Source organism: Mytilus californianus, unplaced genomic scaffold (assembly GCF_021869535.1).
Source record: "Mytilus californianus isolate M0D057914Y unplaced genomic scaffold, xbMytCali1.0.p SCAF_4, whole genome shotgun sequence".
Taxonomy (NCBI): domain Eukaryota; kingdom Metazoa; phylum Mollusca; class Bivalvia; order Mytilida; family Mytilidae; genus Mytilus; species Mytilus californianus.
The window spans coordinates 77,857,842-78,146,199 of NW_026262690.1; the positions used below are offsets into that span (position 1 = coordinate 77,857,842).

General features: G+C 31.8%; 6 protein-coding genes across 10 annotated transcripts; 3 read left to right on the forward strand and 3 right to left on the reverse strand.

Annotated features, from left to right (window-relative positions):
- Positions 1-6,608: 6,608 nt before the first annotated feature.
- Positions 6,609-92,422, reverse strand: LOC127698720 (ubiquitin carboxyl-terminal hydrolase 34-like). 2 transcript variants are annotated; one of them, XM_052202341.1, is made up of 79 exons: positions 92,253-92,422; positions 82,098-82,185; positions 80,949-81,261; positions 79,489-79,539; positions 77,410-77,559; positions 76,882-76,949; positions 75,751-75,943; positions 75,255-75,313; positions 74,790-74,868; positions 74,146-74,238; positions 72,421-72,546; positions 71,454-71,583; positions 71,122-71,192; positions 69,708-70,454; positions 69,171-69,325; positions 68,236-68,462; positions 67,736-67,851; positions 66,129-66,256; positions 65,142-65,231; positions 64,821-64,916; positions 63,924-64,006; positions 63,314-63,468; positions 62,376-62,492; positions 61,941-62,126; positions 61,320-61,523; positions 57,563-57,814; positions 56,825-57,013; positions 55,870-55,998; positions 55,405-55,527; positions 54,941-55,027; positions 54,585-54,671; positions 53,828-53,998; positions 53,312-53,432; positions 52,684-52,808; positions 52,265-52,426; positions 51,913-52,023; positions 49,518-49,694; positions 48,611-48,794; positions 47,256-47,419; positions 46,818-46,883; positions 45,994-46,140; positions 45,710-45,766; positions 45,174-45,251; positions 44,473-44,567; positions 43,903-44,072; positions 40,660-40,828; positions 40,251-40,329; positions 38,966-39,019; positions 37,961-38,095; positions 37,030-37,094; positions 36,648-36,777; positions 36,353-36,418; positions 35,471-35,551; positions 34,996-35,078; positions 34,657-34,735; positions 30,200-30,364; positions 29,643-29,822; positions 28,953-29,057; positions 28,514-28,663; positions 27,000-27,147; positions 26,136-26,233; positions 25,635-25,667; positions 25,237-25,285; positions 24,900-24,985; positions 24,289-24,372; positions 23,629-23,735; positions 22,904-23,081; positions 22,270-22,427; positions 21,552-21,630; positions 20,700-20,826; positions 20,269-20,388; positions 19,929-20,033; positions 19,095-19,219; positions 18,488-18,611; positions 17,094-17,173; positions 13,413-13,547; positions 12,623-12,760; positions 12,091-12,280; positions 6,609-10,246 (listed from the first exon to the last, which is right to left on the reverse strand). In XM_052202341.1, exons 1-79 carry the CDS (start codon positions 92,293-92,295, stop codon positions 9,789-9,791), a joined length of 10,626 nt encoding a protein of 3,541 aa, XP_052058301.1. In that variant the 5' UTR covers positions 92,296-92,422; the 3' UTR covers positions 6,609-9,788. The 2 variants fall into 2 exon arrangements, with proteins under 2 accessions (XP_052058301.1, XP_052058300.1); XM_052202340.1 differs by having other exon boundaries at positions 29,628-29,822.
- A 9,027-nt stretch (positions 92,423-101,449) lies between these two features.
- Positions 101,450-141,929, reverse strand: LOC127698730 (protein salvador homolog 1-like). Of its 2 annotated transcripts, XM_052202371.1 has the most exons (12): positions 141,461-141,914; positions 135,364-135,735; positions 133,910-134,098; positions 131,297-131,489; positions 130,532-130,683; positions 129,699-129,760; positions 106,361-106,568; positions 105,419-105,554; positions 104,309-104,421; positions 103,188-103,283; positions 102,649-102,789; positions 101,450-101,559 (listed from the first exon to the last, which is right to left on the reverse strand). In XM_052202371.1, the coding sequence occupies exons 1-12, from the start codon at positions 141,549-141,551 to the stop codon at positions 101,459-101,461; spliced, it is 1,854 nt and encodes a 617-aa protein (XP_052058331.1). In that variant the 5' UTR covers positions 141,552-141,914; the 3' UTR covers positions 101,450-101,458. The 2 variants fall into 2 exon arrangements, with proteins under 2 accessions (XP_052058331.1, XP_052058330.1); XM_052202370.1 differs by lacking the exons at positions 101,450-101,559; positions 102,649-102,789; positions 103,188-103,283; ... (1 more) ...; positions 105,419-105,554; positions 106,361-106,568 and adding an exon at positions 123,167-127,019 and having other exon boundaries at positions 141,461-141,929.
- LOC127698752 (coiled-coil domain-containing protein 42 homolog) lies at positions 109,374-122,763 on the forward strand. Of its 2 annotated transcripts, XM_052202416.1 has the most exons (9): positions 109,374-109,550; positions 110,710-110,929; positions 112,905-113,062; positions 114,067-114,149; positions 114,928-114,951; positions 115,852-115,958; positions 116,853-117,023; positions 117,779-117,895; positions 119,744-122,763. In XM_052202416.1, exons 1-9 carry the CDS (start codon positions 109,468-109,470, stop codon positions 119,846-119,848), a joined length of 1,068 nt encoding a protein of 355 aa, XP_052058376.1. In that variant the 5' UTR covers positions 109,374-109,467; the 3' UTR covers positions 119,849-122,763. The 2 variants fall into 2 exon arrangements, with proteins under 2 accessions (XP_052058376.1, XP_052058377.1); XM_052202417.1 differs by lacking the exon at positions 114,928-114,951.
- Positions 141,930-142,008: 79 nt separating the features above from the next.
- On the forward strand, positions 142,009-147,762 carry LOC127698740 (radial spoke head protein 4 homolog A-like). Its single transcript, XM_052202388.1, has 10 exons — positions 142,009-142,236; positions 142,921-143,110; positions 143,414-143,692; positions 144,044-144,101; positions 144,502-144,615; positions 144,910-145,007; positions 145,316-145,457; positions 146,074-146,183; positions 146,688-146,947; positions 147,297-147,762. The coding sequence occupies exons 1-10, from the start codon at positions 142,127-142,129 to the stop codon at positions 147,520-147,522; spliced, it is 1,587 nt and encodes a 528-aa protein (XP_052058348.1). The 5' UTR covers positions 142,009-142,126; the 3' UTR covers positions 147,523-147,762.
- Positions 147,763-157,827: 10,065 nt separating this feature from the next.
- On the forward strand, positions 157,828-173,127 carry LOC127698732 (uncharacterized). 2 transcript variants are annotated; one of them, XM_052202373.1, is made up of 10 exons: positions 157,828-157,896; positions 160,839-161,393; positions 162,395-162,453; positions 162,696-162,824; positions 167,165-167,219; positions 167,671-167,729; positions 169,010-169,116; positions 169,511-170,227; positions 172,061-172,161; positions 172,509-173,127. In XM_052202373.1, exons 2-10 carry the CDS (start codon positions 160,892-160,894, stop codon positions 172,943-172,945), a joined length of 2,166 nt encoding a protein of 721 aa, XP_052058333.1. In that variant the 5' UTR covers positions 157,828-157,896; positions 160,839-160,891; the 3' UTR covers positions 172,946-173,127. The 2 variants fall into 2 exon arrangements, with proteins under 2 accessions (XP_052058333.1, XP_052058334.1); XM_052202374.1 differs by lacking the exon at positions 157,828-157,896 and adding an exon at positions 157,955-158,175.
- A 35,772-nt stretch (positions 173,128-208,899) lies between these two features.
- LOC127737088 (kunitz-type serine protease inhibitor BmKTT-2-like) lies at positions 208,900-223,487 on the reverse strand. The gene is given in 4 exon segments (XM_052247621.1): positions 208,900-209,115; positions 222,594-222,707; positions 222,709-222,755; positions 223,418-223,487. Coding segments are annotated over 4 exon segments (447 nt in total).
- Between the last annotated feature and the right edge of the window lie 64,871 nt (positions 223,488-288,358).

Genomic DNA, 288,358 nt, shown 5'->3' on the forward strand with positions numbered 1-288,358 from the left:
TTTTTGGACGATCAATGCATTTGAATGGGGACATATAGTTGGAACCCCCCCCCTTTATCCTGGGTTAGGAACCCCCCTTTTATAAATGGCTGGATCCGCCCCTGCTAGGTCTTAATACAAAGTTTTTGATTGGGAATCATATGCCGTTTTGTTGAACACAGACCAAAACAAATGTGTATACTAAAAATTTAAGATATTTTGTCTTGTATAAAGTAAGTTAAAAAAAATAAAATATTTTTACATTTTATTGTAATAGATTATGATTAATTAATTAGTGAATTGTAGTTATGGACAGTCATAAATTGGTAGAAACTAGGTCAAACAAGTGCTGCTAAGAAGGGTAAATTGATATGACAAGTGCTGTTTTTAATGTTAATGTATTTATAAAGAGAGAGATAGTAGAATATATGTAAACATATGATAGACATGTTTGTTCCTTAATTCTTTCTGTATTCCCTAATCCAAATACTTGTCAACAAAAAAACAATATATTTATATCATGTTGTCTGATGATTCTATGTACCAGTATCCTACCGCTGAAAAGAAAAGATCCTAAATTTTTTTCGAATATAACCAGATCGCAATCAATGGAGAACTATATATAATGGCACTGTTGGGAATATTAATCTTATTACATATTCCGTGGTGTTTCTTTTTTTAATATCAATTTCATTACAAAAAAAGACATGTTCAAGTATTATTGTCATTTTCATTTTTCAAATTGTAAGATTAAGAAGGATTTAATATTAAGTGTTGTGTTAAATTATGAGGACAGGTACCTAACAAGTTGAATAAAAAACCACATTGTGTTAAATTATTGAGATGAATTTTTACTTAATAAATAAATAAAACAAGAACATTTGATATTTTTATACATGTACTTGCGAGGTGAGACATTCATAAGTTTTGCTCATAGTGCTTTATTCTTTTTATATACTTTTAAGGTATATCAGTAAGTATCTTGTTGGAATATACATTAATATCAACTTTATAATCATTCCATACACCAAATATAGTTGACCTATTGCACACAGTGTCTGAGATGCAGAATTGATAACGAAAACTAAACCTTGATCACTGATTAATGAAATAAGGTTGAGGTCAGGTGAACATTGTATGATGGACATGTAGACCAAATATTGTTATCTTATTACTCATAAGTGTCAGTGGACATAATTTTATGACAGATAGAAACTTTGTAACATAAGGCATTTGCATCATACAAGTTATGTTTCATCTGTCTTTTACCTTCTGAAATATAAAGCTTTATACATGTAGTTTACACCATCGCTGCTGCTGGATAACTAAGTCTCACATTCTACACCTTTTGTCGCAGGCTTCAGAAACAAGCAAGAAAACAACTGAGAAAACAAAAGACTTACTTGAATGAAATGCTCTAAAGATATAATAAAATTTTTCATGGTTAAAATCTGCATATCTTCACAGACATGAGAATTATTTTGGGGAACTAAATTTCAGTGTGTATAGCTAGCTAGACTTAGTAGCTAATCTAGTTACTGAAAGAATTAGAACAATAATCCCAATCTTTTTAAAAATGAGGTTAAGGACAATAGACATATGAAAAATGGAAATTTCAGAACATTTGGCATCTTTATACAAAATATCTGAAGTATCCAGGTTTTCAACTTCTGAAATATAAAGCTTTAATCAAATGGTTTATGCAGGCACAGGATTTGAATCCATATGTCTTGCTTACTGCAGCATTCATTACAGGTGAGACAATAATCCATTTGGTGTCTGATAATGAGTAAATCTTGTACAAATTTGTTGTCACTGGTTTCTTCATTTTGTTAGCAGAGCTAGGTATCCATTGGACAACGATATTCTTGTTTTATCCGTCATAAAATTTTTTAAAATGTATATCATATCCAAAATCTTAATTAAAACAAGACATGAAAATAACCAAATGAATGATAGAGTAGGTGTGGACATCTAAGTTTAATAGATTTGGAAGCTATTAACACGTTGTGCTATTGGGTCCTATGAAAACAATGTATATCAGTGCATATTGTGGCGATTGCAAGGCATATATTAGGAAAGTCGGAATTTTTTCATAAGCATGGATATAACAAGAATGCATATAATATCTATTACATTTTCAAATTAAAAAAACTCTAGTTTTCAAGTGGTTTCAGTTGTTTTGGTGCCTAAGAAATGGTTATATTCTTGCCATCTTATGGGCAAGTATCAATGCTGTTTGGACTTGTAAATAACATTTTAACAGTTTCAGTAATGTATCAATATATAACAATCCATGTTTGCCTGATCTTTTTATACGACTGCAAAAAATTTTTGCGGTCGTATATTGGTATGACGTTGGCGTCGTCGTCCGAAGACACATTGGTTTTCGCACTCTAACTTTAGTTTAAGTGAATGGATCTCTTTGAAATTTTACCACAAGGTTCAATACCACAAAAGGAAGGTGGGGATTGATTTTGGGGGTTATGGTACCAACAGTTAAGGAATTAGGGGCCAAAAATAAGCATTTTCTAGTTTCCAGACAATAACTGTGGAACGGTGTATGGATCTCTCTGAAATTATACTACAAGTTTCCATACCACAAAGGGATGGTTAGGATTTGCTTTGGGGGGTTATGGCTCAAACCATTTAGGAATTAGGGGTAAAAAAGGGGGAAAAACAAGGTTGTCCTGGTTAATGGACAAATACTTTAGTACAAAACATAATTTAAAGCAGTGTAAGGGAGATAAATCAAATACATCATTGAAATTATCTCCCTTACACTGCTTTTAAATTATGTATAAAGTAATGGTTAATGAACAATTAAGATAATTTAAAACAGTGTAAGGGAGGTAATCCAAATACAACGTTTTGTTTACTTCCCTTACACTGCTTTTAAATTATGTTTAAAGAAATGCATATTTATAAAGGAAGACCAGTAAAAATATCTCCAAATGTTGCATCTTTTTTTTTTACAAAAAAATCCATATGAAAGATTTGACACTATATTTTAAATTCTATTATAAAATAGATTAAGTTAGCACTATGGTAAATTTAAATGGGTAATTATGGTTGCAAACTCCATTGGAAATTTGAATTGAGATTATGACCATATCTTGAGGGAAAGAATTTTTTGGGGAAAAAAAGGGGGGGGGGGGGGGGGGGGGGGGGTAAAAAGAAATTGTGGGGGGTCATTTTTTCTCATTTCAGATTTCAGAAATTAAAAAGAATTATTCTTCAAATATTATTTTTTTTTCAAATTTCAAGAAGTAATCTTTAATTGCACAGCATGGCGCATTAGATTTGTAAAATCTTTGACCACATTTATTTATTTGTTATGCCGAATCTAACCGTGTATTTAGATTTTTAATTTTGGGTCCAGTTTTCAAATTGGTCTATATTAAGGTCCAAAAGGTCCATAATTAAACTTTGTTTGATTTTAACAAAAATTGAATATATGGGGTTCTTTGATATGCTGAATCTAAACATATATTTAGATTTTGATTTTTGGCCCAGTTTTCAAGTTGGTCCAAATTGGGGTCCAAAATTAAACTTTGTTTGATTTCAACAAAAATTGAATATATGGGGTTCTTTGATATGCTGAATCTAACCATGTATTTAGATTTTTTATTTGTGGACCCCGCTGTCAAATTGGTTCATATTGAGGTCAAAAGGGTCCAAAATTAAACTTCGTTTGATTTCATCAAAAATTGAATTATTGGGGTTCTTTGATATGCCAAATCTAACCGTGTATTTAGATTTTTAATTTTGGGTCCTGATTTTTAAATTGGTCTACATTAAGGCCCAAAGGGTCCAAAATTAAACTTAGTTTGATTTTAACAAAAATTGAATTCTTGGGGTTTTTTGATATGCTGAATCTAAACATGTGTTTAGATTTTTGATTATGGGCCCAGTTTTCAAGTTGGTCCAAGTTGGGGTCCAAAATTAAACTTTGTTTGATTTCAACAAAAATTGAATATATGGGGTTCTTTGATATGATGAATCTAAACATGTATTTAGATTTTAGATTTTTGGCCCAGTTTTCAAGTTGGTCCAAATTGGGGTCCAAAATTAAACATTGTTTGATTTCAACAAAAATTGAATATATGGGGTTCTTTGATATGCTGAATCTAACCATGTATTTAGATTTTTTATTTGTGGGCCTGCTATCGTATTGGTTCATATTGAGGTCAAAAGGGTCCAAAATTAAACTTTGTTTGATTTCATCAAAAATTGAATTATTGGGGTTCTTTGATATGCCAAATATAACCGTGTTTTTTTATTTTTAATTTTGGGTCCTGTTTTTTAAATTGGTCTACATTAAGGCCCAAAGGGTCCAAAATTAAACTTAGTTTGATTTTAACAAAAATTGAATTCTTGGGGTTCTTTGATATGCTGAATCTAAACATGTGTTTAGATTTTTGATTATGGGCCCAGTTTTCAAGTTGGTCCAAGTTGGGGTCCAAAATTAAACTTTGTTTGATTTCAACAAAAATTGAATATATGGGGTTCTTTGATATGCTGAATCTAACCATGTATTTAGATTTTTTATTTGTGGGCCCCGCTATCAAATTGGTTCATATTGAGGTCAAAAGGGTCCAAAATTAAACTTTGTTTGATTTCATCAAAAATTGAATTATTGGGGTTCTTTGATATTCCAAATCTAACCGTGTATTTAGATTTTTAATTTTGGGTCCTGTTTTTTAAATTGGTCTACATTAAGGTCCAAAGGGTCCAAAATTAAACTTAGTTTGATTTTAACAAAAAATGAATTCTCGGGGTTCTTTGATATGCTGAATCTAAACATGTGTTTAGATTTTTGAATAAGTGCCCAGTTTTCAAGTTTGTCCAAGTTGGGGTCCAAAATTAAACTTTGTTTGATTTCAACAAAAATTGAATATATGGGGTTCTTTGATATGCTGAATCTAACCATGTATTTTGATTTTGGACATTGGACCATAATAGGTAAATTAGAAAAAAATCAAGTTCTTAGACCACATTCTTTATGTGTCAGAAATCTATGCTGTGTCAAATATTTAATCACAATCCAAATTCAGAGCTGTATCAAGCTTGAATGTTGTGTCCATACTTGCCCCAACTGTTCAGGGTTCGACCTCTGCGGTCGTATCAAGCTGCGCCCAGTGAAGCATTTTATTAAGTTTTGAGTTTTCAGCATTGTTTGTTGTGTGTGATATGAGGCTCAAGTGTTTAAAACAGAGTAGCTACTTAAATATGCTTTAGGATAAGTCCACGACAGTTTTAATAAACAATTGAACATTAACCAGCTCCTGAAAGTAGTTTTTGAGGGTTTAGGAGCTAAAGCATTATCAGAGTGTTACCACAAAGTACATTCAGAGCACAATAAATTCTAATGCACTTTAGACCTGACTGGATAACAAACTTTCTGCTTGTAACTAAGGGAAACTGCAATTTAGAATTCTGGAACTGACAGATATGTAATTTCCTCAGAAGTAAACAAAAAAGTTACATTTTCAGTAACATTTTTCACATAAAAATGTTCTTTTTGTAAAATTTGATTCCATTTTTAAGCGTACAGGAAGCCTATAACACCTGTTGTTTCTGTTTGAAGCCTCATGTTTACTCAATTTACAAAAGTGAAACCTAGTACAGGAAGCCTATAACACCTGTTGTTTCTGTTTGAAGCCTCATGTTTACTCAATTTACAAAAGTGAAACCTAGTACATGATGCCTATAACACCTGTTGTTTCTGTTTGAAGCCTCTATGTGTACTCAATTTACAAAAGTGAAACCTAGTACAGGAAGCCTATAACACCTGTTGTTTCTGTTTGAAGCCTCTATGTGTACTCAATTTACAAAAGTGAAACCTAGTACCAGAAGCTTATAACACCTGTTGTTTCTGTTTGAAGCCTCTATGTGTACTCAATTTACAAAAGTGAAACCTAGTACAGGAAGCCTATAACACCTGTTGTTTCTGTTTGAAGCCTCTATGTGTACTCAATTTACAAAAGTGAAACCTAGTACCAGAAGCTTATAACACCTGTTGTTTCTGTTTGAAGCCTCTATGTGTACTCAATTTACAAAAGTGAAACCTAGTATCAGAAGCTTATAACACCTGTTGTTTCTGTTTGAAGCCTCTATGTGCACTCAATTTACAAAAGTGAAACCTAGTACCAGAAGCTTATAACACCTGTTGTTTCTGTTTGAAGCCTTTATGTGTACTCAATTTACAAAAGTGAAACCTAGTACAGGAAGCTTATAACACCTGTTGTTTCTGTTTGAAGCCTCTATGTGTACTCAATTTACAAAAGTGAAACCTATGTTCAATATATGAAGTCAAATGTTAAAATACAATACAGTACAAGTGTTAGGTGTCTGACTGAAAGGCAAATTACCCTTCTGGTCCAATAATTACGATGAAATAATTTAATTAAAATGGTGCTTGGTATATCAAATATTGCTGGTACCTGACATCCAATAAATCATTAAACTTAGCCTAAATACGGATTGTGTATAAACGAAGACAATAGAATTAAATAGTAGGGCTTTACTTTCTTCCTGTTGACCTCACTATTTTAAAAATGGAATGCAGCTCATGTTCACATACAGATTTATCTTTTTTTCATGAGACAAAGAAAACATGACTAAAATAAAATTTGTTCAGCCATTTACTAAAAGCACATGAATATCATTTCTGTGTAAGCAGCAGATCACTAAATTAAGTTAAAATAACATTTCTTAAGACAGTCAATATAAAGAGAAGATTGCACTTCCCTCATTAAATAATTTCTATTGTTTTAAATATTAAAGCAAACATCATATGGAAGAATGATAACAATTTTCTCCCTTGTACTTTTAATTGCTTCTTGAATTATGTAGCATTCATTATCTTTCTTGTGAAACCATATTTTCTTGGGTCTTTTTTTTTAAACAGCAATCCCTTAAAATATCTAAGACAATTGTTCTCTCGTGAAAGGCTTTTCCAATATATATATATTTTGAAGAAACTGGACTTTGAAGTAGTATACCAAAAGGAGGCGGCTTCTCAGAGAGATCTATAAATGACAAGTTAAACTGAATATTTTAAATAAAACGTACGTGAGACTAATGTTTTTTCACTGACTTTAGATAGCTTTTATCAAATTGCTTAATTCCAAATTATCTGTGCAACATTATATGATGAATGTTTCACATGTTCCAGTTTTCAGTGTACAGCAGCAACCATACCAAGTTTCTTATAAAGTGTAAAAGCTACGAACATGTAAAGACTGAAAAAAAAAGATAAAATAAAGGCCTTACCATAAATGTATAAAAACGCAGTAAATTGATTTGCTCCTTAAACAGAAGATATTGTGATCAACAACAGACAAATTTAACACTATACAATATATACATATAACATACAATCACTCAGAAATCAAACTTCACCTATCAATGTGTATGTCTTTTTGGTTTGTTCATTTTCTTTAAAAAAATAAACATAACTTTACTGAATTGTTAGACGCAATTGAAAAAAAATTAAAAACAACAAAACCCAACCAGTATTTGCACTAATAAAAGTTATCATAGAATCCCAGTTCTATGGTCCTTGGCAGATAGTTTTCTCATTGTGAATCATACTTCTTATTTTTATACTCATCATTGAAGAGATATGGTAATTGAAGTCATCTTATTTCAAGGACAGACATAAACATTGATAGGTTTGTAAGTTTGCTTTACATATTTTCTACATCATCATTACAACCATGGTCATACAATTCACACATGTTAGTCACACTGTATTCTACTAAAATGTCTTTCAATCTGTTGACAAGTCTTCAACAATAATCCATGCAAAAAGTTTTCATTCATGAATTTAAAACAGAAATCACAAACAGATTTGGGAGTCAATATTTGTATATTTTTTTTAAAAGTAAATCTATTTATTTCACAATTTAAGAGTTTAAATCTTTGTGGAATGGCATTCTTACAATTTCCAGAAATAAATTTACAACTCAAACCAATAAATTGACAAAAAACTTACACCCATTCTTGACATGATTGTCACAAATACACAATTACATAGGCAGTGAACACATTTTGAGATCACAACAAAAATAATAAATATTTGATAATAAATGCAAAATTCTAAAATGCTTAACACATTATTCCTTCAATATATATTTAACCAGTTCTGAGTAATGAATTTGCAATACTGTATCATGTAAAAGTAAAGACTAAATCAAAGATTAATTTATCCTTCAGCAATTTATGTAGGGGAGATAATATTTATCTTTGCTTTTCATGAAGAAATTAAATTGTCTCCCCTAGATTGCTTAATCACGATAAACAACTGACTAATTTTTCTGATAATATCAACTGATATAATGCTGAATAAAAATAACAGATTTTACAGAGATACATGTATAGTCTGTGTCAGTCAGATCTGTTCTAGTTTGAAACCATTTTTATGCATTCCATTTGAAACAGTAATTATGGCAAACGTGTGTAGAAACAGAATTATCCACAAACTCTTTTAATAGTTAAGGATCATGATATGGATTATGATATGGATTATTCCATTCCTGTGGTGGCAATCATGTAAACATTCACATATAATTAAAATGTTCCAAGTAGAATGTCACTCAAAATGAACAATTTGCTAATAATGTTCTTAACACCATTTCAAAATTTTACTAACGGTCAAAATCTGTTGTTCATAGAATATCTATTACACTTGTTAGCCTGTGCAAAAAAACATTTTTATTCTGATATTATTCACTGATATTTATGTCATAACAATATATATTACTATTTAATGATGTTCATAATACATGCATGATAACAGGAATAGAACAGTGAAAAAACTGACATCTTATTCTTTTCTCTATAAAAATAAATTCATTAAAATATGTTATTGTTCCATACAACCCATGTGCTGTTCAATTTTTTTTTACCATAGATGAGATTTTGCCTTTGAAAATATTTTCAATGAAATAGAAGTACTTCAAAATTACCGAAAACATTTTTGTTGTATTTCTCTCCGATAGAAATATTAACATTATAACTATTTATGATAATATCAGTGTTACCAATTAATCTACTATAGCCTTTGAGCATTATTTTGTTATTTTATTTTTTTGCTTCTAAAATAAATAAATACTATATAATCAATTTTACTGCATGATTTCTATACACATACACCAATTAGTAAAATAGATAACTAATTTTATCCCCTACATAGCTTAATCAAAAGGAGACGACTGACTAATTTTTCTCATAATATCAACCTGAATAAAACTGATCTTTACCTATTTAATTGGTTTCAGATCTGTTCTAGTTTGCAACCACCAAAATTTCATGCATTTCATTTGAAATGGTTATCACAGTAAAAACTGTATGTAACATTTATGGGTGTGTTCAATTAACTAATGAACTGATTCCAGAAAGGCACTTTAAAATAGGTTTATAACATGGAAATGCTTTATTCCTTCTTAAAACCTTGTTGTACCTTAAAGGAACAGTGATTATTCATATGCATTGTAATAGATATTTTGGGGTTGAACAAGCATTACCAAAAGCAAAAGAAAATGTCAATAAGAAAGACACACAAAGCACATCCTCAGCATAATTTATGGATTCACTAGAAAAGGAAGACTGTCAACACAGAAAGTTCTAGAAAAAACAATTTATACAATCTTAAAAACGTTCCTACTCATACAATATGGGAATTTTACAGAGCAAGTTAAAAACTTTCGAATTCATTTACTAATCTGATCATTCATCAATTAGTCTATAGTAAAAATGATTTTTGATTGTTACAAATTCAGCACCATTTCCTATAAAGCACATTAATGTTTCTCTATAAGAGAAAATATAGAATCAATTTGTTTGGCTACTAAGTCCACAATAGTTGGTCTTTCTTTCTGTCTCGGTACTTCATCACTACTCTGCCTACTTTCAGAACTATTCTGTCTCTCAACTTTCTCCTCACTTTCTTTTTCTGTTTCATTTTCAGGTTCCTTGGAGTCTGAACTTTCTTCTTCTTTAGAATCTTTTGAATCTTTAGAAGTACTAGGTCCAGGTTTCTCACTGTCACTTTGACTACTACTTTCTTGGATTTTAGTATCTGACTCAGAATTTTCTCCAGATGACACCTTTTCTTCCTCCTTCTCAGGAGACTTGACTTCCTCCTTTTTAGGTGGTGTGTCATCAGGAATAATTTCTACATCACTACTAGAGTCTCTATCTTCTGCTTCATCAGCTGAATCCTTTCCAGAAACTCTCCTCTTTTTGGAAGGTGTAGCTTCTGTAGGACAATAAAAATATGAAATACGTAAGAATATGGTTTGGACCACACAAAAAAACCATTCAAACTATACTACTTTTATATTCCTCAAGAAGTCATGACATTAAAAAAATTAGACAATAGTAATACTGTGGATTCATAATTCTTCGTTGGGTACCAATGTTCATTAATTTCATTGGTATAGGTAAACCACAAATTCAAATGTTCAACAAAGCACAAATTTTCTAGTCTTGTATGTGGACTTTGGCAAAACCTCGAAATCAAATATCCACAATAATATATCTTTTCCTCAATCCATGAAAATTGGTATCCACATTAGGCTAAATTTATCAACGAACCTCCAAATAAAATTCACCTTAGGAATGTTTAGTTGTATGTTTGTACTACACATGCATACAATATTTTGGTGGTAAGTTTTAATCATATGGCAAACTTGAGTGTACAAGGTAAACCAGATTTCCTGCCAATAACTGACTGAATATATCACATTTAAGAAGCTTGAGGACACCATGCCAAATTCAAACATATCAAAATTCACTGTGTAAAAGACATTTGATCTTAATGCCTCAATGAAATTCTGACACGCATTTGCTATACTAATATCTGACATTTGGTCTAACACATTGCAAAAGTCAGTTTGACTGACCCAAAATTTGCATGGCATTTCAGGTGAATAAACAGATTTCAAAAATTCTAAACTTTTAAGGATAACCAGTTGAAATCAATAATGCAGTATGATGATTGGATGAATAAATATGTGAATGTATATGTAAATAATAACCTGAATGACTACATAAAGAAAATAAAAGAAGAATGTGTCTGAGGACACAAATGCCTTGCTCAAGCATGCTTATAATATGTGAAAATACTTTTGGAACAGACGGAAGGACTAACAGAGAGACGGACCATTAAGGATAACACTTAATGCCAGCTTTACCTAGTGGTGGGGGCATAACAATGCTGACAATAATTGACCACATGATTATTAAATAAATGGGAAATGTGTCCATGGGACACAGATGATGCCCCCGCTTGCATATCATATAAAGTTATAAAGGGACATAACTGAAGAACGGTAAAAGTGACGCTACCCATATTTGTTATTGATCTGAGTTTTATAGTAATAAGTATTGTGTATAAGTTTCATAACACTTGTTAGAGAACGGAAACGAAAAATTCAGCAACTTTTCCTTTTGTAAAGGGGCATAACTCTAGAACGGTTAAAGTGACACCACCAAAATTCAAACTTGATCTGTATTTTGTGGTAATAAGCATTGTGTATAAATTTCATAACATTTGGTTGAGGCAAACTAAAGTTAGCGAACGGAAACTAAAAATTCTGAAACCAACTTTGGGACGTACGTACGGAGGGACGTACGTATGGACAAGGGTAAAACTTAATGCCCCCTCCGCTACGGCGGGGGCATAAAAAATTAGATGTACTTTGCAAGCAAACATCATGAATTTGTTCAACATAAAAATCTTAGGCAACAATTTTTATCAGGTAAATGTATTAGGTGGATTTAAATCAGTGTTCAGGTTTTTTTTCCTACTAATTGTTAACATTTTCCCAAATAATGTCAGTAACTTCTATTTTTTTCTCTCCTTAATTATAAATATTTGATCACCATCTTGTTAATTGTTCATATACACAATTTCCCTCAATATAAGACCAATGAAGGCTGCTATAAAGTAAGGTCCTTATGGCGAAAAACCTCTGTTTATTTCCAGGAAGGATGTTGGATTCAGTATCTACTTTTAAATATCAAAGGAATTCGTATTGTCAGGAAATGCCATGAAAAAGTATATAGGCCTTTTTCTTATATTTTAATTTTATTTCTAACCTGTAGAATCTGTTAATTCCTCCTGACTCTCAGATCCAGACCGTTTTCTGCTCTGAATTCTAGCTGCCTCTGCTCTCTGCTGCTGGTTTTCTCTACATATGCTCAAGATGTAATGTAAACTGTCCATTAACAAAGGATTCATCTTCTTTGGAGGTTGAACAGAGAATATCAGTAACATGGCTCGCAAATCCTGAAATATTTTGTGAAGAATTCAATCATATTGACATTTGTATAACACAAAAATATCCCATTACAATATGAATTTGAAAAAAGTAATTAGTTTTGTTCATATATTTGTTTTTGAAATGTATATATTGGTAGAAATGTGGTGACAAGAAAACAAAAAACTTTAAGAACTCAAAGAACAATAGAATTTTCAATGTTTCAAGAAGGATATAATTAATTCACATTGTTAAAAGTTATATACAACTGTTAATTAGTGTGCACACATTAATGCCTTTTCTGAATGAAGGATAAAGCCATGTCAATATTCACAGTAATAAGCTGACATATCATTTTCAATATAACATACCCCATTAATTCTTTCACAGATATTAAGTAAATCTTGTTGGTATCTGACATTTTCAATGGCAGATTTTTCTGCTGTTACCGAGGCAACCAAACTATCAAGTAATGATTTCCCCTGGTCGTTTAGCACTTGTTGATACACCTGAAAAATATTTTAATGACAAAATTATATACACCTATCATAACTCTGCATTTAATATAATCTCTTTACTGTAAAACAGATTTTTTTTTTTTACAAGGGTTGTATTTTTGCTTACTTAGTGATTTGAATAAAATCAAACAAATGTCCCCTTCTGTAAATCAGAATCTGATTTTTAAGACAAGAAAATACGAAAAAAAACCAATCTAGTGAATAGGTTTGGTCTTTGAAATCAGGAAATTTAGACTCAACCAAAACCAACCATTCTACATTATTTCATGCAGTCAGACGGAAAAAAAATGCAAGCAATAAAAATGTTTGAAGCAGAACATAATTTTAAATCTTACAGAGACAATTTTGCTCAAAAGGAAAGTGGAATGGCTGCATTAAATATCAACTACTCTGTATCATAAAGAAATCGTAACAAACACAGATTACCAATAGTGGAAATCCACTAAAAAACAGAATACATTCATCTCTGTTTATATATTAACTGTATCATTGATAGCGAAAGTATTGCTTAATGGAAGAGGTTAATATAGATCTATGACTATAAGTCAATAATCCCCTTTAACTGAGGATCACTCTCAGCAAGGAAAATATTGGTAAACAAGCCCAGGATTTTAAGCATAAGAATGTAAAGTTTAATACAAACCTTTGGAAAGAAGTTACAAAAGAACTGGTATATATTATGATTGTTTAGTGACAGTCTTTCATCCAATAATACTGAATCTACATATTCTATAAAGTAACTGCTACTGCAAAGTATTCTTATACAATTTCTATCAACCTGTAACAAACAAACAAATAGTATAAGGCAAAAAGATATATGCTGAATGTTTCAGGAAACTGTGTAATCAGTCAAAATCTATCTATAATTTCACTCATTTTCATCTGGTAAAACCTCAGATTTACCGCTTCATGTTTTGTAATACTATTATCATTTTTTTTTTAATTCTTTTTACATTGAAGAGTATTGTTCTGTGTCATTTTAAAGATTGTAAAATGATATATGAGAAGGTAGGCACTGATCTTCTATATTTTCAACATAAAAAAAAACGTAAAGCAGGATTTTCCTCCCCTTAACTATCTATCAAACACTTAATAAGAGATGAATCTAAGATTTCCTTTCTTGTGGATTTTCCATCTAAAGTAATAAGATGTTAACCTATTCAGATTCATACATATTAAAAGTATGTGAAAACGTATATAACATGTAATACTTTAAATTCATAAAGTTCTAATACATATTGAAAAGAAATATATATGGATGCACAAGAAATTTTTTTGGTTACCATCGAATCTCTTGTTGAGGGTGTGGATGGGGGTTTACAGAATAGAGAATAATGGGCAAAAAATATAAAGAATAGAGAAAAATGGACCAACAAAATTAAGAATAGAGAATACTGAGGTGCTAAAATATAAAGAATAGAGAATAATCGGCAAAAAGGGGCCTACAGAATTAAAGAATACAGAAATGAAGGATCCCCCATCCAGACCCTCCTTGTTGAAATCATGTGATCAATACTGATAATGAAGATTGTTCTGATGCAACAATTTTTTTATTTAATTTCATTGAATATTCTTACCCTCATTTACAAATATACATATTTCTTTTAAGTAATGGAAATAATTTCGAAAATATGTATGAGGAATAATAAATTTCAAACAATGGCTTGGCAAAATAGGCAAATGGAAATGGAAAAGAAATTTCCTTTGTTTTGAGTTGTATTCATTAAAATTTCTTACCAATTTATAACTTTTATCAGTATTCACAAACATTTGATTAACCCGAATAATTCAGTCCCTCCCCGTGATCGACTCTCCCACTCGCGAGGGCCTGAACTCTTTATACGATAATAAAATGCTCCGCAGGGCGCAGCTTGATACGACCGCAGAGGTCGAACCCTGAACAGTTGGGGCAAGTATGGACACAACATTCAAGCTTGATACAGCTCTGAATTTGGATTGTGATTAAATATTTGACACAGCATAGGTTTCTGACACAGAATGAATGTGGTCTAAGAACTTAAAAATTTTAAATTGGACATTCACCTATTATGGTCCAATATCCAAAATCTAAATACATGGTTAGATTCAGCATATCAAAGAACCCCAAGAATTCAATTTTTGATGGAATCAAACAAAGTTTAATTTTGGACCCTTTTGACCTCAATGTGGACAAAGTTGATAACGGGGCCCAAAAATCAAAAATCTAAATACATGGTTAGATTCAGCATATCAAAGAACCCCATATATTCAATTTTTGTTGAAATCAAACAAAGTTTAATTTTGGACCCCGATTTGGACCAACTTGAAAACTGGGCCCATAATCAAAAATCTAAATACATGTTTAGATTCAGCATATCAAAGAACCCTAAAAATTCAATTTTTGTTAAAATCAAACTAAGTTTAATTTTGGACCCTTTTGACCTCAATGTGGACAAAGTCGATAACGGGGCCCAAAAATCAAAAATCTAAATACATGGTTAGATTCGGCATATGTAAGAACCCCATATATTCAATTTTTGTTGAAATCAAACAAAGTTTAATTTTGGACCCCGATTTGGACCAACTTGAAAACTGGGCCCATAATAAAAAATCTAAATACATGTTTAGATTCAGCATATCAAAGAACCCTTAAAATTCAATTTTTGTTAAAATCAAACTAAGTTTAATTTTGGACCCTTTGGACCTTAATGTAGACCAATTTGAAAACGGAACCAAAAATTAAGAATCTAAATACAAGGTAAGATTCGGCATATCAAAGAACCCCAATAATTCAATTTTTGATGAAATCAAACAAAGTTAAATTTTGGACCCTTTGGACCTCAATGTGGACCAATTTAAAAACGGGGCCCAAAATCCAAAAACTTAATACACGGTTAGATTCAGCATATTAAAGAACCCCAAGAATTCAAGAATAAAACTCCATTGAAATTGATCAAGAAATAAGCAATTTATACGAAGTATCTTCTTTTGCACAATACTGTGCAATTGAATATTTCTTGCTATTGCGCAATGCTGTACAATTGACAATTTCTTGCTATTGCGCAATATTGTGCTATTGGATATTTCTTGCTATTGCACAATACTGTGCAATTGAAGATTTCTTGCTATTGCGCAATACTGTGCAATTGAAGATTTCTTGCTATTGTGCAATACTGTGCAATTGAAAATTTCTTGCTATTGCACAATACTTATTATATAATAATTTACACATCCTGTTTGGTGTGTATCTCCTACCATATCATTATTATTTGCTTTTAAATATTAATCAGAAATAACCAACTCAAAATGGAAAATTTTAAAAGAAAAAAAAAAGGAAAAAAAGAAAAAAAAAAAATCCCCCCCCCAAATTTTTTGAACCCCCTTATGATTCATCACCCCCAAACTCAATCCCAGCCTTCCCTTTGTGGTATGGTACCTTGCAGTACAATTTCAGAAAGATCCATACACTTAAACACAAGTTATTGTCTGGAAACTAGAAAAATGCTTATTTTTGGCCCCTTTTTGGCCCCCAAATCCTAAACGTTTCGGGCAATACCCCCAAACTCAATTCCAGCTTTCCCTTTGTGATATGGAACCTTGTAGTACAATTTCAGAAATATCCAAACACTTACACACAAGTTATTGTCATTTAACTAGAAAAATGCTTGTTTTTTGCCCCTTTTTTGGCCCCTAATTCCTAAAATTTTGAGGCAATTACCCCCAAAATCAATTACAGCCTTCCCTTTGTGATATGGAACCTTGTGGTACAATGTCAGAGAGATCCATACACTTACACACAAGCTTTTGTCTGGAAGTTACAAAAATGCTTATTTTTGACCCCTTTTTGGCCCCTAATTCCTTAACTGTTGGTACCATAACCCCCAAAATCAATCCCAACCTTCCTTTCGTGGTATTGAACCTTATGGTAAAATTTCATGGAGATCCATTCACTTAAACTAAAGTTAGAGTGTGGAAAACCAATGTGTCTTCGGACGACGCCGGACGACGCCAGACGACGCCGACGAAGCCGACGACGACGCCAACGTCATACCAATATACGACCAAAAATTTTTAATTTTTGCGGTCGTATAAAAACGCGTCACGAATCCAGGATTTTGATTGGTGCTCTCTGTGAGAGAGAGCCAATCAGCTAATACTAAATGTTATCGAGATAGGTAAATCCCGAGCTAATTCCGAATGATTTTTTGACGATTTTTCATTGACTAGGCCTTCAGGCGTTAATGTAGTCATCGTATAGCAGTGGAATATAACGACTGAATTATTCTGGTTAACATTTGATGAGAAAATTTAATTCATGTGGAAATATGTATTAAATGCTTCTTACCTCAGAATGATAAATTTCATACCACAACTTTGCAAAGAAAGCTGAATGTAATGGGACACCTTCCACAGCCACTACAGCACCTATAAGAGAATTACAAAATGTAAGTTACACATAGATTCTACCACTGCATTGAGTGTAATATGTTATTTCTCCACTAGAGTTAAATTTTCATACATAAAACCTAAGGCTTTTTTTTTTTCAATGATCTGCAAAAAGATGTGCTCTTTTAATGTGACAACATCAGTCATGGTCACCTTTTTTCGTTTCGTAACAATAGAAAATTCAGAAGCAAGAAATATGACATCATAATTGAATTTTGACAAAAGAACAACTGAGATCAAATGAATAGCACATTTAATTTATTAAAATAATCAAATAATTGGGAAAGTATAAATAAGCTAAGAATTAGAGAAATTCTACACCATTAGTTCCTCCAAGCATTATTAGAGTTGTTGTCTTGCATGATCTTTATACTTTTTAACTACTAGCAAAATGGCAAACCAGGTTAGTTATTCTCTTACAAATAAAAAAAAAGGAAAATAATAATATACTCAATAAGATGTTTCATTTGGATATCTTAAACAAACAATATTAAAATGGCTTAGAAAGAATTGGGATTTTCCTATGTTTGACCTTAAATTTACAAGATTATTCATGCTTTCATTTACAGTATAATGTCATTTCTATTGATTGAGTAAATGTTCAAGATTCGCCAATTTATAAATTATTTTGGTTAAATTTTTGTTTACTATCTGAAGTCAATTGTACAATTATTTTGAAAATGATCAAAATCTTTTAAAATATTTTCCATAATTATTTTTAATGTCATGCTAATCTCGCAACCACAATACTAATGTGACAACTTCATTTTGAAGCAATGCATTGTTGATAAAGATATATTTGTGAGCATGCGTTAGATTATATGAAAAAAAAATGCCAATTCGGATGCTTTGCAACAATTTTGCTTACAGCCGATTTCATTGAGTGTGTAGGCAAAGTTAATATCTTTGGTTAGCTTGCTTGATAGCTGAACAGTGAAATCATTATTAGGTTAGGTAAACTACCCTCCTTTGAGAGTAGACTAGTCCGACAGATAACCAATCTATCTGTCTGTTTGACTAGGCTACTTGGAAAGGAGGGTAGAATACATGACCTAATAATGACTTCAAGGTTCAGCTAACAAGCAAGCTAACCAAAGAAATTACCTTTGCCTACACACTCAATGAAATCGGCTGTAATATCACTCCATAATATCAATATCCAATATTTTGCCATTTTTCTAAATTATGTGAAAGTACAGTACATAAGTATAATACAAACTATTGTCTGAATACTTACTAAGATTAATTATATGTTCATTACTTACTAAGATTAATTATATGTTCATTACTTACTAAGATTAATTATATGTTCATTAAGAATCTGTTGGTTGACAGCCACTCTACAAATGAGATCTACCAAGGAATGATATGGTAAGAAGAATTCTGACAATGCACAATCATAATTCTCATCAACACCCTGAAATAAAGTAAATAAAAAATTGCTTTACAAAATACATTAAAAACAAATTTTACATGTACATCATTATCTATTTCTTATGAAGCGGTTGCTGGGAATTTATATGATACTCAAAACATTTCTTGAATATTTTTTTTTATTTGAATCACCATAAAGAGGAAAAAAATTGAAAATTCATTCTGTGGAGAAATTCTGTGGAGAAAAAAAAAAAAAAAAAAGAATGACTAAAAAGGAAATTATTCAATGAATTCAAATTGCTTCACATTTACAATATTTTAAAATACTTTTTATACAGAAATAAACAAATCAGTAATTCTAATATGACATTCTTCTTTCTCTTTGGAAACAAAGCCATGTTCTAATTCCAATATACTGAGAGTGGTATAAAGATATTGACACATATAATGCCTACCCATGTTAAAATGAGCATAGAACATGGCATGAAAGAATTATTTCTTAAGTAAATAAATAAATTTTCTATACCTTTGTTGCCTCTACTTGACTAGAATGTAACATCATATTAAACTGTGGTCTTGGTGGACGTATATTGGACTTGGACCCTATAGGCTTCTGACCTCTTCTAGGGAAATATGGTCCTGGTGTCGGTACTGAAATATAGAGCATAATTTTTTAGACAAACATTTAAGAGTTACTTCTATTATGCTTTTATACTAATGTTATCTGTTATCAAGTGATGTTAAAGAAATTGATTAATTTTTTTTAAAAACATCAAGTGAAACAGTTTCTTTCATTTACTGTGGATTCATTTATTTACATGGGTACCAATTTTCATGGATTGAAAAAATATATATTTTAGGGGATATCAGATTTCGTCGTGGTTTTGCAAAAGTTGGTATACAAGCCTAGAGACAATTTTTACTTTGTTTGACATTAAAATTTGTGGTTTCTCTATACCCATGAAATCAAAGAAAATTTATACCCCACGAATAATTATGAATCCACAGTAATATACTTTTGTGAGAAAAGAGTAATGTAATATTTGCATTTAGACATGGTAGTGGTTTGAAGATATTACACCTCCAGATCAATGTTTTGATGTATACATTCAAATCAGCTTAAAATGATTAAAAGTAGTAGGGACAGCAACCTAACAATACAATACACTGAAAATGACAAACTACTTCAAAAATAAATCAAGAATGCCTTTACTGAAACTAAATACTTCAATCACTTCAAAGTAGGTCTGAAAAATAAATAGTTTCACACTAAACGGGAAAAGGAAAGATCCCTTTCTTTAGTCAAACAGAAAATATTGTATTTAAATTATAAAGCTGACATGATATGATATAAACTTACCTGGCAAATTACTTTCTTGGAAAGAAACATGAGCCTGTGTTAACATTGGAACCATTGTATGAACACATTCGCTCTGGAAAATTATCACCATTTCTCGTAAAACCTCTGCAAGAGAAATCATTTCATTCCAGAATTACCATATTGAAGACTTGAAAGTAAAAAACATAAATAAATTTATCTGAATCTGTAGAACATATATATTTTAAACCACAATTCTATAAATCCACATTTGAAATATTTCAATCAACTTTCCATACCATTGTATGAAGATATTCGCTCTAGAAAATTATCACCATTTCTCTCAAAACCTCTGCAAGAGAAAATATTTCCTTTTCCTTACCTATAGATATCTGCCTGATCTCTGGTGGTGTAAATGAATTCAGTAACGTCAGCAGTTTCTTTACAAATTCCATTCTATCTCTCCAATTCTGAAATACTGTTTGAATATCTGAACCAGAACCTACAAAAAAAAACAATAAATCAACATTTATTTGACTTTATAAAACAATATTTTCTTATACGTAAACTGATAAAGATAAAAACAGCTTGATTATACAGTTTAATAGTGGTTATTTTTACAGAAATAGATACCAAAGTTCCAGGTGGGATTAAAAAAAATACAGTCTTGCAATTACCTATGCTTGTATTTACAATAATAATAAACTTTCATTTTACATTTCACTTTCATCAAATAAATAAAATCATAAGTTCTCCTTTTATTCATAGCTATATTCACTGTGTAAAACAATTCAATACTTGGGACACACTTACTTTTCTTGTCATGAAAATGCCTCAGTACTTTCAACACTGGCAGTATAATGGTCAGCAGGTCTACAATGTCCCCAGTCACATGACATGCTGTAGCCTCATGGTACATCACATGTAAATTGTTAAATGCCTAGATGTATATTAAACAAGTTTTGTTAAATTTCTAACAAATCACTATCCTAATGTATGATTCCTTATTATGGTTTTTCTTCTTCATAAAAACCTGCATTTAATTTTGGCAATATCTTTCAAGTTTATAAATTTCTATATTTTCCAGTAAAAATATTTATTTATCAGACATCATGAACTTTTACTTATAAAATCTGATTAATGTCTCAACTTCAAGCTACCGTAATAATATCAATAAAATCTTAAATCATTTATTCATTTCCAATACTTTGTATCCTAATGTACATAAGCTCAAATGGGTATTTGTAAACTTGGTTGGTTTTCTTTACTTACAATTCTAAAATTCTAATCCAAATTCAATAAGAATACAAAGGCTCAACATCTAAAATATTTCATTTTTTTTTATTATTTTATTTGCATTCACTCTTGCTGATAAACATTTTAATTTTTTTTTCCCTAACTGATCCAATGTAGGCATAGACAACTACCTCCAGAATTCTGGATTGTAAACATGGTCCACTACATGCTGTGGATACACAGATTTTTTTGTTGTGTATATTTATTGATTGATCATTAGTTACTTTATGTCTAGAAGCAACTATTTTATGGTTATTTATAGAACATACATTGCTTTACTGAACAATAACAAACTTATTTGGGTGTAAGGTGCCAACTGCAGATGGGTATAAAAAAGAAAAACTTGTCTGTGTAACATTTAATACAAACCTCAGACATCATCTGTAATCCTCCCTGGTAGATAAGGAACAGTCTGTCATTATCAGTGTCAACCAATATCTTTAATACACTGCAAGAAAAATCTTTCTTTGAGACTGGGTTTCAAATCACACTTTTTTTTTAGAAAATCACCTGAATTTGCCAAGGGCTCTTCTATTAAAACATACAGGGGACCAAGTGAAGGCACTTTCAAATCTCAACTATGGGATAATGTCAAATACATAAACAAGACCAGAAGGACGGACGGACGGACGAACGGACACCTGCCCGGTATTTCCATGTCCCCTGCAACACATTATTTCTGAGAAAGTAACAGCTGTGTGATATTTTTGTAAAGAACATAAGAATAAGAGGAGGTGTTTGGTAAATGGCAATGAGACAGCAACCCAAGTTAACCAAAATTGACACCTAAAGGATGCCAATTGGTCTGCACCAATAGTTAGTGCTAAAAGCATATGGAAAACTAACCAGATTTGGCATTGTTTGCCACTGAATCTATCCTTTCAGATATTTTCCTCATCAAAGTTTTAACAACAGATCTGGCATCTAACATTTTTATCTTATCAAAGTGTGCTATATCAAAAAATTGCAACCAAAATATATATATGATCAATATTTGCCATCAAATCTACATACTTCCATCATTTTATTTCTGCCATTTATGGATTTCACCCAAATCATACCTTTATCTTTTGTCAAAAATATTTACCTGATCAAAGTTTGCCATCCAGATCTAGCATCTAACATATTAAGGAACATCTGTGATGTATTTTTCTTGAATGAATTAATGGATCTAACTTCCTCTTCTGAACTGTCTGAGTATTTTGTAGCCATTAATCTCATCATTTTGAATAATTCATCTACAGCCTGCATATAAAAAAAAATATTTCCAAACCAAACTTTCTTTAACATAATTTGATTTATGCAGTCAGTAGATAATTATAACAGGAAAGTAAACTAATTCCTATCTTACTTGGATTGTATTATTAACTTATATTATTTGTCCTTTAGGAAATTTGTAGTTGATGGTAGGTCTTTGTTGTATTTAAGGATCTGGGTGATTTAGAGCTTCACATACTGCAAAGACGTTTGTTTATTGTTGGAGACTATTTTATACCTCCAGGGTTGTTTGGACTTCTTTGGGTTTGTTGTCTGGTTGACAGATGCTCAAGATCATTTTTTTGTTTTATCGATATGGAAAACAATGTCCCAATTGAAATTTAACCGTCATTGGCATTGAAAAATTTGTTTCGACTCTAGACTGAAATAAAAGTGGTTAACATTTACAAATGAAAAAATTACCATAAATATAAATTTACAAATAAAGAACGAAGAATACTTACAGCAGCATATTTCGTGGGATAAGGTGCAATATTTTGGAAAGCCCAGTTTATGTTCTGATGTGAAGCTAACTGTCTTGTGAATACCCTGGATTGTTGACAACACATCCGTAATAACCCATAATATGATGGTAACATTATTCTGTTAAACATTAGAACATCCTGATCATCATGGTCAGCTCTGTAAAATAGACATTTAAGTAACAATAATTTTTTCATAAGAAGGTTTTAAATCTTTATACATTACACATCGGTTCAAATTTCAAAATTGGCTTCATTATCATTCTTGAAATGGTTAAAGAAATGTAAGAGTGGCCATGGAATAAGAAATCAACTGCTGAAAAATTTATCATAAAATGTTTCAAAACGTTGACATAAATAATTGTAAATGTATTCCTGTTCATATGGAGATTTTAATGTAGTTGTAAAAAATATTGAAAATTATCTTGAATGTTGGACATCATAAAAACATGAGAGATATCTCCTTTTTTTAATTACTGAGTCTTAAAATCCTTCCATTGTTACTTTATGGAAGAAATTAAACGATGTCTGGCAAACTCAGTGCAGTAATTTACTTCTGTAGTAGTTATTAGATTTTTTGTTAGATTTTTTGTTCAGAATTTTGGTAGCACAAGGAGGATGTGTTCAATAGATAAATGCAGATAATATGATAGCATCTTATAATATTCAAGCTTCTGTAAGTACAAAAATTTTCAAGACATACTTACAAAATATAATTATAAGCTATCTGCTTACAAACATTTGGATTACTGACAATCTTCATGATGTTTTCTGGACAATCTACGCATGCCTGATACCAGAAATACATCAAAGCCTGCAATGGAAAAAACCTCATTTTTAATCTCAATTATATAAAAATTCTTAACTTCATAATTTCATAAGCAACCTTACAATGAAAGTAAGTATCTAAATGTTTTTGAGCACAATTATTTCAAAATATTTTTTTTTTTATATGTAATACGATGGCAACTTTACAGGATATTTTACTCCAAATGGACCCTTAATGATTTTTTGCATATAAAGTATTTTATCAAAAGCTTGACTTGACAATTTCTTCAAACTCTGCTGTAATTGTCTTGACTATTCAAATTCAATACTACAACTTTTTAGCTTAAGTATTTTTCTCCACTGTTTTGTCTACTTGAATGTATGTAAATGAAATGTTAAAAGGCATTTAATAAAAAAGTAATAAATAATTTCAACAGTTCTATTTACATGCCAATCTTACAAGTATGCTGCATAAAAACAATATAGTCAACTTTCAAAACCTGTCAACTAACTCCTCTCAACAGTGCAAAACTGTTAAACCACTTGCTAACATTGTTACAGGATACAGTAACTAAATACATGTAATATGCACAAAGTACCTGCTTATTATGATGCATTGAGATCTGGGGTTCACACAATTTAGGCTGAAAAAGGTTCCATAAATCCTGGAACAATCTACCAAACTGAAATAAAACAAAAGTTTGTTAAGTTTTATGCACAGTTGACTTTAATATTTTAAGATAAGGTTTAAGTTTTTAAATTGTTACAGACAAATTTACACACAGTTGACTAAAAATATCATTACAGTTGCTTTCTGTATCAAGGTATGTCCTTTTGAGGAATTTATCAAAAGTGTTGGTTGGTATTTATAGATGCATTACTTTACACTTATTACACTGTTTTAACCTCGAGATATTCCAGAAAAATTTCTATGAGTCTTTGAAGACACATTCATTCTTTCTGATCACCACCATCATTTTATGCCATTGGAAAAATTATTACAGAAATTATCCTACTACCTTAGAAATTCAAATAGCTGTGACGTTAAAGATCTGAAACAATATCTTCTGTATAAATCCTTCTTATTTTGAAATTGAGTGTTTTTCAAGGTAATACTGAATACATTGAAAGGCAATGACCACATTTTTCAGTACTGATTCTAAGCACATACAATAGTGGAAGTATATAATTGTATATTTTTAAATATTACCATTAACTTTTCTGTTCTTGAAATCAAACAGTAAGACATCACAGCAAAATAACTGGTCAGTTTGGAAGTTCCATGAGCCTGTGGATCTGTAATACAAATTAATACCTATATTTATATCAGGCAGGAGAGCAAAAATATTTCTAGACATTAAATGATATCCTTTTATCTGGTAGAATAATTTGAGTATATGAACTAAACCATTAATTTTACCAATACCAATAAAGTAATTTTAATTTCAATTTTTTTTCTTGCTTCATATATGTTTTAAATTTTGTAATCTGTCACTCTAAAATTTTCCACATCAAGCAAACACTGACAATACACAAAGTTTACTTACCAACATACAGTTTGGCTCTGGATAACAAACTTAACAAGTGTTCATAAATCTATAAAAAGAAAAGACAAATTTTAATATTCTTGCTTCAATTATTATATATTTATGAAATTCAACCCATTTAAATTTCTCACTCTAAGCATGTAATAAAACTAGTCTGATATTGTTATAAAATTGAGAATTATACCATGTTATCCAACTCTCTGCAGTAGCATATTTTCTTTTGTTACATAATGAGCTATTCTCCTCCAATAGCAGATACTAAAATATAACTTTGTGCTTATAAAATCATTGCTGTTATCTAAAATCAGCTGGTTTTCCCTTCTATGATATCAGTGACAGGTACCAATTATAATAACTTTAATCTCCAATTTACACAAAATAATCTTTTAAATTCTTACCTGGTGCAAAACTATCACAGCTTCTGATGACATCTAAAATGTAAAGAAAAAGCATTTTATGTACAATTTTTGAGAATAGCATTAATTTAATTTTTTGTTTTATGTAGTTCACTTGTTCACAGTTCTTTAGAGGAATAAATTCAATTATGACATATTTTTGGTAGTTATATCTGGTTTTTCTATTAAAAAAAACATAGAAAAAGTCCAGATCATCAGAAAAGAATGCCAGAGTTTGTCTTCACATTGTTTAAAAAATAATCGGAGCAAAAGATTCTACACTGATTCTTGGGCATTATGGAATATATGAATTATTAACAATAAAGTGCCAAGTATTATAGTATTTCAAGAGAAAAATCATTGCATCTCAGTTCCAATAGTCAAGCTATCTTGTTAGATCAGACATTTCTAGGAATGCTGCTGCTCTTTTGCTAAACCAAAAAGTCAATACATGTACAAATTTCTTCTAAATAAGATAAAGCAAACCTTATGAATAGAACTTACAGCTGACTCTTTATGAGGACTAACAATACTCCTGGTAGCTCTAAAGGTCTGTCTGAAGTGATTACTGGGTACCAGAGAGATCAACAACATGGCAGCAGCTGAAAATAATTTAACAATTTATATTTCATTGTTCTGTGAATATTAAAGAAATGATGTGTTTAACAGTTTACCAACATATTGACAAAATGTGCATTACTGTACACTTACATGTGCATTACTGTACACTTACAATTATCTGTTAAGAAGTTACTGTGGTTTCATTATTATTCACGGGTTACCATTTTTAATGAATTTCGTGGGTTAAGGTATTACACAAATTCAAATATTATGAAAAGTATCAATTTTCTAATGGCTTGTATGCAGGATTTGGCAAATTCACGAACTCAAATATCCATGAATACAGTTATACAAATGTAAAAGTAAATTTGCCCTTAAAAAGTTAATTTGAAAATTTACCTTGCATCTGAACTCAAGACTGAATTCCAAGAATATTTAGTCATCTATCAAGTCACTTTTTTCTGTGAAATTTTTCAAATACATTTAAAGTATATAATGACCTTTTAAAAGTAATTATGAATAATTAATTCACTTTAGATGAAGATGAATTCAATAGCTTCTTACAACTCACATTAGGTCATCTATAACTCTGTTTGTTTGTTTGTTTGTTTGTTTGTTTGTGTTTAATGCCATTTTCTATATCTTCCTAAATTTAATAGCGGTCATTTATTGGTAAGTGTCAAACCCATACCATTGTGGAAATAAAGTGAAAGGATCTGCAAGGTAGATCAAGGTAGATGTCAATTTAAAATGTACTTTTTAGTCCACTAAATTGTTACAAATTATTGTACTTAGCAAGCCATTTACCATTTCTGACTCTAGCGTTATTATTTGCTATAAGATATGGTTCCACCCAGCTTTCTCTCTGATTCAGAATCCAATGACTAGCTAATTTATTTCTTGTGACTTGAGAGGACATCCACTCTAAACATGGCTGAGGACAACTCTTTGTTAGCTGTAAATATATTGAAAATAATTCATGATTCAGCAAATACATTAAGTATTATATAATTTTTTTCAGATCTGTATATCATTCTATAAGGTACCGAATTCTGGCTTGTATATTCTGTGTTTTTTAACTCCAAAATTAAGATTGCTAGGCAAGGGTGTGGATTATAGAATACCATAAGAAAGAAATAAGATAAAATCTTGATTTCGCAAGGTTTGTTTACATTCCACCATGTTTGTTATTGAAATCCTAGCCCTTATTATTTTCAAAACTAATATTAACCTTATCCATATTAACCCTTTCGCCGATGAGTCCCGGTTTACCGGGATTCACGCTTCAGACAGCTGACGATGAGTCCCGTTTTACCGGGATTGGAATACCTCTTTTATATTTCCCGCTCAAAACAGTGCAACCACGAGTTATCTTTCTTTGTGGAATACCCGGATGAAAGTGTAAACATGGCGCTTCCGTTAGTTAAAAACCGTGTTAAAATCAGAGGAAATTTATTGAATTTACGAGAATTTGAAATGAGGGAACATTTTTTTGGAAAGAATATGGAAGAATTGAAGCCAAACTAGTATACTTTTTTTACATAAATTGTCCTTTTATGTACAAAACATGGAATAGACATTGTTCAGTGTAAGGAATATGTACTGCCTCATTAAATTTTTCAAAATTTTGCCGTTTTGGGTTAAAAAATTACGATTTTGGGTCAAAGAGCAGAATTTTGAGAATTTCACCTAGATAATGCCGAAAATTTGAAAATTTGAATATTTTATGAAGAAAAATTATCAAAACATGAACAAAACTGTGAACATGGTGTTAGTGAATGAAATAAAGACACAAATAACTACAGACAAGTTTTTATTGACATTTATTATGAAGATCTCCCACTTGAGTCATAGTAGCCAGGGAAGCCATCATCTCAGAGTAGATTCTGTCTGGGCAGCTATCAGTGAAAGGGTTAATATGAAATTTTAATTCAAAAACACATTAAAAGACAAAAAGGAGGATACGGACAATGTACCAATATTGACATTACAAGGCGGATTACAGTAGATAAGTCTACGATCTTTTTGAAAAACATCATATTTTCACGTTTTCACGTTTTGTTTAATATTATTACAATCATTGGTATTGATTTTTAAGTTTCATTATATCTAGTAAAACCATATGGAAATTTCCAGACAGCTATCAGACATTCAGTTAGAGAGCCACTAAGATTAGATGATCTGAAAGATAAAAAGACTAATAAGCATATTCAAATTATCAAAAGAGCAGATGGTCTGAAATTTGAAAGTAATTGCATTATAGTCTGTCACAACAAGTAACTGTTTCTTGTCGTTTAAAAATAGTAACATACAACACTTACATCCCAGAAACGCTGTAGACAATATTGTGTAAAGGGAGGTAATCCTGGAGGACCTCCACCAAATTCTACTAACATCGACAACAGTTTGAAGAATGGCTGGGAATGTTCTATACTTAATTTCTTTATTGCACTAAATACCATTGTTACAATCTGAAATACACCAAATATCATTATATTTAATATTTAACTATTTTTGTTGTGTCATTTCCGACTTTGCAGTGATTTATTTTCAAAATTTCCTAACTTTCATCATGCATTCTTATAACTGAATAATTTTCTATTCAAGAATTTACAGTATCTACAATTTGTAAAGTATTCCTTTACATTTATTTTATTTCTTTTTTTTTTTTAATAATTCAAAAATAAAATATTTCAACTCTAACAAAATGGTGTTTTGTCAAGATTCTTTATTTTGACATCTTGAACTGGTTCTACTTACAGCAACAGCTAACTGTTCATTCCATCGACTCAGACTAAATATCAAATTACATGTCTGTCTCAAATTGATGGCATCTCTTATTTGGTTAAATAAGAATGGGAACCCCTAGAAATGTACAATAGTAAGCATATGTAGAATTGAGTGAGTAACCATACTATTGAAAATTGGTATGAGGGATTTGAATGTGAAGAAAGTCAACAATTGGATAATGTTTTTTAATATACATGCTTAACTAAGAAATCTCTGGAAAAAATTCCAAGTATTTATGATTGGATAAAAACTAACCAATATACAACATCTTTAATAAATGACCTAAAATGAGATGAATACAATGTTAGATAATATAGATAAAAGAATTAGTAGGGTATACATGTATGTTAAACCCCAGATATCTATATTTATGTCAATTAACATACCCAACAGCCATATTTGAGTTGTACCAGCTGTTGGTATAGTATCAATCTCATCTAAGCTTAATATATCATTTATCAAATGTGTAACTAGGGTTGTATGCTACAAAGAAAAAGGCAATATTATCAGTGGTATGATAATAGGACTTATTTCTTTGAGTTTAAATTTTCCATGATTTTTACAGGGGGGCAAAAAATCTATAAAAACAGAATAAAACCCACCAACAATAAAAACAAATGAACAATAATGTATAAATAGTATTACCTTCACAGTACTAACCTTCCCCCCAATAATAGCGCTATAATCTTTATCACTGATATGTAATTGTTTATCCTCTCCACGGGACTTCTCAACCAGTACGGCAATGAGCGTGATCATCTTCTCCAATGACAGAGGTTTATAGGCATCGTCTGTTATAGTGATGACCTCATCATCTTCATCATCAGAGGGAATTTCAACCTGTAGATAACAAACTCTCATTTATGTATACTGGAAAACTAATTTTATTTTTGCCTAATTAATTATTTCAAGAAAGAAGGAACTTAGCACCTAGACTGTGTATTTATTATTGGTCTTCTCAGTCGGAGGTTCTGATGCAACTAACCTTCATCTCTTCTCTTTACAGAACTAGACACCATTCAAATTTTCTTGGACAACTAATACAACTTTTATGAAGAATTGATAGGAATACATTTGTCACATATGAAAATTATCGAAAATGTTATCTTAATTCTAAAATTTTGTTACATATGAAAACATTTTTCTAATGTTAACAATACAACCTCTCACCCTGGCTCTTATATTTGTGAAGATAAAATTATACTTCAAAAACTTACATAATTTTCTTGAGCTTTCTGTCCAAGGTAAAAGTTAATCATTGTTGAAATAGCATTGATGTGAATCATAAAGATACACTCCTCGTCTCCCATCTTAGCAAACTCAAGTAGGAATGCAAAGTACTCTGTTAAATATTTACTGTGTGGTCTTACTCCATGTTCAATCTGTAATCAAGCACAAAAATCATTAAAAGGATTATATTCTGTATTGAGCTATACTTTTTGGTCAATTTCGGTTATATCAGCCCTTCAAAGTTTATATAAGGTTTTTGAATTTTCAAATATGTTGGCCTCAGGCATCACAGAAGACACATTAATTGTCCAAATGCTCATCTTATGCAGTAAAATTGGTATATAAAATATGAACTATGGGCATATATATTAGTAATAAAATGCTCCGCTGGGCGCAGCTTGATACGACCGCAGAGGTCGAACCCTGAACAGTTGGGGCAAGTATGGACACAACATTCAAGCTTGATACAGCTCTGAATTTGGATTGTGATTAAATATTTGACACAGCATAGGTTTCTGACACAGAATGAATGTGGTCTAAGAACTTTAATTTTTTTAATTTACCTATTATGGTCCAATATCCAAAATCTAAATACATGGTAAGATTCAGCATATCAAAGAATCCAAAGAATTCAATTTTTGATGAAATCAAACAAAGTTTAATTTTGGACCCTTTTGACCTCAATGTGGACCAATTTGATAACGGGGCCCAAAATCAAAATGCATGGTTAGATTCAGCATATCAAAGAACCCCATATATTCAATTTTTGTTGAAATCAAACAAAGTTTAATTTTGGACCCCAATTTGGACCAACTTGAAAACTGGTCCCATAATCAAAAATCTAAACACATGTTTAGATTCAGCATATCAAAGAACCCCAAAAATTCAATTTTTGTTAAAATCAAACTAAGTTTAATTTTGGACCCTTTGGACCTTAATGTAGACCAATTTAAAAAACTGGACCCAAAATTAAAAATCTATATACACGGTTAGATTTGGCATATCAAAGAACCCCAATAATTCAATTTTTGATGAAATCAAACAAAGTTTAATTTTGGACCCTTCGGACCTTAATGTAGACCAATTTGAAAACTGGACCCAAAATTAAAAATCTAAATACACGGTTAGATTCGGCATAACAAATAAACAAATGTGGTCAAAGATTTTACAAATCTAATGCGCCATACTGTGCAATTAAAGATTACTTCTTGAAATTTTTCAATATTTGAAATTTGAAAAAAAAATAATATTTGAAGAATAATTCTTTTTAATTTCTGAAATCTGAAATGAGAAAAAATTGACCCCCACAATTTCTTTTTACCCCCCCCCCCACCCCCTTTTTTCCCCAAAAAAATTCTTTCCCTCAAGATATGGTCATAATCTCAATTCAAATTTCCAATGGAGTTTGCAACCATAATTACCCATTTAAATTTACCATAGTGCTAACTTAATCTATTTTATAATAGAATTTAAAATATAGTGTCAAATCTTTCATATGGATTTTTTTGTAAAAAAAATAAAATGCTCCGCAGGGCGCAGCTTGATACGACAGCAGAGGTCGAACCCTGAACAGTTGGGGCAAGTATGGACACAACATTCAAGCTTGATACAGCTCTGAATTTGGATTGTGATTAAATATTTGACACAGCATAGGTTTCTGACACAGAATGAATGTGGTCTAAGAACTTAAAAATTTTAAATTGGACATTCACCTATTATGGTCCAATATCCAAAATCTAAATACATCGTTAGATTCAGCATATCAAAGAACCCCAAGAATTCAATTTTTGATGAAATCAAACAAAGTTTAATTTTGGACCCTTTTGATCTCAATGTGGACAAAGTTGATAACGGGGCCCAAAAATCAAAAATCTAAATACATGGTTAGATTCAGCATATCAAAGAACCCCATATATTCAATTTTTGTTGAAATCAAACAAAAGTTTAATTTTGGACCCCGATTTGGACCAACTTGAAAACTGGGCCCATAATAAAAAATCTAAATACATGTTTAGATTCAGCATATCAAAGAACCCTATGAATTCAATTTTTGTTAAAATCTAACTAAGTTTAATTTTGGACCCTTTGGACCTTAATGTAGACCCAATTGAAAACGGAACAAAAAATTAAGAATCTAAATACACGGTTAGATTCGGCATATCAAAGAACCCCAATAATTCAATTTTTGATGAAATCAAACAAAGTTAAATTTTGGACCCTTTGGACCTCAATGTGGACCAATTTAAAAACGGGGCCCAAAATCCAAAAACTTAATACACGGTTAGATTCAGCATATTAAAGAACCCAAAGAATTCAAGAATAAAACCCCATTTAAATTGATCAAGAAATAAGCAATTTATACTAAGTATCTTCTTTTGCACAATACTGTGCAATTGAATATTTCTTGCTATTGCGCAATACTGTACAATTGACAATTTCTTGCTATTGCTCAATATTGTGCTATTGGATATTTCTTGCTATTGCACAATACTGTGCAATTGAAGATTTCTTGCTATTGCGCAATACTGTGCAATTGAAGATTTCTTGCTATTGTGCAATACTGTGCAATTGAAAATTTCTTGCTATTGCACAATACTTATTATATAATAATTTACACATCCTGTTTGGTGTGTATCTCCTACCATATCATTATTATTTGCTTTTAAATATAAATCAGAAATAACCAACTTAAAATGGAAAATTTTAAAAGAAAAAAAAAAGGAAAAAATGAAAAAAAAAAAGAAAAAAAAAAAATCCCCCCCCCCCCCCCTAAAAGTATTTTGAACCCCATTATGATTCATCACCCCCAAACTCAATCCCAGCCTTCCCTTTGTGGTATGGTACCTTGCAGTACAATTTCAGAGATATCCATACACTTGAACACAAGTTATTGTCTGGAAACTAGAAAAATGCTTATTTTTGGCCCCTTTTTGGCCCCCAATTCCTAAACGTTTCGGGCAATTACCCCCAAACTCAATTCCAGCTTTCCCTTTGTGACATGGAACCTTGTAGTACAATTTCAGAAATATCCAAACACTTACACACAAGTTATTGTCATGAAACTAGAAAAATGCTTGTTTTTTGCCCCTTTTTTGGCCCCTAATTCCTAAAATTTTGAGGCAATTACCCCCAAAATCAATTACAGCCTTCCCTTTGTGATATGGAACCTTGTGGTACAATGTCAGAGAGATCCATACACTTACACACAAGTTATTGTCTGGAAGTTACAAAAATGCTTATTTTTGGCCCCTTTTTGGCCCCCAATTCCTTAACTGTTGGAACCATAACCCCCAAAATCAATCCCAACCTTCCTTTCGTGGTATTGAACCTTATGGTAAAATTTCATGTAGATCCATTCACTTAAAACTAAATTTAGAGTGCGAAAACCAATGTGTCTTCGGACGACGCCGGACGACGCCAGACGACGATGACGACGACGACGCCGAGAGCGTCATACCAATATATGACCAAAAAATTTTTAATTTTTGCTGTCGTATAAAAAGATGCAACATTTGCAGATATTTTTACTGGTCTTCCTTTATAAATATGCATTTCTTTAAACATAATTTAAAAGCAGTGTAAGGGAAGTAACCAAAACGTTGTATTTGGATTACCTCCCTTACACTGTTTTAAATTATCTTAATTGTTCATTAACCATTACTTTATACATAATTTAAAAGCAGTGTAAGGGAGATAATTTCAATGATGTATTTGATTTATCTCCCTTACACTGCTTTAAATTATGTTTTGTACTAAAGTAGTTGTCCATTAACCAGGACAACCTTGTTTTCCCCCCTTTTTTGACCCTAATTCCTAAAAGGTTTGAGCCATAACCCCCCAAAGGAAATCCTAACAACCCCTTTGTGGTATGGAAACTTGTAGTATAATTTCAGAGTGATCCATACACCGTTCCACAGTTATTGTCTGGAAACTAGAAAATGCTTATTTTTGGCCCCTTTTTGGCCCCTAATTCCTTAACTGTTGGTACCATAACCCCCAAAATCAATCCCCACCTTCCTTTTGTGGTATTGAACCTTATGGTAAAATTTCAAAGAGATCCATTCACTTAAACTAAAGTTAGAGTGCGAAAACCAATGTGTCTTCGGACTATGACGCCGGACGACGACGACGACGCCAACGTCATACCAATATACGACCACAAAATTTTTTTGCGGTCGTATAAAAATTGTGGTAACAAACATATGAAGGACTTTAATCAGGTTAATAAATTAAACTAAATAAAATTGACTGATCATTTGTCTGAGGAATAAGTAGTGTGTGGATACAGGCTAGACTATTCTTCATAACTGGTTAATAATGTCACAACGACACAATTGCATTTAAATTTTTAGCTTTTCCATGGAGAAAAAAAGTATTTTAGAAAATGATTTTTTTTCATCTTTTCAAAATAAGGAAATTTTTCATATAAATCCATTTTACTTACTATAGATAACATTTTCTTGATGAACCTTGTAACACATGACTTGCTTCCAAGTTCTCCTACATCAATTTCTCCATCTTCCCTGAAATATAATTTATGACACAATATTTATATTAGCATGTACATGTATTAACATGGAAAAAAAGTAATAAAACATCTATCACACACAGAGAGTAGAGTAAACAAATAATTTTTAACATGTCAAAATAATTATACTTTATTTTAAGTTTATGTTCTGAAAAAGGGATTTGCTTCCTCAGCAATAGTAATAACTATCGTTAATACATACAATGTATTTTACTGCAGAGATCAGACCAATTCATTTATTTTACAAATACTAACCCTTCAATGAGAGGAACCAGGTAGAGATCTTCATGTGATGATCTAAGCTGTGTGATAACATGAATAAGCAGTCGCTGGAACATCTATAATAATACATCATCAAACTAGTAACCAATTTGAAAAAATATATAACTACAAAGACTTTGTGAAAGAACTTTATGTAAAATAAGAACAATTTATAAATGAAAAGTATGCTCAAAAGTTTGACAGGTCAAAAATATAACCTGATGAAAATTATCAATAAAGTTATGATTTGAATTTGTCTGATTCTGAAAATAAACATCATATGCAAGGTGCAGTGCATCTACTCCATATGTGGTAAACAATCATGGAGGTTTTTCTTTCAAGTTTACCTTTAAAAAAAAACTTAAAAAAACACAGAGATACCCTCCATAGGCCTGAACACTATTTGATGTATAATAGTGGTTGGAAATAAGAGTATAAAGATGACTTTGCATTTATTCGTTTGACCTACCTGTCTGACCATCTGGTTAGGACATTTTATAAGAATCTGTTGTGGCCACCAGTCACTTTCTGCCATGTGATCCAGGAACCACTAAAATACATTTGAGATACATATTAATATAATCAAACTTTTTATTAACATAATAATAAACTAGAAATCATATTACCAATCAAATAGCACTGTATACAAGAAATTATTTAAGTTGAATACTTTTAATTTTTTTTACCCGTTTGGATAAAGGAGTAGGCCCAGTAAGACCCCTTTTTGGCCCCAAAATATAGCAGTTTTACAAAATTGTTAAAATGTAAATTTTTAGCTATCTATTGGAAAGAGGAATACTTCTGTTACATAAATATGGGCTGTTTTTGACAATACAATGCACATGTATCGAATACTAGCATCATTAAGTCATGCTAAATTACTGAAATCGTCGAAATTTTAGCATTTTGGTTAATTTTTAGACGGTTTCCGTCTGAAATGGAAGTGGCCGCATTTGTGTTCATTCTTAATATTTAAATGTAAGTTGTATTTGATGATAATACATAACATATATAAAGGTTGAGAATGAACACGGATGCGGCCACTTTCATTTTTGACAAAAACCATCTGAAAAGTGACATATTATGGCATATTTGATAGATTTTTCATATCTAAGCTTGAATTTGAGCATCTTTAATGACTAAATCAGTTCAAATCTTTCACATAAACTGATTGAACCGACTGAAGTAGACACTTAAGTGTTTAAAAAGTGTCCAAAATCTTTCATCAGATGAACTTGAATTTTGAGGCCAAAATCGGCCCTTACCGGACCTACTCCTTTAAGATTATACTAAAACACCTTAATGATGCTTAAAATGATATTGCCAAAAGAAATTTCTGAAAAAAACTTACCTCACAAGCTCCAGGACATGAGTTAAACTGTTTTGTCAACAATTCAATCCACTGTAACATTGTTGGCTGAAAAAGTAGAAAGAAAAAAATGTTTCTGTTACTTTACTAGGCATACTTAACAACAATTGAGATGTAGTAAATGTATTGTTAATTGTTTATTAAAACTTTCTTTGAGGTATCATTATTTCATAGTACTTTTTTTTTATTGTTCATTTTATGACTTCAAAAAAGAAATATATGTCATGAAAACTCCACATATAGTGACATTTAGTGTAAAAAAAAAATAAACACATACCTTTTCTTTTGCATGTATTAGTGTTTCCAATACAAATGAAGTACTAAGTTGAGCAGCATTTAATGAAACCAGATTTTCTGGATCTTTTGGTAAAGTAGTAGGTATGTAGCCACATATCTGCCACATAAACCTGAAAAATACATATGAAATATATGATTTTTTTTTTCAAAACAACATGTTGAGTTTAATAGTTATTCTTAAAGATATGTAATTGCAAAAGCTATTTATCTGTTTAACAATTTCTTCAAGTTAGACGGCTAAAAAAAAAAAAAACTATTGAAATCAAAATGTTCATGAATTCCAGTAGTCATGTTGCTTTGATCCATTAAGATCTCTTTCAAAGTTTTTTTTATGTTTAAATAACACCATATCATGAACTCACCCGAAATATGTGTGATCCAAAATATTTTTGTCCTGTAAAAACTGTGTGTTATCTTGCCAAATCCACTACAATAAAAATGTACAAAAATTGAGAAAATCTTTTTATATTACTATTAATGTAGAAATGACTGCATGAATTCATCAATGTGGTTTAAGAAAATGCTACATATAAATAATGTTATCTGAATGCAATTTAATTAATGTGAAAACTTATCCTGTCACATGATTCTCAACAACAAAAATTTCTGAATTTACACGATGCAATGATATTTTTTCTGATGTACATGTATATAAACCCTTGATGTTTTTGGACTGAAAATAAACTGTATTCTACTAGGAACCTTTTACCCTTCATGGCAAGTTTAACCCTTAATTTCTCATGAGAAGAAAACTTCTGACAAATTCAGCTTTGGGTGACTTTGTTAAATCAATCCCCTTAATTTTCACCCTTGCATTTTCATTAGAGGAGATTTCTGAAAAATTTGCCGAATCAGATTATAAATAAATACCTCTTGAGATTTGTTTGTAGAGAGTTTTCCAATCATAAAATTTTAAAACATTTCACAATAGTTTCAGAGGACAATATTTTTTAACATTAGAAAATCAAATCAAAGATTGTCTCTGTTGGTCATGTTTTTCATATAATTGTAAAAGGTCGAATAATTATACAGGACATTCAATTTTTATTCCAGCTAAGCTTGGCTCAAATTGGACAATTGTTTTCAAAGATGATCATAAAAATGTTGATTGTCTAACAATGGACAATAGATGGGCAGAAAACCAATGACAAGTGATGACAATTGATCATACAGTCCAATGAACCTGGTGAGCAAAAAATTTACAGAAAAGGGAGTTGAAACACCTGATCACTATGCTGATACCTAAACAGATAAAATCACCATGCATTTGCATGCTTTGTTACATAACCTTACCTCTTCTAATTCCTTTGTTAATTCAAAGTTAAACTTTGGTTGATCTACAGTCTGGTCTACCAAATCTAATTTCTTCTCACCATCCTCAGGTCTGGGTGAACATCTCTCATAAAACAACATATAGGCACTGTTAGTCTACAATTGCAAAAGAATATATTATAGGCATAAGTCAATAATTTCACAAGTAAAAATATTCAATTTAAACAAGTGCAGTTTTGTGGTGTCACAAAAGCCAAAAAAGTTTAGTGTAGAATAGCATTGGAATGTGCATTGATGCATGGACATATTCAACTATTTTCAAAACAAATCCCTTAAATAATAACCTTCCCATTGTAGAGCAATCTTCTTCATTTTGAAACATGTGGAAATATCAGCTTGTTTCTAGCACCAACTTAACATTGAAAAATATATTAAAAATTTGATAACAGCATCTTTTAAATAGAAGCATATAGTGAACAAGACCAATACCAGGTCTAGACTTGCGTCACTGCATGCAATTGATTGCGGTATTATGTATAACAGAGCAAAAATTTTCCTTGTTCAATGAGTGTTGTAAAATTTCAAACTATCTGCAAACAGGAAGTGACTACAAGACAGATGCAAAATTAGTTTACTCGCTACAACTCAACATTATCAAGCTGCAGACCAAATATTAAATCCTCTCCTTTCATAAAAGCCAAGAAAACTTTGACAAAAGTCTTCCTTGTACAATGAGTGTTGTTAAACTTCAATCTATGGGCAAACAGGAAGTGGCTACACGGCAGATGTAAAAAATTGCTTAGTAGCTACAACTCAACATTATCAAGCTGAAGACCCAAATATTAAATCATTCCTTCTTATAGAAGCAAAAGTTTTCTTTCCGATGGACGGACTGACAGACTCGAGAGGTTACTAGAACTTCTGGTCCTGAATTTAAGTTGTCCTATACTGTAGGACAACTTAAATTCAGGAATACTTAACAGAAAATGTATACTTAATTGCTTAAGCAAGTAAACCATTTCTTACCTTTTCAAAGGAGAAATCCATAAACTTATCCGTCACTGAGTCATAGGTTTTACTCTGAAAAATACAAAACATTATTGTACATTCTAAATGTCTGGTCTTTATAGAGACTGTCTGTTAGAACAGATGATATTATAGTATTTTTCAATTTTGAAGCTATCATAATTCTAATAAGCAGCTGCGCCATGAGCGCATGATACGCCCGTCATCTTGTGTGTGAATTTTTATGCAATAAGCATAAATAGTTTCTGACATACGGCGTGACATGCGAAAACCCCCTTTTTTTTTTTTACAAAAAACTCAATATCTCTAAAATAAAATTTTGAATCAAAACCAAAAAGTATACAGATCTTTAGATTAATATAACTAAGAAGTGTGTAAAATTTTATGCAATAATCAAAAATCGTTTTTGAGATACGGCGCGACATGTGAAAACCCCCCCCTTTTAAAAAAAAAAATCAATATCTCAAAAATAAAATTTTGAATCAAAACCAAAAAGTATACAGATCTTTAGATTAATATAACTAAAAAGTGTGTAAAATTTTAAGCAATAATCATAAATCTTTTTTGAGATACGGCGCGACATGTGAAAAACCCCTCCCCCTTTTTTTACAAAATACTCAATAACTCATAAATAAAATTTTGAATCATCACCAAAAAGTATACAGATCTTAAGGTTAATATAACTAAGAAGTGTGTAAAGTTTTAAGCAATAATCATAAACTGTTTTTGAGATACGACGCGACATGTGAAAAACCCCTCCCCCTTTTTTAACAAAATACTCAATATCTCTAAAATAAAATTTTGAATCATCACCACAAAGTATACAGATCTTAAGATTAGTATAACTAAGAAGTGTGTAAAGTTTTAAGCAATAATCATAAATTGTTTTTGAGATACGGCGCGACATGTGAAAAAAAACACACACCTGTTTTAGTTACTAAGTCCCGTAACTCAAAAATTTTTAATCTTATTTTCACCAAAAAGTATACAGATCGTTTGACCATCATAAGAAACAACTATGTTAAGTTTCATGAAATTTGGATAAGTTATTCTCAAGTTACGGTGCAACATGTTTACGCCGGACAGACAGACGGACAGACAGACGGACGGACGCCGGACATTTGTATACCATAATACGTCCCGTCAAAAATTTGACGGGCGTATCAAAATTCATACTTTAAATCTTTTTGTTGATTATTAGACCTCTTATCTTAATTCTTTTCTCAAATGGTCAAACTTGTTTTTTGGATGTTGTGCTAAGATAAATACTTATATAATAGCTTACAGTCATTTCACCACCAAAACATTCTTGAGCTATCTGACTAGGATCGAAAGACTTCACTTCAGCATCGTTGAACAGGTACCTACAGAATACATAAAATTGTGCTAAATAATTATAAAATGTTAATAAGCATGACTATATAGACATAATTATCAACCATTCTAAATGCAAATAAATTCAACATATGTTTTCATTATTAAAACCATCTTGTTTTTTTCTCATATAAACTGACAAAAATATGGCATTTTTTTAATTCTGAAAAAGACTTATTAATGCAATGTCTTTAGCAAAGAAAAAAAATTAAGTTTCAATAATAAAATTAACATAATTTATGCAACTGGATACTAAAATATAAAAAGAAATCTAATTTGCTTTAGTATAAATTTTCTACACACCCACAACATAGACTTACCATTTGTCTTGTCCATTTTCTGATTTATGTAACCTGTCTCTGATAAAACTATAATAATGTCCCCCATCAGCAGTACCAGTATGCACAGTTACCCCTATCAGTTCATAATCATAGCTGTCATTATCTTCGTATTCTCCTAAAATCTGCATTTTGTCATCTTCATCATCATCTAGAAAAAAAAATTCTGAAGTAATCTAAACATGAGCATGACAGGTATGAGTTATAGTAGAAACAGGATAAATCAAAAGTGTAAAAATTTCTCACTCTTCATTACAGATTTATTCCTTGAACTCTCAACCTCATTTTTTTTTTCCAATACATTTTTTCAATTCTTATGATACAATTCAACAGTGATGAAATGAAGAAATGACATACCCTTCAGGAGCACATGAGTTCACCCTTGGTTTTTTGGAAGGCTTATTTATGGACTTTATCAAAAGTAAAGACAACCTAACAATTATAAAGTGGCACATAATAATGCCTGATTGATTAATTGTGACTTGCTTTACATCCAGTGACATTTAGAAGGAACATTTATTACAACAGGAAAGCCTGAAAAACAACATTCTTCATTCAGCAAGTAACTTACAGAAATAATCCAATGTAAGTAAAGCAAAAAGATATTAGCTGTTTTTCCAAATTATCAAAGCAAGGCTAAATCTAATTTAAAAATTATGTAGTATTCATAGGCTATGGTGATCTTTACAAATTTATGTCTGCCAGTTGGGTTAACCTTGATTTCATGGTTAGCAAGGGACAACGACAAAGCTAATTATTTTAACGATTATTTCTGCGCACAGTCTTCTGTTGATGACTCAAATACTGTATTACCAATATTAGAATATGATGAAATTAAAAAACTAGAGGAACTGATTATAAGTGAGCAGGATGTTGAAGATGTGCTTGTAAATCTTGATATTTCAAAAGCTACAGGGCCTGATTTAATCAGTCCAAGACTCCTGAGGTCGGCAGCAACTGTCTTGAAGTATCCGTTTACAAAACTTTTTAATTTATCCCTTCTAACAGGGAGATTTCCAGATGTGTGGAAACTAGCAAATGTTATCCCTGTCTATAAAAACAAAGGTGGCCCAGAATTTTTACTTAATTACAGACCAATATCTTTGCTGTCTAACATTGGTAAGACAATGGAGAGATGCATTTTTAAGTACCTTTTTAACTTTATGATTACAAATTCTTTATTAACAAAATTCCAGTCTGGTTTTATCCCTGGTGATTCGACGGTAAACCAACTGCTATGTATAATTAACGATTTTGGTAAAGCATTAGATGCAGGGAAAGAGGTGAGGGTAATTTTCTGTGACATAAGTCGAGCTTTCGACCGAGTCTGGCATAAAGGCTTACTCTGTAAGCTTAAAAAATTCGGAATTAATGGAAAATTGCTACTTTGGTTTGAAAGCTATTTAAACTCAAGAAGGCAACAGGTTGTCATTTGCGGAGAAACGTCCAACAACGAGCATGTCTCAGCTGGGGTACCCCAAGGGTCTATCTTGGGTCCTATTTTATTTCTTATTTATATAAATGACATAGTTAATGATATAGAATGTGATATTAAACTTTTTGCTGACGACACTTCAATTTATATAGTGGTTGATAACGAATATGAAGCGGCAGAAAAGCTAAATAAAGATATTGAGAAAATACATAATTGGTCTAACCAATGGCTTGTCAATTTCAACCCAAACAAAACAGAAATAATGACCATTTCAAAAAAGCACCATAAACCTCATCACCCACCTGTGTATATGAATAATATTATCATAAAAGAAGTTGAGTCGCACAAGCATTTAGGGGCTATTATAAATGAAGATGGAAGCTGGAATAATCATGTAAAAATGATTATTGATAAAGCTATTCCAAGATTAGCATTATTTCGAAAGCTAAAGTTTAAACTTAAAAGGAAAAATTTAGAAACTATTTATTTATCTTTTATACGCCCAGTCTTAGAATATGGGGACATTGTCTGGGATAACATACCTGATTATTTAAAAACATCCCTGGAAAACTTACAAATAGAAGCAGCAAGAATTGTTACAGGTGGTACTAAGATAACATCAAGACAGTTGCTGTACGATGAAACCGGTTGGGAAACTCTCCAGTCTCGGCGTAATAAACATAAGTTATTAAAATTTCACCAAATGTTTCACGGAGATTGTCCTGATTATCTTTCTGTATTAGTTCCAAATCAGAGGCTAGATCTACACGACCACAGGACTAGGGGGTCTTCAAATTTACAAACTATATTATGCAGAACAAGCTATTACCAAAAGTCATTTCTACCAGCCGTTATAAACCTTTGGAATGATATTCCAGACGACATTCGTTTAAATCAATCAAAATCGGGTTTTAAGACGTATCTCTCTCAAAATATTAATAAAATACCTTTGTATTTTCACTTAGGCTGTAGAAGAGAACAGATATGTTTAGCAAGACTCAGACTCCAGAGTAGTGTTCTAAGGGACCATCTATTTAAAAAAAATCTTATCGAAGACGCACTGTGTTCCTGTGGTCGTGTAGAAACTACCTCTCATTACTTCCTCAAATGTCCAAAATATAATGAAATTCGAAGGGATACTATCGGGACGGTCTCTTGTTTTAATCTTAAGATTATCTTATATGGGGACAGTTTAAAGTCTGACGAGGACAATATGCAAATATTTCGTAAAGTTTCTGAATACATAAATAAAACAAAACGTTTTGAAAGTTGATCTTGTATATATATATATAAAAAAAACGATGTAAAATCAAGTGGATTGTCCGTCGTAAATGACTATAATCGGACATATGAGTTGGTTTCAGTGACTGTCTATCAAGAAAGTAAAGTAGTGTTGACTGTTTCATTTTTTCATTTTTTTTTTTAATTTTTTTTTTTTTCATTTTTTTTTTTTTTTTTTGTTGTTTTTTTTTGTTTCACATTTTCTTTCTTTTAATTTCTTTTATTTGTTAGTTCTATTTTTTGTATTTTTTTTGTGTGTGTGTGTGTATTTATTCAATTTATCAAATGCTACCTTAAAATGAATATACTGTTGGCACGTAATATTGTTTGTTAAATAGATATTTTTTTTTTTTTTTGGGAGACGGATTTATATAAGTTTTTCCAAACTTGTTTCCGAATCCCATATTTGAACTTTATCTAACATTGTATTGTAATATTTTATTCATGTAATTTTTCATTAATAAATACTGTTTAAACTAAGGGACAAGGAAACAAGAGTTCATTTTTACCTTTGAGTTTGTCTGGTCCCATTAGATTTTTCTCCATATATTGTGACATGTCCAGTCTAAGTGGGAAGGAGAAATGTGTATTGACCTTCTCCTTCAGCATCGTCACCATGTTAAATGTATACCTCATGGTGTTGAAACATAATATTCTGGGTAGTCTCTTAAAACAGGCCCTGAAAAAATATGATGCAAATAATGAAATGAACTCAAAATTTCCCCATAACTTCAATTTCAATTATATAAATCATGAAACTTATGCAACTAGCATATTTATCTGTTTGGTTGTTTGTCCATTTTCAATGCTTCAGCTTAAAGCAACTTAATATCACTGCAGCAAGTTTTTATTGGTGGAGGAAGCCATGCACCCTAAGAGTTCACAGGGTAGTGATCACTGTGGATAAACTTCTGAGATCACTCAGCCACCAAGGCCCCTATACTTATCTGAATGGAAGTATTAAATAATGCAGTAAGGAGTTTATTATACTTTACACATGACTTTTTAGTGATGAAGTTTTAAATAAAAAAGATCATGAGGATCAGTTTTACCAGTGAAAATGAGAAACAAATTCTTACCTTTTTTCTGCCCTGACCTTCTTCTGACATTTAGAACAGGTATACATATTATCTCCTTCTAACATATCTTTAACTGTTACCTCATCCAAGGATTCCTGCAGGAAAAGTTTATATATTATCATTCAGTGTATAATTAGCTTAATTTTATTGCATAGTTGTTACTTTTTCCCAGCATATCTTTTTATTCGAACTCATTTTCCTTATATCTTTTTATTCAAATTCACATATCTGTTAAGTTCAATGATATTACAGTTGGCCTTCACTGTTAACTAATATAACAAGCTGGCCATATTCCCTTATTATCTTGATATATAAGATTTCAAGCTTTAATATAACCTCAGACACATACAGGTGTACAAGAGGACAATATGTCTTAATTTATGTGTAAATTTTTGTTTTTTTTCTACCCCTGTTTTTACTTGATTGTATTATCCCGAAATCTCATTATATAAATTGAAGATTCACAGGAAAAACCAGGAATCTTTTACATATAAAAGATATAGAAAACAGTTTTTCCCCCGATAAAATGTGACATATTCAGTGTCATCACTATGCTAAATGTGCAAAGAGTTGACCAGTAGTCAAGTGTATTCTGTGTGGATTTTTCATAAATTGAGTTATTTTCTATTTCTTTTTGGTCAAATTCCTGATTGATACTCATGATTTCATATCTATTATTTATTTAATTCATTTCAACTTACGTTAAGATTTTTCATATCTGTAACCTGACATCTTACAGTATAAAATTCTTCTAGGGTTCTGCTGACATGAGGACAATCCTAGTAAATAATCAAAAATTGCAAGATAAGCAATTATTTCCAGCATAATTTGAACATATAAAAGTAAAATTGAAGAAATCTTTCCAAAAGTTTCACAATGATGACTGCATGCTTTTGTACATATTGTGTCAATGACTGCAAATAAGGAGTTTTCCACAAAATTCTTGAATAGATAAAAAAAAGTAACTAAATTTATATTTGACAGTTGGTAAATGTAATTTAAGACATGCTTTATGAAATCCAAATAATAAATAAAAATTCATTTTTTTGAGAGATAATATAAAAATAGGCTATTAGGATATCCATTTTAAAAGATGATATTTACTTACAAGGTTATTAGGATATCCATTCTAAAAGATGATACTTATTTACAAGGCTATTAGGATATCCATTCTAAAAGATGATACTTATTTACAAGGCTATTAGGATATTCATTCTCAATGTTGATATATACTTACCAGAGAAACCACATTATTGGTTAACACACCACCAAATAAACTCTTGACTAGCTTCCTCTGTAAATGAATAACAAATGATAAATAAATGGCTGTATATGCAATTCAGAAAGATGTTGAAAATACACAATTTATGTTGTTCATGATAAATCAGTAGCTTTTTTTTTTAAAGAGTTGCAATTTGTCAATCAAACATAAAACCCCAAGATCAATCATTTTACAAAGATATTACAAAATAACTGTAAAGATCTTTCTTTTAAATAAGTGATCTGTATATAAGACTGTACCATTTCTGGTGACATTTCCTCAAGCTTGCTGATTAGATCTGTGAAGAACTCTGTCATATCTTTCTGTTCTCCAGTGTTTAATGGTTGTTTATCCATTGTGTAGGTCTTACAAAAACTTCTTGGGTTATAGGCTTTTCTCTCGCTTTCCTACAAAAACATTGAAATTTATATACATACAACTTTATATACATATAGCTTGTTGTCATCAACTCATATCTAACCTACATTTTAGTGTTCTTCGAGAACATGTAATTTATTGATATAAGTATCTAAATGACATGACAATGTCCCACATCTGTTTTCCAAGTAATGCTAAATTTGAATGAGATTTTGTTTTAAAAGTTTCTTTGGTTTAAATATACAATAACATAATAGTAAAGTGCAGGTATTTTTCCAAATATGTAATGATGTCAATTAAGACATTTCTTACTTTTATCTTAGTAAACACAGCTAGATTTAATGCTAGTTCATGGCAATCTTCTTAATAAAGACAACTCATTTGTTTGTCAAATACATGGCTCTGCCACTTTAATGATATCTTGCATTTTTGTAAAGCTCAATATTGGCTAGCAATTATCTGAGTTCAAGAGGTTGGCTTCATATGAGGTTCTCCTTCCTTGGAGACTCTTAATAGCAAAGAGGTATTCATTTACTGGTGAAGGATAACTAAATGATTGAAAAAATCTTTATATAAAAATCCACATAAAAATTCCCTCCAAAATTATGAAGTAAAATTCCAACCTGAAGATATGCAAACATGAAAAAATCTTTATATAAAAATCCACATAAAAATTCCCTCCAAAATTATGAAGTAAAATTCCAACCTGAAGATAGGCAAACATTTTCTGTATTTCAATCAGTGTCTCTTCATAACGATTCTGTTTTGTACACTGAAAATATAAATATATATTGTTTACTGATGTAAAACATATTGCAAGGTAGAGACAATATGGAAATCTGTCTATTAGAATTCAAATTTTATTCAGAAAATGAAATAAAAAATGCAATAGTTTTCACATGCACACACTAACACATATTTAGATCTGGCAGATTGTCACACATGGATTACATCCCCAAATGAATCAAACAAAAGATTTTTATCTGAAATTTTTTTTTTTATTAAGCATGCAACTTTTTAGAATTTCAAATGTCTAATATTGGCGAAAAAACTGACAGCGGCATCCTATTCAAAAGCTACAAGCATGTCATCCTTCACAAGACACTTACCCCATAAAACTATGTTAATTTTACAGTATACTTACCTTGGCTTGTAAAACTGACTGTCTAGCTTGTGGTATCATGTACAAATGTTGCATACATGTGGCCATGTAACATGTAGCTCCTAGGTTTGTCAGTCCAACATATCCACACTTAGATCTACCATCTTCATGTGGCCAGTAATCCCAAGGATACTGAGAATGGGAATCTACAAAATTGATTATATGCATTTGATTAATTCATACATGTATAAGGTAGCCTCAGTAATAGAGCAATGGGGTTGTTTGTCAACATCTTCATGCAAAAATCATCTAAGGGTACAACTATTGTGGTAGGAAGTGTCTCTTCACTTTTGTCATTTGCAAATATGAAAGTACTTGCAATCTACTGTTTCCAGACAGTACCTGAGGCTTAAAATACTGTTGTACCGACTAAAGTATATGACATATCTTTGTCAAATCCAATAGCATACAATACAGACTGAATGGATTGATTGATTGTTGGTTGCTAAACATCCACTGGCAACAGACTAAATGGAGTGTTTGTATACATCTTACAAACTTGATTCATCTCTTGTTTTTGTTTACTCAAAATATCAAAATGTCATTGTTCAAATATACTCCTAGATATAATTTAATTGAATCTGTCTTTTTAATTGTCATTGAGACACAAATTTCAGGATACAGTTTTATTATGAATCCATATCCCAAAACTAGATGTGTCGTAACGACAAAAATGGAATTTGAGAATGAAAGTCCGTATAACTGTTATTTTCATGAAATTTCCAAAGTCCAAAGCCCATAATTTCGGCAAAAATCAGCAGAGCGGTACCAAACATAAATTTGATTTGTAACTCTTCATAGTAAACACACATGTGAAAATCAGCTCAATATGTGAAGGCGTTTAGAAAAAAGTCTGTATAACTGTTATTGTCACAAAAAGTTTGAAGTCCAAAGTCTGTTGTTTCAGCAAAAATCAGCGGATCGCAACCACACGTAAACTCGATTTGTAACTTTTCATAATACACTCACATACTAGAAATCAGCTCAAAATGTGAAGCATTCAGAAAAAAGTCAGTACAACTGTTTGTTGCGGATAAGAGTAATATTATATGGCCCCGCAACAAAGTTGTCAGGGCCATATAATTTTACCCTTATCCGTAAAAAATCAAAAAGGCCATAAAAATCATGGTTTTACATACAAGTCAGTATTAAGAGACAACGAAACTTTCCATTTACAAATCCAATAATTTTTGCTTTTACTTATATAAGTTCACAAGTTTTTCATTTGAATAACTTCATTTAATCATATATTTTCAAGGACTGCATAAAATTTTTAGTTAATGTAATTACATATTTGCTGCTACACACTTTCATTTTTGTTTTTAAATCTGCATTACCTTTTGAATGTTGTTGCATCATTTTGCTGTGTAAAATCCTGAAGTTCTCTACACAACCTTTCACAAATTCTACCAACAAATCATATGCTGCCCCTCGTGCTGTTTGACTTTTACACTTTGGAAAGTAACGCTTCTTTGGATTAGGCAAGGCAAACAGGAAATCAAACACCTCATTAAGAAATTCCTGAAATATTATTTGTAACTACAAAACAGGTCTAAAATATAATCAGTGCCTTTTTCTGAATCTAACTTTCAATAAAATATTCCTAAAAATGCTACTGTATGTTGTCATTTTGTATTATTTCTATTCAGGACATTTTTCTGTGATATAAAAGTTTTACAGTTGATATTAGAAATAATATTTGATTCATGACTAACAGTTGTCCTAATTCTCTACATCTATACACTGCATTACATGTTTTCTCTTCATATATGGAGGCAATATATTGTGGAAATCTGTGAATTGATTGGGGGAGAGAGTAGCATGTAATAGCAGGCTGTCCAACATACAATGCAAGACTTTCTCATCTGTCATTTAACTTTATAGCATATACTTTCAAGAGTAAAGCAAATAAATCCAAAATGAAAATCTTGTCCATATTTGTCAATATACTAGCTATTTCTTGGTTCAAAAGTAATGCATAAAGTGCTCAATGAAAGACTACACTATATTTTGATTAAATGGAGTTTTCAATACTTTGGATTGTCTCCAAAAACTGGTGTATACAAGACAGATTAATTGTGTTTCAGGCAAAAGTTTTGAGTATATTATTGTTTATCCCCAACACTGATGCACAGGTAAAGGTAAGAATCTAAATGCATAAAGAACTAATATGGACAAGGGACTTTTATTTTTGTTCTAGTTAAAATGCTGGTTTGTTTTGACGTTGAAGGCATGTTAAATTACCTGTCCCTCAGGTGAGGTCTTAAACGCTGGTTTGTGTTTTAGTATTGATGTACTCAAGTTTAACATTCCAATCACTCCATCATCTTCTTCAAATCCTTGTCTTGTTTCATAGTATGACCTGCTTAGTGTCAAGGTGGTAGCTTTCTTGGCTAACTCATTCAAATCTAATCCACTTTCCTGAAGAATATAATATGGTGAGTTTATATAATAGCAGTATACACATATCTTGAGTACTGAAGCAATGTCAGAATAGAAAAGTGAAAACTGTTGAGTCATAAAAATATTAAAACTAGAAATACAAAAGCTTATATATATTTATATAAAAGATTAAGTACTTTAAGCTTGATTTCAGTAATTGAAATCATTTATTGATACAGAATTGTTTTACTTGTTTTTTTTGTTGTCTGTATTACAGATTTTTTCCATATTTTTTGTTTGTTTTTTTTATCTTATTATCATTGTACATTCTACTCTGTACCTTGTGTTATTCCACTGAACAAGGTAAAAAGAGAGTAGGTGATACCCTAAGTTACTTTAACCCAGCCACGTCAATATTCCTGTCCAGTCTTGGAACCTCATCTGTAGTTGTCTATATATTTGTGTTTTGTCTAACCTCATCTGTAGTTGTCTATATATTTGTGTTTTGTTGAACCTTATCTGTAGTTGTCTTTATATTTGTGTTTTGTCGAACCTCATCTGTAGTTGTCTATATTTGTGTTTTGTCTAACCTCATCTGTAGTTGTCTATATTTGTGTTTTGTTGAACCTCATCTGTAGTTGTCTTTATATTTGTGTTTTTGTCGAACCTCATCTGTAGTTGTCTATATATTTGTGTTTTGTCGAACCTCATCTGTAGTTGTCTTTATATTTGTGTTTTGTCGAACCTCATCTGTAGTTGTCTATATTTGTGTTTTTGTCGAACCTCATCTGTAGTTGTCTATATATTTGTGTTTTGTCGAACCTCATCTGTAGTTGTCTTTATATTTGTGTTTTGTCGAACCTCATCTGTAGTTGTCTATATTTGTGTTTTTGTCGAACCTCATCTGTAGTTGTCTATATTTGTGTTTTGTTGAACCTCATCTGTAGTTGTCTATATTTGTGTTTTGTTGAACCTTATCTGTAGTTGTCTTTATATTTGTGTTTTGTCGAACCTCATCTGTAGTTGTCTTTATATTTGTGTTTTGTCTAACCTCATCTGTAGTTGTCTTTATATTTGTGTTTTGTCTAACCTTATCTGTAGTTGTCTATATTTGTGTTTTGTCGAACCTCATCTGTAGTTGTCTTTATATTTGTGTTTTGTCTAACCTTATCTGTAGTTGTCTATATTTGTGTTTTGTTGAACCTTATCTGTAGTTGTCTTTATATTTGTGTTTTGTTGAACCTCATCTGTAGTTCTCTATATTTGTGTTTTGTTGAACCTTATCTGTAGTTGTCTTTATATTTGTGTTTTGTCGAAACTCATCTGTAGTTGTCTATATTTGTGTTTTGTCTAACCTCATCTGTAGTTGTCTATATTTGTGTTTTGTTGAACCTCATCTGTAGTTGTCTTTATATTTGTGTTTTTGTCGAACCTCATCTGTAGTTGTCTATATTTGTGTTTTGTCTAACCTCATCTGTAGTTGTCAGGGGTTTCATTATCTTTCATGTTGACCGGTACATTCCTATTTGAAGGTGGTACTTTTCAATATATTCAATGAACATCTTATATCAAAATTTCTGAATTCAGGCGGTACTTATCAGTAGCATAGGAGGGTAAAAGTACCTGGTACCGCCTCCTAATGAATGGCCTGAGTTGTCTATATTTGTGTTTTGTTGAACCTCATCTGTAGTTGTCTATATTTGTGTTTTGTTGAACCTTATCTGTAGTTGTCTTTATATTTGTGTTTTGTCGAACCTCATCTGTAGTTGTCTTTATATTTGTGTTTTGTCTAACCTCATCTGTAGTTGTCTTTATATTTGTGTTTTGTCTAACCTCATCTGTAGTTGTCTTTATATTTGTGTTTTGTCGAACCTCATCTGTAGTTGTCTTTATATTTGTGTTTTGTCGAACCTCATCTGTAGTAGGCTTTATATTTGTGTTTTGTCGAACCTCATCTGTAGTAGGCTTTATATTTGTGTTTTGTCTTGTAAAGCATTTGGTGTTTATAGCAGATATTTGGTATTCTGTTAAAATTTATTCTCAGGTTGTTCAGACTCGAGCCTCTATTGTTGAAGATAGTAAGATGACCTCTAGATGTCTTTCCTATAGGTTTTATAGTGTTGATGGGTTGCTTTCTAATTGATCCATACTCCACAACTTCTTTTATTCATATTAGGGTCATTTAAATGCCATGCACTGTAATAATACTAGATAATTGGCTACAATACAACAGTAAACAGATTACAAAATCACTTACAGATTCAGGTTTGGCATCCTCTTTAGAAATACTGTCAACAAATCTGCAGACTAGCCAGAAGTAATCTCTACAACCTGGTCCATGGGGTTCTTTTTCCTTAAAACCATCAGCCTGTTTATTAATAAATAAATCTATGCATTAAACAAATAAATTCACATTTTTACCTCTGATTTATCAATTAAATTCTATCATTCTCCAGATGTTATTTCTGTTCTACAGTTGATCAGATACATTCCACTAATTAGTTTCCATAATTGTATTTTATTTCCATGAAAATCAGTTTATAAACATTTCAATAAGTTCTTTACCCTTTCAATTCCATAAAAAAAGTTTAAAGTTTCTTGTTACTTACGTCAGTATATGTTTTCTGTGGTTTAATTGCCAGGGCATTGTCAAGGAACGAAAGAAGATTTGTAATCATTGGGATCAGTAAGGGGTAACCTGTCTTTCCATCTGTAGTTCTACCAAGACATAGTCTGTATAATCCCATACAGGCCTCACGCCTAACAAATGGCTGAAATAAGATGAATCCATAAAAATCCTTTCACAAATATGTTATCGTTTTTATACATGTATAACATTAATTTCAAAAAAGAACATACTTTATTTGAAAAATCTAATGAAGTTTAAAAAACGTTTTGTCATAAATTTTAAAATTAAACAAATTTCAAATGTGAAAAGTCTTAATAAATCTTGAATTAAGAACAGAACTTTCATATATCAGTGTCAACTACAATTGACTATTATAGATTAAATGGTATTTCTCTTTACCTCAGGTGCTTCCAACGTCAGTCGTTTTAACCAAGGAACAAACTTTGGTGATGAGCACAAGGCCTGTCTAACATTATCACAGGAATATGTCCAGGAAACCAGAAATGACAGGGAATAGTGAACAACTACAAGAAAAAATAACATTATACTTTTCTCATACACCACTGGCACTGTAAAAGATAATATGCTATCTGTTTGATATAAATACAAATGCGTGTCCAGGCTACCAGCAACAACAGAGATCAATGTAAACTATAAATAAAAGTGTAAATAAAAGATAACATAAAGTCTATGTGATATTATCAAACCAGTATATCCTTGTTAACAGAGATATGCATAGCAAAGTGGTTATTTGAAGACTCCTTTGAACTATATTCATTAAAATGAATGATTTTTTGCAACATCTTCAAACATATAAAAATGTGCACATATATGATTCATCTATTAATTTTTCAGGGTTTTTTTTGCTATGCAAAAGTTTCTGTATCTGAAAACCAATAAGCATGCACTTCATTCAAAAATTAATGTTCTATATTTTTTCCATTAAATAGTATTCCATACAAACTTCCTAATTACAAATCCCTTATGCAATTTTGTTCGTGAATGGATTTCCCCCAGTATTACAAACCTTCGGCTCTCCCCCATGTTCCTGTATGGATAGGTCCAGATTCTCTAGGAACAGCAGCATCATATAAGATTTGCATCAGAATACTCAAACCTGTGTCTATGTTCAACATGGCCAGGGTTGACTGAAAGAACAACATTTGAAAAATCAATATATTGAATTTCAACTGTACAGAAAAAGTAAAATATAAATATATTTAATCTAGAGCATCCTCTACGATTCAAATAACAAACATGGCAGAAGGTAGTCAATTTTAGTGAAATCGAGTTTATCTCTCATTTTTTGTTTATTGTATTCTTTAATCCGCACCCCTGACTAGCAATCTTCATTTTGGAGTAACAAACCGCGGACTATAAAAGCCAGAATTACGTAGTTGACCTGTAAATGCCTTTTGATTTATAGTTTCGCTGGGTTGCTGTCTGATTGATTTATAACCCACATCTCCTTTTATTCATACTAATATTATATAATGATACAACCAAGACTTTAGTAGACTAGAAATTTATATATCTAACTAACCTTATTTAACCTTGGTATCACAATCTTTTCATTTCCACCTTTCCGTTTCATTTTTCTTCTAGGACTCTCGTAGGTTTCAAAAACATCATCATGTCCAGCTTCAGCATCAGATGAGTCAACAGAAAACTGACTGATTAGTCGTAACAGGTAGGCAAGACATTCCTGGTTCCACTATAAGTTCAATGTTAAGTAATATAAACCACATAGCAAGACATTCATCTTTCCACTCTAATAAGTTTAATGTAAATCAAAATGAAACATAGTGTCAACTCAAGTTACAAGCACTTTCAAAGTATCAAAAACAAGATTATGTGTCCATATAATCCAATGCATCTTAAAATGTTCAGTGAACTTCTACATTGTTTGTACCTGCTTCCAAATCCTAATTTGATAACAAATTCAAAGTAAACTACATTAAACTTTAACTTTAACCTGACCAGTAAACAGAAAGATCAAGTTCGAAACCCTAATTTGGCAAATATTTCAAACAGATTCAAATCATAATGAAGTGCACAAAGCTTCAAGATGATATGACCACAACTTCACAGTAAAATATCTGAACTAAATTTTGTTTATCTGATATGGGACGGAAGGATACAGAAGTCAGAATTATATTGCTAAATGTATAAACCTCCAACATATATGATTTGAGTTTTCAGAAAAAAATACAATTTCTTTCAAAATATTTGTATCTTGGGTTGATGGATTCCTCATATAAATGTTCATTGAAAAAAGATTGAAAATGTGATAAAATTACCTGACTCCATTCTTCATCTTCATTAGCTTGTAAACTACCGGACTTAAATACATTCAGCAGATGCTTTAGTCCTCCTTTTGTAATAAACTGAAAAAATAAATAAAAATGTTGAAAATAAAACATAAAGAAAGTAACCATTAAACCATACACATAGCAGTCAACAATCAAATATTCCATCTTTAAAACACAAAAAAGTATTTGAATTAAAAATGAGAAAAAAAGAATTTTTAATATTATAATCTTATCCTCCTTCAGACTTTTATAAAAAGAATGAATATATACTCTGTCTGCATGTAAAGCTTCTTATTTATAACTTTGTTTTACTACACCAAGAGGTTTATTTGCTGATAACAAACCTTTTGACTCCATATTTCCTCAGGATTTTCAGTGACATCCATTTCTGAGTCAGTACTCATGATAGAATCTCCACCACCAGATCTCATCTAAATAAATAAATCATCTAAATAATATCATTCTTGTATGATAAAATAGTAATGTAGGGTATGGTGATTTAGAGGCATTAAAACTGACTACTTTTGCTTCATGCTAATCTGAAGAATCAAGACCTTTCCAACTGATTTTTACATTTTGTTCTTATGTTGTGCTGTAACACCACTGTCTAAGATTAACCCCACCATATTCTTTATGTGCCTGTCCCAATCAGGATCTTGTAGCTCAGTGGTTCTGGTTGGTTGCTGTCTGGCATATTTGTTTTTTGTTTTATTGTTTTCGCATAATTCAGGCCATAAGTTTTCTCTTTCAAATAGTTTCACATTTTACACTTTTATTGAAGATGATTGTCATACACAGAAGTACTTACAAAAGATCTTTTACGATTCCTGACTGGTCGTGACAAAGTCTCAACTATCTGTAAGGAGTACATCAATTTATGAGGTCCCACAGAATCTAGCAATGCGTTCCATGAAGCTTTCTGCTCATCACACTATAAAAACAACAAAAATATTACATGAAACAAGGCACTAAAAATTATAAAAAGAGGTACTGCTATAAAATCTACCAAAAATGATACCCCTGCCCCAACATAGAGCAATGGCAAAGTACAAGGTTACTACGGGAAATCCCAAAAGTAATTTACATAAAAAACAAAGTAAGTGAACAATGGTATTATATAGTTAAGATTCAGAAAAAGTTTCAAGAAATTTATTCACTTAGTTTCCATGCATAGTCCTAATTCAAATATATTTCCACTTGTATTTTCAAAGTATATAACAAATAACTTTTCTTTCATTTTATTATAACTTCTATGTGAAATTTTTATGCTTACATCTTCAGAGACGATTTGTTTGAATCCCTCTAGCATACTCTGGTTTGTAGGTAGTAACATCAGCAGCTCCCACACTTTTCTAGACAAGATTCTGGCTGTTGTCTGTAATCCTCTTCTCTCTTGGCTTTCCTGTAACATAAAATACAGCAAACTTATAGAATCAATATAAATAAGAAGATGTGGTATGAGTGCCAATGAGACAACTATCCATCCAAGTCACAATGTGTAAAAAGTAAACCATTATAGGTCAAAGTACGGTCTTCAACACGGAGCCTTGGCTCACACCGAACAACAAGCTATAAAGGGCCCCAAAAAGACAAGGGTAAAACAATTCAAACATGAAAACCAACTGTCTAATCTATATAAAAAACGAGAAACGAGAAACACTTATGAACCACACCAACAAACGACAACCACTGAACAACAGGCTCCTGACTTAGGACAGCACATATTTCAAATATTCAGTACTCCTTTGGTCTCTTTTAACATAAATCATGCTTTATACATAGAAAATGCAAAGTGTCACACTTTTTAAAAAGAATTTATCCTGTTCATATATCAATGAAGAATTTGTATTGTTTCTGTTATTAACAATGAAATTGTTAGGTAAATTATGAGAGTATATGTTAGTTGTTTCATTGGCTGCAAATTGTCGTCATTACCCAGCATCTCTGCTCTTAAATGCACAGATGAAGAACTAGAAAGGAAGTCTGTCCAAAATTATGAATGTCTTGAATTTGCAGACAGTTTTGAGGATTTGTTCTGTGTTCAAAGCCTCACTGCAACTTTAAGATAAAGAATAGCATTAAAAGCACTTTGGCTTTGCTTCAGGTTTTTTCAAATGTTTGTGGGGATTTTGTGTTATGAATTAGTTTACCATGTCCCTTTTTTTATCATCTAGTGAATTAAAACAGGTCATTTAACCACAATATAACATTTCTATACATGTAATTACCATTTTAGAGAAGTTGAAGTCCAATTTACTCAGTTCTTCTAGTAACATAAACAGTTGTTGGAAGTGTGGTTCTCTGATAAGTAGTGTTACAGGTAGTTTATCTGATACAGGTGATGGGAGGCAGGATGACGGTAAACTGCCATCCATTTTCCTGGGAGGTCTGCTAGCACCAACTGATACAAATACAAGCTGTAAGTACACAAAAAAGTTCAGTAAAAGGTTGTTTTTTTTATCACATACGATTGCATTATATCCCAGTGATTTTCTTTTACTTATACTATGTTACGTTGTATTATGAAATATATTAATTAACCTCCTGATTTTCCCCTTGCTTTCTGTTTATCTTTTCTCATGGTCATTTATACATTATCAATTTTTTCTCAAATTTACATTTATTTTCCATTGATATATAATTTCATCACAATTGTTTTTGGAATGACATAGAGACCCCAAACACAAGACATAAGATTAGCTCTTCATCATATGTAAAATCAAATAAATTTCTTTTTACAATACTGTGGATTCATTATTATTCGTTGGATACCTATTTTCATAGATTTTGTGGGTACAGGTGAACCACATATTCAATGAATTACAAATTTTATATAGGCTTGTATGCAGATTTTTGCAAAACCTTGAAATCAAATATCCATGAAAATGCAGGTTTTCATCAATCCACGAAAATAAATGAATCCACAGTATTTAAAACTACTACTTTAAAATCTAGAATGAAATTACCTGCATATCTTTAAACTGCATTTCGCCAAGAGTTTTCTCATCCATATCTACAGTAAGTTCTTGTCCTAATGTAATCATACGTATGGGACCATCACCTAACATGGCTCCTAAGATTGGTGATAACAAGGAACTCCCTTTTCCTCCTTCAGCTTGGTGTCTCTGCATCTGCTGTTTATGTAGCCCCTCCCACCATCTGGCTACTTCTGCTCGTAATTCTGCTACAAGGTCTGTTAATGACAACTCCAAAGGAGTCTGTCGAAAAATAAAAATAAGAAAAAAATTATACCAAAAATTCATTGACTTGTACAAGAAGAAAATTTGTTGAGAGAAATTTCTCTTCCTAATTTCATCTGTAGAAATATACACTCTTGAAATATTGATTGTAGTTCACTTAATGTTCAGTGGCAAATTATCATATAATCTAACTTTTTAAAGATAAATATTAATAAAATGCTCCGCAGGGCGCAGCTTGATACGACCGCAGAGGTCGAACCCTGAACAGTTGGGGCAAGTATGGACACAACATTCAAGCTTGATACAGCTCTGAATTTGGATTGTGATTAAATATTTGACACAGCATAGGTTTCTGACACAGAATGAATGTGGTCTAAGAACTTAAAAATTTTAAATTGGACATTCACCTATTATGGTCCAATATCCAAAATCTAAATACATGGTTAGATTCAGCATATCAAAGAACCCCAAGAATTCAATTTTTGATGAAATCAAACAAAGTTTAATTTTGGACCCTTTTGACCTCAATGTGGACAAAGTTGATAACGGGGCCCAAAAATCAAAAATCTAAATACATGGTTAGATTCAGCATATCAAAGAACCCCATATATTCAATTTTTGTTGAAATCAAACAAAGTTTAATTTTGGACCCCGATTTGGACCAACTTGAAAACTGGGCCCATAATCAAAAATCTAAATACATGTTTAGATTCAGCATATCAAAGAACCCTAAGAATTCAATTTTTGTTAAAATCAAACTTAGTTTAATTTTGGACCCTTTGGACCTTAATGTAGACCAATTTGAAAACGGAACCAAAAATTAAGAATCTAAATACACGTTTAGATTCAGCATATCAAAGAACCCCAATAATTCAATTTTTGATGAAATCAAACAAAGTTAAATTTTGGACCCTTTAGACCTCAATGTGGACCAATTTAAAAACGGGGCCCAAAATCCAAAAACTTAATACACGGTTAGATTCAGCATATTAAAGAACCCCAAGAATTCAAGAATAAAACCCCATTGAAATTGGTCAAGAAATAAGTAATTTATACGAAGTATCTTCTTTTGCACAATACTGTGCAATTGAATATTTCTTGCTATTGCGCAATACTGCACAATTGACAATTTCTTGCTATTGCGCAATATTGTGCTATTGGATATTTCTTGCTATTGCGCAATACTGTGCAATTGAAGATTTCTTGCTATTGCGCAATACTGTGCAATTGAAGATTTCTTGCTATTGTGCAATACTGTGCAATTGAAAATTTCTTGCTATTGCACAATACTTATTATATAATAATTTACACATCCTGTTTGGTGTGTATCTCCTACCATATCATTATTATTTGCTTTTAAATATAAATCAGAAATAACCAACTTAAAATAGAAAATTTTAAAAGAAAAAAAAAAGGAAAAAAAGAACCCCCCCCCCCCCCCCCAATTTTTGAACCCCCTTATGATTATCACCCCCAAACCCAATCCTAGCCTTCCCTTTGTGGTATGGTACCTTGCAGTACAATTTCAGAGAGATCCATACACTTGAACACAAGTTATTGTCTGGAAACTAGAAAAATGTGTTTTTTGGCCCCCAATTCCTGTATGTTTCGGGCAATTACCCCCAAACTCAATTCCAGCTTTCCCTTTGTGATATGGAACCTTGTAGTACAATTTCAGAAATATCCAAACACTTACACACAAGTTATTGTCATGAAACTAGAAAAATGCTTGTTTTTTGCCCCTTTTTTGGCCCCTAATTCCTAAAATTTTGAGGCAATTACCCCCAAAATCAATCCGAGCATTCCCTGTGTGATATGGAACCTTGTGGTACAATTTCAGAGAGATCCATACACTTGAACACAAGTTATTGTCTGGAAACTAGAAAAATGCTAATTTTTGGCCCCTTTTTGGCCCCTTATTCCTAAACGTTTCGGGCAATTACCCCCAAACTCAATTCCAGCTTTCCCTTTGAGATATGGAACCTTGTAGTACAATTTCAGAAAGATCCATACACTTTCACACAATTTATTGTCATGAAACTAGAATAAAATGCTCCGCAGGGCGCAGCTTGATACGACCGCAGAGGTCGAACCCTGAACAGTTGGGGGGAGTATGGACACAACATTCAAGCTTGATACAGCTTTGGATTTGGATTGTGATTAAATATTTGACACAGCATAGGTTTCTAACACAGATTGAATGTGGTCTAAGAACTTAAAAATTTTAAATTGGACATTCACCTATTATGGTCCAATATCCAAAATCTAAATACATGGTTAGATTCAGCATATCAAAGAACCCCAAGAATTCAATTTTTGATGAAATCAAACAAAGTTTAATTTTGGACCCTTTTGACCTCAATGTGGACAAAGTTGATAACGGGGCCCAAAAATCAAAAATCTAAATACATGGTTAGATTCAGCATATCAAAGAACCCCATATATTCAATTTTTGTTGAAATCAAACAAAGTTTAATTTTGGACCCCGATTTGGACCAACTTGAAAACTGGGCCCATAATCAAAAATCTAAATACATGTTTAGATTCAGCATATCAAAGAACCCTAAGAATTCAATTTTTGTTAAAATCAAACTAAGTTTAATTTTGGACCCTTTGGACCTTAATGTAGACCAATTTGAAAACGGAACCAAAAATTAAAAATCTAAATACACGGTTAGATTCGGCATATCAAAGAACCCCAATAATTCAATTTTTGATGAAATCAAACAAAGTTTAATTTTGGACCCTTTTGACCTCAATGTGGACAAAGTTGATAACGGGGCCCAAAAATCAAAAATCTAAATACATGGTTAGATTCAGCATATCAAAGAACCCCATATATTCAATTTTTGTTGAAATCAAACAAAGTTTAATTTTGGACCACGACGCCGGACGACGACCACGACGACGCCAACGTCATACCAATATACGACCACAAAAATTTTTTTGCGGTCATATAAAAATGCTTGTTTTTTGCCCCTTTTTTGGCCCCTAATTCCTAATATTTTAAGGCAATTACCCCCACAATCAATCCCAGCATTCCCTTTGTGATATGGAACCTTGTGGTACAATGTCAGAGAGATCCATACACTAACACACAAGTAATGTCTGGAAGTTACAAAAATGCTTATTTTTGGCCCCTTTTTGGCCCCTAATTCCTTAACTGTTGGTACCATAACCCCCAAAATCAATCATAACCTTCCTTTTGTGGTATTGAACCTTATGGTAAAATTTCATAGAGATCCATTCAATTAAACTAAAGTTAGAGTGCGAAAACCAATGTGTCTTCGGACGACGCCGGATGACACCAGACGACGACGACGACGCCAACGTCATACCAATATACGACGCAAAAATTTTTGCGGTCGTATAAAAATAAAAATTTCATATGTTGTAGCTGAATTTATATCCTAAACTAATACTGTAAATTAAAGACATCTACATTTTATTAAGAATTTGATGTCACAAACCTTAAAATTCATCTTTTTAACATACATACACAATTTTAATTAAATAATTTTACCTTTTCTGCCATTCCAGCTGGTTGTAATACAACACGTATATTAGCCGACGTTTTCTCCTGGATATTTCTCTGATGACTCTGTATACCTCTGCCATCTATTTGCCAGTTACGTAGGTGGTAGGCATAACGTTTCCTGAAAGCTTCCAAATGGTTCTTCAGTAAAACTAAACCTCTTTGAATCACTAGTAGATTTGTCTCTGGACTCTATGGAAAAATAACAGGTGAGAATATACATGTACAATTAGTAACATATATGGGTTCTATTTAATCATCATATCAACCAACTTTTATTTCAACTGCATTTGTTCTAAGATGTCCTCATTCCCTATTTCTTGAAAATGGATAGATGCAACAAACGAGCATAAAATTATCTATCAGGAATTTACATTAGAAAACATATAATTTCATACATATTGCCTTATTTTTTACCGTTTTTAGAGGACCAGTTGCCCATATTATAAATGTTTATGAGTTATTTTGTCTTTATGGAAGGCATTGTATTACTTTCTGTAACTTTTTTTTAACTAAATCATATGTTTTCAATTTCTTTATATTTTTTTCTCATAGTATTTGCAGCTAAAAATCATATCTTCATCATATGCACATTTGATTGTTTATTACCTTTTCTATATCTGTAAGTGTCTGGACCAAACTTTCCATACATCTTTTGATAAACTCTTCTTCTTTCTCTAGATGACCATTACCATAATTGATATAGTAACAATTCAATATCTGTATAGCTGTAATACTGACATCTGTATTATTAGCACGTAATGCTATGGACCATAGCTGGTCAATACCACACACCTACAATTCACGTGTAAAAGCAATCTTAAGTGTGTGTTAAAACTTTTTGTTATCTTCTAACATTGACAACATTAGATATAATATTAAGTTTTGCAAACTTACTTTTCTGATTTAAATTTTTTAACCTAGCTTGCCTGGATGTGGATGTTGTACACCTTCAATTGTATCATAAAAACTGAACAATTCTTATTACTTTACATGTGAAATTACAAAAATCTAAATTAATTTAATATTTCCTGTTTTTCCTACCTCATCCTCTGACAAAGTTGTATCAAATGATGCATTAGCAATCCTAGTCAGATGTGACAACTGTTGAAACAAATTCAGTCCTGTTACACTCATATTCTCCGGCTCTAACTGGTGCATCTGAAATGTAAATATAACTTGTATGAGTTCACTTTATTCTTATAAGAATATAATTTTTAATATGCACAAGTTTCAAGATTTATGCCAACATTATTTTAAAAGATGCAGGTCTCCTTTATCAATAATAATAAATGTTTAAAACCATTTGGTTCATGTGTAAAATTTCCACAAAAATATTGTGTTATACCATATTGCCATTTAAACATGTTTTCTCCATTCCATTTATTAATTTTTGACAAAAATAATTTTTAAAATCTACTCAATTTCTTCAAACATATCTTTTTAAAGTATACTTATAAATGGGGTATGCATTTAAAATTATTATGATGTTTTCATAAGCCATACAATTTAATCATGAATAACAAAATACTGGCTTTACATTGATTTGTATATATTTTATTGATATGCCAAGCCTCGAGCCAAACATTTAAGAACAAGTGAAACTGCGAGCTACTGCTCACTGATGATACCCCCGCCCAAATATGGATAATTTTAATAGTGTAAAAATATGTAAGGGTTCGGTAAACAGGAAGTTGTTGAGTGATGAATCTGAAAACGCATCACATGGTATAGCTCACTCATATAAACCTTGAAACCAAATTTCAGAAATCCTTGTAATGTAGTACCTGAGAAAAATGCGACGAAAAATATTCATGGGAAGATGGACGGACTGATGGATGGACGGACAGACAGAGGTAAAACAGTATACCCCCACTTTTTTAAAACGGGGGTATAATTAACCTACTATCAATTTGTTCGCAATCAATAAAAAAATGGCAGTCACGAATAAAAAATATCTTCACAGTAATACAGAAACTCACCTTTTCCAGGAAGATGTGTTTAAATGTCTCCAGTCCCATAGCATGATGATCTTTACTTTTAGCCTGATTGAGAAACCAACTTAAACATTCATCTGAACACTCAGGATCTAATGCTACACATCTCCACAGAGTATCTACCTGTTCCAAGTTCAATCCTGTACAGGTGAAAATAAAAACATAACAGCTTTATAGATTGTTTGTTTCATTTATATAGACCTAGTCGAAATAGGTTAATGATATTCTCAAATCTGTAAAAACATTAACATGACAGTCATCAACTATCAAAGTAACCCAAATTATCAAGAAACCACACAATAATATGGAAAAATTCACGGCATGTTTTGCAATGGTAAACCTGGCTTTTCGATTTAAATTGGAATTTGACAAAGTTTGTTTTTCTTATTTCATATGTCATTTACATTTATATGATAATGAGCTTGCTTTGCTTGTTTATAAAAAGTTTGATGCTCTATTTTCTTACTTTGTTATGTAAGTCATATTATTCCCACATATCTATTCTTCAACTAAAAGACATATATGTATCATTGAAATACTAATACTAAAATTAAGAACACATTGCCTAAAGAAATAGAAAATGAATAATACATACTAAATCCATCTGGTGAACCCATAGCTGAGAAAACACATGTTAAAAATGACAGTCGTACTTGTATCTGTTCTTTATGACTATATCTGTAAAATAAAGATTACACAATGCACATATTGTCCTTGATTAGCCTGAAATACTTGCAACTGTAAGTTAAGAGAAATAAAAATCAATTTATCAAATTGCAACTAGTATTTTATTGTATTTATAGATTACAATTTCATATGTATGTTCATCTGACATCAGGAACTTCCAATAAATGGTAAGATTAAGAATAGAAGTAACAAGTGAATCTGAGAGCTACTGCTCACTAATGATACCCCCGCCCCGCTAAAAGTATAAGGTAAACAGGAAGCTGTTGAGTGATGAATTTGAAAACGCATCACACTGTATAGCTGACTCATATAAACCCTGAAACCAAATTTCAGAAATCCTTGTAATGTAGTTCCTGAGAAAGATGCGACGAAAAATATTCATGGGATGGACTAACGGACAGACAGAGGTAAAACAGTATACCCCACTTTTTTAAAGCGGGGGTATAAAAAGTGCTTTGAATGATTTTTATTTTCTAATACCTTATTGAAGTACTGTCTAAACAAATCCACCCACATACCCTCTCTTTACATAGCATTACAATACTTAAAAGTTTTTAACTACAGTAATTCAGAAATTATTGAGAGCATTTATTATTGCCATTTTAACATGATCAACCTAAAATTGAATTAATTATTGCGATTTCAGGAAAAGCTGCATACAGATATATGTACCAGATATCAGAATGTGAGTTCTTATTACTGACTCAGTCAAACTATTCCCATTAATATAAATCTTGCAGTAATTTCTTAAATTACAGTGTAGGTTTCCCTTGATAAATTTTCTCTCACTTGCAGTAAAACTTACAATGAATCAGATGGCTTAGATCTTTCTTTTGTTTCTGTGTAGTGGACTAAATCTATGAAGAAATGGCTCATCATGTTCAAATCTTTCTCTGCCCACCTGTAAAAAAATATAATCTCATTGTTAAATTCATTAAACTTTCCTTTTTTTATTATGAGAAATATTGTTAACCATATTATCCTCTATTATCATTCATATCCATAATTTTTATTTTTAATTTAATTGTAAATAGGTTTTTACTACATATTTCTATGTGGAATAAAAAAAAAATTCAGCAATGAAAAATGTTTATATTCAGATAAATTACATGTTAAATAAGCTTACATTGTAACATGATGTGTATCTATTCCATTCCTGTACTGCTGGAAAGAACTTAGTATCTTGGGTAGTAGTCTTAATGAAACAACAACAGACCTGAAAATGAAATATATATTTCTATAAATCGATATTCAGATGAAAAGTTGATTTTATTATTCGAAAAACACTGCCAAATGGATGCCTGTTTAAATTTTAGCATTTTTTTTTTGCATTGATAGCAGATCTCTCGTACTCTCCATAAATGTCTAGTCTAGATTCAGTCCAAATAGAGATTTACATGGTATAACCCTTTTATAATTTTGAAAACTACATGTTAATTTCATGTGCATCTTTTTGTTTTATTGTGTTATGCAAGTGCTTACCCATTGACCTCCTTATTTTAACTTTTCAAATATCGGAAATGAATCCTTTTACCCATGACAAATCAAAGAAAAATGATAAGGTGTCAGATAATTTCCTGATAGAATATACCTCTGTGTAAATTCAATTCTTAAATAGTTTCCAAGAATGAATGAAGCGAGTTGTTGAAATTTTTCAACACTTATAAAAAATATAACTACCTATGGTTACATAGAACATTCTGACTCAACTAACTGAACCTAAATTTAGTTGTTAAGTTATTCTGTTTGTAACCATTTAGTATTTTGACACTGATCCTAGGCAGGCCTTTAAAACTTCATCTTAATTCTTTAGTCAATGGGATTACTTATCTCTTTTGAACAATATTCTAGAAACAATCCTCTTTTTATCAATCTTATTCTATCAATGGGCATAATTACCTATGGTGAGCAAGGTTCCCCCCAACCAATGGGCATAACTTACCTATGGTGAGCAAGGTTCCCCTCAATCAATGGGCATAACTTACCTATGGCGAGCAAGATTCCCTCTATCAATGGGCATAACTTACCTATGGTGAGCAAGGTTTTCCTCAATCAATGGGCATAACTTACCTATGGTGAGTAAGGTTTTCCTCAATCAATGGGCATAACTTACCTATGGTGAGCAAGATTCTCCACACAAGCCTCTATAAATTTCATCTTGATTCTCCTGTCAGTGGAATAACATACTAGTGTACATAAAGCTTTCTCTGCTTCACTGGCTAGTCCTTCTGGTAGTGATGGCTGTCGAAAAATTTGAAGAAATTATAGTAATGTTTTGTTTCAAAAACTTACATAATCATACTTTTTATTTTTGTCCATGAATTACAGCTTAACCAAACACCTGTTAGCAAATCTTCAAACTGGTCATTTCTATTTTAGGGTTTTTCCAGAAAAAAATGTATGCAAGGTTGGACACCACATAATATTTTCTCTGTTGGTAAAAGGGGTGGATGCAAATAAATTCTGTTATTAGTGAGGTGGGGTATAAAAATGGTGTTTTCTAACCTCCTCCCCCTGCAAACATTTTTTTCCTGGAATAGCCCTTATCAATAAAATGCTTTGCTGAGCGCAGCCTGATACAACCGCAGAAGTCGAACCCTGAACAGTTTGGGCAAATTTGGACACAATATTCAAGCTTGATACTGTCTGAATTTGGATTGTGATCAAATTTTTGACATAATATAGGTTTCTGACACAAAATAAATGTGGTCAAAGATCTTACAAATCTATTGCGCAATACTGTGCAATTGAAGATTTCTTCTTGAAACTTTTCAAAAATTCGAAATTTGAAAAATTTTGAAAAAAAATATGAATCCCTTAAAAAAATTGGAAAAAAAAATCCCCCCCCCCCCCCCCAACTTTTTGAAACCCCCCTTGGAGCAATAACCCCAAAAACTCAATCCCAGCCTTTCCTTTGTAGTATGTAAACTTGTGGTACAATGTCAGAGAGATCCATACACTTACACACAAGTTATTGTCTGGAAACTAGAAAAATGCTTGTTTTTGGCCCCTTTTTGGCCCTTAATTCCTAAACTGATGGCCCCATAACCCCTAAAATGAATCCCAACCTTCTACTTGTGGTATTAAACATTGTGGTACAATTTCAGAGCAATCGAAATACCTATACACAAGTTATTATCCTGAAACTAGAAAAATGCTTGTTTTGGGCCCCTTTTGGGCCCCTAATTCCTAAACTGTTGGGACCATCATCCCCAAAATCAATTCCAACCTTCCTTTTGTGGTATTGAACCCTCTTAAAAAATTTCATTGAGATCCATTCACTTAAACTAAAGTTATTGTCCGGAAACCAATGTGTCTTCGGACGACGACGCAGACGATGACAACATCATACCATTATATGATCCCAAAAATTGTTTGCGGTCGTATAAAAACTACATATATTTCAAAAACACAACAGGGATTTTAAAAATATACAGAGAAACTATGGTAAATTAAAGGTAATCACATGTAGCAATCTGTTTCACCTAAGCAATTTTGATTTGAATACCATAGAAATGTTTAGCTCTTTGTAAAATTTTAATTAACTGACCAGTTATCAAAAAAAAAACATGAATGAATAAGAACAATATAGAGTGTCACATGGCATATTGAAAGCTGTATGGTGACCTCATGATGCATATTTTGTTTAAATTATGTCTTTGGGTTGCTGCGTCATTGACATTTACCACCAAAACACTTTTTATCAATATTGAGACTTACAGCTGTTTCTTCTTGCACCAAATCCCATAATAAAGTATTGCCTTTTTGACAGACAGTATCAAAGTTAAACTCTGTATAGGGTGCCTCCTTAGGCTGTGGTCTACTGTGTACTGGACCTATAAAAGGCACAGCATATATGTTATTTTCTACATGAAAATCTTCCACAATGCATATTTGATTCAAATATAACATACATACAACATGTATATATCATTCCGGTCAAGTTATCTTATCTTTCTATTATTCTTATAGCAACATGACTTTTTATTGATATGTCTAAAACAGTTTGTTTAAATGGTAATTGCACACAAATAAAGGAAAAAGGTTTTTCAATAACACATTACAACCAATGCCCAGCCATTAAACTGAACTCACAAATGTCAAATTAAACATTCTGTCAAGCATTTATGTATGAGTCATGTATCTCTTGTTAATATTTCCATCCAAATATATATCTTGATCTTTCACATCATAAGAACATCAGTTTAGCATTAACTTACCATGTGGTAGATGGGTATGGTACATAGAGGCCAGATTTGATAAATGCTGCTGCATTTGATGAGGATTGAACTGTCTTTGAGCATTAATTTGAGCTAATTCTTCATCACTGATGAAATCCTCTCCTTCGAAATCAGCCATGTTTTTCTCTGACTTATTACTGATCCTGGAACTATGACAACTGCCCTCCACTTCCTCACCACTGGTTGTTCCTTCCTTGGTTGTATGACTATAAAATAAGATTACAATGTCAAAACAAGAATGTGTCCATAGTACACAGATGCACCATTCGCACTATCATTTTCTATGTTCAGTGGACAGTGAAATTGGGGTCAAAACTCTAATTTGGCAAAATTAGAAAGATCATATCACGTTTCAAGTTGATTGGACTTCAACTTCATCAAAAACTACCTTGACCAAAAACTTTAACCAGAAGCGGGACAGATGGACTAATGGATGGACGAACGAACGGACGAACGAACGAACGAACGGAAGCACAGACCGAAAAAAACATAATGCCCCTCTACTATCTTAGGTGGGGCATAAAAATGTCTGTCTCATATGTAAAAGTATTTATTGGATCACTTCTAAATGAAGGATTTGAACCTATCTATTTAATTGTCCCTAAATTAGTGTTTAAACACAAAAAGTGACCAATTAAATACTATTCAAAATTCTTTACTACTGAGGACATATATTTTTTACAGGATAATATAGAAGAAAACACATTTGCAAGCCAAACCAGACTTGGGATGGTCTGTCATTCACCAGTGCTGTTTAAATCCAAAAAAGGTTTTTTGTATGCAATTTTCATATCTAATATGATATTTAAATAAGGAGATTTGCATTCATCATTTATCATCAATACAAGCCTATACTTGATAATTAACCTATATGAATTATTTTTTTTTTTTTTTTGTAATTTTAAAGAACAAACCCAGGTTCCGCATGGTGTCTCTTTTTCTTAGTACACTGTGCATGGATCTGTTCTACAAATTCAGAGACATCATAGATTTCTGTTTCTACAGCAGGATTCAATTCTCCTTGTTCTTCTGATGTTGTTGGTTGGTCATTAGGTGGAGCTTCAGTTTCCTTTATATAAATTAATCTTACTTATATTTACATTCAACTCTTACATGTCTTATTGGTGTAATCAATAGTCCACAAGTTTTTTTTATGATATTTTAGCCAGTTCAAGCTCTTAGCTGTATGCTTCTCAATCAATTTATGTATTTAATGTTCAAGTTCACTCAGGAGGTCAGAAAAGACATAGTTTCAACAAGTTAATTAATATCTTTTCAAGAATACATTTTTGTGATGCAATTGCCAGCTATGCCATTTTAAATATTCAAGAAAACAACTTTATCATTTTCTAAAATTTTAATTTGAATAAACCAATGAGTGAAATATAAATATTGCCATTATAAATTTTCAGAAAACTTTGGTTAAAAGTTTTAAAAAATAAACAACATACCTGATCATCCATTTTTTCTTCCTTTTCTTCCTCTTTCTCTGCTTCATCTGATTTCTTCTCTTTATCATCACTGCTTTCCTCTGTCTTAAGCTTTGATTGGACTTTTTTCTCTGGAGTTTTGGGAGTTTTTGTGGTCTCCTGTTTTTTGAGAGCCTGTCTATGGGCTGCCTCTAACATCTGCTTCTGCTGTTGATGATGATGTTTTCGTAATAAATGTTCTGCCATTTGATATGTCATTTTGCCTTGCTGTAGTGCCTCTTCATCAAAATCTGAACTTTCTTCACTCGTGTGGTGACAAGGGTGTCTGGTATGCACAAGTCTTGCCTCTTTCAACAGTTCCTCATCCTCTGAATCGATATATTCAGATTCTTCCTCCTCTTCCTCTTCCTCTGATGTATCTACAGTATGACCATCCTGATAGTGCCTCCGTAATATTGCTCGTTGTTGAGCAATTAGTAGTCTATGTTGATGACACTGTCCAGAAATTACCTCAGTCTCATCTTCAACTTCTTCCTCGCTGGACTCGCTTGCCTCCACCTCACTCTCGCTACCCTCACTATGTCCATGAGGAACTTGTCTTGAATGATGCATACATTCATGGTCCTCTTCACTTTCCTCACTGTGACCTTCACATTCCTCTTCTGATTCAGCACCAGAACAGCATACATGTTTTGGTATTCTATTACGGTTGCCTAGGTTACGATGTCTGTTTCTCCGTCTATGTCTCTGCTGTGCCATTTTTATTAACTGAAATTTAAAGTTATATATCCCTTAAAGATACAATTTAAAAAAAATATTTTTGATTTTTGAGATTATTTTGCCATAATAATCTTTTTTGCATTTACGGATTGCATATCCATTCTGACAATTAATTTTCAATCATGCCCCAAATATACATACTTTAGCTTTCCAAATTTTGACATCATGCATACAAGATGGTTGTTGGAGAAACATGTGTTCTACACATCAAAAGTACATACATCTTTTAACTTGTATTAGAAATGAATACAATGATCAACTCATTCAAATGTGTTAAAACTAGATAAGCATAAAATAAAAACAAAAATCAAGACAGCCTTGTCAAATTCAAAACAAACAAATTGTAAATAGAAAAATACAAGTAAAGTTATTTTAGAAATCATTTTGTTCATTTATTATTGCAACTGTTGATAAATGGAATAAAATGTGAGATCAATTATTGCAATTTCAGGAAATGCTCCATACTAATAATGCATTTAAAATCTAAAATGTGCGTTTTTACTCGTCACAATTTTAGTTATCATAAAAACTGCAAAATATTTTTTGAATTTAAAGTATAAGAGGATAATTGCATTTATATCTAACAGTAGCCAATTAATGTTTTGTCCCAGAAAACTAATGGTGTGTAAACTATTAAAGTTTGTGGAGTTGTTACCTTTTCTTTCTCTCCTTCGTCCGATACTTGTATACTTTCCTCACTGCTTGCTTCATGTTTTGTCTCTTTACCTGAAAAATAATGAAGCGAACTAATATCTACTTTCTTCTCTTATTTACAAATTCAATTCACAAAATGCTCATGTTTTCTATAGCAGAATGGCGTTCAACTTTCATTCTATCAAAAATCATTGTTTAAACAATTCATAAATAAATTACTTTTCCAAATTTTTCAATATTATAAAGTCACTTCCACTCTCCTGATTAAAATTATCTGTGAAAATTGATATAAAAACTTGAATGAATTATTTCTTTTCTTAAAAAAAAACTTACTTGTGTTTCCATCCTCCTCAGTTTGCATGGCTGGGTATTGAGTCTGTGTCGGCTGTAATGTTGTTCCACAATGATTCCCAGCACAAGTACTCCATACACACTTAATAAGAGCTGAAGCTACATATAAAGTCTGCAAAGAATAATTAAAACTAATTATATTTTTAGTAAAATTTTATTATAACTGCAAAAGATGCGGTGATGTTAACTTTAAATGATTTAAAAATCAAAACTGTTTATGAAAGATAAAAATAAAATGGTAATTTTGACATTGAAATGATTGTACATGTATATTTAAACCTGAAACCATAAACAGGCAAAGAAATGACTTCTTATTTTGAACTTTGAATTTTCATAAAAGAACCACTGAAAGATAGTAATTTTATTTTGTTTTCAAAAAAATTTCAACAACACAATCAAATAAATGAAACCTTTGACAAATGGTGTTATGTTGTACATTTAAAAGAATAAATAAATAACACTGGTGGTAGTGTACAGGATGAATATGAACAAATATTTAACTGTAAACAATATTATGCTACCCATGTTATTACATGTAGTCATATATTCAAAAGTTATAAGGTGTCATTATATAAATCTTTCTATGTTGTAATGTTACACTTCTATTTCAGGTTAGGGTGAAGGTTGGCACCTGTTAAAACGTTTAAACCTGCTGCATTTGTTTGCACCTGTCCTAAGTCAGGAACCTGTTTCAGTGGTTGTCGTTTGTTGATGTGGTTCTTAAGTGTTTGTCGTTTTTTATATAGATAAGACCGTTGGTTTTCCTGTTTGAATCGTTTTACACTTGTCATTTTGGGGCCCTTTATAGCTTTCTGTTTGGTGTGAGCCAAGGCTGTGTGTTGAAGGCCGTACTTTGACCTATAATTGTTTACTTTTTACACATTGTGACTTGGATGGAGAGTTGTCTCATTGGCACTCATACCCTATCTTCTTATATCTAAGTACTTACAGACTCTGTATGAGCTGTTTGATCTAATGAAGAAACCAGTTTTAGGAGATGTTGGACTGGTTGCAGTTCTAGATTTTTAATCAATGGAATCAGGATGTCATATACCTGTTTGCTGCAGTGCTTCAACTGTAAGATAACAAAATTCGTAAGGGTTCCGCGGAACCCAGTGTCTCGCCTACTTTTGCTGTTAATCACAGGCTCAACAAAAATGAGGAAAAAAATTAATAAAAATATTCCTCTCTATACTATCTTTTGATTGTAAGTAGCTTCTGTCCAAGTTTGGTAAAAATCCAGGATAGTTTATGAATCTAATAAATGTTTTAAAAACTTAAACTGCAGACTGTATGTAATGTTAACTGGAAGAAAATCTAAGTCCATTTATAAGTAAAATACGGAAAAAATGGAACAAAATTTTAACAAAATTTCCTTCTAGATACTAGCTTTGTATCATAAACAAGCTTCTGTCCAAGTTTGGTACAAATCCAGAATAGTTAAAGAAAGTTGTTAAAATTTTAAAACTTTAACCACAGAGTGAATGTAATGTTAACTGGCAGAAAAACTAAGTCCATTTATAAGTAAAATACGGAAAAAATGGATTTTTTTTTTTACAAAATTTACTACTGGATACTATCTAATGATCATAAACAAGCTTCTTTCCAAGTTTGGTAGAAATCCAGGATAGTTTAGGAAAGTTATTAAAATTTCAAAAACTTTAACCACAGAGTGAATGTAATGTTTCCTGGCAGAAAAACTAAGTCCATTTATAAGTAAAATACGGAAAAAATGGAATTTTTTTTTTACAAAATTTACTTTTGAATATTATCTTATGATCATAAACAAGCTTCTGTCCAAGTTTGGTAGACATCCAGGATAGTTTAAGAAAGTTATTAAAATTTCAAAAACTTTAACCACAGAGTGAATATTTGTGGACGCCGCCGCCGACACCGACGGAATGTAGGATCGCTATGTCTCGCTTTTTCGACAAAAGTCGAAGGCTCGACAAAAAATGTGTCCATAGTACACGGATGCCCCACTCGCGCTATCATTTTCTATGTTCAGTGGACCGTGAAATTGGGGTCAAAACTCTAATTTGGCATTAAAATTAGAAAGATCATATCATAGGGAACATGTGTACTAAGTTTCAAGTTGATTGGACTTCAACTTCATCAAAAACTACCTTGACCAAAAACTTTAACCTGAAGAGGGACAGACGGACAAACGGACGGACGAACAAACGAATGCACAGACCAGAAAACATAATGCCCCTCTACTATCGTAGGTTGGGCATAAAAAACAAAGTAAATTGTGTTTCATTGTATAAATTATTTGAATTAAACTGTACATCAATTTCCAGTAAAGTTAATGATAAATAAATGAGCATTTTGTTTTCAAGACAACTTGCTTATCTGCTAACAACCTGTGCACACATCACTTTTAAATTCAATCATTCATTCACTTCAACAATTCCAAGACAAAATGGAAGGCATCCTGATTTTTAATGAATTATAAACAGCTTTGTATTGCCTTTTCATGTTATTCTTGGTATTAAGCATATTCATTAAAATCATCATGAAACTACATATAGTTGACATTTATTTGCTGGAATTGAGTGTCTTCTTTTATTGCCACTTAGTTTCAAAATTTATGAACCCATAACTGTCTTCTTTAATTGCAACTTAGTTTCAAAATTTAAGAATATATCTCTAATTCATGTTAGAAACTTACCTGACTTGCAGCCCAGATACAATCTATATGTTCATTGGTTATCTTATTTTCCATAGCTAGTAAATTCAAAATCATCTGACTTTGCTTGATAAGCTAGAATAGGAAAAAAATCAAAATGATTCATTAACTACTTGTATATGCCAGAGTACCCGTCTAAACTAAATTCAATTAATGTCATGAAGTTTTGTTTAATTCGTCATCTTTGCAGGTAGACATCCCATTGATAATTCATCATCTAAAATATTATCATGTAAGAATTTATGTTTGCAAACTCAAAATTTTGATGTTTGTGAATTAATATTGGCCTGTTTATATTTCTGACATAAAAGACAAGCGAAAGCATTTGAATGGTTATTGAAATTTGGGAGTTTGATTAACCATGATTTCTATGACAGTTGGTACTCTCCAAATAAAACTACTTGGACCATTAACAACTTCTCTCAAATCTGATATTAAATCATACAAGTTTGAAAATAAGGGATTTAACTACAAAATCTTTAATTGATCCAATCATTAACAAAACATATCTTTCATTTCAATAGGCATTTTCCCTTTCAACTCCAGATCAACAGCGTCCCTTATATTTCATTCATAAGGATTGAGATGACCAGTTTTGGTTCCCAGTTAATGCATCAGGTACTTACCTCTACATGTAAATTTGGCCCAAATATATGTTCTATTATTTTGTTGTCTATCAACCACTGGGCTAACTGATGGCCAACTCTGAAAAAATATCATCCATTTAAATAGACACAAAAACATGTGTCAATCAACTAGTTCAAGAAATAACATGGTTATATACACTGCAAATATATATCATCACTTTAATAATAAATGTGGTACTTAGCTGAGTCTTTTTAAAAAGGACTTTCTAACATTACATTTTAAGGAAAAATAAAGTCCTGTATATGAATGCATTTAGGGTAAAGGCAATCAAGTAAGGGAAAACCTACCATTACAAGCTGTAATATAATAAATCTTGCCCAATCAAATTATATAAACCCAAAACTTTAAAATAAGCGGTACTTAGTACAGAAATTTTGTATAAGTTTGCATATTACAATTGAACAGCTTGAACAATTATCCTTTATTTCCTTTTGTATTCTCACCTTTCAGCATCCAACAGTGTCTCATTATTACAACTCTCATTATACAGGTTTATCTGACTCTAAAAATTAAAAAAAAAGGGAGTTTTAGAATTCATCACATCCTAATAAAAGTAGTTATGACGTTCAAGAAAAGTCACTTCTAAGAGTTTTTGTTAAAAAAAAAAAGGTTTTAGTTGTTTTTCATGTAGTTTTCAGACCCACAAAGAGCACATGCATGAAGCAACAGAATAATTAACCACAATGTTTGTCTGTATGAACAATAGAGCTCTTATAATTTTTTACTTGGTCCATGCAATCATTTTTAATTGAGTTATTAATAAATGCAATACTAATCCATTAAAAACATTGCAAACATTTCTGAAGTTTGTATTGTTTTATAGGTAAGGGGATAAAATTTGAATTTGATTAACAAAAGATAATTAATTTGTTAACAAAATGTTCAAATGGAATTTTCCTCGGTCCAAATCACTAATATCCTATGACCTACATATCTTACATTTATTTGTGCTATGCCTGCTAGTCGTATAGTCAATGTTGAACATGTGAAGTATTTGAATGCTAGGTCTAGTCCTTCTTTATCAAATGTAAAGTGTGTCTCTAAAGGCTCCTTCACTGCTGCCCACATTAAGTCTGTCATGTTACGATTACCAGCTAATCTCAAATCCTGGTCTGACAACTTACACATGTACCTGATAATAAAATACAAATATTTTCAAACTGTCTACAGGAATTATTTCCCTTGAAATGTAAGTTTAAACAGTTATTTTTCATCATAGTATATTTTGTTTATAGTTATCTATGTCTGTGTACCATGAAAATTGAAAAGCCTGTTTAATATACTACTGTATATATATATATATATATATATATATATATATATATTTATATAAGTGTTGTCAACATTTAACCGGTTAACTGTCGGAAGGACCGAATATTGAATACCAAAAACGCTAACCGGTTAATCAGACCTTTTTTTAATTTCAATAGATTTGATATAAATGTGTTATGAAATCATTAATAAATTTTGTTCAATTTTAAAATGATCGTCGTGGTAATTAGTTTGACAGATCAATTGTCCAGTATATTGATTGCTAATGTTAACCTTGAAAACATAAAATCAATTAGCACAAAGACGACTTGTCTTTCAGCTCGGGGCAAGATCTTAAGTAAACATAATTAGTATACATGTATTAGAACTGTTGTAAGCCGATTAAATTTCACGATTTACTTCATTTTTTTTGTTTTTGATTTAATAGTGCGTAGAACTACATCTTAATATACCACCTCCATCGTCCAAGGCTTTGTCATATTTTAAAAGTTGTTTCAGACCTTGTCAATTCAACGAGATCAAGAAGATTTTCATTTTCTCAATCTGAAGTTATTACAAACATAATAGTAGATAGGGTAGTGTTGGATTTATAAAAGTACAATTTCACCAGGATTGCTCAAAGCCAAGCCTTATAATGCCCATGGATAAACTTTAATTTATCGTATTATAAAAACATACATTTAAGGACATCAAATTTACCGGTTAACCGGTTAATCGGTCGAAAGTTTATCCGAATAACCGGTTAGACAAAACTGTTCGATTTGACAACACTAATCTATATATACAAAAAAGCTTTACCTTATAATTGTTGATCTAAGAGGAACAATACACTGCATGACGGTCTGTATATTCATCCACATTCGTAACTGTAAAACAGAAAGATTTGAATAAATTAAATATACGTTGGGTATGTTTAACATATTTTGCAAAACATTAATAAAAATATCATCAAAATTGAAACTCTGGATATGGAGTTGAATCTGATGTGAAATAAACTACAAAATATAGGTCAATAGACTTTCATCCTTTGATCTGAACACTATTATTAAAGATTGTTTGCATATGTGTTCCATTTAACCTGAAGCCATGGTGTATAAGTGTGGTTGAACTGTATTTCCAGTAAGTTTTCTTTCATGAGTATCAGACTATCAGTTTTTCCTAGTCTGAGCTAACCTGGTGGTATTTGCATTTGTATTTTCCTTTAAAAAGCAACCATTCATTAGCATTTAACTATTGTTTATGCAAGCTATGCATTAAAACTATTTTACCATAAATGGTGAATATCCACACAAAATGCTTGTTTATTTTTGTTTGTGAAATACTTACATTAGCTATTAATGTTATCAGTATATGAGCTACAGTAAAGGATAAAGATTCAGGGTTAGCCTTGTCAAAGCACTGCTTGAGGCCGGCAATACCATTGCTGTCTATGAAGTAACACAAATTTCTCAGCAGATAAATTGGCACTTCTGGGTCCTGTAATAATATTAATGATGATTATTTAAGCGACGGAATACAAGATTTGTTGTTTAACAACTTTCCTCAATAAATACATTGCCACTGGACAAGCAAACAACTATAAATAAATAAATACACACCTCTTAATAATGTGAAGAATGGGAAATTTTTATCACATGATTTTCTCTATCTTTCAATTCTATCAATGCATTTTTTTTAGTCCTGAATGGTAAAAGACCAACAAACATTAAAGCATTAAAATTTTACATAAATGTCTTTCCTTCTTAATTTTCAGTACTTGAATTGATTATTTTTATGAAATATTCTGTTGCCCCTCCAAAGACCACAATAGATGGACCCAGTCCTTAACAAATTTATGTCCTTTAAGATAACTCCCTTTATTTTTTTCTTGCAACATACTTCAAAATTTCTAATTATGTCTTCTTATGCTTAATACTTTTGAAACTTTGAGAATCTCTATAAAATATCTTCTGTGAATGCTTCCAAAAGAAGAGAAGGAGAAAGGAAGTGGTGGTCTAAGGGCCCTTTTCAGCCAAAAAGAATAAAGTATTTCAAAATCGAGTGATTTAAACTCAAAGATAATTGCTAAATATTTGCATAGTTTAAGCTAAAATGTCTTTGAAGTGTAATCAATATTTACAGAGATTTTATGGTCAAAAGATACCATAATTCCAATTTTTCTAAAAGAAAACTGAAAAAATCAACATATTTTCGCAAATATTTCAGTAGGAAATATTGAGCACATGCAAGTACCACATAGATGTGTTGTTTATACAGGTTTTATGGTAAATTATTCAGCTGGAACTTGCATGTCCTCTTATATTTGCAGGTCCAAAAAACTATCTCAATAAAAGAACAGAGTTCCAATGTCCCCCAGCGTTGCACATATTTTATATTTCCAAGGGGCATAACTCTTTTAAAAAAATCAATCGTCATCCATTAGAGATATTGTTTATATTAACCTATAGTATAAGTTTTATAAAAATCTGGCAAGAATTGTACCTGTGAGAGCGCTAACAAGGCCATTTTCCATAAATTTAATATTTCCAAAGGGCATAACTCATTTCAAAAAGGTCGATCGTCCACCATTACGTAACTTGTCCGAGATATTGCTGATATTAACCTATAGTATAATTTTTATAAAAATCTGGCAAGAATTGTATCCGTGAGAGCGCTTACGAGGCCATTTTCCATTAATTTAAAATTTCCAAGGGACATAACTCTTTTAAAAAAAAGTCGATCGTCCACCATTAGAGATATTGCTGATATTAACCTATAGTATAAGTTTTATAAAAATCTGGCAAGAATTGTACCTGTGAGAGCGCTAACAAGACCTGATGGACACACACATGGACGGACGCCCGGTATTTCCATGTCCCCCGCAACACGTTACGCAGGGGACAAAAATGACCATAATCTATATATTTTTATTTTACAAAATGAGTAGAAGGGCCATTTCCTGTGATGTCATAACTGCATTTATGTGATGTCATAGATTGAAATTAATGTTTATTTTTTATTTTGCATTACCTCAACCTTAAAACAGACATAAATGGCAATCTTAAATTAGAAACTTATAAATTTCAGAATTCAGTAAATAAACTCAACATAGATACCAGGATTATAATTTTGTACGCCATATAAAATATGAGGCCAAGTAAGCCCTTATCACACCCTGTCCTTTGTACTGAATCATGAAACGTTGATATTTCAGACTTTATAAGGAATTTTAAGATAAAACTGCATGATAATATTGATAAGGAAAATAATTTAACAGAAAACAGCAGCCAGGGCAAAACAAACATCATAGAAACACAATTTTTTTTCTCAATTCATATGTCAACTTGAACTCTTGAGAAAAAAATGTGAATACTATATACAAATTTTACAGTAGTTTGGGACCTTGCCCTTGATGCTCTTACTTACAGAAATCTCACAGTAGTTATTCAAAGCACTGGTTTCCTGTTGTGACAACTCCTGAAATACCCATTAAAATAAATAATAAAGCAAAATGCACAAGTGAAAATTACATGTACTATAAGACTAGAATTTTTTTTAAATATTTGACATTCAATATCTTGCAAATATAATAAGTCTCTTTCATGATGTAAAAATATTAGGAATCTGTAAATATCACTATTTCTAGTAAAATAAAATTCTAGAAACATCTATCTTCTAAACAGAAATCATTTCTTTGTAGAATTACAAGTGAATCATTTCTTATCAAAGCCAAACAACACTCAACAGAGAAAGAGGGAGAGAGATAGGAGTAAAGACAGAAAGATTTTCAAAAAGAAAATAATTATTCCTTGTAATATATAGGTAAATTGCTATAGAAAACAAATTAAAACCCTGTTGCACCCTGGACAGGTGGTTCAAAAGCCAGACCATTTGAAAAAATACATAAAAAACATACACTTTGAAGTTTCTGTCTTTAAAAATCTTTTTCTTTTTTTCACTTTGGCGTTTAATTTACAAGTATCAATCCAATATGAGAAACAAACAAAATTTTTCAAATCTTTTTAAGGAATAAAAGTATAGTATTAAGAAAGTTGCCTCTGTCAGTTTGTATTTTTAAAAAGGCCACAAATGCAGTTTTACTGTCGATGAAGAGCAGACAATGAATGCGACCATCAACCATAGAATTGACCACAGATATCATCCAATAAATAAACTGTTAACATAGAGATATGTCTCACCTTTATGTTATTTTGATAGTATAATGCAAATGTTGAAATTAAAATGGCAGTTCTTTAACATATATGCTATGCAGAACATTCAAAGTCAATTCCTTATGACTGAAAGTGCAAGGCCCAATAACCTCTGTTGTAAATGCCAATACAACTGCATACCAAATATCATTGACTTATCATAAGTGGTTCCCTTTAAACTGACCCAATCACATACTGTAACATGTAAACAATAGACCATGACTGAAAGGGAGGGCTGAATAATCATCAAGGAAATAAAATATGCCAATGCTAATACAACTGTATACCAAATATCATTGGCCTACCACTTATTATTTCCCTTACACTGACGTAATCACAACTTTTAACATATAAAATCAGCAAAAGTTTGAAAGTTAAAATATGCCTAATCACAAACTAGTTCATGTAGACTAAGCAAAGTCAAAAGACAATGACTGAGGGGAAGGGGCAAAATAATCTCCATGGAAATGAGATGTGTCAATGCTTATACAACTGCATACCAATTATCATTGACATACCGCTAATGGTTCCTCTTAAACTGACTTATCACAAAAAGATATATTGTTGATGCTGCCGCTGGAAACAGCATGCCTAAGCATCACTTTTATGACTTCATCAAGACGAGATAAAAATAGAGTTACATGACATATTGCATAAGAATCAATATTGAATTACCTCCAGAGAAGCATGAACCATATGCTTATATGCCATGTAAGATGGAAAGTTCATCAGGAATACTTTGGTTACAAATGTAAGTAATTTTTCTTTCTCCTCTGAAGTCCATTTCTCTGGTTCTTCATTGTCATCTTCCTCTTCTGCTTGCATTTTTTCATCCTTCTGTTCTTCTTCTTTGTCTTCCTTTTTCTTGTCTTTCTCATGATTGTCAGGTAGAGTTTGAATGGCCCTAATAGCGACACTCAGGATAACTTGAACCATGTTATTCAACTTCTCAAAATTTTTCAGTGTTTTAAAACAACACATGCATTGCCTGTAAAGAACAATTTCATATTTACTTTCTACCAAATAACTTCATTAAAGTTTTAAATTAAAGTATTTTGAATAATTCACAGTCAATAAGAAGTATGAATTGCAAAGTAAATCCCAAAGAAAAATATATAACAGAAACTGTCACCTTTAGACCATTAGAAGAATGAACTACAAACAGTACATGTATTTATTTTCATGCAGCTGAAGACTAAATCAAATCACTTTAGGTCATTGAGTTCAAGATAGTGCAAATCTTGATGGGTTAGAGAAAGTTGGCAATGAACCCACAAATATCTTTCTTACAAATACTTTGATGCATGTATTGATATTTTAAGGCCAAAAATAAAATTAAAATTGTTTGATATTGCCTACCTACCAACCTAAAAAGCAGCCTACCTGGAAAATTTTATGACACAAATCGATTCAATTTTTTTTTGTGCCATTACGTTGTTTTCGTGTCTAAAATATTAACTATGTTGTTGGCCAACAAAAGGATGATTAAGACATGTCATACAGTGAATATTTCTGAAGACTGCATTAACAATGTCAGACCCTGAGTTTCCGCCATGCATCTTTTCCATTACATCATTTGCAACTAGTACTAAATACAAAGCTGAAATCTATCATTTTCACAAGAAAACATGGAATAAATATTTTAATGAGATTCTAGAATCTTTTCACTTAAAATGTGTTCTTTGGGTTGCTGTCTAACTGACATATATACCCCACATCTCCTTTTATTTGTTGAGTAGCTAAATTTTGTCATTATTTCTAGAAAATGTGTACATTTTCATTAAAATGGTATCAAAGTTAAATAATAAAAAATGAAATACAAACTTCTGAGGCCACAGGTGGACATAAGTTACAAAGGAAAATATTTCGTTTTTATTCAGCTGACATCCGCTGACTTGACTTCTTTCTTCATCTGAAAAGAAAAAAATTCAGTCATTACCTTATAAATTGAAATCTATTATACAATGTTGGTAACAAGACATTTCGGCACCCAGACAAATCGGCACCCAAGTCCAAAGACATTTCGGCATCCATTTTGGACATTTCCGGATCCGGACATTTCGGGACCAAGACAATTCGGCACCTCATTTTTTTAAATATATATATTAGGAAAAATAAAAGAATTGTTACAGTAATATTATAATCCGTAGATAAAATATGCAATACAAAATTTGAAATCATCATTGAATTAAATCCTAAATGATTGTGTAATAGTAAAACATCATTTAATTAAATCATAATTGATTGTAAGATATGACGGTGTTTGAATAAACATCATTTAATTAAATCATAATTAATTGTAGTTATGTATTAATCAGTATTTTATGTATAAATCTGATAATTTCTCAATAGAGACAAATGAGAGATCAAAAGTGTATAGCTTGTGTTTCAGCTTGTGTTCTTGTTTGATCCTTACATCTGTAAAGACAACACAATACCTGAAAACTATATTTTATTGTTTTCATATTAAAAGCCATAAACATAAAAGCGCGTGCATGCCATAATGAGTAAAAACCCAGAAACATATATAAGGGTCAAAACTTTTGAATATCCTTTTCTTACACAATGTCAGACGACAGTTGTATACAGTGCCACAATGTTGTCCGCCCTAGACAGGAAGCTTTACAATGTGGTGGCTGTCAAAAGTGGCAACATAGAACATGCAACACTGGTAGGTGGCTTTTAGATATTTTTAATTATTATATAAATTGTTATAAAATAGTTAGCCCCAATTCTCCTTTCATACTTTTCATTTCCATACAGGAGTCAATTCCGATAGAGCTAGTAGCATTTGTACATAAGGGAGTATAAGGAAATTTTTCATCATTGCCAAATTAACAGTAGTATTAGAAATCCCCTTATAAATGCAATTAAATTATGTGTTGTATTGTTATAAATGTCTTGTATGTCGGTTAAAAGCTCATTAGAGCTTATGTTGTCTTTGTTTGTATACCTTGCCGACTCTTAATAAAGCTTATTTATTATTATTTATTATAATTATTATCTATAAACTGTTGAAAATATTTATAATAAATATAATAAATAAATATTATTAAATGATTAATATGCTACATGTATTTTATTGATTTAGAATACTATCGGAATAGAACTATGCATTACATTAAAACTAGTACATGAATGGTGAAATCTATAAAATAAATGTTCATGTATCAGAAAAAAGAATACACACAAATAAGACAGCTATCCAAATGACTAAGCTGCAATACAGTCTTCACAAATAAACAACAAAAAGAATAAACCACTTCATAAGATACTTCTTTGAAGATACCATATACAATATTGACAATAATGTCATAAATAGTGCAGGAATTAAATTGGTAATTTGTAAAAACAGTCCTACATAATCGCTATATTAACACTAAACTTGTAAATTGAGTTCATACCTATACATATATCAGTCCCAGGTAATTTTAATTTTTGGTTTACCATATTTTGATCAAGGATAAAATAATTGATTTTATCTTTATAAGGTGCCAATTTGTCTATGTTAGATGCCGATTTGTCTAGGTGCCGATTTGTCTGGGTGCCGAAGTGTCTTTCTCGGGTGCCGATTTGTCCGGATGCCGATTTGTCTGGGTACCGAACTGTCTAGAATTCTACAATGTTCACATGCATCATACTTAAATCTAGTCCATAGGCTGATTGATTTAGTACTGCTTAACATCTAGTGGCAAATATATCATGCATATTTAGGAGGATTACATGTAACAAGTGACTAAGTCTTCATACAACCCTTTAATTATTTTTAAATTTTTTTATTTTAATCCATCACCGCATCTGTGGTCACATGTTCACGACGAATGCAGGAGGTTGTGCCCCGGCCGAGACAAACCAGACTTTAAAATTGGAATTTGCTGCTTTTTCATTAAGCACACTGCATAAATAGCAAAGACTGGTTGGCTTCGAGTTAGAACAATGGTGACATGTTTTCCTGCAGAATGTAACCTTGTAAACTATCAAATTAAAAATCCGGTTCAGCATGTCAGTCTTGAACAAAGCAGGGTTAATATTCATATGGCATTAATATGTTCCCGTCTTGAATATGCATTGAAATAGAAAGCTTTATACAGATAGTTTATGCTGCCAAAGCCATATTGTTATCCCTTTGTCTCGCATTCTGCAACTTTCGTCACAGGCTTACAATCACCTGTTTTACTTACCATTGAATTCATGTTGAAAGTCTGTATTATGAAGGTTTTACTAAAAGTATCACATAAACTTGAAATTATCAATGTTTTATGAAAATGAGGTCTCTGTAAGATGAACCATGCCACACAGACATGTACACCTTACAATCATTCCATACACAAACTATTTTGATCAGGGTTTGCCCTAGCTTTGTGGCGATTAAAAATCATGATTGGAAAAAGAATTTGGCAAAAGAAATATAACATTCAACTTCGTCATCTGTTTAATTTTGTTTCAGGTTTCTTGGGACTATATGAAGATTAGACAATACTCCGATTTCACTTTGAGCTCACATCGATATTGTCAGAAAGTCAATACCGGGGTAATCAGCTGATTGCAATTGATAGCAATCAGCAACAATTGACTAATTAATAAAGGTGGTTATTACATTTTTGAATGGAAATGTGGTATAAATTGGCGTCACATTTCACCTAAATCAGTGATTTTTGCTAGTGCTCGTCATTTTCGACAAATACGAAAAGATTTTCGAATGACGAAAGTTTTTCAATTCAATTTCGTCACTTAAAATTTATAAAGAATAAAAATTTTCGTATAAAATTTTCCTATAATTTTACCTAGATACATGTGTCTGACAAGTTTATGACCCAAAGCTAATTAATGGTTTCAACAGATGTCATGAACTGTTCGTATAGATAATCCGTTTATCCAATAATTGGGTCATTACCGGTTCTCATAAATAATCCATTTAAGTAATCATTCAATCAACGGGAAACATTAAAGTCCGCTTGGATGCTATCATGAGTAGACTGCTCATAATTAGACAAACAACTCAAATTTCTCAAAATGCTTTTGGTTGTTATAAATAGCCAAACAGTATGAACTCCACAATTATTCACGTTTGTTACGTTATGATCTGCCATTATTACAAATTTCTTCACCTCATCAACTGACCCGGGGTCAAAGGCTCCGGCCAAAGTTCAAACCAGTAACAAGAATCTGAAATCTAGATCAGATCGTCTTCAGAACTCCAAATTTAAACCACAATGGTCAAAGATTTTCCCATGCATTTACTTTGATGCAGATACCAATGTATGTACTGCCAAGACTGCAAAACAGCCAAGATGATTAATTCATTCACAATTGGATGTCAGACGATGTTAAAAGACAACATCCAAAAACACACCAAGAGCGCAGACCATAAAAAGGCCGTGCAAACCAAGATCATGAGAACTGACTGGGACCAAGGCATTGCTACAGCCAACAAACATCACGAGAAGGAGGTGACCACGGCTATGTTCAACATTTTCTGGATGGCAAAACACAACCTGTCCACATCACTTTACAATAATGTCAATGACCTATTTGAGTTCCATGTATGTTGTGATTGTCTGCTTTGTTTTGTTTTAATAAAAATTGCCTTCGTCCCTCCCTTAATAAAATTTTAACGAAATTCTATCATGTTCCAAAATTGTATGAATGTGTTAATGACGAAAATGCAGAATACGGGTGTATGTCCATGAGATTAAAATATTGCACGAAATGTCTTGATATGGGGTAAATTGTCAATGAGACAACAATTATTCTCGTAACGAACTTGAAAGAAAAAGTTTATATTTGGTAAACACCGATGATTCAATGATATAACAGAAATATATGTTTTAAGAATGACGAAAATTCCGAAATTCGTATGAATGTCCAAGAGATAAATAAAATGAAAGAAAAGTGTTGATAAGTGGTAATTGCTGATGAGATAAAAGCAAAATGTAAATTATTATTTAAAATAATTATGTCCAAGTGATAACTATGTTACGCATAATTTTATATTATTCTACTCCTGAAATCCCTTCTGAGGTTCAGGATAGTGGTAACTTTCTATTTGGTGGCAATCTTATCGAGGACAGTTCTAGTCAGAGGTCAAATTTTGAGAGTCTTAGGGTCAAGTTCATTGATCAACTGGTCTTGAATCTCCAGAGTGGTTTTCCTTCTCAGCAGATTTTCCAGAGTTTATCCATCTTTGACCCCCAGTTTGTTCACGGTGTTGGTAGTCAGGAGTTGCTTTCCTATAGCAAGGAGCAGGTAGATTTTCTTTGCAGACATTTTGGCCAGGATAAGGGTAGTCACAATGCTCTGATTAGTAAGGTCCATTTCAGGGAGGAGTCGTTGATGTTCAAGCAGGTCTTAACAGGTTACAAGGATGTTAGGATGGAAGGTGCTTTGTCTTCACTTTTGTGTAAGGATTCCTTTGCAGTATACTATCCTAATGTGGCCAACTTTCTTTCCATCTGTCTTGTTTCTGCTTTATCTTCAGTTGATTGTGAGAGGGGTTTCAGTAGGTACAATCTCATTAACACATATCTCAGGAACAGGTTGAAGGTCTCATCTGTCAACACCCTTCTCAAGATCTGTCTCCATCCTTCTGATTTGAGGTCTTTTAGGTTTAAATTGCTTTTGAGTAGTGGTGTACAGGAGGATTTTGTTTTACTAGTGATTCTGGTGTGAACAGTGAAGTTTAAAGTAGTTAGACCTAGTTGTCATAGAATGTTTAGCAACTCTCTTTTTATGCTAATAGTAGCTTTTAGGTAGATCAAATAGTTACTATTTTTATGTGATTGTGATATATATATATATGTTATTTAAGCATGAACACTGTTTTATTTTAGTATTTATTGTTATATCTGTATCAGTTTACTCATGAAATACTGAAAGAGAAAATAAAATAGAATACTAAACATGTAACAATGATGTGGTTTTATATTTATTTAAACGTTTATGAATTTATTGCCTTAGTCCTAAGCTGGTTTCCAAAAAGGTCATTTTTTGTCTTCCGCAAAAGTGACTAAAGGTCTCAAAATCCTAGCTGAAACCCTGCCTAAATGATTGTTTTCACAACTTTGATAACAATAATTGTTTTGAAGTGGGTACTTCACAATCGTTTTAGCAGCGCACCTTTTTAAAGCATGGTTTTACATCTCAAATTTTACTTTGACGATGGTTTGGAAAAGAAAACTATTTTAAAGAAGATGTTCAAAAGTAACACATATCTCTGATTTTATTATTTGTCCTTTAACTAGGCTGGAAGTATCCAATAAACTGATTGAAGATGAATCCAGTGTTTCCTGAAGTCAAATTTTACAGTATTAAATTCTAATGAAGTTCAAGAAATTTTTGTTCTGATTGAGTGTTCATTTATTACAATGTAAGATATAAAAAAGATATGTAGAATTATGATAAATGAGACAACGCTGCAGCAACTTGAATTTTATTGTTAGAAAGAAGGAAAACAAGTCCAAATTAATAAATATATTAAAGTGGGTTGTTGAAAAAAAACATCATTTTGGGTAAAGAGGTGGTGGGAAAAAAATTGACCCAGGGGATTTTCTCGCTGTGTTGAAGACCCATTGGTGGCCTTGGGCTGTTTTATGCTCTTTCATCGGGTTGTTGTCTCTTTGACACATTCCCCATTTCCATTCTCAATTAATTTTATGATAGTGATCCTATCACTTATAGTAAATGAGAAACAGAATAGACCACAAGATCTTAGCATTGACCAGTGAACCATTAAATTGAGGTCAAGGTCATATGAACCCTACCAAACAGACATGCACACTGTATAATCATTCCATACACCAAATATAGTTGGCCTATTGCTTATAGTATCTCATAAACTATCAAAATTATGAAAAGGTATCATTAACCAATAAACCATGAAAATTAGGTCAAGGTCATATGAACCCTGCCAGACAGACATGTAAACCTTACAATCATTCTATACACCAAATATAATTAACCTATTGCTTATAATATCTGAGAAATAGACAAAACCACAATAACTAAAAGGTGTCTAATGAACCATTAAAATGAAGTCAAGGTCAGAAAAAACCTGCCAGATGAATATGTACACCTTACAATCATTCCATACACCAAATATAGTTGACCTAATGTTTAAAGTATCTGAGATACGAACTTGACCATGTAACTTTAACCTTGATCATTGATTCACGAAATGAGGTTGTGGTCTGGTGAACTCTGCCAGACAGACATGTACACCTTACAATCATTCCATACACCAAATATAATTGACCCATAGCTTATAATATCTAAGCAATATACAAAACCCCAAAAACTAAACAGTGTCTAATGAACCATGAAAATAAGGTCAAGGTCAGACAAAACTTGCCAGATGGACATGTACACCTCACAATCATTCCATACACCCATTAAAGTTGACCTAATATTTACATTATCTGAGATACGAACTTGACCATGTAACTTTAACCTTGATCACTGATCCATGAACTGAGGTTGAGGTCTGGTAAACCCTACCTGACGGACATGTAAATGATGCAAGGAACATATTTACCAAATATACAGTAGTTATTCTATTACTCATAATATGTGAGTATTTCACTTGACAAAAAAAAATGTAATTCTTTTTCAAGCAGTCACTGAACAATGAAAATGAGAACAAGGTCAATGGACATATGACAGATAGAAACTTTGTAAAATAAGGACAAGGGTAAGGGTTATATGACAGACAGAAACTTTGTAACATTCTACTCTGAAATATAAATCTTTATACAAATAGCATGAATCGTTTATGCAGTCGTCGCTGACAAAAACCTAGAAAGTGATTAAATCCCTTCAGTCTTCCATTCTATCAGTGTTTATTTTCAACATTTATTTCAAATGAAAAACACAAAGAAGTAAATTGTACCAACATACAGATAATCAGTTTATTAACATTAATTACTCCCTTCAGTTATACTTGATTATGAATAAGTTATAAAGTACTTGTTGAAGTTATGGAAATACTAGCAATATACATGTACTGTACATCCACTCATACACAATAATATATATAATAATGCGTTTCAATATTAAGTATAAGTGCATAGTACTACAACAATACAATAGGTTTTGCTCGTTGTTGAAGGCCATACAGTGACCTGTAGTTGCTAATTCCTACATCATTTGGTCTCTGGTGGAGAGTTGTCTCATCGTCAATCATAACATTTTCGTATTTTTATAATTAATTCACAAAAAAATAACAATATAATTGACAATGTAGTACATGTATTACAGACAATGCTGGCCAGTAATTTGGCTCATCCTGTAAGTTAGTCCATTCAACATTATGTTGACAAAGTAATTTATCAGATTTGAGAGTACTTGTGCAAAATCTGTTCAAACTAATTGTGCTGAGATAATATACAAGTATTTAAAAATAAACTGTTGACACAGAGATATGTCTCGCCTGTTGGCATAAAATTCCGAAAAAGACAATCTGATAGAAGCAACATTGCTTATCAATTCAAAGTCACTGGACCAACAAGTGGGTAGGGCCTTCGAAATGGTTGACAAACTGAGATGTACAGACAGCAATGTAACTTTATAGAAAATATTGTCTATTGTAAGTAGTTCCTATCAAACTAACTTAATAAGAAAACTTGACATTGAAAATTGTTAATTGATTGAAAGTCACTGGACCATGACCTAGGGGGCAGGGCCTTGAAATAGTTGTCGAACTGATATGTACTGATAATAATACAACTTTATAGAATATATCATTGATCTATCACAAGTAGTTCATATCAAACTAACTTAAGCAGAAAACTTATAATTGAAAATGGCTAATTAATTCAAAGTCACTCGATCATGGCCTAGGGGGCAGGGCCTCAAAATAGTCGTCAAACTGATATGTACTGATAGCAATGCAACTTCACATAAAATATCAATGATCTATCACAAGTAGTTCCTATCAATCTAACTCAAGCAGAAAACTTAACATTTAAAATTGCTTATTAATTCAAAGTCACTCCATCATGGCCTAGGGGGCAGGGCCTCAAATTTGTCGTCAAACTGATACATGTATGTACTGATAGTAATTGCAACGTCATACAAAATATCATTGATCTATCACAAGTAGTTCCTATCAAACTAACTTAAGCAGAATACTTAGTTAACATTGAAAATGGTTAATTAATTCAAAGTCACTTGACCATGGCCTTGGGGGCAGGGCCTCAAAATTGTCGTCAAACTGATTATGTACTGATAGTAATGCAACTTTATACAAAATATCAATGATCTATCACAAGCAGTTCCTATCAAACTAACTTAAGCAGAAAACTTAATAATTGTTGACGCCGTCATCGCAGCCGTCGCTGGAAAAGCAATCCCCATGTCTCGCTTTACATGTGACAAAAAACAGCTGTATTGGTTAATCAATTTGATTCTCTTTTCACAAAATAAATGGAAAATGTGTTCATGTGATACAGATGATGCCCCCTGCTTGCATATAATGTTATAAAGGGGCATAACTCGAGAACGGTAAAAGTGACGCCATCCAAATTTGAACTTGATCTATGTTTTGTGGTAATAAGCATTGTGTTTGGTTGCGGCAAACTAAAGTTAGAGAACGGAAAACCAATTTCAAGATGGACGGACGGACAAGGGTAACACTTAATTCCCCCTTCTGCTGATGGCAAAGGCATAAAAATATTACATCAAAAATTGTTCCTCAGTTATACTGAATTGTTCAGGACTTACAAAAATGTATGTGTCTTTTGTAAGATCTATTTGTGAACAGTCTCTGTCCTCAAAAAACTGCTATTTGTTTCATAAATCCGTTTGTATCCGAAAAATATTGCCAGCCTCAGTTTGGATCAGTTTCAAGGAGATACATATCATGTATATATCAAAAAAGTTGATTTCATTTTCATATTGACATTTATCCTGTTTACTTTTTTATTATCTTCCAATCAAAGATGAAATATAAAAAATATGGATATAAGGCTGTTCAAATTGAAACGTTCTATTTTTAAAACAAAAAAGTAGGTTGAGCTTTTTACAGCATTTGGGTACAAGTCAAATCAGTTTTCTCAAAATTCATGATATTCTATTAATAATGTTTTAAAAACTTATATCAATTATAAACAATAACCTGTTTGTTATGTTTACAATTTTCAGGTAGTTTTTAATCTTTTATTATTAAAAAAAAAAAAGTAAAAAAGAACCCATTACACAAGATGTTGTTTAATCCACAGATGAGGATAAAAACTAATTTAATCATTGACACCTCGAGTGAAAATATTTAAAAAATCATGAAAAATGGAGTCTTCAATAACTTACTTGCAAAACATAATGTTAATTGTGGTTGCCGAAATAACCAGGTCTCGATTTGACTATAACGGGTGCCGAAGTGACTAGAATTCCAGGCATACTTTTTTTGGTGTGACATAAAATTTCAATTACAATGAAAATTATTTAGAATAGTTTTTTCCTAGTTTACTTGATTTTCCATTCATATACCATCATAATTCAAACACCAAAACCAATCACACTAAGCAAGCCTTGAAGTACAAGTGTATGATTGTACCTTATGATATGGCTTATCTTCAAAGACAATAATTCAACTTTTTGACAACAGCACCCCAAGTAATTATAACAAAGCTTTAAACAAGTTGAATTTTACAGGACAGCATCGTTTTGTTGCTGAAATATTCAAAAGATTTGGCAATGAATAGATTTTTAAAATTCTTTATCCTCTACTTTGACACTAATGTTGTCGAAGTGGTTGGGTTTCTTAGCTTTTGTGCCAAGATCAGATATTATTATATTAATCGACTTTCGGATACTGCAATATTTTTGTCACCGCTTCTGTATGACATAGCATCTTCTACACTATTTGTGCATGTCAATGATACTCATTTATTTTACTTTGTATGTACATAGATATCATGGAAATATTATGGTTTGGTCTGTGGAGAGACTGTTCGCATGGGTATAATACGGACAAAGAAAAACACTTACAATTGTCAAGTAAAAATACCATATCACTACAAAGGTCGCACATGGTGACAGTTATTTCGCAAATGGCTTCAATATTGGAAGCATATAAAGTAGTTTTCTCTATTAAATAACTTCACATGTTGAATTGTCGGCATTTTACATTTGCTGGTGTCCCGCCATATTGTTTTGGATTTTATTGAGCAGACTTCCGGTAATGTTGGTCGGGTTCCTTGCTGAGATTATGGCACTTTTCTTCCCCGTCGACTGGTTCTTCGCCGCGATAAAAGGGGGAGTAAACGTATTTTTCCTACTCTTCTTTTTTTCACGGAAAATACCAACTTGTTTTATTTCGGTTATCACGAGCTCCAATATTACTCTGTAAATAAATTTTTGAACGTTAGCTAGGACCAATACAGGTGTTAGATTTAATTTGATAAAAAAAAACTGGAAAAAGTCTTCCTATTTTTCAATAAAAAATTACCGAGCCTCTTCAGTACTGTAGTAGTGCTTCTATTTTAATGAACTTAATGTATTGATATGTGGAATTATTTTACGGGTTGTTTGAAACAAAGTTTTTAAGAGAAAATATAGTAAATGGGGTACATGCATATATCATTTAGCCTATTTTCAGATTTTTTTTAGTAATTTAAACTGTGACATTTTTATTGATAATAATCAAACACACTTCCTTATCATATTGTTATGATATATCCGCTTATTGTGAGCGTGTATATGTAACAACGAAAGGTTCTTTACTTACGTGAATTCATATGATTCATATGGCAATGCTCGTTTTATTGATAACAGTTCCATAATCCGAATTTACCATCCGGCTTCGTAAATTTTATGGACACCATCACGAATTGGTTGATCTATACGATATGTCTGTGTCTTAACTTACTAATGACATTTTTACCACGTCTTAGATTGTGGTTTAAAATCTATGTCGTCTGTCTGCTAAGTACCGAACGTGACCTATTCCCGAATATGACTGTTTTGCCGAGTGTGAATTTGCATTGCTATACGACGTGTCTCGGTATTTTAATAATCCAACATTCATGTATTTATTTATGATGTTTCTGTTTTGTTTTCGGTTGAATAATGTGTTATGTCTTATCGTTTGTAGTCCAAATAATTATAAAATAGCCTTTCAATACCGTCATTACCATGACAATTGTTTGGACTAGTATTGTGAAAATAATTGAATTTCAAAATTATATATTCGTTACAAAAATACGTCACTGTTTGTGATGTCCTGTGATGTCTGTCGTTAATGGAAGATGTTCGTTGTTATTCTGCGGTTTGCATGTTGTATCGACTATTATATTATTTATTTGTGCGTTTCTCTGTGATGAGTGTTCTTGCGTGTGTTTGTGCTGTATTTCTGTCACGTAGTGTTGTCATTTTAGCGATATTTTTTAACATTGCCATATAAGCGGGAGGTTTGGCTAGCCATAAAACCAGGTTCAACCCACCATTTTTTCTTATAATGTCCTGTACCAAGTCAGGAATATGCCGGCAGTTGTTATCAAATAGTTCGTTTCTATGTATGTTTTTGTTGCACTTCAGTGTTTCTGTTGCTCCCGTTTGTTTTCCTCTTATATAGTTGATGTGTTTCCCTCGGTTTTAGTTTGTAACCCGGATTTGTTTTCTCTCAAACTATTTATGACTTTTGAACAGCGGTATACTACTGTTGCCTTTATTCATGATGCCGAGATCATTATATATGTCTCTGCCGTTTTGGATAAGATGTGTTCATTTATGACGTAAAATCCCTATACGCATTTGACACAACCCAAGACAAAGAAAAAAAAGCCTTCTACATGGAGAAATATCACAAACACACCTGATTGCCAGTTTAAACGTATACTTCTTTCTATTATCTCTTTTATTCATATCAAACGAGATGTCGAACACACTAAATATGTATATTGAGGAACACAGATGCGGGATAATGTTGACAAATTACTGATCGTAACAGGCAATTACTGTCATATTTTAATTAGAAAATAGAACAAATATTTCCATTCTCTATTCTATACATATATTTAGACATACACAAGGCACATCAAATTATTTGTTAGATAGTCTGGCAGAAATAATATATAACTTTGGCAACTGAACAAATTGGATGGACTGCAAAACAATGTCGATAAAAATACAGACTGAGAAAAAGTGAAGTATAAAAATAAGGAGATATGTTCTAATTTAATAAGCGACCAAACATCATAAAGTAAGCAAGTGCAGAGATTTAATTTAGTTAGATTTATGGAAGTGGGATGCGACAAATTTCGTGAAAGCGAAAACGCGAAATCGCGTGTGCAAAAACACAGATACGCAAAAAGCTCAAACGCGAATTCGCGAAATCGAAAACGAGAAAACGTGAAAAAGTGAAATCAATTTCATTTCGTGTATTCGTATTCGCGTTTTTGCATACGAGTTTTCGCACTTCGCATCTTGCGATTTCGCGTGTGTCAATCACTGCCCTCTTCTGTCAACTCATCTTGTATTTGATTGGATAATGATTGATTGATTGTTGGTTGCTTAACGTCCAGTGGCAAATATTTCATGCATATTCAGGACGAGAACAAGTTAACAATAAATACAAAACGTAGGTTCTGTAATAGATTAAGGGATTTAGGTCGGAGAAATTTAGACTGCCACGGGAAATGAGAGTATATTGGATGGGACAGAAATTTAGCCTTACAACAGGTCACCTACGGACCCCTCAAAGAGTTGTTAGAAGGGTTCTTAACGTGCAAAGAGCGTGGCACCCTCTTTAAACGAGGCATCGGATTTAACGTCCCCATTCTGACCGGACGTGGCTGCAAATTTGTACATCCCGCACAGCCAAACGGACGTCCCACTTTGGCGAGGGTTTTACTGCCGGTCGGAGGAAGACCAATGGTGACCATACTTCTATTCCCCATTTACCCTTGGGGGGTATTGGACAATGATAAACAATTTGAAGATAACCTGACTGTTTTAATTCAACTTGATAAAATTATCGTTAAGGTAAAAGATCTGTAAATTTGCTATGTTACAGATTTTGGTAAAATTTGGCATACAACTTTGACTAATCGAACTATAACGTAAAATCCAGAAAATAATGCATTTATCTCTTTTAATTTTTTGAAATATTTCAGATTGAGATTTTCAAAATTGGCGAAAATTTGTACAGAAAGCACATAACATTCGGCGGAAAACGTTCTTAAGTTTGTCTTAAATAATCATAAAATCTCCAATCTTAAATCCATAGATCTTTTCTTAAAAAAATGATATGTTATTGATATTTAAATTTCCGTTTTATTGAAATAAAATAATCATTTGGTCACCGACTTCTTTTTTGGTCTATTAACCAATTAGTTACCTAGTTGGTGTGAAAAGCGTAAAAAATCGACCATACAACGAGATGACGTTACGATTATTTCGACGTATTGTGGTATTTTTTCACATAGAACACCATTTTGAATGATGTACCGTTAAAACAAAGTCGGTGACCCTATTATTATTTTACATCATTAAAACGCAAGTTACTGTATCAACAACATAAAGTTTTTTAAGAAAAATCTATGGATTTGAAATCGGAGAGTTAATGATTTTAAGACAAATTTGAGAACGTTTTCCGCCGATTTTATGTGAAAGAATTCAATCAATAATATTTCGTATGATAAAAGAGATAAATTAATTATTTTTTCAATTTATAGTTGTAGTTCAAAGAGCCAAAGTTGTACGCAAAATTTTAAAAAAATCTGTGACATAGCCCATTTACTGTAACTTGACCTAAAAATGTAAATGATTTCTGCATTACAAGTCTTTATAGATTCTTTATACCCAATGGTTTAATAAGGAAAAAAAAACCACAGTAAAAATATATCAAAATAGTAAAGAATTTAAACTATTCATTATCATCCATTATCTCTGAAAAATATATTAAAGATATTTTAAATCGAAAATGAAATTAGTTTTAGTAAATATCTATCATATAACTCATTTTGCGTTGGAATTTCGTTTAGCCCTCTTGTTATAAATAAAACGAACAAGTGCTACCCGGTATAATTAACAATTAGTTTACATATGTAAGTACTCGTTGTAACAGTTAAAATAAAATATGTTTAAACTAAACAGTTAAAAGTACTTGAACTTAATACTATCCAGTCTGGTTAACTTCAAATTGTTAATCACGATCCAATCAGATAAAAAAATACGAGATGATTGACAGAAGAGGGCAGTGATTGACAAACGCGAAAACGCGAGAGCAAACTCGCGAAAATGCGAAAACGTGAAACCAATTTCATTTCTCGATTAAGCGATTTCGCGTTTTCGGCTTTTAAAAATATTAAACGAAAACGCCACATTGGACCCATCCAACTTCAATATAGATTTGATCTAGTTATGCGAAAACAATTAATGGAATACAAATAGGACATACAGCAACCAACTACAACCACTATATTACAGGTTCCTGCATTGAGACAAGCATACACAGAAATTTAGTTATTAAAGACCCTGTCATGACAAAATATTTAACAATTCAAAAGAGAAAACCAACTGGATCATTGATTCTAACTTGAAACAATAAACGAAAAACAAATACGACAGGTAGCAACCAGCGACCACCACTAACCTCTACATGTATTTGAGCGTTCAATCCCCAACCCAATCTGGGGGCAGTGGTTTAACAGCACAAAATAAACTATAAAAATTAGTTAAAAAAGCATCAAAAGCACGTTATGTATCTATATCACCCAAAAAGATTTTTACACTCCCAAAAACAATTAATTCTACTATTTTCATATGCTTTATTACACGTATTGTATGGGTCTTCAAATGTTCAAAAGAGGCTAAGATGTGGTAGTGACATTAAGAACTACCGTGTATGGTATTTGCGTCATACCACTACTACATTGTTTACTGCTTTGTCAGCTGATACGAACAAAAAACGCTTTGCCAGTACTTGAAGGTTTTTTTAACCTTGAAATTGGCGTATTACGTATCCTTTTATGAATTTATATATTATTTATGAAATGTGATATGCGAATATCCATAACATTTAGACTTTTTGTAAGATTTCTCCCGTTTACACCATTTTTTACAATATGACAAAAGAGACCTGGCCTGGTCAAATGGATCCTTTAATTCGATGTTCCACAGTTTCTCGTTGAAGGAACATTATTTTCTATACTAACGTCTGATGTAACTGACGTATACTGTAAACCAACTTATTTTCGCGACTTTCGCAAGTAGAAAAATATCGCGAATATGTAAAACTTGAATCTGCCCTAATTGAAGTACATCAAGTAAATTTGAAAATCGCCAAATTAAATCGCCGCGAACTGTGCTAGAAAGGGCTAAACGCGAAATAAAAAATCCACGAAAATTAGTTGGTTTACAGTAATTAAAAGTATAGGAAACTATAGGTGGTTCTATGTTGTCAAAATTGATATAGATCTAAACAATAAAGTCATAAAAAATACTAGATTAGTTGATCAATTTATTTTTGGAAAATGCCTTATATGATCTCCATGTTTATCAATACTTATGAACAACCTATGGTGACAGAAAACTGTTATAATACACGTGCACTCATATAAGAGACCGAAAAACGATAAAGTATCACACTCGTTATAGATATTATCATGTTATCACTTTAGATTGTTTTATTTGCTTATATCCCTTTGCTTATAGTCTTTGTTCAGTTTCTCAGTGGCTCTTGAAAAAAAGAGAGGCGAAAGGTGCCAAAGGGATATTCAAACTCATAAGTCGAAAATAAACTGACAACTCCATGGCTAAAAAGAAAAAGACCAACAGTACACAAAACACACCATAGAAAACTAAAATAAAAAAGAATGAGCGACACGAACCCCACCCAAAACTGGGGTAATTTCAGGTGCTCCGGAAGGGTAAGCATACCCTGCTCCACATGTGGCACCCGTCGTGTTGCTAATGTAAGTACAAACCTGGTGTCTTGAAATTGATTGGCCCGCTTTATGACACAAAGCTTAAACCTTAGTAGGTTTGATTTTCAATAGTAACATCCATAAACTCATGTCTATTGTGTGTTTTTACAAAATTGAAATACCCGTGAGCATAGCAGATAAATTTATACCCTGATTCCTAGTTTTATAGACAATGCAAAGCCCATGTTTTGCACCGTGAACCCATCACACCTCAAAATAGTAGGAACACTGTGGCATTCTTACAAAACAAGAGATTCTCTGGATGATAAGCTGAAGTATGATCGTTGCTTTAGGAAGGACCAACCGAACCCCTCCCCCCTTTAAGTTGTCAACGTTCATTTGTTCCGCCTAACAGAAGTTCCCAAGGAAACTTTGTTATAAACAATGCGATAATATCTGTTCCCATTGTAGTCAATATTCTATACCCTTTATTACGTTAGGAAATTCCAGAATATTTCTTCCATTTGGAACTAATACTATGAAGGAACTTGTATTTCATGACAAAAGTATCCATTACAACTAATTACAATCTGATCTGATTAAAATTCAGATCTATCTTAACCTACTTCTAAGCTCATATGAGCATTACAAAATCAGAGATCTATATGTTTATTAGATTGAATCAATTATCTCAGATTTGAAATAAAAATATTTTTTCTTCTTTATTTTGGTAGGTGGTTGGTTGTCTTAAGGTAAATCTTACTGTGTCGCATTTATGGAATTCTATAATCCCTGATAATAAAAAAAAACATTCGTATCTTTTCCAGAGTCTGGTCGATTAAGAGCTTGGCATATTGTACATACATCTGTCTAATGTTGAAGACCGTATGTTAATCTCTGTTTAAAAGTCTGTTTTATTATGTAGGGTTGCTGTCTCATTGACGTATACCATACATCTCCTTTCATTTATATACAACAACAAATTAAATCAAATAAGACAAGAAAGAACCACTGAAACCATAAACATTAGGATAACCTAGTGAGGCTAACAAAAAAAACCTACTAAATTCAGGATGACATAACACAATTCTTAAATTTAAATAAGAAAACCGAAAACCGAAAAACAGAAAACTGTATCTTGCCATTTCTGCTTCAGATGTCGCAATCACCCCAGTGTTCATGTTAAAACTACTTCATCAAGAGCTCTAGGTCGAAAGCGAGTATCTTTATCATCGCAATGATTAAAACCAGTTTTTTCATTTCAATCCGTTAGATTTTTTTTTGGCTCTTACTATAGATTGATATCATAATAACTCTCAAAAATATATAATGGTGACTGTACGGAGCACGAAGTAAGACAACTAGTATGCATGGTAAGTTGCACCCCATTTTTTGGTGAGGTTCGTGTTGCTCAGTCTTTGGTTTTCTATTTTGTTTTGTGTACTGTTGTATATAAAAATAAGGAGATGAGGTATGATTGCCAATGAGACAACTATCCACCAAAGTTCAAATAAAGTGGATGTAAGCAATTCTAGGCAACCGTGCGGCCTTCAACAATGAGAAAAACCCATACCGCATAGTCGGCTATAAAAGGCCCCGACATGAAAAATATGAAACAATTCAATTGAGAAAGCTAACGCGGCCTAATGTATAACAAAACAATCAACGAAAAACAAATATGACAGACATAAACCAACGACAACCGCTGAACTACAGGCTCCTGACTTGGGACAGGCACATAAAGAATGTGCATGGCGGGGTTAAACATGTTTGTGAGCGCTCAACCCTCCCCCTAACCTAGGGCAGTGGTGTAACAGCACAACATAAGAACAAACTATAAAAATCAGTTGAAAAATGCTTAATTCATCAGATCGATACAAAGCAGAATGTCTGTTGTCTTTTTCTTTTTAGCCATGGCGTTGTCAGTTTATTTTCGACTTATGAGTTTGAATGTCCCTTTGGTATCCTTCGCCTCTCTTGGTATGAAACCACTAATTCATAGCCCCATTGCTTTCTATGTTAAATTCTGCAATTTCAAGCATTAATGGCTACTTTGTCTTTAGTTCATATAAAGTAACAGTTATTTCATGTCATAACTGTACCTTATCCTGACTTGTGCTGAAAAAATCAACATACCTTTAATTGCATTTTAGAGCGTACTGGTTCCCGGAAGTTTGATAGTACAAAAACAGGAACTTCTGATATGAACAACAGGCCAAATGAGCCCTCCTATTAAAATTTCATATACTTCTTTATTATTCAACAAGGGTTCTACAGTGATCCCAAGTCCCCAAGCTTTCATTTGATACTAAAACTACCCAAATATTCCCACTATTGACAAAGATACAGCTATGCGTAGGAACTATTTTGTTTAAAATATGTACTACTATCTTGTATGTTCTTTCCGACCGGGCCTGAATTAGTGGTTCTATACCTCTTGTAGTAGATTTGTTTAAGACCAAGTGCAACTATCTGAAGAGATATGGTTTGATAATAATGATCCATTAGGCATATTTTTAAAGCTTTTAAAACTGAAAGGACCATAAATTTTAGAATATCACCATTATAAGTCATCAAGCTTCTTATGCGTCAATCGTGTTACGTTGTAATAACGGTTAAAACCTACAAGCACGAAATCAATACATTTTATTTACACCCATAAGGGAAACGTGTACGGATATAGTGTTCAAAACATATTTAGCTGTAACTTAACAACTATTTAATATACAGTGCCATATGCATTTTTTTCTCCTAAATAGTTGTATCCAGTTATTTAGCAGAATTTGACCTCCATAGACTTATGAATATGTTTATTCAATAATATTAGGTTTGCATCTAACTGCTGCTCCATTAATGCTGCACAATTTAATATAAGTATAGTACATGTAGCGTGAATTTTCTCAATATTGTCCAAAAGTAAAAACATAGATGGATATGATGAATAAATTTTAGTTAGTGCAAATCAATAAATTATTTATTCATGTTTTAAGCAATTGAATTTTTATTCTATAAATTATTCTTGTAAGGAAACTTAATTTATTGAGGATTATTATATATGATATGATATACATGATAACTATTTGTACATGTAAATCGGCGGAAATTAATTCCGTATATTGGCGCAATTGACACATTTGGCCATATGATACATCTTAGAAATAACAATTGGCGCAAAACGACTGCATCCACTATAACGAGGTTGAACCATTTTAATTATATATATATATATATAGGACACCATAATATTACAAATATGATCATTATAGAAACGAATAAGACAGTTTCCATCTTGACAAAAACATGAAAATATCACATAAATGTTTGGCCTTAATTTGTTTTATTGTTCTCTGTAATTTCAAAAGTTGTTGTTGCTTCATCGTAAATCTGGCTGTGTGGATGTTTACTGCCACATTCTCCGTTACAGATAGCTGTTAATATAATAAAACATATCATACAATAAGTTTAATATAGCAATATGTCAACGCAACTGTCCGAAGACAAAAATCTCATTACAATTTATCATGTTTCTCGGTGTTTTTTGTATATTGAAAAATTCAGCTTTGGTATCATATTCATTCAGGCAATTTGTATGAATTCGTTCACAACTTTCTAAATTCGAGGAAGCGTTGAGCTTGACACAAGTCACATTAGTTAAAGCGTTTGTCCTTCTATGAAAAAAAAATGTATTGTTAAAAAGTTGACATTTACCAAACATTTTTATTGAAGTTAAAACTTATACTTGTTCTGACTATCTGGCTTCGAATTAAAACACATTTTAACGTTACAAGGTATTTCTAAGTATTACGAACGACTTTTGGTGGGCAATATTCTATCACACATGCTTCAATGTATTTTTCTTTAGGTTTGATGTTCTGGCTTATGTCTGATAATACCATCTTTGCTAGACAAAAAGTTTTATTAACTTGTATCCCCTTCTGAGACAGAAGATGGATGATGTACCAGGGTCTGGATGGGGTTTACAGAAAAGAGACTACAGAAAAATCGACTAAAAATATAAAGAATAGAGAAAAATAGGCTAAAAAGGTAAAGAATAGAGAATATCCAGCAAAATGTATAAGAATAGGGAAAAAATTACTTAAAAATACAAAATTGAAGGACCCAAATCCAGACCGTCATACATTCTCGTTTTTTTATATAGATTAGACCGTTGGTTTTCCCGTTTGAATGGTTTTACACTAGTAATTTTTGGGGCCCTTTATAGCTTGCTGTTCGGTGTGAGCCAAGGCTCCGTGTCGAAGACCGTACTTTGACCTATATTGGTTTACTTTTATAAATTTTGACTTGGATGAAGAGTTGTCTCATTGGCACTCATACCACATCTTCTTATATCTATTTAGAGGAGAATAAAAAAAATGGAACAGGTCAAATCATTCCTATGTGTTTGTGCTCTTTCACTTTCAATAATAAAAACTCTAACTTGAAAAAAAATTATAATAATAAGAAAGTATGAAAACATAAAAATATCGCGGGCCTTATAACGTTTCCTCAAAACTTACCAATTTTGACGGTATAATTTCCAGGCATCCATTCCTCGCATGGTCCTTGTGTGGGGTCACAGTCGGGGTCGGGTTGAGCTTTTAGTTTTACTGACTTAGGATACGATCCTGCGTCGGCCAGTTCCTGTAAAAACGAACCCCCTGTAAAAATGAAGTAAAAACGGCTATATTGGCTAGCTGGTAATCTGTATATTGTTCTAATTTGTATGAAATTCTTATGTCTGAAATTATATGTACATGAGAAATGTAGCTCCCTATTTGATCTTTCTTTAATGTGTAAATACTGATTTGTCATAAGGAACCGCTTCTGACACTCACTGGTGCACTTAGTAAGTTCTTGCGTTCCATTGACTGAACGGAAAAATGAGATAAGTGTTCTCCATGAAGGCATAAGTAATTTGGTTATAATATGTTGTACATTGGGATTGACCAGCGAGTTCAGTAAGGTTTATTTCTTGCAACATTTGAAAAAATATTATTATTTTCAATAAAAGTAATTCAAATCATTTAATAAACAACACTGTATTTACATGACTTACCTACTGGAATGTGGTCTACTGTTTCTACTTCTAAAACAATTTCGCCGGTACCAGTGCCGTTTACTGAGACATATGTGAAGTCAATAGAAAACTGTCCTGTAATATTTAGAAAACGTATACAACAATAAGCAGATGATCGATGCAAATATAGATATGATAAAAATCGTCACAAGATGCAGGAACTAAACTGTTACAATCTTGCAAAACTAGCGAACCTTCTCTTCTTTCACAGAATATTATAGCACAGGGACAAAAAACAATCACATTTTTCAACATGTTTTATTGCTTTGAATGTGTTATAAAAATAATATTTTGTGAAGTTAAGTAACTTTCAGCATATAGGGCGAAGGGTCCAGGAAAGGAGTTTCCGTTTCCTATACTCTTCTCCCATTTATTAATATCACATTTGAAGAACAAAATCTGCGAGTCTGTCTAGACTAGTTGCTAGCTATACATGCAGCCATGCAAAAAAATATTTCTACGATTGATTGTATCATATTATAATAGCGACAGACTACTATTACTGGAGAGTGTGGCGATTAATTGTGTAGGCATTAATTTATCTACCCCCAAAAAGGTTTTGGCCGTTTAATATTAAAAATAAGAAGATGTGGTATGATTGACAATGTAATACAACCATCAACCAGACTGCAAATGAAATGGAAGTAAGCGGAGACGATTTAAAGTCCTCTTTGACATGTTGTTCTGCAAGTTGTCATGCATGTTCCCTACAAAACTGTAGGTCTGGAGCAATTCTTGTCAAGACTTTTCCAGCACGACGTGATCGCCGTTTTTAATGGAAAACATATGAACATATGAACCTTTTGCGTGTAAAAAAAAAGGATAAAATGAAGATTTTCCATTGTTTTTAAATGAAATCCAAATGTTGTTACATGAAAAAAAAGTTTGAAATATAAAATATCGGGTACTAGTATGTGAGACAACTCTGGCAAATATGTTACATGTGCGATCAGAGATACGCCAACAAGGAAAGACAGACAGGTCCATCTGATAAATAAGATATGTAATAACTCTGGTATCTTAATAATATTTATACACTTTTGTTTTCAAAATTAAATGTTACAACTGGAAATTAAGATTACAATATACATAACATTTACCTTGAGGTCCAGATTTAGGAGTGACTGAAAGCTGTGTTATTTTTGCATCACCATCATCTTTTACAGGACACAAATTCATCTCTTCACAGAAATATATTGGATCTAAGTCGGCCCTGCAAAATTAATGGGTATTAGTTGATAAAAGGAAAAAGGAACGAACAAAAATATGCAGATATCTATCTGTGTATCTCGTAATTGATATTTTGACGCTTTCTGGCAATATTTTCAGGCAACTAAACTTTCTTAATTTCCATATAAAAATCCCTAAAGTCGATTAGTTACTTATCCTTCCGGAGTACATAAGTTCGTCGCGTTTTCTTATTAGGATTCATTGGGTCTCAGTTGATTAATCGGTCTACAGTAATCATCGTGTCCGTCCGTCCGTCCGTCCGTCCGTCACAAATCTTTTTAGCTCTGTAACTTTAAACCTCCTTGTATTTCATTGATGCACATGCCATAATTACTGACCAATACTAGAAAGTGTGTTGCGTACAAGGAAGAAAATCGTACATTAAAATTCACGGTCAAAAGTTGTTTAACTTATTATTCTATCTATTTTCGCTCTTTATAACATCTAAAAACCGTTTGGAATTCGGCATTGAAATTTGTCATGATAATTCACCACTACTAGAATGTGTGTCGTGCACAAGGAATAAAACATGATGATCAAAATGTTAGTTCAACTAAGCTTTCCCTGTGCGAATGTATAAAATTCTTTTTCGCTCTCTTTCTTCAAGTTAAAACCCCATTGGAATTCGATAATGGAGCTTGACATGACTATATATTCAACTACTAGAATTTGTGTCGCATACAAGGGAGAAAACTGCCAATTGAAAGTCGTGGTTAAAAGCTCAGTTCAACTTAGTCACCACTGTTTAAGTTCAAAAATCGTTTCCGCTCGTTTCAGCTCGCTAACTTTAAAACCCCTCTCATCACTACCCTTCTGTTTTGGTCACTCTTTAAGCTTTCTGTGTTCCGTTGTATTTTTGTCCTTTTGTCTTTATTCGACTTATGATTTTTGATTGACCTCTAAGTATCTATTTAATATGATTTATGATAATAAACATTTCATTGTATTATCATTTTATTGTATTCTTTTTTAAAACTCACTTTTCGATAAGTTTGATGAATTCTTCAATGCCAGCAATGTCACATATGAGATCACATACTTCACCGAGAGCCTGGCTTCCTGTTTTCTGTGCCAGAGCACTACATAATGCTCCACAAGTGCCGACAACTCCGCCCTCTGTAAGCATACATATTGTATATATTGACCAATCTCAAGACATACAGGGTTACCGGTACCCTAATTATCATTTCTATAGAAATAAGGAGATGAGGTATGATTGCCAATGAGACAACTATCCACCAAAGTTCAAATAAAGTGGATGTAAGCAATTATAGGCAACCATACGGCCTTCAACAATGAGAAAAACCCATACCGTATAGTCGGCTATAAAAGGCCCCACATTAAAAATATGAAACAATTCAATTGAGAAAACTAACGGCCTAATTTATAACAAAACAATTAACGAAAAACAAATATGACAGACATGAACCAACGACAACCACTGAACTACATGCTCCTGACTTGGGACAGACACACAAAGAAAGTGGCGGGGTTAAACATGTTTGTGAGCGCTCAACCCTCCCCTAATCTGGGACAGTGGTGTATAACAGCACAACATAAGAACAAACAATAAAAATCAATTGAAAAGGCTTAACTCAGATCGATACAACCAGAAAATCAAAGAATACGTAAAACTGAAACCGGTTTGAATATATCGAAGCGGATTCGTTTTCGTCCGAATGTAGCGTTTTCTGGGTATCAGTATTGCCAAATCTGCAGCTTTAAGCACTTTTGTTGTTTGTAGTTTCCTCTGTTGGGTTGCTGTATCATCACACCAGTTATCCCGAACCGTCATCCCACATCGCCTGCGATTTATTCATACTTTTTTTTAGTGGAAATGGTCTTGGTTAGTTAACTTTTTATTCGAAAAACACAGACAAATTTAATATACTAGATGGAATATAATTTTAAACTATACTTACGCAGAATCAGATTGAGAAGTGTGTTAATAGCCTGTCCGGTAAATGATACACAAGTTGGGCACAGATCAGCACCAACTTTGTTGTATGGATCTCTGTATTCTATTTTCTGAAGGAAGCTGTGTGCAACTTTCTGATTTGGTCTATCCCTCAACAGCGACATTGCTGTTGACTGGCAAACCAACATCAGTGCTATTCCTACACAGAATGCCTGAAAAAAAAGAAGATATATTTTAAATTTAGTTGCAAAAGATATATTCTGTCGATATTGTATTGTTTTAATCTGCATGTACTCCGTTAAGTCGAGACGTACATATTCTTTTCGAGAAATGCACACGTACTACCAGATGATTTTAATTATTTGTTTCGTTGGGTTGCTTTTATTGAATATATCCCACATCTTCTTTTGTTCATACCATTTTGTTTTGGCCGACGTGAGAACTCCGGCTGCCCAAAAATGGTGTAAATTGATGAAAGGGTGATGAAATCCAGAAACTTATAAATAACAGTATATATATACGTTAGTGTTAATTACGGAAATCACTTTCAAATGGTCTTGCGTTGTAGATGGTTATACTGGAATGTTAGTCCCCGAGTGTATTATATGCTCAGAACGTAGTCAGGACTTCGGAGCTGACATGATTTTATTTCATAACATACTTTTCCATATTTCTCGGTTAATAAATCGAGTTTTTTTTTTAGAAACTAAGGTTCCAAATCCCTCAGGCAAAGTTGACCTTAGATAAAATTTACTATTCTTTTTATGTCCCTTTTGGTCATAATGCTCCTAGCCTTTCTACGCATGCATGCATCCCTGGTTTCCAAATTTTGAGGTCTAAGCATTCCAGGTGAAGGTAAATCCAGAAAAGCACTTCGAGCATACGGAAAGTGTTATTTTTTTCATAAATCTGTTAAGATGATTTTCACAATTTAAAAACAGGAAAGAGTGTTTGCATTGCTGCATAAATCTTACCTTCATTTTCTTATAACTAGATACTCAAAAGTGGTAAGACTTGTGCAAGGGAGTCCTTTTTATAGTAGAGCGATAACAGTTATAATCTTTTGTTTATTTATAAATACCAAAGTTTCTAGATCTTGAATTCAAGGGCAAACATACTTAATGATAAAATGATAGGAACGAAATTCGGACATCTATAACACATACGATAAAAGACAAGTTTACTAATAATATAGGTCAGAAATATTTTAAAAGATATTCGCACATTAAGAAATTTGTCTGTAAACGAGGCCAGAATTGCTCTGTTTAGTACTTATTCCACGTGTACTCTAAAATTATATACTTAAATTGGACTTAACAGCAATGCCTACAAAAGGGAAGAGATTGCAAACTTACAAATGAAAGCTCTATAGTGGTTTTCATGATTGACTGCTCCCCACGATCGTTGCATTTCTTATACTTATATGCATGGTTCAAGACCGATGCACATACATACGATGTGTTCAGTCAATGTTCGTTTACGTGTCATTTTGATAGGACGATGACCCTTCGTTTGAGTGCAAATAGACCTATGTTCATCTGAAGCCCTCGGTATGGGATGTCTCAAACTAAGCAGTGCACTACGACTTAGCATACAATCAGAAAACATTAACTTAGCATTTGGATGAATATGACTGGTGGAAATTTTTACACTTGCAAATGAAGAGCATAACATATCACATAAATGAAGACCGAGAGATTTAGGATTCTATGTTTAAGGGAAGACACATCGGTCATCGAAATGCAAATTGCTTGCAATTTCCCTCCTCGGTTTTTATAGCTCACAAAATCCAAAAGATTGACTACACCCAATGTAAAAGGTAACAATAGAAATATCACACAATTCACATATGACAAAACCCTTTTGTTTTATTTTCTCATTTTAAGCATATTTCCATAAATATGGTTTGAAGAGTAAGTAAAATGAATCGATTAAATTTTTTTTTACGAACAATTTATTTACAAAAAATATTGCTTTTTTCAACGAAATCACAGAAAAAGTGGTCGTGTTGGGACTTCTGATATTTTTTTTTGCTTTGCGTAGTTCAATTATGATGCATTAGAATATATTTATTCAATGATTTCATGATAGGGTATTAAATGTATTATTTTATCTTTTTTTCCCGAGATGGGTAATTATTAAATCCCTGTGGCCCTTATTTAAGTCGTTGGTTTCGTGCAACGTATGATATTCTGTGTTTAAGGCCGAGCTCCTGAGATATTTCAGGACCCCCATAATTCCAATATTTTGGGATATCCTGAATTCGAGTTATGGAGATCCTGAAATATTTCAGGAGCTCCTTAAATACAATGATTTTGACTAAAGTTGTGCCTTCTACGAGATTAACCATTCATATCTATTTATTTTATTGTACTTAGCTAGGGTTGCCGGCACAAAGGGTTGTTATTCGCCTTGTTTATTGCAAATAGGAAAACGCAACTGACCATGGGGCGATGTCTTTGGACGTTTCTGTATTCTTTGATTTTAAAGTTAGGCCATTTTGAGTCTCTTCTTTGCTGGTATTACTAATTACTTTATTGAGTTCATTATAATTTCTGTTAGCACCCCTTTTATTTTTCGCTATTATTTATTGTTTGATCCATTGAGTCTCTATTCTGTAAAGGAAACAACAATCAATGTGCATCATTCATTCTATTCTGTAAACCAGGGACTATTATAATTCAATATATTATATCCCAGTGTTAACCAAGAAACGAACATGTATTTCTCTGGTAAACTTCATCCAGAAGTTCTAGATCTCTTACGTCGTATCTTAAATGACTTTTCAAGACCGCACATAACCTCTCTTTTACAACCCTTTTCCTGGTTTCTCGTTTTTCCGAAATTAATGTCAGCGACAATACAATAGGCTGGTAATTTCATATCCTTAAAGATCCTTAAAAATAATGCATCATACAGCCCAAAATGATCCAAAATTAAAATATAAATTCCCGCGTTAATCAACTTTCATCACGTGACTATCTCCAAGGTTCCCTCATTTGCATAAAACTGTTTAGACATGGCTGCCGCCATCTAACTCGAACACCTGTTGTGTTTCTGTACACGCGATCATGCTACTATCCGATTAATAATATATAGCGTTGATTTCCCATGATGGCAGCTACAAGAGATGATTATAAGCTTGATTTAGATAACCGTAAACAAAATGTTTTCGTGACTCAGTTGCACGAAAGGTAAATAATTCATGAAAATTAACCCTAAACCTCAGACAGATAGCGATAATTATACAACACTATTTTTACTTTACAAGACAGATTGGTGGTTAAGCAAATTAGAAAGCAATGAACCACTGATTAGTGAAATTCTCATGAGGGGCCACTATTTTCAAACATTTTTTATATGAAAATAGTTCTGAATTGATTCGAAGCATGCCCAATTTGCAGTTGAAGTTGCCTTTTTGTGACTTGTTCTTTAGAATGAAATATATCTTGCCCATTCCATTGATAGAATGTAAAGTAATATAAATTGTGAGCTTATTCTCAATATGCACAGCCATAAGTCGTCCTGAATATGCATGAAATAATTGTGATTGGACATCAAGTCAACAACAAGTGTTGGAAGCTCTTTTATATTGAAATTTTACTGGGTTTCACTGAACGTCTTATTTTGACACTATGAATGAAACAAATACAGGCATGTATGATGCATCAAGTTAAAGACATTTAACAATCTGCAATTGTATGAAGCCTATAGCTGTTGTCTGTCAGTGGGTGAGCCATGTGACTGGCTTTGTGCATAGGACAAACCGTCTATCACCAGTTGTGACACCTAAACTGATTTTCAGAGGAGTCACAAAACAGTTGTTGCTAGTATCTAGCATTTGGAGCATGACACATTTTTTTTGTGGGGTTCATGTTGCTCAATCTTAAGTTTTCTGTGCAGTGTTTTGTGGACTGTTTGTCTTTTTTTCTTTTTGACAGGTTTTCTTTGTCTTCATGAGTACTCTTTATATGTGTTATTTGATTGTAATAATTTTGGGGGAGAAGTTAGGGTTCTGAAATTTTGATTCAGATTTATACAAAAGCTTGACAAAATTGTAATGAATTTCATTTCATTGAAAAGAATCCATCATATACCATTTTGACAAAACAAATTTAAAAATTCTGCTGCCGTTGTTTTATTTTAGGATAAATATGATAAAAAAGAGCTTATATATGCAAAAAAGCTTAAGTAAGTATCAAGAAAATAAAAATCCCTTTAAAAATTAAATGGTTGATTCCAAAACACATATATACCTTTAATTTGAACATAAAAAAGATAATGTGGTTATATTGATAATAATGAATGATTTCTTACGAACATTTCTGAGACAAAACTTACAATTTTTCACAGAGAATTTGAAGATGAGGTCACTGCTTTCCCAGTTGTCAGTGAGTCAGGAGACCGACTTCTTGAAACGGGGGTCAGAACTCTGCAGAAAACTTTATTATTAAAGAAAGAGGTAGAGGTGGCGAAAGTTGATGCAGACTTAGAAGAAGCCAGGAGACTCTTCAGACAACGTATGGAAGAATGTGCACAAAGGAGAATACGCATACAGAAAAGAAGACAGGAGGTATGGTTGTTGTAAAAGATTTCTTTACAAGACTGTTGTGAAATTAAAGATGACAGTTTACATTTTAAACACCAAAACCTAAATATAATTGCAACTGATCATTAAGCATACAACAGCTACAATGAAAAAAATCGTACAGTCAGGTATCTTTTTGGTTAAGCCAGTTGCTCAAATCTCAATGGTAAGGAGATGTCATAATGAAGTCTTAAGACAATGTAAGATAGCTCTTTTTCCCAAAGCAACAAATATGCTGACTCAAACAAAATTTTGGCAGATTTCATTTTCACGAATGAAATTGCTTTTAGATGATTGATAACATATATATAGTTGTAACTTTTGAAATTAATGGACCATTAAATTTAGCTTTATCATACATTTCTTTTATCCCTACATTTCTTTTATCCCTACATTTCTTGTATCTGCTCCTTTCCTATTCTATTAAAGATATTAAAAAAAAAATTCATAAGGATTCCACGGAACCCAGTGTCTGGCCTACTTTGGCTGTTAATTGCAGGCTCAACAAAAATGAGATGAGGAAAAAATTTAATAAAAACATTCCTCTCGATACAATTTTTGTCGAGCCTTCGACTTTAGTCGAAAAAGCGAGACATAGCGATCCTACATTCCGTCGGCGTCGTCATCGGCGGCGTCCACAAATATTCACTCTGTGGTTAAAGTTTTTGAAATTTTAATAACTTTCTTAAACTATCCTGGATTTCTACCAAACTTGGACAGAAGCTTGTTTATGATCATAAGATAGTATCCAGAAGTAAATTTTGTAAAAATGAAATTCCATTTTTTCCGTATTTTACTTATAAATGGACTTAGTTTTTCTGCCGGTAAATATTACATTCACTCTGTGGTTAAAGTTTTTAAAATTTTAATAACTTTCTTTAACTATCCTGGGTTTGTACCAAACTTGGACAGAAGCTTGTTTATGATCATAAGATAGTATCTAGAAGTAAATTTTGAAAAAAAAAATCAATCCATTTTTTCCTTATTTTACTTTTAAATGGGCTTAGATTTTCTGCCAGGAAACAACTCATTCACTTTGTGGTTAAAGTTTTTAAAATTTTAATAACTTTCTTATACTATTTTGGATTTGTACCAAACTTGGACAGAAGCTTGTTTATGATCAAAAGCTAGTATCTAGAAGGAAATTTTGTAAAAAAATAAATCCATTTTTTCCGTATTTTACTTTTAAATGGACTTAGATTTTCTGCCAGGAAACAACATATTCACTCTGTGGTTAAAGTTTTTAAAATTTTAATAACTTTCTTATACTATTTTGGATTTGTACCAAACTTGGACAGAAGCTTGTTTATGATCAAATGCTAGTATCTAGAAGGAAATTTTGTTTTCTTCCAGTTAACATTACATTCAGTCTGCAGTTAAAGTTTTTAAACATTTATTAGATTCATAAACTATCCTGGAATTTTACCAAACTTGGACAGAAGCTTCTTACAATCAAAAGATAGTATCAAGAGGAATATTTTTATTGATTTACTTCCTCATTTTTGTTGAGCCTGTGATTAACAGAAAAAGTAGGCGAGACACTGGGTTCCGCCGAACCCTTACAAATTTTTTTATTGTAAGAAGCTTCTGTCCAAGTTTGGTAAAAAACCAGGATAGTTTATGAATCTAATAAATGTTTTAAAAAATTTAACTGCAGACTGTATGTAATGTTAACTGGAAGAAAAACTAAGTCCATTTATAAGTAAAATATGGATAAACAAGTACAAAATTTTAATAAAAATTTCCTTCTAGATACTAGCTTTTGATCATAAACAAACTTCTGTCCAAGTTTGGTAGAAATCCAGGATAGTTTGAGAAAGTTATTAAAATTTTTAAAACTTTAACCACAGAGTGAATGTAATGTTTCAAAGGCTCGACAATCAATTGGTTGATTTAATTTAGACTATTTATTACTGTCCAGGTCTCACTTGAGCATTAACACATATATTTTTCATTACAGATTAAACATCAGATTGCTGACTGTGATAAATATATCAAAGAGTATGATGCTAAAAGGAAGAGGGCCATTCAGAAATATCAAACAGAAGTCATTTCAAAAGAACAGAAAACACAAGAACTTGAACAATTTAAAATTGAACTGGAGGAGTACAAACAAAGGTTTAATGTCATTTATTGTACATTTCTCTCTAATTTTTCTATGATGCATTCAAGTATATATACAAATTATTTCTAATTTTTATAGTAACGCAAAAAATTATAAAAGTAGGATTTAATTTAAAAAATGTATTTAGATGATAATTTTTTTACAAACTTGATTTCTGTAGCTCAAAGATAATATGAATTGCTGTATTATACCATTTTATTGATAAACATTATTTACTGAAAGGACAACGTGTATTCACAAGGGAGATAATTCAGTTTAAACACAATATCAATAATTTTTAACAAGAATGCACTAGTTTGTTCTCGTACTAAATACATGGAATATGTAAAAAAATATAGAACATTAATAAAAAGCAGTAATTGACTATAAAATTTTATTGGTGTATCCGAACATTTAAAAGCAGTAATCGTCTATCAATTTATATTGGTGTATTTATATGTATAAAGAAGTGTTCCTAATCTTTTAAATTTTAAAAATCACCTCAGTGGTCTTATGGTTAGGTAGCATACTAGCCTCAAGTGCAGGAGGTTGTAGGTTTGATTCAAAGATTTGAAAATTAATATTTGCTGCTTCTGTACTAAGTCCTTTATGTTTAGGAGTAAGAGCAAAAACTTGTTAGCCAAGAGTCAAAATAATGTGTCGGGTAGGGTGACATCTCTTCCTGCAGAATATTACCTTGTAAACTAGCAAGTTAAGAATCAAGCTCAGCATGTCTGTCTAGTAAAATGCAGGGCACATTTTTGTTTAGGGGCCAGCTTAGGCCTCTGGGTGTGGCATTTTCTCGCTGTGTTAAAGACCCATTGGTGGCCTTCGGCTGTTTTCTGCTCTATGGTCAGGTTGTTGTCTCTTTGACACATTCCCCATTTCCATTCTCAATTTTATTCATATTCATTTCACATGTTTTCATCATCATCAATATTTTAAAGGGCTATGTTTTCCCTCTTGTAGTGCAAATTTTTCCTATTTGAAAATTAATTTTATGAATTATATATTTTAGACAAAGGTACCTCAGTGAAAAAGTAGAGAGATTTAAAAAGTATTCAGATTATATGATCAGTGTTACAGAGGCTATGCCTGATGGTAAGCATTAACTTAGACACAAAATATTATTAGAATTTTATAATTTTGAAAGATATTTTCATTCTCAACATTAAATTGAAAATCATCTGGGTTTTTTTTTAAGAAAGAAAAAAGCTCACATAAATGAGTTCTGAAATTCATAATGCATAAAATGATGGCAAAACTCACTCATATAAAACACCTTTTTTTAAATAAGATTTTAAACATATATATATTGTAATAAAATCAAGTGAAGAAAATACAATTTATTTATAATATATATATATATATATATATCATATGATTTCTCAGGGATCATATGAATTTGATAAGCCCTTGTTTGCAGTTCCAATATGCATATTTACATCTGAATGCTGATTTATTTTTGTACTGTTAACCTGACATATCTTATTCAATTTTGATTTTTATTGTTCGGACAATCATGCATGCAACTCTCTTGGTTATAATTCACAGCAAAGCTCAATGTAATTTATGAAAAGAAAGCTTGTGTATTGAAATTTTTATAGGGAATTGCAGTTTACCATATCATAGCCTAAAATATTCACAAAAACATACAGTAGACAATAAGAGATTTCAAACAAAACTAAGCTCTCCATAAGCTTGTGTTTTCCTCATAATTTGCAACAGATTTTGACTTCAGCTTTTGAAATTAACTTATATTTTGATATAATTGATATGTTTATATGAAGATAAGTTTGTTAGAACATTATGAGTTCACAGTAAACTCATTAAATATTAAATGATAAGTGATCATACAGAATTGATATTTTGATTATAGCACAATCCAGGTCACATTTCAGAGGTATTTATTTACACCTTGGTATGGTTTTTTTTGTAAGAATAATATAAATTTTAGCAGATGCATTTACTTAGATTATAATTTTTATTATGCAGTTATGTATTAATGAAATAAAGCTATGCTTTTAATTCTTCCTTCCTGTAGCTTATTCATCTGGTATTTAGTAGGAACAAACCATTTACAAAATCCTTTTAGATGTTAATTGGTCTAATTACAAAACTAATAAACAGAGGACTTTTACAGTAGATTTGATATTTAATTTGTGTATATAGGTTTTAGTGTATTTTTTTTTCTATCTACCGTTAAGGGAAGATCAGTCCCTAAGATATATAAGTCTGAAAAAAAAAAAAAAAAGTGACCCCATGTCTAGGGTGGGTGGGTGGCATTTTTTTTTTTGGTTTTTGCATCCATCCTGTATCAGACTAAAGTTTTTGGTCAAGGTATTTTACCATGAAGTTGTGGTCACATCTATTTGAAACTTAGTACATATGTTCATTTTGATTCGAACTTTTTAGAATATATGCCAATTTAATATTTTGTCTTCTAATCTCTTTCCCTATTGCATCTTCAATTTTTCATATTTTAGTCTTTATCTCTATTTATGTACAAATATTTGCACCTGCATGTGGTGATACAATTAAAGGTATATTATACTGCAACCATGCTATTAGCTTAGTGAAACTGTATGCACTATATAAAAATTGTAAAAGACAGTACCTGACTGTATATACCAGTAAAGTAATAGTGGTCTTTTAAGAGTCTTGGACTGTGGTCAGGATCTCTTTAAATGTTTTAACATAATAAGCAATTGAACTTAATCATCATTTTATATTATACAGTCATTTTCAGATTATTATAGCAGTTGAGGATAACGCTCACTTTATGTTATTGTGTCATTTGTAGATTATATAGCCGCTGAAGATAAGGTGAAAGGATTAATGATGAGGCATAAAACCTTAAGTGAATCTAATAAAGATCTTATTGATAACCTAGTCAATATGGGTGATGAGGTTTGTATAGATCAATAACTGGCCCCTTCATTGTGGGTTGTAATCCTATGATGGATTGAAGTTTAATGTCCAGTGGCAAATATTATATATCAAGAATCAATATGTTAATGCATTATATTGAAGAACACTGCTTTGTACTAAACCTACACACTGAGCCTGATTTTTAATGTGCTACTTCACAAATTGTAACAGTCCTTAAGAAGACATGTCACCCTCCTTGGACACACTATTCTGACTTTGAACTGACTGGTCCTTGCTCTTTCCTAAATGCTGCATGCTTAGCAGTAAGGAAGCAAATACCATTTTTCAAGTCGTTAATTTGACCCGGGCAAGAGGAGGTTAGTTTGATTAAATATCAGGCCTATAAAATACAAATAATGAGGGAAGCAGGGATGAATAACAAACTAAGTCAATATGGTGAAGGGGGAAAGTATTGGTAAATAACAGACTGAGTTTAAATGGGTGACAGGGATATACAGTTTCTCTTGTTAACCTTTTATTCTGCAAGCAGTTTAAATCATTTTTAATGTTCTGGCCCAGTGCTGTATAAGAGGGTCCACTAATGGAAGAAAGTATTGATAAATAGCAGACCTAGTCAGCATGGGTGATGGTGTTTTCCACTTAAAGAATAAAACTTATACTTGTTGTATCAGACTACATATTGAACAATATATGTAGGTTTCATTTGTTGAAACAAAATTATTTGATAGAGAGAAAAAATTATGTCCTCTAAGTCTTATTTCAATTAAGATTTTAATGATTTTAAAGAATTTTATTTTCAAAAGTTTAAATGATATTCAACTTCAGGAAAAAAATTATTGGACATCTGTAATATAGATTTTCATTATAGATTGAAATACGAATAAGTTAAATTTTATAATAATCTTGTTTTAGTTGGACACATTACGACAAGAGTTTGAGAAAGAAAAATCAGAACATGATAAAGTGAAGATGTCCAACAACAGAATCCTATCACAACTACAGCAACAGCATGATAAAACACAGAATCAAAATAAACATGATGAACAAGAGATCATGTTAAATAAAGGAGATCTAAGAGAAAAGGTTTGCTTTCCACATTTCAAAAGTCCAGTTCTTTGTCATAAATGTTTTTAAATTGATTCAACATATGACTGGTTTTTGTAATGAAAAAAAGATGATACATTAAAAGGCCAGATATATATATATAATGAGTTTCAGCATGCATCAAAATAGATATTGATTTGTTCAAATATTACTGGATTCATTTATTGTGATAAAAATATTTTCATGGGAGCCAATTTTCGTGGATTAAGGAAAAAATATATATTTGCAGATAATTGATTTAGTGGTTTTGCCAAAGTTTGCCTAAAAGCCTATAGAAAATTTGTACTTCGTTGAACACTTAAATTTGTGATTCACCTACAGGAATGAAATTCGAGAGAACTGGCACCCCAGGAATATAAATAAATCCACAGTAGTAAGAAAGGAAAATATGTAGAATAAACAAAGTGTAGATATTTTTTACTGTTTTACATAATTGTTTTTGTCCTGAATTTCTATATCAAAAATTATGAATAAAAGAAAGCTTCTAAGGTATATTTTTTTTTTGAATGAAACTTTTCATAAGTTGCATAGTTGGTGCTTTTCGGATTTTGACAGATAAGTTCACTAGAAAATTATTTTATGCATTTGTAAAGTTAAAATAGCGTATGCTTGTAATATGTGAACATCAAAACTTCAAAATTTAATAACATTTGTTTTATATAATTTAAAAATAAATCTCTATAAAATGGTTACAATTGTTTTGTTTTCTTCACATTTTTGTGTCTATTTTACAGCATGCAGATCTTGGTTTGATCGTCATGGCAATCAATAATATGGCTGAAGGTTGTAGAAAATACTATGACCCACCAGTAGAACAAATGAAGTTTCAAGATAAATTAATGAGAATAAAGGTAGGAACATTTAATGCTTAACCAAATATACTGAGTAAAAAAGTTGAGCTACACATATTTTTAATTTTATGTTTTATATCTCAAAAATAAATGAAACTGAGTACCAGTTACTGTCAGAAAATTCAGTTTTTCTCAAATAATATTTAAAAAGGAACTCTTTCGGGAAGTATTCATTTTAACATAAAAAGGGTTACCTAAAGTTAGCATCATTAACTCAGACTTAAATTACACTTTTTAACAACAAAAAAATTAGTTACTAACACGTCGATTTTTGCAGGAAATTTTATTGGTTCAATGACCTGTTATTCACTTTTGAATCTTGCCATTTAATGCTAGAATTTATGTTTAGTCAGGACATTAATGTTATATTTTGCTTGTAATTAGCAAGAAGAAAAGAAGGTTTCAAGGGTTGCAAATTGAACAAAACACATCACCATTCTGAATATTAATTAATCCGAATGCCTCCTTCAGCTCTGAATGTGAATTTTTTGTCACTTGAAATCAACCACTTACACTGTATTGAAGAGATGTATGGACTTTAATTTTGAAAATTTTAAATCTTTTTAAATTCTTTTGAAAGAAATTGTTTATTCTAAAGTAAGGTTAGATGGCGCTTTATCTTAAAACAGTAAGTTTTCAAAAATCGAGGAGTTATATAGCGATGACATCATGTCCCCACACATTTATCTTCCCACAATGTGTATAGGTAACAGACTACGGCATTTTCCTATCTTAATCGGGTCAAAATCTGCAAGGTTTTCACAAATGAACTTTAAATATTTGTCTGAAGATGTCAACAATTAAAGCAATGCTTCTGTTATTAAATAAAATGACAGATGACAGTAACTGACAGTAACTAGTCCTCGACCAGCATTTCTATTCATAACAATGAAATAGCTAATAGTAAAAAATAAAATAAAACATAAGATGCAATTTACATTCAACAAAAACTTGATTTTGAAGATTAAAACTATGAAAATTTGTTTTAAAAGTTTCTTAATCTAAATATATGTAGCTTAACTCTTTTACTCCATATGTTTAGTACTTTATTACAAAAAATTGACACAAACATCTGTGACGTCATTTGCCAATAAGGTTTTGGCAAAAAGTATGTACCTTTTGCAAAAGAATACTTATAGCAATATTTTCGACTCTATAAATAACTTCCTTAATCCCATATTTCACAAACCATGCCAAAAGTTTAATTTTTTTTCCCATTGCTCAACATTAGCAGTAAGGTATTATAATTTGTTTTCTATCTGATGGATAGTTGTCTCATTTATAATGATACCACATCTTCTCATTTATAATGATACCACATCCTCTCATTTATAATGATACCACATCTTCTCATTTATAATGATACCACATCCTCTCATTTATAATGATACCACATCTTCTCATTTATAATGATACCACATCTTCTCATTTATAATGATACCACATCTTCTCATTTATAATGATACCACATCTTCTCATTTATAATGATACCACATCCTCTCATTTATAATGATACCACATCCTCTCATTTATAATGATACCACATCCTCTCATTTATAATGATACCACATCTTCTCATTTATAATGATACCACATCTTCTCATTTATAATGATACCACATCTTCTCATTTATAATGATACCACATCTTCTCATTTATAATGATACCACATCTTCTCATTTATAATGATACCACATCTTCTCATTTATAATGATACCACATCTTCTCATTTATAATGATACCACATCTTCTCATTTATAATGATACCACATCTTCTCATTTATAATGATACCACATCTTCTCATTTATAATGATACCACATCTTCTCATTTTTATATTCGTATTACAGGAACATTTAAAAGACAGAATAGATGTATCAAAGATGGCAGGTGGTGGAAGTACTTTACAAGGCAGTGCCGATGTACATAAATCTAGACATAAAAAGAAAACGTAGCGCAAGTGTGTACAAGTGTGTGAAAATGTGAGTGAATGAACAAATGTTTTGTGCTGTAAAAAATCGCAAGAATAAACTGTAATAATTAATTCCCATACACTTTATATGCATGTATATTTTTGATAAAACACACAAATTAAACAAATAGAATAAATTGCTATTAATGCTGGATTATTATTGTTTTTTTCTGGATTTTTTTTTAAATGTTATAAATTTCAGCTTGATATTTTTTATAAAAGTTTGAATTTGTCCATGACATTTTGTATTTTAAACATATTTTAATAGAAATGTACAATTTTATATTATATTAGTTGCAGTCATATCAGCACAAGGTGCTAATCAAACATTAATAAGAAGAATGACCTTATTGACAAGTTTTTAGTCGGTTTACACTTGTTTTGAATAGTTTTTTTTTATATGTGTTTTCACTTTGTTTAGACAAATTTTATCACAGATTTTGTTATCAGTGTTGTAATTTGTTTTGATGCTAACCCTTAGAACCAAAGATTTCAAATGTGCTAGATATAATCAGATAATATTTTTATACAAATAACAACTTAACTCTTTGTTGTTTGAATGCTATGCATACCCTAGTAAGTTATGATAGGTTTTTTTACTGATAATTATTCAGTTTTCTTATTATTCTTATTATCTACATTCTACACGCTGTTAATTTTTTTTGTGGATTTTATAATTGCAAAGAATTTAAATTTAAAAATGTCAATTTGTGATTCCTGATTTGAATTACAGTTTAACATTTCATATTTTCAAAAAAAAAAACAACAGATATTTAGAATATTTTTATACTAAGTCTTAATTTCTAAACTTTTAATATAAATTTTGCAAATGATTTTTCTGACAATGCCCAAATGTTCTTTATTCTGTTTTGATTAGTTTTCTTGTATATGAGAGGTATACATGTCAAATTTTAATTGATATTGTTTACCGTAGTTATTATTGAAAATGAAAAACATGTATGTTGTTATAGAAGTGGCATTAACTAGTTCTACAAAGTTATATTTAGAAGATAGAAGAGCAAAACAATCCATTTCTTTTTCTATAAATGTCTTTCTGTTTAAATTTCATGTCTCCTGTATGGTCTATTCATACTTTTTAAAGTTTGTTGGGTGTTAACCTAATTTTCACGATTCAGTGATTCACAAAAAATTGTTGACCTATATTCTTGTTTACTTGAGTTCTAATACCTGCTGTCTCTTTTTTAGTTTTGATATTGACCTAACACTTTATATATCATTGTTCAGCCATTATAATCTACACAAGCAAGACATTTCTTCGGTCTACTCATTAGAGTAATACATGTTAAATCTAATTTATTGGAAAAATAACAATTATTATGTAAACCAGACAGCATTTATGATATGTTTCTTCTTGTCTTCAAAATATTAGAATCAAACTGTATTATTCTTTTTTATCTTAAGCCAATGAGTTATTTGAGGAAAGGTGTAAAACATGTTTTACAAGATAATAAAATATATTAAAATTTTGGAGTGTCATTGATATCGGCTTAAATGAATTGTCAAAAATGTTGTATAGGCTTCAACAAATTGACATAACCCAAGTTCAAAAAGAGATAATTTATAATTATTTAAATTGTGATATTTATTATATTTTATTTACTAATCTTCTTTTTTAACTGTTGTGCTACATGAACATCTGTAAAACTTCATAATTCAAGGACATCTAGAGTTGTTGTTTATTTAGAAATAAATCAATGCAAAACATAACTTTTATGTTGAACAAGAAATCCACACTGCCAAAAAAAACTTGATATGCTATTATGTCATAAAATTTGCATCAAATTATTTATATGTCTAGATAGAACAGCTGTAAGTTTTTGTAGATTTTGATGCTGTAACAAGACAATGACAATGGTCAGCAAATAGAAGGCTTTCATATTTGTGCACTTTCCTGTAAATTTCCTGTCACAATGTTTACGTTAGTTCATCACAGTAAGAACTGAATGTTCGATGACATCGTTTACGCTAATTGACCTTGAGTCGACATGTATAACTCATTCATAAAAAATTTATACTTGATCTGAGTTTTGTAGGAATAAGTATTGTGTATAAGTTTCATAAAATTTGGTTGAGGCAAACTTAAAGTTAGTGAACGGAAATGAAAAATTCAGCAATTTTTCCATTTGTACAGGGGCATAACTTTAGAATGGTTAAAGTGACACCACCAAAATTCAAACTCGATCTGTATTTTGTGGTATTAAGCATTGTGTATAGGTTTCATAGCATTTGGTTGAGGCAAACTAAAGATAGAGAACAGAAAAAAAAAATTCAGCAATTTTTCCATTTGTAAAGGGGCATAACTCTAGAATGGTTAAAGTGACCCCTTCAAAATTGAAACTTGATCTGTGTTTTGTGGTAATAAGCATTGTGTATAAGTTTCACATTTGGTTGAGGCAAACTAAAGTTAGAGAACGGAAACCAACTTCGGGACATATAGATGGACGGACAGACGTTCGTACAGTCGGACATGGGTAAAACTTCATGCCCCCTCCGCTACGGCGGAGGCATAAAAAAATAAGTTGAGATTGGTGTATGAAAATGGTCCAAAACTTTCTTAATCATATTAAAGTATAACCATAATATGACACTTCCTTACTCATTAATTGAGCCATGAAACTTTCCCTATGTATCAATTCTACTAATAATTTTTTCGGGGGTAGAGAGGGATGATTAGGTACCTATTTCTTTTAAATTCCATTTTTCGCACAGACAGAATGACATATTTACATGCATGTATTATTGAAAGTTTTCAGGGAAAGTTGTATTTTTTAACAAGTTTGTGTATATAAAGTTTTATAAGTATTGTGATTTCATTTTGCATCTTTTCCCCAACAGTTTCAGTTATACTCAAAATATTTGTGAAACAACAACTAATACGCAAGACACTTGCCACATGATTTTTTTACATGTATTTGTAGGAGATTCTGAAAATGACCAGATTGTTACCTGTTTTTAATATTTACATGTCAACCTTATTTCAGTGTTATAATTATGAAACTTCTACAGTGACTGTGGTGTAGTTAGCTTCACATGATTCCATTTATTAATGGATTGTTAATACATTTGGAAATCATTTAGAGGTTGTAAATTCATAATGTCAATGAAAATAAATTAGACAGCAACCCAACAACACAACCATGCTACTGGTTTTAGTAGCGGAAAAAGGAAGACAAACCTGCAATGAGGCATAAATTCTAACAAGAACATCCAAATGAATGAATACACCATTGTGGATCTCAAATAACTGGAACGTCTTAGTAGAAAAATAAAATACATCTGGTAGGGAATGGAAAATTTATTGCTGTAATGATAAATACATTTATCTAATATTTACACAATTTGTACAAATTTTATCAATATATTGTTATACAAATGTCTTAAAAATACACATGAAAGTCTATTTTGAATTTGTTATTTTTAGTCTTTTATCACATCTCAATAACACATAAAAAGGCTTAAAAGTAATCAAGTTTTTCACTCAAAAGGCATCAAAATAAAGCAAGCTACATAATCATTTTACAAAAGATTTATTAACTTACAAATTGTGTTTACCATGGCAAACAAAATTTAGCACTAGGTTGATTGATAATAAACTTCTTTATGGACCCATGGATTTTGATATGAACAGATTATAATATATATTTGTTATCTTGGTGTAGGCTATTCTCTGTGCTTTTTGCAACATACAAATGCTATCAAATGTAAAAAGAGTTTTTATTTTTGCAAAACCAATCCTGTTGCAATATTCGCAATGATAGAAACATCCCAAAAATTTATAAATTATGATTTATCTAATTTGCATGTATAAGCAAACTTTCAACAAACATCAGAATCTTTTCTCCACTGAAACAATGGTAAATTGTAGATGATCATGAGTTTATTGCCTATTTTTACATTTGAAAACTGTGGCATTAATGAAAATAACTTGGGTTACAAAGACGAAATAATTGCCTTTCTCCAAAGCTTAAATACATTTCCATGAAATGACATCAACATATAGCATCCAACAGAAAAAAATTTATTGATTATATACTCCAAATCATTTCGTTGTCATAAATGGAATACATTTTATATGTGGAATTTGAAGGTAAGAGTCAACAACTGACAAATAACTAAATAGTAATTCACCATGTCACTCATACATATTTTATTTATATCATTCATCTTATGTTAGTGGCTAAATTTCCAGTGATTGGCCAATTCTGCATAAAAGAAACGAGTTGAAACCAAAATTGCTCTGAAATAACTTTAGTCAATCAAATGTAAAGTAATCTGAGCAATCTTGATTTGAATAACTTCAAAATTTTTAAATATCTCTAGGTAAAATCCATATTAAACTGACAAGTTGCAAGGAAATTATTAATGTCTACTGTAGATTCATTTACTCTTGTAGATACCAATTTTTGTAGATTGAGGAAAAAATGTATTTTCGTAGATATTTGATTTTGTGGTTTTACCAAAGTCTGCATACAAGCCTATAGAAAATTTGTAATTCGTTAAATATTTAAATTTGTGGTTCAACTTTACTCACAAATACCACGAAAATTAGTATCCACTGAATAATAATGCATTCACAGTATAAATTTACTGAAATAAGTTTTTTTATCAGATAAATATAGTATTTCACACACAATTATGTTTCACATCTAAACCAGTTTGCAACAGTGCAAAAAAAAGGTAAACAAAAAAGCACCAAGCTGAATTATGAGAATGAATGAAAACCATCAAAATAAGGAATTTCATGGACATTTCAATGATTAAATGTTAGTTTGTTCCATTTATAAGTACGAGGTATAAAGGGAAGGCATATTTTATGTAAAGTAGAAAAAATTGTGACCAGAGCTCAACCTCCCTCCCCTTTTTTATATAGATATGGCAAAGTCTATATTTTACTGTGGGAAATTCAAGATGTCATTTGGATGAAAAAATATAAACTGTTAACACAGAGATAAGTCTCGCCTTTTTGTTATTTTGATAGTGACTCTGTCAAGGCCAGACAAAAATTGAAGGTACACAATGCTAATAGATACTAAATAATCTTTGATAATTTAAAAAAAAAAAATCATTGAAATTCTACCACTGTTTTCAGAGGTGTCAAGGATACAGGTGTTGACACACTAACCAACAAACAGATGGACACAACAATCACTCAAATATCCTTTTTTTTTGATCAATTTAGTCTATAATAAAGAAATGTCCATAGAAATAACTTGAAATTTTTGGTTTTACATTTTTTACTGAGAAAAGTTTCATACAACACAATAGCAGCATTTAAAATGTTCATTCCATGGAAATTGCAGAGCTGTATGTGCACCTTCCTCTAATATTAACTTGTTTTCATGAAAAACATAATTTTCCTTCCAATTTGGTTGGGAAAATGATGAAAACTATTTGCCTTGCTATGTTGAAGAATTGATTTGAGTACTTTATCAAATAATCTGTATCCATCCCCATATGTACTGTACTGTATATAGTACATGGAACAGACCTTAAGAACATGGCATAAATATATCTGAAACTGACATGATGAAAGATTTCAGTAAGCATGATTAAAAAATAGGTAAACCAAACTCTAACAGATTTAAGTAACAGTACTCATTAAGTTCTGGAATAGTTCTATTATATTAAATAATGAGACAGATAACAAAAACCATAGAAACAAATAAAACAGTTTCAAGTACAAAATATCATTTAAATTGAGATCAACAGCAGACACAGATTTCATAAACAAATGTTAAGCAAATAAAAAATAAATATATGCTAATCAAATAAAATTAAAAAAAAGGGTTTAAGATTCAGGTTTATTAAATTTAGTTCAAATCTTAAAACTGACATAGAATATTATAGAAGTTGCAAAATACATTTCTGTTTTCAATCAAATGTTTAACAGAATTGCCATATATTAATTTTATTTAATTAAAAGAACAAAGTAAAATGCAAAATCAGTTTGTAAATGCCCTCGACTTAAACTAGTGCTTATATCAAACTTTAGTTTCAATATTTTGAGTTAATGCTCTGGATGTCTGTTGTGCATTTGACTGTTGACCCTGAGCATTTGTAACTACTGACTGTTCACTCTGTATCATATGCATATTTTGTTGAGAGTGCTGTGTTGATTGGTTGATATGTTGAGAAGAATTTTGTAACTGAGGAGCTGATTGGTTGATTAGTTGACTAGGGTTTCCTTGTGACAGAGGAGCTGATTGTGTAATATGCTGTGTTAAGTTTGCCTGTTGCTGAGATGTTGTTGATTGACCATGGTGAGAAAGAATTGGCTGTTGTATGAATTGCACAGGTTGGGCTTGTTGGATGTGGACAGGGGGTTGCTGGTGCCTCATAATTTGCATAGATTGAGGCTGCAGCTGGCCATGAACTGTTTGATCCTGCATTGCAGGAGAAAGGGAAGGTGGCGGCCTATGCATTAGCATATGTGACTGTAACTGTGGCTGGGATACTGGTTGTCTTAGCTGAACTTGTTGCATGGGTTGTCTATATTGAATTGAAGGTGAATAAACAGAGACATTAGCAGTTGTAGGCGAGATCCAAGGTTGTTTATGCTGAGCTTGATACTGTTGTAAAAGCTGCTGATACTGTTGCTCAAGTTGTTGAATTCTATGTTGTTGTTGTGACTGTAGTTGTTTCTCTCGTTGAAGTTCTAGATGTTCTTGTTCTAGATCTCTGTTGACCATGATTCTGGTGGGACTGAACATTCCTGTAGGCTGACTGTATATCAACTGTGGTTGTCCAACACGAGGATGGTCATTAGATATCACAGACGGCTTAGGTTGCTCATTTACATGACTTTGCATGTACAACATTTGTTTAGATTCAGGTTTTTGAGACAGAAACTGATCGTTCCCCATAGGATTTATTGGTAAATTTTGTCCCATTGGATTGTTCATTTTAGAGAAAGGTAACAGTTTATTCCCAATTGTTGTTACAGGGAGCTGTGGATTTTCAACTGATTGTTTTAGCATCTCAATTTCTTTTTCCTGCCTGCGTCTTTCCATTTCTATCACCAAAGCCGATCTAAAATGCTCATATTTTAGGACAATGTCTTCTATATCTTGTCTATTCAATCGTACTAACAAGGCATCAAAATGTTCTAGTTCATTTAAACGGAATAAATCCCACTGAAAATTACAAAAGAATTAAATCAACCTTGAAAATATGTTTTTTTTTCTAAATTTTACTTTAGGTCATCTTTATAAATTATAAGAATAATAATACATAACTTTACTGCAGCTATAATGAAAAATAGACAAGAGACTTCAAACATGACAGCAAACTGGGTTCTCCTCACATTTATTAGTGTCATTCTTTCAGCAATCAAGGGCCATAACTCCTGAATAGCAAAAGTGACAATGATAAAAATCAAACTTGACCACCATTTTGTTATCAGAAACAAAATATCAAGATTTGAAAAAAATTGGTTGAACTGTTCTCAATTTATTTAAGGAAAAAACACTAACTACCATTTTTAGTTCACTCAAGGATGATAACTACTAAATAGCAAATTTTAACAAGCATTCTGAAAGTATTGCATGGCAATACATAGTCCCCTACCTGGTAAAAATTCTTTATCCTGGAACAAAATGCTAAATTGTTCTATAACTTGTCATGGTGTAAACAAAAAGTAAATATCATGTCAATATCTTCAAGCATGACTAAAAACAGTGTGGAAAATTGATTATGTGAGTGAATTTTTCAAGTCCAAGGACCATAACTCTGCACAAAATTATTAGACCGAAACAAAAATTTGAACTTGATCTGTAACTTGTCATGATAAAACTATATACCAATTATCAATCAATATCTTATAAGCATGATGAAAAAAACATTAGATATGATTAATAGTTCTCTAAAATTAGATATGATGTAATACAGTGTATATCTATTTTCAAATTATAATCAAATATAATTAATAGTTCCAAATATTTTTTTCTTTCATTTGTCACAAACTAATATAGATTTGTAACCTATCTATAAAATGTCAACAACTTTTATCTACACAATGTAATGTATTAAAATATATACATAAATAAAAATAGATTATTATCTAATTAAAGGATTTCTCTTCATATTTTTTTATATATATATATAGCATCCAGAAAATTAGTTTATACTAACCTGTCAAAAAATTCTTCAAATAATTTAACAAAGAATGTCTTTTGAAAAATGAGTTATCTCCCTTTGTACAGAAATATGGTTTAACATAGTACTCTAACATTAGATAGGTCCCGAGTTATGGTCCATAACTCTGGACTAAATCATCAGACCGTAACAAAATTCGAACTTGATCTATAACTTGTCATGATAAAACTATATACCAAATATCAAATCAATATCTTCAAGAACGAAGAAAAAAAGTGTGGAAAGCTGATTTGCTGGACTGACGGATGGACAGACGGACAGAGTGCAAACCTAAAGTCCCCTTCGACTTCGTCGGTAGGGGACTTAAAATTGAATATTGTCAAAATCAAATTAATCCCAATTGGTTACGATACAACATACTGTGGATTTATTATTTATTCATTGAATTCCAATTTTCATAGATACAGGGGAAGCATGAATTTAAAAGTTCAATGAATCACAAATTTTCTATAGGAATATATGCAGACTTTGTCAAAACCACAAAATCAAATATCCATGAAAATGCAATTTTTCTCAATCCATGAAAATTGTTACCCACAAAAATAACTGAATTCACATACTCAGATTTGAGCAGGATCAGTTGAATTGTTCTCAGGCAATCACAAGAAAATGAAACAAAATATTATTTTGAATCAATCTATCTATCAAGGACAGCAAAAATCTTAAAACTTAAACTTACACCCCAGTTTGTCATGAAAAACAACATAATAAAATTTGAAAAAAATTTGGTTAAACGTTATTGCACAAAAACAGTTTGGAGGTGGATTTGTCCTCTGAAAAACCTGTTTAGGGGTACAGAACACATAAGGGAGCTAACTCTTCAAAATTCAGCTGAACGTTTAATCACATACTGTTAGTAAAGAGAAATTAAGCTTCTCAATGATCAAAAAAGTTTGTCAAACTGCTATATATCCAATGAAATTATTCCTGTAAATTGTGTGGTTCAAATTTTTTGAAATTTTAATATTTTTGTCAAAGTAATTATTTTGTCAAAATTTTATGAAAATTAAACGAGCCAAATCTATTTTAGTCAAAGTGTTGAGTACCCCTTAAAAATCATAATAAAACAACAAATTTAGAAATTCCTTACTGGGCACAGTACTTTTTTTTGTAAGGAAAGAATATTTTATAAATTAGTTGAAATTGCTATAATTTTAATAAGTTTAGTGTCCAAGAGGTCACAATGAGGATGTTCAATCTGATGCTCTATTTTTTGGGGAGTGCTAAGCTCTCATGATGATAAAAACATTTATCTTTAAGGGGATCTGTAAAATGGCCTGTTGCATGAGCTTTTTTTATGCATATTCAGAAAGAAAACCAATTATACAATTTATCAATAAGGCATTCATAAAAAAATTGCTACTGGACATTACCATAAGCAAATAACAATCAATACATTCAACAAAGGACCTAAGAATATTGTAGCTGTTTAAGAGAATATCAAATAAACTTGATATCCCAAAAGGCTGTTGCAACATAATTTAGTAGGATCTTAATTTCTGGATTCCTTATTTAGGCCATTTTTGTACATTAATCTATTTTCTTTATTTTTTAGTCTATCACTTTTTTTATATTTTTTGGTCCAATATTTTCTATTTTTGCCCATTTTTCTCAATTCTGTAAACCCCATCCAGACCCTCATTTATACAGTGACTTACCTTTAATTTATGATCATGTTCAGGAGCACCTCTAGAGTATACATGTAACCATTGAGGAATTGCTGCAACAAAATGACAATCATAAACCAAATGCTATACGAAAAGAAACCCTGAGAAACATTACTTTCAAAGCTTTAAATTCCAAATTTCTATGCATGAATGTTTTGTTCCAGTTAAATATTTTAAATGACATTAAAAAAACAAAACTCTGAACAATTAACAGTAAGTATAAGAGATGTCAAAATGTATTATATCACAATTTTCTGAGAAATCAAAAAGTCTGTTGTAATGAGAAATTTGAACATGCTTAGAATGAAGTTTTGTGACCTTAATAAAAGTATAACTAGGCCATGAACTGCTGCGAGTTATTTGTTAAAAATTTGTTTGGTCATCAACATTTTTTTCAGATTACACCTTAACTACAAGACTTTAGTGTTAACCATTTTCTGGCAACTGGTCAATTCCAACTTAATTAATGAAGAGTTGTTTTAAAGATATCAGGTGAAGCAACCAATTTGTGCAGGTGGAACTCCTATAAATCTAAGATAAAGTCACTAAAAGCAAGCTGTAAAAAATTACTGCAATCTTTTTTTTTCTAAGGAAAGGTGTGATGTTACAAAAATATATTTACTTTTTCTTTAAAAACTAAAGTTTTTTTTCATAAAGAATCCTTGATTTTAGTGCATGAATGGCTTTTTGTACACTTCAATACTTCAAATTTGCTGTTATTTTTAATCTGACCTGGTGGCATGAATAGTGTCTTGAAATCACATAAGACTTTGGCATCAACTGCATACATGGTTCAGACTCTTTAATTACAGATTAATATTTACCTGAATTAAGATATGGGTTCGCTGGGACTAGAACGTTGGGCTGTCTAGATGGTCTATACTCTAATGCACCTGGTAATTGAGGTTGGAAACTAAGCATATTTGGTATACTTTGTGCACATGGATGAGGATACTGGGCTGTTTTCTTTATATGACTAAAAGGAAACAAACAGTAATAAATTAAAAAGCAAAAATTTCACACAAGTATAAGTTATGAAAAGTATGTCTGTAAATTTTTTTTTTTATTGTAATTCTAACAAGAGGCTGTCGTGAAGGTCTACAACTCAAAAACTATAAAAGCTATGAAAATCGAACTTGACCTTCATTTTGTCACAGGAAACAACATATCTAAAATTTAAAAAGATTTCGTCAAAGCGTTTTTAAGTTGTTGCACAAACAATGCTCCAGGTATCACTTTTCGCTACTTAAGGTCTACAACTAAACAACGATAAAAGCTAAAATCGTGAAAATCGAACTTGACCTTCATTTAGTCACAGGAAACAACATATCTAAATTTCAAAAGATTTTGTGAAAGCCTTTTCAAGTTATTGCACGAATACTGATTGGCAGCCCCCACCAGGCCGCCCACCTGACTGTTGTACATCACCAAATTAAAAATGTACAATTTAAAAAAAAAACTACAAATAAAAATTGTTCATCTTTAATTAATTAGCATGTTGATATTCATATGTAAAGTCATGCATCATTATCCTATAGATACTCTTATTTGCTGGTGCAATAGAATCAAGTTTTAAAATCAACATTTACTTGACATAATACACTCCAAATTCTTTTGATTCTATCCTTTCCCAACCAGTAGGAAGACTCTCTTTCTCTAATGGATGACTCCAGTGTGTGGTGTGAGTGTTGTGGTCAATGTAATATTTGCGACCTCGGACTGTCCAGTCAATTGTCCATCCATGAGGTAATAGCATGTCTTGTCCACAAAATCCACCTGAAGCTATTTAGACATAAATCATTATTATTTATCTGCAAACACAATATTCTCTCCATTATAATAATTCCAACTTAATACATGATACATTGCATTATAATAGATGTCTTTTCTAGTTGTATTGTATTGTTGGGTTGCTGTCTTATTGATGTGAACCCAGATCTCCTTTTTCATATAATTTTGACCTCTTTCTAGTAATATTTAGATATTTCCAAATATAAATGTTATCTCTGGCAAATCATGGTTTATCTTTTAGTTTGACATTGGCATTTGAGCTAGCTTTCAGTAACTGTGATTACCTTGTAGATTGGTATTTTGTGTCTTTTGTTTTTATGCTTGTAATGATCTGATGGGTCAAGCCATTCCTAATTGATTTTAATAGTTTGTTCTTAGGTAGCACTCCACAGTTAGAAAAAAACATTAAAATTGAACGAAATGTTTTATCATCTTCTATTCCTGGCTTTCTAATACATTAACCTAACTGTTTGTGTTATACATGTGCATATGTATGTTATCAGTATCTTCCATAGATTTGATTTTTAAATCTAAAATGGTGAAAAATAATTCCATTTTTGTGTATCCATGGCAACATTCTGCATTTATTTACCATAAAATATTGCAAAAAGGGGGGCAAAAATGTCACATATTCCCCCAAAATTTGGTTCAAACTAGAATTTCAATGCCTTTCAGTGATACCTTTTCAGAAACTGTTGATATAAATCTACCAAATGATCAAATAAAAAATGGGTGTCTTTCGCCTCATTTTTTCATAAAATTTAATTGCAAAGTTCGTGCGACAAAAAGTCGGAAAAAAACATTACAATAATTGCCGGACCAATATTTGGTATGGATATGAAAATACGGACTGTCATACAGAAAACAGCCCATATTACATACATTACATAATCTTGATGTTCCTATAAACCCACTATGAAGGCTATTTTAATCTTCAGCTATCCAAAAATGAATTTTATTCTACACTAGTTATCATATTTGAAAAATCCACAGGGGCCAAAATGCGAAACTACACACCTAACTGTGGAGTGCTACCTTATATTGTGTGTTTACACCACTTTGCTATGTAAGAGGGAGGGTCAATCACTCTCAAACAAGTTTATCCCTGCCATATTTGAATTATTCTACATTTTTTCATCCTTGACCTTTTATAGCTTACTAAATGGTATCAGTTTGTTGAAAGTTGTATGGTTACCTGTATTATAATTTAAAAGGTTAATATCTTTCACCTTTGGTTATTAAATGGATAATAGTCTCATTAGCAATCATACCACGACTCCTTATCTTTTTATTTGTTCAAATATTATTTGCTCATTTAATTCCCCCCCAAAAAAGACAAATGCTTGAACCAACCATTTTTGATTAATTAAGCTCATTTTGTCAAGTATATGCATGGTTATCACTGTGAGTCTGTGATATCATAATTATCAGTAAGTGTCAAATTCAATTGCTGTAAAAATCAAAATGTTTTTGAAAGCAATTGAAAGATTAAATATTTTTTATATACCTATATGGAGTTATTTCCTTTCAGAACGACAGGTCATTCTCTAAAAGAAACAACCTGGATGACACCAAGTTTCAATGAAATGTGCTTCAAGGCATAAAATAATGAGTCAGGTCATTCTTTACCCTGATTTAAATGCAAACTACAGGGTACTTAAACATTAAATTCATGTGTTGTTGCAAATTGGGTTTTACTGTACAATTTTCTATCTTGAACATTTTTTTAAATTTAGGCAGAAACAATCTTTTCCTCCATTTATTAGGCTGAAATAAATACTATTTACTCTATTAAATGACAAAATATTCTGATTTTCTATAGGGGAACAGCCACGTTTAAAAGAGAGGGGTAAAATATCCTGATTCTCAATTTTTGAAGAAAAAAAATTGTATTGCCAGGCATAAGAGAAAAAACAATTATTCTGAAAAGTTCGTTAAAAATTGTTGACAAATAATCTGCTTTTCCATAACATGTATGTTGTGAAACAAGAGAAAAAAAAATATAGCACCCCATTATATAGCTTATATGCTAAATTACTTACAAAGTGACTTGTATTTTTCATACATCTTAGCAATTCATTTGCTTCTTACTTCATGCAACTACTGTAACATTTATTTTGTAACTGGACAATGATTTATAACCGTTAACGTTTATATCTAGATTAATTAGTGAGTTTTATTTCACATTAAAAATGTGCTTCAAGGCATAAAATAATATGGTCGGTCTTTCATTTGATCAATCCTGACAAGAAAAACCTTAAAATATGCATTATCTATAACGTATTTTTAGGTACCAAATAATGACCCATATCATACCTAAATCACTGAATAAATTTACGATGCTTTAAGAGATTATCAGATGAACTTTTATGATTCAAAAGTTCTCCCAGAAACAGGAATGAAGGACCAACCTGATGTAACTGTAATTGGATTGTCTCTCTGTGCAGATGTGTATAAATTCTGCTGAGTTGACATATTTTTCTGAGCGTACAGATTTCTAATCTCCTGGTGATGTTGTTGTATCTGATAATTCTCATCATACTGGCTGTAAGCCTCTGTGTTGAAGTTACCATGGTAATAATTTGAGTTGTCATCAAAATCTGGAATGAAAACAGATATATTTTGGGAAAAAGAAAAAAAACATTTTTAAATTATTTTTTTATAGTGATCAAAATTATCAGATTAGAACCAAATTTGCAATCATATATATATATATATAACCCTTCATCTCAGATATACAAGATTACCACAACATAAATCTGACTGCTGATCTGATCATATCTTACTAATCCATTAATACTTTTGTATACATACCTTTATATACTGACAAACCATTTTTAGGTGAGCGAATAAAGCAAACTAAAGAATTATCTATTGTAATAATACATTTTTAAGAGATTTCTGGGAGGGGCATTATTTTAATCGAACAGTTTCAGTTTATAAAAGAAACAAATCCAATGAGGCTAAAATGTCCTTGTTTTTCCCCAGTTGGGCCATTTCAGAGGGTGTTGCCCTATACCATTTTCCTTGTTATCTTGGAGCGTCTAGCAATAATAATGACCACTTGACAATCCATATAATATGAAGAATCATATTGTTTTTATCCTTTTAATTTGTTTAACACCATACAGTGAATGGAGTTTCCCAAATTCATTCACATGCTTAAGTGCCCTTTTCCGATTCCGTTTACACCCTTATGTTAGGTTTTTTTGGGGTGCTTCAAACCAATCTTTTGAGTTAAGCCATTTGCAACTGATTTCACAATTTGTTTTTATGTTGTTACACTACTGTCCCAGGTTTTGGAAGGGTTAAGTGCTCACAATAATGTTTAAACCTTATGCATTCTTTACATGTATGTGGCTGTCCCAAGTCAGGAGCCTGTAATTCAGTGGTTGTTTTTGGTTCATTTGTCATATTTGTTTTTCATAAATTGCATTATTAGGCTGTTAATTTTCTTGTTTGAATTGTTTCAAATTTTTCATGTCAGAGACTTTTATAACTGACTATAGGGTATGGGTTTTTTTCATTGTTGAAGGCTGTATGGTGACCAATAATTGCTTAAATCTACATCATTTGAGCTCTGGTGGGTAATTGTCTCATTTGCAATCATACCACATCTCCGTATTTTTACATAAGAACGGGTTACTTTGTGGTAATTTTAAGTTCAATTATCTCCCCTGGAAAAATCATAGATTATTTAATTTGTATTACAATAAGTCTGTAGTTTTTTTCATTTCTAAATGTAATTTTCAATCCATTGTATTTCAGGAAAATAATAATAAAATCTCAGTTTTGTCTTAATATTTGGAAATTTAAAAAAGATTTGACACAAATATGCCCCCATAAGATTTGCCTTTAAAGTTACCTTCTCCAACAGTTCCCAAATTTGGAACATTACCAGACAACTTCCTGACACCAGTGTTTCCTGATTGGTATCCAGATGATGAAGACTGACCACTTTCTGATCCAGTCTCTAATGAACTATTAGATCCTGTTTGAGCATTCCTCTCCGATATGTTTAGGTTTTGTATACCTGTTGAAAGATGACCAAATGTTTGACTAGGCAATCTAGATGGACGTTGAGTTTGTGGAAAGTTAGGGAGATCATGGGTTGTCGGTGGCGTATGTACACTTGGAGGTCTGTATGATATTAAACTTGTTGCTGCTTGTTGTGGAGCGTAAAACGCTGGAGTTTTTACACTTCGTCTAACAGTTTGTCGTACAGGTGTGTGATAATCTGAAAAGTTAAAGAAATATGTAATAAAATTAACATATATATTATTTTTACTTGAAATTATAAATTGCATGTGCATTTTAGACATGTTATAAATATCAACATAAAGAAAAAATAAAAAAAAAATAACACATATAACATGAAAAAGCATGAGATATATATAGGTAAAGGCATGTACGATGAATCCATCATGAAGTTTCAATTTCCTAATGTTGTGGAATGTCTTGCATTGTCACCACTTTTCTTATTTAGGCATATACATGACTTCCCAAAATTGCAAGGTTAACATGCTTTTAACATCATGCTTCAAGATAATGATTATAAGGAGGATGCATGTAAGGTATGGTTAATGTTCATCCTTATCCGTCAATATTACAATGCAAATGTGAAAAAAGTTGATAATCATTATAAATCCACAAGTTGAAAACAATACTCAATTTCCAAAAAAATCAAATTAAGGCATAATATGCAAAAAATTTTCTCGTTTGAATTGTTTTACATTGTCACTTCAGGGCCTTTTATAGCTGACTGTGCGGTATGGGCTTTGTTCATTGTTGAAGGCCGTACAGTGACCTATAGCTGTTAATTTCTGTGTCATTTGGTCTCTTGTGGAGAGAAGTCTCATTGGCAATCATACCACATCTTCTTTATTATATATAATCTGCATACATTACATGTACCATATATATCTTTTTTTTTTATTTATGAGGATTCTACATGTATACAGTTAAGACTGAGTTTCAAATTGTATGTTCATTTTTGTGATTTTAAATAATGTTGTAGACCTATATTCTATAGAAGATACAATGTATTAGAAAAGTCATAAATGAAAAAAAAGTTATCATGCAAGTTTCTGATAAAAAATTTTATTAAACAGTTTTGCAAGCTTAAGGTTGTGTGTGCATGGTTTCACCGATGCTGCAAAATCCAATTTTCACTTTCATCTGGCAACAAAATGTGAAACTGTATCTATTCCACTTAAGGATGTTCGCTACTCTGTTTCAAAATAACAATCTTTTTAAAAGACTGCTATAAATTGATAGTATAAAATTAAAGAAACTAAAACAGCAGAAAATAAAATGCTTCGCTGGGCGCAGCTTGATACGACCGCAGAGGTCGAAACCCTGAACAGTTGGGGCAAGTATGGACACAACATTCAAGCTTGATACAGCTCTGAATTTGGATTGTGATTAAATATTTGACACAGCATAGGTTTCTGACACAGAAAGAATGTGGTCTAAGAACTTCAATTTTTTTAATTTACCTATTATGGTCCAATGTCCAAAATCCAAATACATGGTTAGATTCAGCATATCAAAGAACCCCATATATTCAATTTTTGTTGAAATCAAACAAAGTTTAATTTTGGACCCCAACTTGGACAAACTTGAAAACTGGTCCCATAATCAAAAATCTAAACACATGTTTAGATTCAGCATATCAAAGTACCCGAAGAATTCAATTTTTGTTAAAATCAAACTAAGTTTAATTTTGGACCCTTTGGACCTTAATGTAGACAAATTTAAAAAACGGGACCCTAAATTAAAAATCTAAAAACACAGTTAGATTTGGCATATCAAAGAACCCCAATAATTCAATTTTTGATGAAATCAAACAAAGTTTAATTTTGGACCCTTTTGACCTCAATATGAACCAATTTGATAGCGGGCCCACAAATAAAAAATCTAAATACATGGTAAGATTCAGCATATCAAAGAACCCCATATATTCAATTTTTGTTGAAATCAAACAAAGTTTAATTTTGGACCCCAATTTGGACCATCTTGAAAACTGGGCCAAAAATCTAAAATCTAAATACATGTTTAGATTCAGCATATCAAAGAACCCCATATATTCAATTTTTGTTGAAATCAAACAAAGTTTAATTTTGGACCCCAACTTGGACCAACTTGAAAACTGGTCCCATAATCAAAAATCTAAACACATGTTTAGATTCAGCATATCAAAGAACCCCAAAAATTCAATTTTTGTTAAAATCAAACTAAGTTTAATTTTGGACCCTTTGGACCTTAATGTAGACCAATTTAAAAAACAGGACCCAAAATTAAAAATCTAAATACACGGTTAGATTTGGCATATCAAAGAACCCCAATAATTCAATTTTTGATGAAATCAAACAAAGTTTAATTTTGGACCCTTTTGACCTCAATATGAACCAATTTGATAGCGGGCCCACAAATAAAAAATCTAAATACATGGTAAGATTCAGCATATCAAAGAACCCCATATATTCAATTTTTGTTGAAATCAAACAAAGTTTAATTTTGGACCCCAATTTGGACCAACTTGAAAACTGGGCCAAAAATCTAAAATCTAAATACATGTTTAGATTCAGCATATCAAAGAACCCCATATATTCAATTTTTGTTGAAATCAAACAAAGTTTAATTTTGGACCCCAACTTGGACCAACTTGAAAACTGGGCCCATAATCAAAAATCTAAACACATGTTTAGATTCAGCATATCAAAGAACCCTAAGAATTCAATTTTTGTTAAAATCAAACTAAGTTTAATTTTGGACCCTTTGGACCTTAATGTAGACAAATTTAAAAAACGGGACCCAAAATTAAAAATCTAAATACACGGTTAGATTCGGCATATCAAAGAACCCCAATAATTCAATTTTTGATGAAATCAAACAAAGTTTAATTTTGGACCCTTTGGACCTCAATGTGGACCAATTTAAAAACGGGGCCCAAAATCCAAAAACTTAATACACGGTTAGATTCAGCATATTAAAGAACCCCAAGAATTCAAGAATAAAACCCCATTGAAATTGATCAAGAAATAAGCAATTTATACGAAGTATCTTCTTTTGCACAATACTGTGCAATTGAATATTTCTTGCTATTGCGCAATACTGTACAATTGACAATTTCTTGCTATTGCGCAATATTGTGCTATTGGATATTTCTTGCTATTGCGCAATACTGTTAAATTGAAGATTTCTTGCTATTGCGCAATACTGTGCAATTGAAGATTTCTTGCTATTGTGCAATACTGTGCAATTGAAAATTTCTTGCTATTGCACAATACTTATTATATAATAATTTACACATCCTGTTTGGTGTGTATCTCCTACCATATCATTATTATTTGCTTTTAAATATAAATCAGAAATAACCAACTTAAAATGGAAAATTTTAAAAGAAAAAAAAAAGGAAAAAAAGAAAAAAAAAAAAAAAAAAAATCCCCCCCCAATTTTTTGAACCCCCTTATGATTCATCACCCCCAAACTCAATCCCAGCCTTCCCTTTGTGGTATGGTACCTTGCAGTACAATTTCAGAGAGATCCATACACTTGAACACAAGTTATTGTCTGGAAACTAGAAAAATGCTTATTTTTGGCCCCTTTTTGGCCCCCAATTCCTAAACGTTTCGGGCAATTACCCCCAAACTCAATTCCAGCTTTCCCTTTGTGATATGGAACCTTGTAGTACAATTTCAGAAATATCCAAACACTTACACACAAGTTATTGTCATGAAACTAGAAAAATGCTTGTTTTTTGCCCCTTTTTTGGCCCCTAATTCCTAAAATTTTGAGGCAATTACCCCCAAAATCAATTACAGCCTTCCCTTTGTGATATGGAACCTTGTGGTACAATGTCAGAGAGATCCATACACTTACACACAAGTTATTGTCTGAAAGTTACAAAAATGCTTATTTTTGGCCCCTTTTTGGCCCCTAATTCCTTAACTGTTGGTACCATAACCCCCAAAATCAATCCCAACCTTCCTTTTGTGGTATTGAACCTTATGGTGAAATTTCATGGAGATCCATTCACTTAAACTAAAGTTAGAGTGCGAAAACCAATGTGTCTTCGGACGACGCCGGACGACGACGACGACGACGACGACGACAACGACGACGACGACGACGCCAACGTCATACCAATATACGACCAAAAAATTTTTAATTTTTGCGGTCGTATAAAAATGAAGGGTCCGTGTGCTTGTTTTCGAGATATATGCCATTGAAAATTTGGCGGGAAATAATTCTCTCTAGATTTTTCATACATTTAATATCAGCACCTTTTTTATTTCAAAAACTATAAAAAAATAACAAGGATTTTACAAGATTTTGAAAAATGGCTTTTCAAACTATATGAAATAAATTATGAAAAGAAAAGTAAAGGTTAGTGGGCAAAATTTTTATTGGCATTACATGGATAAAACCAGAGGATTCCGAATATCTGGCAAAAATTCAAAAACAAGAGGAGCAAACATTCTTAAGTTACAATGACAGATTTATAATATGGGAGTTTTCTTGAACATAGATTGAAGATGCTTTCATTTATATTCAAAGTAATTTTTTTTGTACATGTAAGAAGTAATGTGCTTCAAAGTTTTGAAGGAGTCAATTTGTAAAGTTTTGACTACTAATAACCAGTCACACAATGCAAGTTGAGGATAAACATGCATGTACTATGCATGAATATGCAGAAATGATCAAACTTTTTTTTTTAATGAAAAATTTTGTGTTGATGGCAGATCTTTGATTATTTCTGTTTATTCATTCACAAATTTACAAGACTTAAAATGATTCAGAGTTTATTATATTGTATAGTCACATGTATATTGTTGCAGAAGACTGTATGTTGCCCTTTATGGTTAATTTGTATAGACACATGTCTATTGTTGTAGAAGAGTGTATGTTGCCCTTTATGGTTAATTTGTATAGACACATGTCTATTGTTGTAGAAGACTGTATGTTGCCCTTTATGGTTAATTTTGACATTAGGTTTCTGTCATATCCCACATCTACATTAATATTGTGCTCTAATGTAATTTTGAATTTACCAATGAAGTTTATGCAACAAGTAACAGTGTCCCAGGTAGAAGGAAATAGAGGGGAGCTGCGCCTGGCCCTAAAATTTTACACCCCTGTGCCGTATTAGTATGCCCTGAGCCTTTTTGTGACCCCCTTCTGTCTTTTTCAAGAAAAGGACGAGTTTAAAACTAATCTATTTTCCATAATCATCAACCATTCACCAGAACTTTTCAAGCTAATTAAAGATACCTGATTTAATTATGACATGTACCTGTTAATTACTTGTAACAGCTTGGGTGACAAACATATAATGTTCATTAACTAAACCTCAATAATTTCAGCCTGAGGGAATACACTTGCACTTATTTTCAAAATTATATTTAATGCACTTTCATGTATTGCAAATCATTTAAGATACCTTGACATATAAAATACTTATTTTACCAAAAGACATACAGCAATCAAATTTTAAGAATTAATGTCCTGTAACTATACAGATATTCTAAAAACTTTGTTTGTACATGTTTATCAAATGTGTAAATAAATGTGTTTGTTCTCCTGGCTAACGATGTTATTTGTTTAATTGTGCTGCTCTCGTCAATGTATTCACATAATGTTTATTGTACATGCAATTATTATTCTCTATACAGGTGTATACATTGGCTGTATGAGAATAAACATATACATATTTAAATGCCTTTAAACGAATTTCATAGAATTTGCTTTCAAAGTATTGTCCATCTATTATTTCATGTATTTAGAAACATATGATCATGGATCCTAATACTAATATGTAGGAGTTTGCAGTATCATAGTTTATAATACAAATAATATGTGCAGATGTCCATTTTGATGGGCACACATACAAAATTGCCACTTTATTCATATACCAGCCCTCCATTTTTAAATCCTAGCTAGAACACTGTGTAACTTACTTCTGAGCATAGGTGGTGTGTCTCTTTTGACATATTTCCCTGCAATACCATCATTGATACCTGATGATGATTCTTTTTTCTTTGACAGCATACTATTTCATTATTTTGTATTTACTACTAAAATACACATGCTTTTTAAATTAGTCATATCAATATCACGGGTCCTTCATTGTTCCTGGTGAGAAACTGTACACTCTTTTATTTTCTCAATCAATCTTAAACACCATTTAACAGTATTTACTTAAAAGGTAGAAAATGTCAACTTTTATTAGTACATTTCACTTTCAGCACAATGGAAACGCCCCATTAAACTTTAAAAGGATATGTTTGGCACAAGTAACTGTTCCAATTCATTTATAAATACAATTTGTATTACTTTAAAAGTTTTTGACAGTTTTAAAGTAGTTGAAATGTGGAAGATTTCGTGAATTCTAATTCCTAGTTTGTTGACAAATCTGCAAGTGCCCGAGTAGTGTGTAAAATGTCATTAAAATTGGGCCGGAAGTGACGTTTAATAAATTTTACGCAAATATGTGTATTTACCTTGACAACTTCACTGTCAATGTAGTGTGGTAGTTTGGCAACAAGTAAAGACGTAACAACACCATTTTTTGTCTTAATTGCCGTCATTTTGCAAAAGGAGGATAAGCCTCCCATTATTCCAAGATGACTACAACACCAGCAAACACGGAACTAAACATGAACCCGAAGGACCAACAATTTATTAGTGCAAAATCATATCTTCTCACTTCAAGCACAGACACAGGAACAAATTTGTAAGTTTATCTGTGTATATATTTGTCTCATTTTAAGTGCGAGATTAATTTAAAGCCATATTTTCAAACTTGAAGCATTCTCTTTAATTCAGCTATTCATAAATTATATCTTTTAATTTCTTGTGAAAAATATTGAGATCATTTCTTGTGGGATTTCAACTTCTTACCAATAGAATCAGAATTGTCACAGGTTTATTTGTTTATATATATTTGTTTTGAAGTGTACTCATTTTCTGATGATATAAACACCAAGTATATTTTTTGAACTGAAATTTGCGATATATTTCAACCATATTAATTATATTGTTTACATCAGGAGAAACAAAAGATTTTTTTTTCCAATGTGTTATAATTTATATGATATACATGTATATACATGTAGCTACAAATTGTAGATGATGAACCTTTTGCATTACACCGTTTGTGGAATGTTTTTACATTATACATTATATATATTACCTTGTATCATATTTTTTTGTAATTTCATGATCAATTAGTTATGAAAATGATGTTTTTACCCATTAAGAACACAAAGAATTTATAAACTTACTTTTTTGAATTTATACATATACAAAGTCAACCTTGTATACATTTATATACTTTTCAAATACCACATTCATAAAAATGTTTTTAGCAGTATACTTTGGTTTAACAGCTGTCTATAATAAATATTATTATTTTCAGATATGATCATTTGAGTTGTGTCTTGGCAAAAGTACTTGATGAGAGACCAGAAAATGCATCTGACATTATTGAAGACATCAGTAGGGATGTCAAACGGTCAAAGTTTAATTCAAAAGTTGACACAGTACAAGACAAAGTAGACAAGTCAACAGAAGTTGCCCTTGCTGAAATTCATCATAAACTGTTTTCGGTAGGTATCAAACCAAACTTGACATTCATTTGTTCAATTTACAGTACTTATAATATTTGAAAACACAGGATATATTTCATTTAAATTTTATTTTCCTTTTTTATTGATTAGTTTTTAATTTTTTTGATAGGACAGGATAGAAAAATATTTGTTCAACCACATTTCATACAATGTATATATATATATTTATAATCAAACTATCTTTTTGTAATTTGCATTCAAATAATAAGAATAATTTTTATTTGAAAGACCCAATCAAAAAGAAATTAAAGTTGAGACTAATTTTGTGTTTCTATTATGTAGAAAGGAGAAGGAGAAGATGCAGACCAGGATCAAGATGAGGAGGTAGAAACACCACTACCAAATTTGATGGATCATTTTTTCTATTTTGAACAAGCTGGCATTGGATTAGGTCGTGAAGAACTTGTGCGTATTTGGCTAGCATTAAAAGACCTTGTAGATCGTTATCCATTACAACATGTGCATTTCTGGGGTAAAATATTTGGAACAGAACAGAACTATTATGTAGCAGAGGTAGAATATAGAGAAGGAAATGATGAGGGAGATGAAGAGGAAGAAGAGGTAAGTTAATTATATACTCCATCCCAGCAGTGCATGGTAGGAAACTGGTATATCAGTTTTTGTAATTTGAAAAAGCATTACAAAAACAAATAAGGGTTCTTTCTTCAGATGGTCTGTCAATTTTAATACACTTACTGGCCTGTCACAAATACTGACGATTTCAATACTGTTAAAAACATTAAGTTTGAATAACTTGAAAACCAGAAGTAACTACAAGTGTATTGTTATATATTGAGAAATATCTGATTTGGACCATCACTTTCTAACAAGGTTAACTAATCAATAATTGTTAATAGACATTTATCATAAAAATGAAAAAAAAGTTATCAGTATGTTCTGTAACCTTTGTAGGAAGAAGCTCATGCAGAGGAAGAAACAGAAAAAGAAGGAGACGAAGATGGTGAAGAAGGTATGTTGTGTATTAATTATTTACATCTTTGCTATGTTAAAGCTTACAAAGAACCTTTTTTATAAATGTATTAAATTTTAAATTACAAGATAAAAGCTTGGTATTTAACTATTTTATTTGAAGAGAGAAAACATGTCATTCATAGTAAGTACATGTACCCATAGTAAATTCATCTGTCTGGCAATAAATTAATTTGGAAATAAAAATTGTATTATTGAATGACTATACACAACAAACATTGGTTTGAGAAGATTTATGTTTCAAAGTTTGATGAAATCCAGATGAGAAAAAAAAACATATGCTTACACTACATGTACAAAAATGTAATTTGGAAATGCATTTGTTATATTTTGCATTGGTACACTAGTATATTGAATTATTTTTTCCATTTTTTTCATAGAGGAACAGCAGGAAGATGATACCCCAAAACCAGACTGGAAACCTCCAGCAGAAGTACCAAAAGAAGAAAACAGATCTGGTGCAAATAAAAAGACATATTTTGTGTGCAATGACCGTAAGTACATGTAATAAATATTCTGTTCTTTTATCTTCCCTGATCATGACCTAATACACATTTTAAAATAACATTAGCTCTACATCAAGTATTTAAAGTTTGTAAAGAGTTTTTTTTTAATTTTGAGACTAAAAGAATTATTCATAATGGCATAATAAAACAGAACAATTTGATAAGTTACAAGTTTGAAAAGTTTATTGTTAAAATTATTGGTTAGATTTTCCAGAATATTGATACAAAACAATAATGAATATACATTGAAAATGCATCACAAATCTATTTATTTTAATTTAGCTGGTAAGCCATGGATTAAACTCCCACCAGTAACACCTGCACAAATTCACATTGCCAGAAATATTAAAAAGTACTTCACAGGACGACTAGATGCTCCGGTAAGTTGTTATTTAAGTAGAATACTCAATAGTTCTTGCTTATTTTTATTGCACATAAATGGATTATACGACACATGCATGAATATTAAGAAATAGGCAAAAATATGTTTTATCAGTGTTACATTTATATCTGAGCTTTTTTTTAAATTTGTTTTTAAATGTGTTATTAGGGAAACAAATTGGTTAGTAAAACTTTAGTAAGAAAAAATCTTGTTTTTATCCCGATATTGTCTAATAAAATTGATTCTTAATTTTAGAGAATAACATGAGCTGCTTGTTTGTACTAATCTGTTTGTTCTTGCCTGTAGATTGTGAGTTATCCCCCATTCCCAGGAAATGAATGTAACTACCTGAGAGCTATGATTGCACGTATCAGTGCTGGAACACACATTTCACCTCTGTCATTCTACATTTTTGATGAAGAGGAGGAGGAAGAAGAAGAAGGAGGCAGTAAGTGACCATTTTGTATTAAATTGTTTAATTACACCACAGGGTGGAAACACTAGTACTGTAGTTATGATTTTTTGCTAACATTTAACCTGGAATCTGTTTAAGTTTTTGCTGAAAGTATACCATTGGCTTCTACAAACTTATAGACAGAGATATAAAGTTTAAATACTACTTTTCAATTAAAAAACCCATAGTATTTACGTATAGATAAGAAGATGTGGTATGAGTGCCAATTAATTAATATTTAAGTAGAATACTCAATAGTTCATGCCTATTTTTATTGCACATGTACATATGATATTATGCCATCAAATACTTTACTGAATCTTGATAAACTGTATAACAACAAAGAAATAACACAGAATACTTCTATACACAAAATATTACAGTTGTCTGGCATCCATCAAGTTATTCACTGCAACTATATATTTATACAGCAGGAATTCAATAGAAATTTACTATTTTCCACAGCAATACATGGCACAGTAAACTGAATTCCCTCCTTGTTTTCTCATCTGCAGTAAACAATTCATTGTTTGCAAGTTATCAGTAATGTCTGGTACACAATCAATTAAAGACTTAATTTTTAGTATATTTTTTCTATTCTGTTTTACAGGCAGGGAGAATTTCATCATTAACCCTGAATATGAAGCCCATCCAATGAGAGATCTGGTAGATCAGTCATTATCACACTGGGTCCATCATGTACAGCACATCTTACCACAGGTAAACAATTTATACAATGAAAGATATGATTAAAGTAAACATAAGGGTAGATGATCAAAAGACACATTAACGTAAGATTACAGAAGATGGCAACCAATTAATGATACAAAACTAATGTTGTAGTTTATATGGCTAAAATTAACCATAAATTTATTGGATTACATCTTTTTTTATTAAAATGTTATTCTGTCTTTTGTGGCCTGAAATATGGGAACTTTATTAATGATTGCTGTTACTTAAAAGTTTTTTTGTCAATTAGAAAATTTGCTGATAATAGATCTTATGCAGTCTCTAAAAAAATAATTTGCAACTTGTTTTGAGGTGGTAAATTCATAGCCTGACATATGATATGACAACTTGTTCGTCAATAAAAACTGTATGCTGACCTTTAGATGTAGTATTTTTTTAAATGTTGTTGGGTTAAGAACTTCTTGACCTTTACCCCAGACCTTCATTATTATGTTTTTGAACAAAATGTATAATTGATTGTTGTTTGACTTTCAGGGAAGATGTGTCTGGTTCCCACCTGCTAAACCAGATCAGGATGAGTTTGAGGATGAGGAAGAAGAAGAAGAAAGAGAGGAGCCAGATGAACCAGAACCAGAAAGAGGTCCAGAACTGCTCACTCCTCTGTCTGAGGATGCTGAAGTTGGAGATATGCCACCATGGACACCAAAACTTTCTTACAATCTCATTCCACAGTATGCATGTGCTGTAATGCGATCAAATCTATGGCCAGGAGCATATGCATTTGCTGCAGATAAGTAAGTCAATTGTAACTCTATATAGCTCTGAATTTATTTTCAGAAAATTATTTGAAACATTGTTATATATATTTAGATTCCAACTTATATTGAAGTAGTACTAAATATTATAAGGTTTTAAATCTTGTGAACTTTCATTTAAAATTTGGCAATTTATATAATCTATAATTGATTTTATAGAATGTATTGCTGATGACCTTAACTTAAGAAAAAGACTGTAATGAAAAAATACATTTATTCATCACATTTAAGTAATATAGTTATATTTAACAATGTAATATGATAAAACAAAATATCTATAAATAATTTGTACAGTTTTATAACTCTTTCAATCTGTTTCTGTCAACAGGAAATTTGAAAATGTTTACATTGGCACTGGACACAAATACTCTAGAGATAATTACAGTCCACCAGAAACCACACCGATCAGAGAAGAATTCCCAAGCGGTGCTGAAATCACTGAAATTGAAGATCCATCAGTTGAAGAAGAAAGACAGATTCGTAAAGCACAACAAGAGGCTGTTGAACCCGAAGAAATGGAAGAGGCAGAAGAAGAAGAGGAAGAAGATGATTAAATAACAAATAAATTATAAACTTACAAACTGCCAAGAAACAACAGATAAATAACTGAATAGTGTTGTGATCAGGAAGTGTCAGCTATAAACTTTTAAATCATGTCATTCCATAGTCGATGCCTACTTTTACAGCATACCAAATGTTAAAAGGAAGATTTTACATTTGTACATAAACTTATTTATATTATATAAATGCATTTTTTGCTCCTGTTATGAAGTAAAAGTCTGGACTGTACATAAGTTTCTATTTAGTGGCCCATGGACTGTACATAAGTTTCTATTTAGTGGCCCATAGATTTGTTTAAAGAATCTATAAGCAGATAGAATCTGCAGGAATAGTAAATGACATATGGCTATATAAAAATAAGGAGATTTAGTATGATTGCCAATGAGACAACTATCCACCAGAGTTTAAATAAGTGGATAATCAATTAGGTCACTGTACAGCCTTCAACAATGAGAAAAACCTTACCATATAGCTTGCTATAAAAGGCCCAGACATGAAAAAATGTGAAGACTATGAGAAATTGGGAATACATGTAGTGTTATAAAGCTTCTCATAGTTCTTCTTTTGCTTCAGAACACATGGCATGTAAGTTAAATGATAAAAGGACTTGCTTTTTTGAAAAAAATATCAGTCTGCTTTTTGTCGAGCCTTCGACTTTTGTCGAAAAAGTGAAACATAGTGATCCTACATTCCGTCGGCGTCGGCAGCGGCGGCGGCGTCCACAAATATTCACTCTGTGGTTAAAGTTTTTGAAATTTTAATAACTTTCTTAAACTATCCTGGATTTCTACAAAACTGGGAAAGAAGCTTGTTTATGATCATAAGATAATATTCAAAAGTAAATTTTGTAAAAAAAAAATTCCATTTTTTCCGTATTTTACTTATAAATGGACTTAGTTTTTCTGCCAGTTAACATTACATTCACTCTGTGGTTAAAGTTTTTAACTTTTAACAACTTTCTTAAACTATCCTGGATTTCTACCAAACTTGGACAGAAGCTTGTTTATGATCATAAGATAGTATCCAGAAGTAAATTTTGTAAAAAAAAAATTCCATTTTTTCCGTATTTTACTTATAAATGGACTTAGTTTTTCTTCCAGTTAACATTACATACAGTCTGCAGTTTAAGTTTTTAAAACATTTATTAGATTCATTAACTATCCTGGATTTTTACCAAACTTGGACAGAAGCTACTTACAATCAAAAGATAGTATAGAGAGGAATATTTTTATTAATTTTTTTCCTCATTTTTGTTGAGCCTGAGATTAACAGCAAAAGTAGGCGAGACACTGGGTTCCGGGGAACCCTTACGAATTTTTATTTATAAAGAATTTTTGCACAGAAGTTTGTAAGTACTTCCCCCTTCTATTGTAGAAACTATATTCAGGGATACAAGTCAATGTCATTGAACAAATTATTATCTTCTTTTAACTGATAAACCTGGGACATATTTGATGGTAATAGGATTGGTTTACAATCATTTTGGGATAAAAAGTTTTGGTTATCTCCCTTGCATATAGAATTCTTATTTTATTGGACAGTATTTTTAAAAATATTTTGTTTATTTATATTCAATTAGTAAACTTGCAATTGTACATGTATATTGAGCATTAACACCAAAAATATTCACCATTTCTCATTCTCTTCATTTTAAATGATGCTCTCCCTTAAACACCCTTAGTCATAGAAATTAGACTATATATATTGTACATGCGTAATGATCTTCTAACTCATGAGACATAGAATTGTATTACAATTTTGTAAAGAAGACAACATGAATGTAATCTGTTGCATTCATTGGATTTTGAATGGTAAACAGTAAGTAGATAGGTACCTATATGAAGATAAAGCACCTATATGGAGTTACCTAAAAAAATATGAGATAATTATAAACACATAAAAAAGGACAAAATGCCCATAGTCTTTGGTGGATAGTTGTCTCATTGTCAATCATCAACCTAATCTATTTGACAGTGTATCAAAAATGCTTCTTAAACATATTAAAGTTGTAGTCACGTGAATTGGAATAAGTATTGACAAAGAAACTGCTTAAATAGCAATTAAATTCATGCACTTATGAAATGAACATGCCCTGAGAATGCTTATCTCCCTTTATTGTAATACTTAGCATTTTGGTATCTATTATACAATGAACTACATATGGAATTTCTACAAAAGGTTTATCTTTCTTATAAAATTATACAGAATACAACAACATGAATCATCTATCACAAATAAAACACTTTAAGGTATTGAACATAACACTTTTGTCTGAGGCACTTTTCTGGATTTATGTTCATCAGGAACGCTCAAACTTTAACAGTTGAAAGCTAGGGACGTATACATATGTAGAAGTGTTTGGAAAGATAATAAACCAAACCAAATTTTTTTTTCCAAAGCTATTAATGATAATGACATCTTTCAAGAAATTTAATACTAGTAGTTGTTACCAGTAGTTTGAAAAAAAAAAAAGAATGAAGAATAAAAATATTAAGTGTTTGTAGTTTAATCCCAAATTGGCACACAATATATATTCTTAGAAATAAACCATTTTAATGTTGTGACGAGGGAAGCTTCATATCTTCTGAACACAAATTTAAAATTGGTGGTGCACAATTGCATTTTTAGTTCTGACTAGTATCTAAAATGTCAATATTCACTGTTTGGGAGGAGTTGTGGCTCCTCCATATATTTCCATAAAAAATCTTGCATCATTCTGATAAAAAAAAGTTGGTGCATAATGATACAAAGCATTGCTTATTGATGTATTATGTAAACTATTCAAAAACCTCACTAGTTTAGGATGAGTTAGTGTTTTGGGATGCTTAGCCCAAGGTATAAAAAAACGACAAGTTCTATGTTTTGCTCTGTCAGTTAAAACGAAACAATCTGATCGATTGGTTGATTGTTGTTTCCTCAATGTTTAGTGGTCAAACACGATGATATTAGGTGCACAGTTACATTTGATATTGAAGATGCTTTTTAATTTGAAGGTTAAAATCATTTCGATGAAATTAGGAGCTACAGATAAACAAATTAATCATAATCAACATCTGAATGGATAAAGCATTTACGTTTTTCTCCATTTTAAAGATTAACAGTTATATATACGGAGTAGTTAATAATGGATACCACACCGAATTTGCTTAGCTTTATTTGGAAAACCCTTTCAGAATTTTGGGTCCGCAATGCTCTTCAACTTCGTATATCTCATATATCCACGTGAACTTGAAATTCTAAAACAAGATGGTCTGCTTCTTTTCCAAATCATTTACTTGAACTTAATGCTTGAAAGACAAATATATATTACTTTTCATGAAAAACTCGATGACTTCATTTATTCTATTTTCAACTTTCCAGTCTAGAGTAGTAATACTCCATTTGCCCAAGCCAATGGCATTTATATCTCAGTTGATAAGGTATGCTTGAGCTTGTTCTCAATATGGTGATATTACCATTAAACAGAGATGAACTTTGAATTCAAATGCCACTCTATCAAGGTATGACGGAGAACTACTAACAGTATGACTTCTTTTGGTTCTTTGGTCGCCATGATGAACTTTATGATCATTACAGTGTCTCAGTTTCTCAACTCACTAGTGATATTTTAACTTTTGTCATGAGTCCCATTTATCCATTAATGTCCGTTTAGTAAGTTTATTAATATTGGAAATGTTTTAGGCTTTGGGACCAACTACTGCGTGTAATCGTGTTGCTGGGGATGAACGCATTGCATGGAATGTTTTGAAATATCGTGTCGATACACCTGCATGGCCTCATTCCAAACCTTCAAATTGCTCCTATACATCATCCCTATACAAGTCATGTTATTTCCGAGACATTGGCATCGTAAACAATGAACAACTTAGAACGAGTTGTTAGCCAAACGGCCGAAATATTGAATTCCATAGCCAATCAACTAGGAGAAGAACGTCAGGTTAACTACTTATGAATTCAATACAGGACTATGTTAGAAAATTGGTAAAGCGCGATGGAAAAAATCAGATGACATAAAATGGACACTTAATGTGAATGGACCAACGCAGTTCTGTCATGTGTAAAGGCGCATAAGAAAAATACGACGTACCATGAGAATACGGGTTTCTAACTCATTCAAAAAGCCCGATGCTGTGGATGCTTTATACTCTTTTCACGACAAATATTTGCTGTTCCAGCAGACAAAGCGCCAAAAATATTGTTTTTAATGTATTAGCAAAGCTTAATATTGGGAAAAGTCTATACTGAAAAACCGTGAATTCACAGCAAATCTTGGAATCCCACAGATAATCCTACATCATTTTCGACTTTTGGGATTTTAGAAAAACACACATTTGTCCTTCTCTCTTATGGTTATACTATTAAAATCGCTCGATTTGTATACTGATACCTGGAAATAAAAAAAAACCAACACTTTATATATTTCATGTGCTTTAGACGACAAAAATCCTTTAAAAGAACGACATTTAGCCGAGTCGTCTTGAAGTTCGACTAAACATCTTTTTAAAAAGTTTTTACTATCATTCTCACTACAATAAAAGATGTCCTTCAGAACAATTGTGATGAGATACATTCAGCCAGTGGTGTCAATCTGATAATGTGAATTCTTAAAAACTCTTAAACTTTCAATCACTATCTTTATCATTTTGCAGTAACGTTAAAACTTTTGATTTTTCAATCTACATTACTACAATTCACATGCTCAATTGAAAGATCGACTAGATCGTCGTATAAAACAAAAAAAAGGCAACAGTAGTATACCGCTGTTCAATAGTCATAAATCAAAGCCTTTACTGGTTAAATTGGTTTAAATCTGCTGAATTGTTTTAGGTCACGAACAATCTTACTTGTGAAGAACCTCACTGATTCCAGCAACAAATACACCGTCATACCATAAAAATGCTGGACTTTTTGATCGACAACATATGTGTTGAGATTGGCGTATTTGTATTTCAACAGACAGTCGACATTCCAATGGATAGTGTGCTTCCCCACTGACCGACTTGTTTTTCATATAGGGCCTTCTTAAAGACAAAAAGACAAAAAAAATCTTGCAAATATTTTAATTGCATTTTCAGTTATATCGATGGCCCGATCACTCAATTACCCATGTTTTAGTGAATTTTATGTGTGCTTGAATTCATATATTCAAGTGAAATAGATATAGATAGGATACTATCGAAGTTCTGGTGCAGATTCAGGCCATCCAGCGCCTCTCTTACAATGGAAAAAAATTATAAAAGTAAAATTAAAGCCATTTTGTGTCACAATAAGGTCCTCTAATTCCTATTCTGAAGAGCGCCCTTCCCCCTCAACATCAAATTGTTGATCCACGCCTGGAAACTAGTAGATAATGATAATAATGGGCGATATCAATATTGATTTTACAGGGGGGTGCTTGAACAATAAATGGGGAAGTCTTTTACATACACAATCTATTGTACAATTAATTGATACTCCTACCCGTATCACATCAACATCAAGTACAATCATTGATCATGTTTATACTAACCACCCTGAAAATATAGTTGAAACAAATGTCCCCAAAATAGCCCTTAGTGATCACTATCCAGTATGCATTACGAGAAAAATAAACTAAAAAGATATCCCGAGCTTACAACATAAACAAATTCGGTATCGATGTTTCAAAAACTTGAATGAAAACATTTTTTGGAGGATTTAAATAAGACAAATTTTGCTCAACTAGAACAAATAAGTGACATTCAATCTGCCACTGACATGTGGTATAAACTATTTCTGTCAGTTATTAACAGACATGCTCCTGTCAAAGTTAAAAGAATTAAACATATACGCCAACCAGATTGGCTTACAGATGAGGTGAAAGTCGCTCAAAAGAAAAAAAAATATTATCAAAGCAAGAGGGACGTTATTGGCGCAACAAATGTACCAAATTAATAGAAAACTCTAAACAGTCCTATTTCAAGCAAGCAATAGAAAATAACAAAAAACCTAAAGAAATTTGGGCTTTACTTGAAGATTTAAAACCCAAAACACAAAATGAAATTCCATCTACCATGAATTTTGACAATAAAGAATATGATAATATGCAAGATATAGTAAATCATTTCAACACACACTTTACAACAATAGGCGATATATATGTAACAAATAACACGCAATTTCAAGAAAATAAATTAAATGATTATGTTCAAGATAAAATACCCGCTGGTGTTAAATTTAAGATTCCATTTATTAAGCTAGATGAAACTGAGAAATTACTTTCTAAACTAGAAACAACCAAAGCGACTGGACTTGATGAAGTTGGTCCGTTTTTCATCAAATTGTCATCGGATGCTTTAGCCCCAACGGTATAACGTATTTAATAATTCTAAGTATACTAGAAGGTGTTTTCCCAGAAATTCTTAAATTAGCTAAAGTAAATCCAATATTTAAAAATGGTGATAAACACACGCCAGAAAACTACAGACCAATATCAATACTTCCTACTCTATCAAAAATACTTGAAAAACATGTCGCAAAACATTTTTATCTATATCTGTCAAAATATAAAGTATTACACGAGGCACAATCTGGATTCCGATCTAAACACTCATGTCGGACAGCCCTTACCAAATTAATTGATACCTGGATTAAATGTATTGATGATGGCAATGTTGTAGGAACAATCTTTCTAGATTTAAAAAAAGCATTTGATCTGGTTAATCACGTCATTCTCTGCCATAAATTACATTTATACAAAGTCTCTGATCATTCAATAAAATGTTTTGAGTCGTACCTGTCTAACAGAAAACAAAAAGTGTGCTCTGGTAATACAGTCTCAGATTCTAAATGTATCAAATATGGGGTTCCCCAAGGGTCTATTTTAGGTCCCCTTCTGTTTGTTTTATTCATAAATGACATGACTTTAGAAGCCACTCATACAGCCATTGATATGTATGCTGATGATACAACACTTCATACATATGGAACAAACAAGGAAGAGATAGAAAGAAAATTAAATTACGATGCCAACACCATACATAGTTGGTGTTCGAACAATAGGATGGTTATGAATCCTTTAAAAACTACTTCTATGTTGATTGGAACAAATAAGAAACGGACTTTGCTAGGAAATGATATGAATATATCAATGCAAGATAGCCCAATCACACCCGTTGAAATACAGAAACTTTTGGGTGTATATATTGACAAAAATTTGGACTGGAAATTTCAAATGGACAATGCATGTAAAAACTTAAGTTCTCGTATCGCACTGCTATCTAGAATTAAGAAATTTTCGGATATTAGTAGTAGAAAGCTGTATTATATATGTTTTGCTTATATTCTGCCCATATTTGATTTTTGTTGCTCAATATGGGGAAATTGTTATGAAGATGGATATCACAAATTTCTTAAAATGCAGAAAAGAGCTGCAAGGATTATACTTGATGCACCAATACTAACACTTAGTAAAAATTTATTTAAAGAGCTAAAATGGTTAAATTTCAAATCTAGAATTTCATATCATAAACTTATTCTTGTTCATAAAATTCTCAACGATAAAGCACCTGATTACTTAAAGGAACTCTGTTGTCCAATTGTTAACCTACATAGTAGAAATAGAAGGTCATCTGCAAATAATAATTTAGCTGTTGTGCGACCGAACACAAATTCAATGAAGAAATCTTTCACATAGAGCTCCTCAATACTTTGGAATAAACTACCAATTGAAATAAAATGTTGTGAAATCCTGGACACTTTTAAACAAAAATGTGTAGATTTCTTAACTGTAAATGATTTATAACAACACACTCATATATTCTAATGATTTTGTATTTTATGTATATATATATGAATTTAATTTTCTCTTGTTCTACAGACGACAATGTATAGTTAGCATGAATATTGCATCTACATAATATGTTCAAAATTGTAAGCTTTGTAATATTTGTACTTTTTGTTCTTATAGTGAGGGCCTCTAGGTAGATTAGTGAATGCTAATTGAGTCACCCTCTTTAAATAAAGTCATTACTAACTTACTTACTTACTTACTTAGATCTGCTTCATATCTTGACATTTTCCTCGATATTGAACCATATTGACGACTTCAAATTAGAATTTATGACAAACGTGATGATTTCATTATTCCAATTTTTTGTCAACTTCCCATTTAGCGCATACAAATATCAGTTAATACGTTTCCCTCATGCAAGTTTGAACTATATGATGTTCATTAACAAGGGTGTGCTACTGACACAAACAAATGATCCAACAAGTTATGAAGAAAAACTACTGAAATTGACAATACAAAAGCTTTACGTCACCATCACTACTAGAAATAAATGTCTGATCTAAAAATCTACCGATTCTGTCCTTATCCCGATTGTGACTTTTTGATTGAGTGTGGATTCGCATTGTGAGTGTAACATGTTTATCATTAGACGCATACCACGTCGACGCACCCGGTCTCACAATCTCTGTAAACAATCTGTTGGAAATGAGTTTTATTAAATTTTCTGTTGTGAAATACATGTATTGAAAGATAGAACTAAATATATAGCGGGTTACTTTGTAAATGTGCCGAGTAGGTTAAAAATGAATACAATTTTGAAAATAGGAAATACACAAGTTCTTAGTCACCTCTCATGGTTTCTAAAAACATAATAATGTAAAACTCTTATAGAGTCAATCTGCTAGATTCACTTACTTCATAATATAGTAGAGGATACTATAATTAATCACATTACAATAACACTGCACTCTATTTAACACTTGGTTGTTATGTACAAGAACAGAATCGAGTGCACTCAAGGCATAAATCATTAAAGTATGAACTTGTGTATTATCTTTTGAAAATTATACGTGATAATATATATATGTATCACCGTAGTACGAAGTTGTATAGTTTTATAAGTTAGATAATTTATACTAATCCTGTCATCTGTAATTATAATTATAATGTATTATGTATAATTGATGCTCCTGTAGCGCAGTTACGGTGTCTGAGTTTATTTAATAAAATTCTAAAAGTTCTAAGTTCTCCGTTTTGGAGTTCATGCGATGCTCTCAGTTTTTATGCTTACATATACTTGTACCTTCTTAATGGAGTTATCGGTAAACTGTAGTATCCTTGAATATATTTGAAATTCATGCGATTCCCATTTTTTCACTAAATTTTTTTCTGTTTTATACTTTAACTTATTAGAATAACAGAACAACGGTGTACTACCTAAATTATGTTTTATCACAATATGAAGGAATCGGAATACTGTAGAGGCGAACTCAGTGCTTGGATAATGAGTTTGACGTTGTCAGTGCATTTAGAAACTCTACATATCCTGACCTTGCTTTACAAAAGAGGCGACACCTGCAAATTTAGATTACCTTAGTTCTATAAATGTTACTGTATATCGCATGGTCTGCCTAGGACTTCACAAGGGTTCTTTCAAAACCTTTGGTTTATATCTTGGAGACAGCGGAAGAAGTAAAGCTAGTGTTTTGTGATGCAATCTACTTTGCAAGTTGCCTGTGATGGTATTTTAGAACTAAAATAAAGATGTATTTATATAGCGAAACAGGTTGACTTGGGTGATTTACATAGATACTTATCCCCCAATTGAAATCATGTTCCAGGGCGTTAGTTTCCTATCACGATTTCAAAAAGTACAGTTGAAATTTTTTCATCAAGATTTGGTTGTCTGGATAATCAGTGTCACAAATAACCACTGATATATGTCATAATTGTCGTAGTCACATTTTATACCTATTTTTATTTATTAGGACATCACCGAATGCGACTGATCCCCGTTTTTTTAACTTTCCTTTGTGGTTTAGCGGATTTGTTAAAAAAATAAATATAAGTAGTATCTACATAGGCCTTGTTTTTTTCAAGAGATATTTTCAGATGTTCGTTTATGTCAGTCTAATGAGAATATGTACCTGTTTTAACACAAATTGTGTTGAAACATGGTCAAACAAATTCAAATGTAGGTCATCACGCTGTTAGATCTGCATGTCTAGAAAGTTATAGTCACTCTATTTTCTTCTTCTTTCAGTGAAAAATTTCTTCAAGTATATTTCAATAAAAAAAGCAGCAACCATAAAAAGATGATTTTTTATGAAATTAAATGTAAATATTTGCCATGTTCTATTTTCGAAACTAAAAGTAACTTAAAGGATTGACTAATGAATTAACTGCATGATATATGTTGTATATGTATTTCAGTTTGCTATTCTTTAACATATTATTGAAACTATAGTATATAATATTTATCATCTAAGTTATTTGAAATTCGCGCTTTTAAAAGAACTTTAAATAAGTTTTATTCCGCCCACATGCACATGACGTGTTTTTCCCCAGGATTATTGTAAAACCATTGGAATCATTTAAGGCCATCTTAGATGTGTATGTAAGTGCGCTTTTCTGTCTTTGTTATTTATTATTGTGATAACACACAGGTACAATTTACATTTTTATTGCAAGATATAAATCATCCCAAGATGGCGATTTAAAGGGTATGGATTGATGTCGTCACCCTTCTTTCACACCAGTTATCACAACAAACCTCGGATGGAAAAACTATTGTTTTAATTTTGGATAATGTAATTATCTGTGTCAATAATAATTTGTGATGTTAATTTATTGATGAAAAATATACGAAAACAGGAGAAGTAAATAAATCTTAAAGGTAACAAGTTTAACATGAATCATAATGATAGTCATATGATTTCAACCAAATGGTTATTTTTAAACTTTTATATTAATATATACACAACCTAAAATAAATGTGTTTGTTTTTCTCCATTTTTGTGTGTGTAATATTATAATACTGAATTGGCAACTAGTAGAATTGTGATGTTTTCGCATGCATGCTATTTTTTTGTCACTTTTCTATATTGATATATGATCTCCTATGACCTCTTTGTTGTTATAAGGCAGTTTATTTTTGGGTGTTGACACCTACTTAAGCTTGTGCACTGTAAAAATTACAATTCGAAATTGATTCTCTCTATTTTTCTTGAGAGTAGATAAAAAGTTTTCAAATATACTAGGGTTACAATTTTTGTACACCAAATGCGCTTTTCGTCCAATTAAGACTCATCCGTGCACTCAAATCATTTAAAAGAGTTAGAAGAAAAAATCATTACGAAATTAAAGATCTTCGAAAACCAGAAATCACAAAAACGGTTGCGCCAAATCTGGCTTAGTCGTCTATCTATATCTGGGCTAGACAACCTGATCTTTTCGAATATACTACGCATTCGATACACAGTAAATTTACACAAAATTATTTAACCCTCGACATTTCTGCGCTATTACCGCGTTAGTGATACACCCAAGGCCGAATCGGTAACCACTATTGGCATCGAAAAAGTATATGCCGACACGCGTTTCGTGAAGAAGAACGTTAGTGTTTCGAATAATTAAAACATTTGATAAACAATGTAGATTAAATGAACAAATAAATGACATTTCAAGTCAGCACGAATTGATTATTTGGCTCGTGATACTCTCGGGGACTAAACGTTTACCAGAAATGGTAAAGGAAATATATATATGTAAAAATAAATAATCCTTCAAATTTGAAGCAAAATTATGATAGTTGGATGTAAGAGGGAGATATTAAACTATTTTGCAAAAAACGATATACCATACATGCAATGCACGTAATGTATAAATGTAAAAGTATTTTCTAACGTATAGCAGTGATTAATTTGGCAATATAACCCAATAGTCTTTAAACTGTTTTTCAAATGTCTTTTCGGGCCTCGGTGGCCGTGTGGTCTAAGTAGACGAACTACTGTATCACTAGCCTGTCATTACCGAGCTTTGAGTTCTAATCCCGCTCGTTGCAGGTGCTCTCGACTGCGATCCAAATGGACTAGTATTGTCAGTTTTCCTACCAAAGGTCGGTGGTTCTCTCCAAGCACTCCGGCTTCCCCCACCAATAAAACTTACCGACGCGATATAGCACAATAGTGCTGAAAGTGGCGTTAACACCAATCAATCAATCAATCAATCAATCAATCAATCAATCAAATGTATTTTCCAAGAAACGTTTGTCATATTGTTTTTTAAATGAAGTTTTAGACAAGCGTTTCGAATTCAGTGCAACATATGGGATTTAGCAACTATTTCAATCTGAACCGCTTATGTAAAGATATACAGGCAGAAAAGTTAATGGCAAAAAATAAAAACAACTAGTTAAATAATTTCATGCGTATGTGTATTTCAAAGTGTTGTTGCCGATAGAAGGAAAACAATGCCATTCATTTGCCTTATTAGTCCCCTACCGACGAAGTCGAAGGGGACTTTAGGTTTGCACTCCGTCTGTCTGTCCATCCGTCAGTCTGGCAAATCAGTTTTCCACACTTTTTTTTCTTCGTGCTTGAAGATATTGATTTGATATTTGGTGTATTGTTTTATCATGACAATTTACAGATCAAGTTCGAATTATGTTCCGGTCTGATGATTTTGTGCAGAGTTATGGTCCGTGGGGATAGAAAATTCACTCAATTAATCAGTTTTCCGCACTTTTTTTCGTCGTGCTTGAAGATATTGATTTCATAATTGGTATATAGTTTTATCATGACAAGTTACAGATCAAGTTCGAATTTTGTTCCGGTCTGATGATTTTGTGCAGAGTAATAGTCATTGGACTTAGAAAATTCCTTAAATAATCAGTTTTCCACACCTTTTTCGTCATGCTTGAATATATTGACTTGATATTTGTTATATAGTTTAACTCCGTGACAAGATATAGATTAAGTTTGCATTTTGGTCCAGTACAATGAACTTTTAACCGGTAGGGGACTATGTATTGCCATGCAATACTCTCAGAATGCTTGTTTGATATGTAATTTAAACGTTTCAAGATCCATTATTACTGTATCAAGCTGCTGATAGATATAACGAAAGAATTATAGTCTGCTATGCAATGTTTGACAAAATGATACATACATTATAACAAAGGAGCTTGACACAAGTATAAGAATGTGTTAGTGAGTATTGAGATATCATCCAAAACAAAACGAAAAAAAAATTAAACAAACAACAAGACGAAAACAGAACAAACACTACCATAAAAAAGATTGGAAAACATCATTAGTAAATCTAAACATCTGAAATTAAATTTAAAAAACGCAAATTGTGTGTGTGACTCCGATTTTGATTGACAAGGATTGCCCAATTTTCTACTGAATGTCTGTGGTTTTCTCCGGGTACTTCGGCTTCCTCAATCAATAAAAACTGACCGCCATGATTTAGCTCAATGTATCTTAAAGTGATATAAATACCAACAAACAAAACAAACAAAATAAACAACTTAAACTTTTTCATCATGTATTTTAGGTAATTTCATCTAGAATTTGTTGGATTTCTCAAGGAAACCTGAACATGAGAAAATGCCGCTTCCTATAACGTCTTCAGTGGACTATAGACTATTGGAGTGCAATACATATTTACCTATTTTGAACAAAATAATATTTGATGAGTTGACTGAGCTACTCAGGGAACTTTTACAGCATTCTATTGCCAATTCTAAAATAGAAGACTATTATCATGCAGTTAAAAGAAAGTTAAAGAGACGATTTACCCAAAGAGAAGAAGAACTCATATTCAATGCTTCAAGAACTGGATACCGACCTTTCGACATAACAGTCATAGCGGTACTCCTTCGACATTTTTACGAGAAAAACAATGTTGAAACACATATAACATCACTGATCAGAATTAGAAACGAGTTATGTCATTTAAAAAATACAAATATAACAGAATCACAGTTTGACATCTATTTTGGCGAGTGCTGTGACATAGCCTTTGCTTTGGAGGAATACCTGAAGAAACCGAAGTTTTTGGTGCAGAAATTCCAAATTATATACGAAGTTAACACACGTTCCAAACAAGGTAATATTCATTATGGATGTTATTTTTAAAATATATATCACTCATGACTGCTGTGTGTATAATATTGCACAAATGCCTCAAGTACAACAGTAATGCTCCAAAATTGTTTATCCTGAACCGTTTTTTCCCTTTCATAAATTAAGCTATTAGGTTTTCCTTATATGTTAAACGAACTAAATGATTCATTAAATAATAGTCTTCTTATACTTTTTAACCGGATTTTCTTATTTAAAAGAAAAATCGGTTATTGATTTGGGGATGTACGGCGGGCGGGCGGGCGGCTGCCAAACAGTGTCCGTTCATTAACATGGAAACGCTTTGACGAAATCTTTTCAAATTTAGATATGTTGTTTCCTGTAACTAAATAAAGATCAAGTTCAATTTTCACGATTTTAGCTGTTCTCGTTGTTGAGTTGTAGACCTTTCAGTAGCAAAAGTGATTCTAATTATGATTTTGAGTTATTTCCCTTTGAACAGAAATGGTGTAATTAATAAGTAATTTCTATGTCATTTGGTCTCTTGTTTATATTTTGAGTTATTTCCCCTTGAACAGAAATGGTGTAAATTATAAGTTTATCAATGACTGTATCTGTTCAAATGATTTTAGTCAGGAGTTGTCAAAAACTTCTTTATAACTATTTTTTTTTTAAAGTTGTGTGTTTTGAAGGTAGATGTCACAGTTGTTCTGTGGTATTTTCTTTTTGTTGTGTGTGTTACTGTTTAATTAAGTTCTTTGACCACATTCATTTTGTGTCACAAACCTATGCTGTGTCGAATATTCAATCACAATCCAAATTCAGATCTGTTTTAAGCTTAAATGTTGTGTCCATACTTGCTCAACTGTAATCAGGGTTCGACCTCTGTAGGAAAATCCGGTTTGCTGTCATTTGACAGCTTCTTGTTTATATTTTAAAAAGGTTTTTGTACATCAGGGAAATCAGAGAAAGACCACTTATGATAAAAAACGGGTTTTATTTGACTGCTGTGTTTTTTATTTGCAGATAGAAATGGCATACAAATAGAAACAATAAAACATTCATTGTTGGATCTCGAACTCGCAGTAAGTGTTGATGGTGATATCACAAAAGACAATATGATTTATAACTCAGTCAAGTTTAACTCAATACTGAAACGTTAGAAATGCGAGAACAGGAAATAATAAAAAATGTTCAACATAATTTTGTTAGAAATTATAGATACATGTACAGAAAAGATAAACATTAGTACTTAAATATGTCGAAGAATGTACAGGTCAATAGATTGCTGACATAATATAGATTTAAGTCTTTTTTCAAATTTCAGTGTGAAGGCATACATTGTTCAGAATGGGAGGAAAGACTTGAATTCTTGGAGGAAAATATAAGTCAGATAGACAGAGAAATAAATGAAAGCCATAGAAAACTGGTTTATTTGAAGAAATATGTACAGCAAGTAAGTTTAACATATAGAAGCATCACCATGCAAATTAAAAAAAACATTATGAGAACCTACATAAAGAACTGAACGCAGATAACAGTTAATTAAAAGAGATGTGGTGTTTTGCGTAAATAAACAGCATCTAACGATTGAAAACCTATTGATATTTAGATTTGTTTTCTTAAAAAAAAATAAACGAGATGTATATTCTATATGTCAAGCGATTAAACGCCAGATAAAAAATATCAAAGATCTCCCATCAATACTCAAAATGGATAAAAACATTAGGACATGAGATGAATAACGACTCACAATATTATTGACTTGTGCAAGGCATATGTATTTATTGGCGGGCTTCAACTAGTTTTTTTATAACTTAAGGTAGATAGGGTGTCTTCCTCCATCTTGGATTTTGAAATACCAGAAAACAGTCGGTCTAGATTTATAATAAAAGGTGCAAATTTTGAGAGTAGGTGGTAATTCATGTGTAAGAATATTCATTTCAATATAGAAAATGACATATTTTATCATATTTATGGTTGTATTTTACAAAAAAACAGAATACTTTTGTTTGATTCTATTTTTTCCAACTTTGCCACATAAGGGGAGGCAACTCAAATGTAAGGGCAGATAATTCACATAATGTTACTTTTACAATAGAATGTGTTAGGAATTTACCTATTTTATTATGTAGCAAGAAAACGGGTCCGGTGACCCCATTTTTTCTTTTTCTTATATGAAAGCATACTATTAACCCTATCTTCTCATATTTTATCTCAAAATTCTATGGTGTAGTTTTCATTTTATGGCAGAAAATTGGGTTTTCCATGCATAATCTATACAAAATCTGTCAATTTTGCACAACCTGTAGCGTGAAAATAAGGCCCGTGACCCATTCTTTTTATTATTTTTTTGAAAAAAGCATGATATAAACTACATTTTGGCAAATTATCAAAAAATTCTATGGATTATAATTTAGACACCCCATCTACCTTAACCTTTTTTTCTCTTAATCTCGATAAAAAAAGAACATCAAATAAATACCAGTACAGAATAAGTACTTACTCTTATATTACAATACAATAGATAACAAAAACCACAACTATTATACATACTACCTTATCAAAGAATGATCGCTCTTACAATCTCAAAAGAAATAAAATTGCCGATCATCGAAGTGTACCCATGCTAAATTTCGGTGAAATCATGCTGTTCTAAAATCTATCATCGAAGTGCACCCATGCAAAATTTTGGTAGAGTACTGGTTATTTCTAATAAATTTTTTGAAACAGTGAAAACATGTCTAAGAACATCAACGCAAAATTAAAGAAATCTTGATTCTGTCTCTGCCCAAAATTTGTTTATTTTTTTTTCAAACAAACGCATGAGGCCACGCCAAATTAATACCTCGTTCGTCGGATTTCCCGCGTGTTGTGAAAGGTCGATCAGAAAAAAGTACTTTTTTTAAGAACCCGCGTCCAGTACGGAGCCGCGCGCGTCCGCCTCTAAATTTATGAAGCAACAATTTTGATCAGTTGTGCGTTTGAAAGTAACGCCATACAGACATAGAAATTGACATTAAAAACGATCTAGATCTAACATTCACAACGTTGTAAATTTAGTATGATAATCATTCTTAACGTAAGACAGGAGTGGAATATTGGTAGTTACAGTGGTAACGCAGGCAAACACATCAGTAGAATTTGTGATTTGGGCAATTCTTTTACCGATTTGTTGGAAGTGCTTCCTGCATAACACTAAACTACAAATTATTACGACCCAGGAAATATGACAGCAATTTTATGACCAGCTGCAACTACCATCTCTAAAAGATCGTCGAACCCAAAACAGATTTATCCTCTTCTGCAAAGGCATACACGATCAAGCCAACTTACCATCTGTTTATGATGATCTGATCAACTCAACGGAGAAAAAAAAACATCTAGGACAACCAAAAACATGCATTTATATGGCCAACATTTCCTGAGACTGCAAACAAAACCAGACACATTAAAATTCTGCTTCATACCAATACAATTAAAGATTGAACCTACTACAACTGGGTATTTTCACCAAGATTTAAACAGCAGAAGAACCAGCTAAAACTTTCAGTGTCACAGTGAGGGGTGTCCAACTAAGCGAATTACTAGAATCACGTTTGGTGTAGTAATATCCTTGAATGATTCACTGTATACCTATCAAGATCAAACGATAAAGCAACGACATCACCGAACTGAAAAAATTAAATTGTGACAATATACATGATAAAACATGCATAAGAATAAAAGAGAATCCCAAAGCTGATGATACATGAATTGAAATGGCACCTCAACCGAAACTATTTTATTGATCTTTTTTTTTTTTTTTTAGAATAAAGGTTTTTCCTTTAAAATTTTGAAATTTATTTATATATGCTTGTATCATTACAAAGTAATATTAAAATAAAATGGAAAATGGAAAGGGGAATGTGTCAAAGAGACAACAACTGAACAAAGAGCAGAAAACAGGGAAAACAGCCCAAGACCACCAATGGGTCTTCAACAAAGCAGGAAAATCCAGCACCAGAGGCTGGCTTCAGCTGACCCCTAAATAAAGGCAACAGTAGTATACCGCCATCTAAAAGTCATAAATCGATTGAGAGAAAACAAATCCCGGTTACAAAGTTAAACCGAGGGAAACACATCAACTTTAAGAGGAAAACAACGAAATAACAGAACACAGAAGTGCAACAAAAAACAAACAACAATGCAACATTCATAGAAACGATATATTAAATAACAACTGCCATATTCCTGACATGGTACAGGACATTTTAAGAAAAAATGGTGGGTTGAACCTGGTTTTGTGGCTAGCCAAACCTCCGCACTTTATGGCAATGTTAAATATACCGCTAACATGACAACATTACATGACGGGAACAGAGTACAAATAAATGCAAAAACACCAAAGACAGAGAAATACATAAATAAATATTATAATAGTACATTTCGACATGTTAACCACATAATAACTAAAATAATTTAGGATAGTACACAAAACAGCTTAATAGAATTACGAAGTGTGTGTCTGTAACACGAATGGATCAACGCCACAAAAAGTAACGTCACATTTTTTGAGGTTTGCAACTACTTCACGGTATGGCCTTCAACACAGAGCAATGTCCACATGCATATATTCATGTATATATACCCGGTATGTAAATTTGATTATCATTAAATTCTACAGGAAAGCAGTGACTTAAGTGGAATGTATTGAAATGTTCCTTTCGTTTAGTTAGTATATAGCATCTTATGGGTTCATTTGAATGGTATAAATTGGTGTGGTTTTGTATGGTCAGTCCTTTATTAATGTTCAGCTTGTTAATATACAGAAATATTTTTGGATGTATATACAAGCTTTATACATGCATTTATGCTTTGTATACTTTATTTAAAGTAACATACAATGCATCAATTATAATTTACATTAAACACGGACGCATGCCTGTTCAAAGCTGTTGCACTTTTTCATGTTCAGCAGGATCATATTTATTTGATTAGACTACACAAAGTTGTAGGTTTTGCTACAAGTTAACCATTTTATACTTGGAAATGTTTTGAAAAGATTAAACTGGATGTTAGAGAACAAATAGAGAAGCAAAGAAGGTTAATATAAGAACTAGGATGTGAGATATATAAAATATAAAGCACCGAAACTATGTAAATTTCTAATCGCTCGCTTGCTTAAAATTCTTTTCACAGATTTTTTTTTAAATATTTCAAAAATAATATCGCTCGCTAGTAAAAAATTTCTTCGTCTGCCAAAAATCAATTTTCAGAAAAAAAAAAACAAATGAAAAAATTTCGCTCTCTCGCTACCCTTTTTCAAAGGAAAGAGTCCGAAGAACTAGAATTTGATTTGGTGTGGCCTAAACGTATTCTTTTTTTTTCGGCTTAAAATTTGTTTAATTTTCTCAAACGAACTCATAAACGTATTCTCTATTTTTTTTTGCTTTACCAAACTTCTAATATAAATGGCTTTCAGTATAAAACAACTATTTTCAACATTTTGATTTGTTAACAGCGAACTTCATTTAAACGATATAACCTGTGAGAGCCATATGGAATGTCCAACTTTCGATTAAATTTGTCCATTTGAAAAATACTTCATCAATAAATCTGTATGTTTGTGAAACAATAAAAGTTTTGACCAACATATGCTATTTATATATTTTTTTTAAAAATTTTTTTCTAGTAATACTTGAAATTTAATGATCGAAGACAGTACCAAAGAGATGTTTCTCTCCGCGGTAGTTGAAATCAATGCATATCCCTGTACTATTTTAAATATGCATTGAAATATTGTATAATTTACAGGTGAAGGAGAAATTTGATGCACCAGAAGAAAAACAGTGGTTTGGAACTTCAAAAGGTGATTTTTTTATTATCACAAAAGAAATAAGGACTATCGCAAATATTTTCAATCAGGTTCATTCAAAAATATATATGAAACAATACTGGATTTTTATGGTCTATTCGGTACGTACAAGACATGCTTTCTTCTACCAGGAAAGGATCTATACTATAACTTTGATTACTCATTACTTGATATTATCGATTTTGTCTTCATACGGTTTCTTTCATAATTATTTGAATTTTTAAATCTCTCATTAAGAAAAAGCATTTGTCAATAAAAAAATAATACCGAAAAATATTTCCTTGGAGTGCGGTATTTTTGCTATTTGTTATTTGTGTGTTGAAGTCTTCGTTTCATCTCAATCTAGAAGAAGTAATACTTTTTATATACATATCTATAGTATTAATACCATTAAAAATCTAGAATACCATACCGGAATGTATTAGTATTAGGCTTTATTTTTTAGACGAAGAACAAATTGAGACTTATGGACTTAAATGTAGACAGAAAGTCGCAAATGCCAGGGTAAGAACACTGTTTCTTTATGCTTTATGCAAATTAAATGAATTGAAAGGAGACATTCGCACAGGAAATGATTATATCTTGGGTCATAAAATTTAAATTGAAGAATCAAACAGTCAAGAAAATTCCATATATATAATTCTAAAAGGCATTATAAAAGATTCAAAGTCAAAATGTTCTCTAAAACATATACTAGAGACTCCGTTTTCATAGATACATAAGATGAAAAGGATGAACAATAATTCATTAAAATTATATTTCTTTTGTTAATCAGATGTAATGTTTAACATCAATACTACTCAACCATTTTTAAATTGAATTTAATTTGAACAAGCCTTGTAAATTTTTTACATATCTTTCTTCTTATTCCTTATCATTATCTTCAATTTTTGAGTATCAAAATCAATGGAACGTTAATGTTGCTTTTTCAAGAATCTTATATTTTTATACCCGCATGTTTCAAATTCCAACACATTCCTGATCAATAGTTTTATTTGTATGTAACTAAAAAACTTTACTAGTTAAGATAAACGCATAAAATATACCCGAACTATATTTTATGCGTTTATCTTAACTAGTAAACACATAAAATATACCCGGCCTATAAACGAGTAATACAAACTGTTATTAGATACGAGTGTTTATAGCCTTTAGAATAACTGATTAGGACATATTCAAAATAAAATTGAAAATAAATAACTTATGGTACTTACTGTCATATGAGTGAGAGGTTTAGCTAGCTATTAAACCAGGTTTAATCAACAATTTTCTACATAAGGTGGTGTCTGTACCAAATCAGGAATATGACAGTTGTTTTCAATTCGTTTTATGTATTTCAGCTTTTGATTTTGATATTTAATAAGGGTCTTTCCGTTTTAAATTTCCCTTGGAGTTCGATATTTTTGTTATTTTACTTTTTCAAATGCTTATACGTGGTAAAGAGAACCCGATCGACAATCTCAGCAAACCGATGGTTCTGCAATTCAAAACTGCTTGTAATTTAAAGTTATTGAAAGACATCATTACATGCAGCTCTCTCTCTCTTTCTGTAAACATCATAGCTGAGCATCAACTACAAATATACTGTTGGCATACCTTAGTGATGGAACAGTATAATATGGATTAATAAAGGATTTCTTTTTGTCACTTGGATTGGTAAATTCTTTTACCGTTTAAAAACAAAAGTTTTTCTCGAATCTTTAAATAATAAGTAATTATCGAATTCATGCAATAATTATACATGAAATCCATGCATATTGCTGCACACATATTGATTTTTACAGACTAAACTTCATCTGCCTTTGTGCAAATCAGAAGAATCTAGCCGAGAACATGATAAGCTCAGATGTAAATGGCAAATGAACAAACAACCTCCTATACGTTCGTATGGGTAAGTTTTTGTTAAACAGAATTGTCCTATATATCTTTTTAAAGTACAGGAAATTTTTTTTACTATAAATTGTGATAGGAAACTGGCTATAGAAATCTTCAACATATAGTCTAAATAATGACACTTGCATTATCTTTGAAAACAAATAGAAAACCGTCATTTAGTGTGATTTCATTGCCAATATATTAGCACACACTTATTAATACAAAATCATGTATTCCGTTTTGAATTTCTTACAAAAGAGTATTTTGTGGTTTTGATTTATTTTATATGTTTTGTTTCTATCACGAAAAATCTGTCCTTAAGAAAACTATGTACGCAAAAGCCTAATGTTTGTCACAACGTCTAATGTCTGTTACATACCGCTATGTTCTAAGGTTCATTCTTATTGTAGATTAGAGACTGTAAATAGAAATGCAGAATATGGTATCATAAAATGTGTTGTTGAAAATTTACTACCGAACGTTCAACAGGAGTTTACAGAAAAAAATAATATTAAAGCATATAATGGAAGAAGTTCAAAGGACAAAGAAACATTCCACAATTCTGCAGTTTTTTCCACTTTAAAAAAATGGGATAAGAAATCTAATGTTTTGATGCCAAACCAGTCAAATAATGAAGATCGACCAGTGGTTAGCATAAGAAATGTAACTAAATATAGTTGTGGTTTAGGAACAATTGCTTGTGTTAACAAGGAAACTACCAGGAATGATACCCTGTTGTTTAAACCAGACCCTGTGTTTGAAACAATCAATCAGTTTTCAGATGAAGTTGCAGGAATCTGTCCAAAACTTTCAAAAACAGAAACAAATGAAGCCGCCAAAATGGAATACACACGAAAACCAGTAGACTTTCCCTTAATAGTTTGTGAAAAGGACCCGGAACCGGAATCCCGTTCAACATTTTCACCGCCACTCGATCACAATTATTTCAATTCAAATAAAATTGTTGTACCAGTAGGTAATGGAGAACATCGTCAACATAGACAATCTTACAAACCACATTCACTGAAAAAAATCAGTGAAGTTATCTTGTTGGCAAAACAACTATCCGATGTGAAACCCAAAGCAAGAAAGTTATATGAAACTGTATGTGTTTTGATGAGAAACAGGTATATAATATATTAAGTCAGTCAAGTTTGGTAGACTTTGAATTGAAAAGTCAAAATGTAAAACGTCTGATATCATAAAAACCAAATGGCCCTAACAGGATAGCCAAACCAGTTTAAGATTAACTTTTTTTCATATATGACAGTTGTTTTCCATTCGTTTGATGTGTTTGAACTTTTGATTTTGCCATTTGATTAGGGACTTTCCGTTTTGAATTTTCTTCGGAGTTCGATATTTTTGTTATTTTGCTTTAGACTTAGAAAGCACAATCACGTTTAATGAACTGAAAATATACAAATAATGGTATCATTTAAATCAAGGCTACAGTAATCTACCGATATTCAAATCTCGTAAATCGATTAGTATGAGACAAACAAAAACTGAATTACACTTTTGAAGTTTGAAAGGAGCGAGAACAGGTTTGTCGACAGGGTAAACGTCTCCTGTTATGCATGCATCACCCGCCAAGCGAATTCACACTCAGTCAAAATGTCATGAACGGAAATAAGACACAATCGGTTAAATCACAGATAAGACTACTTTACAGGCATCATAATATCGTAAACTGCGAAAAATATGTCGCTAGTGAGTTGAGACAACTTTACATCGTATCGGTCAACCAAATCGTGATAATGACTGTAAAACTTATGCAGTGTTGATTTCCGTCATTCTTCCTTATAACTCTCTTAGAGTATTTTTTTGCAAGGAACACCTGTTAATGAAGTCCATTTGTTGTGAAGATGCCCAAGCGTTACGTATTAACTTCGATATGTAAACGCCATTCAATGTCTCAGAGGGTATGTAATTGCTGAGAAACGGGAAGTTGGCAATTGGAAAGTTGAAATCATTACGGTTGCCACAGATGCTAGTTTTGAGTCATCTATACGTGTCAATATCGTATCATTAGTCTTAAGTTCACTAGGACATATGGGATATAAAAAAAAAGGAAAATCACAAATATACTGAAAATTGTGGATTATTGAGTGATGAAATATCATCAGTATATCTGGAGGTGAAATAAAGAACTTTGCAAGATGCCTTTCCTTGTATGAATTCAGCTTCATATTAGTACAAAAATAAGTCGGTCAGAAGTTCTGCACTGTTATTACCCATTTGAATAACGGTTGTCTGCTGAAATGTCAATGCAACAAACTCAACAAATATGTTTAAAAAACTAAAGCATTTTGAACATATCAACTTGACGGTGTATTTGTTGTGGGAATCAGTGTGAAGCCTCACAAAATAAGATTTTTCGTTACCTGAAACAAAGAGTTTGTATCTGCGTTTCCAATTTTTGTAGAAAAAGCTCTGTTTAATGAGACGATGTAGTGATCTTTCAGTTGCGCATGGGGAATAGTAGTGTAAAACGAAACAAAACAAAATACTGCATTTCAGTCGGAATGTATTCTCGGTGGACTTGTAGTCAGGAAAATGGCCATTGTTATATTATAGTTCGTTTCTGTGTGTGTTACATTTTAATGTTGTGTTTTTGTTGTGTCGTTGTTCTCCTCTTATATTTGATGCGTTTCCCTCAGTTTTAGTTTGTAACCCGGATTTGTTTTTATCTCTATCGATTTATGAGTTTCGAACAGAGGTATACTACTGTTGCCTTTATTGAAGACCTCAATCAACGGTGACGCGGAGAAGGGGAAGTAAAAATGTACAAACATTTTGACAACATATAAATCAAATTATTCTTAACAATCAACAAAAAAGTCGTAAAATAACAGCCAACGTCGTATAATGTCAACTTTGCTTTAGGATAGTGCAGCCTCAGCAATATTTAGAAATGTTATATTCATATCTGACCTACTTAACTTTTCTAATATATTTAGGAATAGAAGAAGGAGAAAAAAGATGAAAGACCGTTTGAATGATCTGGGAGTAGATTGGAGGATGGGTGTTACAGAACTTGAATTAGAAGATATACCTCAAAGTAATTTCAATTGTTTGAGTTTGTAGCATAGAATGAAAATATTTTGTGTTTTTGGACGAAACATTCATTAGAAGAAATTAAATTATATCCTTTTGTGGGTTCTTATTTTTTCAAAAAAGATGCATTGTCCTGAAATATAAAATGAAAAAAAATAAATCACCCCAACTGACTTATCTCATCAACTAACTTATAAAAAGATGAATTCTGTCCATCAAAGCATGTAGGTTCACTCAAAGTTTTTTTTTGTTATAAATGCGCTTACAACTTTCCGAACGCAACTGCTGAGTCTTGATAACTTATTATTTATTTACCAAATGATCAACTACATTTCATTTACATATTTACAGGTATTGGTTGTTATTGTGGAACAGCTGTTGTACTCCATTCAGAACATAAAGAAGACTACCATGACGCAGAATATTTTCTTAAAGAAGTGAACAGAATATTGCCAGAGGTCAAAATAGAGCTTCAAGAAGAGGTGCGATTGCCAGGAAAGAGAAAACTTGACGTACGGCCGTATTTTTCTAGACAATATATTTTTGTGTTATTATCTAATTACAAGAAATCGCAAACGTTTAAATACATAGTCGACATGTGCTTGCTGTTATCCTTACAGGAGGAGGATAAACATGGAAGAGTTATTCCCGTTTTGTTTAGAAAGGAAGATGAGCTACCTGACGCGTTTCTTCTAAAAGAACCAATAGAACATTATGATCAAAGTTCAATGAATAGACTGACACTTTTGTTTAAACCAAAACTACAAAGATCGATGTCTTGTTTGTGATACCGGTAATACAAATGAAGGTTGAACTGTCTTAGTATACAGTGTGAGTTGATTCGCTGTTCTATAAAAGTTGTTTAATATAATGATCGCCACATTTTTGTATATTTATGAGAATTTGTTATCTTACTTTATTATTTTATTCAATATATGATGCAATTTATACTAATAAATCTTAAAACATTTGCCTTATCAATAAATCAAATTAAAATGACTTATTCCTAACAATAAGATTAAAAAAACAACATAACAAAACAAACACAGACTGTAGTAAAACACCTGTCAATGGCATAGATGAATGTATGTAAAATCCTGTACATGTAGCGTAAAAACCTTTAAGCTCCATTAATATTATTTGGAACAACCGAATACACTTTGCAATGTTATCATCTTCTAGATCACAACTGGCAAATAAGATAAAAGCAAATGGTATTTTTTTGTTTGAATATTTTTTTGGTCGTAATATACCGTTGTCAAACCATTTCTAATGATTTCTAAAGGCTTTTCCTTTATCAGGAACGCTCAAATTTAAATATATGAAAGTCAAGGATGTATAAGAACCAGAAACATGTGAAGAGCTACATGACCAATAGGGCCCTAAAATTATAGCTCCAATCTAACAAGTTATGATTTGATTGTGAATGAATAAGGCGTTAAATAAAGTTAAAATGTGCATATCAACATTTTTTTTCTTCAAGTATATTCCCTTACAAAGGTTAGCAATCCTTTTGGTCTCTAGTTACCACAAAACAATGTGTCCCACCATTGAGTGTCAGAAATAATTTGGTTAAACTCCAGTAATTTAACAATTTGTTTTTATCGTTTAAAGAATTAAATAAAAAGTCGAGCTTACTTGCAGTAACTGAAAAATATTTTAACACAAACATTGAACTCCAAGGTAAATTCAAAAAGGGAAAGTCCCTAAAAACTTACAAAATCAAATGCTCGACTTAAGAACAGAACAAATAGAAAACAACTGTCATATGTCTGACTTGGTAAATACATTTTCTGAAAATAATGGGTTAAACTGAGTTTTATAGCTAGCCAAACCTGACCACATTTTAAATACGGTATAATTTTGTTATTAAGTTGTTTGATTGTTTGATTTCTCTTTACTTCCTCTATTATGCTGAAGATATATATATATATTTATAACATAAGTATACTTATTACAAGAAAAAAAACATAAGTTACAAAGGGGGGACGAAAGATACCAGAGGGACATTCAAACTCATAGATCGAAAATAAACTGACAACGCCATGGCTAAAAAAGAAAAAGACAGACAAACAATAGTACACAAGACACAACATACAAAATACAATCAAAGCAACAACAAATAAACAACAAAAAGCCCATACCTTTTTATATATATGTATATTTATATGCAGCATTTGTCTGATAATAAATAATAAAGTGTCAAAAGTTAAAATTATGCTTAGATAATTAGCATATACATTTTTGATACTAATTTTTAGTATGTTCTAATAATTTTATATATTTCTTTGTTAATTTTTCATCTATACTAAAAAAAAGAACGGTTGGGATTTTGAATAACTAGTATTACTGCATACTTCACTGCACTCTCTTCAACTCACAACCATTCACTGAAGCAGTTTGTTAAAATATTTTACCAATATATCAGTTTGTGGGAGAAGAATTCAAACTGCAATTTGGTAAACTGTTTGAGCAATTGCTATTGAAATAGGCCAAAGCCTACTGAATAAGCACAGTTATTCTTCTAGATATTTGAAGAATTGTGTGTTGATAAATCTAAAATATCTTTGGTTAGTTTTGTTACATTATCCAGTTATTTACATCGATTATAGATTTGAAACAATTTATAGCAAGACATATTGTAAAGAAAACTGTCTATAATTGAAGACTGTACGTTGCCCTCTGTGTGTCTCTTGGTTATTTACATTGTTTTCGCATTGCTGTCGCATTGACATATACGCTGCATTTCTTTTTTTCATATACAAACGTAGCTTTAGTTAAATAAACACTCACGGTAACGTTACAGTAATTGGACTATGTCACAGATTTTTTGTTAAAATTTTGCTTGAAACTTTGGGTCGTTGAAATTTAACTGAACATCGGAAAAATTAATGCATATGCCACTTTTATTTTCTGAAATATTTCTGATCGAATTCTTTCAAAATAGGTGAAATTTTGAAAAGAAAGAACATCAAATCCTTGAAAAACGTTCCTAAATTTGTCTTTCAATCATTAAATCGTCTATTTCAAATACATAAATAATTTTTAATAAATGTTAATAAATTTCTGTTTTAGTGATGTAAAATAATGATTTGGTCAACCTATATGAACATACCTGGTTCAATATTGTCTACTAGGTACAAAGTAATACGTATATTTAGTTTGAAGGTTCTGAAAATATGGATGGTGTGATACGATGGTCTTAACACGCAGTTCTTCTTCTTATATGTCAGAATGTAATTTCAGTGATAAAGCTTTTATTAATAATATTGTGCAGAGGCACCACTGAATGTTTAGTTTAGAATTAAAGAAAGCAGATAAGTACTAAGTATAAAATATTAAAAAATCAAATCAAACACAGATGAACATATAATTTCCACTTTTGCAAATAATAAAAATTTCTCCTTAGCAGTAAATCAGCCTTTCAACATTATTTATGTTTACTTATCCATTTGCTAGATGTAATCCGGTTTGTCAGATTAATTTGGCCTACAACACTTGACAATTCAGTTTTTCAAACATACTAAAATTAATATAAAAATATGTAAAATTTTCGATTAAAACTATATAATGTTTAAAGTGCTGAATTTATAAGATGACAAAATATTTTTTATGATTAAATTGTACTGGATACTGATCTTTTTTCCAATACAGAAACAGCAAAAAAAAATTCAAAATTGATGTGACCATGACTTTATAGTAAAGTATCTTAAACCAAAACTTGAACCTGACAGGGTCGGACGAACGAACGGACCGACCAAAATAGAGACTAGAAAGCATATCTACCTCTTTTTATATGCGGATAACAAACCGATACGACTTCGGTTGATATTTTTTTGTTCAACAAAAAATCTATATAGGAAGCGCTTTTAACCTATCATAGAAAAGAATCCCATATTATGCAAATCATATTAAAGGTACAGTTCGGTAAAGCTTTAACAACAAATATTTCAGATGACTACTGCTTTTACAACAGTTAAGAAACTCGTTATCACTAATTTTTTAAACTTATCATGCATTCACTAACTTTTAGGAGGTCGAACTATTAGAAGTCTTGTATAAACTGTGGTCCCTTTGATGTACACTGTATTTTCGTTGGCAAATATAAGATATCTTCAATTTACCTTTATTTGATATGTCAAAATGAATAAAAAAAAAGGGAAAAGAAAATGAAATATATATATGTCAAAGCCGTTATCATTTCTTGTTTTTTTTCTATTTTCGTTTTTTCCCCATATACTTGACCGGCAAGAAATTTTTATTTCAAAACAAACTATCCCCTCTTATTCCAGATGTGTTCTTCCCCTTTAATGAAACTGTGTTTGGCCGAGTTTAAATTCTGACAGCAAAACTCCATATAACTCTTATAAATATCTTCAGATATTAAGACAACATTTTCTCTTGAAATAATTGAGACTTTCCTAATTACGCCTGCAACGTTTATTCACATAAACTTACTATCACAAAAGGGTCATATACATGTTTGTTTTAAAACCTTCTTAAAAATTCTAAAAATTCCTAAAGAATATGTCTTCTTAATGCATAGTTCAAGTCCTTGTCCATGTTGGCTATTCTTGTGAACATGATCTACCTTGTAATGCATTTGTTAATTCATTGCTTATCAAATTTTAGTTTACCAAATACTTATAAATGAGAGGCGAAAGACATATTCAAACTCATAAGCCGAAAATAAACTAACAACGCTTTGGCTTAAACAGAAAAAGACAAACAACAGTATGCAAAACACACCATAGAAAACTAAATAGTGAGCATAATGAGGTGCTGCAGAAGGGTAAGCAGATCCTACTTCACATATTGCACCCGTCGTGTTGCTCATGTAAGCACTTACCTGGTGATAAGTTTAATTCGGTAGGCCACATTTGGGGGAAAAGGGACAGGATTTCAAATGTATATGATTTCAGGAAATGACAATGTATGAACCTTTTTCAATTTACGAGGAATCAGAGCAACATCAAAAATGATGTTAGTATGCTTTAAGTGTGTGATGTGTTTTAACATACCTCGATTATCAACTTCCTGTTTTCCGAATACTTATAGATGGGGTATTATAAGTAAACAATAGCTCACATTTAAATTGTTTTTGCTATCAGCGGTTCTTTCATCTTTCTAACTAGCTTTCAAATGTATAGAAAGAAATACTTATATTTGTTAAACATATTCATCAAAGGGCAACGACTTCTTGCGATGATTAAAAATGGAACTAACACTTTATACATTTGAAGCGCTTTCTGGATTACTTATACATGTTATATATCAGCAGCAAAACTTGATAACCAAATTCATTTTAAAGCAAATGATGCCTGCCGATTCAGGGCTTTGATCACATGGCGGATGTCACATATAGACCAGGATCTGCTAATCCTACCGGAGCACCTGCGATCACCCCGGGTTTTGGTATCGTTCGTGTCTTAGTTTTATGTATTGTACTTTACAGACTGATTTTGTCTTTTGATCGCTTTTCGTTTTTTTTAGCCTTGGTGTTATCGGTCTGTCATCAATAAAAACGGAATATATCAAGGGTTAACTTTATAATCGCATGATAAAAAAAGTGCATCAAATATAACTCAAAGGTCAATTCAAAAAAGGGTGAAGTCCATTAAAACTGACAAAATCAAACGTCGCACTTAATCAACCAACTACGCAAGTAGAAAACAACTTACCTATTCGGGACTTGGAACAGGTATTTTTACAAAGAAAATGATGGATTACACCTGGTTTTATAGCTTGGGGGTAGCTCCAAATTGTGATATAAGTTATGTCAGTTACAAATCACTGATTACTGATCATTAGCTGATAAAATTTTCGGAGACAAGCAATCCACTGAGAGTAGTGATATAAAATGAAAATAAGACTAAATAAATTTCATTAACTTAAGCGTGACGGATGTTACTTATAGAGCAAGACTTATTAACTTGTTCAGTTAACTTGAGTGAATCCCCATTATTTACCGGATTTTTGTCGCTTAATCATTGGTTGTCTACAAAGTGTTTTGCAAACTGTTTTTGTCGGTTTGTCTTTTATAGCCCTAGTGTTGTCTGTATTTTTCATTTTATTGTTATGATTTGCACCTTTGTGTATTCTGTTTCTATAGAAAAGAATGTATCACATTGCAACAGGTTTCAATTACATCTGCAAAATAAATTGCACTGTCATTAGAGGACTTATATATTACCTCCCTCTTACACACATACACACACTTTTACTTATGTTAGTGAAGACTTGTTGAATGTAATCAGACTTTGAACATAAAGTGACTGAAATTCATTTGTACATTTGCATGAGTCAAAACTTCCATCTCCATCAAGTGTAATATTGAACTGTTCCAATTAAGTCTTCCGCATCAGTTATATTTGGCTTTCTCAAGTCATTACTTAATTCACCAGTATCTTGTTGGTATGGACGATCGAACGCATCCATTTGCATTAACATTTGCTTCAAAATCGGAAGTGCAGATGCGTTCCGTTTTATTCCTATGACTGCAGCTTTCGTGGCATTGCTGTTCTTAACATATGTTTGTAATTCATTGATCGACTCGCTTTTCTAGCATTTTCCTTTATCTTAATTGACTTTAAATCTGTTACAATCATTTTCACAACTTTGTCTATCAAATCTTTAAAGTCATTTCCATTTTTGTTGATATCCTTGCATAAGTTTTCTATATCCGAATTGAAAGTTTTCAAGTGCGATTCAAGTCTCTGAATGTAATTGTTCATTTGTGAGATTTCCATGGAAAATTGTTTCATTGTTTCTGACGATGGACTAGCAGTTGCCGTTATAAAAGCTATAATTTCGCACATGTCATGTCCTCTGTGGTCTTGTACGACACACATGTTGCAAGCAGCTTCTTCGCAGTCCTCACAGTAATAGATGAGTTCGTTTTTGTGTAACTTACACATGACTGGTGTTTGTTTCACGATAGGAGAGGACTGGCTTACATCGTTCTTTATATCTTGTCTTTTATGGGTCCGTTTAATATTGACCGTTGTCCCTCTGAACGTATGACTCCGACTGATGTGTGAACGTAAATGCAACGCCTTACAAGTATTACAGAAAAGTTGTTGACATTCCTCACAATAATCATCGTTTCGAGCTACAGCAAAAATTTCACAGCTTTTAATCGGTACTTGTGCCATGTTTTAAACACTACTGGAAGATGTGCACAACATTTAGTCTGTTCGTATGTTATCTGAATTAATATCGAAAGAAGTTATGTTCTTCTATAACGGATTTTAAAACGTGCAGAATTTACAAAAGGTAATTTTCTAGTTTTATAATTTTGAATTAAGTTAATTGAGTTATTACTTCATAATCAATTCTAATGCATTCACCTATGTGATAATTCGACTTATCTTATTTGATGTTTAATCATAAACAAAATTTATCTTTCAAGTTCCCTAACAAGGGCCTCCAAAACTTTAACCTAACTCTGAGTTATTGAAAAAAAATCTCTTCTGAATTGGTTTATTCTATATTTATTTGTTTGAAGTCATTTATTGAGATCGATTTATTGTATATAACACCATAGGTATTTACAAAGCAAATATTATAGAAAACGAAGATAGATTTAAATTTTTAAGTTTGTGTTTAAAATCAAGAAGGAAGGTTTTGTTCTTTGTGACCATTAGATTTTTTCTCAAGAAAATGCTCTTTATTTAACGAGAAGGATGGATATTTAATGAGAAATCTGTAAAAAATGTAAACAAGTACAATGATGTCATTCAGTTAATCGAGAACTCTGTTCGTTGATTCATAACTGTATATAGTTATATGGAAAAAAGTCCGTTGATCTGAGTAGTAAGGGTTCGTTGACTTGATTTATCGAAGAAACGTTTGGGGATCAGTTGCAAACCTTATATATCTTTTTTTTTAATTTGCTAATTGTATCCATTTTATAAAAGACGAAATACATAAAGCTACCAAATACAGACCTGTATCGCTAACCTTTATCACATGCAAGATATTGGAACACATATCTACCAACATAATGGACCATATAGATGGATAAAAAATACCAACTAACGCACAACATAGGATCCATAAAAACGATCATGCGAATTGAAAATAAGTATTCCTTATGTGAGTTGTTTTATTTAACACCATTTTGTCCCAGTTAAGAGTTGTTTCATTGATACCCTTCCTACATCTTTTTTTTATTACTACCTATGACGTCTATGTTATATAGGCACGTTTTAATATTATATTTAGATTGTGTCAGAGATCAATCTTACTCGTTCAGTGTATGGTTACTTGTTTTTGTTTGAATGATCGAGTTAAGACATTTCAATTGATATTTCATAGTTTGTTCTCTTATGTTGCAATGTTATACTACTGTCTTAGGTAAGGGTGAAGGTTGGCGCCTGTAAAAACTTATAAACCAGCTGAATTTTTATGCACCTCTCCTAAGTCAAGAGCTTGTTGTTGAGTGTTTGATGTTGTTGTTCATATGTGTTTCTCGTTTCTCGTTTTTATATAGATTACACCGTTGGTTTTCCTGTTTGAATTGTTTTACAAAAGTCATGTTGGGGACCTTTATAGCTTGCTGTTCTGTGTGAGTCAAGGCTCCATGTTGAAGGTCGTTCTTTGAGCTATAATTGTTAACGTTTGATACATTGTGATTTAGATGGAGAGTTGCCTCATTGGCTTTCATTCCGCATTTTCTTATTTATAATAACCTCCATGACATTGCAAGTCAAATTAAAAAAATATTCCCGACATCATCGTTCTTGACTTTGGAGGTTATAATTTATTACGATTCGTATGATGGTTTTTTTGTGAATTCAATTTGTGTATTAGTTAGGAATTTTATCTATAAATATGGTCCATTATGTTGCTATGAACTATGTGTTCCAAGATCTTGCATGTGATAAAGGTAAGCGATACAGGTCTGCAAAGGCATTCGACATTGTACCTGCCCATAGCCTATTTTACAAGCTTGAATACTTTTGAATCAACCCTAAAACTTACACATATATTATGACTTTTTTGAAAACAGAAAGCAGAGCGTTGTGATAAAGCTGTCTCTTCGCAAGTCCCGGTACTCTCTGATGTACATCAAAGGCATAATTCTTGGACCTGTACTGATTCTGGCCGACATTGATGAAAAGCCGAAAAAGCAACGTCATCATAGACCAAATAATTTGGAGACGATAGCCTTCTCTTTTGAACGATCAACAATAAGGCAGACAGGGACATTTTTTTTTCTTCAAAAAGACCTAACATCATTGGAAAATTAGGAGAATGAATGGCAAAAGAGCTTTAACGCAAAACATGTATAGTAATGAGAATACTATAGAAAAACAAACAGCAAGATACAGCATACAAACTTCACGGAAATACGCTCGACAATGTTAAAGCCAGCAAATACATAGACGTAACCATAAGCAACAAATCATCCTGAGATAGACTATTGACAACAGTGTAGTCAAAGTTCATAAGAAATTAGAATTATCTGCCAACACCTGAAAGATTGTACTAAACATGTAAAGCAGCAGCATATACATTCATGGTAAGAAACACGGTTTGGAAACCAAAGATCAAATCTATAGAAGAAATACAAAAAAGAGCAGCTAGATTTGAAAAAAAAAACCAACTACACTGACCGAACACCTGGCTGTGTAACATTGATGGAAAAACAGATACAATTGATATTTGGAAGAACAGTATTCGATTTTACTTTGTGCATGGCTTTACATTTAGAACTAAATAGACCTATGTTAACTATTCAGGGTAGACCCCTCGGGAAACAACTATTCACGAGCTTACACATTTTTACATCTATCATTAATGCGTTCGAAATTTTATACGGTCATCCTTAGAAATATGAACAATTCACTCATACATACGCCTGTAAAGTTAATATGGTCGCTCTGTCTCAAAGAAAAAAAATATGGAACACCACTGGTACCCTCTGGAAAATGCATTACGAATAATTGCACTCCTGTAACCTCAAACATACGCATATACAATTATTTTCTTCGCTTTTTGAAACTGCTCTATTATGAATTTCAAAACTTTTATAACAGAATAAAATAAAGTTTATCTATTGGGGTTGTCTTTCGATTAGCGTTAATAATGACCATGCGGTTTTTGTGTGATAAAGAGTGTTACAACTGTTTATATCATGTTAAAAAATCTACAAATCTACAACTTCCTGTGTAAAACTACTGTACTGTAAAGTAATACAGTGTAAAACTACTGTACTGTAAAGTAATACAATACAAAAAATATATAACCAGATCGGCCCTGTGGTTACGATGAGATTTTCGGGCGATATTCCAGAGTATTTCATAATTTGCTGAAATTTTCCCGCATATGCTATCGTAAAAAGAGTGTCAACTAAAGTACCAAATTCCAAGGTAAATACAAAAATAGGAAGTCCCTAAAAGCTGACAAAATCAAACATTAGACTATATTAACCAATGGAACGAAGGGAAATCAACTGTCATATATACCGCACTTGGTACAGGCATTTTTGGGCTCGCTAAAACTTTGTATGACAGTTGTTTATAGTTCGGTTAAATTGACAAAATTACGTGAGCAAACTAAACAGCCTTTTAAAACTGACTATGTGGTATGGATTTTTCCTTATTGTTGAAGGCCGTACGATGACAAATAGTTGTTAACTTCTATGTTATTTTGTTAACATACATCACAGACAAAAAACACAACTGATTGCAAAATTTAAACAAGCAAACAAACAAACAAATAAATCTGACAAAGTCGTCAACAAAAAAAGTTATTGTAGTATTAAGTAAATCTATCTTAGATGCCAAGTTAATAGTACATACAGTTTACCAAAACATAATACCGTACTAGTATGCACTTTTGCAATAAAGTACAAATCAAAGTAAAATACGAATACTATGGTAGACGAAATTAAAACAACACTAACAACACCCCTTGCTTCTAAATCGTACCTATGGACCCACCTGCATCAGGAACGCCCAAAGCCAAAACCAAAATAGCACAGATGTAGCATGATCTATATTAAGCAATATGTCTGTGAGGTGGAGCTTTTGGTCGCATGGTATAATTTAAGCCCCGTGATATAGTGAGAAAAGAACATCAATAGAATCGCTGTTCCTTTGCTTTTTGTATTTTTAGCTGCATAACATGAACTAATCCACATCATACCTTGTCTGTTATCGATAAATTTCAGAAAAAAAACCGTTAGGAATTTGTATTATATTAACACTGATATTTGAAAAAAAAAATTTCATCAGTATAGGATGGACTCCTTAAATTAGCGGAAAATAAAGAAAAAAAATGATAAGACAGTTGGAATAGTCAATATTTATTTCACAACTGGCAGATCAAAATGCATTATAAATAATGAAAAAATTGAATGCTTTGAAAGCTGAGTTTTTTTATCTTATGTGGCCATCTTTTTATGCTAAGCTTTTTACGATGCACATGTCCGAAGTGCTCTAAAATTGATTTTATAAGCTTGTGCTCTTTAATTGAAACTGCAGATGATGGTCTATCATGATACATCTAACTACGATGATATGTTATATTTAACATTGCCATAAAAGCGGGAGGTTTGGCTAGCCACAAAACCAGGTTCAACCAACCTTTTTTTCTTAAAATGTCCTGTACCAAGTCAGGAAAATGGCCATTGTTATTTTATAGTTCGTTTCTGTGTGTGTTGCATTTTAGTAATGTGTTTCTGTTGTGACGTTGTTCTCCTCTTATATTTGATGTGTTCCCCTCAGTTTTAGTTTGTAACCCGGATTTGTTTTTTTCTATCAATTTATGAATTTCGAATAGCGGTATACTACTGTTGACTTTATTTATCTACCCCAGGAATAGATTGCCCTAGCTGTATTTGGCCAAATTTTTTGAATTTTTAGTCCTCGATGCTCTTTAACTTTATACTTTATTTGGCCTTTTAACATTTCTTTTCCTTAGAGTGTTATTGATGATTTTTTCGTCTGGCGTGCAAATTATAAGTCTGATATCTTTAATGAGGTTTTTTCAATAAACACATCATAGATACCAGGATTGAAATTTAGTATTTGCGAATAACGCGCGTTTCGTCTACAAAAGACTCATCAGTGACGCTCGAATAAAAAAAAGTAAAAAAGGCCGAATAAAGTACGGAGTTGAAGAGCATTGAGGACCAAAAATTCCTAAAAGTTTTGCCAAAGTTTTTCAAGCGTCCGAAGCGTATTTCTGGATTAACCTTCATCTGGAACGCTAAAACAACTCCCAAATGATGAAATCAGGGAAGATAAATACATAAACACGTCAGGAGCTTTATGACAAAAGAGATTGGAAAAGAAAAGCCAAATTCATTTAAGGTCGTTTTGCAAGACGGAGCTGGAACCTAAGTGTCTTAATAATTTATATATTTGTAAACAGAGAATTTGATAAAAGAATGATTACAATCATGTCAGTACCGAACCACTGACTAGACTACTGAGCTGACTATACATTTTGGTTACTTTCATCATAGAAATGCAGCAGTAAAGTAAGTAATATTAGACTGATAACAAACTATTTTCTTTTTTATACAAAATCTATATAGGGTCATTGATTCCAGGGCCCTCATTTCTCCTAATATTAAATGGTGTTACAGAGAAAATTTAGCCAGACAAATATATTACAACCTGAAATAGGCTTTTAATTAAAAATACCATGTTCGGTGGTCGTAAGGTAATGGATTATTTGACAGGTTTATAAAATAGTAAACTTGTATATAATTTAGGTTAATTGAATGTCTGCCTTTCTTACATATTACAGTAAGTAATAACGATGTGTATTTGATGAATTCAATAGCTGAAGATTGATATTTAGTATGTAATTACAATACTAGTAGTTATTGGACTATGCTTCCGGCTCCATTTGTAGATTTTGGATTAAAGGTGGTGTACGGTAAATGCAAATGATACAGTAACACAACGACACAAAACCAAATACATCTTTAAAAAGTAAAATAACAAAAATACCGACCCCCTAGGAAATTTCATAGCGGAAAGTCCCTTATCAAATGTCAAAATCAGAAGCTAAAACACATCAAGAGAATGGAAAACAACTGTGAAATGATTGATTAGATTGGTTACTTATTGCCTGCATGTCGTATCCTAATGAAATTGTGTTGCCTTGTTTCTTTTCTTTGTTTAAGACAGGTGCGTAACCCAGTTATTGAATGCAGTTATAAGAAAATGAAAAAAAAAAACATTACACAAAAAGTTCTAAATCTTTTTTTTATCTAAGCAAGAGCCTAGACAACATAGCAGGAAGAATTACAATAGTACTTAATGATATAATCGCACCGAGATATATCGTCAGGACATTTTATCAGGAATTTTCTGTTTGATAAGATAATGTGGCAGTGTCACAACGGAGAAATCATGACTGTCAATGGAGACTAATTGGCCCATAAACGTAGCGTATCCAAGATTTCGGGAAAATTGTAAGAATGTCCAAGTTAATGGCATTCAATGATTGTAATAGCGCAATTACAGAATAAAATGGGCTTGAACATGTCTTGAACATATCTACATAAAGTGGCTGATTTACTTGTTGACAAAATAAGATTGATCCAATTGCTTGTGTCCACAATAATTAGATCCTTTTATTTGATAATAGTTCATTTCAATATGCGTCTGTGAGAGTTAATAATCTGAAGATACAATTTACGACCATTTAACAGTTTCATTTTTTAAGAAAATAGCAAAATGTACACAATTTATATATATTATGTCTTGTCATAAAAATGATAGGTTTCAGTTCCAATTCATCATATTATTTCAATAATGTAATTATATCAGTTCATTGATAAATCAGCGTTTAATAAACGACTGATACACGATTACCAATAATAAATCGGAATATGCAATAAAGGAAATAAAATGAGAAAGAAAATATTAAATTTTTTAAACGGATATATTGGGAGAAAAAAAAACAAACTTGAGAAATAACATAACATAGACTGAAAACTACTGTCCAAACTTGGTACATGTACGTTCGTGAGAAAATGTAAGGTCTTAAGACTTGTTCGTGTTGATAACAAAATTGGTGTGTTCAGGATATTAATGCAAGTTCATATTGCTTTAAACTTGTGATATAACTGTGCGCTGTTTGTCTGCATCTTATGTTGTTTTTACAGTAACCTTGGATTTGCCCTCTTGATTTCGGTATTTCAAGTCGTTTATCGGTTAATCGTTTAAATGATGGGTTACTCATCAGTATCTGCGCCCTAAAAAGCTACGATTTTCACAATTTTCTGCTCGACTTTGGTGGTTTAAAAGGAATATTGTATATACATGCCCAGTACGACTCCAAAAACGTATTAGTAGACAGGTACCAATACTACAGGTATTGGTTTATTCTTTTAAAAAGTCAGAATTTGCCAGGGGAAAAACATTTGTAAATGGAATTCAATTCGAATGAAGATAATTAAACAGGATATTAAGAAAAGGGGCAGAATTTTGACCTAATTTGGTGAAAAGACAACAACAAATAATGGACACACCTTATATCGAGTGTTCTAAGAGTATTCAAATACACCAAGAACAAATACAGTTCAAAACCGAAAACAAAATTTAAAACAGCAAACAACTCTTAATTGAATTATATTAATGGTATAAATCTGCTTTTGATTATTTTTCGTCCATTATTCATATGACTAAAGCAGTTGTGAAAACTATATATTCTGAGTATGAAGTGCATGCAAACGAGAACCTAAACCATATACAAGACCAGTGAATGACATAGTGTTTCTTCATCTAACTTTTACCTTTTTTACTTTTACCATTATGCTTTTTTTATTCTACACATTCCCAATCTCTAAAAGCTAAATATTAAGGTTAATATTCTAATGACAGTTATATCACAAATCCAGAAACAGGTAAATTAAGTAAGAAAATAGTTGAAATTGAATTAAATCTAATTCTTCCTTGAGATCATGATATTTTGAATTGGCCGAAGTTTACGTTCGTATATGTGTTTTGCCAGCGAAAATGTCAGTCTTGTTGAATGGTCATTCAACCATGCAAGAATTAGCATCACTTGCGTTTTAAAACGACCATTACAATACTGTTAATAATGAGTATTTCGACCAATTCAAAATTTTGAAAACATTTTATCTAAAAATATGACAATATCGATGAAATGTTTTAAGATTCCTGACAGTTGTCAATATACTTTAACACTAGACCGGAATGTTTTTTAAATAGTTTTGGGCTTCTATTTTTATCTTATAACCCCATTGCATTAATTAGTCTTTTCTGTTGACAACTTAGGTATGATAATTCCTGGTCAAGGTAAGCGATTTATTTGACAAATATGATGTGTCTGTGTCTCTACTCACTAGCTACATGTTTTCAGATTTATGAATTTTTCTACTTATCTAGTTGTATAGAATATTTTTTTCTGGTCTCAATAAGTGTTTGTCCTTATACAAAATATTTATCCCCAAAGCAGCTTTGCTTAATGTTATACACAATTAACGGATCAAATGTGTCTAGACTTCTGTTAATATAAAGCCATACAGTGGCGTAGCCAGGGTTGAAATGATGTGGATGCCCAACTGTCGGCGAGCGTAGCGAGCCAAAAAAAATTTTTGGACCATTTTTTGCAGAAAATTATATTTTTTCAGACATTTTTCCTGTAAGCACATGTACTCCACCAGAATCCGACACTGGTTAGATTTTTGTTTAATTTCAAAATACCCACCAATTTATATTATTATATTTCCAACTGTATTTTATTGTTTTCTCGAAACTACCATCATTCAATTCATAAATATTTGATGCAAAAGTTTCCAACCTAATCTTATATTTGACATCTCAAAAACGGACCCATTAAAGTGGCACTTCTGTATAAGGAACTTCGGAAATAGGAACTGAACTGACCCCTTTTCAAGAAATTTGAGTCTCCCCATGGAGATTTTGATTTTTGTCGAGCCTGCGACTTTTTTCGCAGAAAACTCGACATAGGGATAGTGATCCGGCGGCGGCGGCGTTAGCTAAATTCTTAAAAGCTTTATATTTTAGAAGCTAGAAGACCTGGATGCTTCATACTTTGTATTTAGATGCCTTATGTTACGAAGTTTTCGTCTGTCATATGTCTATTGTCCTTGACCTCATTTTCATGGTTCAGTGACTACTTGAAAAAAAAGTCAACATTTTTTGTAATGTTAATTTCTATCTTATTATGGGTATTAAGATAACTATGTTTAGTATGTGCGTACCTTGCAAGGTCCTCATGCCCGTCAGACAATTTTCATTTGACCTAGACATCATTTCATGGATCAGTGAACAAGGTTAAGTTTTCGTGGTCAAGTCCATATATCAGTTACTATAAGCAGTAGGTCTACTATACTTGGTACATGGAATGATTGTAAGGTGTACATGTCCAACTGGTAGGTGTCATCTGACCTTGACCTCATTTTCATTGTTCAGTGGTCAAAGTTAAGTTTTTGAGTTTTGGTCTTTTTTTCTAATACTATATGCAATAGGTCAACTATATCTGGTGTATGGAAATATTTTATGATGTACATGTCAGTCTCGCAGGTTTTATTTGTCCTTGACCTCATTTTCACGGTTCATTTCTCAGTGTTAAGTTTTTGAGTTTTTGTATGTTTTTCTTCAACTTTAAGCAATAGATCAACTATATTTGTTGTATGGAATGATTGTAAGGTGTATATGTCTGTCTGGCAGGTATCATCTGACCTTGATCTCATTTTCATGGTTCATTGGTCAATGTCAAGTTTTCATGGTTAAGTTTGTTTCTTAGATACTATAAGCAATAGGTCAACTATATTTAATGCATAAATTGATTGTAAGGTGTACATGTCTGTCTGGCATGGTTCATCTGACCTTGACCTCATTTTCATGGTTCATTGCAGCGTGTGCACTCTTGTTGATTACTTGGCTTAACGCGTTGCAGGAGACATGGAAATACCGAGCGTCCGTCCGGTCTTGTTAGCACTCTCAATTCTTGTAAGATTTTTATGAAACTTATGTCATCAGCAATATCTTTGACACTTTCGAAAATAAGTCATCAAATATTTTATGACCCTTTGAAATACAAATTATAATGGAAATCCCATTGCATTTGCTCTGAAGCTTTTATTTCTCTTAAGATATATAGAAATAAAATTAAAAGGAAAAAAATGTTTTTTTTTAGTTATTGCCCTTGTTCCTTGGATAGATAAAATATGAGCAATGTGGGGGACATTGGATCTTTGTTCTTTTATTGAAAATAAAAATAATATTTGTACCTAGATAGAAACAGGAATTTATAAGCCTAGGAATGATCACACTCTATTACAAATTGATTTTTTATCACGTCGTCTTATATGTCACAGGAAACGATATCGGGATATGGTGGTATAGTTGTTAGTAACGTTGCTAGTCAGATGTAGAAGCCATCGCTCCCTAGGCTCAATTTCAGATGAAACATGTCCCCGGGTCTGCGTATCATCATCCTCTGCGCTTGCCGTAGCCGACGACGTAGACTTTTTACGAAAAAAGTCGAGAACGCTTTTCTGCGATTTATCAAACTTGTTTACAAAAACTAAATTATCCTAAATGAAAGACCACGTATACTGCTTCGGAAAAGATTGGACTGTATCCTCATATCCTGACCCTTGTTAAAATTTTATACCTCCGAGATTCAAGCATTTAAAGTTTAACTGCTGCGAACACATATTTTTTTTGTCAAAATGATGTGGATGCTTGAGCATCTGAGCATACATGCAAGCTACGCCACTGCCATATTTAGTTGAAATCTAATCCATTTTTTATGTTACTGCTTATAATAAACTGTTCCATCTTATTCAAGATGCATGCTACATGCAAAAATACAATAGCAGCCATCCGTTTTTTTTAATTCTTAAATGTATTACTTATGTACTTGAATTTGCTGTAGTGCATGATGAAATTCGAATAGTTAAAAATGATTTTAAACAAAGCCAAGAGCTTTATGTCTTCAATCAGAAAAGCACAGAGAAAAAATATTTTGTGATGATAGATATGAAATTGTATCAATTAAACAATCAATTATACATATCTGTATACATGAACAGGTATATACAAAAAGAACCTCCATTAAAAACATTCGAACACAATGAAAACTTTTAAAACTACAGTATTAGATAAGTGAAGATAATTCGTAATTCATAAAGCATGTACCTAGTCAGGAATATGGCAGTTGTTTTACACTTGTTCCTTTTATTGATAGCGTTTGATTTTGTCAGTTTTTATGGACTTCCCCTTTTTGAATTTGCCTTGGAGTTTGGTAATTTTGTTATAATGTCAGTCTAACAGCTGTCCCCTGACAAATTTGTTATAGGCAATGTCATAATATGTGATCCTATATATTGGAATAAATATTCGATACCCTTTATTTTGTTAGGAACAATTACTGTTATATTTGTTTCATTGGTAATAATACTCAAGAATATTTTTTCCATTAGGAATTAATGTAAAAAGGAACTTCTTATTTCATGACATACATACTGTCTTAAAACAGCTTTAACGCAGACCTTTATAACAAATAGAATTAGTCTTTCTTGCGTGTTTGTGCGAAAAGAAAAAAAAACATTTTAGACTTATTAGTTGAAGAGTTTGCCTAAACATTTGGTCGAGAAATCTTTGATAAATCTACCAGTTCATACGTAGGGAATACGAAGAAAGCGTGTCGTCTTTTGAGAAAAGTCCTTTAATTTCCGATTGCATATTAGAAAAATCATTGATCACACGTCAGTTTAAATGATGTCAATACATTAGTGTTATCATTGAATGACCTTACAGAAACATGAATTAAACCGGTAAAGCAGATGATTATTATGAACATTTGTTCTGTTTAAGTCCGTCGGGATTATTATACAGGGTACATGCATCATCAATAATCAAATAATAAAACGCAATGCATGACAACAAAGCTGGTACATTTCAGGATTATGAGTTGATTTAATCGTCAATATTCTTGTTCATTGGCGCTTTTCAATTTGTTTACAATAAGATGTAAATATACAAAGCAATACGAAATTAACTAAAATCATAACTGGAAAATGCTGATATCATTGCAAAATATAACGAACTATATATATATATGTTAATAACATAAACGGTACCATTTTTATGGACCAGGTGCGCATTTCGACTTGTCTCTTCAGGGATGCTCGAGGCCAACATATTTGAAATCCAAAATCATATACAAATGTTAAAAAGCGGATCAAACCCAAAACTTACAGCCAAATTCGGAGAATGAATCAGAGATTTGCATGAGGGATATCTATTTCTTATTTTAAAATAATTTCAAAAATATTTATTACAGCAATTTTAATCAAACAATATCCGTATTTTCATGACAGCACTGGCTACTGGGCTGGTGATACCCTCGGTGACTAGCAGTCCACCAGCAGAGGTATTGACCCAGTGGTAGTAATACCATAAACGGTACCAACTTGTATGCACCAGATGTGCATTTACACAGTTAATATCTCCACGTAAGGATTTGTTACAACGACAGGTTTTCTTTATTCTTTCTCAAAGTTTCAAAATGATTTACAGATTATATAGACATATGTCTATTGTTGAAGACTACATTTTTATGTTCAACAAAGAAAGTACAAACATCACAATAATAAACAATAATATATCGTATCATAGAATGCTCGCCGCTACTGAATGAAAGCTCAATGTAAAGTTTTCAACCCATTTGATATGAAAAAATATCGTCCAACACTTTTATAAGTAGCTGTAGCTAAAAAAGATTATATATTGCATTAACAGAATCTGAGACATAATCTTGTGCAATGCCCAGTACAAAACACATAATTTCAATACAGATAAATGAAAGAGATATTTAAGTTTGCCCTCCAATTATCAACAAGCGAATTGATTTTAACGCCAAAAAATATCATTTACTTCCTGCAGGTTAAATCAAATTTCTACAGTATATCTCTTTATTGTGATAAAACTTAGGAAAACATTTTGACCAAAAAGTAAATAAACAAAAATACCGAAATCTAAGGAAAATTCAAATCGGAAAGTCCCTGATGGCAAAATCAAAAGCTAAAACACAAAAAACGAATGGAAAACAACTGTCATTTCCTGACTTGCTTCAGGAATTTCAATATGTAGAACATAGTGGATTAAACCTGGTTTTATAGCTAGCTAAACCTCTCACTTGAATGACAGTCGTCTAAAATTCCAACTTATGACATTCATATTTCTGCTGTTTATGTTTTAGTAATGGAAATGTTTCGTTCATTTAAAACTGAGACTTCACTGCAAACACGTTCATACCGAACCAACTGAGAACTGTACATTCTGCTCTTCAGAGAAATAGAAATACACAACTGGAAAGAAAAAGTCGTTCTGTTAAGTCGTATCCTTGTACGAAGATAATACCATCAGACAGTCTTAAATGTCAATCACTATTTATGTTTCCCTCAATTTTACCTCTTTACATATGATATTCTTATTGTCTATTTCATTGAGCGATCTTTAAAATATGCATTTCTTGTTTTTGTCAAAGAAAATCCAGTATGGCAATTTAAATTCAACTCAAAAAGAGATTTTATATGGATCTATCAATTGCAGGTTATTTACACAACTATCAGGAACTTTCTTCACCTTTTATTTGTAATACGATTATTTGTAACCAGAGGCTTTAGTGATTTTGTTTATAAAGACTACCATGACATATCACATTTTGTTGATACAATACCTAAGAATGGAATTTATTTCATTCTTAGTTATTTAAAACGACTACATTTGGGATCAGCAATCTAGTCAACCATTTGTTTTCAAATGTTAAAAACGCAATTAGCAGGAATGTTTGTCGAAATTATACTTAGGTAAAGTTGACATTGTTGTACAGTGCCTAACAAGATTTTGTGAGGTAGACGAAATTGACCTTAAAACGATCGTATTGAATTTTGATGTCCGAAAATAGTCATATCGGACATATTTGCTGAATTTTTTATTTTGGGATAAATTGTAATTATAGCATTCTAATGAGACTGAAAATGTTTTTTTTGTTAAGATAAACAATAATTTTACCTGGCGTAACTGTGCATAAAATGTATTTCTGCATTACTTTTTTAATGGAATAAAACGTCTTATAAACTTTCTCTTTTTTCTTCGAAATAGGCTATTACAAACAATTTATCTACTCTATATGTGGAAAATTTTGTAAAAATATAAGAAAATGCAAATTCTCACCCTTTCATACCTTAAGTTTCTTTGATAAAAGATAAAAAATAATTTGGACTCGTCATCCACGTTCTGATTTAATCGATATCTATGTATGAAAAGTTTGAAGGTCAACTAATAATAACTCAATCCAATCAAATTGCGTAAGATTCAATAACAATGAGCTGTCTACATCATAATAAGTTTTCTTTAGCGGTAAACTGAGTAGGAAGAACTGGGAGAAAATTACATATATTTAAAGTTATTTTCTGCAATAACGAAAATTTATCAACCAAACGTTTTGCTATAATTTCAAACACATGTCGTTCTGTATTGGTTTTTGGATCTTTCATTTGCGTATTTAAGCCAATAAAAAGTTTGGGCCTCAAAGGTCTACATAATTATTGAATTTCTACAGAAAATTTGCCCTTTTAAAACATTTAATGTTTCACAAATAATAATACATGGATACAAAGCAAAACGCGCCAAAATATTTCATTCCGATTAGAGTAGTGGTTTTGTCATAAAGTGCGTTGAAATGAACCGAGGTATAGCAAACATCGAATTCCCTCACAAAATGTTATCACACAATATAGAAGAGATTCAGTTGATATTTTCGCTTTTTTTTCTCTCTCTTTCAAAGTGTGTATACTTTCGAAAATTTGTTCTCACATCTTAATCATTTTAACATTACTATTTAAAGATTTTGTTTTGTAGAAATCAGACCTGAAGTATTTCTGTTTGAATTATTTCATGTAGGCGTTTTAAAATGAAGTTCGATGCTTTCCATTTTATTCTTAAAAATCAATTTCAAATGATGTTATCCACAGAGTGACTTCGCCTGGCTGCGCGGGTGTTTGAATGCGCAGCCAGTTCCGATCTGAATTGTAACATTAAATTCAAAAGCCAGCATTGAGAAAGTGATGGGCTCTTTTCACGCTAAAGAACCATTGCAAAATTCCACCGGAGAAAGCAAATTTGACATTTTAGACGGTAAAGGTTAAATACGCAGCCATGTCCGATCTGAATTGATATATAACCCATCAACCATTTATTTTTGACAAAAAGTGGATCGTCTAATCATAAAGGGAACTTGCTTGCCAATATATGAATATATTCATTTATGAAGGATGCTTGGAGCTTGGCTCCAATAGTTCACGAATCGTTGAAAAGATAAAATGATACCATGCAGGTGCCACGTTAAACTAAACATATCCCTTACTGCGAATATGATACATATGTCACTACCTCATGGTCGAATACGCAAAAAATAATTTATCGTATCAGGATGGTAAATGTTTGTAGATAGAAATTATTTGTATGCAGACAATGCATGGCGTATTTATTTTTTGATTGGTTCAACTCGCATGGTTTGCAGTAAAGTCTCAAATAAGCGTAAACAAATTATGACTAAAAAATGTTTATATCACCGTGATAAATATTTTAGTCATTAATTGGTCAAAAAGTAAAATCACAAAAATACTGAACTCCAAGGAAAATTCAAAAAAGGAAAGTCCCTAATCAAATGGCAAAATCAAAAGCTCAAACACACCAAACGAATGGATAACAACTGTCATATTCCTGACTTGGTACAGGCATTTTCTTATGTAGAAAATGGTGGATTAAACTTGGTTTTATAGCTAGCTAAACCTCTCACTTGTATGACAGTTGCATCAAATTCCATTATATTGACAACGATGTGTGAACAAATCAAACAGACAAAAATAGGGGTACAGCAGTCAACATTTTGTTATAATCTTAATCACTATAAAAACAAACAAATATGTAACAAAGAAGCACAAAATGGTATACAGACCAAGCACACCAACAAAAACCAAAGACAGGAATACACAAATTTACCATAGTACAATAACACAATGACGGGATATATAAGTACAGAGCCACGTCATATATGTATCAAAGAAACATAAAATGGCAAACAGACAAAGCACACTAGCAAAAATGAAAGACAAGAATACAAAAATGTTTTACAATAGCACAATAACGGGATGTATAAGAAGCCACGTCATATCCATAAAAGAAACACCAAAAGACACACAGACAAAGAACACTAGCAAAAATGAATGACAAGAATACGAGAATTACCATAAAACAATAACACATAACTTCAATAAGAAACTCCAGCATACTGATCACTTGTTCCTCTGTGTAGCATGTTTTACCTTTTTGTTCACTATTAACAAAATATGCCGTATGGTATACCAAAGTAATAAATTTATAGCGTATGCTACCGTTCTTTTATCTTAAGAATTGTAGATTATTTCTTTTAGACGATTTTTCAATTTCACATGGGGAATGGTGGTATACAGGGTTGAAAAATCAAAAGTTTTGATAGAACTAATTTCAGAAAATGATCAAGATTTAAAATTATCTAGAAGTTCTTTAGAGTTTTTTAGAATCCACATATGGTTAATACCACTACGCGAGTAAACAGTTTCACAGTATTTCTGAAGACCATCTTTCACTGCGGACAGAATTTTGGTCAATCTAATGGACAATTCTTTAGTCGAACATGCAGATGAGCCGGCAATGTACCGTTGGTTGTACGGAATTTTGGGAAGCTAAGGTATCCAATACAAACAAGGTAAGTCCTCCGATTTGTTGTTCAATGCAATGTTCATTGAAGTCATGAAGGACTTATGATTCGCCAAAATCTCATCCTTATCAAATGATATGTCTTTGTATGTAGAATTACCTGAGTGCTCATTTATTCGTAATTCTTTTACAAGACACTCGTAGTAGTACGATTTACATACAAAGACAATATTAATTAAAACGTACATAATCTTATTTATAAAAAAACTAAATTTTTGTGAAATTAATTGTTTAAAACGGCATTTCACAACCACTTTTTAATGATGACATAATATATAGAAAGCTAACAATATATGGAGTTCTCCCCTTGAATCCTTCTTTTGGCATACTATTTATTCGTTTATAATTGATATAATATGAACCATGAACCCTTTTTCTCTGCATTGAATTTCTGTACGCAATTTATTCTGGCTATTGCATAAGATCGTGTCTTTAGATTTCATGAACTCTTTATGAATGATCTATACTAGAAAAAACACCCCGAGATACTCAAGTGTATAACAGTGTGATTTTATATCGGTAGGTCTAGTACTTTGCGTCTACGTTCAGTTTTTGAACAAAGATTACTGTTTAACTATTGCTTTGATTGTACTTGAATTTTTATATAACTTAAATTTTTAGTCAGTATCATAGAGTTAATTGCTTTTTCTGTACTGATTTTATGGCAGGTTCTTCTTAATGATCTCTTCGTTTCATAGTTAAAAGTGGAGGGTGTAAAATCTTAGACACATGTCGGCATAGAAAATAGTTCTAGTCATCTTTTTCGGTCTTGTTGCGTCGTGTTGCTATACCGTTGGCATATACCCAAACTATTATTTTACTCGTATTGACTTCCGTTGACATGTTCAAAATGGAAAGCATTAATTTTTCAAGAGACTTTTTTTATATCTTACGGCAAAGCATGATTTATTGCATTCACGAGAACGGAATAGTAGCATTATTAAATGTCGATATGCACATATGTAGAAGTTAAATTGGTACACATCATGCTTTTAGTCAGACGATTAAAGATAAAGCAAAATAAGAAGATCTTATACGTGATTCCCTTATGATCTTTCTGTTTTTATGTTACTTCCTCTTTGGTTTCGTATGGTGGTGTTCTCATTCTTATCAGAATTTCTTTTTATATACACTAAATATCGCCAACATATTTATTGTTACCGGATTTAGAAGACGAAATGATGTATCATATGTTTCTTGTCATTAGCATTGTGGTCATAGTATCAGGACAGGAAGAAAGTAAATATACGGCGTTTCTCGATCGCGATGTGAATACTTTGATTGAACAGCTATACAAACTTTCATTTGAAAATAGGGAAATTGTTAAGTTCAATTCAAAAATCCTAAGAGAGAATGAAAATTTGAAACATTCAATTCAAAATCTTGCCGATAAAAATGTCGAACTAGAACGCAGAGTATATTTTATTGAGCGAAATATTCCTATTCCTAATAACCAGCAAAATAAACAAGGATTTGAAAGTAGTATCCATGCAAATTTGTACAAAAATTTGACAAAAAATAATAGCCAAGGATATCCCTTAACCGCGAAAATGAATCATCCAATGCTAATATCAAAGAAAATGAATGATAATAACCATACAAAAGACAAACGACAAGTTAAACGAGAGGCTTCAGGTTAGTACTTTACTTACTATTATTACTGCTAAATAAATATTGAACCAATTCGATGGATTTTGCAAGGATATTGTTATATCAATATCTTAATACGCTATCTCAAAACAATTTCGACTAAAAAGTGTAACATAACCATCTGAAAGGTGGAAACTAACTCAAGCGTAAATAATTAGATTTTGTGACTTGAACTTAAAAAATGTATATTTCAAAAGATCGATAATTGTTTAATTCGAAATATTATAGTTGAATTTTGGAAAAATACAAATTTTGACCGACGATTTGCATATTTTTTAAAATAAATAGTGCAACCAAGACTGTCTCTTAATAATTAAGAAGTAAAATCACAAAAAATTCTGAACTCCGAGGAAAATTCAAAACGGAAAGTCCCTAAAGAGACATAATGGAACAGCGTTACCTCCTATAAACTTCCAGGACCATCATGGGTTAAAAGCATTCACATGGGGACTGTATACATGTGTATATTTAATAACAGGTCAATGGGCGTGGATCAATTTGAATAGTAAATTGTAGACTTACGTTCCGTTCAAAGAAAAAAATCCAACACGGTTTTGTTCTCAAAAGATTTAGACTGTGATCATATAATATTTTAACGTCTGCATTTTTAAAATTTATATATAGAAATTATCACTCCCTAATTTTGTCTGAAAATGTCTATTCTTTTATTTTCTTATGGTTCTTCTTAAATATTATACATTCATGTACTTGCTACATGAGGACAATAGCAAATTTATTATTCTCTTGACACCACCTATTTCCCAAAATGACACTAATAAAATTGAGAATGTAAACAAGGAATACGGCAAAAAGACAACAACCCGACCAAAGAGCAGAAAACAGATTAAAACAACAAATGGGTCTTCAACACAGCGAGATAATCCTGCACCCGTAGGTGGGCTTAAGCTGGTCCCTAAACAAAAATGTATACTAGCTTAGAGAAAATGGACGTCGCACTAAACTCCGAAACATATAAATGAACCAAAATTTAATAAAAAACATACAACAATAACAAAGGCTAGAGGTTCCTGATTTGAAACATGCGCAAAAATGTGGCGGGGTAAAACATGTTTTGTGAGATCTCAACTCTCCCCTTTTCATCTAGAAAATGTAGAATAAACAAAAGCAATGATATACGCACAATAAAACTCAGTTTAAAAGAAGTCCGAGTCCGATGTTAGAACAGGTGACAGAAGAAACTAAGCAAAAAGTCAACAATCAACAAAAATCAACAAATGACTGCAGTTACTGACATGACAGCTACAGAACTCAATTAATTTGATTGAAAGATTATGCCTTCATTATATGAAATTCAAGCACGATCCCTCCCGTTAAGGGTTTATTATCATATCATTATAGTATATACGTGAAAACATAACCTGTGTCATGCCAGAAATTGGATTAATAATAAATGTGTTTATTTCCGATGCAAAGACCCTATGAGTGAATCACTATTTGAAATTCAAAAAAGTCATCTTAAGGAACTGCCAACAGTATCATACCTATATATATCCTTTCTAAATAATTCTTTCCAAAGGTTAGGTTAGTTTTTAATGTGAATGACGACATTTTTGTGCTTTTTATAGAAATAAGAATATTACCACAAAAGATGGGATGTGAAATACCTGAACGAAAAAAATGTCTGCACTTTGATTTATATTTACGAATGATGTCTTTGTACCGGTGATAAATTTTGGTAAATGTTTTGACAAGTTTGTGATATCTAAAACCGTGGAATAACAATTTTTCAATATAACAGAGATTTCTTTCGTTAAAATTAAATACGTTGTTACATACACGAGCGAATCAAACAAGCTGAGATATATAAATACCATAAGATGGTGACAATGGGAAATGAAAAATCATCTTTTTTATCGTACATTTTGGGTTTTAGCTTCCCGTTAAGTTAAAGATAAAGATGTTAAGATCCAGGAAAGTGCAGTGTTCATTGTTAGTATTAGCTTTATTTAAAGTCAGTTCAGCAGTCTCATTAGTGTTCATACTGAAGTCGTCATTATTGGGAGCCAAGCTATCATCCAAAATAATCAGATGTTGTTTCGATGGGTCATTGCTGATTTAAGTCATAAATTGTAGCTAGTTACAATACAGAAACAGGTCCGGGAAAAATGCCTGCTTCCGCTTAATAAGTCAGAATAAGTAAATAGTTTATACCATTGCTTTCGCAAAATAGATCCCACGACTTACATACTGTGTAATGTCAACTTCAAACCGTACTTGATACCAATTAGCATTTAGTATGTACTTATTATTTTATTTATAGATTATAGACTTATAAATTAAGTAAAGTAGATTTACTAGTTTTACGAAATTGTCTGAAAAAGATTATTTACCAGATTATACTTTTTAAAACGTTTGCGAATGACATTTATATGTTTAAACAATAAATACAATTCTTCAATACAACATGTTTGACATGTATCCCTATCTTTTAAATTCATACATTTTTTTGCTTACAACTTCTTGTGCTTCTTCCATGATTTGGCTTCTCTTTCGACAAACATCACGTGTCATTATCTCGTATTTGAATCTTTAGCAGCATAAGAATTTCAAAGAAATTTGCAGTATCTGGTTCATAATCATCCTAGAATCAAGGGCTGAATTGGGGTTTGAAATGCAAGGTGTTTTCTTAGTTTCATTAGAAAATTCATCACCATTTCCTTTTCAGTAAAACAAATTTTAGAATTTATGGTCCGTCAGGGAAGGTTTCAACATTCATTATAAATATTTCAAAAACCTTGGTGGCAGCGGTAAAAACAACATTTAAAAAAAAAAAAAAGAAAGGAAAAAAGTAATACATAAAAAAAAAACAACAACATACAAATCAGCTTATATTGAAACTCAAAGTGTGGTTTACATATAATATTATTGAACACCAAGAGTTATTGAAATTCAAGGTGTATTTTTCCATATAAATTATTGAACACCAAGAGTTATTGAAATTCAAGGTGTATTTTTCCATATAAATTATTGAACACCAAGAGTTATTGAAATTCAAGGTGTATTTTTCCATATAAATTATTGAACACCAAGAGTTATTGAAATTCAAGGTGTATTTTTCCATATAAATTATTGAACACCAAGAGTTATTGAAATTCAAGGTGTATTTTTCCATATAAACGATTAAACACTAAGAGTTATTGAAACTAAAGGTGTATAATTCCATATAAAATAATTGAACGCTAAGAGTTACTGAAACACAAAGTGTATTTTTCTAAAAATATTTTAACATTAAGGGTAACTGAAATTAAGTATTAATTCAGTCTGGTAAATTAAATATGAATTTAAGACACAGACAATTACCACTTCCTATGTTTTTAAATAATAGAGGGGGAGGGTCCCCAAGAGCTCCCTTATATAGTGTTAATTCCAATTTTTCTGACTTAACAAGAGAAAATGAGACACAATTTGTTTCAAATAGTGGATTATAAAATATGCCAAGTTTACATGGTTCTTCAAGTCAACTTACCTTGCCTGCTTTAACCAGTAATAATTCATTAAATGAACCGAGGGTGTCAATGATAAGAGACAGTGCACTGAGCATTAATGTTCCTGTACAGAGTGCACTGAGCACAAACGTACAACACCAGAGTGCATCAAGCACATATATTCAAACTCAAGGTGCACCTAGCACATGTATTTCATCACAAAGTGCACTGAGCACTGGTCATTATACCCAAAGTGCACTGAGCACCGCTCCATATACCCATAGTGCACTGAGCACTGATCCTTATACCCAAAGTGCACTGAGCACTGGTCCATATACACAAAGTGCACTGAGCACTGGTCCATATAACCAAAGTGCACAGAGCATTGGTTCATATACCCAAAGTGCAACAAGCACATTTATTCAAAACAGTAGCGCTTCAAACACTTATGCAAAAGTACAAGGTGTACCAAGCACATGGTCCTTTTCCACGGGAGGAATAAGCTCATCTAATGCCTCTAATCCATTTCATGATCAGACAAAAACGGCTAATATACCAAAAATCACATCGTTCAGTGACACCAGTTTCAACAGACCAATCAGCCATAATAACGGTGATGACCAACAAGGTGTATTTAAATTGAGAGAGAAAATAAGGGAAATTGAAAATGAAAGAGATTATTACAGACAGCAGAATAACCAACCAGATAATACAAGACAGCAAAATTTTCAAATTGAAAATGAAAGAGATTATTACAGATAGCAGAATAACCAACCAGATAATATAAGACAGCAAAATTTTCAATCAGAGAATGCAGGACAGCAAAATTTTCAACCAAATTATACTAGACAGCAAAACAACCAAATGAGATACCGAACAGACTCCACATCTAGCATGCAAGATAGTTATCACTCAAGACTACCATTCTACAATGGAAGAAGTGACTGGAGTACATTTCAGATGCAATTCGAAATAATTGCTGAAAGAAATAATTGGGACCCAAGACGTCAAGCTGAGGAAATATTACTGGTGCTTAAAGATGAAGCTGCAAAATTTGCATCAGAGCTACCGTATGACACAAGGAGCTCGTTTCGACTTTTATCCAAAGATATGGGAAGAAGATTTGGAGATAACAACTTGCCTGAAACCTACAGAAAAGAGTTGCAATTTACAAGAAAAAATTAAAAGGAGTCAATAAATGAATATGCTGCTCGCATTCAGACAATGGTCAGGAAGGCATATCCATGCATGGATAATCAACTATTCAACAATATAAAAAATGAACATATGTTAAATGGATTAAATGATCAAAGTATTGACTATGATGTATTGACAAAAAGACCTAAAACTATGGAGGAAACAATCAATCTTGTAGCATGGCATACTACATGCAAAAATGGATTGAGAAGCAAAACTCAAATAAGGCAAATTGAAATTTAAGAAGAAGAAATGTCTTTTGATGCTGATCAGTCTGATGACATAGAAGTGAGACGAGTTGGAGGTAAACGATTTGTTACAGAGGAGCGTCTTAATCAGTTTGATAGAGAGATGAAAGAAAGTATCACGACTGAAGTAACCAAGTCTATTGAGAACATAATGAACACCAGACTACCAACATCAAATACATACCAGCCCAAGAAGAATTTTAACAGTCAAAATTCAAGATGGAATAACAAGGACAAAACCAGAAGCAAAACAACACAAGATGCTATGCATGTAATGAAGAAGGACATTATGCAAGGTCATGTCCTAACCAGAAACAGACACAAGGACAGGCTTCAGACGGAAATCCGTTAAACTAAAACGGGCTGAGACTAATGGCCAAGTGTCAGCCCGCAATTGCAAAATTAAAACAGACTTAGTAGATATAAACCAGACAAATGAGGATCAAGTAGATAGAAACATTGAATGTGTGTTTCTTGGTAAGGGGATTGAAAATCAAATGGTGAACTCTGCCAGTAAGAAAGAAAATACAGATTTTGTTGCTGAGCCTATACCGGAGGACCAAGGTCTCTCTTTAAATTGTGATAGTGGTCAGGATACAGGTGCTGAAAAGGACGTGATATTCAACAATAAGGAGGAAATTGTAATTGATCGCGTAACAGCAGCCAGTGTTAGGGTACCAATGGAAATCAGTAATCAAAAAGTAAAAGCTGTAATTGATACTGGAGCAGAAGTTACTGTTTTAAATGAAGATGCTGAGTCAGCAGATTTTAATATTGATCTACTTTTTGAGGAATTTGAGATACAGAAAGGAAACAAAGAACAACTTCAAAAGGATTTAAGTCCTTTGACTCCTGTGAGGGAAACAAAGATTGTGGAGGTAATGTCTGAGTTGACGTCAGGACAAAGTACCTCAACTGCTGTATTGACTCTTATGGTGAAAAAGGAGAATGTTGACAGCAGAGGGCAATCAAGTTGTGATATCCAGATAGACAGAGTGAGGTCTGCAACTATAAAAGTCCCCATAAGTATTAATGGGCAGGAGACCAAAGCTGTTTTGGATACAGGAGCGGAAGTAACAGTTCTTAATAGCAGTCTGTATTTTGGGATTCCTGAGGAAAAGAGACCACTATTAAAGAAAGTGACCAGAAAGCTAGTAGTAGCTGAAGCAGGGAAAAACATGGAGACCCATGGAATAACGACCATGAATGTTAAGCTTGGGAACCATGAATTTTCTTGGGAAATGTATGTTGCGCCTATAGGTGATAGTATTCTTCTTGGGTGTGATATTGTAGATGAACTGGACATTACAATCAACTCCAAGAAGGGAATACAGGTAGACGGCAAGTGGATAGAATGTCACACCGAGAGAAAGGTGGACGACCAGATAGCAAGAGTATTAACTGAAAATGTAACCGTTCCAGCCAATTCAGAAATTATATTGTCTGGTGGGATTGGTAATATTGATTTTATAGATACCAAATATTCCATGCTACAACCAGTGGTTGAGGATAGTCGAAAAATTATGGATGCACATTGGAATACGAGAAATAGGATTACTAAAACAGAAAACTCCTTGGAGGTGAAATTTGATAGGTGCAGAAATATGGCCGATTTTTCTACCATACCAGATCATTTCAAGGAACCCCTTACAGACACAGTAAAGAATTGTACATTTGATGTACATGTAGGAAATAGACAGGAAATAAACCAATTTGTGAAAAACCATCCAAAGGGTAATGCCGAAGGACTGCAGAAGGACCATGACATTAAAATGAACAAGTATCTAAGTGAAAATGAGGAAATGGTAGAAGACTCCAAAGAAATCTAATGATGAAGAAAGAAGATTTGAAGTTCTGTGTGTCTTGTGCACTCAAAGAAGTGGAAAGACCTTATAATTTGCATGATTTATATTGAACTTTTTAATGAATGATCGACTTGACTTGTGAAAATTGTTTAACATATTATGCTATTTTATTTTATATTAATTCTGGGGACAGAATTCTTTTTCTTGATGGGAGGCAGTGTTGTGCCACGATTATTTACAGTAACATTTTTAGCATTCATTTCATTCGTATTTCCCGGTGTATATTTTCCGCGAAACTGGGTAATACTTATTTTCACTTTTGCACACTTGCTTGTTATGCGGAATAATCTTTCATAATTACCTTATTCAGAATTTATTAATGCATCCTATTTAATTCATATTTATCCTTATATAATGTTAGAATTATCCAAAATCATACTTGTCAACTAGGACGTCACTTTGGTTTACTTTCATATTAGTGTACACATGTACTATTTTTAGCGTGTATTGAGTGACGTCGTCTTACAAACGTTTTGAGAAAGATAGTTTCAGTTTCAAATTATAGCCGCTGGCGAACAGCTGATTTTTAGACAGTGACCCAGATTTATTTATTCAGGTATTTTGGCACACACTGCAATTCTATTCACATATATTGTAATTTATTAATAACTATTATTAATGATATTAGCTTTTAATAAAGCTGCTTTTATTTATTTAAACAAATCTTATTTCTTGATTATCCAAAGTTTGGACTTCAAAACAGTTTTATTACATTGACTTTATAATTGATATTTGTATAATATCTGCCAACCATTTACAATAACGGTTGGCGCTTCAGTTTCCTCACATAACATACATTAATTTTACACATTGTAATGAAGGAAATTATAGGATAGCGTTACACTTTTAGAGTAAAGACTTTTCTGTACTGATTTTTGTTGTACGTTATTGACACACTTTAAATCATTATGCTGTTCTATAAATATTTTTTGTTAGGTTAATATTTTTATGACGACTTCCTGTCATCCCTTTTACACATATATTTGTAACGTATTCACTAGGTAAGCGTGTCTATTTTCATTATGGAATATGTTTGTTACCAGTTTCATACAAAAAGTATATGAATAATTCAACAAATAATTTATATTCATCACAGTGAGTCAAAGAACTAAAATATGTACAAATGCTTCTGCTTGAACATTTAAATTAATCTATGGAATCATTCCACTTCTAAACGGATACAGATGTTCTGCGGTTTGCATGTTGTGTCGACTTTTATATTATTTGTTGGTTCGTTTCTCTGTAATGAGTGGTCTTGCGTGTGTTTGTGTTGTATTTCTGTCACGTAGTGTTGTCATTTAAGCGATAATGTTTAACACTGTCATATAAGCGGGAGGTTTAGCTAGCCATATAACCAGGTTCAACCGACCATTTTATCTTAAAATGTCCTGTACCAAGTCAGAAATGCGGCAGTTGTTCGTTTCCGTGTATGATGGCGTTTGTTTTTGTTGCACTTCAGTGTCCCTGCTGTTACTTCGTTTTCCTCTTCTCGTTTATCTGTTTTCCTCGGTTTTAGTTTGTAAACCGGATTTCTTTACTCTCAATCGATTTATGACTTTTGAACACCGGTATACTACTGTTGCCATTATTTATGTTGTAAACTTTTTTCTTTTCTTTTAACATTTTACAATTTATACTTAAAAGCCCTTACATGGTCGGCACTGGACCAGAATACTAGTCTGCTTATATGCGATTCTTAAGGTCATACCAGTATTGTAGAAAGGGTGTTTCCTTACTCTCCGCATTGTTAATCTTAAAAATTCCCTTATGACACCCCATTTCATTTTTTATGTCTTATTGAAGTATGAAATGTTAAATAAGGTTGCTATCATCTCTATACCATAGTAAACTGTTTAATGATAAATTCATGATGACAACTTTGTATGCCAGACGCGCGTGTCGTCTACAAAAGGCTCATCAGGGACACTAGAATTAAAAAACTTTAAAAAAAGAACACATTTGTTTTGTTTGAATTTCAGATAAATCACACACATAAACATTTTAAATACATGGAGGTGTGCGGTACACGACAATAAAAAAGCTTTCTCAAGAAAATAGACAATGTCATGTTCTAAATCAACTCCTGATTAAAAAAGTTGAGAATGAAAAAACCAGGCCAGAAGAGAAAAATGCGATGCATAAATAGTGTATTCCCGAATGTCTCATTTATTTTAAATTACTAGTAAAAAGAGTGAAATTATGCTGGACAAACGGGATTAAGTTTGTTTAGGTAATTGGGATGGTTCAATGTTAGACAATCGGGAATTGTTTTGATAGTAATTTATATTCAATTTGATATCTTATCTCTCAATAATATATAATACGATATTACATCAAGGGTACTAATATATTACCGATATAGAATAGAGAGAAATTCTTTACAGAATTATAAGAGACTACCAGTAAAATATGAAAACATAGAAAATTCGTCCATTATAAAATTATCATAAGTGCTACAAGAACTTCATTTCAATGATCAATATTTTCAATTTTCGCACAATATGTTATTACAGTTTAAAAATGTTGTTCCAGGAGAAGTTGCATTTTCTGGAGTAGTAAAGGATACGCTTCAAAATATTGAAGACCACCAAGATATTCCTTTCAAGACCGTTGATGTTGACACACACAATGCATTTCACGGAGACAGTGGAATATTTACCGTACCTGTTGCCGGTTATTACGCAGTCTTTGCCACTATAATGACTCTTCCCGGAACTAGACTGGATTTTCTCATTGTAAAAAATGGACATACTGTTGGTTATGGATATTCTAAGGGACATGGAAGTGGCGATGACGAAGTATACGGTACAGGTTCAACGTCAGCGATAGTTAATTTAGCCATAGGTGATAAACTATGGGTCAAAGGAAATGGAAATTACCATTTTGGCTCTGGAGATATGGTTTACCAACTATATTCTTCATTCATGGGATATCGTTTGTAAATACAGAAGAATATAATATTTTCTCTTGTTTTATTATTTCTGATAGAAACGTAGGATGCTGAGTTAAAGATATGTTATAAAGTTATTATATATAATGTCTCCTCTCCTAAACCGACAGTTGGTTAACCCTTGGTATCTTCCGCCTCATTTTTGCATCTCTATGACAAATGTAATGTAATAAAAAATATACTTTTCGTCTCTTGCCTTCATGTTACAAACAGTTACTGTTTAATCAACAATAATGAAAAGGATGTCTAATACAAAAGTAATCTTATAATGCAACTGATTTTGAATTAGAAAAAAGTAGTCATTGATAACTGTTCTGATAGTTCAAGTACAGAAATATTTTTAACAAAAAACTTTATGTTTAGATGCAATTAAACATGACAACTAGAATGATTAATTTAAGAATATGCCATTCAAATACTACAAATAAATCACTATATTAATAATCCCTGACAATATTGACAAACTTTTAAAAAAAATGGCTCTTTGAGTAAGAATAAGTTGTGAACGCATTCTATGATGAACCATTCAGATTGGATCTGCTTATTTATTAAGGAAAACTATCAGATATAAAATAATATGAAAAGGAGGTGACCTTAATATTGTTGATTTTCATAAACATTGAGCAAAAGTGAAATAATTGAAAATAGAAATATATATATATACATGTATTTAACCTTTCCTGGTAATTTTGTTTTTGTCGAACACTGCACAATACCAAATAGAGCTTTTGCTTCTAATATGAAAATGCAATATGCTCGTCACTGTGGAACACATTTTAACATAAATCCTATTTAAAAGACACAAAAATAGCTAAAAACATCAATTAGGGCACAATCAATACATAAACTCGGTGATGAAAAAGTAAAATCACAATGATACATTCTTACACAAATTTAACTATAACTATCCACACTGATTTGTGGCAGGGTATTTATACATCCCCACAACAAAAATACACGAAGAAAATATCTAAGTGTACTCGCAGTTACTGACAGTAAATTCAAAGTCAATAACAACTAATAGAAAATCATGTATCTAAGACTTAAATATCAATATGTTGTTGAAGTACAGACTAACTCCTATTAAGCATCTTTACGATTTATAGAATAGATAATTTCATATGCAAACACCTGAAACCATGACACGATTTCACTCTTAAGAAATTTGTACAAATACGCATGAACGTTTAACATAACAGTCATCCAATTAACCATTTATCTTTTAATATTTACAGATATTTCAGATGTTCTAAAGTCGTATTTTTCCTCCATTTCTTTTCATAACCATTGAAACATTTTACATGAAATTCCTACACACAATATTGAGGTAAACTATGTGTTTTTTTCGTCGGCACAATGGTTTATTGAGGATATGAGGGAATTCGTGCACATATTCAATAAATTTTTATGAGGAAGAGAATTCATACATAGAACTTAAGTATTTTCTGTAGAAAGTTCCTAAGATGAGACTTTTCTTGTAGCAGTGACTATAAAGAGTTCAAGTTTAGACTAAGATTACAAGTGAATTTTATTTTTATTCTTTATGATATAGTAAGCAAAAACACGAACATCATCACAATTAAACTGCTTATCTCTATCTAGTATTTACACAATTTTTTTCACAATCCGCCATTGAAAGGAAGTTATTGCCATTTCCACGACAGCCACCATAAACAAACTGTGTGCATGAATTTGTCTTTTGGTCGTAGGAATAACGTGGGAAATACACATCACAAGGTCCTGAATCAGTTGGCAACAAACAATCTGAAAAAGGCAAACACTTGTTTATACCGGTTTCTCTAAATTCTTCCTGAAGGAACATACAGAAAAAAGAAAATAGGTAAATGAGTCATAAACATTTAATTACACAAACAAGACTAATAAAACAACAATTAAACCAAACAAAGTAACATATGAAAAAGAAGATGTGGTAAGCATGATTGCCACTGAAACAACTCTTCACAGAAGACCAAATGACACAGACATTAACAACTATAGATCAGCGTATGGCCTTCAACAATGAGCAAAGCCAATACCGCATAGTCATCTATAAAAAGACCCGAAATGATAAATGTAAAACAATTCAAACGTGAAAACTAACGGCCTAATTAATGTACAACAAAAATGAACGAAAAACAAGTATGTAACACAGCAACAAACGACAACCACTGAATTACAGGTTCCTGACTTGGGACAGACACATTCATATAGAATGTGGCGGGGTTACATATGTTAGCGGGATCCCAACCCTTCCCTAACCTGGGACAGTGGTGTAACAGTACAGCATAATTAGAAACTATAAAAATCAGTTGATAAAGACTTAACTCATCAGACCGATACAAATAGAAATACATCCAAAAAAAAACCACAGAGTTTTATTATTCTCATCATAAGTCAGGTCGTTTTCTTTCAGTTTTTTTCTGTTTGACTTTTTTTCATGCAAGTGCATTTTCTACCCTACTATGTGGTATGAGTTTTGTTCACTATTGAAGGCCATACACTCGCCCTTTGGTCTTAAGAGGATAGTTTTCTTATTGGCAAGCACACATAATTTTTTATAATAAAAAAACCAAACTTTTCGTATCGCTCACAAAAATATAAAAATATACAAAAATACGTAAAAAGGTGTAGAACGTACGGAAGCAAATAACCCAGGACCAGAATATATTTAACACCAGAACAAATAAGTGGTTTTGTGTAAAGGGGTTGAATTGTTAACCTAAAGTTGATGACTGATTGTTGATTAACGTACAGTGCCAATGTTTCCATGTGTATTCGGGACCGGAACTAGTTAACAATAAATACAACAGTTAGGTTCGACAAAGTGGAACAACCGAGATCAAAGATAAAAAATATAGACTGTCACATGACGAAGAAAGTGATCGTACAACAGACAAAGACCCCTTTGAGAGAGTTACGAAAAAAAAACCCACTCTTTCTAGGTGGGGCATCGGAATTTAAAATTCAAAATCCGAAGTAACGTGCATATTCACACATGCAGGATAACCAAACAGATTCACCTCTTTAGTATGAATTAAGCTGTCGGAATAGGTGAAAACCAGGTGTCATTATTTCTTTAACAAAATCTATCTTGCAAATGGACCTCTCATCGAGTTGTAAGAATTATTCTACAATGACAATATCCTTGAACTAATTATTGAATGTAACCTCATCGTTCCGACCGAACGCAGTTGCGCATTTACACATCCAACATAGCCAAGCGAACGCCAAACCCACAGCAGAGATTTAATTCTGAATGGGAGAAGTCCATTAGAAATTCTATATATAGAGGTATATCGGAAAAAATTTACCATTATTGTGATGATGTCCAGTTGTTGTGGTTGCCGGTGTGACGCTTGACACAAAAGTCAACAGTACCATACAGCAAATACAAAAGATGGTTGGAAATGCTTTCATCTTTCACCTACAAATAATTCATATTTTAGGAAATGTCGTTCGTTTGGCGTACGTACATGTTTATACGAAATTTTTAAACAACTTATACTGTAATTAACAAAAACCTATAAAATTATTGATACTTAAATTTTATTTGACTTTGTTTGCCAGAAACATCAATTACACATTTAGAGAAGCAAAAAATACATTCTTACCAATTGACAAAAGTTCCAATTTATCTTTATGTAGTCAAGACCTAAATATAACAGAAAATTGACTTATTGACCTACAGGTCAAAAAAATGTTACCCATATACTGTTCCTTGACCTTAATGATCTTTCTGTACATATGTTACATTTCATGTCACAGTTGATACCAAAGATTTGGTTTCAATTGATTCAAAATCGTGAAGGTTTGGAAAAAGGAATATGACCATTTGACGATATAAAAAGCATTTTAAAATTTATATTGTGATTTTACAAACCCTTATAAGATATGAAGATTATCTAACAAGTTTGGTTTAAGCAGTAGAACCAAGTGACTTGTGAACAATTATTAATTAAGCCATTACACGCATCTTATCTTGTCACACTGAGGTAAATATCCTTGATAACTGGAACCAGATAATTCCATATACATTTGTGTACATGTTCATTTATAGCAAATGATGATTGAAAACAAAACTATTATAACAACATTTTATGAATTTTATATGCAATTTGAATTCCCTTTGTATTAATTCATTGTTGTTTTCCATGTTCTTTCTTTTATCATAGTGTTATATTTTGTAATAACGTTGCGTAAAATTAGTGTTTTTTTATTTGTGCATTTCTTTTGATATTAGTTTAGACACCTTGTGTTCAATATGTAGAGATTTAATAAAAATGGTATAACTTCCGATAGTTAAAAAAAAAATATGTGTTGCTCCTTTTTACTTGAGCGAATTGCAAAAATACGCAACTGACTAATGGACTTTAAATTAAATACATTAAGCAAAATGTTTAACCCACACAGAACTTGCAATCCCAGAGTTAATTGGCTTTGCGAGGTGTATAAATACACAATATATATGTTTGGCTACACAATAAAAAACCAACACAGCTTTAACCCTTTAATGACATGAACTCCATGATATACAATCGAAATTGAACTGACTGGAATTTGTTTCTTCCCCATTTTTTCATGCTTCAAGTCAGTTGTATGACAGATTATGACAACCATATATTGTTTCAATGGAAGATATTTGAAGAGATTTTCCTTAAACTAGCCTGTTAACATGGGCATTGATTATTTTACATAATACCTCGATTTTAAGTTCATTTAACGTTTTTCATAATGATGTTATCAAATGTCTAGTTTTATAAGTTCTACAGCGGAGTAAATATGACAAAAATTCCATTAGTCAAATATCAAAACATTTAAAGAGTTTCTTATGACGGAGACTGAAATTATATATATTTGTAATCATATAAGATCACTCTCGTTTGGATAATTACCTCTTGAAGATTCTTTAAATGTACTTATCATTTGTCTGACTTATAATGCTATAAAAGATAGAAATCATACCACAGGCAGCCAAAACATGAAGTCGAAGGAAAAGGAAATGATGTCAACAAATGTTTCAATTTTGCAACAGTATTTTGATGAAGATGTCTATTAGACACTCTATAATTTTGATTGCTTCCAAGGGTAGCTTCAATATTAGCTAAGTAATTTTCGTAAAGGCTTTTGGTAAAATGTAAAAAAAAAATGTATAGGTATCGAAACACCTTCGGTACTGACATGATTTTTACAGACCGTTCCTGAAGGAAGTATATCAAGACATCTTCGGACGCATGAAATTTGTAAAGTTTTACATCACTGGATAGGTACCGTTGATGGTGGACTGTCAGTCCTCGAGGATATTATCAGCTCAGTAGTCAGTACTTTGGTACTGACATGTTTTATAATAAAAGTTTCTTAAATTGTCCATTAACAAATTTAGATATTATTAAAAACAAACTAGGGTTTTAACAATTATTTAACATAGTAACAATATACCAACTTCACTGCATATGGGATATACTTTTCCAAACTCATTCGGTATTCAAGAGCTTGCTGCTACTACTCACACTTTGTAAAACGTTACCAGTGTCTGAGCAGAAAGTTGATGAACCAGGGGTATGTCAAAGAACTTCTCGTATACTAAAAATATAATGGAATAAATTCTTTCAAGATAGAAACATAAATTTGTATGAAAGTACATAAAATCGGTAGTGACAAACGTCAAAACACGACATTAACTGCTAAACAACGCGACATTACACCTATTTGTTCCTATACCTAAAAACAAAATCGGTGACCTATAATCATTTTACATCAGATAAACCATTTCAAATTTTAGGAAAAACCTATGTACTAGCCAGTGGGTGTATAGAAAGCAGTTATAAGTATGATTTTGTTGAACAGGATCTGCCTACCCTTCCGGAGCATATTAGACCACCCCCAGTTTTTGTTGGGGTTCGTGGCGCTCAGTTTTTGGTTTTCAATGTTGTTTTGTGTACTAGTTGTTGTTTGTCTTATTAAGTTATTGCGTTGTCAGTTTATTTTCGACTTATGAGTTGGAATGTCCCTTTGATATCCTTCGACTCTCTTGAGCTAAGTAAGAATGTATGTACACTTTACACTAGTGTTCACCTAATTTAAGGATTTTCATTTCCACAACATTTAGAAAGTATATAACAGTTAAAGGGATTATATTTTTCTGAGTTAAAACTGTAAAAGTTGCATGCAAAATTTCAAAAAAATGTTACCCATATACTGTTCCTTGACCTTAATGATCTTTCTGTACATATGTTACTTTCTCTTTTGCGTCATGTGGTGATTTTCTCATTCTTATCAAACATATGCACTAAATATCGCCATCATTTACATTTTTACTGGATATAGACGACGGAACGATGTGTTATATATTTCTTGTCATTAGCATTGTGGTAGTTGTATCAGGACAGGAAGAAAGCAAAAATACAGCGTTTCTAGATCGCGATGTGAATGCTTTAATTGAGATCAATTCGAAGATCCTTAAAGAAAATAAAAACTTGAAACATCTTATTTATACTCTTGCTGATAAAAATGTTGAACTGGAACGCAGAGTCAGTTTAATCGAGAAAAATATTCCATTTCTTAATAACGAAGGCAAAAATAACGGATTCAAAAGCAACATCCAAGAAAATATATACGAGAACTTGACAGAAAAGTATGGCCAAGACAATCGCGAAATCGCGAAAAAGAATTATCCAATGCTAATGTCAAGGAATTTGAAAGATAAAAATCATACAAAAGACAAACGACGTACTCAAAGAGAGACAACAGGTTAGTAATATTTTGATGAATATTGAACCAATTTTACACATTTAAGATAAGGATTTGGTTAATTGCTATTTTATGGCCAAAGAATAGTAAAATGGACTTTGTCGGAGGTTTTGTATGATTTTGAACACAACTTATAACTAGGACATTGCACGAATAGCTTAGGATCGAAAAACATTTCATTGATCTGTTCTATTCGATAAATTACGATTGAGTAAAAACCTTCACGTAGTTCATCGTCTCGTAAGACAAAACAACAATGTTAACCTTCATCCGTCGTTTTGTGGTATTTTTCATCAAGAACACTTCTTTGACCTAGGTAAACCCTAAATTTTACATCACGAAAAGGAAAATATATCAGGAAACAACATATCGATCTTCAATCAAATTGTATGAACTTAATGTAGCAATAGTAAACAAAGTTTTTGATAGATTTTACATACATTCATTTCCGTAAACTCACAAACCAACAATGTATACACCAAAAACAAAGTCGATGACCGTATAATTATTGTATGCAATGTATCAATGAAACAGAAATTTAAGGAGCAACAACTTATCTTAAAATATGTGAAAACACTTTCGGGACAGACGGACAGAAAGACGGACCGTCGGAAGGATCGTCAAGATTATCACGGAAAACCCCCATCGCCTAGCGGCGGGGGCATAAAAAACACGTTTTGTCAAAAAAAAAAAAGTTATTTATGCCCCTACTCTAAAATAAATGTTTTTACAGCGCTTTAACAGACGGTTTCAACATATCTAAGCATAGGTAACCTGTACATAAATTTATAAATTTGATTATTAAGATCAAACAAAAAAATGCATAATAGATAAAGAATTGGTAGAACTTTTCATATTTAGTAGCTTATATTTAAATGAAAACAAAGCTGGAGCGTATCTGGTGATGGGGATATCATTTAGTGTACAAATTGTGATGCTATAGATGACAGTAAATAATATGTTCGTTACTCAGATTACATGTGTATTGTTTGTGTCTTTAACTGTTTATCTTGTTTGATCTTATTTTCCGTCTGTCATAAAGGAATGTCCTTGAATTCGAAAATCAAAACGTGAGACTATTTTACAAAATTTTAAGCCTGGCATCTATGATGAGTTTATTTACAACCACTACACTGAGTCAATGCGAGTGTCTCATCAGCCTAGTAGTCAGAATTTCTATGTTGAAATGAATTATCAGTTGTATGGGAAAATCAGTATAAATTAACTGTACACAAAACTTTAAATTTTTCGAAATATTTAGTATTAGATACAATTCAAAGGTAACAAAGAAACAGGCCGGTAACAAACGTTGCCGGATAGTTTTTCTGCACGAGTAGTCAGGTGAAGGTCCGAGGCGATAGCCAAGGACCTTGACCTGACTACAAGTACAGAAGAACTATACGGCAGTTTGTTTCCGGCCTGTTTTTTTATTACCTTTGTTTTGTATCTGACTTGTACGACGTTTCAAGAAAGAAGTAGTACATTTTGCATTTAGAAGAGGTAGCAAAATTAAACAGATTAGAAACTTAAATGGCCATATACCAGTTAATGTAAGTTACAGTTTAAACATTTTTTTCCCCTTCCCTTCAGCCGAGAGTTTTTTTTTCTCAAGAAATTCAAGAATCTAATAATTTTATTAAAAAAAACCAACCATGTGGTACACATTTGAGACTTTTTAAAATGCAATTTCGCAAGTAAGTAATGTATGAAAAACATTTCAGAGGTAAGCAAGCTAACGTTTGATTTTTATTTGTGGGAAAACGGAAAAAGGGGGTGGGGGTTATAATAAATATAAAAATAAACAGGCTTGATCCTTTCTTTGTTGAAAAAATGCAGGATGTGCCATTCCATTCCCCCTTAAAAAATAATAAAAATCGTACGTTTGCTTCCAAATATATGAATTCATTATATATGAATTCAATAACAATATAAATGTATAAAAAGAATGAATTTCCTTTTTCATTAGTGAATGAAATGTTATTAAAAATGGATCTTGTCTTGTTATTAGATATATATTATAATATAGGCATATATTTTGGATTTTTAATTTTTTTTTTCATGCTTATAGGTTTTTATATGTCTTTAATAGTGTTGATCAGAATTAGACACGTGTCACAATATGATCCAATCGCAGCTTTCCGTCCTTCAATTGGTGAAATAAGTTGAATGATTTTCTTCAAGATTCGCTACCTATTTGAACATGTATTACACGGACACTTTTTATTTATAGGATCAATCGTGCATTGGTGAGTTGATAGGGATTTTATATTTTGATTAGATTTGATTGTTTTTATATATATTTCCTGTCTTTTTTATTGAAATATAAACGTCGGTACCAGCATTTCTTTACTTTCGGCATTGTCCAGAATACTATTCATGTCCATATATTGAAAAAAAAAAGACATTTACGGACCGACCATTTAGCTTCAAAAGGGGGTATGTTTTTTCTGAGTAAGAAAATTATTTAGTTTTTCAACGCTATCCCCCAAATATTTTTTTTTCGAAATTAGCACTATTATATACGGTATTCGGAAAATCAGGAATCAGAACATTATTTGCTTGACCACAATATATTTTTTCTCATAAAATTTGGGATCAGAATATTTTTTTAGGAAAAAAACCATAACACCCCTTTTGAAGTTAAATGGTCAATCCCTTAGTGTACTGATATGGATAGTAATATACTGGAATTATTTGAAAAAATATTATAGTTATTGATGCCAACGTAAATATTTTAATAAAAAAAGACAGGAAATATGTCGGTGAAACAAAAAGTTCAAATCTAATTGAAATTTAAAGTACCCATGAACTCACTGATCATGCACGAGTGATTCTATTCATTAAAAGTGTCCGTGTAACAACTAAAAAGTGTCCGTGTATCATCTAAAAAGTGTCCGTGTAACACCCGTTAATGTACTGTTTTTCTATAGCTCTGCTGGGGGCAAAGTCGTACAAGGATTTCCTATTACAGAAGTTGATTATTTTTCATGTATTTAGCAAACAATTTATGAATCAGGGTCCTCAATGCTCTCCAACTTCGTCCTTTATTTGGCGTTTAGGCATTTTTGATTCGAGCGTCACTGAACAGTCTTTTGTAGACGAAAAGCTCGCCTGGCGTTTAAAATTTTGAGCCTGGTTTCTATTATGAGTTTTTTTAACAGGTGTCTTGTTTGGATTTGTCAGGTTTACTGGCCTTCCATATTTTAGAACTAACGTTTGAGTTTGGGATCTTTGTTAAAATATTTTTTTTTTTAGAGAAAAAATTCACGGGGAAAACATTAAGGATATATATATGACTCAAAACATTTATAATATGATAGTATGATTGGAGATTTGTAACCAAATGTTCCTATTGACAATTATCAGATCACAGTATCTACATTTTCAAATTTGTCCAGTAGATTTGTATAAGGGCATATATTTTTGTCATCATTTCAATCAAAAACTGAAAAGCCTCATATATAAAAGTGTGATTTTTATTTGAGATAAGCACAAATGTCCATTAAGAAAAGCGCAAATGTCGTATGAAAAGGCGCAAACTTCTCTCGCTGCTTTAAAGGGGATCTTTTTTTATCCTTTACGGGGGTTATGGGCTCATATCCCATGATTAGATAACCAACCAAATTCAAAATTATAAAATCATTACAAACACAAATATCAAAATGTCCAGCACAATATTCCTCATCTTTTTAACCATTGTCCCACCTTATTTAATTCAAACACATGATCTATGTATAATTGATAAACACTGAAATAATATCAGCGAATAGGTGAAATAATTATTAAATTTTTAGCGAGTATGTAAAATTACTAGTTATTGTCAGGGATGATATATAATAATTAATGAGTGTCTTGAATATGCATAATACCTGTACAATTAGGAATTCTGCATAATCACTGATTATACAAATTCACTGTAACATAAATAATGCTTTTCTTTTCTTTGAGACTGTGAAACTAAACAGTTTACTTCGTTAAAATTTCAGGAGAAGTTGCATTTTCTGCAAAAGTATCGGATACTTTACAAAATTTGGGAGACCATCAAGACATTCTGTTCAAAACGGTTGATGTTGATACACACAATGCATTCCACGGAGACTTTTTTTACTGTCCCTGTTGCAGGTTATTATGCAGTCTTTGCCACTATACTGACCTATCCTGGAGTTAGGGTTGAATTTCAAATTATTCATAAAGCTAACTGGTTGTGTAAAGGATATTCTAAGGGAGTAAGTGGAGGACCCGATGTATTTGGATCTGGTTCGACCTCAGCGATAGTCTATTCAAACGTGGGTGATAAGATATGGACCAAAGTCAATTCGGATGCCCATACTGGCACTGGTGATATGGTTTTCAAAGATTATTCTTCTTTCATGGGATTTCGTTTGTAGAAACATAAAATATAAAACAATTCTCTAATTCTGTCATTTCTTGTTCTAGCATGGCAGTTGATCAACGATAGCTTCTAGAGTGATAGAATTGAAAAAAAATCGTCGACACAAATAACAAACGAATGACAATGAGAGTGGAAGATACACAATACATCATTTGAATCATGGGAATACGTTGGTAAAACGGCAATCCAACACGCAAAACATTTTCATTATAAACATTTAAACTAGTTAAAGTTCTCTTTACGGTTGTTTATTTGTTATTTGATCGAAATGGATGTATTTTTATTTTACTAACTATTCATAAAGAGAAAGAGGTTTTTAGAAATACGATAAGTAACGATAATAGTTACACTGATCTATTGACCTTCTATGAGTGAAATAAGATTTGGAATAAATATAAATGAGACTAGTACCAAACTAAAAAATGCATCGAAACACCTCTGCAGCTTTACCATTTCAAATATGAATTTTAATACTACAGACATTTCTGGATACATGTTTCATATAAAAAGAACAAAAAAGCATTAGTAAACCCTTTGAATTAAAAGTATAAAAGATCTTCCAACAACATCTTAGAAATATCAATATTTATATCGATGAATTTCGACTTACACATTTGCTTAGGCCTACAAACATCTTGGATTTTAACAGTCGATGACCCATATCATTTTTCTTTAATTTGTTGATCATACATAAAGGGCCATGAGCACACATTATCCTTTGTTGATTAAACGCGAAGGGCATTCGTGCTTTTACTCATTAGAAAAAAAAACATAAAATTCCAAATATTTGTTTATTTATCATGTTTGTCTTCCCTTATTCGAACTTCATCTTGTCTCTTAACTGACTAAATAATTTTGGCAAACATGTGTAAAATTTTATGTGTTTAAGTCCTAGAAGATGTACTAGACTTTAGATTAACTCATTATTTTTTATTTTGCAGTGCGACAGATCGACTTTATCTGCAAATTGCTTAACAAACAATTTTTTCTCCTTTGTCATCTAAAAATTCCATTTAAGACTATCAATATATTGAAACATATGTTTTAAACTAGCTTTGAACAAGCTGTCAGTAACTGTGAGTACTCTCAGATCTGTACTTACAGTCTTTTTGTTATGGTGATGTTTAAGTACCCTACCACGTCCACTCTGTGTTTTTATGCCCCACCTACGATAGTAGAGGGTCATCATGTTTTCTGGTCTTTGCGTTCGTTCGTCTGTTCATCTGTTCGTCCGTTCGTACGTTTGTCCGTTCGTCCGTTCATCCGTTCGTCCGTTAGTTCGTTCGTCTGTCTTGATTCAGGTTAAAGTTTTTGGTCAAGTTAGTTTTTGATGAAGTTGAAGTCCAACCAACTTGAAACCTAGTACACTTCTTCCTTATTACATGATTTTTCTAATTTTAATGCCAAATTAGAGTTTTTACCCCAATTTCACGGTCCACTGAACATAGAAAATTATAGTGCCAGTGGGGCATTCGTGTACTATGGACACATTCTTGTTGTTACTTGGTTTTGTGCTTTTTATCGATCTGATGAATTAAACCCTTTTCAGCTGATTTTTATATTTTGTTCATATGTTGTACTGTTACACCACTGTCAAAGGTTAGGGGAGGGTTTGGCGCCCGCTAACATGTTTAACCCCGCCACATTATGTATGTGCCTGTCTCGAGTCAGAAGCCTGTAATTCGGTGGTTGTCGTTTGTTGCTGTATAACATATTTGTATTTCGTTCAATATTTTGTACATAAATCAGGTCGTTAGGTTTCTCGTTTGCATTTGTCTTTTAGTGGCCTTTTATAGCTGACTATGCAGTATTGGGCTTAGTTTAGTAAAGTTATGGAAAGATGTGTATATAAGCATATTTACAACTTCTTACTTGAAAATAATATTTTGACGGACAACCAGTCAGGATTTACACCTGGTGACTCGGCTATCAATCAATTATTATATTTGACAAACGAATTTGGGAGGGCTTCAGACGAGGGTAAGGAAATTCGGGTTATATTTTGTTATATAAGTAAAGCTTTTGATAGAGTTTGGCATAAGGGGTTGATTCGTAAATTAGAAGCAATTGGTATAGCAGGTCAGTTGCTTCACTGGGTCAAAGACTACTTAAGAGGCAGGACGTAACGAGTCTTTATTAACAATAAAACGTCAGGATGGCGAGACATTAATGCCGGTGTTCCTCAGGGATCAATCCTTGGTCATCTCTTCCTTTTAATATTTATTAATGATATTGTAGCTGAAATTCAGTCAGAAATAAAACATTTTCAGATGACACAAGTCTGTATCTTATAGTGGACAATCCAGTAAATGATGCATTAAAGTTAAATGACGATTTAAAGAAAATTCACTACTGGTCTGAGAAGTGGTTGGTTAATTTTAATGCAAATAAAACTGAGAGCATGACCATATCCCGAAAACTTAAAAAACCAATTCATCCACAGCTTTTCATGAATAACTTCCCTTTAAACTCTGTAAATGAACATAAGCATTTTGGTGTGATACTGTCAAACGACGGTAATTGGCTCAAGCATATCGATATGGTAGTTAAAAAAGCTTATTCCCGCTTAGAAAATTTAAATTAATTTTAAACAGAAAAACTTTAGAACAACTTTTTTTTTCTTATATAAGGCCGGTTCTTAAATATGCTGATGTAGTTTGGGATACATCTACATTGAGTTTAATTCATAAAATAGAAAGCGGCCAAATAGAGGCTGCAAGGATTGTGACTACAGGATCACGGTTAACATCTATTTATTTACTTTATAAGGAAACGGGATGGGAACAACTAAAGGATAGACGAGAGGCCCATAGACTTACATGTTTGTACAAAATGTCAAACAATATTACTCCATCTTATCTTAATAATAATTTATCTGAACGGTTCCGTAATATACATGAATATAATACGCGTAATGCGAATGATTTTCAACCTATTACAGCTAGAACAACATTATACTCTAACTATTTTCTCTCATCAACAGTAAATTCCTGGAACTCGCAGACTATTGAACTACAAAATAGTCCATCCCTTCTCGCCTTCAAAAATAATTTTAAAAGTAACCGTGAAACTAAGCCGGTATTTTATTATTGTGGTTCCAGATCTGGTCAAATATATCATGCGAGAATAAGAATGAAATGAAGTAGACTCAACAAACACCTCTATGACAGAAACTTGATACAATCCCCGAAGTGTGTTTGTGGAGACCCTGAAACAACGGAACACTATTTATTAAAATGCAAAATATTCAATGTACCCCGCCAAAGACACATTCACAACCTACAGATTCCAATCAAAATTTCCACTAATGTCTTACTTTTTGGCTCCAATAGACTCACAGTAGAACAAAATATACTGATATTCAAAGCTGTGCAAAACTTTATTATAAGTAGCAATCGATTCACATACACAATCAAATAATTCTTATTAATCACTCCTCCCCTATAAACAAAATATTGTTTCATTCTTTAATAACACTCTCATTATTCTAAAAACACCTTTCACCCCCTTCCTTTGCTATATATTTTTTCTTAAGAATTTTCCTTTTGTTATTGTAATCATTGACTGTATTTTGTTACATATTTATTCGTTGGCTATTCAGCATTTATTCATAGCTTGTAATTTTATTTTTGAATTTAGGGAGACGGATTTATATAAGAGCACTGCTTTTGTTTCCTAATCCCAATTATTGAATCTTTTGTATATTTCGTAATTATGTCTTTACCCTTGTAGCTATATATATAACGATTTTTTTTAATAAAATATATTTACAGTATTGGGTTTACTCATTTTATAGGCCGTACGGTGACTACATGTAAATCTGTGGTTAATTTCTGGGTCATTTGGTCTCTTGTGGATAATGAAAAGTATGTTGTCGTCACAACGGTTTGATGTTGATGTCATGTAATTCATAAACAGAATATATAAATATGTGTGTGCGAGTAATATCTTCAAAGAACATGAATATTCTTTATCGAACTTTTGCATTGCGGGAAGAAAAGTTCCATAGATGAATCTGTTCTTGTGGTAAAAGTGACAGAATTCAATTTTTAACATAAATGCTTAAAGATTGCTTACGCTTTATTAAGATGAAGTAATCAAAAGATAGCGAGTGATAAAAAATGTACATATTTATATCTCTATCTAGCGGTAACACAGCTCTTTTCACACTCCCCCTTTGTAAGAAAGTTGTTAGCATTTCCACGACAGCCACCATAAACAAACTGTGTACATGAATGTGTCTTGTGATCATAAGAAAAAAGGTGGGAAATACGCATGACAAGGTCCTGTTACAGTTGGTAACAAACAATCTGAAAGGAAAAAACATTTTTTCATATTTTTTTCTCAAGATCCAGCCTAAAGTAACATACAGTAAAGAGAAAATATTCAAATGAGTCAATAACACATAATAACACAAAAAAGACTAAAAAACATAATAAAAACCAAACAAAACAAATCCACCATGTCTTTTTGGTTTATTGTTTTAGCATAAACACCCCTTATAGAGAGTTGCGGCAATAGAGTTAATCAATATGCGGAAAAAAAACCACTCCTTCTAAATAAGGCATCGGATTTTAATATTCAAATTCCGAAGTAATGATGATTCGCATTTACACATCTATGATAGCCAAACGAATTCCCCTCTTTAGTATGAACTCAGCTGTCTGAATAGGCAAAACTCCAGGCGTCGTTATTTTTTTTTACCAAAATCGATCATTGAAAAAGCGAGTATGACCTTAACCTTGCAAACGGATCTCTTAAAGAATTGTTAGAATTATTCTACGTGTAGAGACAATAACAATATACCTTACCTAATTATTGGATTAAACATCATTATTCCGACAGAACGTTATTGCGAATTTATACCTTCTGCATATCCAAGTGAAAGTCAAAACTCTCAGCAAAGATTTCATGATGAATGAGAGAAGTCAATGAGAAATTTTAGATAAAGATGTATATCCGAAAAAAATACCATTATTGTGAGGGTGTCCAGTTGTTGTTGTTTCTGATGTTACAATGGGCACAAAAGTCAACAGAGCCATACAGCAAATACAAACGATGGTTGGCAATGTTTTCATCTTTCACCTACAAATAATTTATATATAATAGACAAGGAAATGTCGTTCATTTGGCTTATGTTCATGTGTATTCGAATTTTGAACAAATCTATACTGTTAATTAATAAATAAACAATAACATTATTGATTCTTAAATTTTGTTTGACTATGTTTGCCGGAAACAACAATTACAAATTAAAGAGAGACTTTAGATAGCAAAAATACATTCTTACCAATTGACAAAAGTTTCTACTTTGTTTTATCTTCATGTAGTCAACACCTTCAAATATCAGAAAATTGACGTATTGACCTTCAATTTGTATTACTTAAAGGACATTTCATGTTACAGTTGATACCAAAGATTTTATTTAAATCAATTCCAAATCGCAAATGTTCGGAAAAAGGAATATGTCCTTATGACGATATAAATAGCATTTTCACATTTATAATGGGGGAATTACAAATTCTTACATGGTATGAATATTATCTCACTAGTTTGGATTAAGCAGTAGAACATAGTGACTTGTGTACGATTTTTAATACAGCTATTACACGCATCTTATCTTGTCACACTTGGAGATAAATATCCTTGATAACTGCCAACCAGGTTATTCCCTATACATTTGTGTACATGTTCAGTTATAGCAAATGATGATTGAAAACAAAACTTTTATGACAACATTTTATGATTTTTATATGCAATTTGAATTCCTTTTGTATTAATTTATTGTTGTTTCCCATGTTGTTTCTTTTATCATAGTTTTATATTTTGCAATCACGTTGCGTAAAATTATTTGTTTTTTCGTACATGTTGGACGAAGTCTTATTGTTTTAATTTGTGTATTTCTTGCGATATTTGTTTAGACTTCTTAAGTTCAATATGTACAGATTTTATTATAAAACTAATATAACTTTCGATAATTTAAAAAAGATTATGTGTTGCCTTTTTTACTTGAGCGAATTGCAAAAATACGCAACCAAGTACTGACTAATGGACTTTTAATTAAATACATGCATTAAGCCAAATTTTTAACCTACACAGCACTTGTAATAACAGCTTTCATTAGCTCTGCAGGTTGTATATATAGTCAACCACATATGTTCAGCTACACAAAAACACAGTTGTACCCTGTGTTAGTGACATGAACTCCAAGATATACAGCTGAAATTGAACTGCCTGGAATTTGTTTCTAATCAATTTTTCAATAGTAATTACTTGCTTCAAGTCAGTTATATGACAGATAATGACAAATGACAACAATCTATTGTTTCAATGGAAGATGTTTGAAGAGATTTTCCTAAAACTAGCCTGTTAACATGGGCAATCATTATTCTACATACACCCTCGAGTTAAATTTATTTACCGCGCCTCATAATGATGTAATCATAGATGTAATACATCAAGGATATAATCAAATTTTAAGTTTAATCAGTTCCAATAAACTCATCATAGATACCAGGATTAAACTTTGTGTTTAAGCCAGACTCGCGTTTCGTCTACAAAAGCCTCATCAGTGACGCTCGAATCCAAAAAAGTTAAAAAGGTCAAATAAAGTACGAAGTTGAAGAGCATTGAGGACCAAAATTTCTAAAAGTTTTGCCAAATACAGCTAAGGTAATCTATTCCCGAGGTAGAAAAACCTTAGTATTTCAAAAATTCAGAGGTTTTGTAAACAGTTAATTTATAAATATGACCATATCAATGATAATTCATTCTGTGCTGACTACTGGAATGGTGATACCCTCGGGGATTTAAAACTCCACCAGCAGTGGCATCGACCCAGTGGTTGTAAATAAACTCATCATGGATACCAGGATTAAATTTTGTGTTTACGCCAGACCCGCGTTTCGTCTACAAAAGTCTCATCAGTGACGCTCGAATCCAAAAAAGTTAAAAAGGTCAAATAAAGTACGAAGTTGAAAAAACAGAGTTAATATATATAATAATGATCCCATTTGAGTTTCTTGTGGTTAAGACTGGATTTATAACTTTTGCAATAGTACATAATCAACCTCGTTTAGATAATTACCTCTTTAAGATTCATCAATTGTATTAATCATATATTTGACTTATATTGCTATAAAAAGAAGAAGTAATATTACAGGCTGCCAAAACCTGTAAATCAAAGGAGGACGAAGTAATGTCGAGAAACGTTTCAATTTTGCAACAGTTATTTCATGAAGATGCATGTCAGACACTCCTAGCATTTTTGATTGTTTCCAAGGGTAGCTTCAATATTGGCTAAGTGTTACAAGAAACTTAATTTTCGTTAAGGCTTTTGGTTAAATGATAACTTATAGGTATCGAAACTACTTTGGTACTGACATGCATGTTCATTAAGGAAGTAAATACAGAAAAGCGTTTTGGAGCATGACATTTATAAAGTGTTTCCTACAGCACTAGGTCTATACCGCTGCTGATGGACTATCAGTCCCCGAGGCCGTCATCAGATCAGTTGTCAGTACTGCAGTGCTAGCATGATATATAACAAACCTTTCTAATTTTGTCCGTTAACAAATTTAGAAATTATCAAAAAAAAACTTAGGATTCAACTATAATTTTTATGTTTGTTTTGGTCATATAGCCCTTCAACTGTTTAGGTTCTAATAGATTCTCATCTTTCAAATATTTGCCTTTGATGAAGGTAAATCCAGAAAAGCGCTTCGGACTTTTGAAATTTATAAAGTATTTTTCATGTCGTCATTGCATATGCCATTTTCGTTGTTACCACAAGTTTAATTTAAAGAGCATATAATTGTAAAACAATATTGATATTCAACACAATTCATGTCTTAAAGCACACATACAGTAGACAGTGACATAACTAAATATACTAGCGCAAATTATATTCTAAAAATATTTTATATACTAAAAACATGTTGATCTATTTTTAGTGTCACAACTGACACGGATCACAGTTTCTTATGCTTTATCAACAGAGGCTTTTTTCATCGGTAAGTTAATAAAGCATACATCTGGATCTGAAAAGTAAGGTAAAACAAAGAACTGTCTTATTTTTTTTTATTCCAGTACGGTATAAGCTCATTAAGTTCGTTAAGATAATAGACAAACAATTAAAGCAGTGTTTATAAAATATAACATAGATTTTACAATAATCTTAGCACCTAAATTCGAAGGAAAAAATATTTTATGTCGTAAAATTTGCCTGATTTGTTCAACTTACCCAGGGACTTCTTTCGCATTATACGGTAAAATATCTTTCTCTTTTAACAAATTGACATATTGACTTGAAGACTCGTCATTAGAATTGGATTAATTGGTATTATATTGTGTATTACTCATAATGTTCTGTAACAAGTAACAGGAGATGAAATTGTGACAAAGACAGATTTAGGATCATATAATGAGAAAAGTGGTGTCCGTCAATGAGATACCAATTTGTTGATCATTTGATCTGAAAGTAATCAAATTCTTCCCAGCTGGATTTGAAAAGAACAAATAAAAAGGAAGAGGAAGACAGAAGCTTTTGAAGCTAAATTGACACTATGTTTACAAAGGACATAATTAGATTAATCATTCGATGCAACATTTTTATATAATATTAATTCCAAACGTCGGTATTAAGCAAACATGTCTGAGAGTTTCTGTCGTAGTCAAACTTTACCGCTGAGACATTTATTTTTTCAATACTTCAACTAAATTGAAAGCTTGTTATTAACCATATGGTCTGTCAGCACCATGCATATCGCCGATCTTCTATTCATAAGACATATTTACCCTGCCCTAATGTATTCTGCGGTTGATCCGTAGTTGTCCCTTTTTGACTTTATTGCCAGTTTAGTCATCTTTAAATGATAGTTAAGATTGTATAGATCTGTCAGTTTGGTTTCGACTTGAACATTCATTTGGTATCTTTCACCTCTCTTGTATATTACATTGGATACGTTCGACTAGTTCTGCATCCAAAGCAGGATATGCTTACCTTGGCACACACACCTGGTTACACTCCAGTTGGGATGCGTGCAATTCTGATTATTTTATGAAGAGATAGAATAGTTATGCGTTTCAATTTATATCCGCATATCCGTTCACAATTTAATACAAAACAACCCCTCCTGAAGGTATTGTTTCACTTTTCGTTATAGAGGCATCTGATACTGGTATCATCCAGATTTTTTAAAGATTTTTTAGTTCATCAACATTCACTTTCCAATGCTCAATATATTATTGTTTATTTTTTTTTATTTTAAAAATATTCAACAAATACCAAAAAGAAGAAGAAGAAATTATCCACACATCTTCAGTTGGGTGTTCTTTTGTCGGTTGTTCCCCTAAAGTATGAGTGTTTAAATGGTTGTATTGGCAACACTATCAGATATTATCTTCATTTTTTTCTGTGAACTGTACGATCGTCTCATCCTTCCAGAGCACCTTAGATGACCTCAAGTTTTCGGTTGGTTAGTGTTATTAAATCTTTAGCTTTCTGTGTTGTGTTTTGTGGACTTTTTTGTCTGTGATCGTCTTTCGTTTTTTGCATGGTGATGTCTGTTTCTTTTTGACTTGTGAGTTTGACTATGCCCTTGTTTTATTCCGTTTTTTATTTTATAGTCCTTTCTAGTACTTAAGTACAGTATAACCAAATAGATAAAGATATAGCTGAAGGATGGAACAAAATTCATATTACTCATAAGGCTGCTACTGCAAACTGATTAAAATCTCAATTAGGGCAATCTATTACAAATTTGTAATTACAATGTTGCGTGAAAGTGATTGCTAATGTGTCTCGTCACAAAGTAATCAGTATTTCCGACATTAAAAAAAGAAAGACTTTCGAGTTCACAGTATAAGCGTTAGATATGTTTTGTTATTTTATACTAAGTTCAATCTCCATGAAAGTTTCTGCTGCTATATAAAATGCAAATATTATAATTGATTTGATTAATTAGTTATATCGTAAGAAAATATTGTAAGCGATGAAATAAGAGGGCCATCAAAATCAAGACTTTGTTATAATGCTCCAAAGAAACAATCAGTATGCTTTGGGTCAATTAACTGATAAGCATCTCTATATTATTTATTTGTTTGAGGCAGATATGCTAATTAACCTTATAGTCTGACAGTGATGCAACATTCAAGGTGAACAAGCAAGCAAACAGAGAAGGTAAAGATAGGCAAGTGTTATAATCATATGAATTCGCAACTGACAAGATATTGCGAAAATACAAAATTCAACCGGTCTAACTTGTATTTCAGATGTCAGTTATTATATACAAGAATTATGTTCGACACATTTGATAAAAAGCTATAAAATATCTTGAGAAAACAAAATAATGAAACAACTGGCATAATTAATTGTTCATGAGTAATTAACAAAATACAGGTACCATTATGATTTCTTAATGATGTTTAACTTGAATGTTATTATTTATTTTTATCTGAAGTCCAGGATTGAAAATTATTAAAAATAAAGGTACATGTGTCATTAAAGTGCTAGTCAAGTTACAACACGAAAGTATAAACATTGGTATCTAATGAACTGCAAACGGAGTAACACCGGGTTTGTTGAAAAGGTCAGTATCTAGTTTTGCATGCATAACTCGTCAAACGAACCCAGAATTATATCTCTTTGGAAGGCTTCGAACATAACGAAATCGATTAAAAATGTGAGATGAGTAATTTTGGACTTAAGCGATCAACATTACAGTTGATTTTTAATGAGACATTGTAATAGTTTACAAGTTCGTTAAAGTTAACCCTTTTTTGTAAGACTGCACGAAGATTTACCACAGTACAAACGTATCGTATATTTCATATATGATCTTATCATTCAACAACCCTATTTGAAGACTGTTGATGGTTATATAAACTGTAATACAATTTATAAACCTTTTTGAAAGATGCACAGAAACATTTACAATGCAAATAGTTATGAATAGTATACCAAATGCCCTATAGTTATTCCCATTTTCAAACTTTTTTCTTTAAAGGGGCATTTGCTGTCAAATTCATGTTCACCAATTTGACCCAAATTCTCATATTTGATTTATGATATACTGAAACGAATATCCAAATTATAAAAAAGTCTAAAATAAACAATTTATATGGCATGGGCTCGATCATTTGTATCAAATAGATAGCAAACTCGTGCGTTTGGATTTTTTCTAGGTCTGTTGAATTTCATATTATGTGTTAAAAATATATGTTTGTCATCGTTTCTACATGTATATGAATAATATTCTGTAGATCAAATCAGTAAATCAAATGATTTACTAATGTGTCACTTTCAATGTACACTTTCTTTTCCTTTTAATAACTGAACACGCATAATTTATGCGTAATCCATCTCTAGCTATACTTTTGAATTGAAGGTCACATGAATACGGATTCAATGAGGTCAAATTATTCACTTACAAGTGAGTAATTCATCATCGGTGATCTTATTTTGAAAAAATTGAACCATGCTGACTGTAAAAGCGAATTATTATTTCACGATTTCACAATTTCACTCTCATTAGTGATTAAACAGAACAGAATCATAGTTTAATTTTTTTTTATTTATATCTCAAAGCTAGTGCCCCTTTAAGTGGTTCTTCGTTGATTACAAACTAATACAAACACGTTTCAAGATGTCGCTATTATTGATTCATTGAATTGTTCTCTTACTTACTGAAAAATAAAAACGAAGATCTATTTTATAATGATAATATGAATCAAAATCTTTTGTGTTATTGAGAAAATGTGTTCTTCCATCATTTGATTATTAGTCTAGTCAATTTAGTGAACAACCTGCAACTAATTGCAACACAAAGTTTTTCTCTGAAAAACAAGTCTGTTACTATCTATGAACAACATACTAAAACTATACAAAAATATATTTTGCGGAAAGTGGTGTAATTTATAAAAATGTTTTGTAATAAAAGTAAGGTTATATGAGTTGCTTACCCTTATTTGCCAAAGTTGAAAAAAATTAAATTATATAAAAAATGTTCTGTATTTTCTAAAACAGTTGAAATAATACAATACAATACATAATTATTTCAATTTAAAAGAATAATATAACAAATGAATCCCTTTCCTGTCTCAAAATTTGTATATTTGAATAAAGATATAGACCGAGATTGTGTTCTGCTATTTTACAATCCAAGAATCTAATTCTCCAAAATAGTGTTGGTAAGTTACCTATAAATAGAAAACTGTACTGAATTAGAGTAACCAATTTAGTCACATTCTTACTTGGTATTTTAAAAAATTCTGCCCTTGTGTTAAAGGCACAGACAGTTTATATTTTGTTGGGGGAGGGGTTCCAGAAACACATGTTTTGTTCTTTATAAAAAAAAAATGTTATTACAAGATTCAAAGTCTTTAATGTATTTTTTCTCCACAACTTAAGAAAGGAAACAATATATTATTTTCATTTACCTTTTCGAACAAACATGTTAAAGGTTTAGAATCCAACAATGTTTCATAAAAAAATAAGAATGATGAGTGTTAAATGATTTTATGTTAAATATTTTTTCACAAATGAAAATTTCAGGCTCCTCGAAGCAAATAGCTACTCATGTAATTTGCGACGATCTCAGTACTCACACACCATATAAATAAAGCTTTGACTGTAACACTGAATCCACTTTTCACTTTGGTTACTAATCGGATGTGTACTTATTTATATTTTAGTCGGTGCCAACAGTATTTATTCATCAACTGTAATTACTAAGCTTTGAACTAGCTATGAGAACTCAGTGTCTTTTTGTTAATTGGTTATATACACCGTGCTGATCTTTTTTAGTTGAGCCCTTTCCAACTGGGTTTTTACAATTTGTTCTTACGTTGTTTGCTATTTAAATAAAATTGAGAATGGAAATGGGGAATACTGTATGTCAAAGAGACAACAGCCCGACTAGATCAAGAGCAGATAATAGCCGAAGGCCACCAATGGGCCTTCAACGCAACGAAAAAATCCCGCACCAGGAGGTGGTCCCCAGCCGGCCCCTAAATAAAAACTGTTCCTGATTATTGGAGGGTTGAGTGCTCGCAAACAGGGTTAACCCTGCACACTATGAATATGATTATCACAAGTCAGTGGCACTTTATTACTTGGTTATTATTGTTTGCTGTCTGTCATATTTGTTTTTCCGTTTATTGTTTTAACATTAATCAGGCCTTTGAGTTTCTCGTTTGACTTGTTTTATATTTTGACGATGAGCTATAGTTGTTTACATCCACACCCACATCATTGATATCTCTTGTGGAAAGTTTTCTCATTGTCAATCATACAACATCTTCTTATGTTTTTAAAGTGGGGAGATTTTATAATAAGTGATGGTTTCATTGGCAAGCGATCAAACTTACTATCAAGAGATCACTGATAGAGTTTAGTGGACCTTAAAAGCTAAACATTTATATTCTTTTGGCATGAGGTGTATTTTTTAAAATATTTTTATAGTTTCGTTCAAATGAGTTGAATACAGGTCAGCTTCCCGGAAGCAGAAAACAGCGTCTTTAACATTGATATATCTGTAATAGAGTATATTTATGAATAAAGAGAGATTTGAGGTTTTTAAAGTCAATGAGAAAGTAACCCAAACGACTAACAAAAACCAACAGACATACTTTCTGATTAGACTTGACTATCTAAACGCTATCTCTGGCCATCAAAGTCGCCCACAGACACTACAAATTTTAATTCATACACAGATGATGCATGATCATTTTTTTACAGTTCTTAGGCTAAAGCTGATTACCTTTTATTAAATTAATTCAATGAGATATATTATATAAAGAACTTGGTAATGCTTTTCTTTATATACTAGTAAGTATATATATATATGTCTTTGACCATAATATTTTCATATAGCAGACAACCCATGTTAGTTCTTTGTCATTACCATTTGGTTGATGTTTCAGACCACCACATACATGCAGATTTATAGGGTACACACATAAGGCGCTGTTGCCATTAACACTTCCTTAGGAAGTAATCCCATTAATTCATTCAACAGTGCTTATCTCATTTTCAACATCCAAAATTGGACCACTTTAGTACAATTACTATTTAAATTCAAGCTCTTGAGGTAAACTTATAATCTTATTGACAATATCAGATCTACATTCAATTTTTGATCTATGAGTTTACTGTCCCTCTGGTATCTTTTGCCCCTCTTTTAATGCTAATTCAGTGAACTAGTATATGTTCCTAAATTTAAAAAGCTTATATATCTGAAATTAAACGTGGATATTGATAGAGCTTGCTAAATGAAATAGCAACACATTAAGAGAAATCTGCAATCACATTGTCTGTGTTTAACTGTGACTTCATGCAATTCAAATATTGTAAAGGTAGCTAATGAAAATAAACACAAAAAGGACTACAGTCAATGACGATGCAAGGACACTAGAAAAATGACTTCTCCAGCAATTAACATGACAAAATCAAAGTCAGTAACCAAACTGATTTACAGTTATTTTTGAACACAATCATTTTTTGTTTATTATACCTACACGTATAATTACTATAAATACATAACCGAAACATAAGATAAAATTTCAAACTTCCACAAAATGCACATATTTAAAACTGAGTTTTACTGTGTGTTTGTTTATTCTATATTGTCTAGAGAAACTAGGGGAGGGTTGAGTTCTCACACAACATGTTTTACCCCTGCCACATTATTGCAGCTATCCCAAGTCAGGAACCTCTAGCCTTTGTTTTTCTTGTGTGTGTATTATTTTGTGATAATTTTGGTTCATTTGTATGTACTGGAGTTTAGGGTGTTGTCCATTTTGCTGAACTAGTGTTCAAAATAATCAAGGGGTCAGCTGAAGCCCATCTCCGTGAGCCGGATTTACTTGCTATGTTAAAGACCCATTATTTGCCTTGTTTTCTCTTTGACACATTCCCTGTTTCCATTCTCCATTTTTTCGTTTTTAAAAATCAAACTAGAAATAACCAAGATTTTAAAATTTTCATTTTATATGCCCCTCACTTAGGAGCATTATGTTTTTTCTGTCCGTGCGTCTGTTCGTTCGTCCGTCTGTCCTGCTTCAGATTAAAGTTTTTTGTTAAAGTTTTTGGTCAAGGTATTTTTTGATGAAGTCCAATCATATTGAAACTTAGTACAAATGTTTCCTATGATAAGATCTTTCTAATTTTAATGCCAAATTAGAGTTTTGACCCAATTTCACAGTCCACTGAACATAAAAAATGATAGTGCGGGTGGGGCATCCGTGTACTATGGATATAGTCTTGTTTTGTAGTTAGTGTGTAAAACAAAATATTCCACACAACAAATTGATTATTATTGGTATCGATAACTAGAGGAATACATATGCGATAAACATAAGATAATATAGTCTGTCTATAAAGATCCTATGTTAAAAGTTTTAACCATGAATAATCGAGTTTTTTACTTCCATTTTTCACAATTTTTCTCTACAAATCACATTTTACACAAGAATTACAATTTTTTAAATACTAATAACTATAGGACTTCTTAAGATAAACATCAGATAGTATTCTCTATTTTCTGTTAAGATCCCAATTTGAAAGTTTTAACCATCAATAACAGAGATATATTCATTTCCAGTTTTCCGGGTTTTCGGTCTTAAAACATATACTGTTAATTCAGAAATTATTGCGTGCATTTATCATTGCGATTTTTGAAGAATTAATTAAAATTCGAGTTTAATTATTGCGATTTTAGGAAAAGCTACATACAGATATATGTATTTGATATCAGAATGCGAGTTTTTATTATTGCGATACTCAAGTAGTCGCATTATTCGCAGAAATAAAAACCTCGCAATCATTTCTGAATTTACAGTATTCAGCCAAAATTACCCAAATATTAATATTGATAACTAAAGGACTTCACAAATAAAATATAAAATAGTATGTTCTTTTTTCTATATAGATCAAATTTCAAAAATATTAACCATTAACAACGGAGATTTTCTACATTTCCAGTTTTCAGCGTTTTTCACTAAAAATCACTCATTTCACCTCAAAATTACTTCAATATGAATAATTATAACTAGAGGACTACATAATACTCTATTAAGATAAGGTTTCCTGTCTTCAACAAGCTTTAGGTCTAAAAATGTAACCATAAATAACAGTTTTTCTTCTTTTCCAGTTTTCAGCATTTTTTCTCTAAAAACCACATATTTCACCCCAAAATAACCTTTTCCGCAAATTATATCAATGTTTAGTTTTAGTATGTTGTTAGTACAAGTCTATATTATAATTTGCACTAAAATAACCTTGTGTTGTAATTAGTTGCAGGTTGAGCAATTTTAGAGCTATATTGACTAGGCTATATGTAGACAAAACAAAATACGCATGTATCATTAACACATTTATATTCCAATTATTTCTGTTATAGGTTTTGGCCAGATAGCATAGCCAGTGATCATAATGCAGTACACAATGGCAAGGTTGACAGATAGAAAATGCAAGAAATGCGTCATCTTCTCAAATAAACAAGGAAAAAGTAAAATCACAAAAATATGCAAAACGGAAATTATGCTTAAAATTGAGAATGGAAATGGGGAATGTGCCAAAGAGACAACACCACGACCAAAGAGTGAAAAAATCCAGCCGAAGGCCACCAATGGGTCTTCAAAAAAACGAGAGAATCACGCACCCGGAGACGGACTTCAGGTGACCTACTTTGTTTTGAATTTGCAACTAAATTCTCTATACTTGAAATGTATTGATGAAGCATGGATAGTTTTATGCTAAAGTTAGTAATCAAAAGCGAATAAAAAAAATCAAAGCCATGTAGATCCACATTCTGAAAAATTTAGTCTTCCACAAACTATAATACTTGTTTTCATTTTCCAACAGAAAAGAGAAAAGAAACAATGACATAAAATTCCCTGTTAAGCATTGAATCTATTAGCTTGACTTGCAATTTATGAAAGAACGACAATTCCTCCTTCAATGATTGATGAGCGTCATTTGAAACAAAATCTTTGATATCTATTGTGACATGAAATGTCCTTTTAATAATACAATGTCAATACGTCAATTTTCTGATATATTTAGGTGTTGGCTACATGAAGATAAAACAAAGTGGAAACTTTAATCAATATATAAGAATGTATTTTTTTTCTTCTCTAAAGTATCTCTTTAATTTGTGATTGTTGTTTCCGGCAAACAAAGTCAAAGTGAATTTAAGAATCAATATTTTTTTTGGATTGTATAGATTAACTAAAGAAATTAGTTCAACATTCAAATAAAGTCATTGCCTTTAATTTGTTAATTACTTGAAGGTGAAAGATGAAAGCATTTCCAAATATCGTTTGCATTTGCTGTACGGCACTGTTGACTTTTGTGTCCATTGTAACACCAGCAACCACAACAACTGGACACCCTCACAACAATAGTATTTTTTTCCTATATGCCTCTATATTTTGAATTTCTGATGGACTTCTCCCATTCAGCATTAAAATCCTTGCTGAGGGGTGGGACGTTCGCTTGGATATGCAGGATGTATAAATACATAAATGCGTTCGGTCGGAATGATGATGTTCGATCCAATATTTAGTTAAGGGATAGTGGCATGATCTCTGTACATAGAATAATCCTTGCAACAACTCTATGAGATATTCATTAAATAGATATCCTGTTGCAGGGTTTAAATCATACTCACTTTTTCAGGGGTCTATTTTGGTAAGGTGGTAAAGAAATAATGACTCCTTGAGTTTTCCCAATTCCAACAGATAAATTCATAATAAAGAGGGGCAACAACTATCTATAAGGGGTCTATAGTTAACATCTTGCACGAAATTTATTGACTCGGTACTGGACGTTAGGCAAACAACAATCAATCATCAAATAACTTTCTAAATTTAGCGTCTAACTTCACTATTCAACCACTTTACAAAAACCCACTTATTTGTTTAAAAGTGTTGAATTTGTTCTCGTCCTGAATATGCATGAGATATTTGCTTCTGTAAGTTCCAAACCCTTTTATGTGTTTTGTGTATTTTTTTGGCGAGACGGACAGAGTTTGATTTGTTGTTTTTATTCTATTTGTGTATTTTAATATAAAAATAAAGGTGATGTGGTATGATTGACAATGCGACAACTTTCCATTAGAGACCAACGGACGAGAATGTAAACTAAAGTGCACCGTACTACCCCCAACAATGAACAAAACTCGTACCATAAAGTAGGCTATACATAGGCACTGGCATGTAAAAATGAGAAAAATAAAAAAAAACAACGGCCTTATTTATATGCTTAAAACAATGACAGATAAAATATATATTACTTTTTGTTGTTGTTTTTTATTGATTTTTTTAGTCACATGTTTGTGTTATCAAAATGTTAATGACGCATTTCAATATTTACTCTTTACCACATGTTCATTCAGGGAGAACTTGAATAAAAGGTATAACATATTGTTTTCTTCCTTTCAGATTGTTTGTTACCAACTGTAACAGGACCTTGTCATGCGTATTTCCCACGTTTTTCATACGATCACAAGACAAATTCATGCAAACAGTTTATTTATGGTGGCTGTCGCGGAAATGCCAATAACTTCTTTACAATAGGAGAGTGTGAAAAAGCTTGTGTAACTGCTAGATAAGAGATGAGCAGTTGATTTTGTGATTATGTGCTATCTTTAAACTTGATGCGTTTACTCTGTATTTAGGTATCTTAACAAATGAAATAATATATACTTTTAAAACAATTTTTATTTTAGCTTTCAATGTAAAATTTTAACTCTTTATTAAATTCAACATAACCTAATTAACTTTTCTAATAAGCAACTTCAAAATTGTATCGTGCATAACCATGTTCTCTCTATATATTATGCGATTTCCTCGATATCCTCACCAAATTAGTTTGACGACAACATAACTTTGTGTGTAATTTAACCCGAAATAAGATTTTCTCTGGTAATTGTAAATCATAGAGGAACAAGGCCGTTTTTGAACACCCGCATGCAATTTCCTTAGACTAAAGAAAGATACATGGCTACTTGATTGATTATTGCGTTCTTAACGTGCATGCATGTGTATCTATTACGAGAACAAATCAATAACTATTGGTTCTCAAACTGGACCGCTCTGGATGAATAATGGGAAACTTTATTGCGAACCAAATGAAACTCTTTCACAGAGTCATCTCCTCTTGGTCAAGGTATTTAAACTTTTCAATTCAATTGTTCCATTGAATAAATACAATAGCTACAAAAGCATTACGATCGGATCGTGAAAAATCTGGTATCGGATCGTGAATGTAATTAATTGTAATTTCACTTCAAAATCTGTGAAAAATCATCTGTATTTTCAAAACGCTCAACAAATCCGAAAAAAAAATTGTGTCTGTCAAAATTATTCAACCTTCTTAATAATACTGTACAATAAGATTTAGAAAATATGCAGTACTTTATGAGAAAACACTAAAGGCGCAACACAAGTCTATGGGATTCATTAAAAAAACACGTTTTGAACCTATAATGGTCACATTCCAATATATAATGATATATTTGAAACTGAATCTTTGGTATGTCAGATAGTACAGTAAAATAAAAGGGCTTTTTTCCCATGTAACCGTTCATTTTGATTTTGAAAACATTGAACCTTGTAAATTTTTCATCAAAATTGATCAACGCATTATCTTGATCGTGAAAGACAAGGCGTGACCAGACGGACGCAGGAGGACGTTTGCGCTTTTTTTTTTTATCTATATTACTAAAGGACATTTGCGCTTCAAACAATATATGGACATTTGCACTTTTAACTTTGATACACCTGAACAAAATTGACAAGACATTTGCGCTGTTTACCTTTAATAGTTCTATACCTGTAATCTTAAGAAATTTACAAAAGTCATGGAAAAATGTCATAAACTAAAACTGTAGTAAGATAGAGTGATTTTTACTCGACTGTTTGATCACTGTTCACACAGCTATCCGTCATTCTACTAACTTAGTTGGGAAATTACCAATCCAATACCGTACCTCTCGATCGATTGTGCATGATGCCCAGCTTGAACTGTAATTTAGCCGATTAGGTTCTATTTTCAATCTTAAGTTTGTATAAGAAATCAAAACTTACGAAGGACGGACAAATAGACTTATATTGCTATTAAGCACCTAGTCGGTGTGATATTATAAGATAATCAGATCCAATGGCAATGAACGATTATAGCCCTATTTACCAAAAAAAAAAAAGAAAAAAAAGAACAGGAATGAGTCATGCAAATCCAATATTTGCTATACCAATTAAAAATATAAATGATCATATAATAAAATAGTGATTTGAACGTTTTCGTAGCATCAGATCTTTCACGATCCAATTCACGATCTTCAAAAAGCGATAGGCGATCTTTCACGATCAAAAAAATAATTTTTATGTAGATATTACATTTTTTTGCAAAATTTCTGATTATGCTAACACAAAATAACTTTAAGAACCATTTGAATCATTAACATGGAATGCCATTTTTCAAAGAAAAGTTAGGTAGTCATTCGAATTATAAAAAAAATCTTGTTTGTTTACATATTTAATGTCATTAAAAAGTCGAGGAGCAATCTGCCTTTTGTAGTTTTGTAAAAACGGTTTACCTTTAAACCTTCATTTTTCTCAGATACGGATTATAATGTTGAACCATTTTGACAGACAGTTTTATTTTTTTGTAAATTTGTCCGTATAATTCATTAAATTAGATTAATAATTGACCTTGCGATGTCTTCTCGATAAGATTTCCTAAACGATCCTATACCAGAGCTTTCACGATCCAATCGCAATACTTGACCACCGTTAGGTATTCTTTCACGATCTTTTTTCTCGATATACCGAATGACACCCGTGATGGATGGGTAGTACAGAATAGAGAATAATAACCCAAACAAATATTGAATAGAGAAAAAAAAGCAAAAACTATATAGAATAGAGAATAATGGGGTGCAAAAATATTAAGAATAACTGGAGAAAATAATAGAATTATGTCATATAATACTGATTACAGAAATTAACCATGTACAGGTGTAATACCACCAAATCATAGTACGTCACATCCGGTTGCATACGAAAATAGGTCGAAAAAAAATATTCCCTTGAATTTGACAGTTGTAGGTAATTGATCCTACATTTCATTGCAGAAAAACATTTCTGGGTCATAAACATATATCTTGGGTATTTCAAAGCACCATTATTTTTTTATTTGGGGTTTCTATAGAATATTTTGGAAACTTGAGGTTACATGGTTACTAAAGCTTGTATACAGGTTAAAAAAGGGGGAAAATTTGATTGGTTAACTTCCAGTGATGGTTATTTTCTTATATGCAATGAAATGTTATGTGAAATTTTTTCTATAGTACTGGACAGGATCAAACTTTACTCATGCCAAGTATTTCTTTATTTGAAACAAAGATAAATTCTGCACAATTTTTTGAAAAGTGCAAATTTAACAAAGACTAATAGGGGAAAATCAATGGTGGTATTACACCTAATATAGGAAGCTGTACATGCACCTTTGACCTTGTGAGTACTCTCATGTGTTAAAATTTCTTGCTGTTTAAGTGAAATATTACTAATAATGAAATATTCTGAGTGGATTGAGTCTCCAAAACACATTTTATGAGAAAATTTCCTTGAAATAGGACTTTACCATGAATATTAGTTGACAGAATAAGCCATACTTAGAGTTTTGGGGAGCTTTTTCTCCTTTTTTCTTATATTCTGCTATACTAGAAAAAATTTTCCTAAGAAATACTTTAATAAATATATAGTTTTAAGTAAATGAAATTATTTTTAAAGCAGTAACAACAAATTATTCACCAAAAGAGAAGCTTTTTATGTCCCTCTCTGGAACGCGGCGTAAATTTAAGTTTTACGTAAGGACTTATTGAAACCTCCTTGGAGACAGTAAACTTTTATACGGATAGTTCATTCAGCTTGAATACTTCAATTAATCATTTATTATAACATTTCTATCATAAATGAGTAAAAGTTACCCCAAAATTTTTATTTATTGGCCTATAAAGTAGAAATTTTGAGGAAATGAGAGGTATAAATGGACCAGAAGAGACCTTATAAGGAAGACAAAGAGGTCCATTGGTAGTATTTATCATCCTAAAGTCATCTTTTGTATCATATTCAACTGTTTGTAGGCAGATGAGATAAATATTTGATCATTTATTGGTCCACACTATATTCTATCATGATGCGGCTTGGTTTGGATTTTTCGAAGAAATTTAGCTCGAATCGCTGCAGATGTCGTCTTACATTATACTAGATTTTTCTCAAACTATTGAACTGATTATGACAAAACTTGACAGGAATGCTTGAAATAACCAGTATAACAAAGGAAAAAAGTCACATTCAGTTTATTTAACAAAAAAGTCTTCTTTAGGTGTAATACCACCAAATCATAGTACGTCACATCCGGTTGCATACGAAAATAGGTCGAAAAAAAATATTCCCTTGAATTTGACAGTTGTAGGTAATTGATCCTACATTTCATTGCAGTAAAACATTTCTGGGTCATAAACATATATCTTGGGTATTTCAAAGCACCATTATTTTTTTATTTGGGGTTTCTATAGAATATTTTGGAAACTTGAGGTTACATGGTTACTAAAGCTTGTATACAGGTTAAAAAAGGGGGAAAATTTGATTGGTTAACTTCCAGTGATGGTTATTTTCTTATATGCAATGAAATGTTATGTGAAATTTTTTCTATAGTACTGGACAGGATCAAACTTTACTCATGCCAAGTATTTCTTTATTTGAAACAAAGATAAATTCTGCACAATTTTTTGAAAAGTGCAAATTTAACAAAGACTAATAGGGGAAAATCAATGGTGGTATTACACCTAATATAGGAAGCTGTACATGCACCTTTGACCTTGTGAGTACTCTCATGTGTTAAAATTTCTTGCTGTTTAAGTGAAATATTACTAATAATGAAATATTCTGAGTGGATTGAGTCTCCAAAACACATTTTATGAGAAAATTTCCTTGAAATAGGACTTTACCATGAATATTAGTTGACAGAATAAGCCATACTTAGAGTTTTGGGGAGCTTTTTCTCCTTTTTTCTTATATTCTGCTATACTAGAAAAAATTTTCCTAAGAAATACTTTAATAAATATATAGTTTTAAGTAAATGAAATTATTTTTAAAGCAGTAACAACAAATTATTCACCAAAAGAGAAGCTTTTTATGTCCCTCTCTGGAACGCGGCGTAAATTTAAGTTTTACGTAAGGACTTATTGAAACCTCCTTGGAGACAGTAAACTTTTATACGGATAGTTCATTCAGCTTGAATACTTCAATTAATCATTTATTATAACATTTCTATCATAAATGAGTGAAAGTTACCCCAAAATTTTTATTTATTGGCCTATAAAGTAGAAATTTTGAGGAAATGAGAGGTATAGATGGACCAGAAGAGACCTTATAAGGAAGACAAAGAGGTCCATTGGTAGTATTTATCATCCTAAAGTCATCTTTTGTATCATATTCAACTGTTTGTAGGCAGATGAGATAAATATTTGATCATTTATTGGTCCACACTATATTCTATCATGATGCGGCTTGGTTTGGATTTTTCGAAGAAATTTAGCTCGAATCGCTGCAGATGTCGTCTTACATTATACTAGATTTTTCTCAAACTATTGAACTGATTATGACAAAACTTGACAGGAATGCTTGAAATAACCAGTATAACAAAGGAAAAAAGTCACATTCAGTTTATTTAACAAAAAAGTCTTCTTTAGGTGTAATACCACCAAATCATAGTACGTCACATCCGGTTGCATACGAAAATAGGTCGAAAAAAAATATTCCCTTGAATTTGACAGTTGTAGGTAATTGATCCTACATTTCATTGCAGTAAAACATTTCTGGGTCATAAACATATATCTTGGGTATTTCAAAGCACCATTATTTTTTTATTTGGGGTTTCTATAGAATATTTTGGAAACTTGAGGTTACATGGTTACTAAAGCTTGTATACAGGTTAAAAAAGGGGGAAAATTTGATTGGTTAACTTCCAGTGATGGTTATTTTCTTATATGCAATGAAATGTTATGTGAAATTTTTTCTATAGTACTGGACAGGATCAAACTTTACTCATGCCAAGTATTTCTTTATTTGAAACAAAGATAAATTCTGCACAATTTTTTGAAAAGTACAAATTTAACAAAGACTAATAGGGGAAAATCAATGGTGGTATTACACCTACAGAAATATCTATTGCATTTCCATTTAAAAAAAGAACGAAAGAAAGAAATCAAAAAGAATTTCATCTATGTAGTTCTTATTCATTGTTTAATGTAGCATAAAAGGACCTTTTCAAAGTTTTAAAATAGGCACTTACGATTGCACCTGATATTCGTCCAGCGATTGAAGTTTATCTAAATGATAATTTTCTTTCATGGTAATTAAAGAATAGTGATTGCTGTCGCCATCTTTTATAAAAAAAATTGGGGGCTGTCGGCACTATAGTTTCTTGGTTTCCAATGAGCTTGAATTTCGGGAAAGTTTTTGTTTAAGCATACGTAATAGGCCTCGGATAATGTCCATTTTTTGGCAGCTTTAACACCATCTTGGCAGCTTTATACAATTCAAGTACTATCTAGGATATAATAATAATATGACATTGTATTATTTAGATGATAAGATTTATAAGACCGATTTTCTTCATCCGTTCTCTCGTGGTCAATTCAATTTTATGTGCAGTTATAGCGGTTAGTAGATTAAAAATAGTTGGTATCAGAATTACAAAATATTTAACATATCGTACCTATGCTTATTGACATTTGATAATCATTTTCGGCATCGTTTTTTATTTGATTTGACCTTTAGTATATTTGCAATAGTATAGGTTTACGCTTCCGAAGCACCTGGTAACATTCTTTATTAACGGTGTACACTTGTTCTTGAATCAGTGTTCACTAACGTTTCATTGCACTCATGATTTTATGTTTTTTTAATTTTTTTTTTATCTATTTTCTATAATTATCTGTCTTTCAACCTACACATACATTTATGAATAAAAGGAGGTTTCGGGAATACGCTAATATGTCAGCAATATATCTGCTTTCTCTCCACAGGAGCAATCAAAAATTACGTACAAATTCAGATTGGCACGTACCTGTCTATTGAAACTGATTTATGAATACAGAACTTCAAACCTCATAGTAGATGCTAATATTAAATTACGACAAAAAATATGTTTAAAAAAAATCAAGTGAGAATTTGAAAATTTTATTTTTTTAAAATTTGGAATAAATTGATTTATACTCTTTATACCCTCATTCCCCATGTGAAATTAATTAATCGTCAAAAAAAAAAAAAAATCACAATGCTTTTCTACTAAAACAATATAAAAATAGTAGCATACGTTATAAATTTATTGCCTTGGCATACCATACGGCATATTTTGTTAATAGTTAACAAAATGGTAAAACATACTACACAGAGGAACAAATGATCAGTATGCTGTAGTTTCTTAGTGACAACATATTTGATGAATTTGGAGGTAGACTTTTTCAAAAAATTGTCGACATTCCTATGGGAACGAACTGTGCGCATCTCCTTGCCGACCTCTTCTTATTTTCATATGAGTCGGGGTTCAGTACCAGAATCTTTGACAAACGAGACAATTTTAATTTTGAAATTATAAAATTTCCTCACCTTATCAGCAATATACCAAAGAGGGACGAAAGATACCAGAGGGACAGTCAAACTCATAGATCGAAAACAAACTGACAACGTCATGGCCAAAAATAAAAAGACAATCAGACAAAAAATAGTACAGATGACACAACATAGAAAACTAAAGACTAAGCAACACGAACCCCACCAAAAACTGGGGGTGATCTCAGGTGCTCTGGAAGGGTAAGCAGATCCTGCTCCACATGTGGCACCCGTCGAGTTGCTTATGTTATTACAAATCCGGTAAATATTCTTATTCGGTAAGTCACATTCGTGAAAAGGGAAGGGTATTGTAGTTACGACATAAGGAACATATCCGATATCATCTGTGAAACGGTTATTCCATAACGGTCAACCAACTCGTGATGGCGTCCGTAAAATTTACGAAGGGATGACTTCAACTTCACCATTTGGAACTCTTTGTTTAATAGCTTCCTTGTGAGCAGCAATCCTCTATCAAGGAAATCATGATAGGAAACACAAGCCCGGGAATATCGTATCAATTGGGAGATATATACTCCGTATGCAGGCGCTGCTGGAATGTTGCTACATAGAAATGGAAAGTTCACAATTGGGAAGCTGAAATCATCTCTTTTGTCGTAAAGTTTTGTTTTCAACCGACCCTCATTGTCAATTTCTAGATGTAAGTCAAGATATGAGGCAGACTTAACTGTATCTGTAGTATCCTTTATCTCTAGTTCGATGGGATAGATTCGTTCAACATAGTCACCAAATTTTGTATTATTTAGTGAGAGAACATCATCTATATAGCGGAACGTACCTGCATATGGGATATACATTTCCCAACTCATTTGGTATTCAAGAGCTTGCAGCTACTACTCAGGCTTTATAAAACGTCACCAGTGGTTGAGCAGGAAGTTAATGAACCAGGGTTATGCCAAAGAACGTCTCGTCCTGGTTTTAAAAAGGTTCATCGGAAGATACCGAGACCTTGTTGAATAACATTCCGTATCAACTTCACAAATAATACTTGATGGTCTTGAAGTATAGATTCTAGGCACTGATGTTGTTTGTCATCTTGATTAAGTGTTGTAGTGTTCTTCTTATTTGTCTTTATATATTCTTAACATTTACTGTTTACTCCAATTCTGGAAATATACTTTTTGCGTGGCTCTGTTTTTATTCATCCCGCCATTGTGTTATTGTGCTATGGTCATTTTTTGTATTCTTGTCTTTCATAATAATAGTTTATTCCACAACTAGGATCTAGTGACACTGAACTTTTCTTTCGAGGCAAAATTCAGGATTTCAATAAAAACATTAGAACAAGTTTTCGGAAAACAATGTTACAAGCAGCCACGGAGCATTCGGAAAAAATGCACACTAATAGCGAACAGATATGGAGGGAAGCCTGTACAAAAATCAAAAACGGAAAAAATATTACTAAACTGAATAATCAAGTGCAAGAAGTCAAAGAAAAGTGGGCAGAAAAATATATAGAGGCAGCGCTTAAACCAATTAGTAAAGAGGAAATCAAAAACGAGAGAGGAGGAGATGTACAGAAGTTAAAAAAGGAAATTGGTCAGATAAAAAGGAAATCCCAGAGGGAAGAAGAAACAGAACTTGATTTCATAACTAAAAATAGAAAAGTGATTCAATATATTGCTTATCCCAAATGTAATATTTCAAATGACAAAAAAAAAAATAAAAACTATAGTGCTTTATTTTCAGGCAAAGTGCAGACAAATTCCATGACTTGGGACAGGCACATACAGAATGTGGCGGGTCTAAACATGTTAGCGGACGCCCAACCCTTCCCTAAAGTTCACTTACTATTGTTTCTGAAGGCAGGGGTAAACTTTTACCAAACTTGAAAGTTAACAACGTATTTCATAAGAGTAACCCGACAAATGTCACGTGTGGAGAAGGATCTGCTGACCCTTCCGGAGCCCCTGAGATCATCTACCGATTTTTGGTGCGGTTCGTGTTGATCAGTATTTAGTTTTCTATGTTGTGTTTTGTGTACTGTTGTTTGTTTTTTCGTCTTTTTTGATTTTTTTACCATTGCATTTACAGTTTGTTTACGAATGGTGAGTTTGAATTTCCCTTTAGTATCTTTCACCTCTCTTTCAATGTAGAATTTTCTATTTTCATCAATAATCGGACGAATCATGAATTATTTCACCTCATCTTCTATGAACATTCATAAGTAAAGTCCTTCAAAATACTTTAAATAGAATCGCCTTAGTATAAATTTAGGCAACAGTTGTTTACAGGCGTTCAAATCTCATAAATCAATCAAGAAGAGGTAAATCAAGGTAACAAAAAAATTCGCACGAACTCCAAAAAGAGCGAGTCTGGGTGTGTCGACCATAACACTGGATACACAATAACTGACAGGATATATCATTGATACGTTCATTTTTGAAATATTTGTTTTGTTTTTAATGATTATTAACTTTGTAAATGATTCGTGTTTCGGTTCGAGCGCCACTGGTCATTCTTATGTAGACGAAAAGTGCATCTGGTGAATTACGTTGATTTGGCAAATCCATGACCCTAAACATTAACATAATCCGTGCACATTTCTAACATAATAATAATTTGTGGTGTCGTCTGATTATTCTAGATTATGACCTTTTGCTTCTTTTGATTTTTTTCAGATATTTCTTTCTTAGTTTGATCTTTTGGTAAACAAACTGAAAAGTGTCAATGAACATGAAAATAACTGATAAAATCAATTTATTTTTCTGCAAAATACCAGCCGTTTACATACATTGCGTTTTATTATTTTGATTGTTGATGCATGTACCCTGTTTATAAATCCTGATGAAATTAACAGAACAAATGTTCATCATTATCATATGCTTTACCGGTTTTAATCATGTTTTCTGTAAGGTCAATCAATGATAAATCACATATATATGTAATCGGATATTAAAAGACTTTTTTTCAAAAGACGACACGCTTTCTTCATACTCTCTGCATATGAAATCGTTGATTTGTTAGATAATTCTTAAATACAAATGCTAAGTTGACCCTTAAACTACTAAGTCTAACATTTTTTTCTTCCCCCATAAACAAGTTAATTAGTAATACTTGTATTCTAAATAGAGAAACAGTACACTTGTATGTTTTTTCATTCCTTCTGTTCAATGTTTATTGCTTAAAACTGACATAAAATAGTTTATTAACTTAACTGTGCTCCATCTTTCCAAATTTTTGCGTTTTTCCGAAAACAGACCCTTTTACTTGTTTAGACTTTTTATTTATTTAAAATTGATCGTGCATTACAGGAGAATCAAGCACTTTAGCAATAGATTTAAAAATCAAAATTCGGCTTTTGTATATAGCTTCATATCGTGATTAGGAAGGAGCAATGTATTAAATGTTCAAAAATCCACGAGGATTCAACAAATTTTCAGATATAACATAAATATGACTTTTATTTTCTGGCATTATTAACATAAGTCTAGACAAATATGATCCGTTAATTTTGTATAACATTAAGCAATATTGCAATGTTGCTTTGAGGATAATTATTGAGCACAATGTCAAACACTTAATGACACCATAAAAAATCTCTTTTCACAACCAAATGAGACGAAAATTTATAAATTTGCATGACATTTTAAAGATATAATTTATCGGTAATCTGGAAATCTTGAAGTAGAATACCGAAGAAACTGGAAAACGTATTACCACATGGTAAGACAGCAGTTTAAGCTTAGAATCATACATTAAAAGCTTTGACTTTAATTAATGTAAATGAGAAAAATACGACAGAAATGAGTTGGTATAGAAATTATGTCACGTGGATTTGTCCCATCCGGCTTTAAAACCCTTGCTAAGGATAGTCATCCGTATGGCTGTATGGGATGTAAAAATACGCATCCGTGTCCGACCGGAATGGACACGTTAAATCGGACTTCATGTAGGGAAGTGTCACACTGACTTGACATTTAAAAACCCTTCAAACACTCTTTCAGGTGACCTGTTGTCCCTATCCAATATGCCATCTATTTTTGTTCTTATACAATATGCCATCTATTTTTGTTCTTATACAATATGCCATCTATTTTTGTTCTTATACAAAATCCTTATGATTTCTTGTGTTCTTCCTTTTTGTTTTATTTCATCAAATTTACAGACTCAATGGAAAATTTCATTACTAGTCATTGGAACTGAGACTATTTTAATGTGTTTAATAATTCGAATAAGTAATAAAAATATGTAAGGTTATCTGCTAAAAACTGTATCGTGTGCCAATAGGCATTTTGCCTTTTTAATTATTTGTTTTAGGTTATTGTAGCATTTCTTGATATTTGCAAATTATCCATTTTTTTCAAACTTCAGTTATTGATTTAAGATTTAAGTAAATATTTGAATATTTTGAATCTAAATCGATTTTTAAAAATACTAATGGTAGATCATAGTATCAGCAGATGCAGGCTCAAGAAAAATCCATTCTATATGACATTTAAATGATACGTGCATTTTTTGGCTGCATGTTTGATTTACCTCAGTGTGCGTAATCCTGTATTGAACAACATGCACTTAAATCCATCAAAAATAAAATATATTTAAGATATTAGCTAGACTCTTAACATTATAAGTTTAATATAGTTTTCTTTCAGCATAAACAAGCAAATAAGAACTAGTTTGAATAGTGAAACTGCATGATTGTTTGCTTTTCATTCCATCTATTTTGTATTTATTGCTTTCTAAAATTGTCCGTTGATAAATTTTGAAATTTGTTAGAAAATAAGGTTTAAACTCTCTCAGGCAAAGATCATAGATGGATTTGGCCATTTCTTTAGGCCTTTTTTGGTTATATAGCTCTTCAATTGTTTCGGTTCTTATACACTCTTGGCTTTTAAATATTCGGTTGTTAGCGTTCCCGTTGAAGGTTAATCCCGAAAAGTGCTTCGAACGCATGGCATTATCTTTAGGCAGTTAACCACCTTATCTATGAACTATCTTTAAAAAAATCACGCTTTTCTTGATGTGGCCATGCAGACCCTGGAATTGTTTAAACTACCTTTTAACTATTCAAACTTCGTTCTAAAAGATGATAACGGCTTTGACATATTGAATAATATCGTGATTAAGAAGGATCCAGGATTTTGAAAAGGGGGCCCATCAACAAGGCAACGTTAGCTTGAAAAACGTCTGTGCTTTAACCATATATGTAGCTCTATAAAAGTGTCCCAGGCCCCCTTTAATCCACAATAGAGCAATTTATTTAAGGTACAATAATCCTTTTTATTCTACATTAAACATGTTTCAGATATTAACTAAATATGACTTATTCTTTGACATCGTTGACAGAAGTCTAGACAAACATGATCCGTTAATTGTGTATAACATTAAGCAATGTTGCTCTGGGGATAGACATTGAGCACAAGGCTACACACTTATTGAGACCAGAAAAATATCTTTATTCATGAAATCATCATGCAAGTGAGCAAAAGTGGAATATTGTTTACTAGTTTGAAGAAAAATTGATTGAATGTATATGACATTTTAAAGATACACGTGTTCGACAATTAGGGAGTAGATCATCGAAGGAACTTGAAAACGTTTTACATGATATGGCAAATGCAGATGAAGCTTCGACTTAAATTAAACGAGACATATAAGACAGCAATACGTTGGTATCGAAATATATCACCTGGATTTCTCCCATCCGACTGGAAATCCTGTGCTGTTTGAGAGTCATATGATTGTCTATGTGGGATGAATAAAAACGCAGCCGTGACCGGTCGAAATGGGGACGTTAAATCTGATTTCATGTAGGGAAAGTGTCACACTGAATGACAGTAAAAAACCTTTGAATATGCATTTTTTCATTGGCACTCTTAATCGCCAACCCTTAATACTAGTGGAAAATAATTGCTTAGTCTACATATCGAAGTTTTGTTAATTTGTCTTTGTCCTGGATATGCATGAAACATTTCCCACTGAACATTAAGAAAACAACAAATTTAACAAAAAAATAGTTATTTGCAGCAGGCGCAGTATTTTGTAGATTTCGATGTTTTGGCAACTCCTTTTGTAGTTCGTGTTTTCTTTATAATTTTCTTTTTTTTCTCAATAAATCAAATTGATAAACTCAATGGACAATTTAATTTCTAGTCATTGGAAATGAGAATATTTTAATTTCAATTTATTTACAGGTACGAATAAGTAAACACATATTTAAGGTTATCTGTTAAAAACTATTTCTAGTGTCATTAGACATTTTGCCTTTTTTGATAAACTTTTACATTCATTGTATTTTTTGTTGATATTTGATCTAATACTTTTTTCAAACTTTTTTTTTATTTAAGATATGAATGCCATATAAAGTTAATATTTTATTATTTTGAATCTAAATCGATTTTTAAAACATATTTATGATAGATCATAGTACTAGAAGATGCAGACACAAAAGAAACCCATAATATAAGTCATTTAAATGATACGTGCATTTTTAATTTTGTTTTCTTTTGTTGCATGTTTGATTTACCTCAATGTGCGTAATCCTGTATTGAACAATATGCCCTTAACTCCATCAAAAGTTATAGAAATATAAGATATTGACTAGTGTGAAGTCTAGTACTAGTCAGACACATTGTATCGGCCAACCAATTCGTTAATCTTGACCAGGAATTATCAGACCCAAGTTGTCATCAGGAAAGATGATTAAATACAATGGGGCTATAAGATGAAAATAGAAGCCTAAAAACCATTTCCGAAATCTCCTGTTTTGTATCAAAGTATATTGACAACCGTCATGAATCTTAAACATTCTAAACGTGGATAATGAAAATAAGATACTTAAAACATTTCATTGATATTGTCATATTTGTAAATAAACTGTTTTCAAAAATTTGACTAAGTCAAAATACTAAGAATTTTCTACCACAGAAATAGATTGCCTTAGCTGTATTTGGCAAAGTTTTCGGAATGTTGGGTCCTGATGCTCTTCAACTTCGTACTTTATTTGGCCTTTTAACATTTTTTTATTCGAGTTTTTTTTGTTAGACAAAACGCGAGACTGGCGTACAAAATTATAAGCCTGCTATCTTTGATGATTTATTTTTTCAAGCGTCCGAAGCATTTTTCTGGATTTACCTTAATAAATAACACTAAAATCCCCAAAATGATGAAATCAAGGATGATCAATACATAAATGCGTCAGGAGCAATAAGACAAATGAGATCGTTATAGAATAGCTAAATTCATGTCAGGTCAACTTTTCCCCAGGGAGCTGAAACCTTAGTTTCTAAATAATTTCTAAATTTATCAACGGAGAATATTATAAAAGTATATTAAAAATTATGTCAAAATTTTGTCAATACCGAAGCACTGACTACTTGTTTTTCGTCATAGAAATTCAGCAGTATAGTAAACAATACTAAAGGCTGATAACAAACTATTTTCTTTTTTTTTTATACAAAATCAATATAGGCTCATTGATTTCGGGACCTTGATTTCTCCTAATAAATGGTGCTACAGAGAAAATTTAGCCAGACAAATATATTACAGTTTGAAATAGACTTTTATGTCATGTTCGGTGGTCGTTAGGTAGTGGATTATTTGACAAGTTTATTAAATAGTATACTTGTATATAATCTAGGATAATTGAATGTCTGCCTTTCTTACATATTATGTAAGTAATAGCGATATGTATTTGATGAATTCCATAGCTGAAGATTAATATTTAGTATGTAATTACAATACTTGTAGTCATTGGATTATGCTTCCGGCTCCATTTCTAAGTTTTGGATTAAAGGTGGTGTACGGTATATACAAATGATACAGTAACACAACGACACAAAACCAAATACATCTTTAAAAAGTAAAATAACAAAAATACCGACCTCCAAGGAAAATTCAAAGCGGAAAGTCCCTTATCAAATGGCAAAATCAGACGCTCAAGCACATTAAAAGAATGGAAAACAACTGTGAAATGATTGATTAGATTGGTTACTTATTGCCTGCATTTCGTATGCTAATGAATTTATTTTTTGCCTTTTTTCTTTTCTTTGTGGAAGACAGGTGCGTAACCTATTTATTGAATGCAGTTAAAAGAAAATGAAAAAACCAGAAAAAGAACTAAAGTTTTTTTTTATTAAAGCAAGAGACTAGACAACATATCAGGAAGGATTACAATAGTATTTAATGATATAATCACACCGAGATATATCGACAGGACATTTTATTATGAATTTTCTGTTTGATTAGATAATGTGGCAGTGTCACAATGGAGAAATCATGACTGTCAATGGAGACTAACTGGCCTACAAACGTAGCTTATCCAAGATATCAGGAGAATTGTAAGAATGTCCAATTTAATGTCATTTAATGATTGTAATAGCACAATTCAAAATAAAATGGGCTTGAACATGTCTTGAAAATATCTACATAAAATGGCTGATTTACTTGTTGACAAAATAAGGTTGATCTAATCACAATTTTTTTATTATTTGATTCCATCAATCCTTTTATTTGATAATAATTCATTTTCAATATGCGTCTGTGAGAGTTAATATGCTTAAGATATCATAAACGACCATTTAGCAGTTTCATTTTTCAAGGAAAATAGCAAAATGTACACAATTTACATATATTATGTCTTGTCTCGTTTGATGGGTTTGGGCTTTTGATTTTGCCATTTTATTAGGGATTTTCCGTTTTGAATTTTCCGCGGAGTTCGGTATTTTTGTTATTCTACTTTTTGTTGGTCGTACTACGCCGTTGTTAAACCTTTTCAAATGAGTTTGAATATTACGGTTTTCTTAGACTAGACATTAACAAACAAAACAAAAAACAAATAAAAAACAACACTTTATAATTGTTAAGCTACCAAAGCTCTTTCCTTTACCAGGAACGCTCAAATCTAAATAAATGAAAGTCAAGGATGTATAAGAAACAAAAACATGCGAAGAGCTACATGACCAATAGGAACCGACAAATTATAGCTCCAATCTTACAAGTTGTGATCGTTGACTGTGAATGAATAATGTGTTAAATAAAGTTAAAAATATGCATATAAACCCTGTTGTTCACTAGTTATCCCAAAACTTTTGGTCCCAATTTCGAATGTTAGAAATGTTTTGGTTAAACTCCAGTCGTTTAACACTTTTTTTATCGTTTAAGGAGTTAAATAGAACGTCGAACTCCAAGGTAAATTCAAAAAGGGGGAAGTCCCTAAAAACTAACAGAATCAAATGCTCGATTTAGGAACGGAATAAATGTAAAACAACTGTCAAATTCCTGACTTGGTACATGCATTTTCTGAATATGGCGAGTTAAACTTCCTCCGCCTCTTTTTTAGACTTATACCTCGAATTTGACATAAACAGTCATCTTAGTACCATAATCTATGACAAACGAGAGGATTTTAGTTTTGAAATTATCAATTTCCCCCACCTTAGTAGTAATATACCAACTTCAACTGCATATGGGATTTTCATTTCCCAACTCATTCGGTATTCAAGAGCTCGCAGTTGCTACTCAGACTTTTATAACACGTCACCTGTGTCTGAGCAGAAAGTTGATGAACCAGGGTTATGTAAAAGAACATCTTGTCCTTTTTCTAAAGAAGTTCATTGAAAGATACCAAGCCCTTGTTCAGAAATAAACTGTATAACTTAACAAGTAATACATGATGGTCTTGAAGTATATATTCTAGGTTCTGACGTTGTTTATCATCCTAATTCCGTGTTATAGTGTTCTTTTATTTGTCCTTGTAAATTATTGACCTTTACTGTTTAGTCTATATTTGGTAATATCCTTTTGGTGTGGCTAGGTACTTATGCATACCGCCAATGTGTTGTCGTGCTGTGGTCATCTTTTGTATTCATGTATTTCATTTTTGATTATGTTCTTTGTCTTTATGCCATTTTGTTTTTATTTGTTTACATATTTGTTTGTTTTGATAGTGATTAAGATTACATCACAATGTTGACTGCTGTAACCCTATTTTTGAAATTTTTACCTATTATGTCTGTTTGTTTTGTTCACACATTGTTTTCAATATAATTAATATATTATGTGGCTGTCATACAAGTGAGAGGTTTAGCTAACTATAAAACCAGGTTTTATCAACCATTTTCTACATAAGTAAATGCCTGTTATCTAAAATATCTTTGGCCAGTTTTGTTAAATTACCCAGTTATTTACATCTTCCATAGACTCGAAACAATTTAGAGCTAGACATATTCTATAGGCACCTGTATAAAATTGAAAACTGTATGTTGCCCTCTGTTTGTCTATTGGTTATTTTCATTATTGTCGCATTGCTGTCGCATTGACGTATACCCTGAATTTCTTTTTATTCATATAAATGTAACAGTTAAACACTTTAGGAATAGAATAACTTGTCTTTGCATAGTACATCATATGCCAGTATGTGACATACAGCGTCATTAATTGTCGAATATATTAAATTTTAGGTATACAATAATGACTGAAGGTGTGCGAATCATACAATGTGAACATCATTATTATAATCCAGTGATAAAACAACGCATTCAAAACATGAAAGTGTTCGCCCTTTTTCTTCATTTCTTCTTCAGCAGATTAATGTATTATAATCACAACGTGTTAACAATACAAATATTTTGTATAAACTTCCGCATGCAATACTAACTCATACTACAATGCGTATCTTCCAAAATACGTATGTTTTTCGACACAAAAAAAATAAAACACAATGTTCACCTAACAAACTGCAATCCTATTTTTAACTAACAAATTTATTAGAAGTAATATCCACTGCTGTTCGTATAAATCTTTTCATGATTTGTAAATGTCTTAACATATCTCGTTAGTTTTTTACCTTTGACAACTCATATGTATATATGGTTCGATAACGTCTACTATAGGGACAAAGTAATACGTATATTTAGCGTGAAGGTTAAATAAAATATGGATGGTGTAATAATAGTTATCAAAGGTACCAGGCTTATAATTTGATACGCCGACGCGCGTTTCGTCTACATAAGACTCTACAATAAAATGGTCTTCAGAAGTACTTCTAATGTAAGAATGTATACTCAGTAATTAAGTTTTTATTAATTATATTTTACAGATTTTTTTATAGTCACCTTGAGATATTGTGTTTCTATAGAAAAGAATGTATCACTGTGCAGCAGGTTTCAATTACATCTGCAGAATGAATTCCATTATCATTTGAGGGATTATATATTACCCCCCCCCCCCCCCCCCCCCCCCCACACACACACACACTTTCACTTATGTTAGTGAAAACGTCAGACTTTAATCATAAGTGACTAAAATTTATTTGTACATTTGCATGAGTCAAAACTTACATCTCAATCAAGTGTAATATTGAACAGTTCCAATTAAATCTTCCACATCAGTTGTATTTGGCTTTCTCAGGTCAATAGTTAATTCATCAGTATCTTGTGGATATGGACGATTGAACGTATCCATTTGCATGAACATTTGCTTCAAAGTCGGAAGTGCAGATGCGATCCGTTTTATTCCTATGACTGCAGCTTTCGTGGCATTGCTGTTCTTAACACATGTTTGTTATTCATTGATCGACTCGCTTATTCTAGCATTTTCCTTTATCTTAATTGATTTTAAAGTTGTAACAATCATTTTCACAACTTTATCTATCAAATCTTTAAAGTCATTTCCATTTTTGTTGATATCCTTGCATAAGTTTTCTATATCTGAATTGAAAGTTTTCAAGTGCGATTCAAGTCTATTAATGTAATTGTTCATTTGTGTGATTTCCATGGAAAATTGTCTCATTGTTTCTGACGATGGACTAGCTGTTGCCGTTATAAAAGCTATAATTTCACACATGTCATGTCCTCTGTGGTTTTGTACGACACACATTTTGCAAGCAGCTTCTTCGCAGTCATCACAGTTATAGATGAGTTCGTCTTTGTGTAAATTACACATGACTGGTGTTTGTTTTCCGATAGAAGATGACTGGCTTACATCTTTTTGTATATCTTGTCTTTTATAGGTCCGTTTACTATTGACCGTTGTCCCTCTGAACGTATGACTTCGACTGATGTGTGAACGTAAATGCAACTCCTTACAATTGTTACAGAAAAAATTGTTGATATACCTCGCAATAATCATCACTTCGAGCTTGAGCACAAATTTCACAGCTTTTAATCGGTACTTGTGCCATCTTTGAAACACTACTGGAAGACGAACCCATCTGTATATATTTGTGCGAACAACATTAAGTCTGTTCGTTTGTTATCTGTATAAAAATTTTATAACTTCATAATCAATTCTAATGCATTCTACTATGTGATAATTCGACTTATCTTATTTGATATTTGATCATAAACAAATTTATTTTATTTATCGTTCATGTTACTTAACAAAGGTCTCGAAACTTTTACCTAACTCTGAGTTATTTGAAAAAGCTCTTCTGAAAAGGTTTTTTCAATTTTTATTGATTTAAGTTTAGTTCGACAACATTTGTTTCAAGTCATTTATTGAAATCGATTTATTGTATATAACACCTAAAATAATAAAAAAGCGATTATTATACAAAACGAAGATAGATTTAAATTTTTAGGTTTGTGTTTAGAATCAAGAAGGAAGGTTTTGTGCTTTGTGACCATTAGATTTTTCTCTCATAAAATTTCTCTTTATTTAACGAGAAAGATGGTTTTTTAACGAGAAATCTGTAAAAATATAAACATGTACAATTATGTCATTTAGTTAATCGAGAACTCTGTTCGTTGATTTATAATTGTATATAGTTATAAGGAAAAAAAGTTCGTTGATCTGAGTAGTAAGGGTTCGTTGACTTGATTTATCGAAGAAACGTTTGGAGATCAGTTGTAAACCTTATATATCTTTTTTAATTTGCTAGTGTAGTATCCATTTTAAGAGAGACGAAATACATAAGGCTCCCAAATGCAGACCTGTTACGCTAACCTTTATCACATGCAAGATCTTGGAACACATATCTAGCAACATAATGCACCATATTGACAGATACAAAATACTAACTAACGCACAACATAGGATCCACAAAAACGATCATGCGATTTGAAAATAAGTATTCCTTGTGTACGTTGTTTTATTTAACACAATTTTGTCCCAGGTAAGAGTTGTCTTATTGACACGCTTCCTAAATCTTTTTTATTACTACCTGTAACGTTTATGTTATATAGGCACCTACGTTATATATATTGTATATATATTGTGTCATAGATCAATCTTATCCATTCATAACATGTTTATTTGTTTTTGTTTAAATGCTTTTGATCGAGTTAAGACATTTCAATTGACATTTTATAGTTTGTCTTTGTATGTTGTAATGTTACACTTCTGTCTCAGGTTAGGGTGAAGGTTGGCGCCTGTTAAAACGTTAACACCCGCTGCATTTTTATGCACCTGTCCTAAGTCAGGAGCTTGTTGTTCAGTGGTTGTTGTTTATTGGTGTTGTTCATAGACGTTTCTCGTTTCTCATTTTTATATAGATTACACCGTTGGTTTTCCTGTTTGAATTGCTTAACAAAAGCCATTTTGGGGCCTTTAATAGCTTGCTGTTCTATATAAGCCAAGGCTTCGTGTTGAACGTCGTTCTTTGACCTATAATTATCAACTTTTTATACATTGTGATTTAGATAGAGAGTTATTAGTTAGGAATTTTATCTATAAATATGGTCCATTATGTTGCTTTGAACTATGTGTTTCAAGATCTTGTATGTGATAAAGGTAAGCGATACAGGTCTGCAAAGGCATTCTACATTGTACATTACCATAGCCTATTTCACAAGTTTGAATACTATTGAGTCAACCCTAAAACTAACACATAGATTATGTCTTTTTTGAAAACAGAAAGCAAGGCGTTGTAATAAAGCTGTCTGTACGCAAATCCCGATACTCTCTGATGTATACCAAAGGCATAATTCGTGGATGTGTACTGATTATGGCCTACATTGATGAAAAGCCCCGAAAAAGCAACGTCAATTTGCAGACGATAGCCTTCTCTTTTGAACGATCAACAATAAGGCAGACAGGGACATTTTTTTTTTCAAAAAGACCTAACATCATTGGAAAATTAGGAAAATGAATGGCAAATGAGCTATAACGCAAAACAATGTATAGTAATTAGAATAGGATAAAAAAAACAGCTAATAGATACAGCATACAAACTTCACGGAAATACGCTCGACAATGTTAAAGCCAGCAAATACATAGACGTAACCATAAGCAACAAATTATCCTAGGACAGACTATTGACAACATCGTAGTCAAAGAAAATAAGAAATTAGAATTATCTGCCCACACCTGAAAGATTGTACTAAACGTGTAAAGCAGCAGCATATACATTCATGATAAGACCCACTGTGGAATCATCTTCGCTAGCCAAGGGTTACGATCCACTTCCCTCCTCTGCACCCTTGGCAGATTAAGCCAACATTTGTGATAACAATGTTGCGCCATCTATCGGTAGATTAAAGTCAATTTGGAGGTAAAAACACGGTAGCGTCTAGATTCTACACGCTTGGTAAAGCAGGAAACGAAAATATACGTTGATATTCATGCATTTGTGCAAGAAACATACACAGGAACTTCTCTTAGTTGATTAAAAACATTCAAATTGTCACTAAATATAGTCGTATGTTTAGGGATGTAAAGACTTGTTCACAATAAGCACGTGGCAATTGTTTACATACACTTTCTACATTTACACGTGATCACGTTATAGGCGCTTTTTGATTGGATGCAGCGAGTTTCGACTGCAACCAATGAAAATCATTACCTTGTGTCTCCGAAATTCTATCTCAATCCGCCAAGGGTGGAGAGGAGGGAAGTGGATCGTAACCCTTGGCTAGCGAAGATGCGGTGGAATATGCTTGCACGGTTTGGGAACCATCAAGCAAAAACAAAAACAAAGATCAAATCTATAGAACAATTACAAAAAAGAGCAGCTGGATTTGAAAAAAACCAACTACACTGACCGAACACCCGGCTGTGTAACATTGATGGAAAAACAGATACAATTGAAATTTGGCAGAACAGTATTGGATTTTACTTTGTGCATGGCTTTTCTTTTAGAACTACATAGACCTATGCTAACTATTCAGGGTAGACCTCTCTGGAAACAAGTATTCACGAGCTTACATTTTTTTAAATCTATCATTAATGCGTTCGAAATTTTATACGGTCATCATTACACATATGAACAATTCACTCATACATACGCTCTATATCAAAGAAATAAAATATGGAACACCACTGGTATCCTCTGGAAAATGCATTACGAATAATTGCACTCATGTAACCTCAAACATACGCATGAAATTATTTTCTTCGCTTTTTAAAACTGATCTATTAGGAACTTCAAACTTTAATGAACGAAGTATTGATACAGAATGAAACCAACTTTATCTATTGGGGTTGTCTTTCGTTTAGCGTTAATAATCACCATGCGGTTTTTATGTGATAAAGAGTGTTACAACATACCAAATTATACCATAATGCACTTTAAATGTTTGCAAAACACCAATATGTTTATATCATGATAAAAAATCTACAAATCTACAACTACCTGTGTAAAACTTCTGTACTGTAAAATAATACAAATACAAAAAATATAAAACTATATGGCCCCTGTGGTTACGATCAGATTTTCGGGCGATTTTCGAGAGTGTTTCATAATTTGCTGAAATTTTCCCGCATATATATGCTGTCGCAAAAAATGTATCAACTAAAGTACCAAATTCCAAGGTAAATACAAAAAAAGGAAGTCCATAAAAGCTGACAAAATCAAACATTAGACTATATTAACCAACGGAAGGGAAAGAAACTGTCATATATACCGCACTTGGTATAGGAATTTTTGGGTTTTATTCAGCTCGCTAAAACTTTGTATGACATTTGTTTATAATTCGGTTAAATTGACAAAATTATGTGAGCAAACTAAACAGCCTTTTAAGGCTGACTATGTGGTATGGGTTTTTCTCATTGCTGAAGGCCGTATAATGACAAATATTTGTTAACTTCTATGTTATTTTGTAAACATACATCACAGACAAAAAACACAACTGATTACAAAATTCAAACAAGGAAACAAACAAATAAATCTTACAAAGTCGTCAACAAAATAAGTAATTGAGGTATTAAGTAAATCTATCTTAGATGCCAAGATAAAGTACATACAGTTTAGTATACACTTTTGAAATAAAGTTCAAATCAAGTAAAATACAAATACGATGTTAGACGAAATAAAAACAACACTAACAATACCCCTTGCTTCTAAATCGCAACTCTGGACCCACCTGCACCAGGAACGCCCAAAGCTAAAACCAAAATAGCATAGATGTAGCATGATCCATATCAAACAATATTTCTATGAGGTTAAGCTTTTTGTAACATGGTATTATTTAAGCCCCGTTATATAGTGAGATAAAGAACATCAATAAAATCGCTGTTCCTTTGCTTTTTGATTTGTAAGCTGCATGTAGTAATCCATATCATACATTGTCTGTTATCGATAAATTTCAGAAAAAAAACGTTAGGAATTTGTATTATATAAACACTGATGTTTAAAAAAACATTTCATCAATATAGGTGGACTCCTAAAATTTGCGGAAATAAAGAAAAAAAAGATAAAATAGTTGGAATAGTCAATATCTATTTCGCAACCGGCAGATCAAAATGCAATGTAAGTAATTAGAAAATTGCATGCTTTGAAAGCTGAGTTTTCTTAGCTTATTTGGCCATCTTTTAATGCTAAGCCTTTTTACGATGCACATGTTCGGAGTGCTCTAAAATAGATTTTATAAGCTTGTGCTCTTTAATTGAATCTGCAGATTATTTACAGTATTGTAATGGCCGTTTAAAAACGAAAATGATGCTAATTCTTGCATGGTTGAATTACCTTTCAACAGGACTGACATTTCGCTGGCAGAAGACATATACGAACGTAAGCTTCGGCCAATTCAAAATATCATGGTCTCAAGGAAGAATTAGATTTTACTCAGTTTCAACTATTTTCGTTTCTTACCTAATTTAATTTACCTGTTTCTGGATTTGTGATATAACTGTCATTAGAATAATAACCTTAATATTTAGCTTTTAGAGATTGGGAATGTGTAGAATAAGAAAAAGATAATGGTAAAGGTAAAAAAGGTAAAAGTTGGATGAAGAAACACTATGTCATTCACTGGTCTTGTATACGGTTTAGGTTCTCGTTTGAATGTACTTCATACTCAGAATATATAGTTTTCACAACTGCTTTAGTCATATGAATAACGGACGAAAAATAATCAAAAGCAGATTTATACCACTAATATGATTCAATTAATAGATTTTTGCTGTTTTAAATTTTGTTTTCGGTTTTGAACTGTATTTGTTATTGGGTGGCTTTGAATACTCTTAGAACACACGATATAAGGTGTGTCCATTTTTTGTTATTGTCCTTTCGCCAAATTGGGTCAAAATTCTGCCTGTTTTCTTAATCTCCTGTTTAATTATCTTCATTCGAATTGAAGTCCATTTACAAATGTTTTTCCCCTGGTAAATTCTGACTTTTTAAAAGAACAAAACAATACCTATAGTACTGGAAGTATCTGTCTACTAATACATTTTGGGAGTCCTACTGGGCATGTATATACAATATTCCTTTTAAACCACCAAAGTCCAGCAGAAAATTGTGAAAATCCCAGCTTTTTAGGGCGCAGATACTGATGAGTAACCAATCATTTAAACGATTAACCGAAAAACGACTTGAAATACCAAAATCAAGAGGGCCAATCCAAGGTTACTGTACAAACAACATAAGATGAACAGCGCACAGTTATATCACAAGTTTAAAGCAATATGAAATCGCATTAATATCCTGAACACACCAATTTTTTTATTAACATGAAAAAGTCTTAAGACCTTACATTTTCTAACGAACGTACATGTACGAAGTTTGAACAGTAGTTTACAGTCTATGTTTTTTTCTCAAGTGGTTTTTTTCTGCAAATATATCCGTTATAAATTATAATATTTTCTTTCTCAATTTATTTCCTTTATTGCATATTCCGAAATATTATTGGTAACCGTGTATCAGTCGTTAATTAAACGCTGATTTATCAATTACACTATTGAAATGATAGGATAATTTGGAACTGGAACCGATCATTTTTATGACGAGACATAATATATATAAATTGGGTACAATTTGCTATTTTCTTGAAAAATGAAACTGCTAAATGGTCGTTTATGATATCTTAAGAACATTAACTCTCACGGACGCATATTGAAAATGAATTATTATCAAATAAAAGGATTGATGGAATCAAATAATAAAAAAATTATGATAAGATCAGCCTTATTTTGTCAACAAGTAAATCAGCCATTTTATGTAGATATGTTCAAGACATGTTCAAGCCCATTTTACTCTGTAATTGTGCTATTACAATCATTAAATAACATTAAATTGGACATTCTTACAATTCTCCTGATATCTTGGATAAACTACGTTTGTGGGCCATCGACAGTCATGATTTCTCCATTGTGACACTGCCACATTATCTTATCAAACAGAAAATTCCTAATAAAATGTCCTGTCGATATATCTCGGTGTGATTATATCATTAAATACTATTGTTATCCTTCCTGCTATCCTCCAGTTTTTGGTGGGGTTCGTGTTGCTTATTCTTTAGTTTTCTATGGTGTGTCATCTGTACTATTATTTGTCTATTTGTCTTTTTATTTTTGGCCATGGCGTTGTCAGTTTGTTTTCGATCTATGAGTTTGACTGTCCCTCTGGTATCTTTCGTCCCTCTTGTCTAGTCTCTTGCTTTAATAAAAAAAAAACTTTAGTTCTTTTTCTGTAATGTTTTTTTTCATTTTCTTTTAACTGCATTCAATAAATGGGTTACGCACCTGTCTTCAACAAAGAAAAGAAAAAGGCAAAAAAAAAAAATTCATTAGCATACGAAATGCAGGCAATAAGTAACGTATCTAATCAATCGTTTTACATTTGTTTTTCATTCTTTTGATGTGTTTGAGCGTCGGTTTTTGCCATTTGATAAGGGACTTTCTGCTTCGAATTTTCCTTGGAGGTCGGTATTTTTGTTATTTTACTTTTTAAAGATGTATTTGGTTTTGTGTCGTTGTGTTATTGTATCATTTGTATATACCGTACACCACCTTTAATCCAAAATCAAGAAATGGAGTCGGAAGCATAATCCAATGACTACAAGTATTGTAATTACATACTATATTAATCTTCAGCTATGGAATTCATCAAATACTTATCGTTATTACTTACATAATATGTAAGAAAGGCAGACATTCAATTATCCTAGATTAAATACAAGTATACTATTTAATAAACTTGTCAAATAATCCACTACCTAACGACCACCGAACATGGCATTTTTAATTAAAAGTCTATTTCAAGCTGTAATATATTTGTCTGGCTAAGTTTTCTCTGTAGCACCATTTATTAGGAGAAATCAAGGTCCTGAAATCAATGACCCTATATTGATTTTGTATAAAAAAAGAAAATAGTTTGTTATCAGCCTTTAGTATTGTTTACTATACTACTGAATTTCTATGACGAAAATAACCAAAATGTGTCATCAGCTCAGTTGTCAGTGCTTCGGTATTGACATAATTTCTGACATAATTTTTAATATACTTCTATAATATTCTCCGTTGATAAATTTAGAAACTAAGGTTTCAGCTCCCTGGGGATAAGTTGACCTGACATGGATTTAGCCATTCTTTAACGATCTCATTTGTCATATTGCTCCTGACGCATTTATGTATTTATCATCCTTGATTTCATCATTTTGGGGATTTTAGTGTTATTGATTAAGATAAATCCAGAAAAATGCTTCGGACGCTTGAAAAAAAAATCATCAAAGATACCAAGCTTATAATTTTGTACGCCAAGCTCGCGTTTTGTCTACAAAAAAACACCCGAATAAAAAAATGTTAAAAGGCCAAATAAAGTACGAAGTTGAAGAGCATCAGAACCCAACATTCCGAAAATTTTGCCAAATACAGCTAAGGCAATCTATTTCTGTGGTAGAAAATTCCTAGTATTTTGACTTATTCAAAGATTTGAAAACAGTTTATTTACAAATATGACAATGTCAATGAAATGTTTTAAGTGTTTTATTTTCATTATCCACGTTTAGACGTTTAAAATTCATGACAGTTTTCAATATACTTTAATACAAGACAGGAGATTTCGGAAATGGTTTTTAGGCTTCTATTTTCATCTTATAGCCCCTTTGTATTTAATCATCTTTCCTGTTGACAACTTGGGTCTGATAATTCCTGGTCAAGGTTAACGAATTGGTTGGCGTCTGACTAGTACTAGACTTCACACTAGTCAATATCTTATATTTCTATAACTTTTGATGGAGTTAAGGGCATAGTGTTCAATACAGGATTACGCACATTGAGGTAAATCAAACATGCAGCAAAAGAAAAAAAAAAGAAAAAATGCACGTATCATTTAAATGACTTATATTATTGGGTTTCTTTTGTGTCTGCATCTTCTAGTACTATGATCTACCATTAATATGTTTTAAAAATCGGTTTAGATTCAAAATATTAAAATATGAACTTTATATGGCATTCATATTTTAGATAAAAAAAATGTTTTAAAAAAGTATTAGATCAAATATCAACAAAAAAATCAATGAATGTAAAAGAGGGACGAAAGATACCAGAGGGACAGTCAAACTCATAGATCGAAAACAAACTGACAACGCCATGGCCAAAAATAAAAAAACAAACAGACAAATAATAGTACAGATGACACAACATAGAAAACTAAAGACTAAGCAACACGAACCCCACCAAACACTGGGGGTGATCTCAGGTGCTCCGGAAGGGTAAGCAGATCCTGCTCCACATGTGGCACCCGTCGTGTTGCTTATGTTATTACAAATCCTGTAAGTAGTCTAATTCGGTAGGTCACAATCGTGAAAAGGGAAGGGTATTGTAATTACGACATAAGGAACATATCCGATATCATCTGTGAGACGGTTATTCCATAACGGTCAACCAACTCGTGATGGCGTCCGTAAAATTTACGAAGGGATGACTTCATCTTCACCATTTGGAACTCTTGGTTTATTAGCTTCCTTGTGAGCAGCAATCCTCTATCAAGGAAATCATGATAGGAAATACAATCCCTGGAATATCGTATCAATTGGGAGATATATACTCCGTATGCAGGCGCTGCTGGAATTTTGCTACATAGAAATGGAAAGTTCACAATTGGGAAGCTGAAATCATCTCTTTTGTCGTAAAGTTTTGTTTTCAACCGACCCTCATTGTCAATTTCTAGATGTAAGTCAAGATATGAGGCAGACTTAACTGTATCTGTAGTATCCTTTATCTCTAGTTCGATTAGATAGATTCGTTCAACATAGTCACCAAATTTTGTATTATTTAGTGAGAGAACATCATCTATATAGCGGAACGTAAAGGTAAAGGATATTGCTAACTTCTTATCTTTCTTCCTAAGAAATTCCTGTATGAAGTCAGCCTCGTAATAATAAAGAAACAAGTCGGCAAGAAGAGGGGCACAATTGATTCCCATTGGAATTCCGACAGTCTGTTGGAAAACACGTCCTCCAAACATAACAAATATGTTGTCAATCAAGAAATCAAGCATCTTGATATTGTCAGTTTCAGAGAATTTTTTGTTTGAATCAGAGTGATTCTTTACAAAGTAAGATTTATCCCTCCCCAAGACAAGATACTTGTATCTACGTTCGCCATTCTTTTTAATGAAACTTAGTAATACCAACACTTTCAATTTGTCTTTTAGTTTGGAATGGGGAATACTTGTGTAAAGTGTAGAAAAGTCAAATGTTTTAATACTATTGCAAGATGAGAGAGTCTTAGATTGTATGTACTCTAAAAGATCTTTGGATTTTTTTAGTATCCACATCTGATTCACGCCACCTCTAGAAAATAAGCAGTTTCACAATAACGTTGGAGCCCGGCTTTGATTTCTGATAAAATAAATGTTAATAATTTAGAAAGAGGTTTCGTGGAGCACTTGGAAGACCCAGCAATATACAGTTGTTTGTAAGGACACTTATGTAGTTTAGGTATCCAATAAAGTGATGGAAGATCCAGTTCTTCATCTTTGGTTGAAATTCCAAAGGAACATAGAACAGACCTATGTTTATCCAGGATTTCTTCTTTGGTAAGTGTCGTGAGGGTATATGTTGAGTTTCCAAATGAATTGTCAATACCTAATTCATTTATCAAGCAGTTTATGTAATGTTTACACACAAAAACGATGCTGTTTGGGGCTTTATCTGCGGGGACAACAACATATTTGTCATGGAGGTAGGACAAGTGTTTTGCAACATTTGGGTCTTTAAAATTTGACGTAGCGTGGGTATTGATAGACCCATTTAGTTTCTTAATTCGGATTTGTATCAACGACCTCTCAGCCTTAATCCATCCGGAAAGAGTATCTACGTCTTCTTTCTCGTGTTAGCCCATTGCCTGGCATAATCCTCGACTGAATCCATCAGTATTTTGAAGTTGTATTTCCAATTGATGGATTTAGGCTCACGATATTTCGGACTTTTGGATAACAAATTTAGTAGGGAAGTGTTATTGACAATGTTGAGGTTTCCGGTAATAACGTGGCCAGCCAGATTATATGTGAATTGGGAACTAGCACAGGTGCAATCAGGAGGTTTCGACTTGAAGTCGTCAATGTTGAGATCCTGCAAAACGTGTTTGTAATTGAAAATTTTAGTTGCAATTGGTTTGGTATAGGTATAAGAAATTATTGGGACAGACTGATCTTTTAAATAAGGAGGTTTTTCCGACTGAACTAATTTATGATGAAGGATATTGCCTAAGTTGACGCCATCGAGACCTTTGTTGGCAAAGGAAAGTTTAAGAAAAGATCTTTTCTCTTTTTCATCTTTTCCAATGCGAACTGGTTTGAAAAGTCTGTGACTTGCAATATCCGAAATGATAGCTGCAAGTTTGTATTGGTTTGAATGAGGGTTTGTAACAGTGGTTTCCAAACATAAATTGAACAGAGAATTAAGTTTTGAAAAGGGTAATGAATAAAGTTTCGTGCGAATGTGATGAATACCTAACGGCTTTTGTATAAATGGCAGCTAGTCATTAATAGATACATGCAAAGTAGGTGATGTATAATGACAATGACCATGACTGCGTCTACGTCGATGACTAGAGTTGAAAATATTCATCACATTCACCGAGCTACAGGAAGGACTAGATAGAATACCTATACCATCAATTTTGTCATTGCAACCATATGGTGTCGCAGTTTCCAATTGTCGAGTCCGGTAATTCCCCTTTTGTCTACGGAGAGGCGTTGCAAGTTGAGGATTGTTAGTCTTGTGGTATATTTTTTCGATAATACGAACTGTCATAGAAACGATGGAATGATCAGGCTGATTAAAATGCTGGTACAGAATGTCGTTTGCAATGAGGTTGATATCTGATCTATGGCCACACATACGTTTGTTTAGCCTTTCTTTCGTTTCACCGACGTAAACCAATCCACAAAGGTTACACTCTAATCCGTAGACGACATTTATAGATTTACAATTCAGATCATCGTAACTTCTAGTAAAATAAGACTTTTTAGTTAAATTGCTTGTGAAGCAGCCATTTCAGACAAATAATAGTACAGATGACACAACATAGAAACCTAAAGACTAAGCAACACGAACCCCACCAAAAACTGGGGGTGATCTCAGGTGTTCCGGAAGGGTAAGCAGATCCTGCTCCACATGTAAAAGTTTATCAAAAAAGGCAAAATGTCTAATGACACTAGAAATAGTTTTAACAGATAACCTTACATATGTGTTTACTTATTCGTACCTGTAAATAAGTTGAAATTAAAATATTCTCATTTCCAATGACTAGAAATTAAATTGTCCATTGAGTTTATCAATTTGATTAATTGAGAAAAAAAAAGAAAATTATAAAGAAAACACGAACTACAAAAGGAATTGCCAAAACATCGAAATCTTCAAAATACTGCGCCTGCTGCAAATAACAATTATTTTGTTAAATTTGTTGTTTTTTTAATGTTCAGTGGGAAATGTTTTATGCATATCCAGGACGAAGACGAATTAACAAAAAAAGCCAATATGTAGACTAAGCAGTGATTTTCCACTAGTATTAAGGGTTGGCGATTAAGAGTGCCAATGAAAAATGGCATATTGGATGGGGACAAAAAAGTGTCCTTGCATACGTTCCCCTACGTACCCCTCAAAAAGTGTTTGAAAGGTGTTTTACTGTACATTCAGTGTGACACTTTCCCTACATGAAATCAGACTTAACGTCCCCATTTCGACCGGTCACGGCTGCGTATTTATTCATTCCACATAGACAATCATATGACTCTCAAACAGCACAGGATTTCCAGTCGGATGGGAGAAATCCAGGTGATATATTTCGATACCAACGTATTGCTGTCCTATATGTCTAGTTAAATTTAAGTCGAAGCTTCTTATATATGACGCAAAGCTTCATCTGCATTTGCCATATCATGTAACACGTTTTCAAGTTCCTTCGATGATCTACTCCCTAATTGTCGAAAACGTGTATCTTTAAAATGTCATATGCATTCAATCAAGTTTTCTTCAAACTAGTAAACAATATTCCACTTTTGCTCACTTGCATATGGTATTTCATGAATAAAGATATTTTTCTGGTCTCAATAAGTATGTAGCCTTGTGTTCAATGTCTATCCCCAGAGCAACATTGCTTAATGTTATACACTATAAACGGATCATATTTGTCTAGACTTCTGTCAACGATGTCAAAGAATAAGTCATATTTAGTTTATATCTGAAACATGTTTAATGTAGAATAAAAAGGATTATTGTACCTTAAATAGATTGCTCTATTGTGGATTAAAGGGGGCCTGGGACACTTTTATGGAGCTACATATATGATTAAAGCACAGACGTTTTTCAAGCTAACGTTGCCTTGTTGATGAGCCCCTTTTTCAAAATCCTGGATCCTTCTTAATCACGATATTATTCAATATGTAATAGCCGTTATCATCTTTTAGAATGAAATTTGAATAGTTAAAAGGTAGTTTAAACAATTCCAGGGTCTGCATGGCCACATTAAGAAAAGCGTGAATTTTTTAAAGATAGTTCATAGATAAGGTGGTTAACTGCCTAAAGATAAATTTCATGCGTCCGAAGCACTTTTCGGGATCAACCTTCAGCGGGAACGCTCACAGCCGAATATTTAAAAGCCAAGGATGTATAAGAACCGAAACAATTGAAGAGACAATTTTAGAAAGCAATAAATACAAAATAGATGGAATGAAAAGCAAACAATCATGCAGTTTCACTATTCAAACTAGTTCTTATTTGCTTGTTTATGCTGGAAGAAAACTATATTAAACTTATAATGTTAATATCCCATTATAGTATCATAGCTAATATCTTAAATATATTTTATTTTTGATGGATTTAAGTGCATATTGTTCAATACAGGATAACGCACACTGAGGTAAATCAAACATGCAGCCAAAAAATGCTCGTATCATTTAAATGTCATGTAGAATGGGTTTTTCTTGAGCCTGCATCTGCTGATACTATGATCTACCATTAGTATTTTTAAAAATCGATTTAGATTCAAAATAATCAAATATTAACTTAAATCTTAAATCAATAACTGAAGTTTGGAAAAATGGATAATTTGCAAATATCAAGAAATGCTACAATAACCTTAAACAAATAATTAAAAAGGCAAAATGCCTATTGGCACAAGAAACAGTTTTTAGCAGATAACCTTACATATTTTTATTACTTATTCGAACCTATAAACACATTAAAATAGTCTCAGTTCCAATGACTAGTAATGAAATTTTCCATTGTGTCTGTAAATTTGAGGAAATAAAACAAAAAGGAAGAACACAAGAAATACAAAAGTAGCTACTAAAACAATGAACTCTACAATATACTTACAATATACTGCGCTTACTACAAACAACCATCTCTTTTTTATATTTGTTGTTTTCTTCATTTTCAGTGGCAAAAGTTTCATGCATATCCAGGACGATGGCAAATTAACAAAAAAAGCCAGTATGCAGACTAAGCAATGATGGTCCACCGGTTTGAAGGTCTGGCGATTTAGATTGCAACTAAAAGATGGCATAGTGGATAGGGACAAAAAATGGCATATTGGATAGGGACAAAAATATGGCATATTGTATAAGAACAAAAATAGATGGCATATTGGATAGGGACAACAGGTCACCTACGGATCCCCGAAAGAGTGTTTGAAGGGTTCTTAAATGTCAAGTCAGTGTTACACTTTCCCTACATGAAGTCCGATTTAACGTGTCCATTCCGGTCGGACACGGCTGCGTATTTTTACATCCCATACAGCCATATTGATGACTACCCTTAGCACGGATTTTAAAGCCGGATGGGAGAAATCCACGTGACATAATTTCTATACCAATTGATTTCTTACATTAATATAAGTCAAAGCCTTTAATGTATGATTCCCAGCTTAAACTGATGCCTTACCATGTGGTAATACGTTTTCCAGTTTCTTCGATGTTCTACTTCAAGATTTCCAGATTACCGATAAATTATATCTTTAAAATGTCATGCAGATTTATAAAGTTTTCGTCTCATTTGGTTATGAAAAGAGGTTTTTTATGGTGTCATTAAGTGTTTGACATTGTGCTCAATATTTATCCTCAAAGCAACGTTGCAATATTGCTTAATGTTAAACACAATTAATGGATCATATTTGTCTAGACTTCTGTTAATAATGCCAGAAAATAATAGTCATATTTATGTTATATCTGAAAAGTTTTGAATCCTCGTGGATTTTTGAACATTTAATACATTGCTCCTTCTAAATCACGATATGAAGCTATATACAAAAGCCGAATTTTGATTTTTAAATCTATTGCTAATGTGCTCGATTCTCCTGTAATGCACAATCAATTTTGAATAAATGAAAAGTCTAAACAAGTAAAAGGGTCTGTTTTCGGAAAAGCGCAAAACTTTGGAAAGATGGAGCACAGTTAAGTTAATAAACTATTTTAAGTCAGCTTTAAGCAATAAACATAGAACAGAAGGAATGAAAAAAACATACAAGTGTACTGTTTCTCTATTTAGAATACAAGTATTACTAATTAACTTGTTTATGGGGGAAGAAAAATATGTTAGACTTAGTAGTTAAAGGGTCAACTTAGCATTTGTATTTAAGAATTATCTAACAAATCATCGATTTCATATGCAGAGAGTATGAAGAAAGCGTGTTGTCTTTTGAAAAAAGTATTTTAATATCCGATTACACATAAATGTGATTTATCATTGATTGACCTTACAGAAAACATGATTAAAACCGGTAAAGCGTATGATTATGGTGAACATTTGTTTTGTTAATTTCATCAGGATTTATAAACAGGGTACATGCATCAACAATCAAAATAATAAAACGCAATGTATGTAAACGGCTGGTATTTTGCAGAAAAATTAATTGATTTAATCAGTTATTTTCATGTTCATTGACACTTTTCAGTTAGTTTACCAAAAGATCAAACTAAGTAAGAAATATCTGAAAAAACTAAAAAGAGCAAAAAGTCATAATCTAAAACAATCAGACGACACCACAAATTATTATAATGTTAGAAATGTGCACGGATTATGTTAATGTTTAGGGTCATGGATTTGCCAAATCAACGCAAATCTGCTAAATAAAACGAACATTGCTAGACGTCTACAAAACTTCAGTCATATAACTTAATTCACCAGATGCACTTTTCGTCTACATAAAAATGACCAGTGGCGCTCGAACCAAAACACGAATCATTTACAAATTTAATAATCATTAAAAACAAAACAAATATTTCAAAAATGAACGTATCAATGATATATCCTGTCAGTTATTGTGTATCCAGTGTTATGGTCCACACACCCGGACTCGCTCCTTTTGAAGTTCATGCGATTTTTTTTGTTATCTTGATTTACATCTTCTTGATTAATTTATTAGATTTGAACACCAGTAAACTACTGTTGCCTGAATTTATACTAGGGCGATTCTATTTAAAGTATTTTGAAGGACTTTACTTATGAATGTTCATAGAAAATGAGTTGAATAATTTATGATTCGTCCGATTATTGATAAAAACAGAAAATTCTACATTGAAAGAGAGGTGAAAGATACTAAAGGAAAGTTCAAACTCAACATTCGTAAACAAACTGTGAATGCCATGGCAAAAAAATAAAAAAAGATAAAAAACAAACAACAGTACACAAAACACAACATAGAAAACTAAAGACCGATCAACACGAACCGCACCAAAAACCGGTAGATGATCTCAGGTGTTCCGGAAGGGTCAGCAGATCCTTCTCCACACGTGACATTTGTCGGGTTACTCTTATAAATTACGTTGTTAACTTTCAAGTTTGGTAAAAAGTTTACCCCTACCTTCAGAAACAATAGTAAGTGAACTTTAGGAAAGGGTTGGGCGTCCGTTAACATGTTTAAACCCGCCACATTCTGTATGTGCCTGTCCGAAGTCATGGAATTTGTCTGCACTTTGCCTGAAAATATAGCACTATAGTTTTTGTTTGTTTGTCATTTAAAATATCACATTTGGGATAAGCAATATATTGAATCACTTTGTTTTAAATGTTAAATGTGCAAATAGCTCGAAAACGTATTGAACAATACTTGAATCAAAATGAATGTCGTGCAGATACATTTTTTGGCTTCCATATTTCAAAATTAAGATAACAGTTGATTACCATTTTATTGACACATAAAAAAGGAAGGTAATAAAAATACCGACCTCCAAGGAAAATTCAAAATTGAAAGTCCTTTACAAATGGCAAAATCAAAAGCTCAAACACATCAAACACATCAAACGAATGGAAAACATTTTCCTGACATGGGACAGGCATTTTCTTATGTATAAAATGGTGGATTAAACCTGGTTTTATAGCTAGCTAAACCTCTCACTTGTATGACATTCGCATAGAATTCCATTATATTGACAACAATGTGTGAGAAAAACAAACAGACATAATAGGTAAAATGTAAAAAATAGGGGAACAGCAGTCAACATTTTGTTATCATCTTTATCAATAAAAAAAAAATAACTATTTCAACAAACAAAAACAAAATGGCATATTGACACTCTATAGACAAAGTACATAAGCAAAAATGAAGACAAGAATACAAAAAATGAACAATAACACAATGGCGGGATGTATAAATACAGAGCTACGCCAAAAGTATATTACCAAAAATGGACTAAACAGTAAAGGTTAAAAATATACAAAGACAAAGAACACTACAACACCTAATAAAGATGATAAACAACATCAGTGCCTAGAATCTAAACTTCAAGACCATCATGTATTATTTGTGATACGGAATGTTTATCAACAAGGTCTTGGTATCTTCCGATGAACATTTTTAAAACCAGGACGAGACGTTCTTTAACATAACCCTGGATCATTAATTTTCTGCTCAGCCACTGGTGACGTTTTATTAAGCCTGAGTAGCAGCTGCAAGCTCTTGAATACCAAATGAGTTGGGAAATACAGTATATCCCATATGCAGGTGAAGATCGTATATTGCTGCTAAGGTGAGGGAATTTCAATTTCAAAATTAAAATTGTCTCGTTTGTCAAAGATTCTGGTACTGAACCCCGACTCATATGAAAATAAGAAGAAGTCGGCAAGGAGATGCGCACAGTTCGTTCCCATAGGAATGCCGACAATTTTTTGAAACAGTCTACCTCCAAATTCATCAAATATGTTGTCACTAAGAAACTACAGCATACTGATCATTTGTTCCTCTGTGTAGTATGTTTTACCTTTTTGTTAACTATTAATATGCCGTATGGTATCCCAAAGCAAAAATTTATAGCATATGCTACCATTTTAGATTGAAAAGCATTGTGAATTATTTTTTTTTTTGACAATTTTTCAATTTCACATAGGGAATGATGGTATAAAGAGTATAAATCAATTTATTCAATATTAAAAAAAAATTAATATTTTCAAATATCACTTGATTATTTTTAAACATATTTTTTGTCGTACTTCAATATTAGCATCCATTATGAGGTTTGAAGTTCTGTATTCATGAATCAGTTTCAATACACAGGTACGTGCCAATCTGAATTTGTACGTAATTTTCTATTGTTCTTGTGGAGAGAAAGTAGATGTATTGCTGACTTATTAGCGTATTTCCGACACCTCCTTTTATTCATAAATGTATGTCCAGGTTGAAAGAGAGATAATTATAGAAAATAGATTAAAAAAAATCATAAAATGATGTGTGCAATGAAACGTTAGTGAACACTGATTCAAGAACAAGTGTACACCCGTTAATAAAGAATGTTACCAGGTGCTTCGGAAGCGTAAACCTATACTATTGCAAATATACTAAAGGTCAAATCAAATAAAAAACGATGCCGAAAATGATTTTCAAACGTCAATAAGCATAGGTACGATATGTCAAATATTTTGTAATTCTGATATGAACTATTTTTAATCTACTAACCGCTATAACTGCACATAGGATTGAATTGACCACGAGAGAACGGATGAAGAAAATCGGTCTTAAGATTTATCTTATCATCTAAATAATACAAGGTCATGTTTTGAATTAACTATTATTATATCCTAGATGGTACTTGAATTGTATAAGACTGCCAAGATGGTGTTAAAGCTGCCAAAAAAATGGACATTATCCGAGGCCTATTACCTATGCTTAAACAAAAACTTACCCGAAATTCAAGCTCATTGGAAATCAAGAAACTATAGTGCCAACAGCCCCCAGTTTTTGTTTGAAAGATGGCGACAGCAATCATTATTCTTTAATTACCATGAAAGAAAATTATCATTTAGAGAAACTTCAATCGCTGGACGAATATCACGTGCAATCGTAAGTGACTATTTTAAAACTTTGAAAAGGCCCTTACATACTACATTAAACAATAAATCAGAACTACATAGATGCAATTCTTTGTTTTCTTTTTTTCGTTCTTTTTTAAAATGGCAATGCAATAGATATGCAAAGCGACGTGAAATAAAATTATGCGTGAGGGGCTGGATGGGGAAAGGGAGGGGGTTCTTCATTTCTTTATTCTTTTAATGTTAAGGGCATTTTTCTTTATCGTTAAAAAATAACGCTTATTCTGTATAATTCGCATGAAAATGATTTTACTATTCAAATTTTCTGTAATTAGATGGGTATTTTTAATTCTGCACATGGTTTATTTCTGTAATCAGTATTATATGACATAATTCTATTATTTTCTACAGTTATTCTTAATATCTTTGCACCCCATTATTCTCTATCCTATATAGTTTTTGCTTTTTTTTCTCTATTCATTATTTGTTTTGGTTTTGGTTATTATTCTCTATTATGTAGACCCCATCCGTCATTCGGTATATCGAGAAAAAAGATCGTGAAAGAATACCTAATGGTGGTTAAGCATTGCGATTGGATCGTGAAAGCTCTGGTATAGAATCGTGAAGGAAATCTTATCTGCAAGGTCAATTACTAATCTAATTTAATGAATTATACGGACAAATTTACAAAAATATAAAACTGTCTGTCAAAATGGTTCAACATTAGGATCAGTATCTGAGAAAAATCCAGGTTTAAAAGTAAACCGTTTTTACAAAACTGCAAAAGGCAGATTGCTCCTCGACATTTCAATGACTTTAAATATGTAAACTAACAAGATTTTTGTCATAATTCGAATGACTAAACAACTTTTCTTTGAAAAATGTCATTCCATGTTAATGATTCAAATGGTTCTTAAAGTTATTTTGTGTTAGCATAATCAGAAATTTAGCAAAAAATGTAATATTTACATACAAATTATTTTTTGGATCGTGAAAGATCGCGTACCGCTTTTTGAAGATCGTGAAAAGGATCGTGAAAGATCTGATGCTACGAAAACGTTCAAATCACTATTTAATTATATGATAATTTATATTTTTAATTGGTATAGCAAATATTGGATTTGCATGCCTCATTCCGGTTCTCTTTTTTTTTTGGGGTGAATAGGGCTATAATCGTTCAATGCCATTGGATCTGATTATCTTATAATATCACATCGACTAGGTGCTTAATAGCAATATCAGTCTATTTGTCCGGCCTTCGTAAGTTTTGATTTCTTATACAAATTTAAGATTAGGAATAGGACCTAATCGGCTAAATTACAGTTCAAGCTGGGCATCATGCACAATCGATCGCGAGGTACGGTATTGGATTGGTAATTTCCCAACTAAGTTGGTACAATGACGGATAGCTGTGTGAACAGTGATCAAACAGTCGAGTAAAAATAACTTTATCTTGGTACAGTTTTAGTTTAGGTCAGCGCAGCCACGAAATAAACAATAAATAATCCAATATTTTCATACGATGTACACACGAACGACACTTTTTCAAATGAAGGTAAAAACCCTTTAAGTTACCAAAAAAAATGCGTACACATGCATATATTTCCAGGGCGGATGCATTAAGCATTACAGATACATATTTACTTTTACTTTTCAAAACATTTTACGCTCCTGAAGGTCCTTTTATCTTTGAAATCAACTTATCTAGACAAGTTTTTTTGTTATTCTAATAATTTGGAAGGAAAAGTGTTGAATTAAAGAAAAATAAAAAAAATGAAAGCATTAATGTTCGTTCTAATTAAAATAATTACACGCTTCAACGAGTTGCAAGTATATCAATTGGCGAAAGAAACATTGTTTTCTGATTATTAAGTCTGGTCTGGCTTTTTAATAGGACATTTGCACTTTTTTTAATGGACATTTGCGCTTAATTTTTTAGGACATTTGCGCTCTTTCAATTGGACATTTACGCTTTATCAACATAACATATGAAAAATCATTTGATATTTAAAAAAAAAACAACACAAAAGATTCATACATTTATATACAGCTGAAAGCATCAACCGTTCCCCATCATGCTTGTGTCAGATGGACGATTACACTCCAAGAGGGTGGATGGGAGTAAATTCCTTATAACAACCATGACTCTTTCTAAAAGTCACCTAGTACAGCAGGTGGTTTAAAAATATGATTTCGATCTTCATAAATTGAAACTATCTTAGATAAACTATAATGGTATAGTTCCTCGGACTGTTCATGCAACATAATAACCACAAGAGGAATATAGTTTCCAATTTTAGTCCACTAATAAGAAAGCTAATTGAAGAATTTCTGTCAAAATTTAATTGTTCCATCCATAAGTTTCATTTTCTCTATCTAATACCCAGAAACGTATACTATATTTTTTATAATACATCTGGTTCACCAAAATATTTTTTTTTTCTGATTTTGTCGTTTGTTCGGAAGAACTTTCAAAGAAAATGTGAACATTTTTCCATGACTTTGGAAAATTTTCGTAAGATTACAGGTAAACAACTATTAAAGGTAAACAGCGCAAATAAAATTTAGAATGGAAATGGTGAATGTGTCAAAGAGAAAACAGCCGAAGGCCACCAATGGGTCTTCAATATAGCACAGGAGTCGTGCTTCAGCTGGCCCCTAAACAAAAATATGTACTAGTTCAGTAATAATGGACGTCATACTAAACTCCGAAATATATAAAAGAAACTAAAACTAAAAATCCTACAAGACTAACAAAGGCCAGAGGTTCCTGTATTGGGACAGGCGCAAAAATGCGGCGGGATTAAACATGTTTTTTCTCAACCCTCCCCCTATACCTCTAGCCAATGTAGAAAAAACAAACACACAGCAATACGCACAGTAAAACTCAGTTTAAAAGAAGCCCGAGTCCGATGTCAGAATAGGTAACAAAAGAAACTAAACAAAATGACAATGATACATAAATTAACAAAGGACTACTAGCAGTTACTGACATGCCAGCTCCAGACCTCACTGTCTTGTCAATTTTGTTCAGGTGTATCAAAGTTAAAACTGCAAATGTCCATATAGTGTTTGAAGCACAAATGTCCTTTAGTAATATAGATAAAAAAAGGCGCAAACGTCCTCCTGCGTCCGTCTGGTCACGCCTTGTCTTTCACGATCAAGATAATGCGTTGCCCGATCTTTCACGATCGATTTTGATGAAAAATCAACAAAATTCAATGTTTTCAAAAACTAAATGAACGGTTTCATGGAAAAAAAAACCTTTTATTTTACTGCACTATCTGACATACCAAAGATTCAGTTTCAAATATATCATTATATATTGGAATGTGACCATTATAGGTACAAAACGTGTTTTTTTTAATGAATCCCATAGACTTGTGTTGCGCCTTTTTATGTTTTTTCAAAAAGTACTGCATACTTTCTAAATCTTATTGTACAGTATTATTGAGAAAGTTGAATCATTTTGACAGACACAATTTTTTTTTCAGATTTGTTGCGCGTTTTGAAAATACAGCAGATTTTTCACAGATTTTGAAGTAAAATTAATATTAATTACATTCACAATCCGAAACCAGATCTTTCACGATCCGATCGCAATGCTTGGCCACCGTAAGGTATTCTTTCACGATCATTTTTTCTCGATATACCGAAAGACAGCCGTGCCCATACCCTCATACATATTGAAATCATATTCTGTTGATACTTTTTTTTTAAATTTACTTTCATTGGTACGCCGATACCGAAAAACTTCCAAAATTGAAGCTTTTTTATTGTTATATTATTTGACAAAACCTGCCCACAACCTCTGAAACAGACAAAATGATCAAAATACAAAAAATAACCGACCTCTAAAACAGACAAAATGATGAAAATACAAAAAAATAACCGACCTCTCAAACAGGCAAAATGATAAAAATCCAAAAAAAAATCCAAAAGAAGCATTGTTCCTATTGAAATTTGCATATTTCTTTTGTGTTTGTTTAGTTTTAGAATACATTTAAAAAGGCCTTAGTTTGAACATCGATCGTCATTTCTAATTTTTATTTGTCAAACGCACAAAAAAAAAACCGAATTGCGATAGCAACAATGTTGAAATTGTGTCAGAAATCAACTTTTAATGTTTGAATCAGTGTTGATATTGAACAGATTGAAAATGTATATTTGATATTGAATAAATACAACATCACATGCATTTTTGTGAGTTGATACATTTTTTTTCATCCACTTAAATGTTAAATTTTACTTCATGTAAATTAATCAATGAGTGATTGATTTCTCTTAGACTAAAATTAAAGGTCCCAGCGAATAAACTACACAGAGAACGATAGCTATTGTATTTATTCAATGGAACAATTGAACTGACAAAAGTTTAAATACCTTGACCAAGAGGAGATGACGCTGTGGAAATGTTTCATTTGGTTCGCAATAAAGTTTCCCATTATTCATACAGATCGGTCCAGTTTGAGAACCAATAGTTATTGATTTGTTCTCGTATTAAATACACATGCATGCACGTTAAGAACGTAATAATCAATCCAGAAGCCATTTATCTTTCTTTCGTCTACGGAAATTGCATGCGGGTGTTCAAAAGCGGACTTGTTACTCTATGACTTACAATTGACATGGAAAATCTTATTTCGGGGTAAATTACACACAAGGTTATGTTGTCAAAATAATTTGGTGAGGATATCGAGGAAATCGCATAATATATAGAGAGAACACGGTTATGCACGATACAACTTTTAAGTTGCTTGCAGAAAAGTTAATTAGGTTATGTTGAGTTTAATAAAGAGTTAAAATTTTACAATGGAGGCTAAAATAAAAATTGTTTTTATAATAGTACATATTATTTCATATGTTTCGATACCAAAATAAGAGTAACACATCAAGTTTAAAGATAGCACATAATCATAAAATCAACTGCTCATCTCTTATCTAGCAGTTACACAAGCTTTTTCACACTCCCCCATTTTAAAGAAGTTATTGGCATTTCCACGACAGCCACCATAAATAAATTGTTTGCATGAATTTGTCTTGTGATCGTATGAAAAACGTGGGAAATACGCATCACAAGGTCCAATTACAGTTGGTAACAAACAATCTGAAAGGAAGAAAACAATATGTTATACCTTTTTATTCAAGTTCTCCCTTAATGAACATGTGGTAAAGAATAAATATTGAAATGCGTCATTAACATTTTGATAACACAAACATGACTAAAAAAACAATAAAAAAACAAAAAAATAAAGTAATATATATTTTATCGGTCATTGTTTTAAGAATAAATCAGGCCGTTATTTTTTTTTTATTTTTCACATTTTTTCATGCCAGTGCCTATGTATAGCCGACTTTATGGTACTAGTTTTGTTCATTGTTGGGGGTAGTACGGTGCACTTTAGTTGTTTACATTCTCGTCCTTTGGTCTCTAGTGAAAAGTTGTCGCATTGTCAATCATACCACATCACCTTTATCTTTATATTAAAATACACAAATAAAATAAAAACAACAAATCGAACTCTGTCCGTCTCGCCAAAAAAAAAATACACAAAACACATAAAAGGGTTTGGAACTTACATAAGCAAATATCTCATGCATATTCAGGACGAGAACAAATTCAACACTTTTAAACAAATAAGTGGGTTTTTGTAAAGTGGTTGAATTGTGAAATTAGACGCTAAATTTAGAAAGTTATTTGATGATTGATTGTTGTTTGCTAAACGTCCAGTACCGAATCAATAAAATTCGTGCAAGAGGTAAACTACAGACCCCTTATATAGTTGTTGCCCCTCTTTAGTATGAATTTAACTGTTGGAATTGGGAAAACTCAAGGCGTCATTATTTCTTTACCACTTTACCAAAATCGACCCTTGAAAAAGCGAGTATCATTTAAACCCTGCAACAGGCTATCTATTTTATGAATGTCTCAAAGTGTTGTTGCAATGATTATTCTATGTACAGAGATCATGACACTATCCCTTAACTAAATATTGGATCGAACGTCATCATTCCGACCGAACGCAGTTATGTATTTTATACATCCTGCATATCCAAGCGAACGTCCCACCCTCAGCAAGGATTTTAATGCTGAATGGGAGAAGTCCATCAGAAATTCAAAATATAGAGGCATATCGGAAAAAATTACCATTGTTGTGAGGGTGTCCAGTTGTTGTGGTTGCTGGTGTTACAATGGACACAAAAGTCACCAGTGCCATACAGCAAATGCAAACGATGTTTGGAAATGCTTTCATCTTTCACCTTCAAGTAATTAACAAATACAAGGTAATGACTTTATGTTCGTATGGTTTATTTACATATTTATTCGAATGTTGAACTAATTTCTTTACTTAATCTATACAATCCAAAAAAAAATATTTGATTCTTAAATTTTCTTTGACTTTGTTTGCCGGAAACAACAATCACAAATTAAAGAGATACTTTAGAGAAGAAAAAAAAATACATTCTTACCTATTGATTTAAGTTTCCACTTTGTTTTATCTTCATGTAGTCAACACCTAAATATATCAGAAAATTGACGTATTGACTGACCTTGTATTATTAAAAGGACATTTCATGTCACAATTGATATCAAAGATTTTGTTTCAATTTGATTCAAAATCGTGAAGGTTAGGAAAAGGGAATATGGCTATTTGACGATATGAATACATTTTTTATATTTATATTGTGTGTTTTACATATCCTTACAAGATTATCCAACACGTTTTTTTAAGCAATAGAACAATGTGACTGATGTGCAATCTCCTTCTTAAAAATAATTTATAAGGCTACGAGTGTAGACACAGATCAGTTTTGAATGTTTGACAGAGTTTTCTGACAAAAAAGTTTTCTATATATATATATGTATTTTTTTCCATAGTGTTTAATGTTAAACTCTGTTCCATAGTGACAGCCATCGTGAATATCAGACCAGTACCAAACACTGAAAATTATTTATAAAGCTATAACATGCATCTTATTTTGTCAAACAGAGATAAATATCCTTGATAACTGCCAACCAGATTCTTCCCTATACATTTGTGTATATGATCATGTTCGTTTATAGCAAATGATGTTTAAAAACTTAACTTTATGACAGCATTTTATGATTTAAATATTCAATTTGAAATTCCCTTTTTAGCTTACCTGGCCAAGTGAGCTTTTCTCATCAATTGGCGTCTGTCGTCTGTCTTCGATAACTTCTACAAAAATCTGCTGTCCATTTACATCAAAATTGTCAGACGACTTCTTTTAGGTGTTATACTACCAAATCATAGTACGTCACGTCCGGTTTTTCACGAAAAAGGGTCGAAACAAAATATTCCCTTGAATTTGACAGTTGTAGAAAATTAACCCTGCATTCCATTGCAGAAAAAAATTCTAGGTCATAAACATATATCTTAGGTGTTTCAAAGCACCATTCTTTTTTTATTTGCTGTTTCTATAAAATATTTTGCAAACTTCAGTGGACATGGTTACTAAAGCTTGTTAACAGGAAAAAAAGGGTGATTGGTTTTCTTCTGGTGATTGTTATTATCTTTGGAGTTATTTCCCTTTAAAGATGATTTTTACCAAACAGTGGCCTTGTTGAACATGCAGGTGAGCGACACAGGCTGTTTAGAGCCTCTAGTTATTGATTTATTGTTTTTCCCATGATCTTTCTTTTATCGCAGTGTTATATGTTGCAATTACGTTGTGTATTTTCAGTTTGGTACTTCGAAATCGTACATGTTGGACGAAGTCTAAATGTTTTATTTTGTGTATTTCTTGTGATATTTGTTTAGACCCCTTTTGTTCAATATGGCTAGATTTAATGATATAAAAAGTATAACTTTTGATAGTTTAAAAAAAAATGTGTTGCCCCTTTTGACTTGAGCGAATAGAATAAATACGCAACCAAATACTCAGTCTGACTAATGTACTTTAAATTAAATACATGCATTAAGCCAAATTTTTTACCCACACAGCACTTAAAACTACATGTACAGCGTTCATTGGCTATGCCGGTTGTATAAATACCCAACCACATATGTTTGGCTGCACAAATACACAGATTTTACCCTTTAGTGACATGAACTCCAAGATATACAATTGAAATTCAACTGACTGGAATAGAATTTTTTAGTTCTACCCAGCTTTTTCAATAGGAACTACATGCTTCAAGTCAGGTCTATGACAGATTATGATAACCACCTATAGCTTCCATGGGGGTTGTTTGAAGAGATTTCCCTTAAAATAGCCTGTTTACATGGGCATTGTTTATTCTACATTATACCTCGATTTTCAGTGTATTTACCACGCCTCATAATAATGTTATCAAATTTCTAGTTTGACCAGTTCTACAGAGGAGTAAATATCATAATAATTCTATCAGATAAATATTAATACATTTGAAGAGTTTCTTGTGACGGAAACTGGATTAAAAGTTTTAGTAAATGTATATAATCACTCTCGTTTGGATAATTACCTCTTGAAGACTCTTTAAATGTATTTATCATTTGTCTGACTTATAATGCTATAAAAAGAAGAAATAATACCACAGGCAGCCAAAACCTATAAGTCGAAGGAAAAGGAAATGATGTCAGAAAACGTTTCAATTTTGCAACATTAATTTAATGAAGTCAGACACTCTTCACAATTTTGATTGCTTCCAAGGGTAGGCTAAATATTGGCTAAGTGTTACAAGTAACTTAATTTTCGTTAAGGCTTTATGTAAAATACGAACAAATTAATTGAAAAGTAAAATAATCCAAAAAAAAGTAGAAAATTCAAAACGGAAAGTCCGTTATCATATGGCAAATTAAAAAGCTTAAACACATTAAACGTATAGACAACAGCTGTCATATTCCTGACTTGGTACAGGCAGTTTTCTTATGTAGAAAATGGTGGGTTAAACCTGGTTGTATAGCTAGCTTATCCTCTCACTTGTAAGACAGTTGTATAGAATTTCATTATATTGACAACAATGTGTGAGCAAAACAAACAGACATAATAGGTATCAATAAAGCTATCCAGTCAGGATTCTACTCTGTCAAAATTATCTCCCCATTACGCCAGTCCATTTATCCACATAGCACCATTACGATCCTTATATGCAAGTTGTATTTTAAAAGACAAATGTATCTACTAGCTAATGAGCATCAGGTAATGTACTTGTCTACATTCAGTCAACTTAAAACTATTGTCTGATCGGTTGTTAGGTGGAATTTTCGAAAATTCATAAACATCTAAAAAAATTCTAATTCAATATTTCGTGGAAGGGCAGACTAAAAATGTTCAGTGGTTGAAGACTATAAACCCTAGATATCACACACAAAAAATGAAGTTTTTTCGAAGATATGCATTTTTAAGATCCAACTTAAAAGTCTGTCGTCAAGTATTTTTAGTAAAAATTTGCTATTCGAACACACCTATTCTGTTTCTGTGATTCATTAGAAAGGTATTTCACTTGACCCATATATTTCATTTTTTTAGTAGTGTGAATTTTCGATTTCCTAACATAAAAAGGTGCACTCGATTTTCTCTTTTCGACGCAATTGTTTCCCATTTTTTGGAATTATTTCTTGAGTCACATAATGGAAGGGCAGAAACGAAAATTAAGGAACAAATAGATTGATATGTTCTCTGTCGGTGGTATTTTTATTTTTTAAATTGGAGGTTATGCATTTTTTAGATCCAACTGAATAGACACCCATGTCGTGGACTTGATATCTAATTGTTCTGCTTAATTATGTAATAGATAAATTGAAAACTTATGCAAATGGTGTTTTTATGATAAAATACTTCGTAATTTAGCCGAAAACTGTCATTTTATTTCTTTCTATTAACTTTTAAAATTTTTGTTACTATAGTAAACATTACAGTAAGCATTTATCGCCTTCTCTAACAAAGAGCTTCGATTCTTTTGTTCTATTTCAACTGGGTTTCCGCCTGTATCGAAACTATTTCGGTACCGACATGATCTATAACAGACCTTAAAGCGTTCCTTATGAAAGTAAATCCAAAAAAGCGATTCGGGCGCTATAAATTTATAAATTGTTGATTAGCGTTTAGGACTCATGGAATTTATAAAGTGCTGTTTTCTTTTTTTTTCTTTAATATAATCAAAAACCTTCCAATGTACAAGGACAAAGCAATTGAAGAAATAAACCAACATTAAAGATTTAAAATGATTATTTACGTCAGATGCCAGTACTATATATTTAAAACTGGAAAAAATGAATTACTTAACATGTGTTTTGCCGAAGGAGTTTTGTTCATGCAGTTATTAAATAAAACATTTTCGGTATTATCCTTAGTTTAATTTGACCAACAGATAAATGTAAAAAAAAATCTTGATATATTCAATACAATTCATTTCTTAAAGAACACATAAACATCGACAATTACATAACTAAATATACTAGCACAAATTATATTTTAAAGCTATTTTTTATACTAAAAAATCAAATTGTCAATCTATTTGTTTTGTCACAACCGCCATTTCTGATGCCTTATCATCTGAGGCTGTCTCAGCGGTAAGTAAATACAGCGTACAATTGGATCTGAAAAGAACAGGCAACGCAAAGAACTGTCTTAAATTGGTTTTTCAGTACGATATAAGTTCATTAAGTTCATCAAGATTATAGGCAAGCAAATAAAGCACTGTTTATAAAACAATACATAAAGTTGACAAACCATCTAATCACTTAAATGCTAGGAAAAAATATTTTTATGTCGTAAAATTTGTCTGATTTGTTTAAATTACACAGGAACTTCTTTCGTATTATAGAGTAAAATCTCTTTCTCTTTTAACAAATTGACATATTGACTTGAAGACTCGTCATTAGAATTGGATTAATTGGTATTAGATTGTGTATTACTCATAATGTTCCGTAACAAGTAACAGGAGATGAAATTGTGACAAAGACAGATTAAGGAGCCTATAATTAGAAAAGTGGTGTCCGTCAACGAGATTGCAATTTGTTGATCATTTGATCTGAAAGTAATCAAATTCTTCCCAGCTGGATTTGAAAAGAACAAATAAAAAGAAGAGGAAGACAGAAGCTTTTGAAGCCAAATTGACACTATATTTACAAAGGACATAATTAGATTAATCATTCGATGCAACATTTTTATATAACATCAATTCCAAACGTCGGTATTAAGCAAACATGTCTGAGAGTTTCTGTCGTAGTCATACTTTACCGCTGAGACATTTATTTTTTCAATACTTCAATTAAATTGAAAGCTTGTTATTAACCATATGGTCTGTCAGCACCATGCATATCACCGATCTTCTATTCATAAGACATATTTACCCTGCCCTAATGTATTCTGCGGTTGATCCGTGGTTTTCCTTTCTGGTTTTATTGCCGGTTTAGTCATCTTTAATAGTCGAGATTGTAAAGCTTTGTCAATTTCTTTTTCGACTTATGACTTTGAACATCCCTTTTGTGTCTTTCGCCTCTCGCTGGCCACAGACCACAATTAATTCCTCTATTAGTTCTTTATAACGTTTTGTTGCATTAAAAAAAATGTACCTGCTTTTTTTGTCAAATCTTTTGTGTGTGTACTGTACAGTACAAGTCCAAAGATATATCCAACTTTCAGAAAAATTGCATGTTTACAACTTACAAATTTAGCCAATACACATCCATACCCCTATAGACAAGTCAAGAGATGTTCCGAAAACTGTAAATATTACCTTTTTGCACCTGGCCTAATCACTCTTTCCATATCAAAATCAGTTAAAATAAAACATCCAAAAATTTACTTCAGCTCTCTTCTTTCATTTCCACCCCATAAAAACTAAGAAATGTATGAGAAAGGGAAAGAAAAAAGTAAAGAAAAAATACACTTTAATTTAAGGGAACTATAAGCGGGATCATTAATTGTGGTCTGGGGCCCTCTGTATAGGACATTGAATATGTTCGAATGGTTGTGCATCCATAGCAGGAGATGCTTGCCCTGACAACGCACCTGGTTACACTTCGTTTGGGATGCGTGCGATTCTGGTTATTTTATGAAGAGATCGAATATTTATCTGTTTCAATTTATAGCCGCATGTCCGTTCGCAATTTAATACCAATTAACCATCCTCCAGACATACTTTCACTTTTCATTATAGAGGCATCTGATATCACCCAGGTTTTTTTTTAGATGTTTAGCTCATCAACATTCATTGTCGAGTCATTTTTCAAAGTTCAATGTAGTATTGTTTATTTCAAGATTTACTCCCGAAATCTCTCTCATTGTGAATATCAGTTTTTTTAGCTTTCTAGTGCATTTGTTAATTTGCGTTTGATGTACTAGGTTTTTCCACACATCGACACATCTTCAGTTGCATGCTCTTTTTTCGGATGTTGCCCTAAAGTTTAAGTGTAGCCTATGCTTTCATTGAACTGCGAGAACTGCTAACCCTTCCAAAGCACCTTAGTTGACCCCCGGTTTTCGGTTGGTTAGTGTTACTCAATCTTTGTTTTCTTTTTTGTGTTTTGTGGACTTGTTTGTCTTTGATCGTTTTTTGTTTTTTTGTCATGGCATTGTCAGTTCCTTTTCGACTTGTGAGTTTGACAATCCCTTTTCCGATTCTATTTTATAATCCTTTCTAGTACTTCAGTAGAGCATAACCAAATAAATAGCCATAAAGCTGAATACTGGAACAAAATTCGCATTACTCATAAAGCTGCTAATGCAAACTGATTAAAATCTCAATTGGGGCAATCCATAACAAATTTATAATTACAATGTTGCTTCAACGTGATTGTTAATATGTCTCGTCACAAAGTAATCAGTATTTCCGAGATTGAAAAAAAAAGCTTTTGAGTTCAGGATACAAGCGTTTAATATGCTTCGTAATTTGATATTAAGTTCAATCTCCATGTAAGTTTCTTCTGTTATGTAACAATGCAAATATTATAATTGATTAAACAAGTAATATAGGTTTAGATATACATTTGATTTCATTTATCATATGTAATTTATTTATACTTCATCATTGTGTTTTCTTGATCAGCTAGTGTTATCCTTAAGAAAATCTTGTAAACGATGGAGGCCATCAAAATCAAGAATTTGGTATTATATGCCAAAGAAAAAATCAGTATGATTTGGGTCAATTAACTAATTATCATAGCTATATCATTTATTTGTTCGAGCCGATATTCTATTTGACTTTAGAATCTGACAGTAATGTAACATTCAGGATGAACAAGCAAGCAAAAAGTGTTGGTATAGATAGGCAAGTGTTTCAGTCATATGAATTAGATACTAACTAGATATTGTGAAAATACAAAATCCAAGAAACCTTCTAACTTGTCTGCAAGATATCAGTTATTATATACCTTTATCAATATTTACCGGCTCATGGCGGGAGGAAG

Bases quoted from the DNA above. Each gene is read 5' to 3' on its own strand.
- LOC127698740 (XM_052202388.1), top strand. From the start codon at position 142,127: ATGACTACAACACCAGCAAACACGGAACTAAACATGAACCCGAAGGAC. The intron at 143,111-143,413 runs GTAGGTATCAAA...TCTATTATGTAG, and splicing joins TTCATCATAAACTGTTTTCG to AAAGGAGAAGGAGAAGATGC. The intron at 145,008-145,315 runs GTAAGTTGTTAT...TCTTGCCTGTAG, and splicing joins CAGGACGACTAGATGCTCCG to ATTGTGAGTTATCCCCCATT.
- LOC127698752 (XM_052202416.1), top strand. From the start codon at position 109,468: ATGATGGCAGCTACAAGAGATGATTATAAGCTTGATTTAGATAACCGT. The intron at 114,952-115,851 runs GTATTTATTTAC...TGTCATTTGTAG, and splicing joins ATCCAGGTCACATTTCAGAG to ATTATATAGCCGCTGAAGAT. The intron at 117,896-119,743 runs GTAGGAACATTT...TTCGTATTACAG, and splicing joins ATAAATTAATGAGAATAAAG to GAACATTTAAAAGACAGAAT.
- LOC127698720 (XM_052202340.1), bottom strand. From the start codon at position 92,295: ATGTGCGACCTTTGTAGTGATATGGTATTTTTACTTGACAATT. The intron at 61,524-61,940 runs GTAATAAACAAT...ATTTTTCCATAG, and splicing joins CACTTACAGATATAGAAAAG to AGTCCAGAGACAAATCTACT. The intron at 12,761-13,412 runs GTTTGTATTAAA...AATATTTTTCAG, and splicing joins TTTGTAACTTCTTTCCAAAG to GTGTATCAACAAGTGCTAAA.
- LOC127698732 (XM_052202373.1), top strand. From the start codon at position 160,892: ATGCCGCTTCCTATAACGTCTTCAGTGGACTATAGACTATTGGAGTGC. The intron at 162,454-162,695 runs GTAAGTGTTGAT...TTCAAATTTCAG, and splicing joins TGTTGGATCTCGAACTCGCA to TGTGAAGGCATACATTGTTC. The intron at 169,117-169,510 runs GTAAGTTTTTGT...TTCTTATTGTAG, and splicing joins CCTCCTATACGTTCGTATGG to ATTAGAGACTGTAAATAGAA.
- LOC127698730 (XM_052202370.1), bottom strand. From the start codon at position 141,551: ATGCTGTCAAAGAAAAAAGAATCATCATCAGGTATCAATGATGGTATT. The intron at 134,099-135,363 runs GTAACTTTAAAG...TTTTCATTCCAG, and splicing joins TTTGGGAACTGTTGGAGAAG to ATTTTGATGACAACTCAAAT. The intron at 130,684-131,296 runs GTAAATGTTGAT...GTTTCCTTTTAG, and splicing joins TTTGGAGTGTATTATGTCAA to TCATATAAAGAAAACAGCCC.